The 282061-nt window shown below is 37.4% G+C and overlaps 31 protein-coding genes, 3 long non-coding RNA genes and 3 other non-coding genes across 69 annotated transcripts in view; 20 read left to right on the top strand and 17 right to left on the bottom strand.

Moving 5' to 3' along the window:
* Nucleotides 1–3924: 3924 nt before the first annotated feature.
* LOC141604906 (transmembrane 9 superfamily member 1-like) lies at nt 3925–9788 on the bottom strand. Its single transcript, XM_074423467.1, has 12 exons — nt 9516–9788; nt 7542–7734; nt 7318–7422; nt 7170–7187; nt 6983–7080; nt 6679–6831; nt 6318–6452; nt 6076–6242; nt 5657–5751; nt 4879–5252; nt 4485–4758; nt 3925–4365 (listed from the first exon to the last, which is right to left on the bottom strand). Exons 1-12 carry the CDS (start codon nt 9603–9605, stop codon nt 4298–4300), a joined length of 1770 nt encoding a protein of 589 aa, XP_074279568.1. The 5' UTR covers nt 9606–9788; the 3' UTR covers nt 3925–4297.
* A 770-nt stretch (nt 9789–10558) lies between these two features.
* On the bottom strand, nt 10559–16417 carry LOC141604907 (transmembrane 9 superfamily member 1). The gene is made up of 12 exons (XM_074423468.1): nt 16065–16417; nt 14416–14608; nt 14192–14296; nt 14024–14041; nt 13833–13930; nt 13574–13726; nt 13297–13431; nt 13045–13211; nt 12566–12660; nt 12089–12462; nt 11602–11875; nt 10559–11042 (listed from the first exon to the last, which is right to left on the bottom strand). Exons 1-12 carry the CDS (start codon nt 16149–16151, stop codon nt 10975–10977), a joined length of 1767 nt encoding a protein of 588 aa, XP_074279569.1. The 5' UTR covers nt 16152–16417; the 3' UTR covers nt 10559–10974.
* A 15117-nt stretch (nt 16418–31534) lies between these two features.
* Nucleotides 31535–34732, top strand: LOC141604909 (protein NRT1/ PTR FAMILY 5.10-like). Of its 2 annotated transcripts, none has more exons than XM_074423469.1 (4): nt 31535–31768; nt 31955–32172; nt 32742–33247; nt 33669–34732. In XM_074423469.1, the coding sequence occupies exons 1-4, from the start codon at nt 31663–31665 to the stop codon at nt 34483–34485; spliced, it is 1647 nt and encodes a 548-aa protein (XP_074279570.1). In that variant the 5' UTR covers nt 31535–31662; the 3' UTR covers nt 34486–34732. The 2 variants fall into 2 exon arrangements, with proteins under 2 accessions (XP_074279570.1, XP_074279571.1); XM_074423470.1 differs by having other exon boundaries at nt 31536–31768; nt 32742–33241.
* Nucleotides 34733–35814: 1082 nt separating this feature from the next.
* Nucleotides 35815–39192, bottom strand: LOC141604910 (patellin-3). Its single transcript, XM_074423471.1, has 4 exons — nt 38184–39192; nt 36642–36766; nt 36402–36552; nt 35815–36316 (listed from the first exon to the last, which is right to left on the bottom strand). Exons 1-4 carry the CDS (start codon nt 39075–39077, stop codon nt 36062–36064), a joined length of 1425 nt encoding a protein of 474 aa, XP_074279572.1. The 5' UTR covers nt 39078–39192; the 3' UTR covers nt 35815–36061.
* A 2446-nt stretch (nt 39193–41638) lies between these two features.
* On the top strand, nt 41639–44736 carry LOC141604911 (uncharacterized). The gene is made up of 5 exons (XM_074423472.1): nt 41639–41946; nt 42953–43152; nt 43888–43989; nt 44117–44168; nt 44273–44736. The coding sequence occupies exons 1-5, from the start codon at nt 41850–41852 to the stop codon at nt 44389–44391; spliced, it is 570 nt and encodes a 189-aa protein (XP_074279573.1). The 5' UTR covers nt 41639–41849; the 3' UTR covers nt 44392–44736.
* Nucleotides 44737–45606: 870 nt separating this feature from the next.
* Nucleotides 45607–54217, top strand: LOC141604912 (protein TIC 40, chloroplastic). 2 transcript variants are annotated; one of them, XM_074423475.1, is made up of 13 exons: nt 45612–46107; nt 46963–47038; nt 48608–48786; nt 48829–48998; nt 49426–49532; nt 49620–49680; nt 49944–50019; nt 51022–51062; nt 51811–51856; nt 52593–52684; nt 52858–52961; nt 53034–53081; nt 53824–54217. In XM_074423475.1, exons 1-13 carry the CDS (start codon nt 45788–45790, stop codon nt 53878–53880), a joined length of 1377 nt encoding a protein of 458 aa, XP_074279576.1. In that variant the 5' UTR covers nt 45612–45787; the 3' UTR covers nt 53881–54217. The 2 variants fall into 2 exon arrangements, with proteins under 2 accessions (XP_074279575.1, XP_074279576.1); XM_074423474.1 differs by having other exon boundaries at nt 45607–46107; nt 48608–48998.
* Nucleotides 54218–59937: 5720 nt separating this feature from the next.
* Nucleotides 59938–65305, top strand: LOC141604913 (uncharacterized). 3 transcript variants are annotated; one of them, XM_074423476.1, is made up of 4 exons: nt 59938–60151; nt 60241–60332; nt 61398–64078; nt 64733–65305. In XM_074423476.1, exons 3-4 carry the CDS (start codon nt 61507–61509, stop codon nt 65113–65115), a joined length of 2955 nt encoding a protein of 984 aa, XP_074279577.1. In that variant the 5' UTR covers nt 59938–60151; nt 60241–60332; nt 61398–61506; the 3' UTR covers nt 65116–65305. The 3 variants fall into 3 exon arrangements, with proteins under 3 accessions (XP_074279577.1, XP_074279579.1, XP_074279578.1); XM_074423478.1 differs by lacking the exon at nt 60241–60332 and having other exon boundaries at nt 60028–60151; XM_074423477.1 differs by lacking the exons at nt 59938–60151; nt 60241–60332 and adding an exon at nt 60580–60688.
* An 8648-nt stretch (nt 65306–73953) lies between these two features.
* On the top strand, nt 73954–76450 carry LOC141604914 (serine/threonine-protein kinase-like protein CCR4). The gene has a single exon (XM_074423479.1). It carries the CDS (start codon nt 74014–74016, stop codon nt 76345–76347), a length of 2334 nt encoding a protein of 777 aa, XP_074279580.1. The 5' UTR covers nt 73954–74013; the 3' UTR covers nt 76348–76450.
* A 239-nt stretch (nt 76451–76689) lies between these two features.
* LOC141604916 (adenylate kinase, chloroplastic) lies at nt 76690–82103 on the bottom strand. The gene is made up of 7 exons (XM_074423481.1): nt 81670–82103; nt 80798–80902; nt 79905–80033; nt 79701–79835; nt 78680–78826; nt 78495–78569; nt 76690–77141 (listed from the first exon to the last, which is right to left on the bottom strand). Exons 1-7 carry the CDS (start codon nt 81841–81843, stop codon nt 77040–77042), a joined length of 867 nt encoding a protein of 288 aa, XP_074279582.1. The 5' UTR covers nt 81844–82103; the 3' UTR covers nt 76690–77039.
* A 2687-nt stretch (nt 82104–84790) lies between these two features.
* On the top strand, nt 84791–87673 carry LOC141604915 (amino acid permease 2-like). The gene is made up of 6 exons (XM_074423480.1): nt 84791–85190; nt 85347–85580; nt 85669–85762; nt 85854–86214; nt 86825–87046; nt 87164–87673. The coding sequence occupies exons 1-6, from the start codon at nt 85157–85159 to the stop codon at nt 87593–87595; spliced, it is 1377 nt and encodes a 458-aa protein (XP_074279581.1). The 5' UTR covers nt 84791–85156; the 3' UTR covers nt 87596–87673.
* A 6154-nt stretch (nt 87674–93827) lies between these two features.
* LOC141604919 (uncharacterized) lies at nt 93828–98564 on the top strand. The gene is made up of 10 exons (XM_074423483.1): nt 93828–94032; nt 94696–94844; nt 95536–95680; nt 95805–95932; nt 96750–96821; nt 97026–97128; nt 97237–97355; nt 97433–97474; nt 97793–98005; nt 98154–98564. The coding sequence occupies exons 1-10, from the start codon at nt 93903–93905 to the stop codon at nt 98220–98222; spliced, it is 1170 nt and encodes a 389-aa protein (XP_074279584.1). The 5' UTR covers nt 93828–93902; the 3' UTR covers nt 98223–98564.
* Nucleotides 98531–103115, bottom strand: LOC141604918 (stromal 70 kDa heat shock-related protein, chloroplastic-like). The gene is made up of 7 exons (XM_074423482.1): nt 102359–103115; nt 101078–101330; nt 100899–100978; nt 100561–100703; nt 99886–99984; nt 99214–99802; nt 98531–99076 (listed from the first exon to the last, which is right to left on the bottom strand). The coding sequence occupies exons 1-7, from the start codon at nt 102818–102820 to the stop codon at nt 98672–98674; spliced, it is 2031 nt and encodes a 676-aa protein (XP_074279583.1). The 5' UTR covers nt 102821–103115; the 3' UTR covers nt 98531–98671.
* A 2625-nt stretch (nt 103116–105740) lies between these two features.
* LOC141604927 (GCN5-related N-acetyltransferase 10, chloroplastic) lies at nt 105741–112169 on the top strand. 2 transcript variants are annotated; one of them, XM_074423500.1, is made up of 4 exons: nt 105741–106198; nt 106378–106430; nt 111506–111685; nt 111770–112169. In XM_074423500.1, the coding sequence occupies exons 1-4, from the start codon at nt 105794–105796 to the stop codon at nt 111981–111983; spliced, it is 852 nt and encodes a 283-aa protein (XP_074279601.1). In that variant the 5' UTR covers nt 105741–105793; the 3' UTR covers nt 111984–112169. The 2 variants fall into 2 exon arrangements, with proteins under 2 accessions (XP_074279601.1, XP_074279602.1); XM_074423501.1 differs by having other exon boundaries at nt 111777–112169.
* LOC141604925 (pentatricopeptide repeat-containing protein At2g33760) lies at nt 106604–108549 on the bottom strand. Its single transcript, XM_074423495.1, has one exon. It carries the CDS (start codon nt 108455–108457, stop codon nt 106691–106693), a length of 1767 nt encoding a protein of 588 aa, XP_074279596.1. The 5' UTR covers nt 108458–108549; the 3' UTR covers nt 106604–106690.
* A 3513-nt stretch (nt 112170–115682) lies between the features above and the next one.
* On the top strand, nt 115683–119499 carry LOC141606979 (uncharacterized protein C594.04c-like). Its single transcript, XM_074426357.1, has 3 exons — nt 115683–115925; nt 117112–117375; nt 118820–119499. The coding sequence occupies exons 1-3, from the start codon at nt 115683–115685 to the stop codon at nt 119300–119302; spliced, it is 990 nt and encodes a 329-aa protein (XP_074282458.1). The 3' UTR covers nt 119303–119499.
* A 710-nt stretch (nt 119500–120209) lies between these two features.
* LOC141604926 (WAT1-related protein At3g30340-like) lies at nt 120210–124442 on the top strand. Of its 3 annotated transcripts, none has more exons than XM_074423497.1 (7): nt 121664–121796; nt 122146–122303; nt 122713–122775; nt 122937–123053; nt 123220–123613; nt 123741–123892; nt 124092–124442. In XM_074423497.1, exons 3-7 carry the CDS (start codon nt 122744–122746, stop codon nt 124273–124275), a joined length of 879 nt encoding a protein of 292 aa, XP_074279598.1. In that variant the 5' UTR covers nt 121664–121796; nt 122146–122303; nt 122713–122743; the 3' UTR covers nt 124276–124442. The 3 variants fall into 3 exon arrangements, with proteins under 3 accessions (XP_074279597.1, XP_074279598.1, XP_074279600.1); XM_074423499.1 differs by having other exon boundaries at nt 122191–122303; XM_074423496.1 differs by having other exon boundaries at nt 120210–122303.
* Nucleotides 124443–128920: 4478 nt separating this feature from the next.
* Nucleotides 128921–131373, top strand: LOC141604920 (uncharacterized). Its single transcript, XM_074423484.1, has 3 exons — nt 128921–129056; nt 129149–129715; nt 129936–131373. The coding sequence occupies exons 1-3, from the start codon at nt 129018–129020 to the stop codon at nt 130947–130949; spliced, it is 1620 nt and encodes a 539-aa protein (XP_074279585.1). The 5' UTR covers nt 128921–129017; the 3' UTR covers nt 130950–131373.
* Nucleotides 131374–131630: 257 nt separating this feature from the next.
* On the bottom strand, nt 131631–133364 carry LOC141607055 (uncharacterized). The gene is made up of 3 exons (XR_012526877.1): nt 133251–133364; nt 133076–133137; nt 131631–131777 (listed from the first exon to the last, which is right to left on the bottom strand). It is a non-coding gene; the product is annotated as an uncharacterized LOC141607055 (long non-coding RNA).
* A 268-nt stretch (nt 133365–133632) lies between these two features.
* Nucleotides 133633–139577, top strand: LOC141604928 (WAT1-related protein At3g30340-like). Of its 6 annotated transcripts, XM_074423502.1 has the most exons (9): nt 133633–134049; nt 135881–135973; nt 136074–136175; nt 136535–136982; nt 137064–137126; nt 137260–137376; nt 137531–137924; nt 138573–138724; nt 139222–139577. In XM_074423502.1, the coding sequence occupies exons 4-9, from the start codon at nt 136798–136800 to the stop codon at nt 139370–139372; spliced, it is 1062 nt and encodes a 353-aa protein (XP_074279603.1). In that variant the 5' UTR covers nt 133633–134049; nt 135881–135973; nt 136074–136175; nt 136535–136797; the 3' UTR covers nt 139373–139577. The 6 variants fall into 6 exon arrangements, with proteins under 6 accessions (XP_074279603.1, XP_074279605.1, XP_074279606.1 ...); XM_074423504.1 differs by lacking the exon at nt 136535–136982 and having other exon boundaries at nt 133635–134049; nt 135873–135973; XM_074423505.1 differs by lacking the exon at nt 136535–136982 and having other exon boundaries at nt 133635–134049.
* A 3081-nt stretch (nt 139578–142658) lies between these two features.
* LOC141604921 (uncharacterized) lies at nt 142659–146130 on the top strand. Its single transcript, XM_074423486.1, has 11 exons — nt 142659–143061; nt 143144–143224; nt 143331–143426; nt 143853–143936; nt 144029–144098; nt 144234–144316; nt 144892–144971; nt 145064–145162; nt 145250–145343; nt 145774–145863; nt 145950–146130. Exons 1-11 carry the CDS (start codon nt 142756–142758, stop codon nt 145986–145988), a joined length of 1122 nt encoding a protein of 373 aa, XP_074279587.1. The 5' UTR covers nt 142659–142755; the 3' UTR covers nt 145989–146130.
* An 844-nt stretch (nt 146131–146974) lies between these two features.
* LOC141604922 (soluble inorganic pyrophosphatase 1-like) lies at nt 146975–149776 on the bottom strand. Its single transcript, XM_074423487.1, has 9 exons — nt 149707–149776; nt 149141–149281; nt 149012–149040; nt 148466–148531; nt 148243–148350; nt 148007–148072; nt 147750–147870; nt 147482–147563; nt 146975–147367 (listed from the first exon to the last, which is right to left on the bottom strand). The coding sequence occupies exons 2-9, from the start codon at nt 149277–149279 to the stop codon at nt 147325–147327; spliced, it is 654 nt and encodes a 217-aa protein (XP_074279588.1). The 5' UTR covers nt 149280–149281; nt 149707–149776; the 3' UTR covers nt 146975–147324.
* Nucleotides 149777–151955: 2179 nt separating this feature from the next.
* Nucleotides 151956–166206, bottom strand: LOC141604923 (protein LATE ELONGATED HYPOCOTYL-like). 7 transcript variants are annotated; one of them, XM_074423491.1, is made up of 9 exons: nt 165940–166206; nt 165703–165820; nt 165383–165553; nt 164644–164755; nt 164058–164119; nt 154808–155035; nt 154362–154569; nt 153278–154263; nt 151956–152622 (listed from the first exon to the last, which is right to left on the bottom strand). In XM_074423491.1, exons 3-9 carry the CDS (start codon nt 165419–165421, stop codon nt 152221–152223), a joined length of 2037 nt encoding a protein of 678 aa, XP_074279592.1. In that variant the 5' UTR covers nt 165422–165553; nt 165703–165820; nt 165940–166206; the 3' UTR covers nt 151956–152220. The 7 variants fall into 7 exon arrangements, with proteins under 7 accessions (XP_074279592.1, XP_074279593.1, XP_074279589.1 ...); XM_074423492.1 differs by having other exon boundaries at nt 165683–165820; XM_074423488.1 differs by having other exon boundaries at nt 153278–154269; nt 165940–166201.
* An 8823-nt stretch (nt 166207–175029) lies between these two features.
* Nucleotides 175030–179504, bottom strand: LOC141604930 (transcription factor bHLH67-like). The gene is made up of 4 exons (XM_074423508.1): nt 178811–179504; nt 177376–177984; nt 176001–176483; nt 175030–175477 (listed from the first exon to the last, which is right to left on the bottom strand). The coding sequence occupies exons 1-4, from the start codon at nt 178841–178843 to the stop codon at nt 175394–175396; spliced, it is 1209 nt and encodes a 402-aa protein (XP_074279609.1). The 5' UTR covers nt 178844–179504; the 3' UTR covers nt 175030–175393.
* Nucleotides 179505–183611: 4107 nt separating this feature from the next.
* Nucleotides 183612–184430, bottom strand: LOC141604932 (uncharacterized). Its single transcript, XR_012526245.1, has 2 exons — nt 183896–184430; nt 183612–183737 (listed from the first exon to the last, which is right to left on the bottom strand). It is a non-coding gene; the product is annotated as an uncharacterized LOC141604932 (long non-coding RNA).
* Nucleotides 184431–184687: 257 nt separating this feature from the next.
* On the bottom strand, nt 184688–190604 carry LOC141604931 (metal tolerance protein A1-like). 2 transcript variants are annotated; one of them, XM_074423509.1, is made up of 2 exons: nt 190390–190604; nt 184688–186130 (listed from the first exon to the last, which is right to left on the bottom strand). In XM_074423509.1, the coding sequence occupies exon 2, from the start codon at nt 186099–186101 to the stop codon at nt 184884–184886; it is 1218 nt and encodes a 405-aa protein (XP_074279610.1). In that variant the 5' UTR covers nt 186102–186130; nt 190390–190604; the 3' UTR covers nt 184688–184883. The 2 variants fall into 2 exon arrangements, with proteins under 2 accessions (XP_074279610.1, XP_074279611.1); XM_074423510.1 differs by lacking the exon at nt 190390–190604 and adding an exon at nt 190201–190342.
* A 4615-nt stretch (nt 190605–195219) lies between these two features.
* Nucleotides 195220–201483, bottom strand: LOC141604933 (two-component response regulator-like APRR9). The gene is made up of 8 exons (XM_074423512.1): nt 200998–201483; nt 199824–199985; nt 199562–199692; nt 199317–199469; nt 198751–198868; nt 197893–198277; nt 196603–197209; nt 195220–196034 (listed from the first exon to the last, which is right to left on the bottom strand). Exons 1-8 carry the CDS (start codon nt 201194–201196, stop codon nt 195921–195923), a joined length of 1869 nt encoding a protein of 622 aa, XP_074279613.1. The 5' UTR covers nt 201197–201483; the 3' UTR covers nt 195220–195920.
* Nucleotides 201484–212436: 10953 nt separating this feature from the next.
* LOC141604934 (pyruvate dehydrogenase E1 component subunit alpha-3, chloroplastic-like) lies at nt 212437–217474 on the bottom strand. The gene is made up of 3 exons (XM_074423513.1): nt 217020–217474; nt 214445–215219; nt 212437–213018 (listed from the first exon to the last, which is right to left on the bottom strand). Exons 1-3 carry the CDS (start codon nt 217470–217472, stop codon nt 212741–212743), a joined length of 1506 nt encoding a protein of 501 aa, XP_074279614.1. The 5' UTR covers nt 217473–217474; the 3' UTR covers nt 212437–212740.
* A 16881-nt stretch (nt 217475–234355) lies between these two features.
* TRNAC-GCA (transfer RNA cysteine (anticodon GCA)) lies at nt 234356–234427 on the top strand. Its single transcript has one exon. It is a non-coding gene; the product is annotated as a tRNA-Cys (tRNA).
* Nucleotides 234428–235979: 1552 nt separating this feature from the next.
* LOC141604935 (uncharacterized) lies at nt 235980–236447 on the top strand. The gene is made up of 2 exons (XR_012526246.1): nt 235980–236092; nt 236194–236447. It is a non-coding gene; the product is annotated as an uncharacterized LOC141604935 (long non-coding RNA).
* A 1926-nt stretch (nt 236448–238373) lies between these two features.
* On the top strand, nt 238374–238446 carry TRNAA-AGC (transfer RNA alanine (anticodon AGC)). The gene has a single exon. It is a non-coding gene; the product is annotated as a tRNA-Ala (tRNA).
* Nucleotides 238447–239929: 1483 nt separating this feature from the next.
* On the top strand, nt 239930–245459 carry LOC141604936 (granule-bound starch synthase 1, chloroplastic/amyloplastic). Its single transcript, XM_074423514.1, has 14 exons — nt 239930–240054; nt 240973–241324; nt 241990–242070; nt 242183–242281; nt 242385–242474; nt 242561–242624; nt 242706–242806; nt 243256–243365; nt 243445–243688; nt 243769–243945; nt 244091–244282; nt 244376–244462; nt 244774–244902; nt 244999–245459. Exons 2-14 carry the CDS (start codon nt 240989–240991, stop codon nt 245113–245115), a joined length of 1827 nt encoding a protein of 608 aa, XP_074279615.1. The 5' UTR covers nt 239930–240054; nt 240973–240988; the 3' UTR covers nt 245116–245459.
* A 703-nt stretch (nt 245460–246162) lies between these two features.
* LOC141604937 (large ribosomal subunit protein P1-like) lies at nt 246163–247861 on the bottom strand. The gene is made up of 3 exons (XM_074423515.1): nt 247721–247861; nt 247342–247548; nt 246163–246403 (listed from the first exon to the last, which is right to left on the bottom strand). The coding sequence occupies exons 1-3, from the start codon at nt 247787–247789 to the stop codon at nt 246347–246349; spliced, it is 333 nt and encodes a 110-aa protein (XP_074279616.1). The 5' UTR covers nt 247790–247861; the 3' UTR covers nt 246163–246346.
* Nucleotides 247862–258900: 11039 nt separating this feature from the next.
* LOC141604938 (F-box/kelch-repeat protein At3g06240-like) lies at nt 258901–264447 on the top strand. 12 transcript variants are annotated; one of them, XM_074423516.1, is made up of 6 exons: nt 258901–259094; nt 261047–261161; nt 261260–261365; nt 261535–261632; nt 261865–261903; nt 262923–264447. In XM_074423516.1, the coding sequence occupies exons 5-6, from the start codon at nt 261872–261874 to the stop codon at nt 264175–264177; spliced, it is 1287 nt and encodes a 428-aa protein (XP_074279617.1). In that variant the 5' UTR covers nt 258901–259094; nt 261047–261161; nt 261260–261365; nt 261535–261632; nt 261865–261871; the 3' UTR covers nt 264178–264447. The 12 variants fall into 12 exon arrangements, with proteins under 12 accessions (XP_074279617.1, XP_074279618.1, XP_074279619.1 ...); XM_074423517.1 differs by having other exon boundaries at nt 261535–261587; XM_074423518.1 differs by having other exon boundaries at nt 261535–261575.
* A 430-nt stretch (nt 264448–264877) lies between these two features.
* Nucleotides 264878–264951, bottom strand: TRNAT-AGU (transfer RNA threonine (anticodon AGU)). The gene has a single exon. It is a non-coding gene; the product is annotated as a tRNA-Thr (tRNA).
* A 252-nt stretch (nt 264952–265203) lies between these two features.
* LOC141604939 (pentatricopeptide repeat-containing protein At1g05600) lies at nt 265204–268374 on the bottom strand. 2 transcript variants are annotated; one of them, XM_074423530.1, is made up of 2 exons: nt 268245–268374; nt 265204–267190 (listed from the first exon to the last, which is right to left on the bottom strand). In XM_074423530.1, exon 2 carries the CDS (start codon nt 267076–267078, stop codon nt 265567–265569), a length of 1512 nt encoding a protein of 503 aa, XP_074279631.1. In that variant the 5' UTR covers nt 267079–267190; nt 268245–268374; the 3' UTR covers nt 265204–265566. The 2 variants fall into 2 exon arrangements, with proteins under 2 accessions (XP_074279631.1, XP_074279632.1); XM_074423531.1 differs by having other exon boundaries at nt 265204–267235; nt 268245–268350.
* A 6768-nt stretch (nt 268375–275142) lies between these two features.
* Nucleotides 275143–278508, top strand: LOC141604940 (protein IQ-DOMAIN 17-like). Its single transcript, XM_074423532.1, has 5 exons — nt 275143–275647; nt 275755–276063; nt 276651–276896; nt 277040–277183; nt 277285–278508. Exons 1-5 carry the CDS (start codon nt 275495–275497, stop codon nt 278017–278019), a joined length of 1587 nt encoding a protein of 528 aa, XP_074279633.1. The 5' UTR covers nt 275143–275494; the 3' UTR covers nt 278020–278508.
* Nucleotides 278509–280034: 1526 nt separating this feature from the next.
* LOC141604941 (heterogeneous nuclear ribonucleoprotein Q) overlaps nt 280035–282061 on the top strand; it is a 6770-nt gene continuing 4743 nt past the window's right edge. Inside the window, exons 1-2 of one of the 2 annotated variants that reach the window (XM_074423533.1) lie at nt 280035–280222; nt 281966–282061. The exon at nt 281966–282061 is cut by the window's right edge and continues 325 nt beyond it. In XM_074423533.1, the coding sequence (XP_074279634.1) occupies nt 281997–282061 (65 nt within the window). In that variant the 5' untranslated portion in view covers nt 280035–280222; nt 281966–281996. The remainder of the gene's footprint in view (nt 280223–281965) is intronic. The other variant, XM_074423534.1, reaches the window with a different exon arrangement.

Raw genomic sequence — 282061 nt, forward strand, 5'->3', positions numbered from 1 at the left:
AACAGATTGAGACACGGTTTTATCCTGCTCTATGATACGAGCACCGGTCAGCTCGTTCCACCTCGCCAGCTCCTTGATCAGCTTCGTGCCTTCCACTATAAGCTGGGAGACGGAAGCCTTCTGGGATGAAGAGTCAATGGTGACACTTTGATCACCAGCCTGCACCTGCTGGGAAGCCTTCTGGGATGAAGGGACAATAGTGACGTTTTGATCACCAGCCTGCACGGGGCTTTTCTCCACTCGCTGCTCGTTAAGAGCAACGGCCGACAACGAGTGATCTGCACGAAATTTAATTAAAGCATCCATGTCTAATAAACCGGTTAAATCTGGGCCACGGGATAGATACGTACCGTGCTTGGCCTTCTTGGCCGGAGGACGCATTTCCTTGCTGGCAGCAGTTTCAGCAGTAGCCGGCTCCTTCCTCTTACGAACAAGGGGAGATTCCTCCGCATCAGAGTCCTCCCCATCGGTAATATCAACGATCTCCATCGTCTCCTTCTTAGGGGGGGGGGGGGATGGGAGGTGGAACCGGTGTCGATGCCGCCGCCGCCAAAGACTCTGTTTTTCGCATCCGGCGCGCCATGCCGCTAACGACTTTCGCCTGGGCCTCCACCATGTTCAAGCCCTTCAACTGTTGATCCATGAGATCATTCGGCGACGTTCTGCGGTCACGAGTCAAAGCCTTAGGGTGCAAATCAGCAACGGTCTTATCCTTGTTCAGCCCCATTCTCCGGAGGATATCCTCAGACAGGGTCCGGTCCAAAATGGTCTGCAAAGGAAACAAGGCAAGAGTTAAGAAGAAGAATTAAGTCGAGGTTCAAACAGAAACGTTGAGAGCAGAGATGGGCCTCACACCGACCCCACTCACCCTGCGCTAGGGCCGGTATGAGGCCGACATGGCAGAGCGGCTCATCCTGAAGAATGATCTGCGTTGGGGGAATCCATCTTTTCGGCACCCCACTCTTGTCCGCCTCAAAAAGCCTCATCGCCAGCTTTTCATCCGCCTTAAGAGGAACCTTGCTGGCGTCCATCTTAAGCTTTTTCCGGGAGACCCATCTATCATGCTCCGCCTTAGTCTCGCACCGCAAATTAACTTGGTGCTGGAAATACCGGGGCAGCGGATAGTCATTTGGCACCTCCACATACACCCACCGACCTTTCCAGTCTTTGCATGAAGAAAGTTTATCAACGGAGACGTAACCCGGCTCCATCTGAACACTGTACCATCCGACGCGACCAGAAAACGACGGCTTAAGGTGGTGAAGACGACGAAATAAATTAACCGTTGGAGCCTCTCCCTTGAAGAGACAGAGCCAGACAAAGCCGACTATGGTCCTAATGGCCAACAGGTGCAGTTGGGCCACGGCGACGTTCATGGCCCTGACAATGGCCATAACGTATTCATTCAGCGGGAACCGGAGCCCGTACTCCAAGTGCCGCATGTATACGCCGATGTAACCCGGTGGAGGGCAACAAACGGCCTGACCCTCCTCAGGGACAACAATTTTGTATCCACTGCCAAAGTGGAAATGGCCCTCGAAAAATGTCTCGCCGAACAATCGGCGAACTTGTGGGTCCAAGCACGGTCAAGGCGGACCTTACAGGGCGTCCCCGTGATCCATGACGTCTCGCCTCCCCTCATCGGGATGAGCCCTTCCAGCACCATCACCGAAATCGTCATCATCATCATCATCCTCCCATTCCTCCAAAATTTGAGGATCAACTTCAGGAGAAGGAGACCTAGGGCCCCCAGACTTTATCGGGATGGCATCTAGTATCCCCCCCTCATCAAGACGCGACGGGAACCCCCGCGCGAAGTACTAGTCCCTACATCGGCGAAGACATGTTCACGACAATTACTTAACAAAATAAAAGAAAGTTTGTTTGTTTACCTTGAAGAAAAATACCCGCCGGAGTAACAACTCTGAAAATTAGAAGACAAAGAAGCCCTCGAAAGTTTAGAGATGAAAATTTCGGAGAAAAATTTGAGAAAATGAAATTGGTAGCCAAATTCACGGAACAACTGCCCTATTTATAGGGAAAAGCCCATGAGGAAGGACCAATCGGGAACGACCCATGAAGCGTCGGCCAATCAATGAACAGACACGTGTCGGACATGCAACCACGGAATGTCAATCGTTGCAACGATCGAACGTCAATCAATGCAACGGTGATCAAGCGTCTTTAACACGCCTTCATATCTCTCCTATTCATCTTCCTCAACAAATTCCTAGGTATCTGCTCTCCGCCGCCACATGATCATCCAAGTTAGGAAGCACCTAGGCACTGGGGCAATCAAAAACAACCGGCACTCCCAACCCCGGTCTCGGCCAGCGTCACTTTCTTTTCCACATCGGATGCCCTTTACACATCCATGTGGAGGGGGATATGGTACGGCCTAAGCGAAACCAGGCCGAGGTAGAAGAAGCCGTCTGAAAAAGTTTCGAAATTACTTGCGCGAATATACGCTCAACATACATCGGAGCCCATACCACGGCATAGACTACGGCTGGGGCAAATTGATGGGGCATATTTCGCACCGTGCCGACCAAGTCGACACATTGAGCAAGGTCAAAGATATCCACAAAGAAGTCAACGACTTAGATAGTCTAGCCGATGCAACCCATCGGCTGTCACTGGTATCGGCCGCAACTAGCCCGATCGGGATACATATCCGCGTACTCATATCCAAGACCCTCGGCCGGCCTGCCATGGGTCCATCGGCCGAGGGTAGAACGGTCTTTCCACCTGCTAGCCACTTGGCCACTACGTGACAAAAGGTGAAAGTATATAAATACTCCTCAACCTTTATTGAGGAAAGGATCCACAATTTAACCTAAGAATCACTATTCATCTGGTAATATCTTCCTTATCTCTCTACAATACATCCTTAGCCAAGTAACGACAACTTACCTCTCTAAGTTTACTGACTTGAGCGTCGGAGTGAGTACGCTCGGCCAAAGCCGAGCCCTCAGTTTGTTCATCGTTTCAGGAGACCGCAAGGAGGATTCAAGCAAAGACGTCATTCTACAAGCCACGGGTGGTAACAATACTTGCTCTGGAATTACACCCGGAACAATTATGATGATCCAATATTTATAATTGTTTTATAAAAATAAAATTTTAATAGATGACAAGAGAAAATATATTAAAATATAAATTTATTAAAAAGAAAATAGTGATAAAGTAATAGAGAGGATCCAAATTCCTTAAATTTGGACAATTTTGCCTAAACTATGGGCTTCCGTGTTCCAAATTCGGAAACGTAGAATCCCATACGCGGGTAAGTTAAGCGCGTGGGTAATATAGTTACTTAGTCAGGCGGGAATGCCTACTTTATGTCATTACACGCTCCTTTATTTCTTCACCACTTTCATGTCATTTTTCTTGATTTCATGTTTATATCCTATTTCAAGGCCAACCTAATTTTGTTAAGATTGGAAATTGAAAGCTACTCTATGCATTTATGATATTGACTATTGAGGGTAGACTTGGCAAACGAGTCAATCGGACCGATTTTGAATCGAGGGTTCGGGCCAGGTCATCGGGTAGGGTCATTTTCGGGTCTATTAATTCTTCATAGTGGTGTCTTTTGTAAGTTGTAACAATAAACATTCAGGTAGAGTCATTACTAATTGGTCAATTCGGGTAACAGATCTTGCTTGGGTGTCGGGTCATGTTCCAGTCAGGTTAATTTTGCAAGGTCTAACTGAGTGTAAAATGATCATTTCGCACGGGAAAACGATCTTCCAGCATAATTAGTGCTCAATTATTCAAAGATATTGAGAACTATGAGAAGTAACTTGGGTTCTCGGTATAAACAGAGGTAGAGCACGAGGTACAAGAGATTTTAATAGAAGAAATTAAGAAATTAGCGCGAGGATTTAGCAATTCTTTGGAACTAATAAAGTTACTAAGACATAATTTAACTATTTAAGCAACCAGTAACCAAGATGAAATCTTCCCAAGAATATGACACATTAGGTTCGGAATTACAAGACCATTAGGCCGAAGTTGTGAACAATTTATTAAGGACCAAAACTGTAGAATGAACCCTAAATTTGCCATAGAGTTGGGTACTCGGTTAACACTAGATTAAAATTTGACATTAAAACTGAAACCAAAACCAAAAAAAAAAAAAAAAAAAAAAAAAATCCTAGTGTCTACAGCTATTTCCACTTACATCGTTGGTCGACTCAACACAGCACAATCCCACGAGCCATAGGTACCGTCCAAGCCATCCAAGGTCATCTTTGTCGCTATGTGATCAGTTCAATTGATAAAATAATTTGGATGATTAATCGCACTTGATGTTCCGGTAGATCCTTCGTACAAAAAGATTGGAGCCCAGATGGCCAACCGCTCCTGAAAATGTGACAAAGTTTAGCTTTAATTGCGGCAATGAGGCCTTGTTCTTTTGGACTTAAACTATCTAAGTGAAGAAAAAAAAATGAACGGAAGTGAACTGAACAATAACCACATACCGCAAAGAATCCCCAAGCCAAGACAGAACATCATAGTGTAACCGAAATAAAAGCTGGTTTGGAAAAGACCAGTCATCTTGGTCTTGACTCGATAGTAATAAATAGCGTACAAGTAAACGTATATGGCCGTGGATGCAGCAGAGAAGAACGATGTCCACTGCCAGTGATAGTTCTCAGCGTTCAACAAGAAATATGTCCCCACAATAGTCACACAAATAGTAACAATGATCAGTATCATAAACACGAGCAACATGAAGCCGTAAACATAGTACACCTGCAAGAAGCGTAACGTAATAGAAACATGTGTTACTGTGTTAGTGTTAGAAGTGGGTAATACATAGCTGCCTCGAGTTAATGCTGGAATATAGAAAGTAAAATGGAAGCGAGCATTTACCTTGTAATTCCAAAAGGAGGTGAAGACAAAATACATTTCAATGAAAATACTTCCGAATGGAAGTAAACCGCCCATAAGGGAAATTATTGTGGGTGTTAGATACCATTTCTTTTCCGGAATAGGTCGAGGGATAGTCTTCACACGACACGGGTTGTTTGGTGCACCATTCCAGTTTCTTCCAACTACGGTGCCAAGAAGTGCAAGGGGGAAGGAAATAAATGCCCAAATGATAAATACAACTACCATAGTCCCAAAGGGAATGGCAGCAAGAGATCCATAGAATATAGCGACAATATTTAATAGGAATCCAATCCCGAAGCACAAAAAGGGGAAGAGTGAAGCTGTAAGGACTGTCGACTTTATCCAGTTTTTACCTGAAACGTGAAAGAAGAGTTGTCAATTAAATCATTCTAAGCTACAAAAAAAAAAAACTTAAAGAAAGCACAATCCAGCTCTTTCGAGACAAACAGCTTAGTAGACAGTTAGATACCACACCATCATCTCTTAAAATCTACATATACTAAAAAGAGATATCTAAGGAGATACTCCCTCTGTCCCAGTCATTTGTCGTCCTATTACATTTTAGGGTGTCTCGGTCAATTGTTGTCCTTTCTATTTTAGGATTGCATTTGATGAGCAATTTTATCCTTCACACTTAATTTGGTCCACTTGTCATCTTATAATTGCCCCCTACTCTTTCCTTGGTCTTTGTGCCAAAACCAAATGACAACAATTGACCGGTACGGAGGGAGTAGAAAAAAGGTTTACAATTACGTACCACCGTTACGAGAATACATGCCGCCACCAACATAACCTGCTATGAACGACGTCAAGGCATAACATACAATGAAAGTTGTAATGATAGCTCCTCTCCTGCAACAAATAAGAGACATACAAACCGCTGATGTAATTTTTTATTGACGGTCCTACATAGGGAAAAAAAAAAGATATGGAAACCCTGATAGCTACATCATAGACATTTGCTAGAAAGCAAATATTATATTAAAGAAAACCGTTAATAAAAAGTAATATTGTAGCTGAAGGAAAGAAGTTAAGGTCAATTGAGGAAAATGCCATCAATGTAGCAATAAGTTGACACTGAAGATATGTATGTCAATCAAAGCAGTAACAACAGGGGCATCCTCTGCAGCGGAGGCATAGTATCATATTTGACATTTGCAAATTTCATTAACATACCCTGTATACAACATTCCAACAATTGCCAAAATGATCACGAGGAAAATAAGTGCTGCTAGTTGAGCTCCAGTACCGACGAAGGCTGAGAGAAGAGATAAACTACGTGGAGGCCGGAAAACATCACCATGCACGAGTTTCCAGCCACACTCTTCACTAACATCCCTTTCCTGACAAGTGAAATTCCTTTTCAGCAGATTACTAAAACAGTATAGAGCACATATCACCAATTACAGAAGTCTAACCAAGCTCTCCAAGTCATCATCTTCCCTGGCATACTTCGCGTAGTCATTTCTCAGGGTCCTCATCAATATCATTGACACCAGACCAGTCAAGAAAATTACCATCATGAATGAATTGAAAATCGAGAACCAATGGATCTGCAAATAGTAAAACTGCCTTTTGAGATACATATTATTGGCCAGAAATTTCATTATTTCGTCCCACGAAGCAGCTAAAACATAACTCAGCAAAAACATCAGGTACATCCAGAAGCACAAGAAAATTTTGCCATTGGCATATTTAAAATTGAAACAAAAATAAAAGCCGATTACAATTTCTAAGGAGATGAGAGGTAGCAGAAACAGGATTAAAAAATCTACAGACCTGATGCTCAAAGAAAGGATAATCCAAGTAAACCTCGAAACGCTTAGCAAAGGAGATGTCTGTAGGGATCCACGTAACAGTATATGTCAGCTCATACACTCTTCCATCCTCTACTGGCTTAGCACCATCCTGGGTCATATTAACATGGATGATCTGCAGAGAAAAGAGTTACAAAAGAGATAGAGATTATGCAGAAGAATTTAGATTAGTATAAATACACAATAAAAACCAAATAAAGCAACAACACTCTGTCAAACACCTTTGACGAGTCCCTGAACACGAACCCTAAAAAAATTACACATACCTGGTTTCCATTGTACTTGATGATTAAGTTTTTATTTGTGTACAGCATGTGCTTAGGATTCTCACCATTTTTATCAAAACGATACTCTCCAACAAAACCTACACAGAAAGGAAGAGAGGACAATAAGGTACTATGGCTCTTATCATTATACAATTATGAAGATCAAGATATCAAAATAGACACGTACCCCACAAAGGCAAATCATCTGAATGGTGTGCATCGAGCGCCATTATGGAAAAAGGCAAAATTTAAGCATTCAATAACCGATCAATAAATTAAGCATGGCAGAAAGAAGCTAGATATCAAATGGAAACAAACTTGAAATGACAACATACCAATAAAGAACTCAAACCAGTACGAATTTTCAATTGCATCTTTGAATTGTGTAGCTTTAGAAGCATCAAGTTTGAGTTCACAGACGACTGTCTTATCAACATTCTCTGACATAAACAACATAAATAATGTGAGATGAAATTTTATTTTGAAATGACTGTGACATAGAAGGAGAGAGGAAAATCAAAAACTCAATCCAAGAAGCCATAAAGTATAGAGTACATACTTTTAAACTTGATATCAAGTTGACTGTCAATAAGTTCATTCCCACCAAGAACCTCTCCAAGACCACCCCACCTATGCTCAATATGGCCATCTGGATGGCAAAACGGAAGGATGAAGTAGTTGTACGTTTCCTGTGGATTGTAGTACGGACCAACCTTGTTCACCCAGAGAATGACGTGTTCATCTGGCTCATACTACAACAAACAAGAAGGAAACAAAGGAACATGAATCTCTTGATTTCTTAATCTGCATTTTTAATATCCTCTACATTTCATAGTGCTTATCCTAAATATCTGGGGAGCTTGCAAACAGCTGAAGTACATATCTTAAACCAAAATGATCCTCAAAGCCCGGATGCTCAGACCAGCAAAAAAGTCGTTTCATGACAATGACGTTAAATCAGCACAGGCATCTGAAAGCTAGATTGGTGAAAACATCTAAATATTTCCACGCAGTCGCAATGGGAAAAGGTAATTCTAAAGTATACTCATGGTTTAGCTTCTTCCTTGAAGGCCATCATAACAACAGTAACCAATTCCTCAGACTGATTCACCATGAACCAATAACATCAACAAAACCAAAGTTGATGAATGTTCTTAGACCTAAAAATTCAAAGAGAAGCCCTCTGAGGTACCTCGCATATCTAAATATTTAATTATCTCTATTCTCTACCCAACAAAAGATAGAGTAAAAAGAACTGCAAGAGTCCACTTTAAAAAAATGTCGTAAATCTAATGACAACCCCAATTTTCATGAAGAAATGATATCCCTCAATCCCTGATTATGCGGATCAGTAGCATGCTTCTAACATAGCATTCATATGTAGAGATCTCACCTACAATTCACCTAGAGTATGAAGTCATCAACTAATCACCTTTTGTAAGTTGCTCACTTCTAATGGAGACAAAAAAATTCCTTTGTTTCATAGAATGAAAAAAAAACGTTTACATTTTTACATTGGAAATTGTGAGTCGGCTATGTTACTCAGACTTGATCAAAAGTATTGGACATGACCTTACGTGTCATGTCCATAAATCCCAAGAGTCGGACACTAACTCGGAGTGCCACTTTTATGAAAACTCCTACTCCCTCCACACAAAAGTGTTCTTCCCATTTCTCTAATATATGTGAGTAGTATTTTATTGAAATGGGAAGAACATTAGTGTGCGGAGGGAGTAGTATTTTTGTCTTGAAACGAAGGGTCTAGGGGTCACAACCATGCCAGAGTCTTGATACAACACGGGTGCGTGAGGTCATGTGTAAAGTCATGGTAGCACAGACTGTTGAGATAATGCTCTAACACAATTTTCCCCATGGGAGAATGCACGACACAACTTTCACCTGAGTCACAAAATATAGTTACAATGTATTTTCAACACAAGGGTAAGGTAGCGTAAGATTCAAAAGCATTGAATAAATGCTGTTGCTGATGTTGGTTGTTTTTCCCGAGGCAGATGACATTAGCATTTCAGCCTTACATATGCTCGAAAACCAAATTCATGGTCACGAAAGCGAGTGTTGTAAGCGAAAACAGCAATGTATACACAAATAACTTCAATTTCATCAAACCCTCAGCTGGTTAATCACTCTACTATATCATACCCACTTCATATACCCCAAAATTCTTCCAAAAGAACAGAATTAAGACATTAAGTCACATGGTCATCCAAAAAATTCATACAACAACACTACCCCAGTGCCTCAAATGGCTCCCGCAAATTGCGAAGTAGGAGGGGACGGATGTACGGAGCCTTACCCTAACAATCACCAAAAACTAAACCCTAAACAGCAAAAATGGAAATCTTTACAATCTCAAACATCATGATCAAATGCACCACCATTACATCAAATTAACCCAGAAATCACTAATCAAAGAAAACCCATTTCAAAAAACAAATAATAATCAAACCCATATAAACAAAATACAGTAATTACTCCTCAATGCAATTATAATTAGTGAAAAAGATTAACGAACCTTGTGATCATGCTCAGAGGCCAGTGATGGTGAAAAGAAGAAGAGGAATGTGAAGAGATAGAATGTGATTGATCGGACGGTGATGATCATGGCTGGTTGGAAGATCAGGCTAATTATAGCCGTTGGATCTGGGTAGAGAATTTGGGAGAAAGGGGAAAAAATTAGGGAAATTGATTAATTAAGGGTTTAAAGAGGAGTTTCTTCATTGTTCTTGACTTTGTTTAAAGTCTCCTCTTCACACCAATTGTGTGTTTTGAATGAACCATCTTTTTGTTTGTTTTGATTAGCGATATTTTGTTTGAAATAAACAATTTTTTTATTCGAAAAACTTTAAAAGGTCGCTTGTGTTTACGTCTTACGAGCTCAGAAGTGGACGATTTTTTCCAAATTGATCATCTTTCCAAGAACTACGATTTGAAAAAAAAAAAAAAAATTGTCAACTTTGGAATACGTCACCAATAGATATAGTCACTCAAAGTTTAATCGGTCAAAAAAACTTTGACACGAGATCCAAATACGACAATTTTTTTTTTCAAATCGTAACTCTCGGAAAAATGATCAATTTGAAAAAAAAAAATTACTACTTTCTGAACTCGTAAACTCGGGTTATGGCCTCTTAGTTTTTCGGATAAAAAAATTAGGTATTTTGGACAAAATATCAAACCTCAAGGACACCGCGTGCATTTTTCGATTTTCGCACACACTAGTAAATTGAATCTTCTCAATAGCAGAATAGCGAAACCAAGATTTGACGTCAGAAAGGCGGAAAGTTTTTTTAAAATGAGTTTTTGTTCTCAATGCTACCTCGTGCAACACTGTTTTCTCATGAACGGTTTCAATTGAGCACGGGACAATCTGAGTTCGATCAATAGGAATGAAATGGAGTAACTGGTTCACAAGAAAACGAACCCAAGACAGTCTAAACAGGCAAACAAAACAGAAGTTCGATAACAAAAAAAAAAAAACTTTAGTGGTAATTTTGGTTGCAGGATAAATTTTGCTCAGTATTCACCTGCCAATTTGTTTTGTATGTGAACAAATGGTTCATTAAAGGATATAATATAACACTGTTCTACAAAAAGTACAGTATAATTTGAATTGAATAGATAGATTACATCCCTAAGAAATTTGAACAAAAATAATATATGTGGATATATTTTGGTGGGAAATCTATGTAACATATTCATATGGAAGGCGACGCCTAAATCTGACCTCTGTCATTCCAGTATATCGACTAAAATTACAATGAAAAAATGCAGGTTCTACTGTTCTAGGACAAAAAATTACATATTCTCACTGCATCTAAACTAAATTTCTCGATTTTGATCTTGTCGAAGCGAATTTCAGGTCAGGTCCCACGAGATGCATGCCCTAAACAAGTGTCCGCCTTCTTTTCAAGCTCGTAATAGTAATAGCATCAGGAGAACATACACAAGTATGTGGGCACTTGACTGATGACTTAGTCACACTTGATGTTTCGGTAGATCCTTCTTACAAAAAGATTGGAGCCTAAGAATCCGACAGCGCCTGGTTTTGCAATTTTATACCAGGTTAGATTGATTAATATTAGAAATAAATATTAAAATATTAAAATATTAAAACTATATATATTTATGAGCTCTATGCACACTCATTGTGTAGATAAAAAAAGTAGAGGTGCATGCAGACTTCGAAAATGTGACATTCGTATCTTAGGTCATTTTGGGTTGTTCCTGAGTCTGTGGTTACGGTCAGAACAGTCAGTTAATTTTCGTGTCTTTTCCGATATAGACTCCTTAGGTTTTTTTTCCTTGGTCATGTCAACCCGCGTCTAACTGTAAGTAGGTCAAAAATAGGTGTCACCAGTGAGTGCTCCATTTCCGTCCATTTCCTCTAACAGAAAAACTTTAAATTCTTATTCCTTCTCTACCTCATCAAATATTTACTTTCCGGGACAAAATTCAGACCGTTAGATCATCCCAGGATATAATCAGGACCATTGAGAAGAAATGGTGGAAATGGAGTCCAAATTACCCTAACAGTGTAGCAGATTATCGAATAGCAGTTACAGTAGAAAAACACGGTGACATTCAGTAGTGAAACTTACCACAAAGAATACCTAACCCAAGACAGAACATCATAGTGTATCCAAAGTAGAAGCTGGTCTGAAAGAACCCTGACATCTTGGTCTTCACATGATAATAGTAGATAGAGTATAAATAGACGTATATAGCGGTTGATGCAGCAGAGAAGAAGGAAGTCCATTGCCAGTGGTAGTTTTCCGCATTCAACAAGAAATATGTCCCCACAATCGTCACACAAACCGTTACAATGATGAGAATCAGAAATACGAGCAACATGAAGCCGTAAACGTAGTACACCTACAAGGAAACGGAACAATAAAAGCATGAGAAAATAGAGAGTAAATATCAGCGAGAGGAAAAATGTTGAATCGTAAAATATCACGAGAAATTTCCACGATCAATCAAATTGCATATAAGTATAACCAAATTCTAGAGATAAATCCTAGAGATTATTAAACAGGAGAATGTGGGCAGATGGCCTGTTATTAGCACGGAATATGACAGTAGTACCTTGTAATTCCAGAAGGATGTGAAAACGAAATACATCTCAATGAATATGCTGCCAAAAGGAAGCAATCCACCCATAAGAGAGATCACTGATGGTGTTAGGTACCATTTCTTTTCAGGAATAGGCCGAGGAATGGTCTTTACGCGACATGGATTGTTAGGAGCACCACTCCAGTTTCTTCCAACAACAGTGCCAAGTAGTGCAAGAGGGAAAGAGATAAAAGCCCATATGACAAATACAACTACCATTGTTCCGAAGGGGATAGCAGCCAAAGATCCGTAGAATATGGCAATGGTGTTCAACATGAAGCCAATACCAAAGCACATAAATGGGAAAAGGCAGGCTGTAAGAATCATAGCCTTTATCCAACTTTTACCTAAAAAGAGAATAAAATTATGCATAAGCTTCTTTTATCGAAGGAATCAATAAAAATTCAACCTATTTTGAGATGATGGGATTAACAAATTAGGAGAACATACCACCATTTCGAGAGTACATGCCACCACTCACATAGCCTGATATGAATGATGTCAAGGCATAGCAAACAATGAACGTCGTGACAATGGCTCCCCTCCTGTTCACCATGGTAATCATGCAACTTCAGAATTATTGTAAAGGGGTCGGAAAAGTGGTAGCGGCATTAAAGCTTTCAGGCTATACACTGGGTCAATGGGATAATCCAGGTATACCGATCCAAGAATAAAGTACCAGTAACAATGTCAAAGGGATCAAGATCCTAGGTGCCTAACAGAAGGGGAGGACCAATGAGTCGTTTATGAGAGTGGATCACATATGAGACAAACCGAGATAATTGTGTGTTCCTCGTTCAATTACATGGTTAATGAGCTGGTTCGACTTGTTAGTAAGATCTCGTATGAGTCAGTTTTCGTGTAGCAAGTAAAAAGTAAAAACTAACTGCAGCGAAATTCTGATGTTTTATCAAGTCCTAGATACGTACCCTATGTATAACATTCCAACAATAGCCAAAATGATGACGAGGAGAATCAGCGCTGCCAGCTGGGCTCCATTACCAACAAGAGCTGTAAGCATGGCCAAACTGCGAGGAGGACGAAAAACATCTCCATGAACAAGTTTCCAACCAGATTCTTCACTTACGTCCCTTTCCTATTAATGAGTATCCAAGTTCAGTACAAGAAAGTGTAATTAAGCAGCACGCCCACATAAAACAATCAGTCGGAGAAAACCTTACCAAGGTCTCCAAGTCATCATCTTCCCTAGCATACTTTGCATAGTCATTTCTAAGTGTTCGCATTAAAATCATAGACACCAACCCAGTCAAAAAGATGACCATCATGAATGAATTGAAGATTGAGAACCAATGGATCTGCAACAAAATTTCGACAATTCAGCCATGTCACTCATTTCACACTCCATAAAACAAATTAAGGTCTAAGTATATAGGTCCTTTGGAACTTTGGAAGACAGGAGCAACTATATAGGTATTATCCAATTGAAGTAGTACAGACCTGGTGCTCAAAGAAGGGATAATCCAGGTACACATCGAAACGCCTAGCAAAGGTAATGTCTGTTGGAATCCAGTTGACAGTATATGTCATATCATACACCCTACCGTCTTCCACAGGCTTAGCACCATCTTGTGTGAGATTAACATGAATAATCTGTGGACATAACAAGCTATGTATGTTATAACTTGCTATGTTGGGTAAAAGAATTAAGAAACAATGAAGCTCGAAATTTCAAATACCGAGACCCTACAGAATTTACCTGATTTCCATTATATTTGATAATAAAGTTCTTGTTTGTGTAAAGAACGTGCTTGGCATTCTCACCATTTTTATCAAAATGCAATTCTCCCACAAAACCTGAGCGCAGGGAAACAGAAATTGAGAATGCGAAGAAAAAAAAGACGACAACTCTACATACCAGCCACAAAAAGAAAAGAAAAAGAGACTTACCCCACAGCGGCAAGTCATCTGAAATTTGTTGGGCGCATTCACGATCAAAAAGCAATAAGTCAGTAAAAAGAAACAGCTCATGTTGGTGCATGATGTGGAAGAGAACATTATAAATGTGAGATTGGAACAACTATGAGAATTAGTAAAGATCTTGGATGAAAAACATACCGATAAAAAACTCAAACCAGTAGGAATTTTCAATTGCATCTTTGAACTGTTTGGCTTTTGCTGTATCAAGCTCAAGTTCACATATGGTCGACTTTTCAGTATTTTCTGCCAAAAGAAATTGTAAATTATCAATACGGAGTATTCAATATACACACACACAAATACATATAGATACGAACTAAAAAAAAGTGGGTATCCATAAGTTAAAAAGCAGCCATACGTACTTCCAAACTTGATATCAATTTGGCTGTCAATAAGTTCATTGCCACCAAGAACCTCGCCCAGTCCACCCCACCTGTGTCCGGGATTCCCAGAGGGATGACAAAACGGAAGGCTGTAGTAGTTGTAAGTTTCTTGTGGATTGTTGTAAGGACCGACCTTGTTCACCCAAAGAGTCACATATTCACTGGCTTCATACTATAATTTGAAAGAGAACTTCAGTTTAGTTCCAGTGTTTGCGTTTTCGTTTAATAAAGCACAATTACCAAACAAGCAATTTTCGCCACAAACCAAGGAATTTCATTTGTCTGCACAATTTCACAGCAGTACAGCACAAATATGTAGACAAAAGCGAACTTGACAAATGAAAATGAAAAACACAGCATTGCAGTTACTATAACTTCTGTCAGATAACGAAATTGCGGAGAATTAATATTTCAAGACACTTAAATTTAATTAACACAAGTTTTACTCCCTCCGTCTCGGTCATTTGTTGTCCTATTCCATTTTTGGGTGTCATAGTCAATTGTTGTCCTTCCAATTTAGGATTGCATTTAATGAGTAATTTGATCTTTCACACTCTATTTGGTCCGCTTGTCATCTTATAATTGGCCCCCACCTCTTTCCTCGGTCTTTGTGCCAAAACCAAAGGACAACAATTGAACAGGACGGAGGGAGGAGTAAATAATTGGTTTGGAACAGCCTTTCGTCCAAAACATTCATCAAAGTCATATCCATGCTACCATCTTCTATTTACTACGAGTACTTTTCTAACAAGAGTGAGCTCAATCATAATAAGATACTTGAAAGCACTCAATTCAAAGCTCACTGCTTCTCCCAAAGGTAAATATAAATTTGATCTAAAAGCAACTTATTATGGATCGGTCTTTCGACCTAAGTTTAGGTGGTTATAAAGTACTAGTATGATCATCAATAAAGCCATGAGTCCATGATTAATAAAGCTTGAAACTGTCTAAATGCCGACAGTAAATCTACGGCCTAGCACCCCAACATTAAGATGAGCAATGTTTTGCTACTAAATGCAGTAGAGAACAACAAATGACTGTCTTGCAATTACACACAATATCACGACTCCTTGATTAAATCCACCAAAACCAGCCCCTAGTCTTGTATGAGACCGTTGTATAAATACAGAAGAGTCAGTAATCCAATTACAAAATGAGCAATACAACCCTCTGTCCCAATCATTTGTTTACCATTTTATTCGTTCTGAGGTGCATTTTAATCAAAGGTAGACAAATGAATGAGACGGAAGGAGTACAACACGAAATCGTACACAATGCTTGCATTATAAGACCCAAAATCCTAGCTTTTTAGCATCTAACAACAACATAATCCCAAAAAAACTGATCTCCCAATTTTTGCAACAAAATGGGTTCAACAATAACAATAACATAACCCAGTGCTTCAATGGCTCTCGCAAATTGCGGGGTAAGGGGGTCAGATGTACGCAGCCTAAAAAATACTAACTTTGACCACATTCTCAATTCCCATCAGATTTAGCATATAACAAACATCAAAGATCTGAAACAAAAGCTAAAACCCAATTCAGCAAACCCAACAAAATCAAAAGATCTGAAAAAAAAAAACACAACAAAATTAATCAAAAATGCAGTAATTAAAAAGAAATGACCTTGTGATCAGACTCAGAAGCAAAAGAAGGTGAAGAAACAAGAAGGAAGATGAAGATTATGAATGTAGAGATTGATCTGACTGCCATTGTTGTAAGAAGATAGTGAAATTGTTACAGCTAAACTATTGGATCTGAGAAAGTGGGCAGTGTATATATGATGAAGAAAAGAGGTGAAATAAAATGGGTAAATGTGTAAGTATTTTATATGTCATGCGACGGTAAATTTAAGTTTGTTTACGTTTGTTGTTACTTGTTAGTTGTATAGGGAGGACGAGGAAGATGGGGGACATTGATGATGATGGTCTTGGAATGTGTCATGGTTTCTATAATCCGTAAATCGATTCGTCTTTCTTAATACGGATATATCCATCTTAATATTAAACATGTTAATTATATTTTTTTTTTTGGTTAATGAGGGGCCTGCATCCGTTATTTTTTAAACCCTCGGATATATGTGGTAGCCTGCCAACCACGTATATCAGAAAAAGTCATCCGAGAATGACACACTCGAATACTAGAAGGCAAAAATTGCTTCTTGTGAGGTTCGAACACGACCACTTCAGGAAGACAAGTTTTTGGCATTTTCTCATGTATTTTGCTTGTCTTATTCAAATTAGTTGACCCGTTTTAAATTTAAAACGAATACACTCGTCTTAAATGAGAATTTGTGTTCTATAATAGAGTGTTATCAGATGGTACCGAGTTTTTAGACCATCTAGATTTGTTAACGAGTTAATTTGGTTAAGTGCGATCAGACCATTACGATGTGGAAAGAATTTGGTTGGGTCATGTTAATATGGTTTTGGTTACTTTTGGGGATGGGTATGAGATTTCAAGGGGTTGAAATGGAGTTAGAATTCACTGGGTATCTAATTCCATTCCAAATACTTCAAACCAAACACTAGAATGGATTGAATCAATTCCAATCCATTCCAAAAACTCCAACCAATGGGGATAGTGGTTAACATGTGACGCGGTAATAAACATTCGAAATGGATTGAATGAAGTCAGGTCAATTCGAATTACAAGTCAAATTGGGTCATTTGTTTGGATGTGGAACAAATTTTTCTCATTAAGGTTAGTTTTGTTAGGTTTATGGCATTTTAATGGAACTCACACCTTACTTTTTTTTTTTTTTTTTTTGACAGAAGGTGAATAACTTACATTATTGATAACAATACAAAGTAAGTTACTCGACTAGGTAGCACCAGACACTTCTCATCTAGATCTAGCACTACAAAGCCATACATAGAGACAACATAACCTTTAATTAAAAGAGCAACTACAACACTAGGATAAGCAAGATAAACTGTAACACCCCGGTTTATGAAAGAGCCTTTAGCAAGACATTCCCTAATAAACCGGACTGTTACCATCTCGGTTTTCCGAGGTAGTGAATAACAAAGTACAACAATACCAAAGTACTTTAAATTAAAACTTAGCGATTACGTGTTTATTACAAATTATCCAACTAAACTTAATATAAGATAAATACAACTCGCAGCGGAAAAATAAATTAAGTGATAAAATCTTCTATGTGGTCTAGACTTCTAGGTAGATTGGCCAAGTCCTCACGCATCCCACGCTCCCAAGTCGGCTAATCTTTAGTACCAAATCTGCTCCCATTATGGTTCATCACAGTGTTCACGAATACATACACAGGTCAACCACGAGGTTGAGTAAGGAAAACAATGAAACAACAAAATATGATATGCATGCTCCTCCGTCTCCTCCACCTCCATCTCACTCATATCTCATAACCCGAACGCCCACCATACCGATCCCCTAGACTATATATCGACCGTAGTCGATCCGCCCGCTTCGCAATGGAGGACACCAGGGCAAGTCTGCGAACCCGCCCGGGCCTTATCACAACATCATCATCACCACACCACATCACCACCACATCCTCCATCTCCAATGCATATGAATGCTCAAAGAAATTAATGCAACACAATATGTATGAATCAATCGAATCGATAAATCATAAAATCATGCCGGTTACCCGATGTTGTGATAACATACTCCATACGATCAATTCATCAAGCACATTCCAAAGATATGAAACACAATATGAATCAACAACCACGAAACACGTCAACGTTCACGACTTGGTCATATGAAACACAACAAGTCAACACAATTAACAAACACGCTGAAGTCAAGTGTATTTCCCTACCTCAAAGTGCCAGCAATTCCAATTAAGCAGTTTAAGCAGTCCGGAAAATAAAGCAATGAATCTGATTATCGATCCTTCACGAATCCGTCACCTAAAACAATTATAATAATATAATTACTGACTACTAAATATAGAGATATCCCAAAATAGAAACTTTCCCGATATAGTAACTTTCCATTTTAACCAGTCCCGACTCAAAGTCCATCTCTAATTATTGAAACGATTCGGGGATTAAATTAAATAAATTATTTAATTGACTCGGGAATAATTTATTTAGATGACTCGGGAAAATAAATTAATTAATTAAGCATACGATAACTTAACGAATTCCAATGATTAAACAATGACCAAAAACCCGATTCAATTACTAAAATAACCCGTCACTAACATCGCCTCTTCCCTCTCACCCACGCACCACCACCGCCACCACAGGCCGTGTCAACCACCACCGTGTCCCCCACTCGACCCAGCCACCGACAACCACCCCTACAAGGGTCGACTCCGCCGCGAGTCCAACCATGGCCGCCAAAACACCTGGTTCACCACCACGCAACACCAACATCCCATTTTCTCGACTCCCAACCACCGCACCTATTGCCTATCCCCGCCCAAACCACCACCGTGTCGTACACTCGTCAACCCACGAACCAAGACATCGTGACACCACCATTTCGACCTCCCCCGAGTCCATGGTGGTGCCACCCCAAACCTAGCCGTCTAAAACTCGCTTTGAACCGCATACATCCACTCGTTTGCTACCCCTGTCGATGCTCCCTTTTACCGCCACTATCACTACCTACAACCACCATAATCACCGCCATTTAACTCGCCCTCTACCACTCTACACCTATACCCAGTCAACAACCCCCATTAACCCCCTTATCAGACACGACACACCCCCAAAACCCCGACATAAAAGAAGAAAAACAGAGAAGGTTAATCTTACCATTTTCCTGCCGCCACAGCAGCCACCACGACCACCCTCCGTCGTCGCCAATCACCCCTATCTCTTCCTTGCAGTGCCACCAATACCCAGCTCACTCTCTCTCTCTCTCTCTCAGCGTGAAAGTTGGTGTTTGATGTTGAAGAAAGGAGGGAGGCGGGCCGAGTTTAGAGGGAGGCGGGTTGATGGAGTTGTTTAGGGTAGTGTACTATTAGGGTTAGGGTAGTTATTAGGGTTAGGGTTTAGGGTTAATTGGGCTTTAGGTTTAATGGGCTGAACATATATTGGGCCAACTTAAATGGGTCAGCTCACAATTCGCATTTCTTATAAAACCGACTCAATTAACTTAGCTCGATACGACGCGAGTTAAATAAAATAACTTATCATAATTATCGACTCAACAATTTACCCGACCTAATTAATATTATAAAATGTATAATAATTAATATATAATAATATCCGTTTAATTATATCCGTTTAATTCAATAATATAAAAAATACGGGGTATTACAGTCTTCCCCCCTTAAAATGAACTTCGTCCCGAAGTTCGCTCCCATACCCCAAACCTCAAGATGGTATTGCATATTGTACTTACGGACGTCACGCATTTCTGACATGGTTAACACACACTTTTGACACATCAATTACACACAACAATTGCGAAATGTTACATTCCGCCCTCCTAAAAACAAACTTCGTCCCGAAGTTTAACTCTCTTTTTCTTAACCCAACTAATCGCAACTAATAACTACTGCGAACACGATATACAACAACTATATAATCATCTCGAGAACAAATGCGTCGTTTTCCATCTAATTTCCGACCTCAAACTCAAGTAACTCAACAACCATGGTCGCACTGGACCGCAAACGTAACTCGGCACAAAGGCCCCACAACTCATAACTCAATACCGGTAGTTTGACTATACTCTCCTTTTACACATCAACCAACTAACAGAAGTAGGAATAACACATATAGAACTCATTTGCATAGGCAACCTCACAACGAAACATCAACTTGGTCAAGCTACAATCTACAAACAAGTGCAAATTAACATCAAGATTTTACAATCCTACCCAACTAAAAATATGGTTACGTCCTCGTAACCTCATTATTACAACAAAAGTTCTCAAACTACTGCTAACAACTGAAAGAGGCTACCGTTACCAGTAAAAATCATTAGTAATTATTCATTTTACCAATTATTGTAATCTTTTACCTTAGAAACATAGGTGATCCATCAACATGAGAAAAGAATTAGGGTCCAAGACTTTACTAAATCGATTTATGAAAATTTATAACCTAATAGGTCCAAATTCGACTTTCATTTACATAATTGTACAGTTTTAGGTCGAGCCACAGAATCACCAAATGAAGACAATCAGTTTCGCAGTACTTATCAGCCTAGAAATATTTTTTTTTTTTTTTTAATCCTCATAGCAAAAGGGTTTGGTATTTATTCATGAATGACGAAAGCACCTTGATTGGCAAATTTTTACAACTTATTGGTCGAGTCAACAAGCGAGTAAACAAATGATATTGTAAAGTTAATCATACAAGACTATCATGCATAAAATTTCGTTCTTGGTATTGAATATATTTAAACTGCATCTAACTCAATGACATACAAGATTAATGTATTTAACGACACCAATTTTACAATTATTCGTTACCTGTCATGCTAATATTAACGTATCATGTTGCCACACAACTCACTTAGATCGCCACATTACATTCCCGTTTTGACACTCGTAATTAACCACAATCCACCAATTCACTACATGAACGAACAACATGACTAAATTAACCTACTACTTGTGACTCCGTTCTAGTTTCATTCCCCAGACTAACAAAATTATCATGGAACCATACCACCAGACACTGACTGGAAATCTCATTCTGAATTTATACCCATACGACAAAATTGAACTTCATTTTCAAAACTTTTACTTTCATACTGGACGGTGAATAATTTTCTTATCATAATCTTATAACAGAGCCGTCATAGAATCCATTTATAGCTTACTACGAAACTCAAAATCAGATAAACTCAATTCGATTCCTTTAAACAAAACATGCTTAGGTGTCGACTCACATATTGTAATTTACCGGTTCATCTTATTCAATTCAGTCTCATCTTTATTAATGAACGACTATTACTTCAACATCACGATTTTAGTTGCACTTCTTTACTCAATTATATTCACGGCTCAATTAAACGTAACTATAACGACTATCATTTAAAATAATGCATATCAGTGAATCCTAAAAAAGGGTTATCCCATTATAATTGTCAACATAGTTATCATAACAATCTTTATTATATTATAATTAATAGTAACGACTCGGGAATATAGGTATGTCAATTGTCGTGTTATATCAAACAGTTTCCTTTATATCACACCCATACAATTGCAAGAATCACTTTAGCATTTTATGACATTGTAATAACGAACATATTCAATAAGGAATAACAACATTGTTTATTATCATGTTATAGTTTTAGGTCTAATCAAATTATTTAATGTGATGAAGGTAATAAATATAACTATTGGCACACAACTCATGTGAAAGACATTAGAACTTAGATGCATCCTACATGTGTGAACATTTAAACATACTCATCACTATCATTCATGTGTAAACATTTAGACATAATTATTATAATTATTCATGCGAGTACATCAGAACAATCAAATTAACTTTTAACGCCATCAACTTTACCAAGATATGACAACATAGTTTTATATTTATATATCCGACCATCATGCAAATATGATGAACATACTAGAGATAGTACAACATGCCAAACATACATAAAATATGCAACAACTGGATTCGTATAAAATATTTTACCTTTGATTAAGAATCAATTTAAGCTATCCAATTTTACTCACGCTATCATGCCAACAATGTTATCAACTAAGTTTTTAATTTTATCACTTGTTAAGATACATAACTACTGAACATGCGTGCTACTATCGTCATATAAAGCTTTATAAATTCACATTACTAAGGCTCATGAATTATTCAAACAACTGCATGAAACTCAACCTAGAACACACATTTTACAAGTCATGTTTCCCGTTGTAACTTTCAAAGATCACGAATAAATAACCGTCCGATTAAAACTTGATTCATATTATTTTTATAACACACGGAGAGTTAAAAACACAGGGGAAAAAGAATTAGGTCCAAAGCACAAAAATTTCATTTTAAAAGAATTTTACAACTCAGTTGGTCCAAACAAACATGTGACAGTAATTGGTCCAAGACTTGGGTCAGTTTGCAAAACCTACCGTTTAATATAGATTCAGCAAAAATTTTCGTGGCTTATCAATTTGAAAACGTATGCGAACCCTCTAGTCGATGGAGTTGGAATTATGCAAAAATCATTTACACAATTTAAATGAGGATTTTTACGAAATCGTTGGTCAAAACATCACTGCACAGGAACTTCCTGACCACAGCCCACTAAAATATTTATTACTCCTAATCCGTATATCATATAAGCATGAAACTAACGCCAAATGAACACTAACTCACGAGGCTATCTCTCATAAAATTTTCATCCATAGGCAATAAACAGAAAAGAAATGGTAGTGAGATCAATTCAAGAGTAAAATCAAACAACGTGTTTCAGCACTAGGTCATTCATTTTCTATGTTTCAAACTCTTACAACCATACTATCGATACCAACTCATCCTAACTCAAATCTCACACTGTACTTTCGTAAACATCTATCCCGTAGAATCCCTTCGCATCTCGATCTACTCCTTACATCTAAATCACGATCGCTATGACTAAAAACATGCAATTCAACAAAGATTTCTAATTACTATCACAAGACTATACTAGCATGGCTTTGGGATCACATAACCGCATATCACTTAGTCATAGTAGTGCCATCAACACATCATTCATACAAATTACTTACCGTAGCATTTATCCTGCAATAATCAATGTATCAATCAATTAACACTTAAGCAACGATATAGGGATTTCATGCTCAACCTCAAGCAACTTTGCTACCCTTTCTCTCATATACACTCAAGGTTTCCGGGGTTAAACGAGAGGGCCGCTGTTCGGTGTGAGGGGGGGCCCCTAACTCATACCTTACCGTAGTGTGCTCCTAACAGTTCTATCCCGGGGTTCATTTTAATTAGACACATCCTATGTTCATTGGGCTCATTGGTTTAGGCCTGAGGATCGTTCTCTCTGATACCACTTTGTAACACCCCGGTTTATGAAAGAGCCTTTAGCAAGACATTCCCTAATAAACCGGACTGTTACCATCTCGGTTTTCCGAGGTAGTGAATAACAAAGTACAACAATACCAAAGTACTTTAAATTAAAACTTAGCGATTACGTGTTTATTACAAATTATCCAACTAAACTTAATATAAGATAAATACAACCCGCAGCGAAAAATAAATTAAGTGATAAAATCTTCTATGTGGTCTAGACTTCTAGGTAGATTGGCCAAGTCCTCACGCATCCCACAGCTCCCAAGTCGGCTAATCTTTAGTACCACAAATCTGCTCCCATTATGGTTCATCACAGGTGTTCACGAATACACGGGGTCAACCACGAGGTTGAGTAGGGAAAACAATGAAACAACAAAATATGATATGCATGCTCCTCCGTCTCCTCCACCTCCATCTCACTCATATCTCATAACCCGAACGCCCAGCCATACCGATCCCCAGAGACTATATATCGACCGTAGTCGATCCGCCTCGCAGGGAGGACACCAGGGCAAGTCCTGCAGAACCCGCCTGGGCCTTATCACAACATCATCATCACCACACCACATCACCACCACATCCTCCATCTCCAATGCATATGAATGCTCAAAGAAATTAATGCAACACAATATGTATGAATCACTGAACTGATAAATCATAAAATCATGCCTTACCCTACCCGATGTTGTGATAACATACTCCATACGATCAATTCAAATCAAGCACATTCCAAAGATATGAAACACAATATGAATCAACAACCACGAAACACGTCAACGTTCACAGCTTGGTCATATGAAACACAACAAGTCAACACAATTTAACAAACACGCTGAAGTCAAGTGTATTTCCCTACCTCAAAGTGCCAAAGAATTCCAATTAAGCGATTTAAGCGGTCAGGAAAATAAAGCAATGAATCTGATTATCGATCCTTCACGAATCCGTCACCTAAAACAATTATAATAATATAATTATCGACTACTAAATATAGAGATATCCCAAAATAGAAACTTTCCCGATATAGTAACTTTCCATTTTAACCAGTCCCGACTCAAAGTCCATCTCTAATTATTGAAACGATTCGGGGATTAAATTAAATAAATTATTTAATTGACTCGGGAATAATTTATTTAGATGACTCGGGAAAATAAATTAATTAATTAAGCATACGATAACTTAACGAATTCCAATGATTAAACAATGACCAAAAACCCGATTCAATTACTAAAATAACCCGTCACTAACATCGCCTCTTCCCTCTCACCCACGCACCACCACCACGCCACCACAGGGCCGTGTCAACCACCACCGTGTCCCCCACTCCGACCCAGCCACCGACAACCACCCCTACTGGGTCGACTCCCACCGGCGAGTCCAACCATGGCCGCCAAAACACCTGGTTCACCACCACGCAACACCAACATCCCATTTTCTCGACTCCCAACCACCGCACCTATTGCCTATCCCCCGCCCAAACCACCACCGTGTCTTGTACACTCGTCAACCCACGAACCAAGACATCGTGACACCACCATTTCGACCTCCCCCGAGTCCATGGTGGTGCCACCCCAAACCTAGCCGTCTAAAACTCGCCTGAACTGCATACATCCACTCGTTTGCTACCCCTGTCGATGCTCCCTTTTACCGCCACTATCACTACCTACAACCACCATAATCACCGCCATTTAACTCGCCCTCTACCACTCTACACCTATACCCAAATCAACAACCCCCATTAACCCCCTTATCGGACCGACACACCCCCAAAACCCCGACATAAAAGAAGAAAAACAGAGAAGGTTAATCTTACCATTTTCCCGCCGCCACAAAGACCACCACGACCACCCTCCGTCGTCGCCAATCACCCCTATCTCTTCCTTGCAGTGCCACCAATACCCAGCTCACTCTCTCTCTCTCTCTCTCAGCGTGAAAGTTGGTGTTTGATGTTGAAGAAAGGAGGGAGGCGGCTGAGTTTAGAGGGAGGCGGGTTGATGGAGTTGTTTAGGGTAGTGTACTATTAGGGTTAGGGTAGTTATTAGGGTTAGGGTTTAGGGTTAATTGGGCTTTAGGTTTAATGGGCTGAACATATATTGGGCCAACTTAAATGGGTCAGCTCACAATTCGCATTTCTTATAAAACCGACTCAATTAACTTAGCTCGATACGACGCGAGTTAAATAAAATAACTTATCATAATTATCGACTCAACAATTTACCCGACCTAATTAATATTATAAAATGTATAATAATTAATATATAATAATATCCGTTTAATTATATCCGTTTAATTCAATAATATAAAAAATACGGGGTATTACATAAACGATTGAAGAAATGCAAAAGACGGCAGCTTGGTCACGAATGTTGATGTCAGCTTCATAAACACGGTAGGCCTCCAAATACCGTCGATACATACAAACAATGGAGTGACAATGACAAGGTGCACTTACGCTCTTACGAAAAGAACGTAGAAAGAAAAGATGAGAAGCAAGACGGAGTCTGCCCTCGGCGGAGATAAAACTCCTATACCTTAGAAATCGCACCCATTGATCATAGGACAAACGAACCAAGAAAACCACCATACAATGAGTAACCCGAACCCCCAGAGACACAAGCACCTCGACACCATCACCGTTTAAAGGCCTTGGCTTACCACAAAAGAGACGATAAAGACTCCCATATAAGGAGATTATTAGCAGAAAAGGACAAAACAGGAAAAGGAAGAACATCACCATTCAAAAACGAGAAGACCACCACCTCTAACCCAACCAACGCCACCACCGAAAACCCAACCTCCACCCTACCCTACACGCCTCAACCAGAAAGGAACAGTCCCCAACAAACATGACCTCACTCCAACCAAGAAGCAGCCGGACGCGACAATCCATCCACAAAGACACGGCCCACCCGCCAATCACAACACCAGATACCGAGACTCCAAATTCCAAACGAAACCCCCCCAGGACCATCGGCACACAAGCAACCCAACCAATCAAACGCACACCAGACCGACAATAAAAGATCGGGACATGGGACCAATCCGGTGGGGGAGGGGGTGAGGGGGAGGGGAACATCAGATCGCCCAAAATCACCACCACTTAACAGAAAACATCACCAAGATGAGCTATGCTCATCGACCAGACACAACAAGAGACCGACGACCGTACAAAACTCCGGTACATACCAGGGGTGGGGGAAGGGGCGAAGGAGAGGGGAAACACCCCTGGAGCGCTTGCGTAGCATTCGATGACAGGACAGGGGAACGCGGAACGGAACGACCTCAGAAAAAGCCACACGAAACACCTTACCAAAACACCGGTCAGAACAGAGGACGATCAGAACAATAAAGGAGCGAAATCAGACCATTGGGGACCGCTATAAAGGGGAAGCATGAACAATCGCCAGAGATGGGTCAAGGAGAGGCCCCATCTCCGGCGCAGGGTAGGGGGAGTAGGGTGGGGAAGTGAGTTGCAAGGGGAGGCGGCGGATCAGACGAAAAAATTAGGGTTTTCTTTTTCTTAGAAAGAGGAGGGAGGTTTTAGAGAGAGACCGCTTGGAACTCACACCTTGCTAATACACACTTTAGCGGAATATATCATATTATCATTTACCAAGTATGTGAAATTAGTAGGTTGATTGGTCAGTCTAAAGTTTAAGGCTGAAATTTACTTTAAAAGAGTTGAAAAAGAGCTAAATGGATCTGAACTGAACTAAACTGAATGAATCTGAACTGAACTGGAGTTGAAGTTAATTTGTGAAGAGATGAGATGAGCTGGATTGAACTAAATGAATCTTAATTGAATTAAACTGAATAGAACTAAGGTCTGTTCTTTTGGATTTAATTTCAGCTTATTTCAGTTCAGTTCGGTTCGGCTATTTTCTTCACAAATTAACTCTTATTTCAGTTCTGTTTCATTAAGTTCAATTCAGCTTTATTAAGTTCAATTCAATTTACTTCGGATATTTTCAATCCAAAAGAACAGAATCTAAATTAAACAAAAATAAACTAAAATTAAGTTACAAAGAACTGAACTGTAGAGGTATACTGTAGAGGTATACTGTATGTTAAATAGTTGAATGCTTGATATGGGTTGCTTGTAGAGATAAAGCAAAGGTGGCCCAAATTTATAAGCTTAAGGGGCCTTTACGTGAATGCTAACATTGCAAAGAGTACATAATTCGTCATTGCATGTATTAGTGATTAGTGAACTGTCTAGTACGTTAATCATTGACTGTTGACTTAATGACTGAGACTTTTCCTTTCAATAAGCAAAATTTATTAGGCCAAAATTAAGATGTTAACTCGGGGCAATCTCCAAAATGAAATAAAGTACCTCACCAATTGCAATTAACACATAAAACCAATATCAAATTAGCAATCTTGAAAGTACCGCTACTCGAGCTTGTCTAGCTCGAACCGAGCAGCCCTAGATTTGTACTCGGCTCGATCACTATCACCCCCAATTGATATTGAACCTTTTTAATTGATAATGTATACGTAGTATGTTTTTTAATTAGAAGAACATTTTCATAGTTTGTTATTTGTGATAGAATTATGTGAAAGGTTTGAATTGTATTAGAATTGCATAAAACACTTTGTACATGGCCTAAACTATTTATACAAAGAATAGAACACAAACTAAACCATAGAAGCCTAATGTTAGACGTAATTACAAGCCAAATCACAAGAGATTGTGAACTAGTGAAACTAGGAAAGAAATAACTAAAGAATAAACACAATATACAAAATGATATGATAGAAATATTATGTGATATTTCCAATACGCCCCGCAAGACGGACGGCGATTGAGAGAGTCCGTTCTAAGGTGTAGACCACACCAACGGTTGTAATTTGTACCGGAGGGGGCTTCGGTGGAGGTTGAAGAGGCATATATATAGTTTGTTTACGAGCCAGACAAGTTGGGAGTTGTAGGAGGCCGTCAATAAGGCTGGTTTGGGCGACAAGAAGCATATAGAGGTTTCTCGAAGTTGGGGTTTCATCGAACATTTGCACAACCTGAACAATGTGAGTGTGCATGGTCATGGGGTTTTGAGGATGGCATGGACAAAAGGGGTTGCCAATTTGCCATGAAAATGAAAGTGTATATGAGAGAGGAATCAGGAAAGGTGGAGAGTGTGATTACTCCATGGTTGAGAAGGTGTTGAGTTGCCATGAAAGTAAACTGTATACCGTTGGAAGTTAAGGCAAGATTTTTTTTTTTTTTTTTTCCTTAAAAAAAAAATTAAGAAAATGCAAGGATTTTTTTTGGTTGGTACGAGAATTTGTTTTTTTTTGTTTTTTTTTTTTTGTTTTTGGGAGAGAAAGGGAAAAATAGTATTTGACTGAGCGAGTTGTGGCCAAATATGTAGAAGTGTTTGGGAGAACGATAAAATTAAAAAGGGTGGTCGTGTGAATGACCAAGTTTGTAAAAGGGTGGTCACGTGGTGACCAAAATTGTAAGGGTGGTTATGGGTGACCAAGTAAGAGGTAGCCGAATATTTGACCGGATTTGTAAAGGGGTGGTTGCGTGGGCAGCCAAAATTGCAAGGAGTTGCCGAGATGACGACAAAGTTTGGTAGAGGGGTGGTCGAGTAGTTGACCAAGTTAATAAAGGGGTGGCCACAAGGGCACAAAGTTTATGAGGGTTGGCCACAGGGCACAAAGTTTGAGAGGGGTGGTCACAAGGACGCCAAAGTTTATGAGGGTGGGTAAAAGTAGGGGTTGATCGTTTAATCCATGGTTAGATGCAATTCTTGGGGTAGCGGAAGATGGATTAAGAGTGGTGGGTGGTGGCAGCGGAAGAGGATCAACTCTTAAGGCGTTAACCTTTATCAAGAGCACGGGGCTCTGATACCATGATAGAATTATGTGAAAGGTTTGAATTGTATTAGAATTGCATAAAACACTTTGTACATGGCCTAAACTATTTATACAAAGAATAGAACACAAACTAAACCATAGAAGCCTAATGTTAGACGTAATTACAAGCCAAATCACAAGAGATTGTGAACTAGTGAAACTAGGAAAGAAATAACTAAAGAATAAACACAATATACAAAATGATATGATAGAAATATTATGTGATATTTCCAATAATTTGTGGGTTCTTTTACTTTTAATTATGAAATAATGTTAACTTAATTAACTTTTTTTTGGGTCAATACATTAATTAACTTCTTTTTAAGGCCACTATATATGAAACTTATAATATGAATAAAATAAAATCATAAATGTAATATAAAATTGGAAGTTTCTAAAATAGCATTCTTTTCCGTTGTAATTAGCAAAAAATTGTGATCGTTTGTGCCATCATTAAATCACTACATATTTTGAATTTGAATTACGGTGCACATTCATCCAATCGCCTAAAAAAGGTCACGTTTAAGACGTGTACTTAAATACTTCTCATTATATACATAATTTTTTTTCTAATTTAATAGGAAGGAAATAATGCATTGGCAAAATAAATCCCACTAGTTCTTGTTCTAGTAAAAACATTTTTTTGTAGTAATCCATGATTTCATACTAATTTGAACGTAATAATCTCAATAAAAATCAAATACTTGATACCTTTCTTAGAATTCTTATAATCAGTATCAATCTTGATTCAACCACTTTTTAGTTTTTATGGCTTTTAAATTATATGGAGTTCATCAATTCTATAAAATTGAATCTAAAAAATTATTTCTTGTGAGCCAAAAAGAAGTCCTGCAGAGGAAAGAGGTAAATATTTTTTGTAGGACTCTAATAATGAAATGGTTGTTGATTTTTCTGTTAAACTAATCGTCACGTGATAATTTAATAAAGTTGTTTACTGAAAATGTTTGTATTAATTTATTCATGTTAATAGTTGTATCTTTGATCATGACCTTTTTCTTACTGAATTAATTTTAGTAATACTCGTGTATAACGTTTAAACAAGAATTATTGTACAAGATTTTACTAGAGTTTTCACCGTCAATTTGAATGAAATATCGACCTTGACACTAGAATCTAGCATTCTAGCCCCTAGGGCGTTTACAGAGGGGTGCAGTTGGTGCATCCACCCACTTTTTTTGAGTTAAAGATCATACTATTAATCATGTCGGTCACGGGTTCAGTATTTCAAATTTCTTAGTTCAAGTCACGGGTTCAACATTCGAAATGAACACTTTTTGTGCAATGTTCTTTTACCATGCCACCTCCTAGAGTTGTTCAACGGTGCGGGCCAACTCAGCCCAGCCCGCATCAGTGTGCCGGTTTTTTCTAGTGCAACCCAAACCAAGCCCGCCCCTTTACCCGTGTTGGACCAGTGCCCCAAATTTCCGGCCCAACCCGGCTTGGCCAGCCAAAAACACTAAAAAAGCATTGTATAGGCCGGGCCCGAGCCAGACATTATGGAGCCCAGCCCAACCCGACCCTTTTTTAGTGCTGGGCCTGGGCCACAAAGTGATAGTCCAGCCCGCCCCCAGCCCAACCCAGTGTACACCTCTACCACCTCCCATGGTCCAAAAACTTAAATTCTCCGCACTTAATTTCGTTAACGCATCCTATCGACCGAATTCTAAAAACGTATCTGATCTTAACCCGTTAGTTTCATGTCAGTGTCACCATTACCAATTTACCATGAACAAAATGCACGCCATTTGGTTTCCTACATAATTGCACACCTTTATAGTGTAATACATGACCATATTTTTGTGGAGAACAAAAGGATCTAGACTCACCAAAATCAGAAACCATTATCAATTGGTCTCCCTTGTGACGGGTTACCATTTGTGGCAGATATTTTGTGAGATAAAATGGTAACAAAATGGGTTAGTGGAGAAAGGGGACCACATGAATAGTGTTGCAGAGAGAAAAAAAGTGAGTACTTTGTGAGGTAAAATGGTATCCGTCACTCAAGAGTGACAGATAGGTCCCGTCACAAACAAGAATTTGGGAACCATTATTACGTGCTTAATTATTGTATATAACTTTTGAAGAACACGTTCACACAATCTTTTTTTTATACCAACCGATTTAACCAGAATTGGAATCATGTATTCTGAGTGATTAATGACGTAGAGTGATAAAATTCTTTACTACTTGTATTTAAACCCTTGCATTTTTGAAGTCGAGCTCAAGCTTAGTCTCGAAACATATACGGAGTATGCTGAGGGCGAGTCTTATGCCAACTCGACTAAATACTTACGGTTACGACGTCAATTGTGAATTGTGTTTTTTCAGGTGAGTTTCTCCACATTCTCATGGATCAACGAAACGATCCCACCGTCTCCGGCTGTATTGACTACAAGCGCCGCCCTGCACTCCGGTCAAAGCACGGGAAATGGAGATCCTCTGCTTTCATCATAGGTAACTTTACTTCGTTCGCCTTAGTTTACTTTATTACTAAAAGAAGTGCATCTGTATAAGAACTTTTTTTACGAACTGTGAAACATTCATTTAAAATGACCAGTGCGTTCTCGTGCGTTAATTTAATGAACACCGTCTTACAAGAGACTTGCTCATGACATTATTTCGTATTTGGTCCATATATAGGAGTGGAAATGGCAGAGAGACTTGCATATTTTGGGATAGCAGCAAACCTAATACAATTCTTGACTGGAAAGTTAGGACAGTCGACGGCAACGGCTGCTACAAATGTTAGCACATGGACTGGGATTTCCTTACTGCTTCCTATCTTTGGGGCTCTTATGGCTGATTCCTTTCTCGGCAAATATTACACCGTCGTCCTTTCGTCCATCATCTACATCTTGGTTAGTCCCATTCTTCTTCTTCTTCTTCTTCTTCTTCTGCACGAAGACTTAAGATGTCCCTTATTATATGGCAATCGGGTCAGTCGGGTCGGGTTTGGGTCAGGTCACGTCGGGTTGGGTCATATCGGGTCAGTATACCCTTTCGGGTCGAGTCGGGTCAAATGATACATCGGGTCGAGTCGGGTTTAGTTTTTAACCTATTATTTGGTTTAATTACTAAGTCAAACATATAAATCTAAACACAAAATCACTTCCATTTTGATCAAAATTAAGCTTGATAATTGTCGGGTCATCAATTTGATCGGGTCAGCATCGAGTCGGGTCAATATCGGGTCGGGGTTCGGGTCACTGATAATCGGGTCGCGTCGGGTTACGGGTCGGTTTCGGGTCGCGATATTTCGGGGTCCTGTCAGATCGGGTTCGGGGTCGGGTCGGGTCAAACTTGTCAGCTCTATATACGTAGTACCTCATTTAGTAATAGCAATAACGACTAGTCGACTACTCTTATGTTAAAACATACTGGTATATACTGATTGCATCTCGAAAACTTGTGGTTGCCAAAAAATCAGGGACTCGGCTTGCTAACGCTTACAGCAACGTTGCCTTCTCTCGGCCGTTCAATTGAGTTGCAGTCAACAATATTCTTCATTGCCCTATATATGGTGGCGCTCGGACAAGGCGGGCACAAGCCTTGTGTTCAAGCTTTCGGGGCAGATCAATTTGACGGAGAAGATCCTGAGGAACGTAAAGCTAAAAGTTCCTTCTTTAACTGGTGGTATTGCGGGTCATGTATAGGTAGTATAACCGGTACAGCAGTCATGAGCTATACTCAGGACAATCTTAGCTGGGGCCTCGGCTTTGGCATTCCTTGCATTCTCTTGGTCGTTTCCCTTCTGGTATTTATGGCTGGAACGTATACTTATCGTTTCAGTACACAGCGGGAAGGCCATAGTCCGTTTAGAAGGATCGGAAGGGTGATCATGGTCGCCGCAAGAAACTGGCGTTTGCCACATCAAGATGAAGGTCTTCTTACGACTCAGACCTATAACAGTAAATCGCGGATTTACAGGTACAAGTAAGGATCTAACCCTACTGTTAGGAAAATGAGTTGGCGCAACCGGGTGACACCCAACTCAGCGCCACCCTCTCACATGCAATAAGTGGGGACCCTTTCAATAAAGGATGCATGTGAGAGGGTGGCGCCCTATCATTATATCATGATCACGTAAATCTTAACCCGTTGCTTGAACTCTTAAGTTCAGAGCAAGGACTAAAGGCAAACTTGACCTAACCCGTTTAAAAAAAAACATAAAATACGATTTTAAATAATACTCGTATACAATTACTCGAGACAAGCCTAGTCAGGGTGTTTAACCAAAACTAGGTCTGAACACGTATTAACCGTATCTAACTCGAGACAACCCTAGTCAGGGAGTCGGGGTGTCTCACTCTAACAATGGGACCTAATTAATGAGACGACGTCTTGAATTCATCAGGTTCCTCGACAAAGCTTTGATTGAACCTTTAAACCCCGGAGAAGGAAGAGCTTGCAGCGAGAAAGAGGTAGAGGAAGCAAAGGCGATACTAAGGCTATTTCCGATATGGGCAGCAACATTACTGTTTGCAATGCTTATTTCGCAGCCACAAACTTTTTTCATCAAGCAAGGTGTGACATTGGACCGATCAATCGGATCAAAATTCGAAATACCACCAGCCGCATTGACAGGATTTATCCCTGTTTGCATAGTCTTATTCGTTCCTATATATGATCGGCTCATTGTGCCTTTAGCTCAAACCTCAACCGGACAACCTGCAGGAATAACAATGCTCCAAAGAATAGGAGCAGGGATGCTCATCTCCATTGTTGCTATGGTAGTCGCCGCTCTTGTGGAAATGAAGAGGCTTAAGACCGCTTCAGAGCACGGGTTGGTCGATTCCCCAAAAGCAAGACTCCCAATGAGTGTTGCGTGGTTGCTTCCACAATGCGCCTTATTCGGGATTTCTGATGGATTTACAATGGTCGGTTTGCAAGAATTTTTCTACGATCAGGTCCCGGACGAGCTCCGGAGTGTTGGATTGGGTTTATATATGGGTATCTTTGGCACCGGGAGTATTTTAAGTGGCGCTCTTATTTCGGTCATTGACCAAGTGACTAGTAAAGATGGTCGACAAAGTTGGTTCTCGAATAATTTGAATCAAGGGCATCTCGACTACTTCTATTGGTTGCTCGCTGGTATAAGTGCTCTAGGGCTGATGCTTTTCATGTATTTTGCAAAGTCCTACATCTACAACAAGAGCAAGGCTCGGGTTTAATGGTGTCGCTTTGCAACGTATTTAGCAACGTAACAAAGTTGGGTTGTAAATGAGACGAGGGTACGCACCAGCCTACAAGCCCTCAAACTATGTTAGACGAAACTCAGCACAGCAAGACCTTCCTCGGAAAAACTTGCTGGGCTTGTTTTTCATGTAGAAATATTATATGCTACCCCGTATTTGTATTAGAAACTTAAAATAAAGACGTCTAAATCAAGCACGCTAAACATCATATTCTCCAACCAAACCCGAGCTTCAATATTTTAGGCTCGACGTGTTTCATCCTCAAAATCGACTTCATTACTCCTAAAACATCCCAAAATCCTCACCTTACTCTAGTCCAATCCCGTCTTAAAATTACGATAAAGCGGGACAAACTCGTCCCTCTTTTCCCTTCATTATTACTAGTAGCCGTGCTAGGAGGACAAGAGTGACAAAGGAATGCACAGCCACTAATTGTCTTGCATCAGCCGCTAATCATTTCAATAGACTTTAAGCAAGAATATTAGGCATATAATAAAGTTAGTCCTACAAGTAATAATAATACCTTAACAAAAGCATCACTACTATCAAAAAATCTCATTGAAGACGGCACGTAAAGTGACGGATACCATTTCCTCTCACAAATGACCTAAATAGAGGAGAGAGGGAAGCACATGGGGGGTGCCCCCACCTTGTCCCCCTATCCGTTTTGTGAGTGGCATTACCCGTCACTTGCTCCGACCCGTCTTCAGCAAGACTAACTGATTATTTACTTTATAATAGATTGATAATCAATGGACAACGGTATCTTACTCCGTAAGATCAGGGTATTTTGTAACGACGTGGTTAGTCGTTAGATAGTGTCGGCGCACCAAACACTAACTTATTTAAGATCTGAATGACAGATGACTTGCTACTTTGCTAGTGCTATCTCAACGAACAAATAAATTAAGCAAAATTTTCAAGGAAAGGACGACGACATACAATGATTAACCCACTTGAATGAGACCTCGACGTAATATTTGGAAAGATCCTCATTTGAGACCGTTTATGACAAAAAAAAAAAGTAATGAAAAAATAATAAATAAAATAGTGAGTCGGGGAAAAAAAATTCTCACCTCAATAACTGTACTCGTGGCTTCAAGGCTCCTGCATATGCCAGTGTCCGATTCTTCCCTTGTGCTATAAACAAGCAGAGGATGTTTCGTTTCCAAATGACACGTAACGAAATATTTCTAATGGATCCACTCATCAACATGGCATAAAAAAACCATAGTGACAAATGCCGCGTAAACTATTGGCATATTCGACAGGAAACAAAATGGACACGCAAAAAAAAGTTTCAAATTGCGGAAAAATGATTCAAATAAACATTCAAAAGGGAACAAATATATCCATCAAAAACATATAATGTATACAAACATACCCGTTCTTTACAATCGACAAACACGCTATACCAGTAACTCCCAAAGGATCCACTTAACGACATGTCATCTCCGAGCAAAACACAAGGATCCAATTAAACTTTTGAAAGGAACAACAACTTGCAGTCCAAAAGAAGCTCATAACAAAGAGGAATATATTTTGCTTCTTATCAATCAGACAACGGAAGTACCTTGTACCTGTAGAGAAGCCTCTTTTTCTTGAAAGTCGGGTTGTCAACTGTGAGTATTATCCTACCCAAATCACTGACCTTAAAGCTTCCTGATATTACAGGGTCGTCATTAGCCGCCATTTTGGTTGCTTTTTGGATTATCACAGTGTAACCAGTTTCGGCGTTGGGGGAAAATTCAGCACTGTATGTCACTTCCCACCCCACGACTCGAAGCTCCCAGACGATGACACATGTCTGCAATATCAAGAACATCTCGTTGGAAATGAATATATACAATTAATTGCCGATTTAGCTGGATTATGCAAATTTCTGAACTTACCTCAGAACATATGATTTCAACAAATTGCTTAGTTGTGGGTTTTAGATTGATTATAGTTGCTGTATCGTCCACAGTGAATTCTGGATTGCAGTCACAATAGTCAACACTCAAGCCACCATACTGGATTGGAACTTGCTCGGGAGATATATACCTGATACACCCAAGATACGAATTTGTTATTTCTCCGACCAACGAAATAATTGATTTGAATGAGAGGGGTTAGTAGAGTTTTAGACTGACTTGAAAAGGGTTTCAGCAGTTTTTGACGGACTGGCGAATACAAACTTGCTCTTGGTCCGCTGGGTCATGAACGGGCTCATCATGGTGTAGAATGCCACATAATACCATGGCACATTGATGAACACCTAATAATACACCATAAAGTATAAAACAATCTCTCAGAAACTTTACTTTTACCAAGATACACACATGAAACATACATAGAATTCTTCATGACAACATTTTCAAGCTAAAGTCGGGAAATAAACTCCGAGCATAGACCCTCAACGACTCCACCGATGAGAATAATCTTTCAAATGCTCGACAAAAAAAGAAGCTTTTGCTGGTTAAGAAAAAGCTACCTTTCGCAAAGAAAGGCTCTAAATTCACCAAACTGTGAAGTAGCAGAAAACTAAATTTCGGAATCAAAATGGATTCTTAGAAACTCACATGTTTCCACACAATGTTTCAGTTTTAATCACAAACAAATGCTCAATAGAATCTACTATCGCCATCTGCATCTAAATATGGAATCCACATCCACTATCAATCATAACTTCACTTACTTTAGCCATACGAAGAATCCCGAGTTCATAACAACAAAGACACAATCCCAAATACACATATTTCACAAGTCATAACTACATACGGAGTAGATAGTATTGCACAGATTACAGATATACCAATTGCAAAAGTTCAAAAAACAATAAATTCATACAAACATACCTAAAATAACAATTTATCACTTGTGTCACGTATTTTTCGGGATAATTATCCTGAAGCAATCCGATATAATTTGATGATAGCAACAACTATATTTTGCACATGTAGACAACTTTACACCTAACACATGGTAACAACTAACAAACTAAGCAAACTGGCAATGTCATTCATTGGGTTAAATAACAATTTAACACTTGCGCCACGCTTAAAATCCAAACCTGTTTAGCAACAAATTCGAAATAATTATCCTCAAGCAATCCGATATAATTTCATGATATCAACAACTATATTTTGCACATGTATTCAACTTTCCACCTAACATATACATATGGTAAGTTGGTAACAACTAACAAACTAGGCAAACTGGCAAAGTCATTAATTGGGGTACTCCTAAAAGCGATTAGAAATCGGAATCCAAATAAAATTGAATAACAATTTAACACTTGCGCCACCTTCAAAATCCAAACCTATTTGCCAACAAACTGGCAAGTCATTAATTGGGATACTCCTAAAAGAGATTAGAAATAAATCAGAATCCAAATAAATTCAAACAACAAATTAACACTTGCGCCACGTTCAAAATCCAAACCTCCTTAGCAACAAACTGGCAAGGAAGTCATTAATTGGGGTGCTCATAGAAGCGATTAGAAATAAATCAGAATCCAAATAAATTCAAACAACAAATTAACACTTGCGCCACGTTCAAAATCCAAACCTCCCTAGCAACAAACTGGCAAATCATTAATTAGGGGTACTCTTAAAAACGATTAGAAATAAATCGGAATCCAAATAAATTCAAACAACAAATTAACACTTGCGCCACGAATAAAACCACCAAACCTGTTTAGCAACAAATTCAGGATAATTATCCTGAAGCAACCCAAGCGCTTGCCTAGTAGCAAGCCTCAACTCTCTTTTCCCAGGACCAGGAGCATTCTTCAAATCATTAACCTGAAAAATAGTATTTACCCCACCCGCAGTAAAATCAAGCTCTCTAATACTCTTCTCCAAAAACCGAATCCTCCACCTCAAAAACCTTCCTCGTTTCTCTTCACTCGAAAACGTCTTAACATACAACTCTTTATTCTGAAACTCGCCATACACGTTATAACAAACCGGGTGTCCGTCCCTATCGTGTCCATGCATGAACACAACTTTGTCCAAGTCATCACCTAAGTCGTCTTGTAAGAGGGTTTCGATGTCGAAGCTGGTTCGCCAGGTTAAGGTGGATTTTAGCATTGCGAGTGCTTCAATTGGTTTAAAATCCCGTGCACGGAGGAATTTTAGGAGGATTACGTCACTGCGGTCGTCTTCGAGTAATGGGATTCCCCATATTGATGGTGTGGTGGTGGTGGTTGTTGAGGTGGTTGCTGCGGTGGTTGGGAGGAGTGTTGAGGTTGAGATTGCGGTTGAGATTAGGGTTTTGAGTTCGGTTAGGGATTTTCGTTGGTGGTCGGAAAGATCGATAAAGAGGTTGCTTTCTACTTTGAATGATACTGCTGGTTGTATGAAGGATCTCTTTTCTTTTGATGGTGATTCGGTTATAGGTTCGGGTGGAGGGTTGGTTTCCGGTTCGGGTGGAGGAGTGGTTTCAGGTTCGGGTGGTGTGTCGGTAGGAGGTTCGGATGGAGGGTGGGGTTCAGTGGTAGGTTCATTTGGTGAGGTAGTAGGTTCGGGTTCGGGTGCGGGGGCGAGGGTAGGAGTGGGGGTGGGTTCGGGTTGAGGTTCGGACATGATTGAGGGAGAAGGAGAGGTGAAGGGAAGGGAAGAAGATGAAGGAATCCAAGGGAAGGAGAGGGAGGGAGTAATATAAGAGGAGCACGTGGGAGATGTGGACGACAGATTTAGAAGGACGGTAAAGACAGTGGAGTAAGTCTTGCTTAAAACGGGTTGGATTTTAAGACGGGTTGTTGTGTGAGAGGAAATGGGTAGAAGGGACAAAGGTGGGACCTCCCATGTGCTCTCCACTCACCCTAAATGGGTATTTTGTGAGAGAATATGGTATCCGTCTTATTAATAAGACGGATACCTTGGTCTGAAATAAGAATTGGTGAAGACAGTGAGACTATAGTCATCTTGTCTGTACACTCTACATCCTTATTTTGTCGTTTTTGCGTTTGGGATATTAGACAGTGTGTGACTGTTGGACTTTTGTGTGAGCATAAATAGTTATTTTTGTGACGGATATATTCGTTACAAAGTTATAATGAGTTAAATTATTATTTACGATTATTTTAAAATGTACCTAATAGGTTAATAAATACTCGTATGACTTAGAAATCTGAAAAATTGTTTTATTATTTCAATTTTCCATGATATTTATTGTTAAACTTTTCTTTTAAAGATTATTAACATGTGTCTTAGGACACATTTTAGAAAAAAAAAAAATCATTTATTTATATGGGTGGATAAAAATAACTCCTTACTCCCATTCTCCCAATGCACTTCTATGCTAGGTAGCACGGACACTCCTCCTAAGTAGCCGTCCCGTGTCCGACACCGTGTCCGACACCCGGACACCCGACACTCGTCGGACACCTGCCTAAACATGTTATAGTTTAGACGAGCAATAAAATGTCAAAAGAGATTGATTAGAAGATGGGTTTGGCTGAAAAATGAGAATTAGTTATAGTCAAGGTCAAAGTTTAACTTCACTTGTTTAAATTTAATATCAAATACATTAAAAAAATAAAATCATTCGTTATTTATAACCATAAAATATATATTTTATTAAATTTAAATAGCGTGTCCCGTGTCCTAAATTTCATGGGATGCCGTATCACGTGTCCGTGTCGTGTCCGTATCCGTGTCCGTGTCCGTTTTGGTGCTACCTAGCTTCTATGTTATGCGTATTTTATATGTGAGTGATATTTGACCTTTTGTTATAAGCTTGTGACTGATATTGTCTATTATAAGGAAGACTTATTTGTCCGAGTGTGTAAATTGGTGGTTGGAGTATTTTTATAATGAACAATGACCATTCCATGTTAAAAAATGAAAAAATGAATAATAGTTTATGATAATAAAAAGTGATCAATAATTAATACAAGCTCCATTCCCAGTCCTATCCCCGGTCATTTATTTACCTATTCCATTTTAGTTATCTCAATCAATTGTTTTCTTCTCTATTTTAAAAATATTTTTGATGGACAATTTGATTTTTCCCACTTAACTTAGTTCACTTTTCATCCACCTAATAGTCTAATACACATTGGCAATAACTGTATAACTGTATTACTGTACCAGTGTTGCCTATTGTTGGGGTGGATATATTTGTAAGAAAATGAACGGTAAAGACCACGTTGGGACTTTGTGGGAGTAGAAAAGTAGTGGAGGAATAGGTCGGCAAGTTTTAGCAATTAGAATTCTCTTCATTTCCTAAAAGAAATGGAGGGTCTATTCTATCAAGGGTCAAGATTTTATTTTACGGCGATCGGTCCATGTTTTCAATCGATAAATAAAAGAAAAATGTAATAGAAAGAGAGGTGTAATATTATATTGTAATGTGAGAGGAAATGGAGAGAAAAAAATGGAGAGGATCTTTGCTCAAGTTTTAGCCTGTTGTTTGACGGAATTTTACAGCTGGTTATTTGATGGGATGGAGCTAGACTATTTGGCTCACACTTTGACCGTAACTAGGCCTGCCTTTTTGTCCTACGTGTATTTCCTATTCACTCATTTTTTTTCCAAAATAATTTTGGACTACACAAAACACTCTATATTATAATTGATTTTGGACCACAAAAGACCTTCCAAAAAAGGGAAGAAAATCCGACTATCATGAAAAGAGGGAGTAAATGAGTGAATATGAGGGATTATTTAAGTACATTTTTGTTTTTTAACGGGCTTGGGCTGGTTGACCCAATTTTTGTGTCCTGAATCGACCCGGTGGTTGAACAGGATTGTGCGGGCTAGAGACGGTATGGGCGGGCTGATGATTGTTGGACCCCATAAGCTAGGTCGACCCGTGTCATTGGCCATGTTTAGGTGGAGCAAGTTTTATAAAAAAAGGCAACTTAGTAAAATACAACGAGGAACTGACTAGACCTGACAAACGAGTCAACCGACTTGGGTCATGTTAGTTTGGATGGGTCAATTTCGTGTTTGAAAAGGTCAGGTTCAGGTCTAGTCGGGCCGGGTCATTTCAAATTCGTGTTATTTTCGAATCAACTATTATTAATCCGTTTATTTTATAGATAACAGTAGGTGTGAAACAATAAACATTCGAATTTGATTATATTAGATCAGATTAATTCAGATTAAGTCAAACTCGGATCTTGAATTCAGATGTCGATCGGGTCATTCGAACCGGCCCAATTTTACCATGTCTGGAAATGACCCCTTGTACAAGAATTAAAATTCGACAACTTAGCAAGCTATAATCGATGAAACTGAAATTAAATCACCCAAAACACATAATGTAAGAAATTCTAAAGGTAGAATAGAAGAAATTTAATCAAATTAATTACATTTCAAACCCAGAAATTGTTAGAAAAATCAAACACAATGGAAAGAGACGGTCCACCATTAAATGATTGCTGTTCAATTTGCCATGGAAATTTCAATGTGCCTTGCCAAGCTAATTGCTCTCATTGGTTTTGCGGTAATTTATGCTCCATTTTTTTGTATTAAATTTCATTTAATTTAACAAATTTGAAATTTTTATGCAAGATTTTATGTTTATATGATTGTTATACTACTAGGGTTTAAAAGGGTATTATAAATTTTTCATCTTTATGATTATTAAGTTGGTAATTCTTGATTTGGGTGATTTTTGTATGATGTAATCTGGATTAATTGAGAGATGGATTAATTTTGTTGATCGATAATCCGTTTTGGGTGAAATATTTTCCTCATATTGTGGGTGGATTACTGGATTAGTCTATTTCTTGGGTATAAATTCGTATTTGTGACGGTTGTATGCGTGAAACGGATCCAAAGCAACCCCATTTACCCGGTTAGAGAGTGTTAACTACTGTTATGGATATGTTCTTGCATCCATTTCACACTAAAGAGGGTCTTAGAGAGGAGGAAATGAGGAATTAGGGTAAATAATTTAGGGTATAATTGGGGATTAATTACTGCAAGTAGTATTCTTTGATGGGTTTTGGGAGAACATCGAAAAATTGTTGATTTGGATCTATGTTACAGGGATTAGGGGACATGTATTAAGTGGTGAGTCGGTGTATTTGATCTATTAATGAGTTTTGTCGCTAATTAATGTGTAGATAGTACTCGCTTGAGCTTGTATGCTAAGTATTCTATTTTAGGTTGGAGGGGGTGTTAGTCGACTAGGCGTCATGGATTTTGTTGGTTCGTAGGGGTGTAAATTACTGTTGGAGGTAACTGCAAAGAAAGGCGATGATGTACGACTCCAAATACACAAGAATGTAATTTTGTTGGTTGAGCAGTATTAGATTAGTTTAAGGTTATATGCTTGATGGTTAAAGCTGCTGAGTAGCTGAGATTAGAGTTTGTCATTTCGGCCGTTTAAAGTCAGCCTCTACTGTTGGATGATTGTCTTTTAAAATACTCCGTAGATTGTTAATATCTCAAGGTTTTGGAACCAAGATCTGTTTTGTTAATTAGTCTCTCCTTTGATAATCCAGGCAATTGTATTCTGCAAGTCTGGGATCATGGATCAGCTGTACGACCATGTAGATGTCCTTTGTGTCGCCGTCCTATTGATTTGCTGATACCTACTGAGGCTTCAACGAGGCTACGTGATAACCCTGAGGTTGCAAGTGTAATAGGGCGATTGGAAACATATAATCGTATGTTTGGTGAACAGTCTGGTGGACTCATTCAGGTACACAATATTCTAGTTTTGGCAGTGTAATAGAATTCACAGTGATCCATACATGGAAGATGGGTGGTATAGCGACCTGATTTTTAGCAATATCCCTTCATGTTCATGCATTGTATAGCGACCTGCGACGAGTAAGAGTGGGAAAATCAAGGGATCTGTTTTCCATCCTACTAGTGACATTAAATTTTTTACAACATAGGAAAGATTTTGAAAGAAATTATCGTAGCTCGATAAACCCTATCACAAATGTCTTTGTTTTACTTCTAGATTAGTCGTAGTTGCTCTGGAATTGAGCTCATTTATATAGCCAGCATACACAATAACTTAAATGGGGCGATGATCACTTGGCCACTACAGCCCCCGATGGGGGTGGCTTACATGGTCCATGTGGTGGTGCGGGAATACATGGGCCCGGGGGGATTCAACCCCTCGTCATCAAAAAAAATAAATAAAAAATAAAATAAAATAAAAAATAACTTAGATGAGACGGTCTTATTATCCCCACCCATTAACCATATAGTTAACTGCGAATTTGGTATTTGGGTTGGTCACATGTGTAAGACCGTCTTATACAAGACTGTATGCCTGAAATATGTGTCTTGATTGACAAGAAAAAACATGGTGTGTCTTGGAGGAGTTATTCCTATTATAATTCGACTATTTGTGTTACGTTTTTTAAATAGCTTCAGGGAATCTTAAAAATTGTTTATAATGGTTCTCATTTTCATTTATCAGAGACTACGAGACCTTCCATTTCTTCTCCGGAGGCTAAAGCGCGATTTGCTGGATCCTCAGAGATCTCTACCTCTCGTGATCAAGGCTCGTGTTTATTTGGCAGTTAAGTGAACTTCCTGTTTAATTTTCCCTGATAAGTTATTATAACCATATTTGTAAGTACTCGATGTTCCTAAGTGCCGTTAATTTCAGATGCTCCTTATAATTAACCGAATGCCTTTGATTTCAGATGTTCCTAAGTGCCATATACTTACTGAGCCCAATAGATATCATTCCAGAAGGTACCCAATTTGTAATTCGAGACAACCCAACACTTACACATTTGCATTCATACAAAAACATCAGTAAGCTACATATAAAGCGACATATATACTCTGATTTGCAGGGATACTTGGAGTAATTGGTCTTATTGATGATTTAATCATACTGTTGATCTGCTTCCTACATGTTGCTGCCATTTATCGGTCTGTTCTTGTTTTCCGTCATGGAGGCCGTGGAGAATAACGTCATAGAGGATGGTACGCGACTGAACTAGTAGGCCCTTTTGTAGCTAATTAGGGGTTTCTTTTGTCATGAATCTAGGTTTGAAGTCTGAACTAAGAAGTAGCACCCGAAACTATAATTGTATATTGTTACCCAACTATGGTCTCCTCTTAAAGGGTATTAGTCTGGTTTGAAATCGGATAGTCTTAGGCATGATGGATATATTCTCTTTAATCGGTTATTTTCTTGCTTCTTTACATGTAAGATTTGGAATGAATTGAAACTCCAATATGATTTCAGAATTTCAGATACTACGCTCGCCCATTTTATTGTACTAGTTTGAATTTAGTGGCTGCGTTTTTGGAATTCCGATCAGGACTCTGCGCAGAAATGCAGGGTAAAAATTGTCGGGCTGTAAGGTGAGCCATGACTACAGTTATAAGCCAAAGACGCGAGTTAGCGGGTGACCACGTTTGCTTTTGAAAATAACCAGAGGGATTTTATTAATTCTCAAAAGCGGACACAATATACGAAGCTATATGATCCGCCTATTTTATTAGATCACGGTACCAAGTGACTGCTAGTTAGGCCCTCTCCTAATCTTATTGTTCCGTACTCCCTCCGTCTCGGTCAATTGTTACCATTCCGATTTCCGACATAATCCATAACAAAGCTTCATTTCATTTGTATTATAATAGCAAAGCTTAAGATTGAACTTTCTATACAACAAGCTTACTGGGGCATTATGAACCGGGCTATGTTTCTGCCCGGGCCAGAAACTTAGCCATGTCTAGGCCACTCTGAACCAGGTAGTCAGACAGCACATGACCCAACTACCCACCCTTTACCTTAGATGACTTGACCATTCTCATCTCCACATTTTTTCAATAACTTGGATTATTTCCTCAAAATAATCTTACTATAAAAACAGGAAAAACATAATACCACTCCGAAATTATTAATACGACTCATTTTGTGAAATGATTAATTTTAACATGCTCTTAAACTTACCTAATAATGTAGAAGAGAAATATTGAGTAACGTATAATCTCGGACACAAAGTGGAGAAAAATAAACAAAGGAAAATAAATGGAGACCATCTTCACTCATTCAATTGGACCATCATCTTGGTTGGTCCTACCTTAGAGGATCAATCTAGTTTTATTACCTTTATTTAAAAAAAAAAAAAAAAAAATTGGACCATCATTTTACTCCAAGCCCAAAACGAATGCCCACAATTCCCCATGTTGACCAACACCAAAATTAGCCACTCTTTCATCTTCTTCCCCAAATCAATCACTCAGTCTTCAACATCTCTTTTCTCACCCAAAAAATACTCCACTTTTCACCATCTTCATCCTAAAACCCCCAAAATAATTAAAATCTCTTCAATCTTCAAAAACCCAATTAAAAAAAGATGGAAAATTTAACCCTAATTTCAGCAAAACCAGTACTTACACTAACCTCATCTCCAAATCCCAGATTAATTACCACAAAACAATGCTTTGGTTTACCTCTTTTATCTAAAAACTCAAATGGGTCACTCTTTGTTTCTTCAAAACCCAGATCAAGAACTGTTCTTTCTGCATTTACTACCAAAAATTCCAGAAGAAAAGCTTCAAATAATAGTGTTAATGATAGTAATGTTGATTTATTTGCAAGTACTTCTACTGCAGCTCAAGAAACTACTTCTGTTGGTGTTAATCCTCAACCTTATGTTCCTCCGCCTTCGCAATTGTATGTTTTTCAATCTAATTGTTGTTGTTTTAGTAGGATTATATAGATGCCAAAGCGGAATTTCAGTTTAGTAATTGACGGAAATGTTTTAGGATATAATCCTTCAGTTTTTATATAGTTTGGGTGATTTTTGTATCTGGGTACTGTTTAGTTGAGGTAATTTGGTTGAATTTGTGAGGAAGATTATAACTTTGTGGTAAATGTGTTACTGGGTCGGGTCATCTTTGTTTTATAAGACCGTCTTAGGGTAAGACGAGTTTAATAAAGGTGGTTCCATGTAAAATGATACTCCCTCTATCCCGGTCATTTGTTATCCTTTTCCATTTTAGGTGTCTCAGTCAATTGTTGTCCTTTCTATTTTAGGATTGCATTTGATGAGCAATTTGATCTTTCAAACTCAATTTGCTCCACTTGTCATCTTACATGCCAAAACCAAAGGACAACAATTGACAGGAAATGCCAAAACCAAAGGACAATAATTGACCGGGACGGAGGGAGTACTACCTACAATTCTTTGGAATTGCCCCCGGGGGGGGGGGGGGGAGTATTTTAATCAAATGGCGCAGTTCCTAAGAATTGGAGGGGGTACTTGTATTTGTGTAGCCTCAATCGACCTATTTATTATGTCAGTTTCCATCGTAATGTATCATGTTATCAAAAGAAAATTAAAAACCCGATTATTTACTAGTTTAGTTAGTTGGGCTTGTTGTAATTGGGGGCAAGTCTCTTGGTAAGACGGCTGGTCCTATATAACAATTCGTGATTTTGGGTGATTTTTGTAGTTGGGTATTATTTGATTGAAGTAATTCGGTTGAATTTGTGAGAAAGATTGTAATTTTGTGATACATGTGTTAGTGGGTCACCTTTGTTTTGGATTGGAGTTGGTGTTGGATTCTCTGCAGTCTTTTCCTTTGGGGCGTCCTGGTTGAAGGTACGTAATCTATTTGATAATGCCGTTTACAATTTGTTGAGTTTGATGATAATCAATGTCATAGGAAGGTTTGCTAGTATAATTTGAGCTGAAGTGTATCGTTTTTGGAATCATACACTTACGTGAAGAATTAGCCATTTGTATATTCATGTCTAGGAATATGATATAGTGTGGTGAGGTTAAACTGTTAAAAGTATTTATCCAATTAGGGCTTGTTTAGATATAGTCGAAGGAGGGAAAGTGAGGGGAGTCAGATGGAACAGAAAGTGATAGAGGGATGGGAGGATTAGTAACTTCATTTGAACAGGTTGTTTACACTTTTCAAATATGTGAGGAGGATTTTGAGAAGTGTAAACAAACTTTTAGCATGGAGGGAGTATCTTTCTAGTGTTGATTACCTAATAGGAGAAAAAATGGATCTATCTGTTCCTTTCTTTCCAATTCCGTCCTACTCAACTTGCCATCCTAGGTAAATTATTATCCCCCTCCCTTTCCATTGCGTTCCTTCTTTCGAATGACTCCGTACAGACAAATGGTAAGTTATGTGAGTGACATTCTCATAGTAATATATTGTGTGAGCAATTTCATTTCAACTAAATGCCCACCACACACTCATTTATCCATTAAAAATTGCGCTCGATATACTTGCCTATTATATACGCCGGTCTTATGATAATCTAGTCAAGAGTCTCGTGCTATTCGAGTCATGAGCCTCATGATATTCTATTCATGACTCCTGAGCTTCATGATAATCTATCCATGTGAAGGTCTCATATGAGTATTTGTATTCTTTTGTTGTTGTGCAAGGTGTGCAACATGAAGTAGATTACGACACCCTTCTGCATTTGTTATAAATTCATTTAAGGCATTGTTTTGGTTAGTAGGGGTATGTTATTGCGATTCTGCCATTCTGGTTAGGGGCCGTTTGGTTCAAGAAGGTGGAATGGAATGGATTAGAATCTCATACCATAGATGTATGGATTGAGATCCCCATACCACTCTAAACTTGTTTGGTATGTTTATTTTTTACACTATGGGGTAATGGAGTTGGAAACTTGGTTAAAAACTTAGGTATGAGATTCTAGGGGATTGGAATGGAGTTAGAATCCATCAGGTATCTAACTCCATTCCAAAACAAGCCAACCAAACACTAGATTTACCCAAATCCATTCCAAACCCCTCAACCAAACACCCCCTTAGTTCTGTATGCATTGCTTAACGTAAATATACGTAGACTTCTCGAGTTTTTTCCTGTTTGCTTCTGTGACCACGGCTCTTCTTCTTGGATTAGTGTAGCAGTCAAGAAGTGTAATATTTGTTTTCCCTGTTGCATATGTCAGATGTATCTAAAACAAGGTGTCTAGAGCTATTAACTATCCCTGTGCTTTTCTCTTTGTTTACACGGTTAACATGCTTGGAAATTGGAAACCTTGAACTTCCCTTGTTGCTGACAATAAGTCTATTCCCCATCCAGATAGTGAAATTTTTTTTAGCCTTGGCGTTGGCGTTTGTGAAAGATTTGCATCATTCAAAATTTTCTGATATTATCCTGTAAATCATCTCTGTCAGAAATATGCAATGCAACAAGCTTTCAAGAGTATGATGGGTCAGATGGGCTCTCAAAATAATCAATTTAGTAACTCAGCCTTTCCTTCAGGCTCACCTTTTGGATTCCCACCACCATCGGCATCAGGCTCCAGCACTTACCCTGGGTTTCCTTATCAACCACCCATGCCGGCTGGCCCAAGTATTTCCAGTGCCACTGGTGGTTATAACCTCGGCCAGCAGTCTACATCAAGACCTGGTACGTCCAGTACTGCACCTTCTTCGGGTGCACAATCTCAGACAACGTCTTCTACCCCTGCGGCTTCTGTGACAATGGATGTTTCTGCAAATACACCACAAGTTAGTGAGCCGGTTAATGATGAAGCAGAAACCAAGACGGAAATAAAACAATCTGGTACATTTCTCTTTCCTCTTTGTCTTGTTTCCAAGGGTGCAAACATATCAAGCCAGATTTTCTTCATATTTTTTTTTAAATAAATAAGCAGTTCCAGAAGTAGGTTCCAATGAATTATTTGTGACAGTTGTGTTTGTTAGCTGTAAGTTCTTTTTGGAGCTGGTTCTGTCAGATACATTTGGCGATTCGAAGTTGATGGGACTAAAATGTAGTTTGAAAAATTCTGGAGGAAAATTTGTAAAGGAATTAGAGGAAGTCAGAAAAAGACAACTTCATAAAAATTGTGCTTAAAACTGTTTGGGTTGGGGGGAGGGGGTGATGCTACCCCTGCCTGGGCCCCTTGGCCATTGATTATGATATTATTATATTATCAAACATCAAATGTTGAGTGTTATTTATTTATTTTATTTTTGTTTTTGATTTGCAGCTTTTGTTGACATCTCTCCTGAAGAAACTGCGCAAACGAGTCCATTTGAAAACTATGATGACACTTCTTGGAAGTCATCTGAGGCTGCAAAGTTCACTGAGGCTGAGGTAGTATGTACTATGTAGTACGATGTCAGCTATAATGTTGGTACTTTATTTTTTTGAATGCAGTGTACAGACGTTTTTCATATGCAGGTAGTACAGAATGGAGCTGCTTCCAAAGAAGGCACTTCTGGTGAATGGTCCCAAGGAACGAGTAAGTGATGATATCTAGCAAAGCAAACTGTTCATATTGATACTTATCTATAGACTTCTATTGCCATTTTACAAGTTTTTGTCTGCCTATCTTTACTCAGAAACACAAATTGCTGCGAAAAAGCATCATGTATTTCATTTGGTGTATTTCTACCGTATTAGGACTCATGAGTAGTTTTAAAGCTATATAGCCTGAACATTATGCTGCAGTTTATTATACCGCTATAACATCTAATGGTGTTTGTTACTCTATATGTGCACCAGGGAAAACTGGTTCTATGTCGGTGGAAACCTTCGAGAAATTGATGGAGGATCCAAAAATTCAAAATATGATTCTTCCGTAATCTATCTCTTTCTCAATTTGATATCCTTATGTATTTTTATTTTTCTTATGACCATGTAGTCTTTTAAGCTTGCTTATGTTCACATTTAACACACGTCCGCACTGCGGCACTTGATCTTCCAGGGCGTTACCCATGGGTCAAATCCTTTCCCAACCGTTCCCTTGAAAAGCTAATACTCACCTCCTAGCCATTGAAAAAACACATTCACATTAAGAGAATTTGGTGAAAACTGATAGCTGAAATGCTAGCACTTTGGACTTTGGAGACACAAGGGAGCTTTCCTGTAGATCTTAGCTAGAGCTTTATTTGTTTTAATAATCCTGACAGTGTTCAAGAGTTTACCTCTGGTCACTTTGATTAACATAAATTGTAAAGCATTCTCTCAGTAGCTCCTGCCCCTCCAACAAAAGGCGTTGCTCTTGCGTACCATATTCTTTTGGGCGGTTCCAAATCAGCTCACTCAGCTATAAAGTGCTGTTTGAATGGTTTTAGACTTTTAGTTTGATAGGAATGGTTCAATATCAGGAGCAATTTGTTAGGCTGACCAATAAACTGATAAAGGTCTTTAACCTTGAAAGTGAAGATCTTGATTATATTTTGCATAATGTAGGCCTTGAATTTTAGATCTGTCTGCCTTTTGTTGTTCTAATACGACTGTATGACTTGGTTATTGTTAATATTGCTCCAAAACCTACTCATACTTCTCTTGTACATACATAATAGAGTGTACCTACTTTTCTTGTGGTATCTTCAGGCAACCATGGGGATCATGACCATATTATTGTGCTTGCTTTCAAGGAAAAAGTAATAACACAGTCAATTCTTGACATGACCAACTTGAAACAGTCGTAGTGTCGTACATGAATGCCTGTCATTGGCCATAGTGTCAATGATTTCTGTTGTTTGAAAGATGTCTCCATGCCCTTTACTAGTCTAATGATGCACACTCACTGTTTTTGACACGTATTTAATCTTAATCTTATTCTTTTTCTTTCTAGACTTCTGCCTCAAGAGATGAGAGATCCAGCCACCTTCAAATGTAAGTTGCTGAGTGTTGACTGTGTTCACCTCGTCTGTTCTTGACTCTAGAGTAATGTATACGCACATACTTTTTTTTTTGTATGCTAATATTTTTATTCTTACACCACATTCCTAACTGTACAAAAGCAGGATTAATGACTACGACTAGTTGTTACTTCCTAAATTTTTCTCCGTCCAGGGTGTCCACCTCATTGAATAAGGCCCATTTGAGTTTTTGTTTGTGAGGAGGAAAAGCCAATTAGGGATTATTCATTGAGTGGGAGAAATGCCAAATTGGGTTTTGTCATCAAAATGGAGCTCTATGTCTACTTAAACTGACAAAATTAATAAAGAAGGCATTAATACTGCTTGATTAACCAAATTCTGGCTTAGTGAAAAGTTAATCACCTCATTTTCACAAAATGATGTAGACCAAATTGTACCGATTCTAAAAAAGAACCCGATTCTCATTAAAGCCACACAACGCATTACCTGAAAGAGCGAATAATTTCATTATCTTAGAGATTCTGAAAAAGGATTGGATCGAGAGAGAATTTTCTAAATCATATCTTTACTTGTGAAATAGGAAAGTCCATCCTTTTTTAGCCTATGCCCCCTCCCGATAAAATTGCTATTTTAGTTTCTATTTGATTATGTGCTTGAATTCGGATTGTTCATTCTCGTTCAAGTATTGGTTTCCTCTTCGCTTGTTTATGGCTCATGTGATTGTTACTGATAATTCCAATTTCCAACTTATTTTGTTTTAGGGATGCTACAGAATCCAGTATATCGTCAGCAGCTACAAGATATGCTGTAAGTTTCATTCTGCCCTTGGTATTTTAGATGTTTTTGTTGGGCGTTAGGGCTCTAAACTCAGAAGTCATTCTCCCTATTTCATCTGTATTCTCATTTATCAGCTTTTTGGTGAGTTGTGCAATTTCCATTCAACTTTTGTCTGTCTCATTCTTGTATAGGAAATTTATTATGCGCCTTAAAAATACATCTAATTTTCTGTTGAACTTTCTCTCGTCTGATTCTTGTATGGAAGACGGTGGTTCACTTCTTGCGTTAAATAAAATACATGCACATCACTTGAATGGAATTTTGAAGAGCGCTTTGCTTTTATCACATGATTGCTCTGTTTAAAACAAGGTTACCTTTTCTGATCATTTATGGATAAGTGCATACAATACTATTTGACACTTATGCCAATGTTTGCTGCCTTAAACATATGTGCTTATATACGATGTCAATGGAAAGCACCCTCAAGTCCTCATCACACTCCTTTATGCGATTATCAATGCAATGAAATTCCTTGTGGTTGTAATTATAGGCAAGACATTTCTGTCATCAGCTATGAGCTATCAAAAATTTACGTTTGACTTTGAGGACATCCTGTTTTAACTGTGCTATTATGTCGTTACGCTTTCCCTCACAACTTTGTACGACTTAGAGGACATCCTGTTTTAACCCAGCTATTATGTCGTTACGCTTTTCCTCACAACTTTGTAAGTTGCACGATCTGCTTCCTAATGTGTTCCTCTCTCAGAGATAACATGGGCGAAGGGGCCTTGGACAACCAGATGATGGAGAGCCTTAAAAATTTCGATTTAAATAGTCCTGAAGTCAAAGAGCAGTTTGGTGAGTTTTCTGGCATTGCTTACAAGTTACAATATTTCCTACCAAGTTTTATTAATTTTTTTCTTGTGGCGTCATTTACTGGGTACTGTTGCAAGTACTCCGATGTATCTTTATAACCTTACTATCACTTACAGTCGACAAAGTTGACTGAATTTTTGAGTAATGTTTGGTAGATCAAATCGGACTTACTCCTGAAGAGGCCATGTCAAGAATCATGAGTAAACCTGAGATTGCCATGGCATTTCAAAACCCGAAAATTCAGCAAGCTATTATGGATGTATGCACTCTTATCCCTTCACGCACACTGTTTTCTTCCTTTGTGTTTCTCTTACCCTTATTGTTATTGCAGTGTTCAGCGAACCCCATGAATATTATGAAGTATCAAAATGATAAAGAGGTAATGGAAACTTAATTTTGTCTTGAAGCTATGTTGAACATTTATTACAAACCTTAGTAGTAGTGCTTGTCAGCCTCAACTTCCTTTCTGTTTCAACTTTCAAGTGACCAGCCCCGCCTTTTAGGGTTGTGAACTCATATATCTTCTGTGTTGCCCCGACTCTCCGACGATGTGTCGCGTCTGACATGTGTCGGAGTATTGCATACGGCTATTTTGTGCGATTTTTATATTATTTTGTGGTCTAAAGCGAAGTGCCGTCTCGTGTCGGACACGAGACACCACAGCGAAGTGAATTGTCGGAGTAACATAGATCTTGACCCATATTCTGCATGATCTCAAACATGGATTGATAACGTTATTTGACCAGATTCAACTCGATCCATATTTTGGCCCGACCCAGTTTGACCAGTCTACTTACACTGTGATGCACACTACCCAGTTTGACCAGTTTACTTACACTGTGTTGTCCTTTTCCATTTTGGGGTGTCTCAGTCATTTGTTGTCATTTCTATTTTAGGAATGCATTTGATGAACAATTTGGTCATTCACACTCAATTTGATCCACATGTCATTTAGTAATAGACTCTCTCCTCTTTTCTTGGTTTTTGTGCGGAGGACAACAAATGACTTGGACGGAGGGAGTATATAGAAGAACCTTTTCACATCTTATACCCAGTTTCTTCATTTGTCGAATTATTGTTAATTGTTAAATATTAACTTAGCTTTAATGTTATGCTTTTAGGTTATGGACGTCTTCAACAAAATACAGGAACTATTCCCTGGATCTCCTGGATTTTAATGACCCGGGTTGTAGAATTCTCTCTCATGTAGCGGGGACCCAGGATAGGCTTGCGTATGTTTCCTAATAACTCAAGTCCCGACATATCCAATTGATATCTTTGTTTAGTACTGAGTACCATAAAACGGGCTGGTGTGGGATTCAAAAAATCACATACATCCCCTGCTAAAATTTTGGTAACCTGTGAGTACAGATTTGTGATTTTGCATTCAGGAGACTTTTAGATTCGATATGGTAGTTCAGAATTGTTTTTATTCTTGGTACTAAACCCTGTACAAAGAACACATTGTATGTTTACGGGTTTATTCTTAGGTACTAAACTCTGTTAAAGTTGTAATCTTTAATGCGCAGAAAGAGTTGCGCGAGCGTCCACCGCCTGCTACTAGCCCTAGAAAAGTTGACTTGGCCCAAACTTTAGAAGACCCGGAATTTACTTGATACCTTCCAATCTTACTTGAAAATTCTGATACGAAATGGATATTTTGAGCTTCCGAGAGTCTGATAAATTGGATTCGCCCCTGATAGCAACATCCAATGAACCGAACCCCCAACAACCCAATCGGCCAATCCTAACGATATGTTTGTCAAGTCTACTTGATTCAGACTGTCACAATACAGTGCTAAGGTAAGGCCACATGTACATCCAACATCCCCTATTCCTTTCATCAAAGGCGAATGCTCGGATACGTGTATAATACTCCTGTAATGGGTTTTTGAGGATATATCTTGATAGATATGGTCAAAAAAGATTAGTGGGTGAACAAGATTATAAAAAAAAAAAAGCAGTCAGGTCTATTTTGTATCTAATGCTGTAGATTTTTCTTGAGCTGATTCATTTGTGAAATCTTTTGCAGTGCTACTAGTTAATTATAGCGTTACGCAATTAAGTGAAAGTGGGAAGTGATGAAATTTCATTGTTATATTAGTTAGGACTTAGGATGGTCCTAAAGTTGTGCATGCTTTTCTTGTCTGGGCTATTTAGTTAATGAAATCAATGTGGTATACATGATTTCTTCTTTTGATTGGCACTCGGACTCGGACTTCGTATAGTATGATCTTACGTGTTCGATTGAAACTTGAAACTTAGGGGAAGTGCAGATGTCAGCTAAGCTAGCTGGTAAAGTCAATGGCTAGTACTGATGATCCGGGTTTCAAGCATCATATTATCTCTTGTGATTCCCTTTACTCCAAAAAAACAAACTTCGTTGGAGTACTCTTTTAAAATTATATTTTACGGTATAATTGTTTTACTTTATCGCATTCTAAAGTGAAACAAAATATTCGATAAAAATGCCGATATAGAAGTCGTAATGACAAACAATGCTAGCAAATAGTATAACCTACTATTTTGGAATTAGGATATTCCAAAACAAAAAAATTCATTAGATCCACTTATATCAAAAGTTCATGGCTCATGAGGTCATGATTCATAAGGGTCATAGAGGGACAAATTTGTGATCTTTGGGATGTTTACGTGAAAGATTTTTTTTTTTTTTTTTTTTTTTTTTTTTGATAAGGTTATTGTATGATTCTTGGCATTTCTTGCTCTACGTGCATACTTTTACTCGAAAGCATAAAATATAGTCGACTTTAATCGCACTTTTTTCAAAAAAATACGTTTTAACAATGTGACTTTTACGATGTTTACTCGAAAGATTACAATTCTTTACCAAGTTTTCATTCTTGATAACCTATACAGTAATACAGACGTCAATTACCTTACTCGGTATATAATATTGGAGAATGGAGTCGACCGAGTCGTAATGCTTATAAGTCGTAGTTTTAAGTTCGAAACCTTTTAGGCTTTAGCTTTTAAGCCTTCCATGCGTTCCTTTAAAATAAACAGTAGTTATTGTGGAAGACGGTCTCATACTGCGAGACAGTCTCATTGTGTAAAACGATGGCTCATTTATTAGTAATATAATGAATAATTATTTTTTTATAAAAATGGACCGTCTCACGGTGTGAGAGTGTTTTATACTAGAATTTGTGTTAAATAAAAAACAAAAGTGTACACAGTTGGTATTTATTAGCAATTGAGCTATACAACTACGAAGTACTACTCAACTTCCATGTTTAAAAATAGCGAAAGGTTGCCTATAATTTTAGTGTGATTTGATATGAAGGTGACATTGCAGTGGATGCTGTGCACCGGTGGCCCGTCGACCGTTGCTGTATTACGTTACATCTTAGGACTTCAGACAAAAATATCTGATATATTACCATCATTTCTATAGTTTCTGAGCATTATAATAAAAATTATGAGTTTTGTTTTAAAAATTATGAGTTTTATTATAAAGTTTCTGAATTTATTCACTTAAACACTAAACCCTAAAAAATTATAATAAAACTAAAAAACATTACATACAGAAATTTAGTAAAAAAATTGAGTTTTGATGGAAAAAAATTAAATCTAACTTATAAATTTTAATAAGCCCGAAAAAATATAAATATGCTCAAAACAAATAAAGTTTGAGGTAATAAGCTCAAAAAATATACATATATGCTCAAAAACAATAAAATTCGAGGTAGTATATCTGAATATCTGATGCATGTTCCTTTTTCTCCATAGTTTGCAAACTTCATTATGCATTATGCCATTCTTACCTTAGTGAATACCTGATAAAATAACGATTGCGGATCTCAATGTTTTAATTTTCTAAATATATATTCAATAAAAAATAAAGGAAAGACATAATATCACTATGAAATTATTAATATCACTCGTTTTTGTGAGACGATAAATAGTAACATGCCCTTAAATTAACCTTGTATTGCGGCGACATTACCAAAAAGTGTTTGACATACTGACATTATCATTCCCCAAAATAAAGGTCTCGTTAACAATTCATGATACCTTTGTTAGTTTGTACTTTGTATTACACAAATTTTTGTTTACAACCGTTGCAAACAAGAATAACGTACAAGAAGAGTATAAATCCACCCAAACCAACACGTTGTTTAAGGATAATGTTATTTTTCATCCCTTCATTATAATTTATAACCGTTATAAATATGACTAACTGTATTATTAAAGTCATTCAAATTGTGAAATTATGAGAGAATAAATAATAAGATATTCATATAATTAGTTTGTACTCCGTATTTACACAATTTTTTGTTTATAACCGCTGTAAACAAGAATAACATACAAAGAGAGTATAAATCCACCCAAACTAACACCTTATTTGAGAGTAATGTTATTTTTCATCCCTTCATTATAATTTATAACCGTTATAAATAAGATTAACTGTCATATTTAAGTAGCAATAAAACTAAAGTGTAGGGCATTATCATTGCCCTAGTTAAAACGTGAATTTATGGTGACCAACATTTAATGTGCATGCTCGTGCATCAAGTATTGCGACATGATATGATGGAGTCATACATACAATTGAGATACAAATACATGCACAACTTTAACTTTGCACACGTTCATTTTTCATTTGTTTTTGAATTTAACCCATTTCCACAGTGGTAATTGTAGGACCCAAGTCAAGTAGTCCATTGCCTAACGCCATGGGCAGATGGGTTTATCACACTGTCGGCACAACCTTACAAACTGTCATGGTATGGGGTCTGACAATAAGTCTTGCTGAAGACGGGTCGGAGCAAGTGACGGATAATGTCACTCATAAAATGGATAGGGGGACAAGGTGGGGGCACCCCCATGTGCTTCCCTCTCTCCTCTATTTGGGTCATTTGTGAGGGAAAATGGTATCCGTCACTCCTAAGTGACGGATACGTGCCGTCACAAATGAGATTTTGTGATAGTCTAACTCTTTGCGATTAATTTGGATTCTCTTTATTATCTTTCAACGGTCTAGATATTATTTTAAAATGATTTAACGGTCTTACCTTAAGTAAGTCAATTAATAAACTATATAACAAGTCTTATTACAACTAATGGTTTAGAATCTAAGCTCTATATTAAAGTTTTCAAGTTTTGTTTTGAAAATTCTGGAATTATGTTGTAGAGTTTATGAACACTCACACTTTAAACATAAAAAAGAAAAAAACTTTTAAAAAACTTAGAAAATTACACATAAACTCGGAAAAATGTATAGTAGAAGAGGTGGACAGGAGGGTCAACGTGAAGAGAAGGGGACGTCAATGCTTATTAACAACTGGAAGTATAATAGTATTAGTGTAAGTTCGGGAGGGTGAAGTGTTGGAGAAATAATATATAAAAATGAATCTATTAGAGGTAATGCTCTATTTATTACTTTTGAGGTAATGAAGAAGATCCGAACTCATTTGCGATAGGAGTACGAATTAGACTTGTGTAAGGTCGTTTTATACGTATATATTTGTAAAACGGATTTAAATATAACTCTATTGATGAATAAAAGTTATTAGTAAAAGATCTGTTTTACGTGTAAAATCGTCTCATACAGTATTTGTGTCTTTGTGATAGGAGTACAAGGTACTTGAATCTTGTACATGAAATTATTAACGGAGTAATTTAAATGTAGTTTAATTTAAATGAAATTTTCAATAATTTTATGATAACCATGCGCATTTGTTTTGTTGTTAGGTCTCAAATTCAATTATTGAAAATGTAATATTGTTAAAATTTTTGGTGTTGTGCTTTTTCATTCGAATATGAATTGAATCTAATAGTATTAACGGTAAATTATGTCAATTAAGAAGTCTTACTATAGTTACCATTAACTTGTTTCAAAATCATTTATCATATATATATATATTAGTCTTCTGAAAAACCGTTTCATACTAATATAATTTTTTACTTCGTGTGATAACATACATAGAATTTATATTTTTGCGGGGGCGTCTTCATAAACACGTGGATCAATGAATGAGTCTAAATAATGAAGAAATCAACACTCCATTTTCTTACTTACTTGGACTTGACACTGATTGTCTCCTTTAATTGAAATCTTGGCATACTCATTAAGATTGAAGATCCATATATTATAGAAGTATGATTGATCAAAGGTTCAAAACTCACACCTTTTCATAATTATACTATTATATCTACTTCGAAAAGAATTAAAACATACGGAGTAATAAAAAACCGTCTCAATAATCCACTAATTCAAATACTCGTAAAACACGGTCTAACACTAAAAATTATCATTAAAGTACCCTTCAAAGAATCTTCCATATGATATTTTTTTTGTTAAAAACTGAAATTCAGAACGTAGTTTTTTTTAAAAGCCGCTGTATACACAAAACTAATAATTCGGAGGATAATAGTTAGTTGAAGTGGTAAGAGTTTTTTTACCCCAAATAAAAAGTTGGGGGTTCGATTCTCACTTGTACATAAGTACGCTCATTTGAACAAGAAAAAAAAAAACTACTAATAATTTTTTTTTAAATGCCGCTGTATACACAAAACTAATAATTCGGAGGACAATAGTTAGAGCATCCACAATGGTAAGCTAGTTGGTACTAACTTACCTTTGCCACATCATTTTTTTGAGCAAGAACAATTTCAAGCTACAAGTTACTCCAATGGTGGAGCCAATTTAGTATTAGCTTGATGAGACCTAACTAACACACTTTTCTATTAATTTATTTAATTCTTAATTAATAAATAAAAAATAAAAACTTTATAAATGAGACAACTAATTTTCTATTGGTTATACTTTGCTTGTGGGTCCATTTAAGTAAGTAGTTTCATGGAGCTACTAGCTTGAAATTATTTGAGCAAAGCTCTAATCTATATGTACAACTCCAATGGTTAAAAATTTCTTACCTTACAATTTCTAAAAATTATGAAAGTTGTCTTTTTCCTAACCATTGAGATCTTTCTTAAATTTGAAATGGTAGGAATTCTCTTACTCCAAACAAAAAGTTGAGGGTTCGATTCTCACTTGCGACATAAGTACCTCATTTGAACCAGGAAAAAAAAAACTACTAATAATTTGACCAATTAATAATTACACTCAAAATTACTTAACATTTATGGTTTTCACTTTTACACTAATCCACTAGATAAGGAAAATATAAATTCCAACATAATTAGCATAAATAATAATTATTATTATCCACTATTAAATGAATGTCCATGTCACAAATCTAACTCTTTTAAGTGAGTGACAGTGAAACTGCCAAATACAACATTCCATGTCATAAGACACAACCTTAAAGTATGGAAATTTCTTCACGTTTTCTCTCATAACTTTGTTACTCCACTTTTCTGTTCTCAAACAAATATAACTTCACTGTTCACACATAAACATACATAACATCACTACATTCATGTTCCAAATCTTACTTTGATCCCACATTCATACAAATCAAGGTATGTTTTCTTTTATTTTTTTCCAATTTTGTAACATTTTCTGTCGTGGCTTCGCTGTGTTAAACAAGAATTTGTGTTAATCTTATTAGTGTGATTGAAGTAACAACACTCTACAGTGGTGGAACAATAATTTCTAGTAGGAGGGCAGAAGATATTCTATCTCGACTAGTAATTTTATAAGGTAAATTTTGAAAAAATTCGTAAATTTTAATTTGCATCGAACCCTTGTTCCTCTATTGATTAGAAGTAGAATTAGTCTCTTTTGTTATCGTCTCTTCAAAAAGACCTCTCATAAATCACAATCCCTCCCCCACTTACTCTTCCACTTGAAGCTTGTAAGAGGTCTTTTCAAAGTGACGAACTTAACGAGAATTTATGTTAGAAGTAAAAGGTCTTTCTACATGGTACTCCGTGTTTTTTCAATTTCTACATAAGACCTCATCATTTTTTATAACATTAGTGATACCTCTAAACTTTACGGAGGAAGGAGACTAATTAACTTAATCAATTCAATTAATGGAGTAATTTAGAAAGCAAGTATGTACATAACAACATTTAAATGCCTTTAAATTCTTGCTGTTTTATCAAAGTTTTAATTTTTTTTAAAAAAAATTATTTTGGAAATTGTCTTTTTAATGGGAAACTGGAAAGCAAGTAAAGTCATTACTGTTAGATGAGTGACTTCTAAGAAAGTTTTGATCTTTTTCACTGATTTCACCAAAACCCCACAAAAGTTATTCAACTTTTTCCCCTTTTATGTAAAATTCCTCACCAAAATATTTTTTTTAGCATTTGATAATTAATTGTTGTTAGATTAGGTGAGCTTTGTCAAATTTACTTTACATATTGTTTTTTGATTAATTTATATCCGACACTCTCTTACTCTGCAATTTGCGGGAGTCATTTAGGCACTGGGGTATGATGTTGCTGTTGTATTGTTTTTTAATTACTTTACATTTGACACCCCCTTACTCTGCAGTTTTTGGGAGTCATTTAGGCACGGGGGTAATGTTGCTGTTGTATTGTTTTTTAATTACTTTACATTTGACACCCCCTTATTCTGCAATTTGCGGGAGTCATTAAGGCACTGGGATAATGTTGCTGTTGTATTGTTTTTTAATTACTTTACATTTGATACCCCTTATTCTGCAATTTGCGGGAGCCATTAAGACAGTGGGGTAATATTGTTGTTGTATCGCTTTTTTTATTAATGTTCACTTTATCCATTTTGAATTTTTGATTGTAGACTGGAGCAGTTGGTTATGGTGTCACTGATCACAAACTCTGCAACTGTATAGCCACTCAATTGATGTTCTTATAGTAAAATTACAAAATAGCCCTTGTTGTTATACTGTATGTTAATGCTAGCAATGGCAACCACCACCTCACATCAAACTATGCTACTCCTGATCATCATATTAACCCATTTCATGCCAAATTTCGCGTCTTTATCAGTCGAAAAAACAATTCTTCTAGAGTTCAAATCCCAACTCGAAGACCCAACAAACTTCTTAGCCTCTTGGAATGAATCAAATTCTGTTTGTGAGTTTACTGGTGTTTCCTGTGATCCTGAAACCAGGAGTGTCAGTAGTATTTTGATTAACAATGTGTCGTTAACGGGCCCACTTTCGCCTTCTTTGTGTAAGTTACAAGGCCTAACAAAACTTGCTCTTACATCAACCTTTATTACTCGGAGAATTCCCGTTGAGTTGAGCCAATGCCGTAATCTTAGGGTTCTGAATCTCACAATAAATAAACTGGTGGGTGAAATTCCTGATTTTTCCGGGTTAGGGAATTTAGAGGTGCTTGATTTGTCAAATAATTGCTTCAGTGGGGAATTTCCAACATGGGTTGCGAACTTGACCCGGTTAGTCTCTTTAGGTCTTGGAAGTAATAGGTTTAATGAAGGTCCAATCCCGGAAAGTCTAGGCAATCTAAAGAACTTGGCTTGGCTGTACTTGGCTAACAGCGAGCGAGTAGGAAATATCCCAGAATCAATTTTTGGTTTGCATGAATTGGATACTTTAGATTTGTCGAGAAATCAGTTATCTGGGATGTTGTCTAAGTCGATTTCTGAGCTAAGGAAAGTGAGAAAGATCGAGCTTTTTGATAATCAATTGACGGGTTTTATACCTCCCGAGCTGGCGAACCTAACTCTTTTGCAGGAAATTGATATCTCAGCTAATCATTTCTATGGGAAGTTGCCTCTGGAAATTGGAAACCTCAAGAATTTGACGGTTTTCCAGTCGTATGAGAATAATCTCTCGGGGGAGGTTCCTCCTGGGTTCGGAGAATTAACTCATCTCAAAGCCTTTTCGATTTACAGGAACGATTTCTCAGGGGAATTCCCTGCAAATCTTGGGAAATTCTCTCCTTTGGAAAGTATAGACATTTCTGAGAATAACTTTACTGGCCCATTTCCCAGCTACTTATGTGAAAGCCGAATCCTTCGGTTTTTGCTTGTGTTGGATAATAATTTTTCAGGCGGGTTTCCTGCCTCGTATGCTGACTGTAAGTCACTTGTGAGGTTTAGAATCAGTCAGAACCGTTTATCCGGGAATTTCCCTGATGGTTTATGGGATTTGCCTAATGTAATTATTTTCGATCTTAGCTATAACAATTTTACTGGACAAATATCTCCAGGGATAGGGAACTCGGGCAACTTGGGTCAATTAACATTGGATAATAACAGTTTTTCAGGAGTTATTCCATCAGAAATCGGAAAACTTGGTAATTTAGAGAGGATTTCTTTGGCTAATAATTCATTTTCGGGTAATATACCGCCTCAACTTGGAGCGTTGAACGAGTTATCATCATTGCACTTGCAAGGGAATTCTTTTAACGGGACAATTCCATCGGAGTTAGGTCAGTGTACCCGACTGGCTGACATAAACCTAGCCGGGAATTTGTTAGAAGGTGTAATTCCTAGTACACTTTCCCAAATGAGCTCTCTGAATTCTCTCAATCTTTCAGGTAATAAGCTTACGGGTTCAATCCCGACAAGTTTAGCAAATCTGAAACTGAGTTTGATCGATTTTTCTGAGAACCAGCTATCAGGAAGCATTCCTCCTGAGCTGCTGACGATTGGGGGCGAGAACGCTTTCCTAGGGAACAAAGAGCTTTGTACTGACAGAAATACGGATCCCGTGGAAAAATTTGGGATATCTGTGTGTAATAATGCTGAGAAAATACATAGACGAGGCCTTTCAAAAAGAATGATGATAACTTTCGTCAGTTTGGCTGCGATTGTTGTAATCTTATCTGGTTTGCTGTTCTTAAACTACATGCAGTATCGGGTTTCAAAGTCTTCAGATGATGATCCTGAAGCTAGCAAAAATGGGATTGTCCCAAAATGGAAAGTTGAATCGTTTCATCATTTGGATTTTGATGTAGACGAAATCTGTAATCTCGATGAAGGGAATCTGATCGGAATTGGAGGTACAGGAAAGGTTTATCGCGTGGAGTTGAAGAAAACTGGCGGAATTGTAGCAGTAAAACGACTGGCAAAGGGTGCTGGTCTTAAGGTATTATCGTCAGAAATGGATATCTTGGGGAAAATCAGACATCGGAACATATTAAAGCTTTATGCTTGTTTATTGAGAGGATACACGGGGTTTCTAGTCTTCGAGTACATGCCAAAGGGTAACCTTTTTGAAGCACTTCATCGAGAGATCAAGGGCGGGAGGTCAGAACTTGACTGGTTTAAGCGGTATAAGATTGCTTTAGGAGTTGCGAGAGCTCTATGCTATCTTCATTATGATTGCTCACCTCCGATCATTCATAGAGATATCAAGGCAACTAACATTTTACTTGATGAAGACTATGAGCCTAAATTAGCGGATTTTGGTGTTGCTCGAGTCTCTGCAGATTCGCGAGAAGGGTCTGTTTTTAGCTGTTTTGCTGGCACTCATGGTTATATTGCTCCCGGTAAGTTCCTTTTCCATATCTTATACCATCATTTTTTCTTGTAATTTGTCAAAACTCATAGGTATGCATTTGAGAGACCTGGCAAAATGGGTCAGACCCGACCCAAAAAGGCTGACCCGAAACTCAAGTTGACCCGACCGAACCCGACCCGATCATTGTCTGACCCAATGTTGACCCGACCCGAGGTGACCCAACCCGAAAAGACCCGACTCATAAATGACCCGATCCCAAATGACTTGAAGTGACCCAAAATGACCCGAAACGACTAGTACTAAGTCATATTAATATTATATATCAAAATAAAGTTTTATTGGTTACCTGTTTACCACAGTCCATAATAAATAGTTAAATTTGCAAAATAATATTTCTTAATCAAAATAGCACTAATTTAAATGCTTAGCCATTAATTCAAAAGCAACCTGACCCAAAATGACCCATACCCGAAAATGTCCCGACAACAGGTCACCCGAAATTGACCCGGCTCGACCCGAAATGACCCGACCCGAGTGACCCGTTTTGCCAGGTCTACATTTGACACGGAATTTTGAAAATGTAGCAATACGGGAACTCGGTCAAACGAGTTTCTGACCAATTTTGTACACACTAGGGTAATGTTGTTGTTGACTGCCACTAAAACCTTTTGTTACCCTACAGAACTGGCATACGCTCGGAAAGTCACAGAAAAGAGTGATGTCTATAGTTTCGGGGTGGTACTTCTCGAGCTACTAACAGGAAAAAGACCTATCGACGAAGAATATGGAGAAGGGAGAGACATTGTTCATTGGGTTATGAATAACCTCAATGATGTTCAGAGTGATGAAATTCATGTCCTCGACTACAAAATTGCATCGGATGACATCAAAGATAATATGATGCCAGTCTTGAAGATTGCTACGCTTTGTACAACCGATCTTCCCTCTCTCCGTCCCACAATGAGAGATGTCGTCAAGATGCTCACCGATGCTGACCCGTGTGCTTTACAGGTTAAAGATGATTATTCAGGTAAAATTGAGAAACTTATGTCTGGTGAATCTTAGCAAATGCTTCAAAGATAAAGATTAGTTCATAAATTTATGTATAAGTTGAATCCTTTAAATTACTTGTTTTTTATATTGTTTAAAAGTTTAGTAATATAGAGATGTGTACATTTTCATATTTGGATAGTATATGTAATAATAATTCATTTCTCATAAAGAGTTAAGGAAAAACTTGTACATATATTCAGTCTGATACCGTCTCTCTCTCAAGACTTTGTGATGTTATTAAGTTGATACTCGTACATGACATACATTCAGAACCTACAAGGATATTTCCCTTTGCTCTCGTCTTGTAGACCTGCAAGTAAAGTCATCGCCTCTGCTTCCCTCGGCTCCATCACGTCTCTTCCATGGACGGTTAACCCCCACTTTATGTGCCCCTCTTGTCTCGGCAAACCACACCAATTCCTTCAGTTCCGCATCCACATTTTTTTAAGGCACACCCTTCTCTGGCCTCGCTCAGTGTTTCAACACGCATTCCAACCCTCTTCAGTCTCCTCCTCATCTCTCATTTTAGGGTATGCTTAATGTATTTTTGGCGAATGGTTTTTTTTTTTTTTTTTTTTTGGCAGCTGTAAAAGAAAACTTTCTTACAATCTCATAGCTCGTTTCGCTAGTCGATGAGCCACAGAATTCAGGTTTCTAGGAATAAAACTAAAACTAATACAATGAAAGAAAGGTAAACTAGCTTCAATATCAAGTAGGATTCCTTGTGTCAAATGGTGTCCGTTCTCCACTCCTGTGAATCTGTGATCTGTAGCAAGATCTGTAGGCAATCAGAAAACACATCTAAATGAAAAATCCCATTAGCGCTAGCCCATTTTAATGCTTCTCGGAATTTTTGGCGAATGTTATGAGGGTCTTTTGCCAAAATAGCCATTTCTATCAAAATATTCACCAAAATAGTCGTTTCATTAAAGTATTGTCCAAATTAACCATATGGTCATTCTAATTACTAAAATAACCACTGAATTATTAGTTGCTTGCCTAAGAAAATAATATGGGCCGGCTTGGTTTGATTCGATCAGTTCGATTTAATTTAGTTATATATTATAATTAATATCCATTAAACTTATTTCTTCAAAAATAAAATATCCATAAACTTATTAATTTGTCATTTCTCCGTATGCGTTAGTATTTTCCTTATTTGTGTTTAATCGTTTATTCTATCAACAATTAGTTGCATTGAAAAGCATAGAATAAGAATGCAAGAGTTTGGAGAATGTATGTTCAAGTACTTCTTGGCAATTCCAAAGGCTTAACAAGAAGAAGAATGAAATACAATTGACGATATAAGATAAACATGAATGATTTAAAACTTTATTCATAACGAAAAACACTAATTGGCGAGAAAACAATAAAGCAATTTCAGAATTTATTATCAAATATCAATCATTAGTAAAGTTAAATACATGTAAAAGAAAAGTCATCAATTTTGACAAAAAGAATTATGTGCCTTGATGAGATTATTGTAGAAAACTTTTATAATTTGATTGTCTACTTTGATAAGAAAAATAGATGATTGTTGTTAAGAGGGAGGAGAAGTTAAGGATTTGAGCGTGGGTGATTTTTTTCTAAATGATTTTTATGGTTAATCAGTTTAGGTTATTTACTTTGTTTTTTTTTTTTTTAAGTAGTGCTTTAGTTAAACAAATATCTTTTTAATCTAGATATGGTTAGTTTGGACAATACTTTCATAAAACTGTTATTTTGGTAAATACTTTGATAGAAATGGCTATTTTGGCAAAAGATCCATGTTATGATGGGAAAGTCTTGACATGTCCATTTTCAGATGTCTACATTACACAAAAACTCAAATAAAACACGTATGTAAAAAATGACCATAATCCACATTACGCAATTCAAGTTCAAGTTGTTAATTATTATAGCAAATAGAGCATGTCTTAATGCATACAATCGTCTGAAACCTAGTCACCTACCTTAATATTCTGTGTTCAGACCTCAACATTTGTTCAACAATGACATTGCATTTCTATTTTGATGATGAAAGTTGCTTCTTTTAGTATGGTACTAATTTGATATTACTCAATTAGTTTGTTTTCATTTTAAAATGCAACTTTCTAAAAAAAGAAAAATATGTACTCATTTGTTTCTGATTATAGGCAAGTACAAAATCGTAATCCTTGCAATTAGCCAACTTTTCACAAACTGTGAAAAATGTATTACTCCCTCCATTTTTTAATATATGACGTTTTGCTTTTTCGAGGCGAGTCTTTGACTTTAATATTTACAAAAATATATTTGGTAAAAAATTATAAAAATTATACCATTAAATTCCTTATAAAAAACTCTTTCATATGAGTATGCATATCACTATATTTAAGCATATAATTTGAGAGATATTGAAGATAGAAGTGTGTGTCTCGAAATGTGAGAAAGTCATATATAGAAAAATAGAGAGAGTATTATTCATTTAACCGTTCCCATCTCAAAGATCATATAATGAAATCAGTGGCAGAGCTAGGGAGTGCTTGTAGGCTGCAGCCTGTAGGAGCACTCGCCTTGGAAAAAAAAAATTCTAACTATTTAAAGCGACTAGCTTAGTATTTAAGATGAAAGTAATTACGGATTAATGTTGGATTCAAAAAATTTTATTTTCGGCGCTCGATGAAAATATTAGGGAATTTAATTTTATTAAGCTTATAAATTGGACTCCGGAAGAAAAAAAAAAAAAAAAATTCGTCTTTCGATGTTCCGAGACCTGAAAAATCATACACGGATCCGCCAGTGGTACATATGATTAATTCCATATTCGGGTCTCCTTAATATCTAACCGATTTTGTATTTTCTCTAGCTAAAAATTGAAATAAACTCCGTTAAAAATATAGGAGTAATGTACTATACATTTCCACATATGATAATTCATAATTGATAAATAGTGATCCCCAAGACCTCAAGGTTACATTGCTATATTACACAAATTCTCATTCTAGACGGACACTATCCGTCTATAACGATGAGACGGACTGACTATATTAATCGCACGAGTTTTCACTTTTCATAGTGGACATGGTTGATACTCGTTATGAACTATCCTGACCAACGTACTTTTTGCTTCACGTCCCAACGCGGCCATTAGAAACTAAAGTGCTAAAAAAAAGTACATTCAGGGCATTCAGCTCGATTTGTAGTATTTAGGTCCTTTTTTTTCGACTTAAAGTTATCTCATTATTCTCATACCTCAAACTTTATTATACGCTCATTATTAGTTTACTTCATGAAAATAAATACTGTGAAATGAAATTTATTTATTTCTCTAAAACCAAATTTGATTGAATTAAAACCGGTGGTGGAGCCAGGATTTGAACTTTGGGGGGCGAATTTTTTTTTTTTTTTTTGGGTGGGGTGGGGGGGCAACGACTAATTTCTTAAGGTATATTCGAAAAAAAATCGGAAATTTAACTAAAAGCTTCGAAAATTTCATCCGCCGGGGGGGGGCATGATCGCCTCCCTCCTAGCTCCACCACTGATTAAAACTAATTAAATTCATCATAATATAAACAAAACTTGGCCAACAATAAAAGAAACTCGCCTCAATTATACTGGTACACTAAAACTTGGGAGAGACGGTATTTCAATAAGTTATTGAGATATCAATCTTTTGTACCCTTTTATTTGTATTTCGTACCCTTTTTATGGTTGATCGTGACATAGTAATTTCGTACCTATTTACATAATAAATGTACCCATTTTATCATTAATCATGGAGTTTTTTGTCAAACACTACCTTATATTTAGGGGTATTTATAAAAAAACTACCTTATATCATTTTTCTTGTTTTAGACTACCTTTGTTTTCTCATTTTTTGGTCAAAAACTACCTACGCTGAAAATATGGCGAGATAGTAATTTATTTGTATTTCGTACCCTTTTCATATATCAATTTTTTGTACCCTTTTATTTGTATTTCGTACCCTTTTTATTGTTGATCGTGACATAGTAATTTCGTACCTATTTACATAATAAATGTACCCATTTTATCATTAATCATGGAGTTTTTTGTCAAAAACTACCTTATATTTAGGGGTATTTATAAAAAAACTACCTTATATCATTTTTCTTGTTTTAGACTACCTTTGTTTTCTCATTTTTTGGTCAAAAAATACCTACGCTGAAAATATGGCGAGATTTGGTCGATTTAGTGACATTAACGTATCTCACATGACTTTCTTAACATCAAACAACAATGATCAACTGCGTCCAAACCAAAATTTAACTTCAGATAAGCAAAATTAATAAATTTCACATTTCAATAATAACTACAAACATCTACTAAAGTTTAGCGTAAGTACTTTATGACTTCCCAAAATCGGGCCTTAGTAAGATTAAAACATAAAAGAGTCATGTGAGATATGTTAAAGCCGGAAAATAGACCAAATATGTCTAGATTCTTAGCGTAGGTAGTTATTGACCAAAAATAAAGAAAACAAAGGTAGTTGAAAAAAAATCTATATATATATATATAAAAGAGAGTTTTTTCGAGTGATCTGAGAGCGTCCACATCATCAAAAATCAATTTAGGAAAGTATAATTTTTGATGTAAAAAATAAAGTGGAAAATCTTTTAATTATTATAATATGTATATTTCCTAAATTATATTCAAGTGATATTTCCAATTTTTATATCAAACTTTTACATTTCATTTGGCAAAAAAATATCGTTAAAAAAATTATGAAAATAATATAATTAGCTTTGTGGTCAAAAATGCTATCATTAGAGTATAAATTTCATATTATTTGCACATATTAAAGATGATGTATTTCTTAATACGTAAAATTCTGTACTTTTTAGTATGTTTTGTCCCACATTGGAAAATAAGTAGGTGTGGTGAATATACTACATATAAATAGTAGAATTGTCCCACATTAAAAGATTAGTATAAGGTGATGTGATTCTATGATTATAAATAAGAGACATATTTGGAACTTATGTATCCACCCAAATTTTTTGAGTCTCATAAATATTGTTTTAAAGAGCTCTTAAGATTTTCTATCATTATCTACGATATGATATAAAAAATAAAGTGGAAATCGTTGGGAACTACCCGGGAAAGAGTTAAGAACATGAACAAGAAAATTAAAACTAAGGTTTTACTAATGGTAGTCTCCTGACACAGTACAAAACTAAAAATTTTACTAATGGTTGTCTTCTGAATGCAGTAATAGAGCGTTAATGAGTTGTTATATGTACAATGTAGAGATCTCTATCTAATGATCGAGACTAGGTGGTTTTACCTTCAAAAAAAATAATATGTATACAATAGTGGTTTTTTTAAGAATAGACATGTATTTCTTGGTATGTTATATCTTTCACATTGAAAAATAATGTAGGCATGATGAACATATTACGTCTAAATAATTAAATTATGTATCTCAATTCTCACATTGAAATAATAGTATACGGTAGGGTGATTCTATAAATATAAATAAGAAGTATCCTTGAAACTTAGGTATTAACCCAAAAATGGTGTACTTAGTATGTTAATTGTCCTACATTGAAAAGTAATGTAAGTGTGGTGAATATACTATGTATAAATATTAGAATTGTCCCACATCAGAAGATTACCATAAGGCAGTGTGATTTTATGATTATAAATAGAAGTCATAACCCAAAATCTTTTGATTCTCTTAAGTATTGTCAGAGAGAGCTCTTGAAAGAGTTTGTATTACTGTCACTACAATAATGATTTCCACCCTAAGTTAATCTTTGGAAAATTTTTTAGTTATTATAATATATACTCTGTATTTCTTTTTTTATATTCAAGTGATGTTTCTAATTTTTATACAAAAGCTTTTACATTTCAATTGGCAAAATAATGTCGGTAAAAAAATTATGAAAATAATATTATTAGATTCAAAGTAAGAAATACTATCATTAGAGTATATATAGATTTCATATAGTTTGCACATATTAAAGATGGTGTATTTCATAGTATGTTATATGCATGTCCCACATTGAAAAATAATATAGGTGTGATAAATATACTACATATAAAAAATAGAATTTTCCCACATCGAAATATAGCATAAGGTGGGTTATTCTATGATTATAAATAGGAGGCATCATTGGAACTTACATCAACCCAAAATCTTTTGAGTCTTTTAAGTATTGTCTTGGAGAGCTCTTAAAAGTTTATATCATTATATTTTCTACCTATAGATTTTATATGTCTCATATTGAAAAATAATGTAGGTGTGGTAAATATACTACGTTTAAATAATATAATTAGAATTGTGTTAAAAAATATTCTATCATTAGAGTATAGGTTCCTATCATTTGCACATATTTTAATTATGATAAAAAAAAAATAGAAAACAAACGTCCATGGTAGCATGTGTAATCTATCAAAGTTCAAGGTTACCATGAGAAATTTCCAATATTATAATGATATACTTAATTAAATTTTCATTTAAAAGATTGAGATATCCGTACCAATAAAACAATAAAGGGGGTATTATTTTTTAATTGTTATTTTATTGTCACACCATCAAACTTAACGTCCATTTAACAGCCTTTACATTAGAGGGTACCACGTACCATGGGCAAAAAAATGGAACCTCAAGGGTACCATAGGCAGATTCTTAAAAGTAGGGGTAACATGAAAAATCTGACAAAATTAAGGGGTACCATGAGAAATTTCCGTATCTCAATTATGTTAAATTTTTTTTGAAGAAAAACAACGTACAAGCATTAATGGAGAATACTTGATCATATTATTAAATTTGAATATAACTATTAGATATAATGCGTAGCAAATGTCTGTATTCGGTATTCGGAATTTGGTTGGATGTCGAACTAAGTGCAAAAAAGATGGTGTAATTCTGAGTATGTTATTTGTCCCACATTGAAAAATAATGCAGGTTTGATGAATATATATTACATATAAATAGTAAAATTGTCCCACATCAGAAAAAAATCCAAGTTTGGTGAATATATTACTTATAAATAATAGAATTGTCCCAAATCGAAAGATTAGTATAAGGTATGGTGATTATATGATTATAAATAAGAGTTAACCCACGTATATATTAATCTTTTATTTTTTTTGAAATTTTCGTATCTCAATTATGTTAAATTTTTTTTGAAGAAAAACAACGTACAAATATTAATGGAGAGTACTTGATCATATTATTAAATTTGAATATAACTATTAGATATAATGAGTAGCAAATGTCTGTATTCGTTATTCGGGATTTGGTTGGATGTCGAACTAAGTGCAAAAAAGATGGTGTAATTCTAAGTATGTTATTTGTCCCACATTGAAGAACAATGCAGATTTGATGAATATATATTACATATAAATAGTAAAATTGTCCCACATCAGAAAAAAAATCCAAGTTTGGTGAATATATTACTTATAAATAGTAGAATTGTCCCACATCAAAAGATTAGGTAGGGTGATTATATGATTATAAATCATTAGACATAGAATGTAAACATTAAACTCTTATAACATTTTTTTTTGCATTATAAATAAGTTAATTACCCCGTTGCAACGCACGGGCATTCAAACTAGTAAAATAATATAAGGTAGTATTTTTACAAATACACCTAAATATAAGGTAGTTTTTGACAAAAAAACCCTTAATCATGATTTGTACCTATTTTATTACCTTTAGCACCATTTTTTCTTAAAATTGTACAATGGTCTCTCAATAAAGTCTATTAAGAGACCGTCTCTCAGAAGACCTACTCATACTGGTATGTACTGGGTCTAATTTAATCAAAACTTGTCATTTAACTTTTCAAGACATAACTTCAAAAACTTAAGTCCCTAAATAACGTATAAAAATATAGAAGTTATAATATAAAATTTACATATTTAGATTTATCAATAATCGTCATAACTAGAGGTGGCTACTGGCTACCGACCGAACTGTGTGTTGGACCTGATCACGGAACTCGGGTTAGCTGTAACACTATAGCACCCATAATTGACCACGACCTAACCTGTAAGCATATTGAGAGCGAGTGGGTCCGTGTAAGCTTAGGCTAAACTCTGGCTGACCCGTGGACACCGCGAGCGACTTGAGACAAGGACTAATCAAAGTTTTCTTATACTCCCTCTAATTTCCTATTATCTTCCCTCTTTCTTTTTTTTTACACTAGTTTGATTATCTTCCCTCTTTCCTTTTTTGGTAAGCTTCATTCTTTTTTTATTATTTTCTCTCTCCTATAAACTTTACCATTTACACTACTTTATTCATTATTTATTCTTTATTATTTTTTCTCTCCTATAAATTTTACCACTTACACTACTTTATTCATTTTTTTATTACTTTTCTTATTTGTTGTGCCCAAAAGAAAATGGAGGATAAATAAAAATTGGAGGGAGTAAAAGTTTTGGAGAGTCGAAAGCGACACGGGTTAAAACGTTTAACCTGATCCAACCCGAGTGCGGGAAATGGATCTTCAAAGGGTGAACAACGTTGAGTCTAGCCGGGTCGACCCGCACAAATGGCCACCTCTATTGACCACATATGACATATCACCCAAAAATCCATCACCACCAACTCACCCGAGTAGGCGAGTACTCCCCTCAACTTCCCGAGTAACATAAAGAGTGGCGTGTGAGCGTGTCCACCATACACAACAATCACCCATTCTACTATTAACGTAAACTAATCATCCTTGATTTGGACCAACAAAAAGACAATAAAATATCAAAAATCAGTCTTTTTAGTGTAAATATTATTGCAGTCAAACACAGACTTAGTCAGTCCATCCATTTTTCTACATTTTTTGTATTCTTGACCTAATTAACGCGTTTACCATATTATCAATTCCTACTATATATATTTTCCCAATTCCTTGCATTATTATTTTAAAATTAAAATCCCATTTTTTCTAAAATAATGAAAAACACAACAATTCAATTATGAATTACTTTATACTAATAAAAGTAATTCTCTTTTATTTCATTTCATTCCAATTCCCACTAATCAATTCCCTTTCCACAGTTTCAATTTCAATTACCAATAATCAAACCCTAATTTGTGCAATAACAAACCCTTCAATTCTCAATTGCACAAGTTACCCAAGTGGAATTCAATTCCCAATTATTAATTCCCATAATGTTTTTTACTCTAGTATTGTAGGTGGAAATGGGTTTTTATGTGGAATTAGATTACAATCATCTCAATCAGTTATGGATTGTTGGAGATTTCTTGATATTGGGAAAAAAATTACTCATAAAAGAATTTATAAAGGTCCAATTTTGAGTGAAATTGTAAGTGGGAATTCACATATTTGTGGTATTGTAAATACTAATACTAATACTAATACGAATACGAGTTCAAATAATCTTAATTGTTGGCAATGGAGGGAATGGAATTCAAATTCCAAAGTTCCAATTTTTTCTAGAATTGCAATTGGTGATGATTTTTTATGTGGAATTGTTAAAAATAATGGTAGTATATATTGCTTAGGAAATGGAAATGGAAATAATAATGTAATTAAAAGTTACCCAAATGGTAATTTTAGTGTAATTTCAGCTGGTAAAAATTATGCTTGTGTAATAGAGTTAAATGGGAATTTACAATGTTGGGGGAACATTGTAGGAAGTAAACCTGAAGGAGTGTTTAAGGACTTGGCATTAGGAGATGAAAAAAGTTGCGCGATTCGCGACAATGGAATGATTGTTTGTTGGGGGAGTGATGAGTTTAAGGTGCCGAAAGCCTTGGAGAAAACTTATTTTATCGGAGTCGTGGCGAAGGGTAGTGTGTTTTGTGGAGTCGTCGCGACCAATTTTTCGTTGGTTTGTTGGGGAAATGAGGTTATTGATAAGAATATGTTAGTTTTTTCGAGTGTGATGCCAGGGGAGTGTGTTAGTGAATGTCCGTCTTGTGGCCCTTTACCCGGGTCTAGTGACTTTTGTGGGAAGGGTTTGATGGTGTGTCAGCCTTGTGACGCGGTAATGGGCCCAAATGTGGGCCCATTACCGCCTCCTGGCTTGGATGGGAAGAAGAGTAGTGGTGGTAATTGGAATGGTAAAATGATTGTGTATTTAGTTGTGGGGTGTTTAGGGTCGGTTTGTTGGGTTGCGATTGTTGTCGTCTTGGTTTGGAGGTATTGTAAGAGTAAAGGGTGTCGGGTTCATGATTCAGGACCGATTGAGCTTGTTCCAAATACCCAGGAATCGCGAGATGAGCATGATGAGTTTGGTGAACTACCGGTGGCACCAACACCGGTCCTTGAAAAGCGGTTTAGCCATATGTATAGTATTGATAGAGGAGGGAGTCTAGAGGAGTTTACCCTAGAGGTCTTGTTAGAAGTGACTCAAAACTTTTCTCACGAACGGAGGATTGGGATAGGTAGTTTTGGGTCGGTTTACCATGCCACGTTGGACGATGGAAGAGAGGTGGCAATCAAGCGAGCTGAGGTGCTCTCGAGAACAAATGCATTAGGAACGAACAGACGTCAAGAGGATAAAGATGTTGCATTCATGGCAGAGCTAGATGTTCTGTCAAGGCTGAACCATAAGCATTTGGTTAAGTTAATCGGGTTTTTTGAGGATGCAAATGAAAGGGTTTTGGTTTACGAGTTTCTGAACAATTTTACTCTTCATGATCACCTTCACAAGCTTAAGGACTCGTCTCCCCTTGCATCATGGCCTAATCGGATTAGGGTGGCTCTGGATGCTGCTCGGGGAATAGATTATCTACACGCGTATGCAGTGCCACCTATCATACACCGTGACATCAAACCTTCTAATATATTACTAGACGATACTTGGACGGCTAAGGTGTCAGATTTCGGGTTGTCATTGATGGGGCCTCAAGAGGGAGAGTCCCACCTCTCCCTTATGGCTGCAGGTACCTTTGGGTATGTTGATCCCGAGTACTACAAGTTACACCAGTTAACCACGAAAAGTGATGTTTACAGCTTTGGAGTTGTTCTACTAGAAATTCTAAGCGGGTTCAAGGCTATCCATATCAATGAGGACGGAACTCCAAGAAATGTGGTCGATTATATGGTGCCCTATATTATAAGAGGCGATATACATAGGGTGTTAGACCCAAATGTACCGCCTCCAACACCAGTGGAGATAGAGGCCGTGATGCTCGTTGGCGACCTAGCCGTGGATTGCGTTAGCCTGGAAGGTCGAAATCGACCTTCAATGTCTAATGTTGTTTCCTTTCTCGAAAGGGCTTTGGCAGCTTGCTTGGTTCGGCCTACATTTTCTTCTTCGTCGGAAGCGTCCTCTAGATGACCCGTTGCTTTCATGTAGTTCCATTATTTTTCTTTGGGACCGAGTCCATTTTTTGTCAGCAAGGGGACTTTTCTACTTGTATATATAAATTAACATTCTTTTATTCTTCATCTCGTAAATTTCCTAGTTATTCAAAGACATGAAATCGGAAAGAAATCGTGTCGAAAGGGACAAAAATTGACAACCACATCAACCATAGCCATATACGGCCGTAGACTTGTTCAACACAACCAGTCAAGAAAATAGACATATAAAATGGGTTGACTTGAGTATATAGTCCACACATACTTTAACAAGTTGAATTTTCATGAACCAAATCCGACTCCAGTCGAAAGTTCATCAAGTGATATACGGAGTATAATCTTCCAATAATACAAACAAAAGTCAATAGGGTCTTTCTACAAGAAGAATACAAACAAATTCTGAAATGAGATCGTCTCGCTGGATATTTTTTGTGAAGATACTCGATTTACCCGATAAAAACATTCAGTGATACTGATACTGATACATGCAACTGTCTTGGCGTCTTGCCCTCTTAGTATGTGGAATTGTCTCATAAGAGACGTATCCGAAAGAATAGGAATGGTCTAGATTCTAGAATATAGGGAGGCCAAGAAAATGGATGGCTCACTGATAATAAAGGGAGAAGTATAAATCTAGGCGATACAACTCTGATAATTACTGGTATAAATCTAAGCAGCCACTGTTTCTGAAGCAGTCTTTTGTTCCAAAAGTCTGGAAAGGGCTTTATCAATCTGAGCAAATACGTCTTCTTTAGTCGCATTTCCATCAACCTGTAATTAGCAAGAAACATCTACCGAGATTTAAGATTGTATCGGAAAAGACCATTGCCATGGCAAAACCAAAATGACAAAAAAAAAGGGGATAATTCACACGGTACCCTTAAATTTTGCCACTTTGCACGAAATACCCAAATTTTTGATCCGGAAAACTTAAAAAGGCCATAACTCGTGTTTACGAACTCAGAGCGTGAAGATTTTTTTTTCAAATCGATCATCTTTCCGATAACTACGATTTGAAAAAAAAAATTGACGATTTTGGAACACGTAACCAAGAGATAAGATCATTCAAAGTTTGTTCGGTCGAAAAGACTTTGAGACACAATAACTCCTAGTAACGGGATCAAAATGTGACAAATTTTTTTTCAAATAGCAGTTCTCGGAAAGAGGAGCGATTTAGAAAAAAAAAATCGTCATTTTCTGAACTCGTAAACACTAGTTATGACCTCTTTAAATTTTCCGGACCAAAAATTTGGGTATTTCGTGCAAAGTTGCAAAACTCAAGGGTACCGCGTGAATTATCCGAAAAAAAAGACTTGTTTAAATGGGTAGATAGTCATTTGGTCCATAAAGTGTGGGATGATCTGGTAAACTAGTGCGAATGTAGTCCACGTTTTCACACTACATATGTTTCATAAAACAGAACACCACTAGGAACCTGTCTCATATATAGAAATTGTGGAACATACAATAAAAAGGTTGAATTAAATGTATAATGGATGGGTAATTACTAATTAGTGGATAAATATAGAGCAGTCTCAAAAAAATTACTCGGACAGACCGTGTTTTCAAAGTTTGTGAAACTGTTTACCAGAAAACAGAAGAGAGGCATAATTAAAATCCCAACTAGAAGAATACAACAACAACAACAACAACAACAACAACAACAACAACATCAGAGCCTTAATCCCAAAATGATTTGGGGTCGGCTGACATGAATCATCCTTTCGAACCGTCCATGGGTGAACGCACGCCTCAAAATGCGAATAAAAAAAGGGAAGATGAAGAACAAAAAGGGAGAACGAAAATGTAATGGAAAGTCAAGGTGATGTGATGGGCTTCTTGGACTGAGAAGAAACCCATTCATGGTCGACAGGTCTGTAGTATCTCGACACTTGAACACAATTTTGCTGGTCAAGAGTTATAAAGAAGAATACCAATGCTCAAAAGTGAGACATAGTGACTTAATTTGATGCATTTACTTCAGCTAGCACATCAATTATGAACAATGATTAAAAAAAAACTACAGTAGCAGGCATAGAAATTTACTGCATAGTGCACATTGTAAGAGAGTCAAGGGCTGAAAAGCGAACAGAGGTAGTATAAGCAAAAGAAAGGTAGACATACCTTCAAAATTATGTCTTGATACATAGACAGGACTGCCTCTACATTTTGATGGTGAGTATGCAAGCGCAGCTTCACCTACAACCATTAACAGATGAAAACAAGATAAAAGATTATCACAATTGATACTTTGCCGATTGGTAGCTAATAAATGGAAAAACCCTAAATTTACAAATCTTCAAGCAAACCTTTTCCTCGGTATCATCAAACCGCTGAGTCAGCCTAGCAGCAATTTCATCATTTTCAGGGGGCGAGTATTTTAAATGATAAATCTTTCCAGTAACAGGATCAAGCCTCCGTCCAACAACCCTTTCAACAAGTAATTCTTCAGCAACCTGCAGATATACTTAAATAAGTTAAAGGAGTATAACTTGACCACCAATATTTTGTTAATATAGACAACCAATTTAACTTCATAGTATGGGTAACTACAGATAACATCCTTGACACGAATAGGACTACATTTAGTAACTTTGTCGTTATAAAACCCAACTAAAAATTTTCAAATAAAATAAGAGCCCAAGTTTTGAAATGTTTAGTAAAATGGCATAATGGACGTTTGTTTGCTACTACGTGCATAACAACTGGGTGCTCTCCTCTTATCTTAGTTATCAATAAAAAGCATAACCAGTGAGCCCAAACACGTATTGGCTGATACGGAAACCAATAAATAACTGCTACCAACAGACTCTGGGAGCCCGTCTTCTCAGTTTCAAAGTTCTATTCACTCATGCCCCGCTTGGCTGTTAGGTCAAGGTGCAGCTCAAAAGCAATCATAACAACCATCACCAGCCACAATTTACACCCTATTGTCACCGGCGATGGAGAAGTCAAGTCTCAAGCCAAATCTAACACCATGTCATGTACAGAGGTTTTTAATTCAAGTGTTCAAACAACCTCAAACAAAACGAGCTTGTTTCTCCCGAACTCGCAAGGAAAGAAGATTGACAGAAAGAATGATCGAAATGAAGTACAACAAGATTAGAAGAAAGTCAAACATTTGCATGACAAAACGTAAAAATGATAAAATAGTTTATCATTCTACCATCAATGAAATCGCAAACTAGATAACATAGATTCCTGATAACAAATCGAACAAAATACACCAAATTTCAGCAAATAAATTGAGGTGTGTAAGTAATGTAATTGGCACTCAAAAACATAAGGCAGTAAGTTATAGAGATAAGATAAAAAAAAAAAAAATCTTACTTCCAAAAGAATAAAGAGGTCAGGCTGGAACCCAAATTCCTTTAGAGCAACTGCTTGAGATGAACTCCTTGGATAACCATCCAAAAGCCATCCATTTTCTTGTGAATCTGGTTGCGAGAGACGGTCTTTAACCATCTAAATAATGAGAGGATTGTCATGAGGTTACCAACATAAATTCAGCACAACTAATCTGAAGGAATTTACCATCACAACTATTTCATCCGGAACAAGCTGTCCTTTGTTCATGTATTCCTTAGCGCGTTTTCCGTTTTCACTACCAGATGCAATCTCAGCACGGAGCAGATCTCCAGCAGCAATATGCACCAAATCATACTGCATATACGTAGATTACCTGATTAAGTTTGTCTGTCCTAATGGGCTATCCCACATTGAGAATCTCATGCAGTGAACTCATGATTTCAAGATTCTCTAAAATCCCAGCAGACCGCGAATAGATAGCTGCGTATTCCGAATGCATATTACGGCGTATATGATTTTTGGTTTGAAATATGCGTATTAAAAAGTAAAAAAACGCATATCGTGTATGCGTATTACGTATTCGTATCGGGAGCATATTACGAATTAGACAACCATGAATGAGGGAACTTAGAACTAGCATCATCCAACATTTAAAATTTTGTGAAAAGTAAAAGAATATTATATGTAGTTTGCAAAATAGCCAGGTAAGGGCATGCATCATGCACATATGACCCTCAAAATGCATACCATATAAACAATCCTTTAACATAACACAAACACGGTACCACCATGGTTATTTTTCTTGCAAATTCAGGAAAATCCAGAAGAAGAATGACAGACATTGACAGTACAGAAAATTCGAGATGAGTATGAAATCTCTGAACCTTAGGCCGTGGAGGGAAAACAGATAAAATAGCAGTAAAACAACTAAGAGAAGCATTGGGGGAACAAATGTCTTTGTATTAAGTTTATGAACTAACAGATATTCTATATGAAAATATGAACAACAATGGATGCAAAATACTCATCTCCCGAGTACAATCGACAAAGATAATCATAAGGCAATTCACAAACATACACCAAAAGGACAACGAAAATGTGGAGTAATCATAACATACTTTCGCTTTAATGAGCTCACATTGTGTTCCTTTACCAGATGCTGGAGCTCCTGATATCATAATCCTCAAAGGCCTTGGTTTCGTAGAATCAGATGCCGCCATTACCTGCTCACATTTCAAAATTCAATCAAATCCGAACTATCATAATCCTAAAACAAAGAGACACCCATTCACATACGCTTTTAGCGTGAGACCAAACCATTAACCACTTAAATACTGAAATAAACCATCTCTCCAGTAATCTTATCATGACACAGTTTCATATCAAGATTTGTGAATGCTCAATTGCCTATACAAGGTTATTTTCAATCAAATCCAAACTATCATAATCGTGAAACACGACTCTTGAGTCTTGAGAAACAGTCTCAAATGCTTTTAGCTGGAGACCAAAACCATTAACCACTTAGACATTGAAATAAACTGTTTTTCCGATAATTTTATCATGAGACCGTCTCATATCAAGATTTGTGATGCTCAATTGACAATTGCTAATACATCTCCATCGCCGCCTTAATCGGCAGATCAATTTATACTCCGTAACTACTTGATAGCATTATCATGAGACCGTCTCATTCCAAGAATTTGATGCTCAATTGCTAATACATCTCCATCGCCGCCTCATTCGACAAATCAATTCTACTCCGTAACAAATTGACAGCAATCTAGAGCACAAAGATTAATAGTAACTTAACTAAGTACGATACGACGCATATACACGATAAAACAATTTCGCCTCCAATAAATTCCAGAACTTCTTTTTCTCAATTATCAAAAAATAATCAGAAACTGCAGAATTCAATCATCAAATCAATAAATGATCGCAAATAGCTAAAAATAACATTAAAAAAAAGGAAAAAAAAAAAACAAATCACCGTGAAAAGCGGGAGAGAAGTACGAGGAGAACACGGAGAAGAGAGTGACCGAAAACGACGTCGTGTGGAGGATAGAGAAAGAATAGAAGGTGGAAGAGGAGAGAGAAAGGCGGAATTGCGAGTATTTGGATTCGCCGCCATTAGAGGTGGAGCACAACTTCCTACGCACGCCATTTTAGGATATCTTCCGAATTTCCTGGTGGAATTTTCTCTCTCCTCGCCGCGGTAAACGCCGGTGTTGTGAGTATTGCTCGTCGGACGGGAGGAGAGAGAGAGTTGAGGGGGAAGTGACGTGATGTGGCAAGTGGATAATCAGTAGTAAGCAGAGATTAGTGGGCCCTTTGTTGTACAGCTAGATTTTCAGGGCTGGCCACTTGATTTTGGGCCTTGTTTAGATTGGTATATATTGCAATCAAAATGTATGGCCCTTTGACAAATTCTAGATTAAGAAAGGGACGGATGTATCCGTCTTAAGCTTAATACATGTCGAAATATCGAATAGTATGAATTAGATAAAAGTAGAATGTATAGGAAAAAATAAAAGATTCGTCTTAAATGCTCAAGTAGCATGATATTTAACTCACTCTAATGTTAAGATGGGTGGGTATCTTCGTCTTAAAGGAGACTAACCGCTCTTGTTTTATTTGGTTCAAGCAAAGTAAACTTTTGTTGTTACGAAAATTCTACGTGACGCGATCGAAAAATACGAGATGAATCTGACACGGTATTAAAGAGTTAGAGTTAACATAGTGTAACACATTTAAGTAATCTAGTCGACACTGATACTCAGTTTAAGTGTTAGTATCAGTGTAAGTGTTTTGACACAACTCGATACGAGTAGCTCATTTATCATATAAGTAGGTCATTATTGGATTGATTGGGATGATAACCTACCAAACTTGTTTTTAAAGCAAGACAAATAGCTCATCATTTTGAGTTAATGGGTCATAACTCATACAAGATAATTAGAGGGTTGATTTTCATTGTCGACGTTTTAGTAACTATCGTCAACGTTTTCATTCTAAAAGATGATAATGCCCTTTGCATATTTACACTCATTTCTCTTTCTAAACAAATTTCTCTCAAATTCTACTAAAAACCAACTACATTTCGATCTCCATCTGCATTAGACCAATAAAAAATGTTAGAAATTAACGCACATCAACTAGAAAACTTAGATAATTTTAAAAAATCGGCAAATAAACGTATTAAAATGTTAAAAAACAAAAAATGAACTAGCCATGGACTAAATGTTGTGATTCAACAATCGACCATAGACCAAACGTGGAGACTCAACGTTTGACCATGGACGAATGTTGAATCCCAACGTGAACCATGGTGGCCACGTTGAGATCCAATGTGAGAGCCATGGATCTTCTCCCCGTCCACAATTCGACTATAAATCGACATCAACAACACAAATCGAGACCAATTTCGCAACAACACTACAATTCAACTAATTAACAAGAATTTAACAAGAGGTGTTGGTTAATTTTGGGGGTTTTTGAATTAGAGAGAACTAGTTTAGATCCCGTGCAATATATGCACGGCATTTAAAAAAGTTTACTTTTTAGTGTACTCCGTATTATTTATGGATTTTAAATTGATAATTCACTTATTTTTTATGTTTCTCATCACTTTATTTTAATTTGAGCAATAAAAATTAAAATTGTAAAATTTTAATGAAAGTTTTCTTTTTACCGATAAATTAATGATGTTATTTTTAAAATATTTTTACTATTAACATTTTTTGTGCAACTTCTTATCATTAAAAGTCAATGAATTTTTTATGTACAATTATTCAAAAAAAAAAGTATACAGTTTTTTCATCATATAATAATGGATATAAATTTATGTATAATGTGACATAATATACAATGTTTTAAATATTAAATTTATTAAAAGATTGTGCCATTAAAAGATTGTAAGATAATACTCCCTCCATTCAACTCCACACTACACATATACCATTTACATCCATTCAACTCCACACTACACCTTTCCTAAAAAGGAAATGAAAAAGACAATTTTATCCTAATTCCAACAACTTATTTACATCAAATGCCATTGTTGGCCCACTCTATTCCACCATAAAACCCCACATTTATATTTTTTTAACATTTTTAACCCCACCATTCTTTTCCTTATGTACTTTTAAACGTTTTTTTAATCCGTTCCTTAATACCCGTGCAAAAATACTACACTTTATTTTAGAAAATATTATTTAGGCGGGAAAAATAAGAGTTTCGCCTATTCATTTAGTAAATAGGGGATTATTATAATTATTAGTTACCTTACTTAGTTAATGTATATATAATTGTTATTAGTTACCTTATTTAGAAAGATGCTTTTTGGAGGGAAAATGTTTGAGGATGCCTATTCATTTAGTAAATAGGGAATGCTTTTTGGAGGGAAAATTTGTGAGGATGTCTATTCATTTAGTAAATAGGGATTTGTGTTGTATTAGTGAGATAATAGGGGTAGACTTGTCTTTTTTACTAAAAACGTCGACGATAGTTACAAACCGGGGATAACTAACTTACTTAAAGATAACCTACTCTTAGGGCTAGTTTAAAACGGGTACCGACCCATGTGCAAAGTGGGCTGGTCGGGGCTTGTAAAAGAGCGGTCAGTAGACTAACCTCTACCGAACTCAAACACTAGCACAAATTAAGATAACTAAAATTTTAATCTACCGTATCTTATTTGTCGTTCGGCTTTGACAAACTGAGCTAACCCTCTCCCGTCCAACTACCACTTTCATTCATCTTTCTTTTGTTTGGATTAAATGAGCAAATGATCAATTGCTCAATTGAAACATTTGATTCTCATTCTCTAGACCCTTTGCCTACTTTAGTTTCATAAAGTGTTAGGTAAGAGTTAATAAGGTAACTCATTGATTCTTTCAGATACACTCTAAGATTCCACTAGCTACCTGAAAAGTTATTGGCTAATCTACCCCACTAATCAATAATTAACTTGGATGTGTCAGCATGCATAAGAATAAAGAGGTCAATTGGGTATCTAAAAAAAAAAAAAAAAGAGGTCAATTGGGTCGAGTGTGGGTCAGGTCATTCGCGTTTGCAAGAATCTGGATCAGATTGGGTCGGGACATTTTGGCATTTTGGGTTAGAGTCAGTTTCAGGTGTGTTATTATCAAGTTATTTATAGATAATGGTTAGTATACGACAATAATTTTTCTGGTCGGATTTGTTGGGATCGGGACAATTCAGGTTACGGGTCAAATTGGAATCAACTATTCGGGTGCATATTAGGTATGGGTCGAGAGTCGAGACATTCTAGTCCGGTCAAATTTTCCAGGTCCATGTTTAATCCACTTTTCAGGGGCACTATATACATTGTGGCATTGTGCTAGTAGTATTTTACTAAAGCTAAGCCAAGGCAAATTAGAGCTTGAGCAATAACAGTTTTACATGCATTGGTTTCTAAGAGAAAGAACAAGATCATCATTCAAGTATCAGGTGCTATGAATTTGGAGGAAGATGTACGCATTAGAACAGGTACTTATTAATAGTTTGTATTTCTTGTAATTAGACGCAACTAATCGACAATACATACCAGAATAACATTATTAACATTACAGTATTACAGCATTTTTCCAGTTTGTGAACAATGAGATGTGAGCAACAATCTAATACAGTACTGTTCAAATACAGGAACAGTATGGACTGCAACAGCACACGCAGTAACCGCAGTAATTGGATCAGGAGTACTAGCAGTACCATGGAGTGTTGCTCAAATGGGTTGGATTTTCGGCCCACTTTCCCTCTTCGGGTTTGCTGTCATTACCTACATTACTGCACGCTTACTCTGCGACTGTTATCGGACTCCTGACCCGATTAAAGGGCAAAGGAACCCTTCTTACATGGATGCAGTCAAATCTACCTTAGGTAACCTAAGTACAACAAAACTTTATGGTTGACATTGTTATGGTGATGTTTCGGAATAAATGAATAACAGAAATGTTTTTCGTGTCAGGGAAACGCGAAGTGTTCATATGTGCCGTTGCTCAGTATACTTTGTTATGGGGTACTATGGTCGGTTATGCAATTACTGCAGCTACTAGCATGCTGTAAGTCGTCTTGAAATCCCCTATTTACTAAATGAATAGGTCAATCTACGTTTTTTCCTGCCTAAAATACGCGATTTTTTTGACTGTTAAGGTCTATCAAAAGGACAAACTGTTATCGTACAAAAGGACCGGACGCAGACTGTCAACCTTCAGGCAACTCATTCATGTTAATTTTCGGAGCAATTAATATTGTACTTTGCCAAGTCCCAACCCTTGAGAAAGTGACATTTTTATCTGTAATCGCGGCAACAATGTCGTTTGGATATTCGTTCATTGCACTCTACTTATGTATTGCCAAGTTCACATCTCATCCTCAGCTTAGAGGCACACTTGTGGGTGTAGAGATTGGCAGAAATGGGCTTACTTTGACATCTAAACTCTGGCAGTCTTTCCAAGCTCTAGGAAATATTGCATTCTCTTACACTTATGCCCAATTGCTGATCGAAATCGAGGTAAGCTGTATTTATTTTTACGGAAATTTTCTATGGTACCCGTCTATTTTGTCAGATTTCCCATGGTACACCTGCTTTTAAGAATCTGCCTATGGTACCCCTAATGTAACAGTCGTTAACTGGAGGTTCAGTTTTGATGATGTGCCAATAAATTAGTAATTAAAAATTACGGAAATTTTCCATGGTACCCCTTAATTTTGTCAGGTTTCCCATGGTACCTGCTTTCCATTTTTATTTCATATTTATTAATAATTAATTATTAATTACTACTCCGTAATTCATTGTCACATCATCAAAACTTAACGTCTACTTTACGGCCGATACATTAGGGGTACCATGGACACAAAAATGGAACCTCAAGGGTATCATAGGCAGATTCTTAAAAGTAGGGTACCATGGAAAATCTGACAAAATTACAGGGTACCATAAGAAATTTACGTTATTTTTATCAGTCAAAGAGGGACTTTTGTCTTTGATCCTTGCGGGTTTTAATCTCAAGTCATGAGTACCACCGTTCAATGACTTTAGCATTAACCAGTACATGACTGTGATTTCTTCTCTAGTGGGTCATCGATGTATTGTTATAAATGGGGTGTTATTTTGGTTTAAGGACACACTAAAGGCTCCTCCAGCTGAGAACAAGACGATGAAGAGAGCAACATTGAATAGCATTGCTTTGACAACAGCCTTTTATGTTTCGTTGGGCTGTATGGGATACCTTGCCTTCGGAAATGATGCACCAGGAAATGTCTTAACTGCCTTTCGCGAACCCTTTTGGTTAGTAGACCTTGCCAATGTCGGGGTGGTTATACACTTAACAGCCGCATTTCAGGTATTTACTCTCCCAGTAAGTAGATTATACAACCAGTTGTATAGTACAGAATCCGAGCTTTATACAGACTGTTTTTCTGATTTACTGAATTTGTGCTCAAAACACTGTAAATTTCAGGTATTTGCACAACCAATCTTCGCAAGCTACGAGAAGTGGCTAGCAACACGATATCCATCCGCGCCCTTCATCCACAACACGTACACCATACAAGCACCAAGACTCAAAGCCATCAACTACCAATTCACACTATGCAGGCTTCTCCTACGGCCCCTGGTCGTTGTACTCACCATATTCACCGCCATGATGTTCCCGTTTTTCAATGCAGTGTTAGGGTTGTTGGGATCAGTTGCATTTTGGCCGTTGACCGTGTACTTGCCGGTGACAATGTACATAAGCCTAGCTAAGATCAAGAAAGGGGAATTCAAGTGGTTTATGCTTCAGGGATTAAGCTTGCTTGCCCTTATTGTTTCTCTTGTGTCAGGTTTGGGTTCGGTTGCTGATATTGCTGATCGGCTTAGGCATACTAAGTTGTTCAGTGCTAATCTTTGATCAATGCATTGATCACTCCTTGTAATTGTACTGCATGAATGTAAACTTAAAACTAAGTGTAATTAATTAGTTGATGTAGTCTTCAAGGTGTGTGTTTTTGTGAAATTAAGCATAAGGTTGCATGTTATTCCCTAGGTAGCACGGACACGGACATGTGACACGACATCTCATGAAATTTAGGACACGGAACATATTATTTAAATTTAATAAAATAGAGTATATTTTATAGTTATAAAAGTGTGATTTTTATTTTGTAAAATTATTCGATATTAAATTTAAATAAGTGAAGCTGTGAAGGTAAAACCTGACCACTATTACTCATTTTCATTTTTCACCAAACATATATTCTAATCAATCTCTTTGGACATCTCATTTCTCGTCTAAAGAACCTTTCACCCCAAATGATGTTGAAATACCATGGACAAGCGTCAGACACGTGCCCAAATATCATGATCACGCATCGGACACATGCTCAAATAAATGAAAAAAGTTAGGCACGACTTTATAGGTGTCCGACTGTCCGTCACGTTTTGGCGCGTGTCCGACGAGTGTTGGTGTCCGACATAAGACGGTTGGTTAAGAGAAGTGTCCGTGCTACCTAGGTTATTCCCAAGTCCTAGAACACATCATGAATACTTCAATTCGAATGATGTTAGATATGTGAATCATAATATATATATACCCTAAATATTCATACGGATTTTTTTGTGTTCTAACTTTTCTAAAGTGTAAACCTTATTTAGTTTCGTAAACTCTCTTTCTTTAAAAACATTAGTAATCCTTTGGTGAATATACTTAATGATCGTTAAATTGAACCGGTTTTATAAATATTTTTAGAATTGTATTTTTTGTGGATTGCTTATATTCGAACATCACAATCACGGTGTCATTTAATATGTTTAATTATACAACTTTTATATGAAAATACTCACTGAAAAATAATTAAAAAATAATGAGATAACGCACTCTCACATGGTCATGAACTCATGGTACAATCCACACAACTTTGTTCCGGTTGTATAGAATTTAGATTATTATGTATGTGAGAGGGTGATATCGATACCTAAAGCTGCCTAATCACGCCCTAACCATTTGTCGAAATAACATCATCATACATAATCTTCTAAGTATCCAACAATCGCATCCTATTTAAGTGGAAAAATAAATCGCATCCTATTTAAGTGGAAAAATAAAGAAACAAAACAACCCAAATTAAAAATTACAAAAGGAAATTCTCAAAAAAAAAAAAAATTACAAAAGGAAAAGCCAAAAAAAAAAAAAAAAAATCCCTAATATTCAACGGGGGATTGCAATCTATAAATAGCTAGGGAACATAATTATTTGACCGATAATACGGAGTCGGGACGACTATCATTCAACGGAACAAAAATCCCCAAATCAAAAAAATTCCCAAATCAATTAAACCTAATTCAACAAAACATATACGAACGATCGATCAATAATGACGACAATTAGGTCGGCGACGCCATCAATCACCCAAACAGTAACCCTAGAATCGACACAAACCCCAAATCAACATCAACAACAAACCCTAGTTCTTCGGCTCAATCGCAGGAAGAAGAAGGTGACATGGAGCGAAGACACAATCGATAATGAATTCATGAACAAGAAAAGCTCGAAGAAATGCTGTATTTTTCATAAGGAGAAATCATTCGATGAAGATTGCAGTGACGATGAAGATCAAAGCCCTGATTCTGATCAACATCGTCATGATTGTTGCTCACATGATGATAATGGTGCTGGTTCAAGTAATTGCGTCGCCGATTAATCGGTTCGATTCATTAATTGATTGATTAATTGATTGATTGATCGATTAATCTTTGATTTTTCATCGTTCAATTTAGGGTAATTTTTGGTGGAATCATATGAATGATTACGATTTGTTGTGTGAAATGCGTGATATATGCAGTAGCATTGATTGATTATGTGAAGCTTTGAATGAATTGTTATGTAATGTAAGTATTCTTGAATACCATGTAATAAACCTGATTTGAGCTGTATTATGCTGTTTTGATGTTAGTGATGAAACTAGAAATGTGTTTCATAGATGTATCGCGTTATAATTCTCATATGAGACGGTTTCATGCAATAGCGGAACCAGAATTTGATGTCATGGGAGCGAAAAATTTCAGCACAGGCGAAGTATTATTGCAACAAAATGCAGGAGTTTGTTAGTCTAGTCGAGTCGATATGCAATGCGTTGTTCTTTCGGAACAAGTTGCCTGTCTACGCTTCGATTCTCGACTTAAATGGTTATTGATTTGGCCTGGGATTAGCAAGTAAGCGATCCATTGTCGACGAAATTTTATACTGCTCACGCGAAATTTAACTTCTCTTGAATTATATAGTTCCTCTAGAATGGGGAAATTTTGCTTTAACTCCAGGCAAACTAGAAATTGTCATGGAACTAAAGTTGTTACATGAAACCTAAAATCATTTGAAGTGGAATTCTTATGGAATAGCAAGGAGTAGTACCTACAACTACAAGGCTACAAGAGTCCACAAGAGTACAAGGCTACAACCTCGTAACAAGCTTTTAGTGTAGTTCGGTTTATCAATTACCTCTTCTGTTTCGGTCATTTGTTTACCTATTTCATTTTTTGGAGTCTCAACCCCAATCAGCATATACACCACCATTGTCAGCACTCAGCACCCTTGAAAGTGCCTTATCCGACAAGTCAGTCACACCACTGACGAGTCCACCTTTTTCCCCTCTGGCACGGTCTGAAATTGCTACCCCACCCAAAACACTACCCTATCACCCCCAAAACCCGTAACCCAAGATGGCCAACAACAACATATCCGAAATAGATGTGATACCCAAAATAACCTAGCCTCCCTAAACTAACCCAAATGTATGACGCAACACACACCCACATAGCCCGATGCAAACTAACCCAATCCAAACCCGTTTACCCATTCACCGAGGCTAGAGTACTACTAATTGATTAGATGCCTCTTTTTAGATTAAAATAATAAATCCGAAAAAATCCACGCTGACTAAAATCTCTACCCGGCAGAGCTGGCCCAATTAATGGGCCAACCCGCCCGAACCGCCCATCGGGCCACTCAAGACCTGGCCTGCACGACCCGACCTAAGATCCGCCTGACTCGCCCCTTACCCCCTGGCCAGGCCCAGGCTTCCCATATCAAACCTGGCCGTCATTGGCCCGCCATTTTAGGAAAAAAAATAAAAAAAATAATTGTAACCAGGCCTGTCCTCTACCCATTAAGAGCCTGGCCAGGGTCACACCAGCAGTTAGCCCGGCCAAGCCCTCCCCTCCAACGGGCCGGTTCAGAGCCTAACAAAGAGAGCCTGACCTGTCCGGTCCGTGTACATCTCTACCGCCCGGTATTACCCTTGTGGCAGTCAACCTGATGGTGGGCCTGGTCAGAAACAACTTTGGGTCTTAATTGAGAGCTTTACAGGCCCGTTTGGAGACCACCAACTTATTACTATTACGATTCTAATGAACAGTTTATACTCGCCTTTGACTGTTGTATGACTTCAAAAAATGATTTAAAATTGGGTCAATTGGGGACTTAAATCTTGGCTAACCGTCTTCGAAGTGTCTTGCATAAGATTATACATCCTTTTCAAGGTGCTTTTACACCTAATCGATTCATCCAAGATAATATTCTTTTAGCACACGAGATTTTCAACTCGTTTAAACGTAAAAAGGGCAAAGGAGGTTGGATTGCAATCAAACTTGATATGAAGAAAGTATACGACATACTAGAATGGAATTTTATCGAGGAAACTTTTAAGCAAATGGGTTTTAATGCTAAGTGGATTTCATGGATTATGGCATGTATAAACACTGTTTCTTACTCAGTGTTAGTAAATGGAACACCGGGAGACGTTTTTAGACCCACTCGAGGTATTCGACAAGGAGACCCACTTTCGCCATATATAGTTAATATGTGCGCCGAGATTTTAGCAAGATCTCTACAAAAAAAATAGTGATGTTAGCTCTAGTGATATTGGTATTAGAATTGGATCCGGGGTGGAGAAAATTCCGTTTCTCACTTTTGCGGATGACACTATCATTTTCGCTAAAGCCTCTAACCAGAGTTGTAGAATTATTAAGTCTATATTAAATAAATTTTGCACGATTTCCGGGCAATTTGTTAATTTTGACAAATCCACCTTTCAATGCACTAGAAATATTGAGCGTTCTCTTCGTGAATCATTTAAAGGCATTCTTCATATGAACGAGGAAACTCATTTGGGTAAGTATTTAGGATGTCCTATAATTGATAGCATAGTGACTAAAAATACTTTCGAAAACATTATTCAATCTTCTTGCACTCAATTATCGAAATGGAAAGCGAATTCTCTATCTCAAGCAGGTAGACTAGTTCTTGTCAATGCTAATTTAGCCGCGAAGGGAACTTTTCAGATGCAAAGCTTCCTCCTCCCTTCATCGATCCATAATAGATTAGATAAAATTAATAGAGACTTTCTTTGGAATAAGAATCCTTCCCAGCGTTCTCCTAATTTGGTTGGTTGGCATAAAGTTTGTTTATCAAAGTCGGTTGGTGGTTTAGGAATTAAATCTTCTGAAGCAGCTAATAAAGCTCTTCAAATGAAACTTTTATGGAAAATTCTTATGGATAAGGAAAGTATATGGGTCAAAGTGGTATCTAAAAAATACTTGAGAAATTGTTCACTCTTTGATCATAAGCCTAATTCAGCCTCTTCTTGGCAATGGCGTAAACTAATGAGTCTTCGGACTCTATTTAGAAAAGGACTGAGATGACAGGTAGGTAATGGTAGCAACATTAAGTTTTGGTCTGATAATTGGGTTTTTTCACACCCGCTTACAAGCAGTATGGTTGATGATGATAGTAACCGTGATCTTAATCTTTTGGTTAAAGATTTCATAACCTCAAACAAGCAATGAGATATTTGTAAATTATCCAGTTTTGTAAATAACGATATTGTTAATCAGATTACTAACATTCCAGTGCCACATAATGATATTCCAGATACCCTCATTTGGGGGTTGTCCGTAGATGAAAATTTCTTTACCAAAACAGCAACTTGGTTAGCGCAAGGTTTGTTCGATCAAGCTCTTGACAAATGTGAATTTCAGTGGATTTGGAAATTGAATATTCCTCCTAAATTGACCTAAATTGAATTTTTTTCTTTGGAAAGCCTGTGTTGACGGCCTTCCAACGAAAAGTAGACTTCTCAAGAGTCATATTGATGTCCCACCTCATTGTGTTCTGTGCAGCAATCCTATTGAAAACAAAGATCATTTCTTTTACGAATGTCCCTTGATTAGGCATGTCATCCAAGACCTGAATATTATTAGTTTCAACGAGTTTTTGTCAAATTATGGTATTATTACAAGTCAAAGTTTTCTAACGAAACTTAATTATCTCAAGGATTTAATTCCAAAAGATGACTTTATAAAGATTATTTTTATTTGGTGGAATGCATGGTTCCATAGAAATGATATTATCTTTAATAATGTTAATTTAAGTATCAGCAAACTTATTACTTTATGTAATAATAGCACTAAGACATGGAATGTGACTAGATTTAAGGATCTCAACAATCCCGAGGTAGAAGACTCGGCTAGAAACAATTCTAGTAAGGAAGAGATTTGGTGGGAAAAACCTACAAACGGTTTCCTAAAGCTAAATTTTGACGGATCGAGAATAGAAGGTAATAAAGTTGCTTTACGATATTCTATAAGAGATCACAATGGTAAAGTCGTTTTGTTGGGAGCAAAAAAGTGCGGATCCAATAGTATCCTCGTTGTGGAAGCACTTGCTTTAAAAGAAGGTATCTTAGCAGCTAAATACTTAGGAATCTCAAAGTTAATTGTGGAGGGTGATAACTTATGTGTTATTAACTCGATTCGAGGTACTTGGCAAATTCCGTGGGAAATTTCTAGTATTATCAAGGATGTGAAATTAGACCTTCATTTTTTCGATGAAGTGATAATTAAACATTCTTTCAATGAACAACAAGTTCTTGACTTCATGGCTTCAGTTGGACATTCATGTCCAACTCTTTCGAGGTGGTTTGATAGCCGGTGGCTTCAACTTACCTCCCTCATTCGAAAGGATGAGATAGGTTGGTCCTACCCTGGATCAACCTAGTTTTCTTACCTTAAAAAAAAAAAAAAAAAAACAAAAAACAAAAAAACTTAGCCACTTAGCTACGATTACCTGAAAATGCGTCCGTGCTCTTTTGTGGGCATGATTTACCACGGGTATCATATATTCACATTCAATCAAAAACGCCCACGAAAATTAAACCTTCGGATGAATGATGCTTGGTATAGGAAGAAGAGTGAAGTGTACTTATTCAGACAATTTTTCCCGATTATTACCATCAACTCTTCTCAATTTTCTTTCTTCTCCCTCTATAAATCTCAATCATTTCTGCTCAGATTCTGGTAATTAATTCCCTTCATTTCAATTTACCACATACTGTATTTGTAATTTAATTATACACAATTATTTTTGCACTACTAATTGCTGAACATATGACCACTCTTTTTGATAATCACAAAGTTTAATCCTTTATGGGTTTTATGCTTATAATTTGATTGTGGGTTTTAATCATGCTAATTCAGTAACAGGTTTGATGGAATTATTGCATTTGGTTCTTTATGTTTGATCACAAAGTTTTCTCCTTTCTGGGTTTTGGCCTTTACTTTGGTTATGGGCTCAATCGTGTTGTTTTGAGTGACGGTCTCTTACCTAAGTTATTGAGATACGGAGTACATTTTACAATTCGAAGGAAATCCAAAAATGATAGAATCACAGGTATAGTATAAAATGGTTTACTAATAAAAGTGATCATAGTTTACGATAAAAGTGTAAGTTGATTATGAAAACATGTATCAAATGAAGAATCACTTGCAATGATCAATAGCTGAAGCGTTACGAAAAATACAATGTGATACCTCTCCATCCCAATTTTGTTTATCTTTGTGATGTGTATTTTAATCAAAGGTAAATGAATGATTTTGGCGGAGGGAGTACGAAAAAGTGGCGTCTCAATAACTTAATGAAAGACCGTGTCTTATGAGTTTTTGCGTTGTTTTAATTAACAGGTTTAATGGAGAGTGATGCGAAAATGGGGAGTGATGAGAAAGTTGCTGGCAGTGGAAGGGAAGTGACAAGAGTTCTATTTTGCGGGCATCAATTTCCTGCTTCACATCTTTATACAAGAGAGTACCTCAGTAATTATCCTCATATTCAGGTAATTACATAAAAATTGCACATTTGTAACAAAGTAATTTTCTTTCTTGTAATGCGGGTAAGTTTGTTGTCCTTAACATGCCGATGTTGCTCCATTTTTTATGTTGATATTGAAGGTGTAAGTGTAACAAAGGATGAAAGGAAGTCTCTTTCTTTGTATCCTCTTATTGTTAATGTGGCTCAATCTTTGTGAAGGCAGAAGAAATATTATACCCTTTATCCCATTTTTATGTTTAATCGCTGATTTCTCTTAGAACGGATCAATCGCTGAATGTTAGGTTTAAGAAAGAATGGTGAAATAACATCTTTACCCTTTGACTATGAGTAAATGAGGAAATGTAATTAGGTTGAAACATTAATAGACTAAGTCAACGAGGGGAAATATCGGATGTTCACTCTTTTTAATTACTAAATTCCGAAAGGGGACAATTAATTTTAATTTAAGAAAGATCAAAAGAAGAAAGGGCAATATAAATGGGATAGAGGGATTACTTTGTATGCGATTTTGATTGAGACTAGAGAGTATTGTCGATAAATTTTGAAATATATCGACGGAAGTGTGTGTAAAACCAGTGTCATCGTAATAGCAAGTGTTTGTCTACAGAGGATGTTAGCTATGTGCCGATGTATATGATGATTGATAAGATGACATGTTGATAATCTTTTTCGGTTTCAAACTTTTTTTTATGTAGGTTGATGAATTTTCGATTGAAAATGTCCCTAGTGTAATTGGCAACTACCACATATGTATTCCCAAAATGATGAAAATAAATTCGGATCTTATTTCTCGTGCTAAAAAAATGAAACTCATACTGCAGTTCGGTGTTGGTTTGGAAGGTAAATTATTACTGGTTTCTCTATTGTAAATTTGGTATCTTTATGGTGGAGTTGAGCGGGGATATTCGACGAGTTTATTCCTGTTTTGAGTATTGACGAAATGATTACCACTGTCCATGAGCAGGTGTTGATGTTGATTCAGCGACAAAACATGGAATCAAGGTTGCTAGAATCCCAGCACATGCTACTGGGAATGCTGCTTCATGTGCAGAGATGGCAATATATCTCATGCTAGGACTTCTGCGAATGCAAGTAAGCCTCTTATTAAATTCTAAATTTAATGGCTAGAATTTTATAATAATTCAATCGGGGATTCACATACTTAACACTGGGTGCTAAGTTTGATAGGATTAAGCCTATCAATTTGTTGTATTGGGAGCTAATGCTGATGCTAAGTTTAGGATTTCCTCCACGATTCAGAATTTCTAATTTATATACTCCGTTTCAGTGACATCTCATTTCTAGCGGACCAATGACTATCTATTCTTTGATTTTGGATAAGATGAAATAATACCGAACGTATAGCATTTATCTAATGCCATTCTCAATGTAATTTTGGTTGTCCGAAAACAATCTTTCTATGTGGTTGCGTACATTCTACCCCCTTCTTACCTCGTCAGTTGCGGTAGCCCTTGAGGAGCAGGGGTTACGTTGTTGCAGTTGTGACTGTCATTTTTTTTTTTTTTTTTTTTTTTTTTATAATAGTCTTGTCCCTAAATAATGTACTAATGCCTTAAAATAGAAGAAATTCTTGATGATGAGCAACCTAGCAATACCTGTGGGAGTGTGGCGGAATATGTTTGTGATGAATGTGATTGCAACATCTCTACAGTTATTAGCAAACAGCAGTGTTGTGATGCTGTCAGAACCTTGGTGCTCTTGATGTTGCAGATAGCTAGGTACTGAGTAAACTAGAACCAGGTTCAATTGATGCAATATTTGGGGGTAATTTGATTATGGTTTGGGTTTGGGAGCTTGTGTGTGCTGAACTGCTGGCTAGGTTTTTTTTTCAGCTATTCAATTGCCTGCTTACGTTTGTAGTTTTTCTTAGTCATAGTGCATTTTGCAGAAGGAGATGGAGATCTCAATAAAAATGAAAAGACTCGGTACACCGGCAGGAGAAACCTTATTTGGGAAAACCGTGAGTTTAAATTTCTTTGATCTCTGTGCTCTGAGATTTTGCACCTATTACCTCGTGCATGCCTTCAAGACTCTGAGAGTCTGAAATATATACAGTAATATATCTCTAGTAATTCATGATCCCTATTCCGTCATCTTGATACTATAATAGAATAGATTAAAAGCAAATGTGTTTGGCTTCTGACTGTCTAATATGCTAATGAAGGTATTCATCATGGGATTGGGAAGTATTGGCCGTGAATTGGCAAAGCGTTTGAAACCATTTGATGTCAGAATCCTTGCTACAAAGCGTCGTTGGAATGTGACTGGTACTAAGATCTTGTTTCACCAGTTCCGACTAATTACTCTATATTATATTTTCTTCCTATCAGCCATGCTTTGTTGCTAATTCTCTTTACCTCCACGTTTTTCTGCAGAAGAAGAAGACGATGGTGTTGCTAATCTTGTTGATGAGAAGGGTACCCATGATGATATATACAAATTTGCAGGCATGGCTGACATAGTTGTCTGTTGCTTGAATATGAATCGTCAGACAGTAAAGCTTCTTCGCCTAAGTATTTTACTTGCATGCATTGCTAATTTCCGAACGGAAGCTGACTGCTTGTTTTGTAGGCTGGCGTTATAGACCACTTATTCGTACTATCCATGAAAAAGGTGTGTCTCCGCATCATCTTCTTTCTTCTCATCACTTGTTTTTCAGCATATTTACTTTGTGTTACTCTATCCGTGAATAAACTTCCCAATTTTTACAGAGTTGTCCACAAACATACTTCACACTTGAAAGCTTCCCTTTTTTTCAGCGTCTTATTTGTGGTCAATGCTCATTAAGAAAGTAACATAAATCCGCGAAGGAGGCAACGCTCTTTTGGTTCACCTAGTTTCTTGATACCTCAATGTTGTTGAGTTGCTTTGACAAGGCTTCGGCTTGTTAAATAACCGATACACGTTTATCGCCTTTGCTTATGTACACAGGGGGCGTATTTGGTAAACATTGCTAGGGGAGGATTGCTAGATTATGACGCTATAGTGCAAGGTCTAGAGTCAGGTCATTTGGGAGGCCTAGGTATTGATGTTGCATGGACAGAGCCATTTGACCCAACCGATCGAGTACTGCAGTTTCCAAATGTCATAATTACGCCACATGTTGCCGGGGTTACAGAACACTCCTACAGAGCTATGGCAAAGGTATGATAATTTCCGGGCTTATGATTCTAAAAAGCTAGTATTATGACTTATACGCTGCATAAGAACGCAAACTAATTGGCTCTTGCTATAGTGACTCTCTTTAGTCATTGGATTTCTGATACTGATTGAACGAATGACATATATGCAGGTAGTCGGGGACGTTGCCCTTCAACTTCATGAAGGAAAACCTATGACTGAAATTGAAGTAGTGAACTAATTCAATCCCATCTGAAATGCAAGTGTACAAGACCGCCTCATTTTAGATAGAAAGTAATACACGAGGCGATGGGAAGAAAAGCACTCAGATCAGGTTGTATCAGAGCGGACTTCGTTTCTCTTGAAGTTATTGCCACTTCAAAAGCGATTTTCGGCTGGGAAGACGTCTCTAAGTTCCAAACCTCGTCTTTCTGTAAGTTATTGGTTTGTGCTCATTAGTCATTTTTTTTAACCATCATCAGAAACGGCTATTTGGGTTTCATTTGCTTTCATAAATGGTGAATTTGAGAGAGAAATGAAAACATCTATGCTTAATAATACTTGGAAAAACTGTTATTTCATTTATCTATGTTTCGGATTCTCTCATTGAAACGGCTTAATACTCTAGTAAATTTACAGTACTTCCACATTCATCTACTCTTTGGGATCTCCAATCGAAAAACCAGCTCCTCAATTGCTTTCACTGAAATCTGCATCTATAACATCTCCAGCATCATCAGAGGACGTTCCGGTTGTCCCAGTCGCACCTGTCGTAGTCTCAGCTGTTGTAGGGTCGGCTCCAGGTGCCGCTGATTGACTGTATACAGCTTGACCCATCTGCATTGCTTCCTGGCTTACAGCAGCTATAGCATCCTTAATCTTCTGAGTAACCCCGGTTTCAATGGCATCTTTTAAATCTTTCAGTTTAGCTTCCACTTTCTCCTTCACTTCCACCGGAACTTTGTCTCCTAACTCCTTGAGCTGTTTCTCAGTTTGGTACACTACAGAGTCAGCCTGGTTCTTTGTGTCTATAGCTTCTCTCTTCTCCTGATCCTCCTTCGCAAACCTCTCGGCCTCTTGAACCATTCTGTCAACCTGCAACATAGTTTCTCATTGTCAGTGATTTGAACTCCGAATTCAAATTTTTGTAAGATCAGTTATTTAAGGCCGGGTTCTTTTTTGGCGGAGTGAATTAGTTTTGATAGGTCTAGAAGCAGTTATATAAAATGTACCTCGTCCTGAGGCAAGGTGCTAGCACCGGTTATGGTAATGTTCTGCTTCTTTCCAGTTCCTTTGTCGACAGCAGTCACAGAGAGGATGCCATTAGCATCAATGTCGAACTTAACCTCGATTTGGGGGACCCCACGAGGAGCTGGGGGAATTCCATCTAGCCGGAAGCTCCCTAACGACTTGTTATCCCTCACAAACTCTCTTTCACCCTGAAGAACATTGATCTCAACACTTGGCTGCCCATCGGCTGCTGTAGAGAACACTTCAGATTTCGAGGTGGGTAGAGTTGTATTTCTCGGGATGATCTTTGTCATAACACCACCAAGAGTCTCTAAACCTAGAGATAACGGAGTAACATCCAGTAGAACTATGTTGCTAACATCTCCGGCCAACACACCCGCCTGAACAGCAGCACCCAGGGCAACAACTTCATCAGGGTTTACAGTGCAATTAGGATCTTTTCCTGTCATCTTCTTCACTAGATCCTGCACAGCCGGTATCCTTGTGGACCCACCGACAAGGATGACTTCATCAATGTCCTTAATCGATAGCTTTGCATCTTTTAGGGAGGTTTCGACAGGCGTCTTCAACCTGCATTACAATAAGCAACATTCAGCAACTGATCTAGTTCTGCTCAAATCTGATCACAAGGTTTACAGCCACGAAATCCTCACCTGTCTAGTAAGTCCGAGCATAACTCCTCAAACTTAACTCTTGTTAGAGTCGTGTCTATATGTTTGGGTCCGTCTTGTGTAGCAGTTATAAAAGGCAAGCTGCGAAAAGACAGACGGTTCAGTAAATTCTGTAAGATACTGAAAACTCACTATGGATCAGTCGAATCCATTCTGGAATCGATCAATCCCATTGCAATTAGGGGTGGGCAACATCCGGTCCGGATCGGAAAAATGGACCGGTCCGGACCTGAATCTACCGAACCGGGACCGGACCGGTCCCGGTCTACCATTTTTTAAGATTCCGGTTTCCGGTCCGGTCTTGGACTGGAATATTCCGGTCCGGACCGGAAAGACCGGAATTATTTTTATTTTATTTTTTTTCCTTCAAATATTAATTAAAAATACATTAAATGCCTATTTAATCCGGCCCAGATTTATGGATCGGAATTTGAAAAAGTGGGTATGTAAAATTAATCCCGGTCCAACCGGTCCGGTCTTGGACCGGAATTTTTCAGGTCCGGTCCCGGTCCGGAATTTTTATAATCCAATCCGATTCCGGTCCGAGATTTTTGACGATTCCGGTTTCGGTCCAAACCGATTCCGGTCCGGTTTTGGACCTTTGCCCAGTCCAAATTGCAATTCCAAACATTAACTTTTAAGGCAACAAGTGGTTACCTGATGCTAGCTTGAGTTAAAGTGGAGAGCTCGATCTTCGCTTTCTCAGCAGCTTCAGTTAGACGTTGAAGAGCTTGTCTGTCATTCCGAAGATCTATTCCTTCATCCCTCTTGAAACTATCCGCTAACCAATCAACAATTCTCTGCAAAATCCCAAATTCTGTGAGCTGAAACCCGAGGTGCTAATCAACAGAAACCGTGCCCACAAAAAAAAACTAGGATAAAATTTGGAAAGCCGAGCTCGCTTTCGCCTCTAGGGTATTTGGTATCACCCCATCTTACAGTAGGACAGTCCTACCAAAGCTTCTTACAAAATCATTACGCCTAATGATTCGTACCTTGTCGAAGTCATCACCTCCCAAATGAGTGTCTCCTGATGTCGATAGCACTTCAAACACTCCATCCCCAACCTCAAGGACTGCAAAAACAGAGAACAATGTCATACACAAGAATAGTCTCATTATATAGAAGTTTCTCAAAATCGAAAAGGTGGAAACTTTGTGAATGAAGAACATACCAGAGACATCAAAGGTACCCCCACCAAGATCAAACACAAGAATAGTTTCATTATTCTTCTTCTCGAATCCGTACGCTAATGAAGCTGCTGTGGGTTCATTGATAATTCTCAAAACATCCAAACCAGCAATTTTTCCAGCATCCTTTGTCGCGGTTCTTTGAGAATCATTGAAGTAAGCTGGGACTGTGATCACTGCTTTGTTTACAGTATCATTCAAAAACTTTGATGCATCTTCCACTAGCTTCCTCAACACCTTCAATTCATTTCACAAGTACGTATATTTCAGCCAATCTTTTTCCTAAAATTTTCCGTTTTGCCCTTCCCTTCTTTGCGCGTTTGGATAACATTAATTTTTACTTATATATTAAACGATAATTAATAACTACGGAGTATTATTTAAACTAGACGATTAAGAATGAAATTTTTTTGAAGGCATAACTTTCGCTCGGGAGTCCGATTGAGGGGGCTTTTTTTTTTCCAGAAATTTCCCATAATACCCCGTAATTTCGTCAGATTTACCATGGTACCCCTATTTTTAAGAATCTGCCTATGGTATCCTTGAAGTTCCATTTTTGTGCCCATGGTACCCCTAATGTAACGGTGTTTTGATGATGTGATAATAAATTACTCCCTCCATTCTTTTATATATGACGTTTTGCATTTACGTGGTAAACCTTTGACTTTAATATTTACAAAAATATATTTGTTCAAAAAATATAAAAATGGTAGCATTAAATTTTTTACGAAAAACTCTTTTATATGAGTATACATATCATAATATTTAGTCTTATATTTTAAGAGATATTGAAGAGAGAAGGGAGTGTCTCAAAATGTGAGAAAGTCATATATAAAAAAATAGAGGGAGTAGTAAGTAAAAATTACAGAAATTTGCCGTGGTACCCCTAATTTTGTCAAATTACCTATAATATCCCTGCTTTTTATTTTTATTTCATATTTATTAATAATTTTTAATTACTAATTCATTGTCCCATCATCAAAATTCAACGACCGTTACATTAAGGGTAACATGGACACAAAAATGAAACCTCAAGAGTATCATAGGCAGATTCTTAAAAATAAGGGTACCATGAAAAATCCGACAAAATTAAGAGGTACCATGGGATGAGCGCAATTGGAGAAATTTTTTGTGAAGTGGTTAGTTCATATGGTTTACACGAACTAGCCTCCGACCTTTAGCCTCCGACAGTTAAGGTAGAAAACACAACCCGGTCAAGGCCAGTTCGTGTAATCCACATGTCAATCGAAACTATAAAATCATACCTGAGCAGAAATTTCCTCAGGAGAAAAAAGTTTACCAATAGCAGGACATTCAAGCTTAACATTACCATTATCATCCCTAACAACCTTATACGAAACCTGTTTCGATTCCTCATCAACTTCCCCCATCTTCCTTCCTACAAACCTCTTTACCGAAAAAAACGTATTCTCCGGATTCACCACCGCCTGTCTCTTCGCTATCTGCCCTACTAACCTATCCCCATTCTTCGTATACGCTACCACTGACGGTGTCGTCCTTTGTCCTTCTACATTCGTTATTATAGTCGGTTGTCCACCCTCCATAGCCGCTACTGCCGAATTTGTCGTCCCCAAGTCAATACCCACCACTTTCTCGTTCACTACTCGTAGTACTCCTGGCTTTTTCGCGTAACTTATTTTTTTTGCGTTTTTGAGGTTCAGTTTTTGTCCTAGGAAGTTGATTTGGGGTGTTGCTATTGCTGCCATGATTTATGTACGTCTGTCTGTATGCAGTGGCGGATTCAGGATTTAGTGTATGAGAGATTTTGATCAGTGAAAGATAGAAAGGGAAAGGGTTTGTGATTCTTTGAGTAAGGAAGAGTTGAGTGTAAAGGCATGATCATGTGTGTGTATAAAAGACAGTAGGAAGTGTAAAGGAAGAGAGTGTTCTAGAAGAATCTTGAACGTTGGATTGAGTTGAAAATGAGTGTGTTTGATGACCATTGGATTTTGGATAAATATTGGATTTTGATGTCTTGTTTTATGTGAAATGGAGTAGAATGACTCGCTAAACAGGTCGTGTTTTTTTTTTCCGTGTAAAATAGTCTTAGACGGATTTTCAACTTTAGGTCATTTGGAAACAACCTCTTCATATTGATCACACATGTTTATAGTTTCATGCAGAGGCCGTTGAAACACTCGGGTAATGATGTCGTCATTTTGGTAGCGAAAAAATAAGTCCATGTTATGAACTTATTGTTGTGTTGGGTGATGAGAACCATAATTTTGATGGTAACGAGTTTTCAGATTACCAGTACTCGGTATCAACTAAGCTAGTTAACATTAGCATTTCTATATCATGGTGCTTGTCTAGTGTGTTTGGGGTAAGGCTAGGAGAGTCCAGTACGTTCTACAAGATGTGGCAAAAAGTGTGATTGTCTGGATAATGAGTCACTGATTGATGAGATAACAAGTGAAGGAAGTGTTGTAAGAGTTGGATGTTGGACAAAAGTTGGAGCTAAAACAGTACAACCCAGAAGCAGCTAGAATTAGACTTGCTATATTTGGATTCTTTTGTAATGGACCCTTGGGCTTTCATCTATTGATTGCACCCTTGAACCAAATTGGTCCAAAATTCACCAAAAGCATTTTGCATACCTGTCTGCTAAAGGTCGTCGACAATTTACTAATTATCGTCGACAATTTTAATGAACTTCCAAAACTACCCCTCCCTCACACTCCCCCTTATATTTTTTCCGTCTTGTTTTGTTTTCGTAAAAAAATAATTAATAATTACTAATAAACCCCGTTCGGGGATAGTTCGTTTTATTTTAATTTTTTAATTTATTGAAACTTATTTTAATTAGCGATTATCGATCCACGCACCCAAAACTAATTTAAGACGGAAATTAATAATTTTTAAAAAAAAAAAAAATTGTTGAAAAAAGGCCTTGGATGAAGAAATTTTTCGTCCAGACCAAGGTGCGGACAAAGAAATTTTTCGTCCAGACCATGGTCCAGACAAAAATATTTTTCGTCCAGACGGAAAATATTTTCGTCCAGACCCAGGTCCGGACGAAAAATATTTTCGTCCGGAAAAAAAAAAAAAAAATTTAAAAGAAAAAAAAAAAAATCCGGACGAAAATATTTTTCGTCTGGACCTGGGTCTGGACGAAAATATTTTCCGTCTGGACGAAAAATTTCTTTGTCTGGACCATGGTCTGGACGAAAATTTTCTTTGTCCGGACCTTGGTCTGGACGAAAATGTTTTTCGTCCGGATTTTTTTTTTTTTTTTTTTTTTTTTTTTTTTTTTTTTTTTTGAAAAAAAAATCATTTTCTGACTTAGATTAATTTTTGGTGCGGTAATCGATAATCGCTAAGTTCTCGTTCATGTTGTTAATTACAAATCCCGTTTTTTTTTTTTTTTGAAAAACCGTCATTTTTTTTTTGTTTGAAAGATTTTAGTGAGACGGAAATTGACTTGTGTTTTAGTGAGACGGAAATTGCATTTTAGTGAGATGGAAATGGAGTTATGTTATGGAGGGCAAACTTGGAAATTTACATTAATTGTCGACGATAATTAGTAAATTGTCGACGACGTATAGCAGGACCCTTTGCATAAGTTCATTACATTTGGACACACTTGGATGGCCCAATGCTATCCGGAAGACTAGACCCGGTTAAATTAACGAAGCCCGAATAACTCGGCTTGTTCATGGTCCAACACTTGAATTGAAAACCCGAGTATGATTCATAGCCCAGATTGGCCCGATCTGAATGTTTATTGTTGAAAATTAACCAATATCATTACAGAATACTCCGTATGATAATAATAGACCTAAAAATAACCCCAAAACCCGAAATAATATAATCCGACCCGATTTGACCTGAATTTTTGCAAACTCGAAAAATGACCTAGACCAAACTAACCCAACCCTGTTGACTAGTTTTTCAAGTCTACTGGAGACTGAAGCTCAAAAAATGACCTAGACCGACCAGTCAGGGTTTCACTCAAAATCCCATAATTCGGGCTAAGTTCTGGCAACACTCTAAGATTATAGTATTACGAACCAGAAGATTAAGAAGGTGGTACTAAACCTCGATAATATCAAGTAACGTCTTTGCATTGTCTTCTTCAAAATATATTTATATTACTTTTTCACATCAGTAAGACAACAAGATGTACCCATGCGAATTGAAGAAAGCCCAAGAGTATATTACTTCTTCAAAATATATTTATATTACTTTTTCACATCCGAGCCTTTTCCTACCATGCGAATTGGCGAAAGCCATGAGCCTAAGATCCTTCCAATCATGCTTTCCTAGTTTCCTTCATTGGGTACTAGTGTACTAATCTACAAGATGTACCCATTTTGTTGCTAAATTTTCGGGTGTTATATTTCCACGAGAAAAAGTAATGTGCCACGAATTTTCTAAAGCAAACTGTCAAATCAAAAAAGTACCACTACACTATAATCTTCGTGGCAATAGTGATAATTGTAGTGGCAATATCATTCCTTGTCACACAAATATAAGCCTTTTCAAATGTTAGGCTTAAACTTAACCACATGGCAACTCCAAGATTCTATGGCCTTGTTTACAAATTACAACCACTTATTTTTTTTGCTGTCCTTTTCAACCCCATAATAATTAATAATAAGGCCATAAATGTACGAAATCTCCATCTTAGAAACTTGTAAAATATAAAACTCATGACATAGTCAAAAACACATAATATAATGGCTAATTTACAATTAAATAACCACATAATTACCATTTCTAGAAGACAATTTCATGGGGAGACCAAGTCCTTAACTCCATATACAAGTCTAACAAAGTTGCTTAAGCAAAGAAGTATAGCTAATGATAGGTTAACAAGGGTTAAAAGTCTAAGCGAAAGTCAGGGCAACAGTGGAACTGGAAATGCTCTGGTGCAGCAGCGTGCACCGGGTTTAAACGATGTGAAGTCGGAAATCATAATCGAACAGACGGGTGATATGGATTGTTTGGTGAAAGAGTATGGTTGGAAAGTTAGGAGAATGGTTGAGTCTAAAGGTGAAATGAAGATGGTTGCTCTTATTCAAGCTCATGCTTTTCATGTTCCGTCTCTGTTTTTCGACGATTTCTTCTTCCATTACTTCCAGGTTTACTTACTTCCCTTTTATATTTACTAAAATTCTGTAGTTTTTATAATAATGGCCTTCTGAGCAATAAGATTGCGTATATCTGAACCTTCTCGGTATTTCCCCTAAAGGTTGCGTACTTCTGACCTCCTTACCTTGGCGATATTACATCATAATCTTACAAAATCAATGTACTGCAGGCTGAAGTTCTTGCTGCCCTCTATTACAGACTGCGGAATTCGCCACCTGACAGGTAAATACTAGACTACCAACTAAATTAGTCGACATCTAGACAACCATACCACATGAATTAGTGCGTCTTGCTTCAGACGGGCCTTTTTGGTCTGAAATAATAAGACGAGATTTTGTAACTATTTTACAGTTAAATGTAACCACTATTGCAAAACCGGTTACCATAATGCCCATCTGAAAAATAAGACGAAAAATGTCCGTCTGAAACAAGAATTTGTGCACATGAAGAGGCTTAAAATTGCAACCATTCAGTAAATCAGGCTACCAATAATCACCACAAGAGCAAACTCCGTCTCTGAAATGATGAAAACGAAGTTTATCCCGGACTATAATTTCTCTATTAGTCACACAAGAAATGAACTTGATAGCTAAATGGCAATCCTCACACATTCTCAAATTCTTGGCAATCCGAATAGTAGTACACCCATTCTTTGCTTTCATCAATCCAAAAGCAATAGCGAGCTTCTCGCTATGGTACCTGAGAGCGTATTCCCTCTCCTCTTCTTCTACTTCATGTAAGACTGACTCTTGTGCAGTAACATAACCAGCTTCACTAATCCTTCCCATTAATTCATCCAAATACCGGTAAATTTCGCGCATTTCTGGGTGAGACTTGTCACCCATGCTAAACAAATGAACTTTTTGATCAACCTCAATAATACTATATCCAACATTCTTCTTCAATTTCTTTTTTATCATTTTATTTCGAATAAATTCAACCTTTTCCATCTTTCCACCCAATGCATAGACATTAGATAGCGTCACGTAATGCCCTGAATCTTCAGGCTCAATAGCCAAGAGCTTCTCGGCAGCTTCGACACCCAAGTCAAAATTCTTGTGTAACTTGCAAGCACCTAGTAATGCTGTCCAAATTGCGGCACCTGGGTTTTTTAGCCCTTGGACATGATTATAAGCTTCATTAAGTAGTCCAGCTCGTCCGAGCAGGTCAACCATACAAACATGGTGTTCTACTCCAGGTTTTACTCCATATTTGGTTGTCATATCGGAAAATATTCTACGCCCTTCATCTACCATCCCGGCATGAGCACAAGCTGATAGTATAGCAACGAACGTGATCACATTAGGTGAGAATCCGTAATGCTTCATTAATTCATACAACTCCATAGCTTCTTTACCATAACCATGAATTCCGTAACCTGAAATCATAGCAGTCCAAGAAACGACATTCCTCTGTTTCATCCCGTCAAAAACTTCCCTCGCTTTCTTCAAATCTCCACATCTCGCATACATGTTAATTAACGTCGTATTGAGAACCACATCCACGTCGAACTTGCGTTCGACAATATAATCATGAACCCAAGAGCCCAATTCAAGCACGCCTAACTGCGCGCAAGCAGAAAGAACCCCGACACAAGTAGCCGAATCCGGCTCAACACCCTCATCCCTCATCAACATGAAAACCTCAATAGCCTGCTTAGCAAACCCATTTTGCTCGTACCCGGATACCATCGCGTTCCACGCAACTAAACTTCTTTCCGGCATTTCATCAAACACCTTCCGTGCAATCCCAACCTCCCCACATTTCGCGTAAAACGTAACCAAAGCCGCTTGAACATACGAATCCAACCCGAACCCATGAATAACCACATGACAGTGAACACATCTCCCTTGTCTCAGCGCCGATACAGCGCTACAGGACTTGATCAGGGAGGTGAAGGTATAGTTTGAAGGAGGGATAAAACAGCTTAGCATTGCATTATAGTAAAAAACGGCGTCGTTTCGACGAGAACCCAGTTTAGAGGAGACTCGAATGAGGGAGTTGAAGAGGTAACTGTCAGGGTTAGTGATTGAGAGAGACAGTTTTCTTGTGTAAGTGGAGGAGTTGCGTGCTGAACAAGCTAAGATTGCTAGCTTTGTGAGGAGTGATCTGCTGCGGTTCGTGCCGGTTTTGATCAGGTAGGCGTGCACTTGTTGTAGTTGTTTCAGTCGCGGTCCCGCTCGTTGGAGGAGTTCGTAGGGTGTTGACGGTGATGGTGACGACAAGGATGAATTGATTGAATCTTCCATGGAACATGGGAAAATGGCGGGTTATTTGTAACTAACGGCTATTTGTAATTAATAAGAGAACTACTCCTGGCAAGATAAAATCGAATCCGAAAAACCGATTGAAAATATCTGAATTGATAACCGATCGAACACCCCATATGAGTTAATAAACGATTGAACACCCGATATGAGTTGCCTGAATAGTATCCAAAACCCGATTTAATCCGAATTGAACTGAAAATCAAATTCAATAATAACTAAATGATACTCGAATATGAATATATTTGCAACGATAAGCTAGGTAGCACCAAAACGGACACAAACACGACATTGACACGTGACACAGCATCCTATGAAATTTAGGAGACGAGACACGTTATTTAAATTTAATAAAATATATATTTTATAGTTATAAACATTCGATTTTATTTTTGTAAAAGTTTTTGATATTAAATTTAAATAAGTGAAGGTAAAACTTGTCTTGACTCTTGATTATAACTCATTTTCATTTCTCATTCAAACTCATCCTCTAATCAATCTCTTTCGAGTGCTCATTTCTCGTCTAAAGAACATCATTCACCCCAAATGATGTCCAAATACCATGGACACGCGTCGGACACGGCCCAAATGCCATGGACACGCGTAGGACACGTGCCTAAATAAATGTAGAAAGTTAGACACGGCTTTATAGGTGTCCGACACGTTTCAGGGTGTGTCCGAGGAGTGTCGGTGTCCGACACGGTGTCAGATACGACACGACGATTAAGAGAAGTCTCTGTACTACCTAGACGATAAGAACTGAAATGATTGACCTGAATTAAAAATTTCATTTTGAAGCTAATATAAAATCTTTAATTGTTACTGTGTAGTATTATGAGTTGCCAGTTGGAAAAGAGAAACCGACATTTGTTTTGCTGCAACTTTTTTTTTTTTCAAATAAGTTACTTGTAAAAAAATTAGATTGTCAATTTAATTGATTTATCCATACATATCTTGTAAAATATGAAAGGGGGCTGATTTATATCGACGACGTTTTAGTAAATATCGACGACGTTTTAAAAAAAAAAAGACGATAACTGCCCTTCCACTCATCCAACACTTTCTCTCTCTAAAAAATTTCCTCTCAAATTCAACTAAAAATCTACTAAATTAAAAAAGAAAAAACCAACAACAACAATTAACAGCATGACGGATCCCGAATCACCGGTACTTAAACAACTTAATCGCTTCATTATTTGGTTAATTTTTATTTTTTTTGCGCACCGTTAAATCTATTCGATAATTGATTTACGTCACGTATTAGTAATAGTAAATATTGCAATTGTTCTGCGTAAATCTGAAATTTGTACGTCTAAGGTTGAACCATGGACCAAACTTTGAAATCTAAACGTTGGAAACCAACGTTTGCCATGGTCCAAATGTGGGAAACCAACGTTGGCCATGGTCCAAACGTTGGAATCCCACTTTGGCCATGGAGCAAACCTCAAGACCCAACGTTTGCCATGGAGTGAATGTTGAATTTCAACTTTCAACCATGGACGAACCACGAATCCCTACGTTCAACCATGGATGAAAGTTAAAATTCAACTTTCTACCATGGCTTAAACGTTGAATACCAACGTTTGCACCATGGATATGTCCAAGAAAGTCAAAGCTGGATATGTCTCTACTTTGCTCCATGCCCCTTCGTTTCTCTGCCATTTCAATCAACAATATAGCAACCCTTCAATTCTCAGCATTACTTTCATCATGGTGAACCACATCAAACGTACCCATTATTCCCACCATTACTTTCATCATCAATTTCATCATCATACATCTACACCAGTACACCATACATCACCACTTAAGTTCACCATACTAACACATCAATCAAACCACCTCCACCAATTCAGGCCACCAGCCGAGCACACAAAACCACCACGACAAGCAGCCCAACCATCATGCTCTCCCATTTCCATCCATCAAACCACCATCCTCTGAAACCCAGCTGCTCCAATTCACCACCGTGCTCCAACCAGCATCAATTCGTTCACCCACCACCGAGCCCAAACTTGGGATCAATTCAATCTCCAATGAAGGCGAAAATGAAGAATGCGAGAAGTATAGTCGGGTTCAAGGCTGACCCACTCAAATCGACGAAGACCCGACACGAAAACCAAGTATCGGGTCCAATACAAGAGCCATCGTGCAACTTCAGAACAGCCAAGGCAGTGGCCGTGCAACTTCTACCGTTCAGAGCGAGTTGGACCGAGGGACTTCGTTCCGGTGGACGGTGGTGGAAGGTGGTTTAGTTTTGGGTGGGGTTTTTTTTGTTTTTTTTTTTAATTAGAGAGGATATGCCTGTTTGGTAAACAACGGATTAATTTCAGCATAAGCAGATTGCAAAAGCAGATTATAAATGACAGCTTTTATCAGAAGGTTTGACTAGCATATTATAATTAGCATAATTAATTTGAGTGTTTGGTAAATGGCAGATTACGATTAGTAGATTGTTAGTTTTCTTTGTAAAATGGAGAAAAATTTCCTATTTTACAATATGCTAACCAATATGCTAGGGTCAGCAGCATATTGTAAAACAGCATATGCTGTTTCAATATATATGCTGTTTACCAAACACTAAAATTAGCATATTGATTGGTCAAACATGCTAAAACCCTTGAATATGCTAAAAATTGGTCAATATGTCGTTTACCAAACAGCGCCTATGTGTTGTTTAGTGAGAGAGTAGGGGTAGAGTCCGTCTTTTTTTTTTAAAACGTCGTCGATAGTTACTAAATCGTCGATGTTTACAAATTGGGATATATAATATGAATAATTATAATAGTTGAGCCCCAACCATAAGCTGCTCAACTATTATAATTATTCCTATTAATATACTCCGTATATAATTATTATCGTGATTTTTGTTACGACATATATGTAATTGAATTTATGTAATTCAATTTTATTTTATGCGATTTCTGAATATCTATGTTTAATTAATTGTGGTCAAACTGAACAACAATTTAATAAATTGTCAATTCCGGCTTTATTTGAGAAAATTGATATTTCTAAAAAATAGAACAGGTATGCATGTCTTGTGGCGGAGCATGCAAAGGAGGACGACGCCTCAACGATATCACTCCCTCACCAACTCGTTGGTGTAGTCGATATAACAGTACTAAGAGACGGTGATGTTCTCCGACACCTTGAAGGAGCTCAAGAATACTTGTACGTTTCAGGAATTGCTGTCCCCGATAATTACAGGTTAACACCATACCATATCATTCATATTCTAGCTAAATCCTAATAAAATCAGAAATTATATCATTGTTTAAATTTCTTGTGTAGGAGACAGAAAGTGGCAACAGTTCTACTTCAAGCTTGTGAAGTGATATCAGTGTTATGGGGGCATCAATATCTAGTGTTAAGAGCGTACGAGGATGATTTGGGTGCGCGTGCATTGTACACGAATGCTGGGTATAGACTGGTGGCTAGAGACCCTATTTGGGTCACTTGGATCGGGAGAAAACGTCGAATCCTTATGGTTAAACGTCTCTGGTGATTTAACCATTGCATCTTAGGTATTCTTATTCTTTTGGTCAAAATTGGTTATTTGCAGGGAATTAAAATGTCCTAGTTACTCTGTTCCTCTACAATGTATGGAGCTCTAGAAGTTTATGTAAATATATTTTCGGTATCAATTCTCTTGTATAAGTCGTTCTCATAGTTAAGATTATCATGCGACAAATTAAGGGGCGTCTCAAACTTTTGGGAGGCCATAATACTTGGTGAAAACATGGATGAATATTGATTTAACCGCTCCTATCGACTAGGCAAAATTTGTACCTTTATCTATTCTATTAATATATACTTCGTACTACCCATTGCGCCTATAAGTTTTTTTGAAACTCATACCACACATATGTGTAAATCTAAAACGATACCCATGGAAACTTTTAACGATTTATGATAATACTCATCTCTTTTATGAAATATTTTGAATGTGTTAAATAAGCAAATAATATTTTCACACCCTTTATTTTCACACGTATTCTGAATGTGTTAAATAAGCAAATAATATTTTGAATGCTATATGCTCGTAGCCTCTCCTTTGTATTTATTTGATATCGTTACTTTATTTGGGGTAACATCGCTAACACTCCCGGTTTCCAAGATAAAAGTTTTAGATATTAGTAGTCGGAAACTGGGGTATTACAGTTAATAAGGGCCGTCAGTCCGTCACCCCCCCCTCTACGGCTCTTAAACAATGAAAATTCTAATTAAAATGTCTATTTTTCTTTGGTCTAAACTACTTCATTACTTATTCATTTGTCCTCTATAATATTTAATTTATATTTTTGTCACGTAACTCCTAACATTGATCTTTGCTATTGTTCACCACTTCACCCATGAACACCCTTAGATCAGGTGTTTAAATTTATGACGGTTGTTCCTCTATTTGGTTATTTGTTTACCTACTCCATTTTTAAGTGTGTCGGTCAATTGTACCTTTAGACTTGGCAAATGGATCAATCAGGTCGGGCTTGGGTCGGGTCAGTTTCGGGTCGGGTTGGGTTATTTCGGGTCTGAGTCATTTTCGGATCAACTTTTACCAAGTAATTCATCGATACTAATCTGTTTCCATCAATAAACATTCGGGTTGGTTTATAGCGAGTTGGGTCAGTTCGGGTTTCAGGTCAAGCTCGGGTCTTGAATCCGGGTGTCGGCTCAAGTTATTGAGGTCGGATCAATTTTGTCGGGTTTATTTTAAGAATGTCTTTAATGGGCAATTTTATCCCCTACTCAATTTGGTTTACTTGTCATCTAGTAATTGTACTCCTCCTCTTTCCTTAGTCTTTGTACCCACACGAAAGGTAAACAAATGATCGAGACGGAGTGAGTAGATTATTTGATAATTTCATATTTTAGCTATCATTGGGTGGAATATCATTTGGGCTAATTAATTGGACTTATGATCAGCTTTATAATGTTAAACAACATTGCAAGGAAGACCAGGGACCAGTGGGCACATGGCTAAGGTTGGTGTTGGTGGTAAAGGGGGTTTAAAAGGGGTGTGATGGTTCGGCGCATGGTGGTTAGAGGGGACCAACCTATTGTCATTGGTTATAACCTGTGAGGTTTTAGATTGTGGGCCAAGATTAAGGATTTGGGAATATGATTAGCCACACTATTATCGTTGTTAATCTTGTTGGAATCATCATTATCATTTTCACTTTAGCTAAAGTGCATTTCTTTGTTAAGTGATCTTTGTGATTATTGTTTTAACATTTTTTTTTTGTCGTGAAGAGAGTCATGAAGGTAATTTTTATGCTGACGAGATTTGAACACAGGTTATGAACATCATTTTTGGTGACTTTATCAACTAAGTTAATTGATATCTGTAACATCAACCAAAGTGGCTTCAGTGTAGTGAAGCGTAGGAGTGCCTCAAAGCGTTGCAAAATGGCAAAGAATTGAGAGGTCTCGTGTTCGACTCCCTACACGAGAGTGTTGCGGTATCCACCTGCCATCAAGGGCAACCTTGATGACTTACCTGGTCCCCGAGAGGTATCCGGGTGTTCCCTTGGGTAACCAAAAAAAAAATATTGGAAATGAAAAATTGATCGTCTACCACGTAGATACTAAATGAGAAACGAATTTGTCCTAACCAGTAAGAAAATCAGTTTCACTCATCAAGGATACGCGACATGATTGGCTTATGCTCGATAAAATATAAAACGGTATGATAAAATACGAAAAGGGTGTGTGTAGGAGAAGAGACTCGAGAGAGTACAATTCAATGAGCCGAGTCAGCTTATGAGCAACGCATAATTGACTTATACTCGATAGTTAATTCAAAAGTTAAATAAATTAAGTCGAGCGGAGCCGAACACAAACGGTAATTCATCAAGAGAGCTCTTGTAGAGATTAGAGAGATGTATTAAATTTTGATTGGGGTGTAATTAGTTCATTGTTGCTTGATCATGTTGGCAATGATTTGTCATCATGAGCCTTTTTCAGCCTCGGATGTGCACTTAAACTTGGAGAGTAAAGTAATGCAAGAATATGTACCAAAATCAGTGTAGTTGCTTTGCGCCGTCTAGAGGATTATATTTTACCAAAGAGCGGGGTTCCTAGTTTTAAATTAATCTTCATTGTAACATTTGTAAGCAAGATAAAATAGTAAGAACCTCTTTTCTGGAATTAATTTTAGTAAAGTTCAGTCACTTCAGTTTAGTTTTATTCAATTCAGTTTATCTTATCTCTTCATGAATTACCTTTTTTGTTCAGTTTAATTAAGCTCTATTAAATTCAGTTCAGCTACATTTAAATAAGTTCAGTTTAGCTCTTTTCAGCCAAAAAGAACATGACCTAAATCAAATCCGACTGAGGAGTGACTTATTACTCGTAGTTTATAAGGTGGTTAATCATCTCCTAATTTGTTGATACATGACACTCGCATGTAATATCTCTGTATGAATTCGAGCCATCTTCACATGCATGTCTTGAAACTAATTTACAAGTTACAAGGTTCTTGTATAAAGAACTTAACCATCTTAGACCTTATTGACTTTTACTTCAAAATTTGTCTTCAAAAATCTTGACATATTTTACGCGGGTTAAATCACAATACTTTTAAGTTGAGTTAGGTTCATGTTAAGACATCATATTCAGTAAAGAGTAGGGTGAGTCCTTAAGTTATCAGCAAACATTTAATCTTAATATTTTATTTATCACATAACTAAATTCATTTATTTCTTTTCAAATTTAAAACAATAAAATATTTTATTTGGATCAAGAAAATTAAGCCAATTTAGTAACTTGTTCATCATTTGAGATTGGTTGTTTTGTTTGGCAAATTCTCATTTATCATCATAAGCTAATAACTTCTCATAACCGGTTAAAATAATGTAAAAATGAAAAACTGGTTATGAGAGTTCACATATATATTTTCGTCACAAACAAGAATAGTACTCGTAATTGTTTAGGGCAAATAGAGTATTATCAATTTGCCCTCACATCGGTTTTCTTTCAATTCGAATCAAATTTCATAAATCAAATCAGTTCTTATTGATTCTAGCACCAACTTTACTAATTATATATTAAAAAAAATCCCAAAACCCACACTCCCTAAAGTGATCAAATGTCCTATAAAAAACACCTCCCTAATTAGTTCATGTACACTAATGATTTGTAGTAATTCCTAACTCCAACTCTTTTACATTAATCCTCTATATTCACAAATACAAAACTCAAAACAATGGAGACAACAAAAAAGAGCAATCAAAACAAGCTAATTAATGCAGGATTAGCAATAGTAGCACCATTACCATCTATACTCTTCTACCTTGCCTTTCTCCACAATTACACTAATCCTAACCATTGTCTTTCCTCTCTTTGGTCATGGTGCTACAACCATCCTGTCCTTCTCACTTTTGTGCTTTTCTTCCTTAATATCAATGTCTTGTTTTGGACCATTGCTCAGCTTCAATCTAGCCATTGGGTACGATCACGACTCTCTCTTAGACTGTTCTAGTCCTTTTTAAGTTCAGACATACATTTTTCATGTATGATACGTTATCATCTGGTGAAGTAGACTCATTTTCCTTAAAATTTTGAAAATAAATATCATGTACTCTTTACATATAATCACATATGGCCAACATTTTTAAGATCATAACTCTCTTTTACTAATCTTTTTAAGTTTCGGCGCACAGGAGTAAAGGTATGACACGCTATCATCTGGTAACGAAAACTCATTTTTCTTAAAATTTTGAAACTAAATATAATATGCTCATATATTCCAACATATTTACGATCACAACCTCTCTTACTAGTCTTTTTATACGGAGTACCTAGTTTTACTTAGTACAAACATATCTATTTTACCATTAAAACGGATCTAAATATCATTATTTAATGATAGTAGAGACTAACTTTTACTAATCCCTTCTCCCTAAACAGTTGGGCACTATAAAAGTGATATTTATTTGACCCTTTTTTTGTTTAAAACGATTATACTCATTTAAAATAAGAATTTACGGTCTTTTTAAGTTTTGGCACACATTTTCCATGTATGACACGTTATTATCCGGTGAAAGGCGGGTATAGTGCCGAGCATTGTACAACCATAATCAATCTTGTTGAGCTTATGTGTATTTTTTTTCGAGCTCTTATATTTTATTTTTATTTTTTTTAATTTTTTGATGTCAAAAATTAAAATTTAATTGAATTCCTATATATTATTTTTGAATTTTATTATAATTTTTTAAGTTCAATATTTTTATAATAGAGCTCGGATTTTTTAAAACAAAACTCAATTCTAAAGCTCGGGTTCTTTTCTATAAAACTAATATAACTGGTTATATAGTCTATTTAGAGCATGTTTGGCCTCGATTCTCAAAAATGAGTTTTTTGTTTTTCAAGCTTAATTTTTTAAAAGTGTTTTTCAAAAGCAGAAACAACAAATAGCTGCTTCTATTTCTACGGGCAAAAATATGGATTTTTAGCTTTTAAGAAATTTTGTTTAACTTTTAGAAAATTATGTGTTTGGCCAAAAAGTATTTTTGAGTCCAAAAACACTTTTAGAAACTAGACCAAACACACATTTAGTGGGTATGGTGAACAATAGATTACAAATTAAACGTCGGAAAAATGATACTAAAACTAAGAATGGTAATGTGGTGCAGATGATACATCCATACTGGCCGGCGGTGCCGATAATGATAGTGTACTACTATGCAACTCACCCTACAGGCAACTATAATCCATGGAGGTCCAAAATGGTGATTATATTAACATCAATATGGAGTTTAAGGCTTTCTCATAATTATTTTCGCCGTGAAAATTGGCAATGGGGTTCTAAAGAAGACTGGCGTTTCACTGATTTGGGCCACCAGTATGGTGCTAATTGGTGGTGGATCTCATTTTTTACCATCTACTTTTCTCAGCAGGTGAATTTTATTCCCTTTATACTCCCTTTATCTTACTTGTATCAGTTGGTCTCTCTTAGAACGGTCATATACGTCTTAAGGGTATGTTTGGATAACAAAAGTGGAGGGAAAGGGAGGGGAGGGGGAAGGAGGGAAGGGAAAGGGAGGGGGAATGGGGGAAGGGAAAGGGAGGGGGAATGGGGTGTGGGTGTTTGGATACAATTTCCCTCCAAATCTTGTCTATTGTGGAGAGATTTTGATTAGGCTTGGATACAATTTCTCTCCCCCTCCATTTCCCTCGACACTCATTTGCTATCCAAATAAGGGATTTTAAATCATCTACTCTCCCTCCCTTTCTTTTCCCTCCAAATACCTCAATCCAAACACACCCCATGGTATGTTTGGATAACAAAAGTGGAGGGAAAGGGAGGGGAGGGGGGAGGAGGGAAGGGGAAGGGTAATGGAGTGAGGTTGTTTGGATACAATTTCCCTCCAAATCTTTACTATTGTGGAGAGATTTTGATTAGGCTTGGAGGAGGGAAATTGGATCCCTCCAAATCTCTCCCCCTCCATTTCCCTCCACCCTCATTTCCTATCCAAACAAGGGATTTTAAATCCCCCACTCTCCCTCCCTTTCTTTTCCCTCCAAATCCCTCAATCCAAACACACCCTAAGTGTGTCATTTCCTAGGCATTTTTTTTTGTCCAATCAATCTGTTTGACCCGTTTTATTGTTTAAGACGGACAATTTGTGTACTTGTATTATCCCCATTACCCCAATCATTCTTTTGAGAAATCATGTGAATAATTGGAAATTAGCATTCTGGATTAACAGAAGTCTGGAAAATTATTGCCTGATGTTTGAGTCCTATGGTCAATTATACCCCATCACCCTTTAAAGCTCTACCCATATCCACTCCAATTGGGATGGATTAGGTGCGATACGCACTTGTACCAACCTCAGTGACATCCCTACTCATGGATGTAGGGTGATATAGTACTATAGGTTAGAAATGGTATACATTGATTGAAGGTGTTTAGTTATTATCCACAAAAGACGGTCTTATGTGTGAGACAAATAACAAATTAATCAACTATATAATTAAGGGAACTATGCATGTAGACCTGTTAAATGGGTTGCGTCTGCTCAGTGCCAGTCCATGTCATTGCGGTTTTGCATACATTTGAGTCAGTTCAGGTCTTTTCTGGTTCGGGTATGATATTAGTGTCATTTCGGTAATTTGGGTCAAATCTGGTGTCAGATCGTTTTTGGTTCGTTTATTCTGATACTGGTAGTCAATAAGAGCATTTGGGTCTAGTTACTTTACCAGGTGTATATATATGCATATGGGTTGATCTTACATGTGAAACCGTGTCACAAAAAAACTCATGGCTGTGCAAATTAAGTAAGGAGTATGACATTATCTGATTTTTCGTGATAATAACAACTTTCAAATGTGTGACAGATTTTTCTGATGGGAGTAACCCTTCCTTACTACATCATCCACACTATTGAGGCACCATGGAGCATTTGGGATTTTGTTGCAACAGCCATGTGCTTGACCGGCATCATTGTCGCTTACTTTGCTGACACTCAGCTTCATGAGTTTAGAACCATGAATGCCAAACTGGAAGCGTCTGGGAAATCTGTCATTCCCATTTTGAATGCACACTTATGGCAGTACTCTCGGCACCCAAACTACTTTGGGGAGCAATTGTGGTGGTGGGGACTTGGGATCTTTGCTTGGAGCCTCGGACAAGGGTGGGCATTCATCGGTGCTTTTGTTAATACCTTGTGCTTAGCTTATGTGACTACCCTTGTTGAAGAGAGAATGCTTAAGCAACCCTTCAGAGCTGAAGTGTACAGAGAATACCAGAAAACGACACCAGTTTGGATCCCATGGTTCAAGTCATCATCCCTTAAGGAGACAAAAGATAAGACAATTTGACTTACCATTGTTCAAATCCCTTTGTAATTGTGTGTTCTTGTCTTTACTCGTTCTGTCGATTCCGTGCATGATCACTGCTTGTTTGCTAGATTTCTGTATGGTATATCTCCTTTGTTTTTCTGGTTTTTCTCATGTCACTCTAAATCTCTCATGTACCCAACTGTATAGATCAATATCAATTTCCTTCGCATCTTAAATTCCTTAGTAATGGTTACACAATACACTCTTAATCAGTTTCACCTGAGGCTGCATAGATCTCCAGGCCCTTGGCCCTGTTACTAGAAACTGGTTCACTTGAAGTTCCGTGTTCTTCCCTGCAGACATTCTTTGTTTGTATGGTTGAATTAAGCCTAGTTAAATGGTCCTTCGTTTGCTTGGAGAAAAAATTTAGTTCTGTGATTTAACTAGATGGAAGGGCATAAACTTGGGTACGATGGTTCTTCAGTGGGTTCAGGTAATAACTATAAGGATTTTAAGCAAGCTTTTAAGACATCAAGTAGAAAACTCGTCCAATATCTTAAAAGCCCGCCTCGTCTTTCTGAGGACTATCTTACCAAGGTTTGTTGGGATGAAAGCATTTCTAGGCCAGTGGCATTTAGACACACAGTTGCAGTAAACAGAAGTGGCATTAATACATTTGTATGTAACTTTGGGAGGGGTTTTGAATTCCTGTTGTTTTAATTTGGTATGTTAGTGGCTTTCAGTGACAGTGTCAAATGCAGTTATGGGAGTGTGATTCACATTTCTAATTGGTGTGCATCTGAATAGTGAATAGTAGCATTAGCTAACTTGGTAGAAACCTTACAAGTTACCTTGAATTTCCTGAATTTATATGATACTCACTCCGTCGCAATCATTTGTTTACCTTTTTTATCCTCGGCGAGGGATCCTAATCAAGGGTAAACAGATAGTCGCCCTAGGATTACTTTTATAGGACAAGAGTGCTTGATATAGCCTTTTAGAGTTCTAGTGGTGTCTGGACCCGTTATCACTAAGAACTCGGAGATGGCTTTACACACAACTTTATTGTTCCAATTTGTACCTCCTAGGAGAACTTGAGAGAATATCAAGGAATTCTGTCAAGATGGTCCGGAATGTGTCTCCGGCATGACTAGTCTTCAAAACCGTCTTTACGGCAAAATTAGGGTGTTTGTGGCAGAAGGAGATGGGATTACCAAAATTAACTCATACTCACCTAGGTATTATGGTATATGAGAATAATGAGTGATAAGTGCCAAATTTAGCAAACTAGCAGACTAGTGCTATTTGACCTGTTGCCACTAGAACTTGAAGGTGACTTAACACACCACTTTGTTGTTTATATTGGATCAACTATGATTATGTGTATCCCCTAGGGGACTTTTTGAGAAACTTTCCAAGCAATTGTGCCAGGGTTACTCAAGGAAGGTGTCTCAAGCATGACTAGTAACCTTCAACAGTTAGCTTTGTCGGACTATCTCGGGCGGCTGTGTTTAAATGAGATAATGTCAAAATCAAGTCATAGTCTTTGTAGGACGACATTTATGGCACGTTTGTGGTCTCTTCTAGCTGTCTAAACATTTAACACATGCTTTCTGTAGCAAGTGCAATTCTAGGAGTTTTACGCGCTTCCCTACTTCCTGCACTGAAAGCATCCCAATCACTGTAAATCATTCATTTAGTAGAGAGCACTGAGCATCCAATCAGCAAGATGGACTCTTTATTTTTCCCCGAGTACCCATACACATTTGACATTCGTCTTAGGGTGAAAGTATGTTCTTTTTTAGTGAATCCGATCCTGTAGGTTGTAGCCGCGTCCAAATAACGGCCCTCATAAATATTTCATCACCTTGATTAGTTATTTCACTTCCATATTATGCTGCATAAGTTGTAACTCCCTTATTTAAGTGGAGAAAAAGGTTCTTAAAGACAACAAAATCAATAAAAGTATTCAATGATTTGTTCCAGAAGCCCCCACTAAAGACACTTTGAAACAATTATTTATCATGTATGTTTACAAAAGAATTATTATTTTAATTAAATATCCTCATCTTCTTGCTTATTCCTCTCCATGCAATGGTTAAAATCTTGTGTTTCTGTCTTTGTGTTTGTGCAATATGCTTAACGTTCATACGGAAAAAGAGCCTGTAACTTCCTCGAAGTTAAAGAGTGCGTAAATATTTATTCTTGCTTGAGTAATATTCCTCTCCATGCAATGGTTAAAATCTTGTGCGTATCTGTCTTTATGTTTGTGCAATATGCTTAATTTTCATACGGAAAAAGAGCAGTAACTTCCCGGGAAGTTAAAGAGTGCGTAAATATTTATTCTTGCTTGAGTAAAATGTATGATTGCTCTGGTTTCGAATTGTTACTCCATTTTAGACATGACAGATTATTCTTGCTTGGCTTATTGTGCCTACGGGTGCTGCTCATTCTCTTATCTTTTCAAGAATATGATTCCAAGCAAAAAGAAGGGCATGCCTTGTTTTGCATCACGTTCTAATTTCCCAATTCGGTAAGTATAAAGTTTAAGATCAACAGTGATGACTGAACTTTCTAGGAGATGTAGCTTATACTCCGTCTCTCACTGTCTCACCCTTTGTCTGTCACTATTTTCTGTTTGTTTTTATATACATAAAACGTGCTTTCAAGCGCTTGCATTAATCATTGATAAGTCGTAAGCAATTACATCATGGATTTGATATGGATATGTGTTTTTTGTTGGTCTGTTCTATGAGACTGATAGTTTGACATTGATGCCTCATTAACTGATACAGATTATATATGTAGGCCTTCAGCATTTTGGAACTGATAATGAGATTAATCCTTTTTTTATAATGTATTTTTATAATCATTGCGCTCAGGAAAAGGCAGGTTTACAGTAATGTTATGTGATCAACTTGTAACAGAGGACTATGACGGAGGCGTGTGAGTTGTGACATCAAGTTCTGTGGAAGAATCAACCAGAAAGTAGTTGAAAGAGAAGTGAATATGTGTTCAGCCAAAATTCTTGCTTAAAAAAGTAAGTAAGGCGACGTGGCCTTATTGTGGATGTCTAATCCTTTCTTTCTTGATCTTATATAAATGCATTTGCATTGATAATCTACTTAGCATTGTTCTTTAGAAAAATACATACACTAAAGAATAAAGGACAAAGTCTTAACCCTGTCAAATGGTATCAGGATGTCAGAAATGGAAGCCTGTTATAGTAATTCTGGTTGTTTACTTTGTTATGGCTGTATTAAACATCTTATTTAAGAAAGTTCTTAATGAGGGAAAGAGTCAGTTAGTCTTAGTCACATACCGTTTGATCATTGGTGCAATTTTCTTGATGCCAATTGCCTACTTTAGTGAAAGGTAATTGTGTGCTTATTTGCTTGCGATAAGTTCATGTCATGAGGCATTCAGTTCATGTCATTTCTGTGTTGCAGGAAAAGCAGCTCCAAGCTCACATTACAAATCATGTTCTACCTTTTCTTCAGTGCCTTACTTGGGTAAGATACGCTCATTCATGTTGACGTACTTTACTCTAAGTCGGCATGACACTTGGGTACTTCATTTTAAGCCGATAAGTTGAAAAAATAGAAGAATTATTTATTTCTTGTAGCTACTGTTATGTTTGAAGATCATTTGAAATGCCATGATATGTTTTCAGGGCATCGCTTACTCAGTACTTATTTCTTGTCGGGATGCAGTACACATCTGCTGCGTATTCAACTGCCTTCTCCAACCTGACTCCTGTGTTCACTTTCCTTCTTGCTTTACCACTTAGGTGATTATTTTTTGTTTGTTTCCTGTATCTAATAACCCATTATTCTTAAGCTCTGGAATATGATGAAATAAAGCAATTTGCCTAACTAAACTGTTTAGTTTCTGTTTCTTAATACTGATCAAAAAGTAGCCGTAGACGTCAATTTAACAGCATTGTGCTTTTTCAGGCATGAAAATGTCAACTTGAAAAGCAAAAGTGGGATTGCTAAAGTCTCAGGCTCACTCATCTGTCTAGGTGGAGTTTTACTGCTGATATTCTACAGAGGTTTTCCAGTGAACCATACACACCATGGGAATAACCCAAATATGTCTGCTGGAGTTGACAGACCGCAAAATTGGATTCTCGGGTCACTTTTCCTGGTGCTAAGCATATTATGTTGGGCTGCATGGTTTCTTTTGCAAGCAAGAATTGGCAAGAAATATCCATACAAATACACAACCACAGCTTTGATGTCTGCTCTTGGCGCTGTTCAATCCGCTATTCTTTGTTTTGCCATCGACAGAGATCTCGGCTCGTGGATTCTCAGAGGGAAGCTGCAGATTCTTACTGTATTATCTGCTGTGAGTATAAATTTCACTCCTTTAATTTCCATATTATCTGCACAATTTAGGGAAGGAGAATTCGGACCTGGGGCCGAACTTAATTTGATATAAGGTCAATTGTTAATAATGATGGTGTTAACTGCAGGGAATTTTTGGATCAGGACTTTGTTATGTCGGGATATCATGGTGTGTTGAACAAAGGGGCCCTGTCTTCACTGCAGCATTCATCCCTTTCATACAAATTTTTGTAATGATAATGGATTTAACCTTCTTTCATGAACAAATTTATTTTGGAAGGTTCGTCACTTTCACTTTTTCTTCGTCAATGTTTTTTGTATAATGTCATCCTACTTTAGGACACGGCGAAATCTAGAATTTCTAAACGAACTCTTACCCAACATGATTTACTCGATAATTAAGAAGAGAGTACCACATCTATTACTCTGTATTACTATCGCGACATTATTATAATATTTCCTTGGATTTTTTTTTCCAGTGTTATAGGATCCATCTTGGTTGTTTGCGGTTTATATATTCTCTTATGGGGTAAAAGCAATGGAGCGGAAGTGAGCACGAATAAGGCACCTGATGTTATAGAATGCAATGGAATTCCTGCAACTACTATTGTGGCCACAGCTGATGTTACTCAAGCCTCTTCCGACTCAAGATGTAATTGTTAGTTTGTTTTGATGTATAGAAGCATCTTCAATGGTCAAGCTAATTTAATTTGTAATAGCTAAGCTTTGTCGCATCGTTTTTAAAGCTACAACAATTTCAAGTTACAATTTACTACAATGTTTTAATCTCCACGAACTTCAATAATAATTGAGTTACTATTGCAAGCAAATTCCCAAGACAAATCATTGAAAATGCTCTAAGCACCACTTTTTCCGACAAATAGTTACTCCCTCCGTCCCAGCGAGAAGTTATCTATTTCCATTTCCGATTGACACTAGCACACAAATTTGTTTGGTCCTCAGATTATTACTCCTGAATCCTGATTATGAATTAACACTTAAAAATAAACAGATTATTTTTGCTACCATAAATACATAAATCGTACAAAAAATTATAAAAATATACGACAATCACAACAATACCAATGTAAGGCACGATAACTTATTGTAAACTCGCCTTACATTAAGTCAATGTAGCTTATTTTAGGTTTATAAAGACGATTAGTATACATATGGAAGCCTCTAGGGTTCAAGATTTATATTATGGGCCATGTTTTATGCCGAGTATTTATGGACCAATTTTAGTTTACATGGATTTATATAGAGGTGGTAATTGGGTTAGTCGTGTTGGGTTTGGTTCGGGTCGGATCGGATCGGATCATATTGGGTTAGTCTATTGGTCGAGTCGAGCCAAAATGATTACTTTATCGCATTAATTCAATTTTTGACCATTATTTAGCTTTAATTACTTTACTATTAGGTCAAACGTATCAATCTGTCAATCACTTTCATTTTGATCAATATTATGATTATAATTGTCGGATCATCAATTTAGTAGGGTCTATCTCGGACCGCGTCAATATCAGGTCGGTCGGGCTCAGATTCGGGCCATGCCATTTACGGTTTAGGTCAAATCAGTTTCGATTAGCAAAATTCTCGGGTTTGTTGAGTTGGGTCAAACTCGTCAACTCTAAATTTAGTTTTTTTATATAATTACCTATTTCTAGATTTATACTATGTAGAAAGCTAGAAATAGGTATATATAAAAACTAAATTTAATAATATACGAGTATAAAAACTAAATTTAAATGTAAAACATATTTAAAATTAATATTTAATTATATTTAATATTTACATTAATTATATCGAGTCATTGGTATAATTAAATAATTTTTTTTTTAATAATTATTTTATTAGCTAAAGAAAATGACGGTTGATCTTCACTAACTACTATTTTACCCAAACCCGAAATAACCGAACCCGCAACCCGCCCGTTTAACCCGTTTGACAGGTCTATTAACTAGTAACTAGACAGAATTACTTGGGACTATGTCGGTAATCTCCCAACTTGAGAGACTAGTATTGGTGCCCGGCTTCGCCCGGGCTACCTCTACTTACCATTAATTATTTTTTCATTAAATAAAATTACTTAAAGTTGCATAACTCGTAAATTTATCATTAATATATTTTTCTATGACAAATCCTAAAATTACGATGAAATAAATTTTGAGACAAACTTACTACTCCCGCTATTAATATTTTACTCTTATTAATGAAACAATAGTAATAACATTTCACTACTTGCCCGTAATCATTGTTACTTTCACTACTCCCGCCGTAATTATTGTTACTGTCACTACTGTCGGCATTAATATTGATAATTTCACTACTCCCGCCGTAATTATTGTTACTTTCACTATTGCCGCATTAATATTGATTATTTCACTACTCCCGTTGTTTCTACCACTTTCACTAATCTCGCTGATAATATTGTTACTTTTACTATTCAAATGAGTATTCAAATGAGTGATTACTATCATATAACTATATCCAATGTTACTACAATTCTTTTCTTTACTGACGAAATTACTTTTACTACTTAAGCATGCAATTTTAAGAGGATTCTATATTTATATAAATATATTACATATATGCATTAAATCAACAATTGGTCTCCCTTGTGACGGGTTACCATTTGTGGCGGATATTTTGTGAGTTAAAATGGTAACAAAATGGGTTAGTGGAGAAATGGGACCACATGAATAGTGTTGCAGAGAGAAAAAAAGTGGGTACTTTGTGAGGTAAAATGGTATCCGTCACTCAAGAGTGACGGATATGTGCCGTCACAAACAAGAATTTGTGTTAAATCAAATCGAAACAATTATGCAATCAATACTATATATTAAATCCAGAAACCAAGGAACTTCAATGTAATTAAAGAAAGTTATACAAATTCATTATACTATATAGTTTTAAATCAATAGTACCGTGTGATGGACCTGATTAAGGGATCTCAATGCAAATATTATATAGTTTGGGTTAAAATTAAATTATATAGAAGTTTGATAATTTTCCTAAACATTTATAAGAGACTAAAACATGGTCAATTTCCTTAAAATAAAATAATTAATTAAGATGGTCAATTTCCTTAAAATAAAATAATTAATTAAGATGATCAATTTCCTTAAAATAAAATAATTAATTAAGATGGTCAATTTTAAGGAGACTAAAAGAAAGAAGATGCTTGGTAATTTTCCTAAATATTTATCAAAGATCAGAAGATGGCCAATTTCCTTAAAATAAAATAATTAATTAGTATAAACATGCACACTTATGGTATTAATTATTATCATCATAAAATTATATTTTAAATTTAAAATCTATGCAATTTTAATAAACTTTATAGTTTATTAGATGTATAGAGATGTTAATTATTTAACATACAAAAATATAATAAGTAAGTTATAAATAATTTAAGTTAGATTCCATAATATATAATATTGCATAATTCTTTCGATTTGATTTAATGCATATATGTAATATATTTATATAAATATATAACCCTCTTAAAATTGCATGCTTAAGTAGTAAAAGTAATTTCACAAAAAGAAAATAATTGTAGTAATATTGGATATAGTTATATGATAATCACTCATTTGAATAGTAAAAGTAACAATATTATCAGCGAGATTAGTGAAAGTGGTAACAACGGGGGTAGTGAAATAATCAATATTAATGCGACAATAGTGATAGTAACAATAATTATGGTGGAAGTAGTGAAATTATCAATATTAATGCGGCAGTAGTGACCGTAACAAGAAGTACGGCGGGAGTAGTGAAAGTAACAATGATTACGGGCAAGTAGTGAAATGTTATTACTATTGTTTCATTAATAAGAGTAAAATATTAATAGCGGGAGTAATGAATTTGTCTCAAAATTTATTTCATTGTAATTTTAGGATATGTTATAGGAAAATATATTAATGATAAATTTATGGTTTATGCAACCTTAAGTAATTTTATTTAATTAAAAAAAAAATTTAATGGTAAGTAGAGGTAGCCCGGGCGAAGCCGGGCACTAATACTAGTATTATATATTATGGAATCTAACTTGAATTATTTATAACCTACTTATATTATATTTTTGTATGTTAAATAATTAACATCTCTATACATCTAATAAACTATAAAGTTTAATAAAATTGCATAGATTTTAAATTTAGTGGAGTATATAATTTTATGATGATAATAATTAACACCATAAGTGTGCATGTTTATACTAATTAATTATTTTATATTAAGGAAATTGACCATCTTCTAGTCTTCTATATTAGGAAAATTACCAAGCATCTTCTCTCTTTTAGTCTCCTTGAAATTGACCATCTTAATTAATTATTTTATTTTAAGGAAATTGACCATCTTAATTAATTATTTTATTTTAAGGACATGTTTTAGTCTCTTACAAATGTTTAGGAAAATTACCAAGCTTCTATATAATTTAATTTTAACCCAAACTTAATAATATTTGCATTGAGATCCCTTAATCTGGTCCATCACACGGTGTTAGTGATTTAAAACTATATAGTATAATTAATTTGTATAACTTTCTTTAATTACATGGAAGTCCTTGGTTTCTGGATTTAATATATAGTATTGATTTAATTTTAACTCAAACTTAATAATATTTGCATTGAGATCTCTTAATCTGGTCCATCACACGGTGTTATTGATTTAAAATTATATAGTATAATTAATTTGTATAATTTTTTTTAATTACATAGAAGTCCCTTGATTTCTGGATTTAATATATAGTATTGATTGATTGATTACCGACATTGTCTTTCTATCTCCTTTTTCATCACTTACCTCACATCACACAAACCATGCGCATGAAGTTACGGAGGAGAAAAGTTTATTTGATTTGCTCAACTACTGTATACGGATTATCAACTATAAATTAAAGTTTACTCTTGTTCCTTTGATTACAAATCAATTCAAGCTATTATGGGTTTTAAGCGGGTATGGGCGGGCCTGTCAGGTCAGTGAGCGGGTCGTGCTATATTTTACCCGAGGACAGGTTGGGCCAGGACTGACCCATTTCTAATAGGAATATTTATAATAGTTGGGCCTCAACTTGGTTGAGATGGTTCATCTATCATGGTATCAGAACCAGTGTTTCGGTCACAGGTCAAATTCTGACAACCTCAAAAACTCGAACTGGAAACCTAGCACACGGTACGGGGGAGCTGGTGCACAACTAACCACTCTTCAAGCCCGACGAACATTTGAGTAAGGGAGCGTAATAGGAATATTTATAATAGTTGGGCCTCAACCATCACCTTAAGGTTTTGGTTGAGACGGTAGTCAATAGTGGATATGGTTTGAACAAGTTTTTGGTATAAAAGAAGGGAGAATGTGCAGGTGGTTGGTTAATGAGTAGATAGATAAAGTTTGCAAAAATAGCCATGTCTATGCTTCTTATACCACCACCCTTCTTACATCCCGTAAGACACCTCACTCTCTCTCTCTCTATTCTCTCTCTCGTCTCTCCTTATGTGTTTGAAATTTGAATAATGTTCTTTTTTTTTTAATATAGATTTTGGGTTCCAAGCTTTGTAGACCCTGTTTAAGTATTCGCAGTAATGCTGCTAATAAAGAAAATCAACAAGAATGGGCACCTGAATTGAATATGTATCACCCAACTCAAATGCCGAAACTTGAAAAATTATCTCCATTAGTTACGGCTCTAAAAGAATCAGCAAAACAAAATGCTGCAACTTTTCATTTCCCTGGCCACAATAGAGGTCGAGCAGCTCCATTGTCATTCACTCAACTTATCGGTCACACCTCTTTTCTTCATGACTTACCCGAGCTACCGGAGCTTGACAATCTATTTGCCCCACAAGGCCCCATTTTAGAAGCACAAAAACAAGCAGCAGACCTATTTGGGGCATCAGAAACCTGGTTTCTTGTTGGAGGCACCACTTGTGGAATCCAAGCAGCTATTATGGGTACCTGCAACCCTGGAGATATCCTCATTATCCCGCGCAATTCCCACTTATCAGCTATATCCGCAATGGTCTTATGTGGTGTCGTACCAAAGTATATATTTCCTCAATATGACACTCATTGGGACATTCCTACTTCTGTCACACCTTGTGAGGCAAGTATCACCGAATGACTTTACTTAGCTACACAAATTCTTGTTTCAGACCGACATTTTTCGTCTTATTTTCCAGACGGGCATATGTGACCATTTTATAGTTAAATGTAACCACAATGGTATAGGCAGTGTTACAGCTTATTATAACTGGTTTTTCAATAGTGGTCACATTTAACTGTAAAATGGTTACTATTCACTCTAATTTTTGTTCTGATTACAGGTGGAGAGGGCAATAAAGGAATTGGAATTAGAAGGGCGAAGGCCGGCTGCAGTTTTCATCACATCGCCTACTTATCATGGTATGTGCAGCAACTTGAGGGAGATATCCCGGGAATGTCAGTTGCATGGAATTCCTTTGATTGTGGATGAGGCACATGGAGCACATTTTGGGTTTCATCCAGAACTTCCCATATCGGCCCTCGAGCAGGGAGCTAATTTGGTTGTTCAGTCAACTCACAAAGTGTTGTGTTCTCTTACTCAATCATCAATGCTCCATTTGTCTGGAAAACTTGTTGATAGGGAAAGAATATGTCGATGTCTTCAAACTCTCCAGAGCACTAGTCCAAGTTACCTGCTTTTGGCATCGCTAGATGCTGCTACCGCCCAGTTGAGGGAGAACCCGTCATCTCTTTTCCACAAACCAATTTACTTAGCCACAAAAGCTAAAAATACAATCAAACAATTACCTGGAATCTCAGTCCTTAACGTTCCCGTCTTCTTTGGGTCTCCTCCCAGACTTGATCCCTTACGAGTTACTATTGGTGTTAGTGAACTTGGTCTCAGTGGGTTTGCAGCTGATGAGATTTTATACAATGATCATAAGATTGTGTCTGAGCTCATTGGATCAAATTCCGTCACATATGCATTTACTCCAGGAACTTGTGAAGAGCATGTCTCTAGGCTATTGATAGGGTTCAGAAATCTGTCATCATGTTTGTTCCAAAAACAGGACATGGAGCAAACTAATTATAGCCTGTTGACAGAAATCGACATGCAACTGACTCCACGGGAGGCGTTCTTTGCAAAGAAGAGAAAGATATCAATAGAAAAAGCAGTTGGAAAAATATGTGGAGAGCTAATATGTCCATATCCACCGGGTATACCTGTGATGATCCCCGGTGAAGTTATTACACAGAGCGCTTTAGATAACCTAATGCAATCTAAAGCCAATGGGGCTTCTATCAGTGGAGTATCTGATCCTCTTTTTTTAACGTTGCTGATATGTGATTCCTGATTACTACTTGTTTGATATTTTACCAACAGAGATTCGGATGGCTTGCTTTAAGCTTAATGATTCTTCAAGCTCTTTTTCCTCACGGGTGATATTGGAATTTCAAGCGCGATATGTCTCACATATTATATCCTTGGTATTTCACAGCTACAGATACTGGATTTTGTCCCCTGTTCAGTTTTTGCGGTGTTATATCAAGTGCTGATCGAGTTCATCTTCACAAAGGGTGAGAACACAGAAAAGAATGGTGACATATATACTGGGAAACATCGTGTTTATTAAGGGTGTTTTCAACATTGTAATTTTAACTTGGTCATTTCCAGATGAGGCCTTTTTTTGCCAACTTTGTGTAAATTTGCAAACAAGTAGAAAGAATGCGACAAAATAATACATTTCATTTGACGAGTCAACATTTTGACTTTGACTTCCGACGTGGCACTTGTATAAATTTTACGTGCCTACAACGGGTTATGGAGTGTCCAAAACTTTAAAGATAGAAATAAAAAATTAGACAGCTTGTTAGGTTTCGGACACGTATGTAACACCCTCTCATGCAAAGGTACCTTACCAAGGACTACCCTAGCATGAAAGGCTGTTACCATCTCGGTTTTCCGAGGTTAGTATATCAAAGTTACCAATTCCAAACAACCTTTATTATAAAGTATAAAGAGTTAGTGATTACATGTTTCCAACACCAAACCAAAGTATAACTATGAAAGGTCTAACAACTACAACGAATGCAAGCTAAGTCTCTTGACGGCGGAAGCTACACTCGAGTGATAACTCCCCATGACTGTCTCATAGCTAAACATTTGCATTACCTGTCACAATCTGCTCACCATCCCCGAATGGATCATCGCATGTTTTATAAAACAACGATGGGGTCAGTACCGTTCAATCAAGATAAGACAAACAAGTAATGTAACCGGCTGATCATCCTCCACAGTAACTGACTACACACCGAAGTGTGTAGCTTTGTCAGATTACCCATCGTAACAGGTAATCCACTCCGCCGGTGGGGGGCTGCAGCTAGACCTGGCAAAACTGGTCACTCGGGTCGGGTTCGGGTCGGGTCAGCTTGGGTCGGGTCATTTTGGGTCTGTCACATATTTCGGGCCGGGTTGGGTTGGGTCGGGTCACTTTCGGGTTTCGGGTCAATTTCGGGTGACCTATTGTCGGGTCATTTCGGGTCGGGTCATTTTCGGGTATGAGTCATTTTGAGGCAGGTTGCTTTTGAGTTAATGGCTAAGCACTTAAGTTAGTATTATTTTGATTAACAAATACCACTTTGCAAATTTAACTATTTATTAGGGACTATTGTAACCAATGAAACTTTATTTTGACATATATAATATTAATATGACTTAGTACTAATCGCTTCGGGTCATTTTGGGTCACTTCAAGTCATTTGGGACCGGGTCAATTATGAGTCGGGTCTTTTCAGGTTGGGTCACCTCGGGTCGGGTCAACATTGGGTCAGACAATGTTCGGGTCGGGTCTGGGTCGGGTCGGGTCGGGTTTCGGGTCGTATTCGGGTTAAGCAAGTTCGGGTCATTTTCGGGTCTCGGTCGACCTTTTCGGTCGGGTCATTCGGTCGACCCATTTTGCCAGGTCAAGCCGCAGCCCATCCCCACCAAGTCCAGCTCATCAACGAGCGACTATCAATCCCTGTCCCTTAATGTGCATATCCCCTCCCATGACGGGTTCCACGGAGGGCGAACTAGGGTGTGAAGCCACTCCCGCAAGTGACTCCACCACAATCACACACACCACAGCATCACAGCTGTCACAACACCACAACCGTCACAACACAACCACATCACCACCGTCACCACAACACCCATACACCAATGATCAGCAGATAACAACAATTACAAAACAAACACAATCTTAAATCAATTAACAGTAACTGAGTAGGCAAACCCTACCTTAGCAACAATCAGCAACGATGGCTCCACCACAATCACACACCACAACATCACAGCTGTCACAACACCACAACCGTCACAACACCACCACATCACCACCATCACCACAACACCCATACTCCGATGATCAGCAGATAACAACAAATACAAAACAAACACAATCTTAAATCAATTAACAGTAACTGAGTAGGCAAACCCTACCTTAGCAACAATCAGCAACGATGGAAACAATCACTAGAACGGCTCCTCTACGAAGTCCTCGCCTAAACAATAATCACATAACACAATTACACATTGCACAATCCCATTTCCCCCAAATTCATAAATAAAGCAAACCCTAGAATTAATCATCAATGACATAGGGATAAGGACTTACCGACGGAAGAATGAAAGATTGAATGCAAAAGCTACGATGACCACACACACAGAGGAGAGATTTGAGAGTGATTAGGATGTCGTACGTATGATTAGGTTTTGTAAAATGATGTTTAGAAACTGCTTTATCGAATAAATAATCCCTAAACACTCCCGCATCAAATCGCTGAAATATTACTCACCAGACCGGATACTCGGTCGAGTATAGAGTATACTCGGCCGAGTATCCTCTACTCGGTCGAGTATTCATCATACTCGGCCGAGTATTCCTCGGCAGTAGCCAAACAGACTACACATCTACACTACTCGGCCGAGTAGGCTCTACTCGGTCGAGTACTTAACCTAAGAAATCCGTAGTATTACAGCGTATTCCTGAGTAATGCACAAGTGTCGGTGTTCGACACATTGTGGGGGCACAAACACGCTATATGGTAGAAGTATCCGTATTTCCTAGCTCGAAACAATTTGCAACAAGACGCTCAAAACCGATAAACTCGATGATTCGATTATAGGGCCATGTACTCCACAGCCCACGCCACTTAGCCCATATTATATCAAACCCCGAGTTTATTTCGGTTGAAAACCCGAGTACACTTAAATGACTAAAACAAACACAAAACACCAACCGTTTGGACTTTGGAGTTTAATCCGTGGAGGTAAAAAAATGGTGATTATATTGACATCAATATATATGGCGTTTAAGGCTTTCATGGGGTTCCAAGGAAGACTGGCGTTTCACTGAATATTGGCTGCGAGTATGGCGCCAATTGGTGGTGGGTACCATCAACTTTTCCCAGCAGGTGACTTTAACTCCCTTAATACTCGTGTTTAAGACCGTCTTAAGTTCAGACGTCACTCACAAGTCACAACCGACTTTAAATAATATTAAAATTAAAATGTACTATTATCCCCGTCACTCTAAACATTCTTGAGAAATCATGTGCATAATGACGGAAAATAAAGTTTAGAGGTATACTTAGTGATAAATGACAAGCTTGATTACGCGTTCAAGTAATTATTTGACGACTAAAACTGAGTTTAATTGACGGAAAATAAAGTTTAGAGGGGTACCATGTAGAATATCCCTTCTAATTTTATGAATTAACAAATTTCTGAAGAAGATGTCTTAGTCTAGTTATTAAGACGGAGGATTGTGGATAATAGGTCCCTGGTTTGAATCCCCCACCCCTCTATTGTAATGTGATTAAGTGCGGACTTTGTTAGACCAAAAAATAAATCTGAAGAAGATTGTCTGATGGTGTTTGAGTACTATGGTGATTGATTTCCTGTTGTTTTAAATTTGGTATGGTAGTGGCTTTCAGTGGTAGTGGCTCATCTGAAGCCTTACAAGTTACCCTGAATATCCTAGAAGTTATATGATAGAATTTACCTGGGTTAATTATAATTGTTTTTTTCTGTTCTGTGCAAATGCATTAACTAAGCATGTTTACCACATTGGCTTTAATTAGGAGTAATTTTCAAGCAATTCTGCAATCTCTGGCGCGACTTATAGCCTTCAAAACCACCTTTTCGCAGCCATCTCGGGTAACTGTGTGAGAATGCAATTTGAGTATGACTTATACACACACCACTTTATCTTTTTATATTGGAGCAATTGTGTGATCTGCACACCTTATGAGTTATGTGTACCTTTTAGAAGCTTTCCTAGAATTTTCGACATGTCTTGGGTGTGACTTATATAGCCCTCAAAAGGGCTTTTTGGGACCATTTCGAGCGACTGTGTCCAAATAAGATGAGCTTGCCAAGTTGCCAAAATTTAGGGCGATTGTGGCAGAAGAAGATGAAGTTACCAAAATCAACTCATACTCATCTAGAAATACTTTTATGGTACATGAGTGCCCAAGTTAGCCGTCTAGTGCTGTATGACCTGTTGCCACTAGAACTCGACGATGACTTAACACACCACTTTGTTGTTTATATTGGATCAGTTGTGATCATGTGTGTCCCTTAGGAGGCTTTTGAGAGAGTTTCAAAGCAATTGTGCCAGGATGACTCACGGAAGGTGTCTCAGGCTGACTTATAACCTTCAAAATTAGCTTTGTGAGATCATCTCGGGCGGCTGTGTTAAAGTGAGATAGAGTCAAAATCAAGTCATAGTCACTGTAAGACGACATTTATGTCCTCGTCTAGCTGTCTGGACATTGAATACATGCTTTCAGTAGCAAATGCAATTCTAGGAGTTTTATGCACTTTACTACATGCACTGAAAGCATCCAAATCACTGGAAATCATTCATTCAGTACATTACATTCCAATCAGCAAGACGGACTCTTTATGTTTCCTCGAGTACCCATACTAGAAACTTGACATTTCGTTTTAGGGCGAAAACATGATATTTTGGCGAGTCCTGCAGGGTGTAGCCGCATCCAAATAACGGCTCTAGTTATTTCACTTCCGTTTTATGCTGCATTGCTGCATACACAAGTGGAGAAAAAGGTTCTTAAAGACAACAAAATCCATAAAAGGATTCAATGATTTGTTCCAGGTCCCCCACTAAAGATACTTTGAAACAATTATTTATCATGTAGGTTTACAAAAGAATTATTATTTTAATTAAATATCCTTATATGCTCATCTTCTTTGCTTATACCTCTCCTTGCAGACTTGCAGTGGTTAAATCTTCAGCATGTATCTGTCTATGTGTCTGTGCTACATGCTTGTCGTTCATACGGAAAAAAAGCAGTAACTTCCCGGGAAGTTAAAGTGCGTAAATATTTATTCTGGCTTGAGTAAAATGTCTGATTGATGTTTCGCAATGTTACCCCATATTAGACATGACAGATTATTCTTGCTTTGCTTATAGTGTATAAGGGTGCTGCTCATTCTGTTATCTTTTCAAGAATATGATTCCATGCAAAAAGAAGGACATGCCTTGTTTCCCATCACACTCTATTTTCCCAATTCGGTAAGTATAAAATTTAAGATCAACAGTGATGAACTTTCTCGGAAATGTAGCTTATACTCCGTCTCTCACAGTCTCGCCCTTTGTCTGTCACTGTTTTCTTTTTTCCTTTTTAAAAAACATAAAACACGATTTCAGACGCTTGCATTAATCATTCACTAGTCATAAACAATTACATAATGCTGGTTTGTTGTCTGTTCTACGAAACTGATAGTTTGACATTGAAGACCTTCCCGCATTTTGGAACTGATAATTAATAATTGTGTTTTTGAGATTAATCCTTTTTTATGATATGTATTTATGATCATAGTGCTTAGGAAAAGACGAATTTACACTAATGCTATGTGATCAATTTGTGACAGAGGACTATGACGTAGGCGTGTGAGTTGTGACATCAAAATCCTATGGAAGAATCAACCAGAAAGTAATTGAAAGAGAAGTGAATGTGTGTGTTAAGCCAAAATTCTTGCTTAAAAAAGTAAGTAAGACGACGTGGCCTTATTGTGGGTGTCTAATCCTTTCCTTTCTTGATCTTATATAAATGCATTTGCATGAACAATCTGCTTAAGCATTGTTCTTTAGACAAATACACTAAATAATAAAGGAGAAAGCCCTAACCTTTCAAATGGTATCAGGATGTCAGAAATGGAAGCCTGTTATTGTGATTCTGGCTGTTTATTTTGTGATGGCTGTATTAAACATTTTGTTTAAGAAAGTTCTTAATGAGGGAGACAGTCAGTTAGTCATCGTCACGTACCGTTTGATCATTGGTGCATTTTTTCTAATGCCCATTGCCTACTTTTGTGAAAGGTATATCTGTCCTTCTTTGCTTGCATTTCTTTTTGAAAACTCAATACAAAGCATTCAGTTGATGTCATAACTTTGTTGCAGGAAAAGCGGCTCGAAGCTCACTACACCAATCCTGTTCCACCTCTTCTTCAGTGCTTTAATGGGGTAAGGACTACTCCTGCAGTCCTGCATGTATACATGTTTTACTCTGAGTCGGTCTAACACTTGGGCTCTGATGTTGTTGTCGTAGCTTATTCTATGTTTGAAAATCATTTGAAAGGCCATGATATGTTTTCAGGGCAACACTTACTCAGTACTTATTTCTCATCGGGATCCAGTATACGTCTGCTGCGTATTCAACTGCCTTTATCAATATGACTCCTGTGTTCACTTTCCTTCTTGCTTTACCACTCAGGTGAGTTAAGGTTTTCCACCTATAGTTTGTGTTTCTTTGTTATGTTTTTTTGTGGTGGAGAATAAATGTAACTATTTGCAAGTGCTTACATTAAAAAAAAAAAAATTAAAAAAAAATACAAAAGCAAACATTTAACAGCATTGCGATTTTTCAGGCAGGAGAACGTCAACCTACGAAGCAAAAGTGGGATAGCTAAAGTCTCAGGCTCACTAATTTGTGTTGGTGGAACTTTACTGCTGATATTCTACAGAGGATTTCCACTGAACCATACGCACCATGGTAATAGCTCAAGTAATGCTGCTGAAGTTGACAGACCGCAAAATTGGATTCTTGGATCAATTTTCCTAATAATAAGCATATTTATTTGGGCTGCATGGTTTCTTTTACAAGCAAGAATTGTCAGGGAATATCCATGCAAATACAGAAGCACAACTCTGATGTCTGCTTTTGGTGCTGTTCAGTCTGCTATTCTTTGTTTCGCCATCAACAGAGATCTCGGCTTGTGGATTCTCAGAGGGAAACTGCAGATTTTTACTGTATTTTTTGCTGTAAGTATGAAGTTGACTCTTCTAATTTCCTCACTATTTAAGACACATGTTTATCAGTAGTTGCGTCTAACACGCTTTTCTTTAACGTCTAATAGGAGACGGAAAAATCTGTACAATGTCGGGAAAGTATCTTAAACTTAACCACTACAGGAAACTTCATTTAATGAATCAAGTTGATGTACTACTTGTTGACTGTGTTTGAGTCTGACTCCCTTTTCCACTATATAAACAATCAAAATTAGCTTTTTTGGACTTAAATAAAAGACCTTGTATATTTATTTAATCACTTTCATCTTTCTGCCAATAATAATGTTGTTGTTACCATATGCCTGGAAGGAATTTTCAGAAACTACCTTTTGTGGACCTTAAAGATATCATTTTCTAATACAGTTTATAAACTTTCCTGAGGTTGTAGCCATCAGTGACGGACCAGGGTGTGCGCACTGCGCACAACACTCTAAATGCGCACCCATTATGGAAAACGAAAATTAAGAAACTTTTTCATACCCATTATGTAGAAAAAATTGCTCAAAGGGAGTTAGTTACTGCTGAAAGTTTAAAACTGCATATCCGCGATGTAAATCCCGAGTCCACCACCTGTTGCAGGAGCAAGACTTTACATGTTAACAATGATGATGTTAAATGCAGGGAATATTTGGATCAGGACTTTGTTATGTTGGGATATCATGGTGTGTTGAACAAAGGGGCCCTGTCTTCACTGCAGCATTTAGCCCTTTCATACAGATTTTTGTGATGATAATGGATTTAACCTTCTTTCATGAACAAATCTATTTTGGAAGGTTTGTCACTTTCATTTGTTATTTACTGTATCAATTTTTGACAAGGCCATCCAACATTACGACATAACCTTAAGGTAATGGTTGAGGCCCAACTATTATAAATATTCCTATTACGCTCCCTCACTCAAATGTCCGTTGGGCTTGAAAAGTGGTTAGTTGTGCACCGGCTCCCCCATACCGTGTGCTGGGTTTCCACTTCGAGTTTTTGAGGAGTTTTGAGGTTGTCAGGATTTGAACCCGTGACCTTCGGTCACACTGGCTCTGATACCATGATAGATGAACCATCTCAACCAAAACCTTAAGGTAATGGTTGAGGTCCAACTATTATAAATATTCCTATTAGTTTCAAGATTGAAATTTCAGCTCGAAACCTCATATACAACGTTTCACAATAATAGTAGGATACTAGGATGGTTAATTTACTCGTTATGTAAGAAGTTTGTAGTGACTTTATTTCTATCTCGACATGTTCTAAATATTCCCTGGTTTTTTCCCAGTGTCATAGGGTCCATCGTGGTTGTTTGCGGTCTATATATTCTTCTATGGGGTAAAATCAATGGAACGGAGGCGAATAAGGCACCTGCAACTTCAATTTTGCCCACAGGAGATGCTACTCAAGCCACTTCCAACTCGAGATGTAATTGTTAGCTGGTTTTGATGTATAAGCACCTATGTTGTTAAACATAGTTACTACTTAATCGTGCGTCCTAACTCCTATACGCTAACATGTAATCGTAGGTATTCTGTAAAACGCGTCAACAATAACTTAATTACGAGACCATCGTACAAAGAGGAATCAAACTATTTACTTTTGTGGAAAACAATATTCAATAGACATGATGATGATGTGTAATTGTATAGTGAAGTCTATTCTATAGCTTATGATCTCAATTATGAAGATTTGTTGCAAGTTGAATGACTATTGGCAAGCACTATACCTCATGTCTAATGTCTTCATGTTAAAATGATTTAGTTGGCTTGATATTAAAATGTGTTAAGGTCACCTTACTTGGATAATGAGACAAGTTACTTTTATTAGCATTGCGCTTTGGTCTCGTCTATCATATTCATTACTCGTTCTAAATTTAAGACAGATTTAATGATAAAATTATCAATATTAAAAACTTATTTTCCCAATAAAATGGTATTTTGGATAAAATATTACTTGTATATCAAACATACGAGCCTTTTAAAACTTGAAATCTCATAAAATATTACTTTATACACAACGTACAAGCCTTCAAATCTTTATTATTTAACTCAATCGTCCCAAGCATTTAACTATTCCATTTTTAATGTATTAGCCATCAATTTAACCTTTGGTATAAAAAGTACTTGCAAATTTATCCTTTTCTCATTCAACAAGAAGTAATAGTTCTTGTAATTAACAGTACGATGTGAAATGATTTTTGTATATTAAAACATTTATTTTGTTCGAGTATTTAACCAATAAAAGGATCGTCTTACAATGTAAGACAAAGCTTATTTTATAATCTTTGTACAACAATAGTTATAAATAGTCTCATCTTCTCTTTTAAGTTTTTGTAGAAATTAGCTTTGCCAATAATTATTAATTAGTTTTTTATAAAGCGGTTTTAACAAATGTAAAAAATGGATATAATTAACAAGAAATCATGATCCATATCAGCGAAAAAGTCGTTAGAAAAGTCATCGTAAGACCACGTGTATTATTGATTAGCCAATAACTTTTCAGGTACCAACTAATATTATGCAGATCTATCTTATTTTCAATAATAGTCTCCCTTTTGGTGAGATCTGTTGTTCCGTCCCTTCTTTCGGGGTTTTTCCATTTTTTCGTGGGATTGTTATCAATATAATAAGTTTTAATCGACGGGGAGATTATCAGATTTGTTTCGTGGATGAATACATCAAGACGGCTACACTGTTTCCCTCCATCAAGAAGGATGCAAAGACATCGATTATTCATAGATTCAAGAAATTTATGATTTTGGAGCGGCAGCGCCATTACCAGTATTTAGATAGCTATTTTGAATGTATTTTTTACGTTAGCAATCTTGATTTTCCTTTGTCTACTTGTTATCTTCATTGTAACCTACGCCTAGTTGATTATTAATGAGATGACAATTTCAAAAAAAAAAATAGATTGCTATAGTATAAGATTACATATCTATTACTCCGTATCTTAAATTATTATTCTTTCTAAATTACGAAGTAAAATTTCGATGATGTTTAACACAACCCATCAGAAAAAGTTAATTATATGTAATAAACGATTATAAATTGTTTGAATCGTCGTTGATACTTAAATCTGTTGGATGTTCATCGTAATTATCGCCTCCGTTGAACACCAGATTGGATGCTCTCTTTCATTTTCGTGGTTTATCTTGCGTTTCCTTACATTTATCCGCGAACATATAATATCTTATGATATTTACACAATTTCAATGGTCAATATAGTAGAATTGAACACGAAATGAGACTGAGGCCATGTTTGTCAAGCAGTAGAAGCAGATTCATGATAGTGGATAACGTTAACAAAATACGATTAGCAGGTTTGACTATCAAACAAATTAGCAGAATTAAAAAAGAGTGTTTGGTAATTAGCAGATTTTAGGATAATTAGAATGGTTTCATGAATATGTCCTTCTCTCAATTTGAGAGCTTTCGTTTTCTGGTTCGTTTGCAGTTTTCTAATAAGTCAGCAGAAGATCAGCGTTGTTATAGATCGTTATATGGTTTTACATATTTTGTCCGATTCATGACTACAATCAATTACGTCAGAAGAAATAGATACTCGTCAAGGAAGATTCGGAGACCCTCTTATGGATGAAAGCCTTTTGCGGCAAATCGATGATAGAGACTCTGTTACAGTGTTTCATTCTTTGAACAAGAATTTATTTCCTATGGTTGTAATCGATTTGTATCCGATTGAGCTTGACATATGTTGTAGACGTCGTATGACTTTTTATTAATGATAATGATCTTTTTTCAAAAAAAAAAAAAAAAAAAAAGAATGGTTTTATGAATAAATTCAATATGCTAATGCAATATGCTGCTACTAGCAACATATTCAAAAATATTAGATTCCAACAAAATGCTATGAGAATACGCCATTTAAACACATACAAATAGTAGATTGTTTGGTCAATCTACTAATTACGCCGAAATCTACTAAGGCTCTGTTTGGTAAATGGCATATTGGCCAAATTTCAGCATATTGGAGAGGTTTAGCATGTTTGACTTACGAATATGCTATTTAGAGCGTTTGGTTAATGGCATATTAAAATAGCATATTGGGGTCCAATATGCTATTTTGCAATATGCTGCTCCTACTAGCATATTAGGTTAGCGGATTGGAAAGAAAAGATATTGTCTTATTTACCCCCTTAAAAAATACTAACCTTCCTTTTATATATTTAATAAATAATTTATTCATATCCTTATTTGTCATTTTACTAATAATCTAAACAATCTGCTAATCTAAAACTGTCAATTACCAAACACCTCTAAAACAATTCTGCTAAATAAATCTGCTGGTCAAACCCGCTAAATCATTATGCTAGTCAAATCTGCTTTCTAAATCTGCTTCTGCTAATATTAATCCGCTGTTTACCAAACAGGGCCTAAGTTCGCTCAATATGCTGTTTACCAAACAAAACCTGAAAGTCGAACTCGTTTAACACACCACAAATTCTCATTGAAGACGTGACATATCCGTCACAAGCTTGTGACGGATACCACTTTACCTCACAATGTACCCACTTTTTCTCTCTCTGCAACACTATTCATGTGGTCCCCTTTCTCCACTAACCCATTTTGTTACCATTTTATCTCACAAAATATCCGCCACAAATGGTAATCCGTCACAAGGGAGACCAATTGTTAACACACAACCCATTTGAAAAAGTCGGGTACTAGTATTTTCCAATAGCCCAAACGAATCAAATCCCGTTACCAAAATCCAAAACCCTAACCTAACAAAAACCTTACCTTGAAAAAAAATCAAAAAAATCCCCAAAAATTTCCGTCACTGCAACATCAATTCCGCCATGGGAAGCGATAGACGTAGGAATCGAGATCAAGGAGATGATTCCGACGACGATGGCGGACGAAGGAGAAGAGATAAGAAACTCAGAAACTCCAACAATGGCGAACACGAAGATTCATCCTCCTCTAAACCTAATACTTCAGCTCACGATTCAAAACCGTCGCTAATTTTACCGTCGATGATTAAGAACAAGCAAAAACGGTCGGAAATTCACTCTAAACTCAAACAACAGAAGAAAGTTGATAAGCGGAAGAAGGTTAAAGCTCGCGATGCTGCCGAAAAACGCGCTGTTGAACTCGGCGAAGAGGTATTTCTTCATTTTTCTTATCGTTTGATTCTATGTTTGATGATTTAACGGTCGAATTTGATGTTTTTTTGTTGATTTGCAGCCGCCGGCGAGACAAGTTCCTCGTACTATTGAGAATACTAGAGAAGCTGATGAAACTGTTTGCAAGCCTGATGATGAAGAGGTTCGCTTTCGACATTTTGATTGTGTCGTGTTTTGCTTTGGTTTGAGTTTTCTGCAGTTTTGAGTTGATTTTGAGGAGCTTGTGTGCGATTTTTCGATGTTTGCAGCTGTTTGCGGAGATTGAGACGGATGAATTTAGCACTGTTTTGAAAGGAGAGAGGACTCCTAAAGTTTTGATCACTACGTGCCGTTTTCACTCCACTGTAATCGCCTTTTTCTTCTTTAATTTCTGCAGTCTTTTGTGATTGATTTGCCTAGAATGTGTTGAAGATACTAGCTTTGTTTTAGTAGATTGAGTGCAATGGCTGTATTTTGCGTTAGACAATGCGGTTTTGAATTGAAGGCAGCTAGTTAAAGTGTTAAACGGTTCATATTAAGTAGACAGTGTATGACGCATAGTTATGGCTCGTCTGTAAAATTGTAAATTATGTCGTGATATTGTTAATTTTCTACATTGATTAGTTGTGATTTGCAAAGTATTGCTTTCTCATTTCCTGTTTCCGGTAGTTTGTTTGCTAGCTGTGAGCCTCTGTTGTTATCATTCCTTCGTTCCTATTTTCATCATTTGTCGGACAATTTTCTCAAAATGGACGTGTAATAGTTAATTCAGTACTTTGGATCATCTACAGAGGGGACCTGATTTTATCAAAGAGCTACTCCAAGTGATTCCAAATTCCGAGTATTATAAGAGAGGAACCTATGATTTGAAGAAGGTAGTACTTGTTTCCTTTACATAATGGAAACAAATTCTGTATGTTTTGTATCTCTCGGAAATCTGATAGGTTTCTTCTATATATCTGTCCAGATTGTAACTTATGCGACTAAGAAGGACTATACTTCCCTTATTGTTGTCCACACAAACCGAAGAGAACCGGGTTAGTTGAAACATAGTTTCCTTGTAGACAATGTTCTTGTGTTCCCGATTTTTCTAACTTGTGCACCTGTCTATAAAATAATCGCATCGTTCATAATCTGCACAATTGTAATTGTTGGTATGATCTTGGTTGTAGATGCTCTGTTAATTATTGGCTTACCTGATGGACCTACGGCACACTTTAAGCTTTCAAAGCTTGTTTTACGGAAGGATATTAAGGTTAGTTGGATAGTTTGAGTCTCATTATTTTTAATTTCATATTTCTTTTTCCTGCATACATAATACATGAGTTACTTTCTTTTTGTTTCCTCTGCTTCGCCATGGACAGTTTATTGAAACGCAGAATTTATATAATATACTCTGTACTTTTAGTTGTAGTTATAATTTTTCGTTACTAACCATATTTTAGATACTAAACATTTGCTTATTCTAATATTAGGCGTGCTATTTTACTATGATATGGTGTGCTTGTTTTAGAATGTATATGATGTTATCGGCTGGTATTCTGTTCCTTGTAAGCTAGTTGATGCCGTTTGAGAACCTGACTCCTGTGTTTCCTGTGACAAACTACCTAGTATAAGTTGCACATGAAGGCCCTAGGACAGTAGCTGTCTTTCACGAGCTTTTTTGTATAATTAAATTTGTCATTAGAAAGCGTATTTTGTGGTTCATGTGGTTTGGCAACTTGGTTAAGCTTCTTTGATCTTGTTGTGTACGGTTTATGGAGTGAGCATGTTTTCATGCAGAGCTTCTTTCTCAAGCTCTCTTGCTCATGTGACTTTTATGTTTTGCAGGGTCATGGTAATCCAACCAGCCATTGGCCTGAGCTGGTTCTAAATAATTTTACAACAAGACTTGGGTGTCGTGTTGGCAGGTTTCCTTCATACTCATTGTTTCTTTACTTCTATATTTTGCAGTATGGAGTTACCAGGTGGTATCTCATTATTCTTTTCCTTGTGTTCACAGGATGATGCAGTCCCTATTTCCACAAAACCCGGAATTTCGTGGTCGGCGGGTTGTCACATTCCATAATCAGCGAGATTACATCTTCTTCCGCCATCATAGGTACTTTGTTAATTTAGATGGAATGGGAAGTCCTTCATTTGGCATTAATTCTGCTTTGTTAACCATTGTGTCTTTCTACTACGTAAGGTATATCTTTGAAGCGAAAGAAGCAAAGAACACAGATTCAAAGGACAAGGACAAGGAACTCATAGCAGGAAAGAAGGTGATTGCTCGTCTTCAGGTATGTGGCTCCTATATTGTTGCCTCCTCTCCTTTATTTTTGCTTTTAATACTAGAACATATGCTTTTGAGGCACATGTGTTAGTTCACCATTTTTTCATCATGAATCCCTCATTTTCCCCTATAAGTGGCTATCCCTCATCCCTGGCCCTGCTCAATTGACGTGATATGGCTATTTATTAGCCTTCTTTTAACTGTAATTTTGATTTTGGCTATTTTGCATGAGCGTTATATCGTTCTCTACTTCTCTTACCACCCCACCCCACCCCAACCCAACCCAACCCAACAACACACACACTTTACGTCTACATATCATTACTACCTTCCTTTCCTTGTCCATGTTTTTAGCGGTAGTAAATCCTTGTCTTGGCGTCTTTTTGTGGTTTGACATAGGTCTTGAGATAAACCTAAAAGTTTATCCTTTCATGCAGGAATGCGGTCCACGTTTTGTCTTGAAATTAGTTAGTCTTCAGCATGGAACATTTGATACTAAAGGTGGCGAATTTGAATGGAATCATAAGGTAGCTTACTTTTCCCTTGTGTTGCATAGAATCATATAGATTGTGTTTGTAGATTTGTAATGACCGTTCTTTTTGTTTGTTAACAGCCGGAGATGGATACCAGTCGGAGGAGGTTCTTCCTGTAACTTTACTCATGGATTATTGTGGCAAATCTATTGGGGTATGGCATAATTGTAGAGCCTGTTCACATTTTGTCAGGTCTTTTCTGTTATTTTACATACTGATAGCTTTCTAAACATGATGTGCAATGGAAAAAAACGTTTTCTATGACGTCACTTTGTTTTTGTTTGGTTGTTCAACCTTTTGCAGTTGTATGCCTGATGATTTTTCTTTTTTTTTTAAAAAAATTTTTTTAGATTGTCTACGACCAATAAAGTCGTGTCTGAGTGTCTGACCCATGACCATCCCTAAAAGCCAACATTCCTCCCACAACTGGAACCTCTTGACTAGACTCGCGCCACTCACTCACTCTAGAGTTAAAGAGGATATTTGGAGCATCATGACCTATGTCTACATCATTGAAAGTTTATCTGGTCCAGTTATAGTTGACACCTTTAGGAATACAGATTTGACATCACCTACTCTTTTAGAATCAAACAAATCAGAAATCTGATTCGGTTGTTAGATTGCATCACTAGGAATTTTTCGTTTGAATATTGTTATCTTTCCTAACCCTAAATGCCAGCCAATTTACAAACCACAAATCTCCGAGTGTTAGTTATGATTCATGAGCTCCCTCCTCGAGGGTTGGTAATAGATTAGTAGCTTCTTTTGGAGAAAAAGGATTACGCATCTGAGGTAGTACCTCAGACCTTGTAGTTTTTGAGCATATACACATTTTTTCCGAGCATATTACGAGTTATAAATATAGTTTTTGAGCAATATTATATTTTTTTAGTGTAATGTTTTGGTAAATGTGCTCAAAAACTTTATACTAAAGTAGAACTCAAAAACTTTACAATAAAACTCAGAAAATAAACAATAAGAGGTACTACCTCAGATGTATAGTCTATGAACTGCTTCTTTTGTTATGGTTGAATTATGAAAGACTGTGAATTTGGCAGATGGTCAAAATCCCATAGGGCTGCCCTTATAATGTTGGTGCAAATGATTGAAAGATGAAGCGTATGATCGATCCCTTTATACAATAATAAAATCAAGCGTATGATCGATTCCTTTATACAATACAAAATGTATACATGGATAGAAGTATAGTTAGTCTCATTTTACAGTTTAAAACTAAAAACATAATAGTAAATAATTATATTCCTAAGAGCAGATTGCAGAGGAGGAAAAAGGGGCAGAAATATCACAACTATGATTTCCGCCATCTCTGCATGTAGAAAAACACGGGTACTTTACGTTTACTTCATGGGTGGTATATTACTAGATTCTTCTCAAAGGATCTTGGCCAATTGACAAGAAAGTGATGTATCGACATTGGACCCTTTGTGTAAGACTTTATCCTTTTAGTGTGTGCATGATATATTCCGAATATAGATCTCTGCACTCAGTCGTTAAAGAGGAAATAAGTAGGAAGCAGCAGAAAATGGGAGGGGATGAATGTAGCAGAGAGAACAACTAAGAATGTTAGTAGTGTCGGGATTGAAGATCTTACATCGAGTGCTGTATAGCTTCATAGGCGGAATCCTTGGGTAGAAAGTCATTCACAGCAACTTCCTTATTCTCATTCTTCTTGTCTATTTTCTTTGTTAAAGACAAGCAATTATTTCATCAAATTCTATATATATGCTTACCGAAATCATAGAGAAGTGTCGAGAATCTACTTCTGTCGACAACTTCTTCAATGTATAAGAATTAAGAAGTGTTGACATATTATAATTTGCTGAAACGAAAATAAGGTCGGTTAGCATAGGTAAGGATACAATCTTCAAAGAAACGTCGAATCTCAGCAAGTCGGTGAGGAGGAAGTTCCTTTATGTCATTGTAGTACTTGTACTCGGGATCGTCAGCGCAAACCGCTATGATCTTATCGTCTGCCTCTCCCTGCATCATTCAAGTTCCAGTCAGTCTCGTAAATTAGTCGACAAATGTATCAGTCTCGCAAAAATGTCGAGACTGATGTCTGAGTTTTGTCTAGACAATGGGGATTAAGTTGAATTAACCATGAATACTTTTGTACCTGATCAATCATCGGCATCAGTCCAATGGCCTTAATTCTCAGGAAACAACCTGGTAAGACTGGTTCCTGTACATTATCGTCATCATATTAACATTTTCAACAAAATCGTGCATCCGTTTTTCCAACATAGGGCCGTAAAAGCCTTATAGACGCGGTCTAATTCAACACTTGAAAACGAGGTTCAGAAAACAAAAAAATATTGCCCATTTCTCTATAGCAAGTAGAAATAAAAGTACCTGCATGAGGACGAGGACGTCGATGGGATCGTTATCGTCACATAATGTGCGAGGAATGAAGCCGTAGTTATGTGGGTAGACCACTGATGAATATAAGATACGATCTACCTGTATCAATGTACAAAGCATAAGGTAAAATGTCAGCATATTTTTTCTGCAATACAAGCATTGCATAAGTACATACTTGACATTTTCGACAAGGTTTTTGAAGTCGTTTTATTACCTTAATCATACCGGTTTTCTTGTCGAGTTCATATTTAACCTTGCTTCCCTTTGTGATCTCAATAACCTATATCACCTCATACGTAAGTAGCAAACACGACTTATAAATTCTTTAGTAGATTCTGCTTCAGACCGTCTTAAATTAAGACATCTCACAACCTTTTTTTATTTTCACCTTTAGTTAATTCGGTTATGAGAGCCATCTTAAATTAAGACGGTCTTAAATGTGAATTGGTATTGGTGTAAATTCTTCTTATTACCATATCGAATACAAATGTTATTTTCGGAACAACTGAAGTACTCCCTCCGTCCCGGTCAATAGTTATCTATTTCCATTTTGGGTGTATCATTGAATAGTTATCTATTTCCATTTTTGGCAACCTTTGTGGTTTATGTGCATGTGTATGCGGGGTTAAGTGATCTGTGTGGTCCAAATTCACTCATATTTGTTTTCTTAATCTTTGTGCAAAAAGTAATAGATTGATCGGGACGGAGGGAGTACATATTATGATTAGTAGTTTCAGTATATGTAAGATTAAGAACTTACACAATTGACGGTCCCTGGTGCTTCAGGTCCTGCAATTATAGAAGTTGCAACATTTTTTCATTCAAGTATAACTTATAAAAGTTCAATTCTATGTTATATATCATATGTATGTATTGTATTTGAACTTACCAATCTCAAGATCATGCCACGGATGGGCTGCGACCGATCTCCGGGATATAGACGATAGAATCCGGTCGTTCAAACGTGCAGGTGGTCGTGGTGAAATGACGCCCATTGCTTCTTCTTTTGTAACATTTTCTTCAGCCATTTCTGATGTACAATTGTGATTATGAATTAGTCATCTTAAAATAAGGAAGATGTCTATGAGGACTTTTTATTTCAACATCAACTAAACTTAAATTGAATATAAATATCAATAAGTTTAACTGATAAAGTTACGATAGGTACTATACAATACAATAACGACGTTATCAACAAAGACTTTTGATTTCAACATCGTCCAAAATGGAACCGAATATAGATACATTCATGTAACGCAAGAGTGACATGAGAAATGAGAAATGATACGACATTACACATCTACACAAACAAACGCTAAATCAAATCATATTTCGCAAAGGATCATGAGATAGCACCACCCGTTGGTATTGAATACCCTTTCACATGTAAGTACCACCTGGTGACACCCTTTCATTATTCTTTCGCAAATATTATCATAAAAAGGTGAAGTTTACCTGAAAACACAAAGATTGTAATGGAATAATGCAAGTGATAGGAGACCAAGGGAAGATGTTTTAGAAGAGATATTTTAAAGGGAGAAATATTCAAGGAATAGTAGCTAACTAAATAACTAATGGTCAAAAGTTTGATAAAAGTGTGTAAATCCTATGTGGCCTTATTAGAGGATTTATAGGTCACTGAAATAAAGTTGAACCTCCCTTCAACAAACATGAATTACTTGCCAATTTGATGAAAATCTATATTTGTTATATTTGCTATGAGCCTATGAGATGTGACAAATGTTTGTGTTGAATTTTGAATTTTCACAAAATTGGGTTAGTGATTTGTTTGTGGTTGTCCACTCTTTAGCGTCAAATTAATTATCGTCGTCGGAAATTGTCTCGGCGGTCATCACACACGCGGGTCTAAACCGGGTGGACTCAGGCGAGGGTAGAGCACCTGTGCTGCGGGCTAGGCAACCAATCATCTCTCATTTCAGATAAGATCATTCTTTTCTCTTTGATTTGTTACCCTTTTTTTTTTCTCTCAAATTTCATTATTTTGTCATAGAAAAATAGAGAGTATTATACGGAATCGATGCATCAAGGATTATCACTGTTTAAAATATGTTATCTATTCTGGATATCTTAATTTGTTAAACTGAGAGAAATTATTCACGACCAAAATTTGAAATACACCTTAAAATACGCTATTAATAATAACCTTCGAAATCTTCATAAAGCCGTTACAAATTTACGATGCAATGACACAAACCCGAAATTTATTGTGAATAGCATAATTTCAGTAGTCATAATTCTCACCCTCCAATATTTCGTTCTTGAATCTTGATTTGTGCTATTCACGAGTTTGTTGTCTTCGAGTTTAAACCAATAAATTGATACATACAAAAATTGTGACATTTTATCTTCATCCTTTAGTGTTACTGTGAATTCGTCTGTGAATCGAGAGTTTAACTAACTGATCGAACCTCTACAAATCCGCGTTGCAGTTTGAAGGAGGCGTCCTTGATACATCATCAAGTTCTTAAGAAAATGATTTTCTGGTGAGGCTGCAAACAGTTCCTCCTCAAAAGCGCAAATGAGCACACGTTTAACGGATCCATCGTCAATGACAGTCGACAAATACTCAAAACTTCAAAGCTACCCGCTTCCAGAGTTTTTGTTCTATCTCACAAGATTTGAATCTCAATTCACTTAATGAATATGGAAATCAACAATTACAACTTAAATATGAGATAAGGGAACAAGTTTAGATCCTACAGTATAGTGAACTGATTAAAGGAGATTTTCAGCTTTATAACAAGTGAAAATTTTAAAACGTAAAAACGATTTTGACAACACTTTTAAAAAACAAAGCTTTAAATGCACGAATGATTTGCAAAGATCTTTCTCAATAATATGATCTTAAAAGTCTTACCAATAAATTAGGAGATGAAGTTATTTATAGATGAAGGAGTGGGTAAAGAATGGAAGACAAGGAACCCAAAACACTCCTTCGCCCTTTTATCACAAGTGGTAATAAAGTGAAAGGTTATCTTAAAACAACCCCTCTTGCTTGTGACGGTCACAAACTTATACTTTGAAAAATAATGGGATTTGGTGTGTAAGGCTCAAGGCAACCGGTTTTTCAAAACAAAGAGTATTCTCACAATTTTTATGGGAAACATAAACATTGCCTAAATAGAAAAAGGCGTAAAATACTCTTTTAAGGAAATATAATTTGCGACAAGATTAACCTTTCAATTAATTTGAAAATAAACTCTATCTTCTCATTTAAGATACAAGGTATCCTTTGAAAACACACCAGTCTTTTAGAGGATTGTATAGTTAGACTTTTTCCAAAAAAATCTCCATTTGATTGAACCAGAAACCACAATGGTTTGCATTAAACAAGTTAAACTATTAAGTTTACAACATCAAGCTAAACTAAGGCTTTCTTGATTCTTGATCATCACCATTAGGCAGTCTTGGCATATAAATTGAGAGCTTCATATCTACAATATAGAACTTAAAAAGCACACGATTAAATGGTCAAGGACTTGGCATCATCAACCAAGCATAATCCTAACAGTTAATTTAGAAATGAGTTCCCCTAGCAGAGAATAGTTACAGAGTACTCCCTCTGTCTCAATCATTTGTTATAACTCAACAAGAAAAAAAAAAAAAAAAAAAAAGGTAAACAAATAAATAGATACGAAGTATATTTTTTTGTAGAAGTATAGTACTAGAAAAAATAGAGACACTTCTAGAAAAAATAGAGATCATATTAGATTTATTCAGCGTGACATCAGTTTTTATGAACATAATGATTTCGAGTCTATGATGGATTTATATGCGTAGAGATATAAGAAACAGAGAGAATAATTCAGTCTTGTAATGGTACACGAAACACGAAAAGTCTCATAAATATTTTAAAGAACTCAATTAAGATAAATAAACCAGGAGAATGACGACACCTCGGAGAGCGTTCATCAGTCACATCCACGTATTCTGTACGACACTAGATGGTCAGAGTGAAGCGTCCCCCTCTAAGCGTAACCGCTTGGAACAGTTTCCTTGCTCGGGATTGGTCGAGTTCAGCATTCTGCTTTCCCTAGCCTCCACTGAGCATCTCTTGTACGGCTTAAAACCTGTTCTATTACTCGTCAGTTTCCCCTGGGAAAAACCATCATTACTCTGACCTATTGAACCCGTTTCATCGTTGTCTTGATTACTGGAAATACATTCCCAGGCATTGCTATTGAGATCCAATAGAGACGGTGATGCTTCGTTATTGCTTTGTGTTGCATATTGTCCTTGATCTTCAACACCATCGGTAATTTTTTGTTCTTTATCGCAATTATTCGACGGGGGTGAAAAACTTTGTGGCAATCTCCCTTTCGAGAAGAGTGCTCGAAATGCCAAGCGACCCTGAGATGTTTAAATGTTCAATTACACAAGAGACAGCTTTGAATGACAAAAATCATACAGTTCGATGACCATTTATGGGATACAAACTAGACCTGGCAAAACGGGTCGGGTTCGATTAATTCGGGTCTCTCATTGATTTCAGGTTAATTCGGGTCGGGATGGGTCATTTTGGGTTTCGGGTTTGTTGGTCGGGTTTGTTTCGGGTGAAGCGGGTCGGGTTGTTTCGGGTCAGGCCACTTTCAGCTCAATGAATAATAGATAAATAGCCATTTGAAGTCTTTTCGGTTCAATTAGTTATATTTTGTCGGGTCATATTCAGGTTTGGTGATTTCGGATCCGGTCATATTCGGGTCGGGTTAGCTACGGGTCAAGAAAACTCGGGTCGGGTCCGGTCAATTCGGGATTTCGGGTCGCATTCGGGTGATGTAGCTCGCGTCAATCAGGTCGGGTTGCTTTCCACGGGTCTAATACAAACTTATATGAGAAGGTCTTATTACTTTAATATGTAAGAGTGTAAGACGAATCAATTGAACACCACGTAGTTAGATGAGAAACACTCGAACTATGCAATTGCTCTAGTCTCACATATGCCATCGCCTCGCACAAGACTAACTTATATGAGGATTGAGATATGGAAATGAGAATGAGCAATTACCTCTTCAGAGACCTCTTTCCAGTTTTCCGGTATGTTGCCAATAAGTTTGAGTCGGCGGACGTTAAGTTCACTGTTATAATTATTTAAGTCAGCTTCATTCGATTCTTCATTTTCCTTGACGTTCTTCCCCAAAGCATCAGTTTCAGCATCACTACCTGAAGGTGTGTTAGAACCACAAGAAGATCGATCTACCTGTTTCTTATTCTTGCCTTTGCTTCCCTCTTTCTGTTCATTTATCGAAGAAACGCCGTTGGGATCGGTGGCTACTACTTCAATATCCATTATTTCACCGGAATTTCCTGAATTTGAAGCTGAATGCTCCGGCTGCTGAACTTGAGAGTCAGGAATCTGGGATTTGTTAGCTTCCTTCTCTTCAGAAGCCACTGAACTCTGGCCAACATTACCTACAGTAGTAGGTATGGAGGCAGGAGGAACTGAGAACCCAGAATGGAAAGCAGGAGTAAACGGTAACAATCCATGGGCGGCCCACCAAGCAGTAGCAGCTGCCACAGTGGCTCCAGCAATGGCTGCCATACTTGGAGTTGGGTGCATTGGCCGAGGAGCAACCCCATCACTGTTGCCAGGAATAGAACTTTCTGAATTTCCGACATTTGTGCTAGGCCATAAAGAAGCTGCATAACTTGCTGCAGCATGGGCAGCCGGATTCTGAAGGAGAGCAGACACAACCAGACTAGAAAAGGTCGATGTCATTTGCAGAAATGAGGAGTAGCCTTCTTGATTGCTGGGTAAAGGGTCAAATGGAGGATGAAAACCCGGGTAGATTTGATGATTACTGGATCTCGATGTGCTGTTCTGGCTTTCTACGGCACCTGAAACTGCTGGTTTACTATATAACCCAGGGTGGCCCACAATCTCCATTTGAACTCTTGGTTCTTGATAGGAAACATCTGATGAAAGACCCTGGCTACATGCCTCTTGGCATCCATCAAGAATCTGAACCGAAGCATGCCTGCGAAAACTTCTACCTGGCACTTTAACTCTATCAGCTTATATCTTTGGTAATAAGCCAATAAAGAAGACACTTTTGTAAAAAGTTCAAGAAAAAGCTATACTAAAATCTCACTTGAATCATTTTGAACTATTTCAACAGAATCGGGTTTGTCAGGCTTATGATATATGTTAGGGCCATCATCAACATGAGATTCACTTGTCGTATGGTTGACAGATGGTTTATTCACTGGCACAAACTCCAAATTTGATAACTGAATTGTTGCTTCTGCAACACTGGCGGGGATTTCTTTAGAAGGTGGTCCCAAAGGAGACGGGGTTTCCTGGAACAGAGTAAAGGCGTAAATTTTTTGTTCCCCATCATTGGCAGCACGTTTCAGTCGATCAATAATTAAGTGCCGCTAATTAAGAACACTTATTCTAGTCTAAGGCCACCTTACACAAGCATATAAAGTCATGATCCCCTTGTGGACGGATCCATTTTCACCAATTTTAGAGTAAAACGGTCTAACAGGAGACTAGTAAAACGTCAATAAGACAAAAGTGAAGGATGAAGCATACCTCAGATCGTGGTTCTTTGTCCAAGTCTGCGGTCTGTTGTGAAGAATGTGAAGGACAGGATGATGTATGTTTCACATCCTTTGCTCTCACCTGAGCATTTGGGGAACAAACAGCACCAGTCTTGCGAGGATAAGGATTGCTTGGTTTCCTTTTAGGGCGCGGAGGGGGAATTTCTATGTCGATTGCTTGTCCTACTGGAACTCCTTTGACATGAGCTTCCTTTTCTAACTGAAAACATAAACAAGTTGACATTCAACAACATCATCCTCTCTAAAGACCTTTTAAAGATTGTTTGGGTCATCTTCAAAGGTATATGAGACTACAACACCCAATCCTTAGTCTCATATCCTATTTGTGTGATTGCTACAATATCTTGCAAAAATCTTAATACAATTTGGTATGCATAACCACATGCGAACCCCTACGAAGAAACCTTCAGGTGAAATTGATGAATCATTGAAATGTAAAGCTGTAAACCATAGTATATTTAGATTAGATGAGAAGTGAAAGATAGGGAGTAAATCATTAAAAATAAAATATGCAATTTGATATTTTGAATATAATGCTTGTCCGATACTTGCATGTCCAATATTAAAAAAAATAAAAAATAAAAAAACCTAAGGTCAGTAGGTGACACAAATGTAACCAAAATTAGTCAACTATAACCCGAAGAGTCACCAAACCAAGAAGACTACAACACCCACTCTTCAAAAAACGGTAACGTTTACAGTGATTTTTTTTTTTTGTTAAACATCAACAGTAAAATGACATATTAATTCATCCTTAACAGGGAGGAGACATTACATATTACAGTAATGAAGGGATGAGCTACCTAGAAACTCAGACTAACACTTGCACGCTCCAATGCTGGTAAGTTAAAGGTTCTCCCTTTTGAGTTTGACTCAACATAAATCTGGATAAAAGATCCAACAATTCAGGTTTTCAAAATAAAAAATAAAAAGATCTTTCAAAATGTCTTTTTAAAGAAACTTGTAAGAAACGGAAGAAAGTCAGAACAGGAAAAGACTGAACGGATAAGTACATCAGACAATCCTACCAACAGCCAAGCTTGAGAGACACTAGCTCCAAATGAGGCCAAAATACAGAACTACCTCCAAACACACACACACAGAGCAGTGGACAAGAAGGGGAGTGACCATTGCAAGTTCCTTAGCAATCTGCCTAACACTATATTCTCTTCTGGCTTGATGAAATGAATCAAAAACATACTTGTGAAAAAGCCGTTGGTATTCCCCAAAGAGGTTACAAGTTTACAGCAAATGCTCTAGCTTCTATGACAAACATCTTCCAAGACTACGGAAAGAACTTCAAAGGTCATTGCATTGAAAAAAAAAAGCTTAAACATCGCCCTCATGATAACTGTTCCCCTAATTGATATAACATCCTATTAGCTGTCAAGAAAATATTCAATGGGCTATGCCATGTTCCTGTATCCCCCTGCTTTACCTTTGTGGAGTGTGGACACCATACTCCAAAGTTAGTGGGATGTTCTCACTAATATAAAAGGAACGGTTGACGGGTATTGTGTCTGTTTAAAATGTGTTCCTTAAATATCCTTGTATAATAGATCGTACGGCGTAAACCTTCCACAGGAAATCACGTCACACTAACAACACCTCAAAAAGGTAAGTAATTAAGTAAACATCATATCTTCTATTGCCATTCCAAACTAGGATGCACTTGTGAACACCATAAAGATGTCCAAAGAAAGCAGGTTCAAATATGGTTGACTGTGGCAGACCCTAAATAGGAACTCAGTAAATGTATAAAATTAAGGGAACAACAACAACAACAACAACAACAACAACAACAACAACAACAACAACAACAAAAAAAAAAGCGTTAGTGTCGGCTAACATGAATCATCATCCGAATCCGTGTAGGTTTGAATAACCACCAATACGGTCAAAGGTAGATAAACAAAGAAAAAAACGTTAGATAAAAGGTAAACAAAACAAGTGTGTTTGTAAAAAACTAAAATAAAAATAAGAAAAGCGTGAACTAAGTTTAAAGGTTAAAGCGGCAAAACGGATTTGTAAAATAAAAGAGTTAAAGTCGTTTTTAAAAATAAAATAAATAAATATTTAAGTAAAAAGATAAAAGATAAGGAAATATCTAAAATTCAAACTAAATCTTCAACATGGATGTTTTCTCTCCACAATACCCCATACTACCCTATACTCTCACTCATTCCCAAAACCCTCAATATCGTTTTCAATCACTCTTATGAGTCTTATCCATGTTTGTTTCGGTCTTCCCTTTCCCTTAACAACTTACCCACTTCCCAACTCCAATTCTCCTCACCGTCAACCTCCGGTGCTCTCCGTCGTACGACCAAACCACACCTCGAACACACCCTCATCTTATCTTCAATCGACGCAATACCTACTTTCTCCCGGACCACCTCGTTCTTCAACCTATCCTTCCTTGTGTGGCCACACATCCAGCAAAGCATACGCATCTCAGCTACCTCTTTTGTATATGCCCATGTCTCATCTTTTGTATATGCCCATGTTTAACTACCTAACACTCAATGCCATAAAGGAGGGAATGCAGGCCTAATTGTCGTGCAATAAAATTTATCTTTTAACCTATAGGGTACACCCGAATCACATAGAAATCCCGTGGCGCTCTTCCACTTCCACTTCAACCATCCTGCTTTGATTCTATGAGCCACATCTCCATCTAATTTACCATCTCTCTAGATAATGGATCATAAATCAATACTATATATTAATTCCAGAAACCAAGGGACTTCAATGTAATTAAAGAAAGTTATGCAAATTAATTATACTATATAGTTTTAAATCACTAGCACCGTGTGATGGACCCGATTAAGGGATCTCAATGCAAATATTATATAGTTTGGGTTAAAATAAAATTATATAGAAGCTTGGTAATTTTCCTAAACATTTGTAAGAGACTAAAACATGGTTAATTTTTTTAAAATAAAATAATTAATTAAGATGGTCAATTTCCTTAAAATAAAATAATTAATTAAGATTATCAATTTCAAGGAGACTAATAGAAAGAAGATGCTTAGTAATTTTCCTAAATATTTATAGAAGACTAGAAGATGGTCAATTTCCTTAAAATAAAATAATTAATTAGTATAAACATGCACACTTATGGTATTAATTAGATGTATAGAGATGTTAATTATTTAACATATAAAAATATAATTCTTTCGATTTGATTTAATGCATATATGTAATATATTTTTAAAATTGCATGACTAAGTAGTAAAAGTAATTTCGTCATTAAAGAAAAGAATTGTAGTAACAGTGGATATAGTTATATGATAGTAATCACTTATTTGAATAATAAAAGTAACAATATTATCAGCGAGATTAGTGAAAGTGGTATAAACAACAACGGGAGTAGTGAAAAAATCAATATTAATGCGGCAATAGTGAAAGTAATAATAATTACGGCGGGAGTAGTGAAATTATCAATATTAATGCGGCAGTAGTGACAGTAACAATAATTACGGCGGGAGTAGTGAAAGTAACAATGATTACGGGCAAGTAGTGAAATGTAATTACTATTGTTTCATTAATAAGAATAAAATATTAATAGCGGGAGTAGTGAATTTGTCTCAAAATTTATTTCATCGTAATTTTAGGATATGTCATAAAAAAATATATTAATGATAAATTTATGGGTTATACAACTTTAAGTAATTTTATTTAATTAAAAAAAATTAATGATAAGTAGAGGTAGCCCGGGCGAAGCTGGGCACCAATACTAGTACCTAAAAAAGTCGCAACCATAGACTATCTCCCCATCAAGACTCAAAGACTGAAGCAACCCGACTCCCTACCCACGGTTCCACTATAGCAGTTTAAAGCCTCAAGCTCCTAATGTCTGTCTCCAAAGCTCCAATTTCCTTTCAACACCATCCCTTGTTTCATCAATCAACACAACCATGATGCACTCCAGTCATAATAGGGAACTCTTCTGTTTTCCCCACATAGTCTTATACTCAATAGTGGCTCCCTCATACATGTACTTAATAAGGTCAATATATTTTCGCTACACCCCTTTCTTTATTAATGCCCACCAATGGTTGTCTATGTCCTATCATATGGCATTAGACTACTACAATATGGTAAAGCATGGTCTCTACTATTGTGTTCTCGAACAATGATTTTTTTCTAGAAGATTACATATATAGAAAACATGTCGAAGTTCTTTTTTGTAGACCATACCATACCATTTTTCTTTTATAGACCAAATTATTAGAGAATATTAGGTTAATTATTACTCCCTACTATTTTAAATAACTCTCCCTATTTCCCTTTTCGTCTATTCACAATACTCTCCCTATTTCCTTATTTGGCAAACTTTTATACTTATTTTACTCACTCCACCCCACAACAATACCCCACAATACTAATACTTTATCTTATTTTAATCACCTTACCCTACAACAATACTTATTTTAAACACCTTACCCCACAACAATACTTATTTTAATCACACAATACCTTCTCTCTCTCCAATCTCCTACCCCACTACAATACTTTATCATATAATACTCTCAACCCTTAATTCTTGTGCCCTCCACGAAAGGGGCGGGTTATTAAGAATAGGAGGGAGTATAATATTAGGAAAATATAATTTAGGATATAATAGAATATTATACAACCCACTATATAAGCCACCGCCGGAGATGGTGCGTAATTCTTATCTAATAAAACATTATTATTATTATTATTAGGAAAATAATAAAAGTGGTTTTGGTCCATCGTAGCAACCTTTCGTCCCATTAACATAACCTTTCCCTCTAATAAATCTTAGTCTTCCTCCTTTAACCTACGCACCTTCACCAAACCAAACCCAACCAAGATGTCTGACCTCCGACTTCCTTCGAGCTCATCATACCATCGCCTTCCACCTTCATACCCCGTCACAAACCAAAACCCCTACCGCCGATCTCCCTTTACCCTACAACCAAACCACCACCTTATATATTAGGAATAATACTCTCCCCTTCACGCCGATTTTCATGTTGTAGTAATTCCGCCTTGATGCTGCCTTGTTGATACCGTCCATGCCGCAGCCGCCATCACACTTGCCGCCGTCCTCCGTTGCTATGGCCACTATATCTGCCTTGTTGTTTCGGCAACCGCCACCGTTATAAACCTCCGCCACATCCCGTCATTGCCTTCTTCTTGTCCGCCTCGGATCCTGCCTAACAGGTCGGGTGGTATGACATTGTCGGTCGTCGCAACACCCGCAAAGGGCAAAGGGATCGAACGGGCCTGGACGTGTGTTTTTTGGTTTAGTTTTATTGTTTTGCTACTAGTATAGATCCCGCGCAATAAATGGGCAGTATTTATAGAGTTTTTTCTTTTTAGTTTATTGCTTATTCATTGCAAATTTATACCTTGATATTTTCATATTTCATCTCAATGTATTTTAATATGAGAAAAAAATTAAACTTCAAAACTAATAAAAAAATTGAGCATGTCATGAAATCTTTTTTTTTTATCACAAAGTTGATGATTTCGTTTTAAAACTTTTCTTAAATTATCTTAATGAATTTCACGAAGCTAATAATATTAGTTTATTTTATAGTTTTATACAGTGTAAGTATGCATGAAGTCATTTTGTAAGAAAAATTAGCAATTTTTATCTTTTTATCACAACCCGTAAAATCTAATCTACCTAATGAGATTAAATTTCTACTAATGTTTGGTGTGTATCTAACATCACCAAACCTTCTAACTTGACCATTATTAAGTCTTACCTTAACCTCACCAATCCCTTCAATCTTTGCCTTATCACCATTTGGCAAACCACCTTACCTTCACATTTTTCATAAGAAGAAAATTGCTCTCTTCGTCCACATATGTGATAGAAAGTTCCCGAATTTAACACCTAACTCTCACTAGATTCCTTTTCACCATGAACCATTAAGAGTTCACCATCATCAACTTCTGCAACCCCACTAGCACGAGTCTTTTTCAACTCTTTCAAATCTTCTTTTGTCTTAGGACACAGTCTTGAATATGACTTAACTCACCGCATTAGAAGCAATTGATATTAGGATTGTGCTTTTTTAAACCATCCTTCTTCTTGCCGTGATATTCACCCAGAAAAGCTCCTCCATCACTTCAAGAGCCACCACTACTTTGCTTCATCAATTTTTCGGACTCAAGCAAAACCACGACGACCTCATCTAAGGCTAATGTTGTCTTCCACACAAGTAAACTAGTAATAACCGTGTTCTACTTTTTGGGAAGAGAAGCCAACAACATTATAGCCTTGTAGTATTCTTTGAATGTCTCATCCAACTCGCCAATTGGGTGATCAAGCCATTGAACTTGTTTAGATGGTCTCTCAAATCGCCGTCATCTACCATCTGGAGCTCGAAAAGATCTTTCTTCAAGAATAGTTTGTTAGCTAAGGACTTTGCATTATAAATGCTACATAACTTGGTCTACTAACTCCTTAGGATTTGTCTCTTCCAAAACACTATACTTGATTTCGGGTGCAAGGGCTAAACGAATTGTGTCCTCCCATTTGAGAACTTCAACATCATCGGGCTTCTTATCTTCAAGAGTCACATACAACCCCTGTTGACCCCTGTTGTATGAGAACATCTTTATCATGCTTTGCCACAACGAGAAATTGTTCTTACCATTAAACAACTCCATCTCAAACTTTGTACCAAAACTTTTCTCCATCGAGTCGTAACTCTGATACCACTTGTTGGGGTTTTTGGTACAAATATATAAACGGTGCAAAAACACAATATTTTGTTATGGACTTAACCACAACCCAACCTGTATTATTATTATTCAAGCACTAACAATAATACAATTAATCCTCCAACACTTAGCTACTAGCTAAGATAGATTTCAATCTATGCTTAACTCGGGATATTAAGCACCTACTCACTCACACTGTTTATCCACCATGACTAGTGACCCTTATATAGAAGGTACCAAGTCCTAACTTACCTAGTAACATTAAGACTCATTAACATCATACTAAATCTAACTTCTTATATTTACTCTTTTTTTACATCTAACATAAAATAACATCTCATCTTAATGCTACTAATTAAATTCATAACTTAAGGTACATCAATGTCATGTTCGGGTTACTTTCCCAACATTACCAAACATTCTCAAGCCCTCCGCTCTTTTGAGCCCTCCACTTACCTATCAAAAACACTCCATTTTCATTCTGCATAATAACAATTACACAATTACAATTACAGAATGATATCCCTATCCTTTTCCTTTTCTTTTCCTGACACATGCTTTAAGAACCTCTCTCAAACTGAACGAAGATTGCTAACCTAAAATCACGTTATTTTCCTATACTAAAGAGTAAGACCAAATAGTAATCCAAATGCTTTCATAATCTCTTCTTTAGGGGAGCGTACCTTCTTTTTGAGAAGTTGAATAGCCTTTCTATGGATTTGGTATTTGGGTTTGGGCTATGCTGGAAAGGTCAACTCTGGCGTTCCCTTTTCCAAGGACGGGAATCGACCTCTTATGTAAATGGTTGGCGCCGCTAGGGCTGTGCATCGGACCGGAGCCGGAACCGACAAAAACCCCGGATCAAAACCGGACCGGATTAGAAAAATTCTGGTTGAAGACCGAACAAATTTACCCGGAATTTGTCTTATACACACTTTCTAAATTTCAGAACATGATAACTGAAGTAGTGAACTAAAAAGTAACATGAGATACTACAAAATGCTAATCCCCTTCCAACATAACCTCAGAAATTCAGAATCTCCATCTCTAAATTTTCACTCTTTCACCTTTTCTAGTTGACCCCACCTTTTTGACAGCGGAATTTAAGTTACTATTCCGTATAAAACATAGAGAACTCAATTGGTGTAATACAATCAGAAACTAAAAAAAGGAAATGAGTAGGACTGGAGAGGCCATTCATGAGAACTATTAATCTGGAAGAGCAAATCAATCTATAAGAAATACCAGCACAATTGTTCAACAGGAAGCTCGAAATGCAACCTCAATAGAATCATAAGTAGTCTCTTTTAGATGAATGAATGCTACAATTCCTTGAAATTTCTACTCTCACAGCATAGCATGCCATTTTTACCAATAGATCAACATTTTTCTCCCCTTAGTCACAAGTGCTTGTAGTATCATAAGCAAATTAGCCGTTGATCCCACCAGTATTGGTCATTTCAGCAGTTAGATGAATAATGAACAGAAAAACTAGCGAACAACACCAAATGTATTTTCTTCGCGCTACACAGCCAAATTATAACTGACTATGACTGCAATATCTACATCACAAATATTTACGCTACAAATACTCCCTCCGGATTCACAAATACCTTCCCGTCTAAAACATCACACAACATCTAAGGCCCAAGGGAAACAACATAAATAGATGTAAAGAAAATACAAGTGGGTCAATTATACAAAAGCGACACGAAAACATAACTACGAAATGTTAAAAACTGCAAGAACTCAATTTAGAAAAATGGAAAGTCAAAAGAACGAAATTATTTATTTTTCTCTCCTTTATTACACTTTTTCACCAACCACTTTCTTATAGATTTTACCTGGTTCATTCCGGATCCTTAACTCTATTTCGGTTTTTAAAAATCGTTTTAATCTTTTCTCTCAATTTAAGTTTTAAGTTTTTATAAAAGAAAGACGGAATTCGATTTTAAAACCCCTAAGTTTACTTTGACTTTCCATTACATTTTCGTTCTTACTTTTTGTTTTTCATCTTCTCTTTTTTTATTCGCATTTTTAGGCGTGCGTTCGCCCATGGACGGTTCGAAAGGATGATTCATGTCAGCCGACCCCAAATCATTTTGGGATTAAGGCTCTGATGTTGTTGTTGTTGTTGTAGACTCATTATACAAAAATAAATAAAAAGAAGGGCCATAAAGAAAATGGAAGGTATATATGTACGAATGTAACAACAAACAATGATAAATGGAAGGTACTTGTGAATGAGAGTAATAACAGGAAGTTGTCAAATGGTGGGAAGACCATAATTGCGGAACAATATCTACACACTTTTTCCGGATTACAATGGAATAAAGCAAAATGGCTCACAATTGTGAAGTAGTAGTCCTTTGATGCAGGCTTACGATTAAGACAAGAAAAACGAAGACGCTAACATGATTGTGCACACAGTTTGAAATAAAAGCAGGCTCACGAATTAACAGGAGTGTGTACTAATTTAAAAAAGCATTAGGTGAGAGATACCAATGAACCTTTGAAAAGAACTTCTGAGCATGACTTCTTATCTGGACAGCAGTCTTTGTCCCAATATGTTCTACACACCACCAAACAACAAACAAAAAGAAGAGAAGAAATGGCTATTCAGGTAAGATAAAATTTATAAACAAACTGCGTGATGAGGCCATTTGCAAAGACAAAACAGAAATATGAAAAGCCAATGTCACTATTTTGGCCAGATTTTTTACACCAGTATTAAAATTTATATCACGGAAAGCTGATAATATTTATCACTACAGCAACAGAGGAAACTTCCCAAACTGGATCTAGATGATGCAGTTTTATTCATTGTCACATTTTTATAAATCTCATATCGTCTAAAATCAGGACTAAAGGTCCGGGCTAGAGCCAAGTGATCAAGCAGATTTGGAAGTAAGTTTTGTGCCAGGCAGCCCACAGCTGCCGCACAAGACCTATAAAAAAAATCTGATCTGTTCAATTCTACGTATTCAGTTAGTTTACTTCTAATTATCATAATCTTACTATTCTTCATCAATAACTCGGGTAAGTAAGCTGATATTAAAAAACGAAAGTAAAGCTAAGGTCAAAGCAAATCAACACCTTCAATTCGCTGCCAAGCTCGACCATAGAGTTTCAAGGCCTCTAGAAACCTATTGTGCTCCTCGTCTGTCCATCTCTCGCGTTGTTTTGTAATCGTATAAGGTTTCCTAGTCTAATATCAAGACAACAAAACATGATAAGCATAACATGAACACTACCTATCTCCAATGAAATTGACAAAATATCAGTTCAACGAACTGTACGGTATAGTTTAGCTTAAACTTCACCAACCTAGGTATTTAAATTACAAAAAACAGCCGGAAAACTCCTCAAGTAACCTAGCTAAGCAAGTATCATGAAGATAGCAAGTATTTCATTTGGTATGACCTAAACTTCACTAAGCAACCTTCCAAAGTGCACAACATGATAATACTTGTATAACCTACTTCTATAAAGTACCTAGTAAGCCAGGAAAGTTAATAGTAAAAGTTATTCTTTCCGTTTCAACCATCTGTTTACGGTTTTTATTGTTATGGGAACTAATTTAAGTCTTTAATCAAAGGTAAACAAATGACTGATAAGGAAAGAATATACGGAGTAGTTAATACAATAGATTAGAGGATGCATCAGGTATTCAATGTAATGACAAAAACTCAATGAGACTGTTGTATGCACATAGCGGTTCTATTTCATGTTATATTACTCGATTCATAATCGTGTTTATAATTTCCTCAACGGACTCACACAAGACTAACTGAAGTAAAATACGATGCATTAAGAAGTAAAGTGACAGTACTACCTTAACAAGTAGCTCTTCACCGGAAGAATAAGCGTCCATTACCGCCTCGGCGATTAATTCAAATCAACAACCGATTCAACTACAGTCTGCTCTAAACACACCGAACATCATAGCGTAGTCGAACAGTACACACTCACGACCTCACGCCGAAATCCAGTGAACAAGTAACTACTACAGAAAACAAACACAACAAATATTGATAGAGATCCGCCTTCCTTAAAAATGAACTTCGTCGAAAACTCGAAATAACGAAATTTCAACAAGAACAATAACAATCAAAAAAACATGAATTTACATAACTATTAATAAAAGCATCTCACTAATAATTTTCCGCCTTTAATTCCTCCATTTTTTCGAAACTTTTAAATTATTTTTCGCTTCGATTGATCGCGAAATATCACAATTTCCTCACCGCAACAATCGCAACCTCGCCATAACCTTCATCCAACATTCAACAACACACACAAATAAATATTGAGATTTTATCATCTGCACAATTTCAAAACCCTAGAAAAAATCACAAAAACTACAAAAAAAAATTGAATCGGAAATTATACCTTCAGGTGACGCCATAGTTGATCAACTAACAATCACAATAAATTCATCCCATTTTCTTGAGATATAACTCACAAATTCATATATCATACGGAGTACAATTTATACTAAATAAATGAGATTAAAGTACAAAAATCGAGTGTTGTACGAAGCTAAAAATAATTTGACGATGAGAGAGAGTAAGAGATGAGTAAGAGCAAAAAATTTTTTTTTTATGAGAGGGAAGTTGAAGAACTTCAAGCGAAGGAAAAAAAACTCAGAAACAATCTGAGCCACGAGTTTTACTTGTGGATTTGATTCATTTTCCTCTTTGCTCTTTCACTAGTCCGTCTCAATCATTTTTTTACGTTTTATTTTTCATATATTATTATTTCGTATTACTTTTTTTTTAAGAAAAATGATATATAAAGCCTTAAGGTTGTATTTAAAGATTCAAAAGAATAAATAAAAGCTTAAATGAGTGAATTAAAAATGAGGATTAAAAATTGAAAAAATAAGATTGTTTAATTACCTAAAATCACATAATTTTTTTTTACTGGATATTACTCCCTCTCATCCACACCAAAGGTAACATTTACTTTATCACACTTGCCGAGACACGTTTTGTAACGTAAATATCTTTAGTTACACATTATTAAAAATTATAAAATTTTGATATTTTTATAGCATTTATGACGATAATCAAACAACATCTCACATGACTATATTTTGATTGAGAATAATATCAAATATTCTATACGACCATAAATAGTGCCAAAAAACTAGTTTTACCATTGGTGTGGATGGAAGAGAATATTAAATACTACTTTTAATCAGTTCATGTATTTTTGAAATTCATTAAAATTTAATTTTTCATTGACAATTAAACGACTCCTTAATTTTCTCAATCTTTATACAAATGTGAATGTGAATATAAATAGGTAATGAGAATAAGAGTTAGTTCAGATAGTAGTAGCTCTCTTACCGTAACTATGAAGTTAACCCGCGATGTAAGTGCGCTAATTTAAAAGAAGAAAAAGAATTAAATAGGTACTACGGAGTATATTCTTTAATTTTGGTTTAGGTTAAAGTCGTACAAATTCAGTTTAGTTTATTTAGCTAATTTCGGTTTAAATAAAATAGACTTAATTAAAAACGTACAGAAAGATAAAAGGAAAAAAACCTTAAAAAATGAGGTGGATAGGATAGGGAAAGAACAAAGAGACACTAGAAGCTGCCAAATGGCACGATATTAGTGGGAGAAGAAACCTAACTTTACACTTTTTAAATTATTTTAATGGGAAGTATTATATGCCACAAACTCGGGGAAGTGTTGAGTTAGGAGTGAGTCAAGAGGACGAGTTGAGAAGAGGGAAGAGGAAAGGAAAAGAGGAAGTGGGACCCAGGGGTTTGGTGACGTGGCGTTTTTAGAGAGTTTGTGTTAATATATGGTCAAGAGTGAAAGAGAGGTCGTCTAGACCGTAAATTAGGCAACTTGACTATTGTGGGTCCTATGATTTAGGTTGTGATCTTGTGGCTGAATTTTTAACTGAAAATAGATAAAGATAATATGGATTTGGAGCTTGGTTCGGGTTAGTTTGTGAGTAACTCGAGTTTAGTTAAATTTCGACTTCTGTGAGTTTGGTTTGGGATCGGGCTCTACTCTAAAGGTTGACGAGGCATGTTGGGTAATACTGTAGCGGTTCGAAAAACTTGCAAACAATTCAAACTTGCGTGATGAAATAAAATCTTGATCTTATTTTATGAAAATATTTTATATCATGGTTATATCTTTATATTATTAAAGGGTTTTTCTAAAATGTGCCCTAAGGGCACATGTTAATAATCTCAATATAGGTAAGATTAACAATATATTCTCACTAATTATGGTAACAATGAGTTTATACTTGAATATCTCATGAGAATATATTGTTGATCTTACCATATTAAGGTTATTAACATGTGCCCTTAGGGCACATTTTAGAAAAACCCATATTAAATTCATATATGAGTCCGGGTCACACTCTATGTTTTTCACTATTGACTATACCTATGACTAAGCTATGAAGTATTAGCTATACGGAAGGCATATGTATGACAATTGGTCTCCCTTGTGACGGGTTACCATTTGTGGCGGATATTTTGTGAGATAAAATGATAACAAAATGGGTTAGTGGAGAAAGGGGACCACATGAAAAGTGTTGCAGAGAGAGAAAAAGTGGGTACATTGTGAGGTAAAATGGTATCCGTCTTCAGCTTGTGACGGATATGTCATGTCTTCAATGAGAATTTGTGTATGTATGATTTGTTTAGAGGTGAATTGGTAATTTTCTGAATCCACATTATTTTTCATAGAAAATGAAAATAAGAATGTTATATAAATTATAACAGTCGTCACTAACTTAATCCTATCGTGTACGAAAAAAATAAATAAAGAAAAATACTGATATATCTTCATATCCATATAACTAGCTAAAGATAAACCATAATCACGTTAAATACTTTTAAGAAAAAGTATTAAATTCATATATTCTACTCTCTGCTAGTCGTCGTATTGTTCTTTCTTTTATTTTTTTATGCTAGTCGTGTTTTGTTTCCTCTTTTCTTATTTGAAAACCTTTATATGGTCTAATTTAATTTCATGTGGAGTAGAGTGTTTTATGTTGCCTAAATTCATTTCCTTAATTCTTATTTCCAAAAGAAAAAAAAAAGAAAAAAAGAACAAAACAGCGACTAAGTACGTATTTTCTTCCAAATTTTGAAACATAGTTATATGTTGCCTAAATTCATTGTGCATCACTTTATGTCCATCTCATTCACAAGTAATAGATGACTAAGAGATTATTTTCTTAAGGTATAAGAAATAAAGAATATTATTGATTGAGCCTCAAGCATCATTTAAAAGGTATGGTTGTTAATAATTGATAATCTTCTTATATGATATCAAAGTCTAATAATTCTAGTGTCTCCGGTTCAAATAATCGTCACCTTAAAATTTTAATTGAGATAATTTTCTTAAATGCATTTTATAAAATAAATAAAAGATGTAAAAGTTTCACCTAGAGGTGACAACTAGTCAATCCGAACATGAGCTTGGCCTTGCTCCTCGGCTTGTATTCATGAAGCAAAACTCGAGCTCGAGCCGATCTCGAATTCACCTGAGTGCGAAAAAACGGTGCTCATTACCAAACTTGCGAGCTTAAACCTGACTCAAGTCAAACTCGAGTTTAACTTCAGCTTATACTTGTTTAATTGTTTAATTTTCGTTTTTTTCTATTCAGAACATGGTTCAATTATTATATATATAAGTATTAAACCAATTAATATTGATTGATGATGCTTTGGATGAAGCTTGATTTACCTTGTTTTCTTTACTCATTTAACCTTTACTCGCTCTTTAAGTAAGTGTGAGTCCAGGGTTTAGAATATAGTGTATCAAAATTATTACGCTACATTTATGACTATCAACAAACTTAATTAATCAAAGGTTAAAGCATAATTAATAATGTAGCAGAAAAATCAATTCTTATACAAATATACAATATGCTTTTTCAACAATGGCGTGGCATCTGCTACATGGCTACACCATTTAATAAGGTAAACTTTCCCTATCTTCAAATTTTCAGTCATCCTTTATTCTTTTTGAGGTTTCAAGTTTTCGCCCATTTATTTTTATCGGAATCAAACCTAACTTAGGCCTTGAAAGTGCTGCGCCCGAAGCTACACTATTTAATAAGGTGAACTCGTCCATGTCTTCAAATTTTCATTCATCCTTTATCTTTTTGAAGTTTCAAGTTTCAACCCATTTATTTTTATCGGAATCAAACCTAAGTTAGGCCTTGAAAGTGTTGTGCCCGATGCTACACTATTTAATAATGTGAACTCGCCCCTGTCTTCAAATCTTCATTCATCCTTTATTCTTTTTAAAGTTTGAAGTTTCAACCATATTTATTTTGATCGAAATCAAACCTAAGTTAGGCCTTGAAAGTGTTGTGCCCCCTAATAGCAAAAAAGAACATGTAATGAACAAAATGGTCCACCATGGGTTGGGCTAGCAAGAGTTACACAAGGACGTATGTCTCTTTTTTTTTGCACGGAACAATGAAACACTCAACTATCAAACCGGATCATAAATATTCCTTATTAAAACAGCCCAATAATTGGCCCATCTATGTATACAGGGTTAAAAGTTAGTTGGGCCTAATAAATGTTTGGGTTTAGCTCAGTAATAAGAGGCCCATAAGAATCTCTCAAGTCTTTGATCATCATATTAGAGTTGTTTATAGACGGGACGACCCATTTGGCCCGCTCAGTACAACCGGCTTATAAAGTGGGCTTGAATAACGTATTTCCAAAAATATACAATGTTCAGCCCATAAACTCGACCAAAACTCGCTAGCCCGCATGTCGGTGGGCAAAAAAAAATCATGTTATCCTAGCCCAAGCCTGCATTTGATCGCCTTTAGATTAGATGAAGTCACCTAAAGCCTCAGAGCATAGTACTCCGTCCCATTTATCAAATTGTTTAAGTTTTATTAAAATACTTCTCACAAAAATTAAAAAACGTAAAAAAAAATCTGTTGAATTGGAGGGGAGTATGATATTCTCAATAATTAGGTACTGAGGTTGAGTAAAAAGAAAATGGAAAATTCGTGTTATACCGCTGATATTCATCACTTTGCATGTGGTACCCTATTTTTTAACCATAAAACATTTACGGATTATAACTTATTACGTTTCGAAAAAAAAAAAAAAACTAACTTTTTTTTCTTAATCAATAAATCGTCTTTACGAGATTTTGGATTTAGAAAAACGACCATCTACTGAATTCGTGGGTAGAAATTATACTGTGTTTGAAACTTTTTAACTAAATAAACTTTAGTTTACCATATCTCTCGAGTCTTTGATCACGAATCTAAGGTTCCGTTTGGCAAGACATTTCAGGTACCTGTTTTGACTGAACTAGCTTTTTTGATAAAAGTTTCAGGTAGCTTATTTTTATGGATGTGTTTGACATGTAGCTTTTTTGCCCAAATAAGTTCACACGAAATGAAATCTTCCTGAGTAGCATTTCACATTTCAGGTACCTGATTCTTGGTAATATTACGTTTTTGCCCTTTCAATTTATAATATATTAAATAATTATTATATCCTTTTACGTCATTTTACCAAAATAAGCTACCTTTTCGGTTAGTTTGCCAAACAATTTTTTATATAATCAGTCACCTTATCACCTCCTAATTTTCGATTCTTTTATCATTTACCTTTTCGAGTTTCGATTAGCTTTTTCGGTTTAAAGTACCTTTCGGGTTTTTCAAATTTCCTTTTCGATTCGTTTTACCAAACAGGCTAAAAAAAACCAGTTTCAACAACAATATCTAAACTTAAACAGGTTAAATATGGTAAATGAGACAAAATAAGTACACCTAAGAAAAACAAAAAGTTTATCCCATTAGTCCATTACTAACATACGGAGTATTTGACCCGTATTCATCTCGATACAAAACACTGCGGCATGCACAATTGCACATGGAGATAGCTGAGCAGATCTGCAACTCTTACAGGTCTGCATCTTTCTCTCTGACACGCTCTTCTTTCTCTCTCTATTTTCTTCTTTCTCTCCTTTGACTTTCTATCCCATCGATAACTTGCCTCCTTTGACTCTTTGACCTTTCTTTTTATGACGTTACCCTATATTTTTCCCTGCCACTTCCAACCTCCCTATCCTGCACTCCTACTACAATTCCTATTTCGATTTTCACAAATTCTTGATTAAGACCGTCTTATGTCAAACCGATATTTACAGTTAACTCACATAAGAATAAAATAAAGGAAAGTTATGACTTGTGACTTGTGAGATATTTTAACTTAATACACTCTTATCCAAGACTTAGGTGACTTAGGAGTCGTTTGGTTCATGTAGGAATTTAATTCATATAGTAAGTTATAATTCACATGAATTGAGTTCATATATGTAATTCATGGGAAATAAGCTAAACTTGTTTGGTTGCCATTAAGTAATTCACATTTCCCATGAATTAAGTTCCTATATGTTGTTTGGTTGGAGCACCTTAATTCTCATGATTTTTGATAATAAATACTGTTCTATCCTTCATAACATTAATTACTCTAAAATATAAAAAATAAATAAATGGTTTGAACAAGGGTAGAATAGTAATTCTCAAATATAAAGCATGTAGGCATTGGGAATGACCAAGGGGGGGCTAGGTAAGCCAATTCCTACATAATGTGGGAATTAAGTTCATGTAGGAAGTTCTAATTCCTCCATTTTAGTTTTAAAAAGGCAACCAAACAAGTGGCTAAAATCCTAATTCATGGGATTTTCAAGTTCCCATGTTTTTAAGAGGCAACCAAACAACTCCTTAATAAAGCATCACTTTTTGCTATGATATGCGGATACCAACAAATGAATGGGAAATACTTGCATCCTTCGGGAGTACGTTCTCCTTACACTCAAAAGAGGAGGACCATTCTCCTCATTTTCATTTTGGTCCTCCTCCTTTGAGTATAAGGAGGACGTCTTCTCGAAGGACGCAAATATATTTCCCAATGAATAATATCATGTCTTGTACATTCATTGACAACTACACTTTTATGTACAGTACCAAAAATAAATAGATATCCATCTTTTAAGTTTTAAACGAGCCAAATACTAGCTCATATTGTTAGATGAGACAATCTTTTTAACATTCCCAAGACATTCTGTTTTTTTTTGTCCCATTTAACTATTCGATCGGGGTTTCATATTTATGACGGATATGCCCGTCTTAAGACCATCCCCAAGCAAAGGTCACGCTAACTAGATCACGATCCGATTTTACTCTTAATTCCACCTTATTAACCTTGACCAATTTTCATCCTCCCAAACAAAAGGTCGCGACCTAGGTCATCAATCCAATCATTGGAGTTATCCTTCTTTGTATCCAACAAATCAAAAATTGACACCTACTGGGTCATGGAAGAGGTCACAAGAATGAAGCAGAAGTCACAAATTAACCTTCAAAAGTTACAAATTGACCTTTGGTCACAAATTAACAATTTTGGTCATCAATTAAGTAGCTTAATTAAGTCACTAACCATGACCAAACAAGGCCATGACCAAACAATTCACCTTACTTGGAAACTAACAAAATTTCATACTACTTTTTCCTCTTGCCTTGAAACTGCACTAACTGGAGCTGTATGTTATCAAACATCAGTTGGCACAGCAATAGTACAATGTAGACATGTACTATGATTTTATGAAAATTCAGGAAGAAGAAGTGTCTAATCCTTTGAACGGTAAAATGTAGGAACTTAAACTCATTAGGACAGACATCATCTGCAAACTCCATGCAAACTTCAAGAACTCTGCACTGCCTCATAAGTCACATCACTTTGTATAATGTTTATCAAAGCGTCTTGCTTGTGATGGGCTAATCCCGTCACAAGCTGAAGACCTCTCACAAAAAGGGAGAGGGGACAAGGTGGGGCACCCCCCCATGTGCTTCCCACTCACCTCTCATGGGTATTTTGTGAGAGGAAATGGTATCCGTCACAAGCTTGTGACGGATTGTGACGGATATCGCCGTCTTCAATGAGATTTTGTGAATGTTTATAGTTTCAATATATGTAGTTCTCGTCTCATTCAATAGTTATCTTTTGCTTATCGACAAAAAAAATATATCTCATGTAGTCATGTCCAGAATAAATAAACTTGATTGACATTTTCATATAGGAAAATGAAAGGGCGCCACCGGGTGACACCCAATTTGGGCGCCACCCTCTCACATGGGGTGAGTACGGGCCCCTTCAATAAAGAATCCTAATAGGCATCAGATATTATGCTGATGTTAAGTTGAGTCATGTCTATTCTAGGAACAATACCTGAGACAACCTAATTTTGAACATGAACCCGATACAAGACTCGTTTGAAATCAATGGTTATTAGTTACTTAACGATCTATTTAACATCGTGTTGAAATATCGAGTACATGAAATCGATCATGAAAAATTCACATAATTGAAAGGAATATTAGGACACACACATCAAGAAAGAGACAACACAAGAAGGAAGACACAAAAAGGAAGAAAAAAGAAGAAGAGAAAGGGAGAGGGTGAGGCATGATTAGCAGCTTTTATGAAGGATTTGAGAACCCTTTATTGCCTTACTAGGGAGAAGGGGACATTCCATAATAATGTAACAAGAAAAAGTTAACTTTGTAGGAGAGGGACAACTCCAAAGTCAATACAAAAAGAGCACAAATTCTCATTATAGACGGACACTATCCGTCTATACGTATAGACGGATACCATTTCCTCTCACAAAATACCCATTTGCCATAAAATAGGAAGCACATGGGGGTGCCCCACCTTGTTCCCCCTACCCATTTTATTAGAGGTCTTTACCCGTTTGTTCGCCCCACCCGTCTATACCAAGACCTATTGCAAAAAGAAAACTATCATTCCTTTGTAATCATGATATTATAGCTATATCAAACTTTTCTAAACAAACTTTCCATTTTGTAATAGTGGCTCCATAGACCATAGTCTCTCCCTTTTATAATTACTTAATTAGTGGCGGAGTTAGCATGGACGGTCGCTCCTATATAATGAAAAGTTATCAAACTTTTGGCTAATTTTTTCTCTAATGTTCCTTAAGTGATTCACTATCCCTGAAATTTGAAAATTTTCGTCCCCTCACGAAAAATCCGAGTCCACATTGTTTATAACGATCTTATTCATTACTCCGTAATTAGTATCTTCGTTAAAACGATAATCAAACCATAATTATTTGCATTTACATAGAGTACTTTGTGCATGAATGCATGGCAAAAACAAATATGATTTTATAGAAAGAGATTTTGTTAGGGCATGAAATTAAAATAAACTCATATCCTAATTATCGATATTTTAAAAATATATCTATGCTAAATGTTTTTCTAAAACTATCTTGTGGCAAAAGGTACATTAAAAGAGAAACATAGATCAAATTAAATCCAAAATGAAGTTTGTAACAATTAGGTAGCTCAATGGACAAAATTAATGCGTACCAAAAAAAAAAAATTGACAAAATTTAATTGAATTTGAACTCCGATAACATATTTATTATTGAAGTGTGTAACAATTCTCTTTGAACATTAAAACACACTTGAAGCTGGCGAAATTTGAATCCAAATCACGAATAACATCAATCAGTAATCTTACCAACTAAGTTATCTGACATATGCACCTAAATCATACCCGAGTATTCTACTAATAAGCAAGTTAACATCTCTTGCTTCTTCGAGGTAAGGCTACAATGCTACACAAATTAACAAGGTTTCCCATGCTCCATTCGAATTCTGATCACATTCCTTTTCTTCTTCGACTTTAACTAAACTATATGCAAAATTTAAATTAAGCTAGATACTTATTTAGTACTTCGGAATACTAAATTAGAAAAGTTATGATAATTAATTACTCCCTTGACCTAGTTTAGCTGAGGTTGATCATGCTGAATATATGATGCACTGCCCTTACCACCTCTTCTGCTGATCCTAGTTTACAGTCATCTTCTATCTGCATCAAACAAACAAATGTCGTTACTAAGGATCGACTTGAGAAAAGAAAAATTTATACGAGTACAGTTTAACTTATGGGGTCGACAGATTACTTTTTTTGAATTTCCCGTAATTTTAATTTACTGTATGATTTAGTGAAATTGAAGTTTTTGTTGTGGCCGCAATCCTGGCTATTATCAAAGTACTTCAAACAATTGAACATTATGTATGCCCTTGTGTACAAACATCTACGATACCGTGACAACTTTACTAAAGTCACAAGTCCCACAAGTCCATACATGAAAAGGACAATTGTTTACAACAGTAAACATTCGGGTTAGAAACATGTTTTACCATCAACCCGTCTTACCTTATTAGAATGTAAAACTTGTTTACAATAGTAAAAATCCGGGTCAGGAACACGTTTTCACGTGTTTTTACTATCAACCGTCTTACCTTGGTCGCAAAAAAAACACGAGACGTAATCCTATTATAGAAAAACAAATCCGGAGTAAGACGAAAAAATGCAAATGCAATGTTACCTTGAGATTAAATGAGTAGTGGACAAGGGTATGTAAGGAGGTGATGTTGAGGTGAAGAATTGTGAGCCTAAGTTCTTCAAAGGCCATAATGACTTTGAGGAGTTGACCAGGTCTTCTTTGGCATTGAATCTTCAAATTGACATGATTTTGAATCACTACTACTTTAATATCAGCCAAAGCAGACCTATTTTCTGCACTAAATTCCTCATTGTTGTTAGCATTATTCCGAATTTCTGTGGAATTCGCGTTACCTTCCTCGTTATTAGGGCTGAAGTTCCTTAACTGAAATGGGGAAGTTGGGGATGTCAGAAACATGTTGTTAATGAGATTGGATGAGGATGAGGTAGAGGAGGTGCCGGAAACGTCGGCGTTATTTTCTTCAGTTTGTTGCCTCAGTCTCTTTTGAGCTTGTAGAGATTCAAGGAGTTGCTCCATTTCCTTCACAAAATCTATTGCTCCTCCTATAATTGATGCTTGGTCACCCTGTATAGCAGTATAAAAGTCACCAGATCAACAACTTTATTTCCAATTTTGGAAAAAATCGGAACAAAAGGTCATGTATAAGACGGTTTTACAATATTCTTTTGTAACTACTTTCAAAAGGGTACATAAAACAAGAGGCGGTTTTACAATAATGTTAATGTAAATCCGTAAGTATATGTGAAACAGGAATATGTTTAAAAGATTGATGATTAACCAATTGATATGCTTGAACCCCACCCTTCACAACAGAAAAAAGGGAAAAAGAAAGCAAAGATAAATAATAAATTAAATTAAAGGGTTCACTAATTTTTCCAAGATAAATGCTAAAGGCAAAAGGGAACCAGTCAATTTCAGTATTTCTGATTTTACTTTAAATTTGACTAAATTTACTAAAACATTAATTTTTTAAGCAATTATAGCTCAAATCAAAATAAGGCAAGCAATTCGAGTAAAAATGTGTATCTTTTTTTTTGGACGGAAAGATCAATTCATTAATTAAAAAGCCATATGAAAACTATAGAAAACATTAAAATTGACGAAATACAAATTTGTAAAAATCGAACAAAGATTATTATCCTTCATGAAACAAAGATTACTAGTGTTTACCAATGAGTATAATTTCAAGCAGAAAAGGCCAAAAAGATAAAAACCTTTGTTACCTTACCAACAATGTTTGGTTATCAAGGAAAAAAAACAGTACTGTTTAATTGGTTACTTCATTCTGAAAACCAAGAAATCCATACTTTTTCAAAAATGAAAATTTATATTAAAACAATATGTTAATGCCATGTAATTAACTAATTATGTATAATAATGCAAGTATACTCGCAACCGATACTGGCACCACCCGGCAACATCATCTCACTTGAAAAAAAAACTCAAAGAAACTCACCCTTTGGACATATGAAGGTGGCATCAAGGAACGGAGAGCATTAAGGTGATCATTCATCTGTCTCCGACGATTGCGTTCGACAGCAATGTGGGTCCTCCTTTGAGTCTCAACCTCTTCTTGATTCTTAGTAGGCTTTACTGGCCTCTTCCTCTTTCTCCTTTCCTTCGGAACCGTCACTGGTACTCCTTCAACATTATTACTTGCTGATGTTTTCAGAAACTGCGGCCGCTTCGTACTGGCTTGTGCCTTCTTATCACTATTGCATTGCTGAGGAGAAACTTGAGCTTGTTCTCTTAAACTCTCGGATTTTACGGAGTTTTCGAGTTCATTAGGGCTTGTAAAATGACTGCTGTAATCATTTATCATCATCTTTTGGTGTTGCAGTCTTAAGAGAAGTTGAAAGTAATTAGGTTCTTGCATGAATGGTAAAATATTTTGTTGTTGAGCTTCTGCACCTTGTAACATTTGTAAAAATGGCATTTTATCTTCTAAAGTTGGAAGTGAATGTTCTTCACTACTATATGGATCTTCAAATTTGTAGTTGCTTCCTATATTGCTCACAAATTCTTCTAACCAACAACCCATATCCAAATCTTCTCCACCAACCAACTGTTTCGACCGAGAAATGACAAATGTACAATGTTAATAATAATATCGACAATTGGTCTTCTGAAAGTCGGTTTTACACTAATATAGTGCATAACAACAACAACAACATCAGAGCCTTAATCCCAAAAAGATTTGGGGTCGGCTGACATGAATCATCCTTTAGAATCGTCCAGGCGTGGACGCACAGCTCAAAAAAGCGAAAAAAATAGAAAAGAAAAACTAAAAAACTAAAAAAATGGTTCCAAAAACTAAAAAGCCGTTTTAACACAAATTATTGTGTAAGGCCGTCTTGCAGAAGGATTTCTGCAGCACTAAAATTTAACCCACTTGAGAAAAGTGTGGAAAATGTGAAAAAGCAGAGAAATTTAGAATTGCCTTTCTGATAAAAACATCAAAAGAGTGTGTTATAGGATGAGAAATAAATATGGTGTCATAAAAACACAGAGAACAAATAGGGGAATAAGCAGAAAAAACTTCCAGTTTCTAGGAAGATATACCATGAAGTAATAAATGCTATGGAATTAAGGAAACAGGGGAAGGTGGGAGTAAATGCAAGTCTACATACAAATAAAATTCGGCCTCGCTAACATAAGGGTAAGACTGCATACAGCCGGAAACACCCTTGGTGCTAAACCCGTCAAAGACGAGAATTTTCGAGGCATTGGGTAATATTGTTGCAGTAAATGCAAGTCTACATAACATAGGGGTAAGACTGCATACAGCCGGACGCCTCTTTGTTCTAAACCCGTTATAGACGGGATTCTTTGAGGCATTGGGTAATATTGTTGTTATAGGAAAGTAGAAGTATAGAGGCAAGAGAACATACACATGGATTAATGGGACCTTGAAGCTTCTCCATTACAACAAAGTCAAAACAAAGTTTGGTGAAGACCAAAGTACAAAGAAATCAGCAATAAATGAGTCCACTCTTCTTTACTGCTATATATAAATGCTTTTTAATAAGAAAATTTCTTCTTGCTTTTTCCTAGAAAACCAACATTCCCAAAGTATTATATTTAAGTTGCGGTAATTATTGCAGGAGACGGTTTCAAAATACGAAGGAAAAAAAAAGGCTTAATTATTACTGTTATAATATAATTAATTATCAGAAAACACAAAGATGAAGAAGGAAAAAAAAATGGATTTTTGATATAGTTGAATATGGGAGACTAAAATAGTTGGTGAGAGAAGTAGAGATAGAAAGAGAGGAAGAAGGAGTTGTCTGTTCTGTAAAGGTCCCCCTTAAACATTATTGGCGTGGCAGATTTTGTACAGACAATTGTGGGGACTCTACTCTACTTAGTCTACTACCCATCTCGACAGTCGGCCAGTCGCGGAGCTAGGAAAAAGCTATCAGGGGCGCTCGTTCTACTGAATAATGAAAGTTTTAAAAATTACGTTCCCCGGCCCTACTCCAAAAAATTTCCGCTGCCCTAAGTTCAAATTCTTACTCCCGTTGCAACCCTAATGGGAAATTGGAAAATGCAATCATGTTTAGGAAGACATTTTTTTTCTTCAATGGATCAATTTATAAGATGATGATGTTCATAAAGTATATAGACTTTTCAGGGAAAACAAAAAGGTGACTAAAAAAAATACCTTTTGAGTGCAAAAATGTTCAAAAAATGAGGTGACGCCCACAAATCAACAAAATTATATTCATACATCATTTTTGAACTTTTGTGATTATAAAAATGTTTACGGCCGTTTATCTTGCACCGATGAAATTATAGTTAAAAACGTATTGCTCACACACTAACCATTCCCGTGGCAGTAGTTTAGCCGTGGTATTAACAAGCGTTGTGTATATAATAACAGAAGGTTTAGTTACAACTTACAAGGAATCATTAGAGGGTAAATAGCGATTCTAAGTTTTAATGACGAACTTTAGTTTTAAACCCGAAACTACAAAAGTTGCCCTAAAAGTCTAAAACCTTAGAAACCCATAGAATGGCCCCTTAAGAAAACAGTTCCATAACAGAATAGATCTTGGTTCTGTTACCACTTAGTCACTTATCAGTTACCACATCTATAAGGTCACTTCAATGTCTTATACCCAAATTTACTGTGTGGGCACAGTAACTTTTTTCCCTTGAGAAAAAAATAAATCAGCTTTTACAGCTATGAAAATGAAGCATGTGGCAAAGTTTGGGCATACATTGCACTAGACTACCGTTGACACTTGTTTAACAACTTCATTTCTTGTCATGTCAATGACAAATTTCTTCAACTTACATTTGCATGCAAGCTTTGGAAAAAGTAAATTCAAGCTGTGGTAAAAGTTGAATACTCCTAAATTTTGTTTGTTTGTTTGAACTAAAATCAAACAAGGGTGTAATTCATAAGCTATGTTATTTCGAAACTTCACTTTTAATTTTTAGTTCTCATATACAACACTTGTTCTACTACCACATTTCGACAAATACAAAAGATGTATCAAAGTACGTATCAGAAACGCCCTAAGAATCTAAGATGATTCATATGCATACAAGTTTAAGCATTTAGGTACACACTCGTGTTTTATAGTTACACTCGAGTGACAATATCTAGAAGGAAGTTCATCATTGATTCGGAACAGACTAGTAACATAACACGGAAAACATTATAAACACGATATAAGATTGGGAGCAGACTAGTCATTAAACTCATAATTCATAGTAACAATGTAGCATGAAGATTAAGGAGACGGGTCGTTTTGCTCGACTGTCGATAATCATACAAATAATGAGGAAAGAAGAGGAAGATTAATAAAAATAATGGGGTCATGCCTAAGAGTCGTCTCAGACCTCCATGCTTGATGATTTCAGGAGTAGAAATGGAGGGGGCAGGAGGTCAAAACTGTAAAGAACACAAGCTGTGGACTTCTTTTGCAATACTGATAAACAAGTGGGAACAAAATACCTTAAGCTAAAGTGGATTTTGACCTTTTAAAAAAATGTTTGGTTTTTATATGATGTTAAAAAATATTTAGGCCACTCCCGCCATATCAACAGTGCTAGCCTGCTAGGGCATGTAACACTGTTCACTACCGTGTAGATCCCGATACTAGCTACAATCATTTCATTTGTACTTTGTTTATTCGAAGTAAAATTGAAATTTTAGGGACTCTTTAATAAGTATTACCTCGCGTATTTATGTAGGATATTCAACACTCGGATATGGATAGGACACTCGAACATTTCATTTTAGACCAAAATTATGATTTTTTTTTTTTCATAAAATAGCCGAACAAGACAGCTTGACACACACCCGTATCAGATACTTCTAACTGATAAAACTCAAGAACCGAGCTTGTCCCAAACCCGAATTAACCCGACTCACCCCAATGTTTATTGTTGCACACTTTCATAGAAAACTTGATAATAGTTGATCCAAAAACCCGAACCCAAAATGACTCGACCAGACCTGACCCGGACTCTTACAAACCCGACATTGACCCGTTTGCCAGGTTTACTTCAAATCGAGTCCGAACAACATAGCAGCCATATACCAACTCACCATATTTCCCGTACACTTTAACGAATGAGAATTCTTCCTTTTTTATTGTCCTTTAAATCTATTTAATTATTAACGAAAACGCTCTTAAATCAAATATTTTCATTAGTTTGGTGTGCGATAATATAGTAGACAACTAGACATCGTGTACCTAGGAATTTCTCCATATCTTGTCACAAACAAAGAAAACTTTCATGGCTGAATTCATACGTACATCTATAGGGAATGCACTTTCTAGGGGTAAATTACATAAGGAACACAAAATTAAGGCAAGAGCCCCCATCAAACAGAAGAACTTTAAAAAAAAATGTCTCTAGTCCATAAATATTTTTGACATTTTCCTCCAAAATGTCTAAACCATCCAATAATGTCAATCAATATTCAACCAAGACAAATTGATGTATTATGACATATTACACAGATACTAATAAGATATGATATCTTAATCACAGGTGATTAGCCATCTTGGATTCTAATAAGACACCATTTTCCCAGACAAGTAATATCATTAATATTTTTGACGGTTTTCTAATGTGTACCCTAAGAGCACGCATTAAGAAACCCATATGAAGAAAAATTCTCAAGATTATTTCATTATAATCTTCCCCCATATAACTTCTTAATGTGTGCTCTTACGACACACGTTAGAAAATCCGCTATTTACCATTCATCAAAACATTGCATGCGACTATGCGAGTGCTAGTAGGAGATTTACTTATGGTCTCAAGCTTGAATACAGAACTAAAATTACAGTCAGTTTGAGACTCACATCGTAAAACAAATGATGGTTTATATTAACCGACTCCAAATCATTTTAAGATGGGGATGTTGTTCTTACACTACTATCAAAAGTAGTTAACCGCCTCAAACGACGGTTCATATCAGCCGAGTCTAAATCATTTTAAGACGGGGATTTTGTTCTTAAACTAATACTAGTAACTCCCAAAATCCAGGTTGCTGTCAGCCCCACAAACAGCTGCATGTTGCAGGGATGCACATAGATTGTAGGCAGTGTCTTATAAGGCAGGTTTCTAAATTTCTTCCACTCATCCCTTTAAAACTTGATAACTACTATCCTAAACACCTTACCTTCATGCATCCACTTAAGGAACGAGCCTTGTCAGCCGGTAATGTGTTCCTTTCACATTGGCCATCAATGTCGGCCATCGATTTCTGAATATGATCCTCCGGTCGCAAATAGGAAGATTTTTTTAATTAAAGAAAATGACTTCCTAAAAAAAAGTGGTCACAGGAAAACAAAAAAAATGTAGAATCCGAGGTAAAAACCAAAACAAATCTAAAAATCTTATCTGTTACCCTTCTAGGAAATCAGCTAGGAAAAAAAATTGCAGAAATTGTTCAGACCCCCATGCAATTCATACTTCATAGTAATATACATAACAAAAGGGGTTTAACAAATTCGAACACCGTATGATACCCAAACTCATGACTATCACCCAACGCTATTATGTTCGATTGTGTATACTTGTGGGATTCGCCATTTACAGGTAGACTTCTCAAACAACCTATGTTATTCAGACTTGTCTACAAGTATTTAACACTTCTCCAAGTATCCACCTCGATATTTTTTGTTTTTTGTTTTGTTTTTGGCTTTAGATGAAGTGTCTCTAGGAAGTCTAGTATAAAGAGCCATAGTAACATAACAAACATATTAAATCAATTCGAGTTTTAAGTGCCAGTAATTTGATACCAGTCGCGTTCACACAGTCTACCGGATCACATCCGATTTTTAGTTGAATTTCAGTTGCCTGGCCGGGAGACTGGGCGACTAAATACCAGTCTATTGAAAAGAACAGGTACTCAACTCTTTTACAGTTTAAGCAAGCAGTTTCCTCATCTAGTTTAACCGAAGCTTTAAAGTTAGATAAAAGCCGAAGTAATTAATAACCAGAAACAATACTGCCCTACTAAACCAGGCAATGAGTTTCTTTGTGAGCTAACATGCAATATATTGGACTTAAGGACCCACCTTCTGGAATAAGTGACATACTGTTATATAGCAAAATATGAATTCTTTGGTTTTCTAATATCGACAGCGACACTGAATTTTGCATGTGCCACAAAGATAAATAGTTAAAATTAAATGTAAAGAAGAATTATATGAAAGCATACCATATATATCTTTGGAAGCTAAGAAATCTTATCCTCTATCCAGCAAGATGCAATATCTGGTGTCTGATATTGGTTTCTTATCCTCTTTTCATCTGGTTGAGAATGAACTCATTACTGGGATTTAGCTGTACGAGGAAAGACCAAGGATGATTAGTATACACAAAAATACACATACCCTTTTTATAATCACAGCTTTTATAGCACTAATTCTGAATTTCTGATTCCTGAATTATAAATGTGAAACTTAAGACAAAAGTTGTGTATTAGCGCAATGCAAACGTACAATAACTTGGGCAGCCATTATACTCCTCGTCGACTACTCAGAACCACTGGTGAATCCATGCCTAAGGACTCAGAGAGTCAGAGTCCCAGGAAATGGAAAGAAACTAACCACTGGTGGATCCATGCCTAAGGACTCAGAGTCCCAGCAAAACTTTATGCGCGTGTTTCATCCAATTTTTGTGCTAAAAAAATTAAAATCAAGAATTTTGTCTAGTAGTAATATCTTTAAGATTTCAAACAGGGCATTGGATAATTTTTCCTAAATCTGCAACTAGCCGGAACATTAAGAAGCAAGAAACCAACTGCAAAGTAGAATACAAGCTCGCTGAAACATTATAATTACAAGAAAGTGGTTTACAATTTTATAACAGTTATATCTTCCCCATAGATTGCCAAAGATGATGACTCGAGCCAATGGTGTGTCAAATCTTTTGTTTCGTCACATGGATCGAGGCTAACAACATACCATCCATAAGCTCCAATGCAAAAACGAAGAGAAATAGTAAAGGGGATTACTTTAGCGGTGACTGGTAACTGAAAATAAGGTACCTGACAAGAAGCTGATCCATATTATGCACTTTTCTCCAACCTGCTTCTCTAGGAGACTAGGACCCCAAAGATCAACGGAAAATGTTTACGAAACGGGCATAGAGTTGGCTTCTCCTTTCGCAGATGACTGCAGCTCAAAACTACTAAATATGATTATCTTAATAACTAAAAAGAAAAAAACAGTCAATGTAGATGATAGGAAAAAAAGAGATTTGGGCTTCATCACTGAAGTAGACTAACAGTATGAACAAACAGAAGATTTCTCATTCATACGAGCAACAGCTGGAAAAGAGGCTACACGCAATGTGACGTACATAAGCGACTAAATAAGAACACTAAAAGTGGAACTACATGGGAGTAAAGTAACAACTATCAAACTCTCTTCCTCAAAAAATAAAATAAAATAAAAAATATCAACCTCAAGAGCATCAAAGAGCAGCTTAACGCTCAATTTGTATAGTAACATGGCTGATATTATACTCCCGCCTTATGTATTCGATCACCTTCTCAAGTACAATGTCTGCATCTGCATCTGGCTTGATTTTAACATGGCAAGCCAATAGAATCTTTCCCACAGTAATAGCCCAAATATGAAGCTCATGGATAGCCACAACTTCTTCCATCTCTAGTATACCCGTTTGAAGCTTGGACGCATCGATTTCTCTAGGTGTGCTCTCCATAAGGACTTCGATTATATCTCTCAACATTTTAATAGTCGTGCCCAGAACAAGGACTGAAAAGACAAGGGTGCATATCAAGTCAACTATCTTCCATTCTGGCTTGTACCAAATCAGACCTCCTCCAATCATCACTCCGATACTTTGAATTGAATCACCAAGGACATGCAAGTAAGCACCCTGGACATTGATATTCCTCCTCTTCTTTTCATCTCCACATTTCTCTTTGTTTTTCAGCAGTGGCTCTATATTACCGTGATCATGATTGTGATCGTGATCACGCTGACGAGGACTCGAGGTAACTATCACCCCATGACTATGGCTATGGCTACTACTACTGCGTTCCAAATGGTCATGCGCGTGATCATCCCCATGACTATGACTATGACTATGACCATGACCATGACCATGACCATGACCATGTCCATGATCATGACCCAATACAAGGGCCATAATGATATTAACAACCAAGCCAAAGGCTGAAACTAAAAACATAAGGAAGCCATCAACATCACCAGTCTCATATAACAGCCTTTGTATGGCTTCAAAAACCAAAATACCGGCAAGAAGCCATATGAGCTGAATGGAGACGAGGGCACCCAATATCTCTACCCTGAGAAAACCATAAGATTGTTGAGGAGTAGCTTCCCAGCCAGAGGCCCACAAGGAGAACAAAGAAATAGCAAAAGCAGCAACATCCGACATCAAATGGGCGGCATCGGTAAGAATTGCAAGACTATTGGCCTTGATCCCACCAACAACTTCTACAGCCATGAACACAATACAGAGGGCGACTGCAATAAAAAGCTTTCGCATGGACGATGATCGCTCCGTGTTGGCCTCTGAGTTTGCTCCAGTGCTCTTGAACTCGCAGTGTACTTCACCACAGAACCTGCTTGCTCCTCTAACCTGCCTCTTCCCATTGCTGGCATCTCTCTGTATTTCAACGGTGTGTGTGTCACTGGAGTTGTTTATCTCCATCCTCACACGAGATCGAAATTCTGGACTGACTGCACAGAGATCAGACGAGTGTCAAATAACTACTTTTTTTTCCAAGAATAAGGTCGTAGCAATGCACCAGTGGCAACAGCTAGCATAAATGCGATCACATCTCAAGAGATCCATATTTCATGGCTATGGGGAATGGAAACGGAGATAACAGACACAAACAATCCAGTTTTTCTTTTCTCTGTTTTAAATAGGACAACTCATATCATTTGCTAACAACCAAGGGAATAGAAAAACAGAAAGTCTACTGTGCTAGAGAGGTCAGACATAAAAATCAAAATAAAAACTAAAAATTTCAATCTTATGATTCTGACAATAAACTGGAAGAAAAACTGAAGAACACGAACCATCAACAACATTATCCCAGTGCCTCATTGACCCCCGCAAATTGCGGGGTAAGAGGGGTATGATGTATGCAGCCTTACCCTTGTGTTAGCAACACAAAGAGGCTGTTTCCGAATGACCCACGATGAAAATTGCTTCTAGAATTGCATCAAAGGATTGCTATATCACAATATAAAGAAGCGCAACCACTTCAATAAACCATTTTGCTTTATTCCATCATAATCCGGAACCAAAAAATGATGACTCTGATGAGTTTTTGGCACTATTGGAAGTGGACACAAGAACACTAACCATCATACTAAAAAAAACAAAGGAATTGCTAAAACAACCGAGACAAATCAAATCACATACATAGACAGCTATTGGTGTAGAAGTTACTAGCTAGTGCATTAAAAGCCACATTCCGTCCAATATCTCTTTGATGTGCGATAACGCAAACTTGTGGACCTAATGAGGTTCGTGTGAGAACTTTTTTATAAGACACTCAAAGATTGTATTCGCTCTCTGTCACACAAGCTGACATTACTTAGATAACAGGCCCTGAAACCAAACAAACTCCAAGACAAACTTGAAACAGCACATTATGGCTTTTCCAAACATCATGGAAGTCTTGCCTCCTCTGTTACCAGAAATACTATGTACATCTCAGAAACTATTACCCTCAGAACGATTTCCAGGATTTAGTACACCCGATGTTGAAGTTAACATATCTATATACTACAGCCATATGCAGTTACCTAATCACAAGAGGACCTAGAGTCTCTTGTAATATTTTTTACCCAAAAGCCTATCATCCACAAAAAGGCCATCTTCTCAAAAAAAAAAAAGTCTTAGCTGTTCTCCAAATGGGCACATCATTTTATATAAAAACATCTAGAGTGACTATGAAACCGAAATCCAATTGAGTAACTGTTCAGTCCTCAAAAAGATGAAAAGAGAGAACATTTGTGTTCCCAGATTGATAGAAGACAAACAGTATCATGTTACCAGATCCAGTAATCTTCAGCTTGTGGAATATGATTGGTCATTGGTTGCAACGTTTTAAATACTGGCATACAAATAATGCAGTACATGAAACAAAGTCATATGACTCATCATAACGTGTAGTCGAGCAATCAACTTCCCGAGTTTTGTTTGGTTGGGAGGTTTAGAATGGAATGGAATGGATTCTAGTCATTCTAGTGTTTGGTTGGGCCATTTTGGAATCTCATACCCACCTCCTCCCCATGGATTCAAACTCCATTCCTCTATGTTTATTTTTCTAATGAACCAAACATGTTTTAAAAGTTATGGAATTGGAACCCCATACTTCTATGGTTTCTCATTCCAATCCATTCAATTCCTAAGCAGTGAACCAAACGACCCCTTAGATGTATGGTGTGAGAAAATAAGAGACCCTTGAAAGTAACAAATATCAACAGGATGATTCCACCATTCAATCTCCTAACCTTTCTCCAACCATGGAAACTCTACGATTTCTCATCCCATAAACATACTTGGCTGACCTTAGAACACAAGCAATACCAAAGTGAAATCCTATCCTTCTCAAAATTCAAGCAACCCCCAAATGAAATTCTACCAAGTACACAAACATGATCATAAATTGCTTTGCGTGAAACAATGGAAGACTCTGGACAGAGTTACCCAGAGTCTCAGACTCCAATTACTGAAATTAACAAAGCAATTTTCTATGAGGGAGTTAGAACTACGATAATTACATATCTGCACTCAAGAAGCATGTTATTTGAATTTGAGACATTACCATAACAAACCACCCAGGGGGGACATCGTAGACATCATAAAAAAGAAGACATACTTCCTTCACAAGGTTTGAAAATGTTACTACCCGAGGCCAATTTTAGCTCTGTCGGAAACAGAACTGGCCCCTCCGTCCTTTTCAAGTTTACATACGGAGTACTTGTAGTGCAAGTACTAATTCCTAGCCTAGCAAGCCCAATAATTGGATAGTGAATAATGCGAAAGTAAACAATGCACACTTACCTAGTCTTATCATGGTCAGCCCTACCAAACAAGCACAATATTTGCAACATATCAGAAGTTCTCCATAGATCATATACATGGATGAGAAGCACTGATCAAACTTCTATTAAAAAATTTTCCAAGAAAAACATGTAAATCAAGCACACAATATTTGCTATCAAAACCATTAATATCAGGTAATCACAAAGAAGCTTACCGATCTAAAAGAATCACAGAAAATTAATAAAACCCATTCATGCAAAATGCCTACATAAAGTAACCTCAAGCCTCAAATGCAAGATAACAAGCAACCAAAAGGTTGAATCTCAGAACATCCACAAAAATTCAAGTTTCAGAAAGTGCCAAGAAGAGGCAATCTGTAACAAAAGACAAAAACTCATATGAGAACGTTGTCCCATTTCATGTGACATAGTTTTATGCCTTAAATCCTTAATACAACCTCACTCGACTGCTCTTTGAGCTTGAAGCCTAGATACACAGGCTTCCTATACCGTACAGACGTGCACTGAAATTTCATGAGTCGGATTTTAGAGGCTTCTATGACTCAAATTTGGGACCTCAGAGTCTAATGACTCTAATACCATGTGACAAGAGCATATCAACCGAAAGCTTAGGCTGTGCTCAATCAATGATTTTAGGCCTTAATATTTATGTTATTGATCCGTTCAATTCATATAAGAAGCTCACACAAGACTAATTGTAATTGTAAATACCAAATAAATCAAACGCATTCTGTTGCAGCCTGCAGGGTTAACAATAACCTCATCACCCCGATGCCCCAAATGAATGTCAGGCTATTCGGGGTAAAGAGGTTTAAACTTCAGATATTAGAAGCGTGAAAAGCATAATAACAAAATCAAGTGAAGCTCAAATATGAATAATAGTACTCAAACCATCAGATTGGAACTATTATCGAAACACTACCCACTTCACAGCACAAACAAATAAGCACACCCATGTGATCAATTTGCCAAAACAAAACAAAAAACTCAGGGCAACAACCCAATCCAAACAACATATAACAATAACAACAACATTAACCCAGTGCCTCAATGGTTCCCCACAAATTGCAGGGTAAGTGGATTAGATGTACGCAACCTTACCCTTACAAGTTACAATAACAACAATCCAATCCAAAACAACAACAGTACCCCAGTATCTCAATGGTTCTCACAAATTGCGGGGTACCTTACTCCTACAATAACAACAGAGAGAGGCTGTTTCCAAATGACCCAAAACAAAATGATAACAATAACCTCATCACCCCGATACCTCAAATCAATGTCAGGCAAGGCGGGGTAAAGAGGTTTAAACTTCCGATATTAGAAACCGCGAAAAGCATAATAACTCAGATTTGAACTATTATCGAAATACTACCCACTTCACAGCACAAACAAATAAGCACACTCATGTAATCAATTTGCCAAAAAAGAAAAAACTCAGCAACAATCTAACCCAAATAACAACATTGCCACAGTATCTCAATGGTTCCAGCAAATTGCGGTGTACCTTAAACCTACGATAGCAACACAGAGAGGCTGTTTCCAAATGACCCAAAACAAAACGATAAATGCATCGATATAATTCAGTAAGAGATTAATGATTATTTCATACTTACAATTATACAAATACAAAAAAATTTAGTGGGCAATGAATGAATAATCAGCAGTATGATCAAAGTAGGAGCAATATGAAGAATTTTAGACGATTTTCGATTGATTTATACCAAAATTGTTGACAATTTATAGAGATTAAGAAAGAAGACTTTTGAGTAGAATGATTCAGCAATTATTGAAAGCAATAATCCGCGTAAACAGCAAACAGATAACACCAATTCCATAATAATTATACAATATAACAATTCAGAAATGAAGAATTTGGATAAGAAATTAAATAAATAAAAGAAGTAACTTACTGGGGGAAACGTTGAGAAGGGTTTACTGGGTCATTGAGAAGATGACGACTTTGACTAGATCCAAAGGCCGTAATTGGGAATTGAGATGCAGATTTTCGAAAATTCGAGTGTTTTTTTTGTAGCTAAGTAATGCGTGAATTGAATACACAAGGAGCATGTGAGTTGTGACCAAGATAATAGAGCATACAGGACTACAGGAGTGACGCAAGACTTCAAACTTTCTAAGCAAGTCAATAATAGAACACGAAATCTTGTGGAAGACGAGCGATATCCGTCACAAGCTTGTGACGGATACCGTTTCCTCTCACAAAATACCCATAAGAGATGAGTGGGGAAGCACATGGGGCGGATGGGGTGCCCCATCTTGTCCCCTCTCCCTTTTTGTGAGAGGTCACAAGCTTGTGACGGGATTAACCCGTCACAAGCAAAACTAGCTGATAATAGAAAGGGGGGGGGGGGGATAATATGGAGTCTTATTAGGTTATTTTGGGGTCGCTTGGTTCAACAAGCAAAATAAAATGGAGTTTTAAATCTATGCTTGTTAGGGGGACGGAGTTTGAAACTTTGAATCAAATGGATAAGGGTGAATATTGGATTAGAAGGGGTTAGGGTGAAGTTCGGCCAAATCAAGCCAACCAAACATTAAAATGAATCCATTTCATTACAAATAGTGATGGAAGTGGGTCATGTTGGAAATTTAAGGGCCTAATTTCATTATTGAACAAACATAAAAGCCAATTTGCCACTTTTGCGTTTATCTTATTGTATCACCGTGTGGATCACACGGTAGCTACTTAACTAAGAGTAATTTTGAATGTCCCATACATTTATTTGCTAAATTTAGAAAGGATGCAATAAATGCAGGTAAATTTTGAGGAGATGATACTCTATACCCCACATATTAACACGAGTCCTTTTCAAAGCATTTTGTTCTCGCTCATGCGCATCCCGGAAACCTTTTCAAAAGGTCACACATCCTAAAACTACTCTCAGTCAAGCATCTTTAACTGTGGAGTTCTTTTGCATGGATAACTAGAAAAGAAAGTGCAATTTGCTGATATAAGTGTTACTTTCAATCCCTTTAAGCACTAGTTAGATTTTAAGGCTCGAATAATTTATTCAATTAAGTGGAGTATTACACTTAATTTACGCTTACATACGTTGTGGATTTTTTCTTATTATCGTCGTTGGGTGGGATTTTCTTGTACCGTGTTTACCCCCTTAACAGGTAAACGCCATCATCTTCGTCCGACCATCACCCTAGGACCACCTTTATACCATCAATTGCCAGACCTTTCTCCTGTCTATCTCCGATGATAAGTCGATAACCAGTCCCGATTCCTCACAAGCCATTTGAATCATAACCACTACAATCCCCTAGTCCACCACCCTCCCTCGTAACCGTATTCCCATATCAATCGGCATTTGCCCGTCCATATGTAGTTTTATAATAGGAGTGCTAATAAATTTACACCACTCCAACCCTACTCGCCCTTGACAATTTTGCGTTTGTTGAACATAATCTTTATCATATATCTTAAAGGATTTTAAGATAGAGCTTATAAGATGAGTAGCGCCAGCGCCACCACGTCCTCGCCGCTCTTGCGGTCGCACAATATTCATAAACACTAGACATTACCTACTTTTACGACACTTTCTTGGCGTAATCTCAACAAACTCGATATGCATTTGTTCCATATTTAACGTGGAGGTCAAAAAAAGCAGAGAACTACTCCACGCGATCGTGACACTGTCACACCATAAAGCTTAAACTTTAAGATCGAACAATTAATTCATTATTATGTAAAAATTATGCACTTTTACATTGTGTTATAAGTTATAACACCAAATATCAACACAAAACACTAATTTATAGGAACCAAGTAACCAACCCTTCCTAATGGAAAATCAAATCAAAACACCCCTAATTTGGACAATAAAAAGGCACTAAAAAAACCATTCTTACAAACAAATTAAGAATGTATTATGGCAAGAACATATATAACAAAATGACAATAATACCCCTTGATTAAATATCAACAAGGCAAGGTGGAGAAGCAAGCAAGGGTACTTGACCACCAGGATTAATATAAACACCATTATTATTATTATTAACACCATTTAATCTCACCACCACATCACACCTTACATAAACCCTACTATGTCCACTCTTAAACCCTCCAACTCTATACCTCACCCTCCCCACCACCACCCAACTAAACCCGATAACCCCGTACGCCTCGTTCGCTGCAATCTCCTCCGCCACCTCTGCCGCCACCGGAACCGCCACCGCCGGCGGCGGACCTCCGATCACCGGAGCTATGATCACTGAACTTTTCTTCCGGTGGTATAGCGGCGGTAGGGCCACCGGCGGCGTGATGGCGGTAGTCCGGTAGTATACGGTGGCGGCGAGGTGGTCGTAGGTGAGGGTAGTCCGCTTGTTTGGGTTTCTTGTGTGGATGACGAATTGCATGGACGCGGCCACGGTCGCCGGAGCTCCGGCGCCGGCTCCGGCACCGGCGACGGTGGTGTTGAGGGAGTATATTAAGGTGGCGACGGCGGTGAATTGGGGTTTTGTGGGACGGTAGACCAGCCATAGGATTAAGGCGGTGAGGCCGAAGAGGAGGAGGAGGATGAAGACGATGGCGCCGAGTTGACGATGCGGGTTTTTATCCTCGTCATCGTCATCATCTCCGTCGTTATAGTGGTGGGGGTGGTTGAGGTCCATTGGTGGTGGTGGGTGGGGTTTTCGAGGAGTCGGAGGTGAGTCTGGCGGCGGCCGCTGTTGTTGTAGTTGTGGTGTTGGTTGGAATTGGAGAGGTGGTTGTGGTGGTAAGGGTGTTGGTGGTTGGAGTTGTACCGGAGGACGGAGTGGTGTTGGTGGTTGTAGTGTTACTGTTTGAGGTTGGTTAAGTGGTGTTGGTGGTTGTAGTGGTTGTTGTGGTCTTAACGGCGGTGTGGCGGTCGGAGTGGGGGTGCGGGCGCGTTTCGGAGGGGTTGGGTGGTTGCACGGTGGTGGTGGAGTATTACGTGGAGGATGGTTATGATGTTGTTGGCTGCCGGGGTATGGATTGTGGTCGTGGCCGTGGTCGTGTTCATGCTCATGATGATGGTGGTGGTGGTGGTGGCCATTATCGTCATTGTCGTCGTCATCATCGTCATCCATTTTAGGAAGGTGGTGACGGTGAACTGGCTCATCGTCAACATACATGCCTTCACCAGGATACATATTAGCAATTCAAAGACGTAGGCAGCTAATTGTTTGCTTTGGTGTTTTTGAGTAGTGTGTTGTGGGCAGTGGGTATGTATATACTATATAGTGTAGGCAATAAAGATGATCATCATAGGTCTACCATTGTATAATACTATTTGTATTAGTATTTTTCTTTATAGCATTCCGTTACGACCCGCAAGTCTCGCTTGTGACCGTAATAACCTCTTAAAAGCTCTCTCAGTTGCTCTCACTTATAACTTGTGAAAGGTCACAAACTTCTGACGAAAAATGTCCGTCACAGATGAGAATTTGCCATTGCATTGTAGAATAAAATACTTGCTTTTACCGTTTCGTCCCTTAATCATATTTCACTTCTATTTGCGTATTATTACCAAATCCGAGAATCGGGACACCTCTTACGTCACCTGGTGTACCATATCACCGTATGATGATAACACATCATTTCTTTCATTAGGATCTCTTTAAACAGTCCGAAATCGAATCCGAATATTAATTTACATGCAGCAAGAGAATATTGGTCATTTACCCCAACAACTACAGTAAAAATTCATATAATATTGAATCAAAGCTTCATGTGTTTCGATTCGTAAGAAAGGGTGATGTGTCTTGTGCTAGAAGGAAACACCGACAATTAAATTTAATGGTTTTCAACGTATCTGCATGGAAGATACACGTGGGTGCTGCTTAAGTTTATACGTAAACATGTAGCTGCTCAATACATACCTTCGTTATCTACTCATCTGGCCATGCAGTCCAGATGACTATTCATGCGGTTCCGGTCAATTATTTACGACGTACGATTAATAAATGATTGGAACGGTAGAGTGAATACATAATTGTCTAAGATAAATAAAATGTTTAATCGGTATTGATTGTAGTGGTCTAAACCTAATCATTGCAACCGTCTCAATGGGCAATAGCGAATACAGAAAAATTTCTTTCCGGGGTCCGGATTAATATTTAAAATCTATACACACATAAAAAAGTTATAAATTTATTTTTTTTAGTCTGAAAATTAGACAAAAAACGCAAAAAAAATTCTGTTTCAGGTGTCCGCGCACTGCGAAAGGCCCTTAGTAGATCCACCGCTGTCAATGGGTGACGAGATGTCATCATAATAACCTTCAAAACCTGGATAACGAGATGTCATCATAATAACCTTCAAAACCTGGATAACTCGTACTCCCTCTGTCCCGGTCAATTATTATCCTTTCGTTTTGGCACAAAGACCAATGAAAGAGGAAAAGGTCAATAACTAAATGACAAGTGGAACAAATTGAATGAGAATGATCAAATTAATCATCAAGTTCATTCTTAAAATGGCAAGGACAACAAATGACTGGGACACTCCAAAATGAAAAAGGACAACAAATGACCGGGACAGAGGGAGTATATAACAGGTGTCGTGACTCATTGTTTTAATACAAGGTAAAAAGATGGCTTTTGGAGCGGAATATATGCTTAATTTGACCTCCACACAAATAATTGGAAAGGTGTAAGAAATAGAACACTAATAATAGGGACTGTAGGAGTATAGTATAGGAGCATCAGATTCTTCTTTAATTGCTTGAACAATTGAAATAAACAATACCATGGGAAATCAAACAATCTCGGAATTTAAAATACACAAATTCTTGTTTAACACAGACATATCCGTTTTATACAAGAAACGGGTCAAATAAACACCAACTAACAAAAGTTGTCCCGCTATTACAGATTCCGTCGTAAGCAAGACCTATTGTTAAAAATACGTCTATGAAAAACCTACATCAACAAATGAAAATGGTTGAGCTGTTACGGAGTACATCTAATGGCGGAGATAGCAAGTGCGTTAACAAGGGTGAACAACAAAGTCGACATGATTCTTACAAATCTCCAACCAACCATTTCGCCAACAAAAGATAAAACACCCGGAAAGCACTGGCCTTACTAACCCGGCATGCTCCAACCGGGATCAAATTCGCAAGCAAGATACACAATTTCGACTCAAATTGTTATCACAAGAGCAAATTGAAAAGAATTAGTTAGGGTGCCACTCTAAATTAAAAAGAAAATTAAAGTGAGGAACATAAATCAGAACCCAATCAAAATCAAGATGCCTTGAGGAAAAGCTTCTTTTTCCATTTCCAGCTTCCGGAATCTAACTTTTGTGTTTCTGGGTTCCTACCAATATTGTAAGAGAGTAACATACGAGTGTAAGGAATCCGATTCCTCCAGGTTTTGCTCTATTTTTCCTTAATCGGGGCTTTTAACAGTGGGAACATGCGAACAAATTGTCCTTCCACTCACGCGTTGCTCAGCTAGTTTTGGTATCGTCAGTAGCCATTTGATCAGTTGAAACGTGGCGAACAAATTGTCCTTTCACTCTCACGCGTTGCTCAGCTAGTTTTTTCCTGCTTTGGTATCGCACCTGCACATGTAGTCAAGATCGGAATGAGGCGTTAAATTTCAGAAATCCGACTCAAAATTTATAGATAAGCCGTTCATAATAAGCATTATGAATTATTCGTGTATTTCTTTGGACGAAAAACGTTTGGTGCAAAAGGGAAACATAGATAAGTTGGCAAAAGTGACCCGCAAGCAAACAGAATACCACGAATATGACTTGAAACCCTATCCAATCCTAATTGTGGCCCTGCCTTACCTTTAAATGACCAATAAAAACACATCCAAACCCAAAATGACCACTCGCGAACTTCTATGACCTACACTCGACTCGAGTGACCTATTTGTTGGGTCTAAAAGAGACCTCTTTACGAGTCTTTGACCGTTCAACCGTCAGATTGACATCTGAGTATCTGACCACTGGAACCAAAGAAGGCAATTTCAGAAGAGTTTCGAAGTCAGGTAATGAGTACTACCCTCTACTGACTTAACCTTACCGTCTAAGCGTAGTTCACATCTGCTCTAGTTAGCTAAAAAATATAGATAAATGTCCTAAACATTAAATAAATCAATTACATTATATTCACGCGCACCTTTTTTTCATAACAGCGTCCCTTCCGTTTTAGCCTGAACTTGGCAAGAGCAGCTTCTCTTTGTGCAGAGTGAAGAGCTGTTTTCTGTCTGAACTGACCGAGTTCAAAGTTATTGCAGCCTTCATGCTTCACAACCTCTTTAACAACACTTGTTTCCGTCATGCCAGGACCGTTAGTATTAAGCTCAGTAACCTCAGATGCACTTTCACAAGCACTGACCTTTTTCTCGTCATCGAATTCATTGCACCGAGTACTACTGCTGCTGGGACCCACAGCCAGTGAATTGCCAGAATTCAGAGAAGAGCTTGTCAGAAATGGTGACTCCTCCCTGTGGAAGGCCGAGCTTTGACTTTTTGACGATACGTCTGGACCAGGACCCGGAAGAGAGCTAGAACTGGGACGGTCCTTTGAAGCATAACCGGTCCAAACACCTCCATCAACGATAGATCCCGGTAGGGGATCACTTTGAGGGCCTGCGTTGGGTTTGTCACCTTGTTTGATATTCACTGTCTTAGGCAATGGGGATGACTCAGCTACACCTTTCACTTCTGTCAGTTCACTGATCGATAACGGGGAAGAAGTCTGACACTTTTTGTTACCGTCATACCTGAATTTTTTTTTATCATTGGTTCAAAATTTCTGAAAAGATTAGTTATTTGCTCAATACTGTTTGGTAAGCGATAAAGAAAAATGGTTTTAACTACATCTCCGTAGCATTTTACCCCCTTCACAGCTACGAGAACTGTGTACACTCGATGTCACCTTCAGACAGCGAGTCATATACGGTTTTTTATGAGACGGTTTCACGTGTGAGGTCAACTCAAATCCTTATGTACTCCTAGTTTTATTACAAGGTTTGATGTGCTGATATCTCATGCGAGACCTTCGCATTTACTCCCTCCGTCCCGGTCAATTGTTGTCCTTTGATTTTGGCACAAAGACCAAGGAAAGATGAGAGAGTCAATTATTAGATGACTAGTGGACCAAATTGGGTGTGAATGATCAAATTGCTCATCATATACATTCTTATAATAGAAAGGACAACAATTGACTGATAACACCCCAAAATGGAATAGGACAACAAATGACCGGGACTGAGACACCCCAAGATGGTGTTCTTTGTTTTCGGTTAAGGGTCATTAGGAAGCTGACTCTTTTTTATGTAGTTTGAAAAGTCGCGCAAGTCTAACCCTCTACCTTGATTGGAGTGGGCGCCTGTTTAGAGGCATTAGATTTGGGGTAATGATAAATTATAATTTGATTTAGGGTCATTACGAAGCAGGAACTCACCTAGAAAAGGCAGAGGCACCAGAATGATTAAGCGTGCGCTTTTCATCTAACTCTTTGATCTCAGAATCATGGACCCTTCTTAAAGAGAGTTCCAGTTCAGGTGTAGAATTGTTGATATTGTTAAAGTCTCCATTATAACTTGTTTGGGGCACTATGCACTTTTGTCTCTTCATACTACCAATCAGGTCAATGGCTCGTTCACAACGATCCGATGATCTGAGTCCATCAGAATTGGCTTTGTGTCCATGATTTGCAGGACTGCCACTTTCATCCTCCGTTGCTAAGCCAGTGCTCGATCTATCTTCATCTTCTCTTAGTGAACCTGAACCTGAACCCTCACCTTCATTTTTAGATCGACTGGCTGATTCTGAGCTACCTGGTTTCCCTGCCAAAAATAATGATCAGACGTGGCAAAACTGACCCGACTAACCAATGACCTGAAAACAACCAGAGACCAAGAGGCCGAAATGCCTCGAACACAAAGCACACAAAATAACAAAAACCCAATACGACCCGACACGAATGACCCACTTGTCTACGCACACAAGCAGATGTCTTTATACCGATTCTTCGGTTAACATGATCTATGAGCTAACAATTCCAAGTTACTCGGACTCGGGAATAGGTGTTACTGTGTTAGACATAGGTACATATTCAACTATCTGAATCGTAGTGACTCAACTTCTGAAATACGGAGATTTTTTTCATATAAACGACGGTATAGGTGCAGCGCTTCAGGTATACCTACTTCATGACACCAGTTATATCAAAAATATGAAATATTTAATTTTTTTCTGAAGTAAAACAAAGATATGTCCGAGACATAACAGTTAAAAACTTAAAATGACACAAACTTACCTTCAGCAGCAATTGTCAGCAGGGGCAATCCTTTCTCCGTTTTGACATGCTTTGGATTGTGCTCCGTTTCTTTATTACTCAGTTCAGGCTCCTCACTGCTCTTCATCCATGGAAGATCCTGAATATTATTACTCAGTTAGTTGCATTATACGGTGCTGTAAGAGCCCTTAACAGAAGGTAAAAAATATACAAGTCTCTAAGTAAACCTTCATGAAATTGGGCAGGAAAAGCTTCATGAAACTGGTCTCCGTCACATATGATCTAATCATACAAATTACCCAAAGGTCATGCAAAGGTCGAGTACATTATCTGGAAGGAAATTTTATGAAATGGGTTTTCTTACGGACAACGTAGTGCTCCTAATTCAATTCCAATACGAAATATCTTATCCGTGATACCCGCTTAATAGAATATGTGAAACATAGGCTTTAAGCAAAGTAGCAAACATTATGATTCGAATACACTCGAATAAATTCTCGAATTGCTGTGGACAAACATACATAAAAATCAAATAACCATAGAAAAGTAAATAAAGTATACTCCTATAACAGAAGTACAATACTCACTTGAGCATCAGTAGCTTTTTTGCTACATTTACTATTTTTCCAGCTAGTGGAAACATTATCTCCAGACTGATCGGTCGCTACGTTGTTTTCACATTTGGCATCAACATTATGTTGTTCAATAGCTAGATTTCGAGGATCATGACTATCATTGATCTGTGAATAAAATAAGGAAGAAGAAAAGCAAGGGTCAGATACTTGAATCCTCACGATAACGAGAAAAATAAGTAGGGAGGGAAAATACTCACAGTAAGCCTTCTCCAAACATGACGCCACAGGTTTTTCAGTTCGTTTTTCCGTACAGGCTTTATAAGAAAATCAGCTGCACCCTTTAACATGCACTTCAATACCATGCTGATAGAGTCTTGAGATGACGTCACTGGACAATAGCAAAACAAATCATTAGCTCGACAGACAAAAAAAAAAAAAAAAAAAAAAAATTTGCTTTGATATCAACAGAAAACCTCAATGTCAGCATGTTAACTAAAAGATTTCCGTCAAGAGACTCACTTATTACTGGAATATGCTTGCAAGCATCATGTTCCATGATCAATGTCAGGAGAGCATATCCAGATATTGATGGCAAATCCAGTTCAGTCAATACGAGATCTATGTTATTATGTCGCTTTCTTAAGAGTTCCCACGCTTGTAAACCATCAGAGATTGCAGCCACTGCATATTACACGAATTTCCAGATCCAGATTTCAGTATATAAAACAGATATTGGAATAATACTACAAGGGTAACAAATTATACAAGCAATCCAGAGAGACCTATCTCGAAAATAGTCGCCTAGCAGAGTTGACCCAACTCAAACAAAACCTTTACAACAGGTAGAAACAGATTTCAATCAAGTGCTTACAACCTGAAACACGAAGTAACTCGACTATAACTGCTCATTATCTGGCTTGAAATCGACATTGACTCAACCCTCACAGGAACCTCTATCTCACTGAAACACCCATGGTAATAATCCATCTTCATTGCCAACATTTGTTTCCTAAGTTACCTACATGTGACATACTAAGTCAACCCTACACAAATCCCATCACTACCATATCCTAGATTCATGAATATATGCAACAAACCCAATCCATTTCAATTCTCAACGCAATTTCGCAACTCCAAATCACAAATAACATTAAAATCAAAGATCTACTGCTAACACCCCGGCCTAACGTGGACCGGGAGCGGTTACTCACGTAGCTCACGAGGCTGTGTACTTGGCCCACAGATCAACACGGGTCCTTTCCATCGCATTTTGTTCTCATCCATGCGCATCCCGGGAACCTTCCCCAGGAGGTCACTCATCATTCTCAAAAACCTTACTAACAATAATAATTCATCACAATCCAACCAAAACAAAATAAATTAATTGTAGATCATAGTTACTTCTACCACAAACACACAAAATTTCATCACACTTGCAAAAATAAACAGAATTTACCATCAAAGATCCAAACTTTATCCAATATAATAAACTTGGTAACTTTCTAAATCATCACATATAACACAATTGACAAGTATAACTTTATAACGCAGATGTCAACTAGCTTAGTTGGTAAAATCACGAGAGGTGTTACTCATAACCTGGGCATAAAATTACAGATGTCAGCTAGAGGTGGTACTCATGACCTGGGTTCAAATCCCGTCAACAGTTAATCGAAGTTGATAAAAAATTTACCTTTATAATTACATTTACGAAGAAGGGCAGTAAGAATTTGTCTAGTAGAATCATCAGCTTCAACAAGAAGAACTCTTAACATCATTTTTGGCATAAATTCATCTGAAATCCCTTCATCTTGTTCAATTACTTCAACTTCTTCAACTCCTTCATTTTCTACCATCATTACCTCCATACCCTCTTCATTATTCTCCCCCATTTTCCTTAATTCACAATAATTATACTAATTTAATTCAATAATAATACCTACTATTCTCACTAAATTCACTACTCAACCATCTAATTAAAATTATTTCAGAAAATTTTTTAGTGGATAAAATTTGGTAATATCTTGAGAATAAAATCAAAAACTTGTTTTATAAATGAAGTGATATAATTTGCTGGGTTTTGTTTGGATGATGGGAAAGTAGGGTAGGGAAAGAAGAACAAGTATCTTAAGACAAGTGGTGGTATTGAATTGATGAACCACAATTAAAGTTTTAAAAATGCTAATAATTGTTTAAGACGATTTTATACAATTATTTCGTTTTATTTTATACTGCCTCTCATCCAAACCAAAGGTTACATTTAACTTTATTACGCTTACCGAGTCGCGTTTTGCAACGTGAATATCTTTAGTTACACATTATTAAAAATTATAAAAACTTGACATTCTTATAACATTGATGACGATAATCAAACAAGATCTCGCATGACTATGTTTTCTCTTATACATTACTAATAATACCAAAGATTCTCTACAAACATGAATAGTGCCAAAAAGTCAAATGTAACCTTTGGTTTGAATGAGAGGGAGTGTCGCATTAAAAAAATTAAAATTTTCTTTTTATGTATCAGATTACGACTTCTTATATAAGACTGTTTTCTTGTACACATTTTCTGCATTTTCAAAACAATAGTTGTTGGAGGAAAAAATTGGTTGTAAAAAGTTAAATTATTAATTCACCCAATTATTGCTATAAGTATTTTTAAAAAGACTAAAACTTGGGAGAGACGGTCTCTCATTAAGTTATTAAGAGACCAATTTTTCGTACCCTTTTATTTGTATTTCGTACAATTTTTATTGTTGATCGTGACATAGTAATTTCGTACCTATATACATAATAAATGTAGCCATTTTATCGTTAATCATGATTTGTACCTATTTTATTACCTTTCGTACCACTTTTTCTTAAAATTGTACAATGGTCTCTCAATAAAGCTTATTAAAAAACTTACAAATCATTTTCAATCTTTTTAAACAACGAATAAAAGATAGAAGTAACAGAAGAGTTATGTTTATCACTCAGATCCATCTTAAACCACAATCACATACTTCCTCTGTCCCGCTCATTTGTTGTCATTTTTCATTTTTGGGTGTCTCAGTCAATTGTTGTTCTTTCTATTTTAAGGATGAACTTGATGAGCAATTTGATGATTCACACTTAATTTGTTCCACTTGTCTTTTGGTATTTGGTCCTCTCTTCTTTCACTGGTCTTTGTGCCAAAATCAAAGGACAACAAATAACCAGCACGGAAAAAGTATAACATTATACAAACCTAATTTTTTAAAACCGTATTTTATAACGTCGACAACAGTAAATAATCCCGTCGCATTCGCATAACCGCGTTGCCTTCCAAAGTCAAGAATAACAAAAGTTGAGTGACAAAATTTCTAGAAGAAAAAAAAAAGGAAAAAAAACAAAAGTTGAGTAATAGTAAAATCTTTTAATTGGGGCCGCGAAAAAATATCTAGTAGTGAAAACAATATAAAATTCTTGTGGGACCCATTACGGATGGGTGCTGAGCTGTCATGATTATGGTCACAGATTTTGATATTATTTTGAAGCTGTAGTCACCATGACAACACGTGTCTAATAAGTTGGCGTTGTGGGCCCACAGTATTTTGAATGCTGGTCGGGTCCACGTAAGTGAGTGAGTTGATCGAGTGAACGGTTGGTGTGACACGTGTTGAGCTGTGGTTTGATATTTTGAGTTTGTGGTTGAGATTAGTGGGGTGGGAGTGATCGTACGGTGGAAGCATCATTATGTTGAATTTTTCTGTGATATTTTATTGTTTGATGTGGATATGGCTATTAGCCTATTATGGTTATCGACTTATTTTTCGGTGCGAATGAGTATTTACCTAAAACGGTTTTATATATTTATATTGTTAAATTGATAAATAGATTAAGTAAATACTTAAAGTAACACGATTTTATATATGTGAATAAAATGAATTGTTACCGTATTATAAGATTCTTGGTAAAATGGATATTCTAAAATTATATATGTGTTGGTATGGTTTTACAAATTTATGTTGTAAAATGAATTTTGGAAGTAATTATTTTTTAACTTTTATAAGTCACATAGGATTTATTTTGCGCAATAATAGTGTAGAATTTTCTCATAAAAGTCTATTAGTCTTAGGTTAAGGGAGGATTTTGAATGAGCAAGGTGACTTGTTCAATTGCTTCTAAAGTTTACTCGAGTATTATTCAGACATTTACATCGATATTGTAAAACTTGTAAGCTTATTAAAAAATCAATAATATAAATCATCATTTGGTAGTAATTGAATCTGTTTTACACAATATTTTTGTAAAATTATTGTAATAGACTACCAATTTAGTTACATTTTGAGTTTGTTCTAGTTGATGATTTTATTTCGAGTAAATTCTAAAGAATTGATAATGTGACTATAATGTTTTTGTCATTTGTTTACCACCTAAAAACATTACTTGATTTTTACTTTTTACGAATCACTTTTTTTTTCTTTAGCAAATGTTGAGGTTTTTGGTACAAATAATATAAAATGCAAAGACTCGCAATATTTTGTTATGGATTAACCCACAACTCAACCTTGTATTATTATTCTTCAAACACTAACAATAATACAATCTCAATCCTCCAACACTTGGCTACTAGCTAAGATTTCCAATTATGGTTTTAACTCGGGATATTAAGCATACTGTTAAATTAAACAACGGGCCTGGGCCGCACCCAAACGGAGGAGAAAGAGTTCACAACGCAGGCCCAAGAGGGTTCCACTCTAAAACCAATTGGCAGTAGAGGGAGTAGCCCCTTGCCTTATAAAGTGGTAATTCTTCTCCTCTTTTATCAATGTGGGACAACCCTCACATGTGGGACTTTGGGTTTCTTCACACATACATCCTCTTACTTATCCAACATGACTTATGACCCTTATTTATATGAGTTCCTAAGTCATAACTTATCTAGCTACATAAAGAGTTTTTATTCCATTCAAATGCTAACTCCTAATTATTACTAGTGTTAAGTTATTCAATAATGTTGGGGTTGGCATAATGTTATTGTATGTGGCAATATCTCTACCATGGAAATTTCTTAGGTTGATTTAGCTCAAGGTTATGACACTATCATTTTAGACCATCCTCAAGCAAGGTCAATTGCTTGGTCATGACCTTGCTTGCTCATGGTTAATCAAGTAATTAGTATTATTAATGTGTGACCAATGGTAGTTAATTTGTGACCAAAAACAAGAAATGGTCAATTTGTGATAAAGGATGGTCAATTTGTGACCAAATTGATCAAAAGAGATGGTCTTATTGACCTTCTAAGTGTCAACTTCTTATTGGTTGAACAATTATAAAACAATAAAAAAAACAATGATTGAGAATGTTGTAAAGTGGATAATGATTGGGTTGATGACCTAGGTCACGACCTTCTGTTTGGGAGGATGAAAATGGGTCAAGGTTAATAAGGTAGGATTAAGAATAAAATCGGATCACGATCTAGTTAGCGCGACCACTGCTTGAGGATGGTCTTATCAAACATCTCATTTTTTGAACTCAAACACTAACTTTATTTAGTAGTTTTATATTTTCCGATTATTTAAGACTAGTTTTGACAAAATTATGATTATATAGATTATGAGATTTTAAATATTGTTACTATCAAGTTTTTTTTTAGGATAATAATTAGTTTTATAACTTTATCTGATATCTATTCAAAATAATTATGAGTCAATTTGAAGACGTGTTATTTAGATAAAGTTGTTTAGGGCTATGCCTTATTTGGAAAAAAATTTGTGTTTCCAGAAGGATCGTCCTTTTTACACCTAAAGACAATCTACCAAACGAAATAATATAAATGTTTAAGTGTAAGGAGAACAATCCTTCTGAAGGACACACGAATTTTTCTATCTGGAATTGTACATTTTTGGTTGCATTTCACCATTCAAGAGTTTTATCCGATCTACTGTTGTCCCATTTTGTTCACTGTTCAACAGTCATGGGCTCATGCCTCATGGCGCCTTATGAAGACTAATCTAAATGTGAGCCATTGTGTTCAATTTACTGATTTAGTATGGGTCATTTTGACCCTTTCTATGCCGATGGATAAACCTTATCAAGCCAAAACTTTTAGTAGTTAGTAGTACAATTATAGTTATCCGTTGCGTTTCAGGGATATGCCGTTGAAGGGGAAATGTTAGCTGGGGTAAAAAAAAAGTAATATTATAAGGTAAAGCTTAAATGGTTAAAATTTTCAACTAAACACTTTGATTTTCAACATTTAACAAATGCAAGCGTCCTGCTAGCCTTATATACGCCCACCACTGCTTGAGGTTTTTTTTTTTTTTTTTTTTTTGAAAGGAAAACGAGGGTAACTTATATTAAATCAATCTCCGCCAATGCCAAAAGAGCATCCGGAAAATTTTCGACATACACACATTCACCAACTTCCGAGCACAATCTAGCTATATTATGAGCAACAGTATTACCCCCTCGCTTCACATGAGACCAAAAACAGCTCGTAAAAGACCTTGCAAAATGAGTAATATCAGCAATACACAATCCTCGAATACTCCTCGTATTTCTGCTATCCTTCACGGCATCAATAATCAGTTTCGCATCACTCTCCATAATTACTTCATTCATCCCCATCCTCAAAGCTATTTCAATCCCAAAATCCAATGCCTTTGCCTCTGCTATATCTGGACCCCAGTTAGCCTTCACCCTCCTACACCCCGCCACCACAACTGAACCCTCTGCATCTCGTCCCACCACTCCCAAACCAACCTCGCCATTGCCATACACAGCCGCATCCGTATTTAATTTGATTACCCCTCCCACTGGTCTCTCCCACGAGTTTCCCGAGGACTGGTGCTGTGCAGGTGATCCCGTGCTTAACTCCCTCCTGTAGTGTGCGTAATCCTCCACCATCCTTATCATCCCCATTATCACCACCGCCACATTAGGGCTCTCCTCTTCAAAGGTCCTCAGATTACGGACATACCAAATTGCCCAAGCTATGGTCAAGAACCGCACTCCCTCCTCCTTATGCAGTTTCATCAGGGCCCACTGCACTATTCCTGCACACTCACCCACCGGAGACTCTGCCAGCAACCCCCCAAACCCGTGTGCCTCCCAAACTTCTCTGGTCCACTCGCACTCGAAAAGTGCATGTGTGACCGTCTCCTCCCGTACATTACACAAACCACACATCGGATCCGTACCACAATGTCGACGAACTAAGTTTGCTCGAACCCCAAGTATGTTAGCACACGCACGCCATACGAAGTGTAACAATTTTGGTGGAGCTTGCACTCTCCAAATCTGTTTCCATAGCGTCGTCACATTCGCCGTCGCATTAATATCAGCCACCGGTGAAACAGACCTCACTCCCAACCAATAACCCGATTTAACAGAGTATTCCCCGTTGTTATTTGGCCACCAGTACGGTTGGTCCTTCTCTGCTTTTCGACAAATGGGCAGGGCCAGAGCAAGCTCCGCGTCCCTATCATTAAGCACCTCCCTGCCCTTCTCCTCTCTCCATACTCGCCTTTCTGGGTCCATCAACTCCGCCACTCTCATTGTTGGGTCAGCCTCCAAGTTTGGCGCTGGCACTCCACTCCCCTGATTCACTGGTAGCCAGTCGTTTTCCCACACTCCAATGTCCCTCCCGTCCCCCACACGCCATCGAAGTCCATCCAGTAGCAAGGCTTTAGCATTCCATAAGCTCCTCCACACGTAGCTCGGGTCATAGCCTCTCCTTGCCTTGAGGATTGTCTCGTTCTTAAAGTACTTAGCTTTAAAAATTCGACCCACTAAGGAATCCGGGTTGGTGAGTAGCCGCCACAATTGCTTGGCTAAAAGGGCCTGATTGAACACACCAAGATCCCGAAAACCCATTCCACCCATACTCTTGGGTTGGCACATTTTCTTCCACGACCACCAGTGGAGTTTTCGGTCTCTCTCAGACGATCCCCACCAAAAGCGCGCCATAGTCGAATGAAGTTCGTCAATGAGACCATCCGGGAGTAAGAAGAGACTCATCATGTATGATGGGATGGCTTGGGCAACAACTTTGATAATTACCTCCTTCCCCGGTTTAGACAACATCATTTCCTTCCACCCTTGAAGCTTTTTCCAAACTCGATCTTTGATACCCGCGAAAATAGCTTTCTTCGACCTTCCAATTATTGTTGGAAGGCCAAGATATCTCTCGTACTTGTCTACTTCTCTGACCCCTAGGGCATTCAGGATTGCAGTTTTGCTATTGGCTGTGACTTTTTTGCTAAAAACAACTTCCGACTTATCATAATTAATTTTCTGACCAGATGCTCCTTCATACTGGCTGATGATCTCAGCTATTTTCGAGCATTCTTGCAAATTTGCCCTAGCAAAAAGGACACAGTCGTCAGTAAAAAACAGGTGTGAGACTCGGGGAGCCCCTCGACACACACGCAATCCATGGATAAGATTCTTCTCCGCCGCCTCCCTGAGTAGATAAGAGAAAGCATCAACACAAAATAAAAATAAGTACGGAGATATCGGGTCCCCTTGACGAATACCCCGACTTGGTATGACCAGCTCAGTAGGTTTCCCATTCACCAGGAACGAGTGAGAAACCGATGTAACACACGACATTATCCTTCGACACCAACTATCCGAGAACCCCAACTTCTTCATCATCACCTCAAGGAACTCCCACTCAACCCTATCATATGCCTTACTCATATCTAGCTTCAACGCGACATTCCCTCCCCGCCCTTCTCCTCCCCTTTTCATGGCATGAAACGACTCAAAAGCTATGAGAGCATTATCTGTGATTAATCGCCCCGGTGTGAAGGCACTTTGGTTCTCCGTAATTATCCCATTTAAGAAGCCTTTCACTCTGTTTGCGAGAGTCTTGGAGATGATTTTATAAACAACATTACATAGACTAATCGGCCTATACTCCGTGATCTTGGATGGCGCATTACACTTGGGGATTAGCACCACGGACGTGACGTTTAAACTTCGCAGATCATACCGTCCTGCCCACCACTCTCTCACCAGTGCACACACTTCCCCTCCCACAATATCCCAGAACCGTTGGTAAAAAAGGGCACTCATCCCATCCGGCCCCGGAGCCTTATGGGGATGCATATTGAAGAGCGCCTGTTTAATTTCCTCATCACTAACCGGTATGTCCAAAAATTGGTTCATCTCCATTGTCACGACTGGTTCCACGCACTGAGTAACCTCCTCAATTCCTACGGGCCTGCTCGTGCTAAACAGTTCCCCAAAGTAGGCCTTCACAATGTCGGTAATTTCCTTCTCCTCCGTGCAAATGCTCCCGTCAGGCCCCTCAAGCCTCTCTATCCTATTCTTTTTTCTTCTTTGTTTTGCCTTGTGATGAAAATAAGATGTGTTCTTATCCCCGTCTCTCAGCTCCAGCCGTTTCGCCCTAGTATACCAATATGTTTCGACTTGCATTCGAAGCTCATCCACTTCCTTAACAATACTCCTGCATCTATCTAACATATCAGCTGACGGGTCTCGCTTCTGCCAACGCATCAGTTCATTCTCCTTCTCTCTCAATCTTCTCTTAATGTCCCCAAAGGTTCTCCTAGCCGAAGTTGCTAGCTTCACTGAACACCCCTGAATTCTCTCCTCCACATTCGACCCTTCCAGCTCTGCCCAGGCCTCCTTAACCACCTCACAACACCCTTCCTCTAAGAGCCAAAACGGCTCAAAACGGAATTGCTTTCTCCCTCCCACCTGCCCCTCCTCCCTTCCACACTCTCGTATAATAAGCGCCGAGTGATCAGAAGCATAGATAGGGAAATTTGTCACCTTCACCGTCGGAAACAACTCGCACCAGGCCTCCGTCGCCACAGCCCTATCTAATCTCTCCCTTACAAAAGTCCTCATCGATTTCCCCCGCTGCCACGTGAACTTGTTACCACAATATCCCAAGTCCCTTAAAGCACAGTCATCCAGAGTTTCCCGAAAGGCATCCATCTGTCGCTCTCCTCTCAGGCTGCCTCCCTCCTTCTCCTCCGGACTAAGGATTTCATTGAAATCCCCAAAGAAAATGACCGGAGTTGCACTCCCATTACACAGGTATCTCATAAGACTCCAAGTTTTATATTTATTCTCACTCTCAGGCCACCCATAGATCCCCACAGCTCTCCATTTTGGGTCCCCATTGTCGTCCATAACCTCTATCATAATATGATTATTATCATAGGATATCAATTCCGCGTTAATGTCCCTCCACCACATCCCCAATCCTCCTGCCCTACCTCTACTACTAACACATAAACCATTTGTAAAACCGCACATACCTCTAACTTTCTTCAGCTCCCTATCACTCACCATTGTCTCCATGACGAAGACAATGTTTGGGCCCTCCCTCCAACACCAATCTCGGAGGGTATTAACTGTCCGGGGATTGCCCAACCCCTGACAGTTCCAGCTTAAGGTTTTCATTGTTGTTCGCGGTGCTGGTCTCCGCCAGCATCCGCTACTTTCAAATGGTTAGAAACATGCCCTAATTCTCCACAATTTAATCTCTTCACACTTATTCCCTCCTCTCCTGCCTTATCAACATCTCCACTCCCTTTCCTCTTTTCCCCTACCATTCCACCATTCTCCTCATTTTCCCCACTCCCATTCGGGTTCTTTGGGACCCCCCTCTTTACTTTTATATATTTTCGTTGGGAACCCTTTCCTACGTTGCTGCTTGCACCTGCTCCCCTCCCATCAACTTCCTCCCTCCCATGTATAACCTGGTTGGGGGTATTCTGATCACACAAGTCTCTACTCTCCTCACAACTGGGATTGCTCTCTTTCCCCTGCGTATTCTCCGCCTCATGCTTTCCTGTCAAGGATACCTTTCTTAACATGTCTACCATGCGTGCCAACGTCTCATCCTCCCCCCTGCCACACTCCTCCTCCCTGAACAGCTTCTTCGCACATGAGCCCTCTTTGCCTTCCTCCTGTCTTGTATTTCTCGTCACTCTCCACGGAGATGCCTTTAACCACTCCCCAAACTTCCTCCCCTCTCCCACCGGTCCCTTCCTTTCACTACAGTCCTTCTCTCCATGCCCTAAATGTCCGCACACATAACAGAAGATAGGAAGTCCCTCATAGCTCACCCGTACTTTCCACTGCTTTCCACCTTTTCCTTTCATCGTAATCCCATCAATCAAAGGTTTACGGACATCGATAACCACCTTTATTCTCATCGACCTATTTATTGATGGGTTAACAGAATGGTCAACTGACACAAAAGACCCCACAGCATTGCCCAAATTTATGGCGTTCTCCATATTCATTCTACCACCCATAGGCAAATCATATACACGAACCCATATAGGAGAAAAGAATAAGGGTACCTCAGCCGGAACCGCATCCTTCATAAGTTCTGATAGTATAAGAACATGACGCTCAAAATGCCATGGCTGTTCCCCAAGCACCCTCTTCTTGTCTTCTATGTCATTGAATTTGAATGTAACAATTTTTCGCTGCTTGTCCACCACCTCTCCCACCACTCCATCCCGAGTTTTCCACGCCCTAATCATGGTATCAAGGAACGCCTTCATATTGATATTTCTATCAGCCCATAACCTCCCTACGACGCATAAACCGACCTCCTCCATCGTTTCAGTCTCATCCACCACCCAATCCACTTCCACAGAACGCTCCTCTCTCTCCCCACCATCGACTTCGCCCTCCGCTAGGGAATTCAGGTTAAACTGCTGTATTGCCCTAGAAGAAGCCATAGAACCCCCCTCAAAGGAAACCGTACTAACGAGTAACAAATCTAATAGGAATAACTGTAAATAAACGACGTTATGATGTAGATCGAAGAAGATTTTGTATAAAAACGAGGCAGGAAACCCTTAAAAAGGGGGCAAAACCTAGGTAACCCTAGGGGCGGCACACCCTCCCAAGGAAACCCTAGAGGGAACTTTTTCGTCTCCGTTTAAAATTCACTGCTTGAGGTTCGTGCACCTTATGTATACTGACAAAATAATATAACATGATTCACTAACAATGAAAAATCATAATGAACGATAAAATAGAAACGCTCAGCAAGTATCTAAATAAAAGATTTATTTTGGATAATGATCAGCAATAATAGTGTATGAAATACAAATAAAGGAGTAGGAACAAAAATAGTATATCCAAAATTCCAAATAATATAGTGACTAGTTTATGTGAAATAGCTTTTACTTTCTAGAATGAGTTTTTTCATAAACTACTTTTTGAAAAAGTTGCAGTTGTTTGGCCTAACTTTTGTAAAAGTAGTTTCTTAACAAATTGATGTGTTTGGCCTACTACTGCTTTTTTGTTTTTTTTTTTTAGTTTCCATAATCCTAAGAGTTTTTCGGAGAAGTAGAAGTAGAAGCATCAATTTGGTGCTTCTGTTTCTAGTAGCTTTTTATTAACTTCTGACTTTTCAAAAGTAGTTTTTTATCTCCCTAAATTATAGTGTTTGGCCCAACTTCTACTTTTACTATTAGAAAAGCACTTAGAAAGCTTGGCCAAACACCTCCATAATTTTTTTTCCCAAATACTTATGATGATGTAATAAAATAGTATCTCAAATCTCAATAACTTTGTAGTAGTGGCGGCTCTAGGAAGTGAACAGAGGGGGTGCGGAAATTTTAAAAAATCAAAAATTTCATACATTTCACATACGTCTTTCTTAAAGGATGATTTTTTTTAAAAAAAAAAAGCTGAAATTGTTGGTTGTTGTAGTAATCGAACTCATGACCTCTAGATTAGACGTAAATACTTCTTACCACTAAACCAAACAAACAATGAAATATATTACACAATAAGTTATTTATTTCTGAATTAGAGGGGGTGCGGCTGCGACCCCTGCACCCCCAAGAACCGCCCCTGCTTTGTAGTGAAAGACGGTTTCTCCGAGTACTCAAGCAATTCACTTATATGGTTGTAAAAAATATTCTACAACACTTTCTTAACAATGAACACAATATTTAAACATTACTCTTAGTGCCCTAATTGCTCCGGCAATTTGCAGGGCAAGGGGGAATCGGATGTAAATAGATATAAAATACGTGGTGAAAGTGTTGTCCAATACACGACGTAAAATCTATCAAACAGGAAGATCATTGTGATCTATTAAAAAGGTAATCGGTCTTGCTTGTGACCGTCACAAATGAGAATTTGTGTTAAAAAGAAACACATCTACTAAAATTCAAGTCTTGCAAGAATAAATGGTGGGCAATAAACAATGCACCAAAACTGAGATACAATACAGTAGAAACTAGAACACAAAGTATAAAGCAAGACGATCTTATATGTGGGACGGTCCATTTTTGTAAAAAAAACATTCATTTATTGTTACTAAATGAGTAGTCTTTTTATACAATGGAACCGTCTCACAAAGTGATGAAACTAGAAACACCATTCTAACAGCAGCACAGAAGGTAAAAACTCCTGATAAGACAAAGGTTAAAACAAATATATACTCTATGTTAAACTTGGGCTGTGCCTTCTGTGAACTTTGGATCCTCACAGCGATATTTACCTTCAGGTCCGATTCCAAAACCTTTTGGATCTGCAAATACATTCTCTAAAAGCTGACTCCGTTGTGGAGCTGGGCTTTCGTCTGCAAACTCGACTGCATCTTCAACTATTTCTTCTATCTTCTTCTCAATGGCTTTTAGGTCAGCTTCCGTGGCTAAGTTGTTTTCAAACAAGTACTTCTTCAAGGCTACTATTGGATCTCTTGTACTGTAGTGAGCTTTCTCGGCTGCAAAGATAAATAAAAAATAAAAATAAAAGATTAGTTCTTCCGAGGCTGTGCTACTCCAACTTTCCAACACTTCACTTTGGTTGTGTCGTGACTCGTGTGTCGAAATAGATGACACTGGAATGCATACTCAATTACAAATGCATCATTGGCTCATTGTAGTCCAAAAAAAAGAAACTCCGTCGTAAATAGCCAAGTTTCAGTAGCATTGATCGGAAGTAGCTTTGGAAATCCTATAGTTGCGTGTATGCGAATATAAGTCTAGACATCTAACAGTTACGAAACAATATCAGGGAATTTTTGAGATACGGGCAACTTAGCTAATAGAAGATTCAACGAACAGTGTCAAAAATAAAACCGAACATATCAGCAACACCTACAGAAAAAGGAACCATCCCTTCAACCATGGCACGTCTCTTGCATGTTGATGCCAATTAATTTAGGAAAACACTCGGTATTATCTTGTCAACTTTCAGTCAACCGTTATATAAGAATGCATTAATAAGTTGATAGCAATTTCGGCTACTCCGGCCATTGTGGAACATTTCTTTCTTTGGATCTAACATTCCCAGGAATCTCGGGTATTTGCCAAGTTGTTTGGTTGACAAAGTGTACAGATTTTTACCACAACCACCAAAAGCCGCAAGGGCTCCCCTATATATGACGGGTAATGAAGATACTTCCTAAATTTAGCATTACCAATTTACCATGTCCAACCACAAAATGACAGCCTCTTGAAAATTTGTCAATGTGACATTTTTATATTTCAAGCTAATGTGTGATTGAAGATCCCAAACTATGATATCTAATCGGCATAGTTTAATCCAACACGTATGCTAACAAGATAGAACTAACAAGCATGCAAATAGACAACGACCAAAGTAAAGACATGGCAGGTCACCTAATACCGCTTAATTGCTTTCCACTAACAAGCAGTAAATATTTCAACACAAGAAACGTCCCAAGAGAACGTTTCTAGTTCAACTGATCATGAAATTGATGAAAACCTCAACTACATAGTAGACTTCTAGTGCTTAAGTTACTGAACTACGAACTTGCAGAACCGTGCTCTACACAATTCTGTAAAACAGATAGTATCAATCAGGATTACTATCGGAAGAAGTGAGCTTTGAGGCGTAAAAATTTCCCCATTTGACTTCAATGGTCAAACGATGTTGGTTACAAGTTTATAACTGATATTTTCTCCTAATTTCCAAATTTGATACGGAGTAATACGTAAAATTGCTTTGACATATAAAAAATGACTAGCTTGACATGGTATATCTACAAATAATTGTAAAAATTGATGGTTTACGTAATGGGATGACAAATATCAGATGGATGTAGAATATGAAAACGGAAGGCATTTTGAAAAGCATATTTGCAAAACAAACACGGTTAAGCAAATTTAGATTGTTAGGCTTACCAGGGTCACGAAGCTCATCAGGATCAGCCAACGAGTGTCCTCTAAACCTGTAAGTTTCACATTCCACAAGTGTCGGGCCTTCACCTCTTCTGGCTCGATCAACAGCTTCTTTAGCCACCTCCCTGACTTTCAAAACATCCATACCATCCACATGGTACCCCGGCATACCAAAAGCAGGACCCTTTTTCCAAATAGCCGGGTCAGAAGTAGCCCTCAAATGCGACATACCGATGGCCCACAAGTTATTCTCCACGACAAAGATAATAGGAAGTTTCCACAGAGCAGCCATATTCAAACACTCATAGAACTGTCCATTGTTACACGTCCCATCCCCAAAGAAAGCAACGGTAACATCATCACAATTTTCCCCCAACTCTCGCTTATACTTGCTAGTAAACGCAGCTCCTGTAGCCACAGGAATTCCCTCCCCAATGAAGGCAAAACCACCAAGAAGGTTATGCTCTTTGGAGAACATATGCATAGACCCTCCTTGACCTCGACAACACCCGGTTGCCTTCCCAAAAAGCTCGGACATAACCTCCCGAGCTGGAACCCCCTTACTAAGAGCATGTACGTGATCACGGTATGTACTAACTACAGAATCTGCCTTTGTTAATAGCTTGATAAACCCAGTTGAGACAGCCTCTTGCCCATTGTATAAATGAACAAACCCAAACATTTTCCCCCTGTAATACATTTGGGCACACATGTCCTCAAACACTCTACCCAAAGTCATGTCCTCATAGAGTACAAGCCCTTCCTCTTTTGTAATCAACTACACACAAACATTACCACATACAATCAAAATTCGTTTTTTTATCCCTATTATATTAGCAAAAACCCAAAGGCACTATAATTTTACAAAATGAAGCTCAATCTCCTTCCATTTAGGGTGTGTTTTGGATTGAGAGAATTAGAGGGAAAGGGAGGGGAAGGGTTTAATTTCCTTTGTTTGGTTACAATATTTGGAAGGAGGGAAATGGAAGGGGAGGGAAATGAGAGGATTTAATTTCCCTCCTTTAAACCAAACTAAAATCTTTCCATCATTGGCAAGATTTGGAAGGAAAACTTTTTTTTGACTCTCCTTTCATCATCATCCTCCATCCACTCTACCATCTCCCTCTTACTCCCCTTCCATCACCCTCTCATCATTTTTGTTATCCAAACAACCATAATTTATTTTCCCTCCCCTCCCCTCCCCTCCCCTACCTTTCCTTCCCCTCACTCCCTTTCCCTCCTAAAATGGTATCCAAACACACCCTTAAGGCCTTGTTTGGATAGGAAAAAAGGAGGGAAAGGGAGGGGTGGAGGAAGGAGGGAAAAGAAAGGAAGGGGAGGGAGAATGGAGGAGGTGATTTTCCCTCCAAATCTTGCCTATGTTGGTGGGGAAATAATTTGCCTTGTAGGAGGGAAATGGAGGGATCTATTTTCCCTCTCCTCCAAATCCCTCTACCTTCATTTTGCTATCCAAATAATGGATTTTTCATCCTTTCAATCCCCTCCCCTCCATTTCCCTCCAAATCCCTCAATCCAAACACACCCTAGTGAAAACTAATCTAGATCAATGCAATTATGCAAGTCCATAATCGCCGTAAGGGCATAGCTAAATAGGTTCGATCTTCACTTTACTCATGGTAAATGAATAAGGAACGATGAACTTAACAAACCAATCTTTCTCTACCCCGACTAAATTAGCCAAAACCCGAATCCACATTGATTTTACAAAATCATATTCAAGCTCCTTCCATTCAGTAACAACTATGCAAGTTTAATGTCAGTATCATGTTGTCATCAGGAAATAACAAGGCTCAATCTTTACATGTTATACTGGCTCCGTCTCAATCATTTGCTTAACTCTGATAAAATACCCTCGCAAAGAAAAAAGAAAAAAAGTAAACAATTGATTGAGACGGAGGGAGTGATAACTAAGGAACTATAAACTCCTATGATATTATCTAGAATAAAGTTCAATCTTTACCCACTTCAAATATAGTAACAACTAGGCAAGTTCAATTCCAGTTGCATAATTGTCACAAGGGTATGATCTTTTCACATTATACTCCCTCCGTCCCAATCATTTGTTTAACTTTGATTAGAATACGCCTCACAAAGAATATAAAACATAAACAAATGATTGTAACCGAGGGAGTTGTAAACAAGTAACTATAAATATGATGCTAAGACATACTCCCTCCGTCCGGTCAATTGTTGTCCTTTTGGTTTTGGCACAAAGACCCAGAAAAGAGAAGAGGGCCAATAACTAAATGACAAGTGGAACAAATTGGATGAGAATGATCAAATTACTCATGACGACTGAGACTGAGACACCCAAAAATGGAAAAGGACAACAAATGAATGGGACAGAGGGAGTATAAAAAAAGTTTCAATCTTTACTGAATTCTACTAACAACATATCATAATCATGCAACATCCAATTAAAAAGGGGGCAAAACAAAAAATTCTCCAACTCTAACTCATAAAATAGTAAGAAATTTCGAGAGGGCACGAGAAAAACACAAATTATTGGCTAAACAATGTGACAGTCTTACAAAATAATTACTGCGAGGAAATTTACCAAATTAGAAGGCGAAGAATCAGAAGATTTGGACCCCTTGTTCTCCTTAACAACCTCAGAAACAGCAACAACAGAGGTAGAAACAGATCGAAATTGATTCGAAATTGAAATGGGTGATTTAGAAAGGTGAAATCTTTGAACAGATCTTAGAAAATTAGAAGTTGGAACAGATTTAACTGAATCAAACAAGGGTTTTTCATTGGAAGATGATCTGAAATTAAGAGGTTGAATGATTTTTGGTGCAGTAAATGCAGCCATGGTGTTATAATATGAACAATGTACAGCAAAAATGTGAGAAAATTGTGAGAAAGGAGAAGGGAGAAGGGAGTGGTGTGAGTGTAATAAAGGGTGGAGAAGATGAAGGGCGGAGAGAACAAAGACTGTGAATCTGTGATTTTCAGTTCGAGTGACTTGGAATGTTGCAAAGGACAATAACAAAGCGTAGTTGCTCATTCATGTACGGGATTTACTTATTCATGTACTTTTTTTCATTTGTTTTCCATTGCATACCCTTTAACTAGAAAAAAAAAACTCTCTCTAATTCTCTCCCCCTTGAAATTAATCAAATTTATCAAATCCGTTAAGTTACAATTATGGATGCTAATTCTCGTATCGATCAAGTAATAATTTTAATTCGTAATTTTATTATTTATTTTATATCAAATTACGGAACTGATTTCGATTAAGTAAATTAGGGTTTGTGTAAACAGTAGCCGGCGTTGGGGTTAGAGAAGGCGGTCGTCGTCGGTGTTTGGGTGAGGCACGTCGTACGTCGCCTGTTGTGGCGGTGTCGCTGGTGGCGGGTATGGGGTAGAGACGGTGTCCGTTGTTTTGCATACTGATGCTTGTGACGATGCTGGCCAGTGTTCGGATAAAAGACGGCGGTCGTCGGCGAGTGAAGAGGTGATGGGTGGGCTGCCATCAGTGGTGTCGGGGTTGCTGCCTGGTGGTGGTGGCTAGGGTGTGTTATGGGGGGACATTACTGTATGCCGGCAATTATGTGTGTTCGTTGTTTTGCATTCTGCGTCTTTCACTTTGTCTTTTACCTTCCAACTTTCAGCAAGATGTTTTGCTGCTAGTTACGAGATTCCAACCTTCAATAACTAAGGCCGGCCAGTGAAAGTTTGTCTCCACTTGCAACATTTGAAATGCCACGAAAGAGGAACAAAAAATGTAAATGTGCTTGTGCTCGCGATTGTAGAAAAAACAAGAAAATCGTTTCATAGACATAGAGTACAAAATACATTCTTATTCAAGAATTTCTTATTGGAAAAAAATGACAGCTTGGTTGGAATTGTGATACATAAAAATCATTCATCGACCTAATACAATTAGTCAATTACCGCAAATATTCATATTAATACATTGATGCTAACTAATTTCCTGAACTACGTCACACTCTCTAAAAGAGAGTTCCAGTACTACTGTAGAATTGTAGAATTGATCAGATGATCTGAGTCCATCAGAATTGGCTTTTTGTCCATCAATTTGCAGGACCGCCACTTTCATGCTAGCTTTAATGCAAGTCCAACATCAACTGGCTTGTTGGTGATTTTGATCACAAGTCATTTAAGTGTATTCGGGTTTTCAAGTCAAAATCGGTTTGAACTCGGAATCGATATAATGTGAGTAGGAGAATACGGAGTGTATGCTCATATAATCGTATATCGAGTTCATGGGTTAAATGGATATATCGGGATAGTTGCATCCTTTATTCACACGTGTTCTTTGCATGTGTGTTGGTAGTTTTATTTGTGTTTGTTTGTGTGAAACGTAACATACAAACATGTTTATCCTATTTTAACAAACTTATTATTACATGTATGCCATGTATAAATAAGGAGGAAGTTAGTTGTTCATTCTAACTTGAAGAAAAATTTCAGATTTGGTAATGCAAAGCGAATTAATAAAACTTCATTAAGTAATCTCTTTATCTTTGCCTAGATGAAGAGGGCCTCAACCGTCTTATCCTACAAGGGATTTCGTGTAACCCAAGGCATGAAATAGGGTCGAAATACTCTTAAGGAAAGCGTGCTCTTCGTGATTCGGTTGATATCCAAGTTTATGATCATTATCACTGTTACCCTATACCAAATTTACCAACATTCTTAAGAGTATTTACGGTTTTGTGATAATGACACTATTGGTATGCGAGAGGACGTCAATATGAATTGGTTTGTAATTATGGAGAGTAGTGTGTATGCACTACTGGTAAATAAATATTTGGCGAAGAAATCATAAAGCGGTTGGCAACTCATTGTAAATTACCAACCAGATAAGTGCTTTATTGCTTTATACATGTTGTTTGATTACAAGAAGCATCGACGATGATGATTATGTTAATGATCGAACCCGTATGCGTAAGACATCAAATTTGAGAGAATTTTTTGGATCATTTGAGATGATTTTATACGCAAAATCGGGACAGATTTGCGGTTATAAAGAATTTGGTTGTGAATTCATTTTGGGTTTTTAATGTTCAAAAGGAACATGTACTGTTTTATGACTTCGACGATAATTATGTGATTGAAGATCATGTGTTTGATCTGCTGGCGATATTAATTGACTTCACAAGATAAGTAAACTGTACTAATGCTTTTATTCATTTATATTTTATCAAGAAGTCCATAATTATTATTCACATGATATTATTTGCAAGTTTTGATACTTGAATTTGAATCTTAATGTGCGGTTATAATGAGCATTAAGTTCATCAATTATCATGTTTTTCATTACGTTTGAGTTTTGACAGTAATGGGATGTGGAATTTGCATGCCAAGTATGATATAGTTAATGCCATGCATGTTAGACTATCTATGTGGTTAATTTTATTAAGATGTGAATCTTTGATAATTTCATTGATGGTAAATATGGTTATATATATGAACATAGAGATCAATGAATGATGATGGTTCACATATATACAATGATGGATGATTCATGAGATTATTATATTTACGTTGTGTTAGGTCTCACATTAGTTATTGACGTGAGATGGACATTTACATGTTAAAGATTATTTGTGAAATATGATGTTTTGAACAATGGATAATTGATCGGTTATTTACTAATGTTGTTAGTGTGCTAACTGTTTTATTATGATTGTTTAACATGTTCATGTGTTATGTAAAGTATTTAAAGTATGGTGATGTAATTGATTTGATCCTATAATCTCGGGAATATAGTTTGTGATAACCATGGTGAGATTATGGAGTCATGGTGGTTTAACCATGTAAGAGGTACATCAATAGCATTGAATGTACAATTATTTGACGAGTCCGGTAAAGGAGTAGTCATTTGTTATAAGATAATTGACAAGTTGATCTTTGGAATAGACAAAAAATGATTTACCTTGTAAAAGGTGGTTCTGTTATCATGTTCTTCTATGAAGGACATGGGGGAGGTAATATGATCCTTGGTATTAGGATTAAGGGTAAGAGTATTAATAATATTCTCCGATTAATACTCCTATGAGTCGAGTGTAATACTTTTGATGGGGCATATTCTGCACCGCTGACCAAGTCAACACACTGAGCAAGGTCAAAGATATCCACAGCAAGTCAACGACTTAGATAGCCCAGCCGATGCATCCCATCGGCTCGCCACTGGTCTCGGCGTGACAACCCCCGGTAGGGACACACATCCGCGTACTCATATCCAAGACCCCTCGGCGGCGAGCCAACATTGTCCGCCGGCCTGCCGTAGGTCCCTTGGCCGAGGGGTAGATCAGTCTTTCCACCTGCTAGCCACTTGGCCACTTGGCCACTACGTGACAAAAGGTGAAAGTCTATAAATACTCCTCAACCTTCATTGAGGAAAGGATCTCACAATTATAACCTAAATACACTATTCATCTGGTAATATCTCCCTTATCTCTCTACAATATATACCTAGCCAAGTTACACAGCTTGATCCTTTAAGTTTACTAACTTGAGCGTCGGAGTGAGTACGCTTGGCACACAGCCAAGCCCTCAGTTCGTTCATTGTTGCAGGGAAGGCCGCGAGGGACGATAGAAGCAAGAAGGATTCAACTCAAGACATTATTCTACAAGCCACGGGTGGTAACTAATCACTGCTCTGGAATTACACCCGGAACAATTGGCGCCGTCTGTGGGAAAGACACTAGAAGCTAGTCACATTCATTCCCAAAAAAAAAAAAAAAAAAAAAAACACAAAAACCCACCCAAAAAGCTAAGAAAATGTCGAAACAGCAAGAGGTGTTCGTAACCGACGAGCCCCTCCACCCGGATGATACCTTCAACAATTAAGAGTCGAGCGACCCTCCACCTGGAGTAATCCAACCGGAGTTCGGGATGCCGATAATACCGATCTGCCGCGCCCACCAACCAGTCACCATCATGGGACATGTGGTTGACATAGCAAAACTGAAAATGGTCCTGGACCTAATTAGCAATGCGTCTGCTCACACACGTCACACCGACAAGAGCGGCGGAAACCACCCAGAGACCAGGGCCCAAAACGTGACTCAGAAATCGAACGGAGCGCTAGGAGAAGTTGACCCGGTCGAGACGCCTGGGAGCCCAAAGTGGGCGCGGTAGATCAAAGTCCTCCCGCACTCGCGGAAGGACAGCGTCCCCGCCACACGAACGAGGCATACCTCAAAGGAGCCGAGGAGTCCGACTCGGCGAGTTGGAGAAGGAGTCATAGTCGAAGAAGGAGCCCCTCCCGCTACGAGGGGAGAAGCCGGACGAGGGATGCGAGGAGCCGATCGCCACGTGTCATTCAACACGTGGTCGCAACCCCTCAACGCCTACGTCCTAGAAGTCCCTGCAAACAAGCTAAAACGCCACCCCTATCATACAAGGGAGATAGCGATCCAGCCGACCACGCCGAGGCTTTCGAGTCTTACATGTCGGTATGGGAGCGGCCCGACGAGGTCCAGTGCCGAATTTTCCCAACAACTCGCATGGGATGGCTCGGAGCCGGTACAAAGGGCTTCCCGATGGCTCGGTGTACTACTACGCCGACCAAGGGGCGCTTTCCTAACCCGGTAAGACTCTGCAATAAGAGAAGGGCCGTAGAGACCTCCGACCTCCTAACTATCGACACGGGGGGGGGCGAGTCTCTCCGGAGCTACGTGAAGAGGTTTGATGGAAAGGTCCAGCAGATTCGGAAATTAATCCCGAGCCGGCGGCCTTGCGGCGATGAAGGGCCTCCCGAGGGGAGCCTTAAAAACGAGCTCATCAAGAGCGGAGGCCTAGGGCCGGGACGCCGCCGGAAGGCGGCCGACCGGGCCATCAAGGTAGAAGACTATCACAAGACCGGGTAGATCCCGGCCAAGCCGAGCACTCGAAAAAGAGGAGTCACCGGCAGATGACGGCCAGACGAAGAACGCCGCGACAACAACGGTTCGCGGTCCGATGGAAAACGCCGTGAGAATAACGAGATCACGGTCGGACGATCCGACCGGAGGCAAGACTCGGTGGGCGCCGGGTGGAATTGGGAACGTACCACCGAGGCGGTGCAGGTGAAAAACCCCCTCGTCGTATCGGCCGCCGAGGTCTTCGCCCGAGCAAAACGAGGGCCGGCGGGAGAGACCCCCAAGCCAAAAAGCGACGGTGACACGAGCCAAGATCGTGAGTACCACGGCCACACACCGCCATTTAACCAACGATCGCCGCCATCCCAAGAATGCCATGAGAGAACCGATCCTAAGGAAGCCTCGGCAAGTACGTCGCAAAGGCCAAAAGACCGACGCCGCGAGTTCGGATAAAAAGTCCGTTTTCGAACGGATATGAGTGATTCACGTTGTCATCGGGGGCAACGAGAACGGGGGGTCCGCTCATGGGCACAAACGACACCTAAACGAGCTATATCGGGCCATCAACTTTGTGCCCAACTCGGGATCCCCTCTGCGCAAGCGTCCCCGACATGACCATTGGAAGAAAGGACTACGAAGGGGTCATCGCCCCTCACAACACCCGCTCGTAGTCAATTTAGACATATCCAACCACCAGTCAAGAGGTGCCCGATTGACACAGCGCATACACGAACATCATGTTTAGAGAATGCTTCCTCGGCCTCGGCCGAAGATCAAAGACTTAAGCCCCGCACCAACCCGCTATACAACTTTTCTCGGGGCCTACCAGTACCACCGGGGTCAATTAGGCTCCGGTGAGATTCGGCGAAAAGACGTCGGCCAAGAACGTCCCTAGCCGAGTTTGTGGTCATCGACGGCTCGTCCGCATACAACGTCCTCATAGGCCGGGTCACCCTAAGCGAGGCCGACGCAGTGATGTCCATCCGGGCCCTAACACTGATGTACGTCTCGGACCGGGGGGAAGCGCATAAGCTCGTCTCCAAAGACGAGAAGGATGAGGTGATCAACGTCCGGATAGCGCCCGAGGATGCAACATGCGGTCCTCAAAGAGGCGAGAAAGTCCGAAAAAGGGAAGAGTCCGTCCTTGCAGCAGGAGGACGACCAAATGGATACAACTAGGGGCTGACTGAGGAAGTGCGCCTGTAATGAGCCGGTAGGGCATCGGTAATCTCGTAAGAATTTATGTAGCCGCGGAGGTGTCCAAAATATCTGTGGACACCCCAACGCATGTTTTCACCTAATGAGAAACCATCAAGCCTTCGATCGAAGCGAAATTTTCCCATCGCTTATCTATCAAGATACCGACGCCGCCACACTCGTCATACCGACAAGAGCGGCATCGTTGCGAAGAACTACAAATACACTGTCGCAGCCACCCCAAGTAGTAGACGCCACTAGCCACCCCAAGAGGTAGACTCACGCAGCTCACTCCAAGTGGTAGACGCCACGTAACACGCTATCAAGATACCGACGCCGGCTCACACCGTCATACCGACAAGAGCGGCAGCCGTTGCGAAGAACTACAGGCACCGTCGCAGTCACCCTAAGTAGTAGACGCCACTACAGCCACCCCAAGAGGTAGACCCCGTCATAGCCACTCCAAGTGGTAGACGCCACGTAACACGCTATCAAGATACCGACGCCGCCACACCGTCATACCGACAAGAGCGGCAGCTGCTATGAAGAACTACAACATTGCCGCAGCCACCCCAAGTAGTAGACGCCACTAGCCACCCCAAGAGGTAGACCCCGTCGCAGTCACTCCAAGTGGTAGACGCCACGTAACACGCTATCAAGATACCGACGCCGCCACACTGTCATACCGACAAGAGCGCAAGCTGCGTTGAAGAACTACAACATTGTCGTTAGCCACCCCAAGTAGTAGACGCCACTAGCCACCCCAAGAGGTAGACCCCGTCGCAGCTACCCAAGTGGTAGACGCCACGTAACACGCTATCAAGATACCGACGCCGCCACACCGCATACCGACAAGAGCGGCAGCTGCTATGAAGAACTACGCACTGTCCGCAGCCACCCTAAGTAGTAGACGCCACTAGCCACCCCAAGAGGTAGACCCTGTCATAGCTACCCAAGTGATAGACGCCACGTAACACGCTATCAAGATACCGACGCCGCCACACATCGTCATACCGACAAGAGCGGGCGATAGCCGTTGCGAAGAACTACAACATGCCGCAGCCACCCTAAGTAGTAGACGCCACTGCAGCCACCCCAAGAGGTAGACCCCGTCCGCAGCCACCCAAGTGGTAGACGCCACGTAACACGCTATCAAGATACCGACGCCGCCACACTGTCATACCGACAAGAGCGGGCAATGTCGTTAAGAACTACAACGCATTGCCGTCAGTCACCCCAAGTAGTAGACGCCACTAGCAGCACCCCAAGAGGTAGACCCCGTCGCATACTCCAAGTGGTAGACGCCACGTAACACGCTATCAAGATACCGACGCCGCTCACACTGTCATACCGACAAGAGCGGCAGCGTTGCGAAGAACTACAAATGGCGCTGTCGCAGCCACCCCAAGTAGTAGACGCCACTAGCCACCCCAAGAGGTAGACGCCGTCGCAGCCACTCCAAGTGGTAGACGCCACGTAACACGCTATCAAGATACCGACGCCGCCACACTGTCATACCGACAAGAGCGGCAATCTGTTGCGAAGAACTACAAATGGGCCGTCGTCACCCCAAGTAGTAGACGCCACTAGCCACCCCAAGAGGTAGACCCCGTCGCAGCCTCCCCAAGTGGTAGACGCCACGTAACACGCTATCAAGATACCGACGCCGCTCACACTGTCATACCGACAAGAGCGGCGGCGTTGCGAAGAACTACGACGCCGTCGCATCCTCCAAGTGGTAGACGCCACGTAACACGCTATTAAGAACCAACGCCGGCTTCCCCAGGCCAATCCAACAAGAGCCATCGCACATTACACTCGCAAAAACATTCAAAGTGTCGTGGAAGCGTTGAAACACGGTTGAGATACGTACTCAAAAACGGCCCGGCGAGCCGAGGCGAAAACAAGAAGGGCGCTCAATTAAGAATACGGAAGACAACTCGATAGAGATGAGATAAAGACCACGGCCAAAGCCGCAGCGAAAAAAACGCATTATTATTAGAAGATAAGTTACAAGATTTACAAGTGAGAAGAATACGACGACGGTGCGTCCCCGCGGGGATAATCCGAGACACAACCTACTAAAAGTTGTACAAAAAGCAAAGGATACGATTATACCAAGAGATAGCGGGAAGGAAGAGGCCGAGTATAATTGGCCCACGACAAATGAAATCGATCATTTGTAAACTTGTCCTCATCAAGCAAAGACATGTTAGTGAGGAGTCAAACAGATCTGTGAACTTGCTCTCTTAGGCCTCTTTGCCGCCATCGCCATCGATTCTCGGCGGCGCATCTTCCCCATGAGGGCAACCCAAAGCGGCTTCTCTAGCGACCTCGGCCTTGGCCTCGGCATCCTCAAATGCCCTCATCCTTTCGGCCTCCTCCTTAGCCACTCTAGCCCTCTCGGCAAGAAGAGCCGCTTTCTCCGCGGCCTCCTCCCCCTCCATCTTCGCCTTCGCCGCCTCTTTGGCCGCCTCCACCGCGGCTTCCTCCTTAGCCGCGACTCGTCATCAAGCGAAGACGTCGAACCCGTCCCACGGGAAGGAGCCATCAAGAGGGAAAAGCTCCCGATAACTTCCCCGGCAAAGATCTTCGGCCAAGTCCCTAACTCGGCGCACGGTTTGGGGAGCATGACGGTTTGGAGCATATCGACGTCCGCCTCCTTTTGCTTGATGATGGCCTCTTTGCCACGAATCAGCTCAGCCTGGGCCTTAAACATGCCCCTGTATTGATCCTTCTGCTGGAGACAGAGGTCAGCACGCTTCGAGCAAGGCTACATTCCTCCAAAGCGGACTTCGCGGCTTCGGTTGCGCGGCCTCGGCCTTAGCTCTCTCGTGAGGACCTCCTTTTCGGCGTCCTCCGGAGCTTTCGCTCGGCCAAGAGCGCCTTCTCGATCTCCCCGAGCTTCGCTCATTATGGAGACTCGGCTTCGCGACGCAGCCACCGCTTAGTGGCATTACACTCGGAAACACTCGAGCAATGACCCTCTCCTGCTCCTTGAGGCGAGCCCCGGTGGCCACGTTCCACCTCGCCAGCTCCCTAATCAGCTTTGTGCCTTCCTCTATAAGCTGGGAGACGGAAGCCTTCTGGGGGGGAGGAACGGCAGTGGTACTTTGGCCACCCACTGCTGGGCCGGGAGAAGGAAACCTTCCGGATGAAGAAGTGACGGTGGCGCCCGATCGCGAGCTGCGCAGAAGAAGCCCACCACCACCGCCCAACGTGAGCGATGGCCGATCGCGGGCCGATCTGCAAAAATTCAATTAAAGCATCGGTATCAACCGACTTATCGGGAACACCTAATGGCACGGCTAAGTTTAAACCACGGGATAGACGGATACCATGTCGGCCTTCTTGGCGGAGAAGGCACTTCCTTGCCGCCAGCCAGCGAAGCGTCCTTTTCCTCCTACGGATAAGGGGAGATCCCTCCGCATCAGAGTCCCCCTCATCAGGAATATCAACAATCTCCACCTTCTTAGGGGAGAGGACGGGAGTTGAAACCGGTTTCGACGCCGTCTTCCGCGTCCGACGCACTACGCCGCTAATCACCCGGCTGCGCCTCCTCCTTGCTCAAGCCCTTCACCCCGGCCCCATTCCCATGAGGTCATTCGGCGACGTCCCGCGATCATGGGCCGAGCCTTGGGATGCAAGTTAGTTAGCAACGGTTTTGTCTTTATGCGGCCCCATTCTCCGAAGAAGATCCTCGGATAGGTCCTGGTCCGAAGTGGTCTGCAAAAGAAACAAAGAATCAAGAAGAGGAAATAAATCGAAGTCCGAGAAAACAGGAGCATTGAGAGCGGTGAAGGGCCTCACACCGACCCCACTCACCTGCGCGCCAGGGCGGTATGAGGGCCGACGTAGCAAAGTGGCTCATCCCGGAGAATGATCTCTGCGTCGGGAATCCATCTTTTCGGCACCCCACTCTTGTCCACCTCGAAGAGCCTCATCGCCACCTCTCATCCTCCTTCGGATGGACCTGCTGGCATCCATTTTCAGATGTTTCCGGGTGACCCATCTGTCATGCTCCGCCCTAGTCTCACACCGCAAGTTAACCTGGTCTTTGGAAGGAGCGGCGGCGAATGGATAGTCGTCCGGTACCTTAACGTACACCCACCGACCCTGCCAGTCCTTGCTAGAAGAGAGCTTGTCAACAGAGACGTAACCTTGCTCCGTTTGCACGCTGTACCACCCGACACGGCCAGAGATTGATGGTTTCAGATAATGAAGTCGACGGAATAAATTCACCGTCGGAGCCTCTCCTTGAAGAGACAAAGCCGAGGCGAAACCGATTATGGTTCTCACGCCAACGGGTGCGGTTGGGCAACGGCAACGTTCATAGCCTTAATTATGGCCATAACATACCCATTCAGAGGAAACCGGAGACCATACTCCAAATGCCGCATGTACACACCGATGTGGCCTGGCGGAGGACAACAGACGGACCGACCCTCCCGGGGATGACAATTTCGTATCCACTACCAAAGAAAAAATGGCCCTCGAAAAGTTTCTCACCGGAACAACGGCAAGCTTATGGGACCAAAGACGGTCAAGGCGAACCTTACGGCATCACCGTGATCCATGACGTCTCGCCTCTCATTAGGACGGGGCCTTTCCTCCTCCTCACCAAAATCATCACCAAAATCACCACAAGAATCTTCATCCTCCCATTCCTCCGAATCGAGGATCAACCTGCGGAGAAGGAGACCTAGGACCCTCCGACACGGGCCCACTAGGTCCAAAGATCGGCGAAGACATGTTCACAACAAATTACTAGCAAAGAAAAGAAAAATTCGTTTGTTTACCTTCAAAGGAAAAAGTGCTAGCCGGATCAAAAACTCTGAAGATTGGAAGAAAAAAGAAGCCCTTCAGTTTAGCAAGACGAAAATTTTGAAGAAAATTTGAGAAAATGAAATTAGTGACCAAAATCACGGAAAAAGCGCTATTTTATAGGAAAAAGCCCATAATAAAGGGCCAATCGAGCACGACCCATGAAGCAACAACCAATCAACGAGCAAACACGTGTCGAGCATGCAACCACGGAATGTCAATCGTCGCAACGCTTAAACGTCAATCAATGCAACAGTGACCAAGCGTCTTCAACACGCCCGTTCACATCCCTTCAACTATTCGTTTTCCTCAACGAATTCCTAGGTATCCGGTCTCCGCCGCCACCGATCAACCAAGCTAGGAAGCACCGGCGGGGGGCAATCAAAATCAACCTAAGCACTCTCAACCTTGGTCACGGCCACCGTCATATTCTTTTCCACATCGAGTGCCCTTTACGCATCCATGTGGAGGGGGGATATGGTATACGGCACGGCCTAGGATATGGTATACGGCACGGCCTAGGATATGGTATACGGCACGGCCTAGCAAGAGCCACGCCGATGCACAAGAAGAAGCCGTCTGCGAAAAATTTCTAAAAATTACTTGTGCAGAATACATGCTCAACGTACATCGGAGCCCATACCACGGCATAGACTACGGCGGGGCAAATTGATGGGGCATATTCTCGCACCGCCGACCAAGTCAACACACCGAGCAAGGTCAAAGATATCCACAAAGAAGTCAACGACTTAGATAGCCCAAACCGATGCATCCCATCGGCTGCCACTGGTCTCGGCGTGACAACCCGGCCCGGACACACATCCGCGTACTCATATCCAAGACCCCTCGGCGGCGAGCCAACATTGTCCGCCGGCCTGCCGTAGGTCCCTTGGCCGAGGGGTAGATCAGTCTTTCCACCTGCTAGCCACTTGGCCACTTGGCCACTACGTGACAAAAGGTGAAAGTCTATAAATACTCCTCAACCTTCATTGAGGAAAGGATCTCACAATTATAACCTAAATACACTATTCATCTGGTAATATCTCCCTTATCTCTCTACAATATATACCTAGCCAAGTTACACAGCTTGATCCTTTAAGTTTACTAACTTGAGCGTCGGAGTGAGTACGCTTGGCACACACCAAGCCCTCGCCTTCGTTCATTGTTGCAGGGAAGGCCGCGAGGGACGATAGAAGCAAGAAGGATTCAACTCAAGACATTATTCTACAAGCCACGGGTGGTAACTAATCACTGCTCTGGAATTACACCCGGAACAACTTTTATAGTTTTATCCACAGATAAAAGTGGAATCAAAACTCGGGTTTACAATTCACAAGGGCTTGAGTATTGCGGTTTGACAAGTTGAGTAAATATACTAGTTTAGCTAGTACTCATATTTGACAAGCGATTAGGCAAGTGTGAAAATGTATAAAGTAAACCATGAATTATGGTTTGTCCTATGTCATTTTTTCTTCGGTTATAGAGGGAAAATGTTATGCAAATTGATTTACCAATGTAGATGGTCCTTTCTACAAATGGTAGAGTATTCTTGCTTAAGAGAGGCGCCATTAGCTTATGGGTTTCCAAGAAGTGAATTTGCATAATGAGTGGACATTGGAGTTTGTATGCGTAGTACTAGCATAGCCGGTTAAGGCTAAGTAGCTAAGAAAATTAATCTACGGTATTACTTAAAAGTATTAGACCAATTTCATCCATGATTTTTTGATAGTGAATAACGGTGCACCGGAGTGTTTGTTATAACACGGTATATGGACTATCATAAAAGGGGATTGATCTTGGTTGTATTTTGTGAGATCTTAATGTATCTAGTGGATCACTTTGCATAAAAGATCAACTAGGGACTTGGCTAACAAGTCGGATATCGGGATGGTAAAGCCTAAATTGATCTTTTGTGGTAGGACACCCAACTCCCCTCTAATATATGTTAGAGGCTGAGTTCAATGTGGAAAGCCTATTATGAAAGATTGAAGCACATAATATATAATGTCCCGAAAGGATGTGCTTCAACCTGCAAGAATGGTAGGATCTTTGAAAAAATGCTATTGCAGGGCATGATTAAAAGAATCTACCTATATGAGTGTGAAGTGTAGCCGCTTCTTAAAGCTCGGGCTTGGCTTTGTATGCGCTCATGAATGGATATGGACACATGGCTGCTAAAAGTGTCAAGAATAAACTTTTTGGAGTTATTTGAATTTATGTGTATGTTATCTTCATGTATTCAAAATGGGTTGAAGGGTTCAATCTGTGGGACACCCTGATTCTCGAATATTTGGAATGTGTAATGTACTAATGTGGAAGTTCAATCCTTGGGACACTTTCATTTATGCATAGATTTGTTTGCTTTGTTGCTTTATTGGAAACAAGGGATACACTTAAATGGGGGAGGAATGTTGGTGATTTTGATCACAAGTCATTTAAGTGTATTCGGGTTTTCAAGTCAAAATCGGTTTGAACTCGGAATCGATATAATGTGAGTAGGAGAATACGGAGTGTATGCTCATATAATCGTATATCGAGTTCATGGGTTAAATGGATATATCGGGATAGTTGCATCCTTTATTCACACGTGTTCTTTGCATGTGTGTTGGTAGTTTTATTTGTGTTTGTTTGTGTGAAACGTAACATACAAACATGTTTATCCTATTTTAACAAACTTATTATTACATGTATGCCATGTATAAATAAGGAGGAAGTTAGTTGTTCATTCTAACTTGAAGAAAAATTTCAGATTTGGTAATGCAAAGCGAATTAATAAAACTTCATTAAGTAATCTCTTTATCTTTGCCTAGATGAAGAGGGCCTCAACCGTCTTATCCTACAAGGGATTTCGTGTAACCCAAGGCATGAAATAGGGTCGAAATACTCTTAAGGAAAGCGTGCTCTTCGTGATTCGATTGATATCCAAGTTTATGATCATTATCACTGTTACCCTATACCAAATTTACCAACATGGCTGTCTATTCAAATTAGGAGCAGCCTTTTTCTTGACATTTATCTTCAGACTCCGAGCTTCATATCACGTTACTTATGCATCTATGTTGGCGTTTCTTCTTTTCAGCAAATAAAAGTTACTCTATATCCATTGTATATTACAGAAAAATGGGACAAAGTGAGAACAGCATTAAAAGACATCAAATTAAAAGAAATACAATTAGAAAATGAAAGAAATTACCTAGAGGAAAAAGTCCCCCAAAGCCACCAATACCAGGAGCCATTTTGGCAATGCGACGAACAAGTTCGGAGCGGGCATCAATATCAACCCCAGCATCCTTGTAAGTGAGTCCACCACTTGACTCATTCCCACTACAACGCTTTCGGAAGCCATTGAAAGTGAAGCAAGCTGCTTTTTGGACAGAATAGACGATACGGGTTTGCATAAAACGGGTGAATTGTTCCCAGTTTTTGTGTAAATTCCTCTAAATTTGAGATCTGTGGCTATATTATTGAAGATGGTATTGCATTGTTGCTCCAAATTAAGCCGTAAATTCGTTGGGTTAATGAAGCATGGACTCACATTTATTTCGAGACTCTTGGTAACAAGATGGAGGGTGCGGAATGGTTGCGTTAATGAAGTTGGATGGTTGTAATTAGCAGTCAAGAGTAAAAGATGAGAGAGATTGAAAAGGGTATTAAGATAAAATTATTAAAATAAAAGGGGTATTATTGTCATTTACGTACATGAATGAGTAAAACTTGTACATGAATGAGCTGTTAATATTAGTGAGAGCTGTTAATAAAAGTGATGAAGTGATCCAACTCACCCACAAATTTGTTGGAATTTTCCTAAGAGAGTCGGTCTCTGTTAATATTAGTGAGAGCTGTTTTTGAAAATTTGTGAACAATACTTGACTTGGATTATGACTTATGGGTCGGCTTTTAAAAGCCACGTGATTCGGCCTGACACCGTATAAAGACCAGTTCCGAGCGTAACTTTACCAACTCGATCCACCATGCCCCGACAAAAAAAAAATTAAAATATAAAATAAAATTGGTCTAGCCAATCGGATCTCCCTGCTCACGGTTTGTTTAGGGTTGGGATATGATTAGACCTAGCAAAATTGACTCGACCCAAATGGCCCGAGCTGAACCAGACACGCACCCAAATTAAGGACTCGAATCTAAACCTGTATTGTTTAACCTGACTCGAATGTATATCATCGCAGACTGACCGTTATCCTATTAACTTAAATATATCGCACCTGAAAATGACTTGAAGCCGAAATGATCGGTTTAGTTCGGGCCAAATTTTTGCTAAACCGAATAACGCACTAGGTATCTCTAGACTAAACGATGGTTTGGGTTGATAGTCTGATACGAAGTACTTGATATGCTTATCCTAATATACACAAATTTTCATTGTAGACGTACACTATTCGTTTAGGGTGTTGATTTTCGCAGTACACATTTTACTCATCGCAGTACACTTTTGACCATTTTACCCTTCTCATTTCCCCACACATCCATCTCTCACATCCTTTTTCTCTCAATTTAACCTAACCAACAACCTTTCTCTCGTATCACCTCTGCCATACGCCGCCTACCCATCCTCCCACCGACGACCGCCATCAACATTGTTTAACTTCATTTGTATGATCACAATGTCAACAACATTGGTGTTTTGGGGTTGCAAGCTTTTACATTTCCGATACAACTGCAAAATAAATCATCATCCAAGAACGACGTACACTTGCAACTTCTAAGACCGAATATTATCCGCTAAAATTCATAGCTGACTATTTACCCAACTTGGGCAATCAGAATAGCAAAGTCGTATGTGTATAATTGCACCCATCAATCAACTTGGACAATCAAATACGTACATGAAGAAATCATATTGGGTGATAGTTTCATAAATTAATTAAAACTCGGAGAACATGGAAGCTAATATGATATGATATGATATTGTCCGCCGGAGAATGGATAAGTTTGCAATTACCGAATGAGAGAACATTAATCTGATTGATAAGTTTGCAATTACCAAATTAAATACATGTTATACACTCATAATATCATCAATAATCGAATAAATTTGTGTATTTTCTGACTGGGAATGTTAGCAATAAAAGTAATTAGGTTTAAAAGTCTGAACAAAGAAAAGCAATCTATGAAAACATAACATAATACAAAATTTAATCAATAATTTGTTGTTAACTAATCAAATACATGTTCTAGTTTCAAATTAACATCTATGATCAAGACCCTGTTCTTTTGGACTTAAAATCACTTAATTTAAGTTTACTTCAGATCCTATAAGTTCGATTCGATTCGAGATCCTATAAGTTCGATTCGATTCGAGATCCTATAAGTTCGATTCGGTTCGAATCCTATAAGTTCGATTCGATTCGAGATCTTATAAATTCGATTCGATCCTACAAGTTGATTCGATTCGATTCGATCCTATAAGTTCGATTCGAGATCCTATACCTCACTTAATTTAAGTTCACTTGAGATCCTATAAGTTCGATTCGATTCGATTCGAGATCCTAAGTTGATTCGTTCAAATTCTATAAGTTCAGTTCAGTTTTGATCCTATAAGTTCAGTTCAGTTAAGATCCTATAATTTCAGTTCAGTTCAGATCAGATTAGTTTCAGTCCAAAAGAACAGGGCCTAAGAAATTTGAATAATTGAAGTTGTTGTATAGTTAGGGTTTGAGAGAATCGGTTTTTGAGATGTTTTAATCAAATGGTATGTAAATGGAAATATTTGGCTAAAATGTATTGTAATGAGTAAAATACGTACTGCGGAAATAAATTACGTTCGTTTATAGCTATAGACGGATAGTATTTTCCACCTACTTACACTACCCATTTTCATTTGTAAGAAAAATACTATCCATCTATAGCTATAGATGGATAGTGTCCGTCTATAATGAGACGATCGCCTGATATAATTGCCAATATGGTATTGTCGAACTTTTTGTAAATCTTTTACTTAAAAAAAAAAAGTTGAAAGAATACAAAAAATTTAATAGCAAAAGATGTAGCACGCTAGCACGTGTATAAGAAAGCAAGTGGGTCCTTAGCTCAGTGGTAGAGCATTTGACTGCAGATCAAGAGGTCACCGGTTCGAATCCGGTAGGGCCCTCTTTAATTTTTTTTTTTTACCAATTTTAAATTTCCATATTTCCAACAGTCTAGATCGTTCCACGTCAAAAAAAACTTACCCCAGTCTAATTTTTTTACCGCGGTAGACAGCCCTATATAAACTCATAAATCACCATCTTTCTCTCTCCTCCCAAAACTGAACAAAGCGCCGATCAGGTAAATAAAACTCTTTCTTTCTTCATCTTCTTCCTTTCTATCATACTTTATTTTGTAAGACGGTTTTACACAAATTTATCGTAAAACGGGTTCTTTTAATACCTCCGTTTACCTGCTAATTTGTTATGTTTAGATCCGTTTTAGCTACCTCAACTTTGTGTAAAACCGCCTTACACATTAATTTTGTCTTTCGCCATTGTTAATTTCTGATGTAATTGGTTTAATTCTGGATTTTGCAGGCTTCTTTATTGATATACGGCTTATTTTAATTGATAAAATAATGTCTCATATCCTTTTTCCTAATTGTCTTAATTTTATATTTTTCTCATTTGATTGAAATTCGTCAATTTTATCGCTAAATTATCGTCTTGTTGTATTGATGGGCTTGTTATTTATTTAAAGATTGTTGCTTTTTTGTGATTTGATTTGGATTTTCGACTTTTGTTGTGGAAACCCTAATTTTGACAGTGTTGATTTGATTTGGGGTTTTAGGTATCTGTATTAGTTAATTATATTAGGAGTATAATTGTTCCGTATTTGGTTAGATCTAGGACATTGGACGGGATTAAAACTAAGGCAAAAAGACTCGACACCTCAGTAGATAATGATTTGGGATTGGCTAACATTAATCATCACACGGATAAAACAAAGTGAATAGTCACGAGATTAAATTAATAGACAAGAAAATTTTAGGTTAAAGGAATAACTAGTAACTAATAAGGTGGTGCATTGATATTGGTACTGGTTGAAGGTAGTATTATGTTGCATTTGAATATTTGATGCACGATACGCTCTCACTAGAGCGTGTGAAACATACATTTTACACAGGAGTCACAATACAATGCGTTCAAATCTATTTACAATTCCCTACGTGTTGAGCAAATCCGTTGATCCACTTGAACTGAGGAGAGAAGTGGTGGTGACTTAGGAGTAGTGGAGGGTAGTCTATTGCACCTAATCTTCCACGACACTCATCAATTCGACTCTTTTGTTTTAATCTCTGTATATCTAGTCCATTACCCTGACTTTGACCATGTTCTATATATCGTGATGCTGCATTGTAGTACTTGTATTGTTGTTGATTTATGCTTTTGTATCATAATAATCATGTCATACGTAGGTAACTAATATAGGTCATAATAACGTGATGTTGCATTGTAATACTCTATTTGATTGGTCAACTTAGGTTCTGGTTTTGATGTTCTTAAATTTGTTAGTTGTTTCATATTTCCAAAAAAGTCACGGGTAGGTTATGCGACTGTTATTTGGAGAGGATAAGATGTTGAGTTGATTGATATGAAGGCTTTAAATGGTACATGCATGCAAAAAAATATCTGTTTTTTTTTTTTTTGCTGTTAACTGTTGCATGCCTTAACGGGATATCACGTGGCAACCAGCGTGAAATTGATCGCCAGAGAGCTCAGGCTCGTACTGGTAAGAAAGGACCTAAGAAAGAGGATGGTTTGACCCCTGAGCAGCGTCGTGAAAGGTATACATTATTTTTTCTAATGTCAACTTAAGGTTGTAGTATTAAGAACTTCTTAATTATCTCTTGCCGAAACACTCACTAGTTTAAACTTACGGTGTCAGGGATGCAAAGGCCCTACAGGAGAAGACTGCTAAAAAGGCAGCACTTGCTTCAGGAGTTGATGCTGCTGCTAAAACAAAGAAGAAATGAGAGTTTGTCATCATCTTTGAGAGAGCTCTTTTGGCATTGCCCTTTATGTAAACTTCTCTTGTAGTTTATGATGGCCATATCTGACTGGTTAATTTCTGTTTTTTGCATGTGTACTGATATTTTTAACCGCAACTGCAAAAAAAATAACGAGCAACATTGGTGATTATGCTGTTGTAATCTTCTCTTCCATATACTGCATATCTAAGGTTTTTGTGTGTGTGCGCGCGCGCGCGCGAGAGGAATGGTTGTTTCTCGTTTTTGATTAACAATTTTGAAGCAGCAAGTCTTGTATGCGAGGATCTTACAAAACCAACCCAAATTCTTATTTCTTTGTCATTCAATTATGTGGGTTAATGGGTTAGGCTCACTTTTGTTATTTTGAAGCGATGTCTATCTGGGGAGTATTTGCGAGTTTCCATCGGGCCCTTTTTATTCAGTCTTCCAGTTATATCTATATTTTAATTCTTGAGTTACTCAATTAGAATAGTTTAGTTGGGTTATGGAAAATAGAGGTGAGGGTGGCGTAGCCCGTAGGAGTCTGCAGGACTGTTTAATTTGCGTGACTGCAAGTTTACATATTAGCAACGAGTTCGAGAGTCGTGAGATGAACTTTCCCCCGTTTTTATATCTTCCATATTTAGGGTCAAAATTAGCAAACTTGACCGTAAATTAGTTGAAAAATGTATATGTATATTTATTATCAAAAAATATACTGTATTATTTTTCAAGTAATTAGAAAAGTTAAGTTTACATGTCGAAAAATGTGATTGAGGTATCATCATGGAGACCATGTTAAAAGCAAATGGGACGACAAAAAAACGGGAGAGGTAGCTTCTATCAAGGCTAGGCTGAAAGCGTGTGCTCTCTTTGGCTAACTTTTTAAAATTTTCAAAGTAGAAAGCTCTTCATGCATATAATTGAGCTTTGGTTCAACTTTGTCTGAGCCTATTAGCTCATTTGGAAGAGCGTTGTGTAATTGCACAAAAGAAGTGGGTTCGATTCCTACATGGGCTGTTGCTGCAAACTGTGTTTTCGAGACGTGTCTCCTTTCTTGTAGAGTGTATGTATATCACGATATGTTGAAAGTGTGGAAGTTAACATGTTAAGTTCTTTTACATCTTGCTTTATTTAGGACGGTATGTGAAGCCATCTGATACGTTTCTTATAGATATCGAAATGTGATAATCCTCAAGCAGTAGCTGTAGCCTGTAGCTGATATCCCCCGAGTGTTTGGCGAAGCATGAATTCATGATGTTAAATACTTTTGAATGCCTATTGGATTATTAGATTTGAAAATCGTGTCGTATGAGGTGTTAATTTTGACTGTAGTTAACAGGTTGGCTATTCAAGAAGTTTTTTGGCGATGCACTTGGTATGATTCTGTGGGATTATGGAGTTCGTAGCATTTTACTATTATATCATCACCTGATCAAGCAAGGCGGTTTTGATGCGTCTATGAAACTCATGATTTTCGTTTGAATGTAATGCTACCCACCTATTGCAGATGGGTAGGCAGTTTTGAATTTTGATGAGTCTCATATGGCAATGTTTTTGATTTTATGTCATATTTAGCCAAATTGTTGTGAAGATGCATTCTTAAACGAATGAGCCTTGGCTTTGAGTTGCAACTTTGATGACCACTTTTCGAGTTGGGTGACTTTGCCTTCCTTTCAACCGCTGTGTGTGTGGTTGTCTCAACGGGTGTTTTACATTTCACTGTAAATTACTCGTTTGCCCCCAAATAGTCCGTTATGTACAAGGCTAACCAAACAAGTAGTCTTACACTGTTACTTGGTGACCCATCGTTAATTTGTTGTGAGTAGACCGGTAAGAGTGCCAAGCAACCAAGTCAAGAACGGGTTTGGCTTTTCTGAACCGATTCATGGTCGATTGTGGATTGTCAAACTAATTTTTCTAATCGTGATTCATGAAATGTGACGGTCGCAACCAACCCGAATTTTATTTTTTCTTTGTAATTAAACGATATAATATGGCAATCATGAAATGTTCATTTATAAATTCTTATTACTGAATAAAATAGTTTCGCTCTACAAAGTTATAATATGAACAGTATACCCAGTATAACAGACATGGGGATGTAGCTCAGATGGTAGAGCGCTCGCTTAGCATGCGAGAGGTACGGGGATCGATACCCCGCATCTCCATTTTTTTGGTTTTCAGCATCAAAATTCCAGCCTTTTTGTTTTTCAAATAAATCCGGACTTATTTCCCATAGTTTTTTGTTTAAGACGGATAACAGCATGATGAGATAGAAAACAGAATTTCACGCCTTGGCTAGGGCCTAGGAAATTGCAAACACTTATCCCATCTTGGCCATCTATCTATAACGAGTAGTATTGAGCTGTTATATGTGAAAGATGGACATAGCTATTTTAAGGGAGACTCACTTTTTTGGGCGAATTTCACATATTTGAGATCCTACATTGAAATCTAGTTGATATCAGTCTTGATGTTAGGTTTTAATGTTTTCGGGTGAATCTTCATTTCCTATTTTGGTTACCTATCACAAAACTTTTATAACGTAATTTAATAGAATACGTAAAACTAAATTATTAACCTTAAATCAACTTAAAATGAGGACATAAGCTTTTGTATTGGTTTAATTAGACCTGTACTCGGGCCGGGCTAGGGCCAGGTCGAGCTGGCCAGGGGGCAGGCCGGGCTCTTCTGGTCAGACCCGGGCCAGGCCAGGTAGAGGGGCGATCTTGGCCGGGCTGGGACATGCTTGACCCGAGCCTAGGCCGGAGGCGGGCTAGGCTGGGCTAGCGGGCCTAACCTAATTTTTTTTTCCTAAAATAGACGGGCCAAGGCGGGCCGGGCTGGGAAAATGGAACCCGGGCCAGGTCAGGGGGGTGGGTCGAGCTAGTCAGGGGCGGGTCAAGCGGGCTGTGGCGGGCTGTGCCCTGACCGGGCTGGGCTGGCCCGTGCTGTTGGCCAGCTCTAGGTTTAACTAGGAAAACCGTCTCATACAAGATTTTTGTTCTTATACTATATGAGTAACATTTCGTATTAAAAGTTCATTTAGCAAGTAGTATACCCAACTTGAGCTAATCGCCTGAGTGACTGAGTCAATGGTAACCATCTATCCTATATACAACTGATTGAACCCTTTTTGGACAAGTAGGTCTTGCTTATTACGGAATATTTGTCTTAAATCTTAAAATGAGTTACTGTAGATACTACCACATGATAGTAATAAAGACAAAACTTTTGCTATTTTTAGGCAACTCCATATAATTTGGTATGTATTTAACTCGTTTAACTTTTAAAATTTATCCGTCTTGATAAGAATTTGTGTTTCTGGACACAATGATTGACTCGAATAAACCAAGGCAGGCAAATCCACGGGGAAAACCAAACCACAAAAAATGAGAAACACAAATTGTTGAAAAAATGTCTCAACCATAACGGATCATAATACACTTATCAACGCAAATTGGCATGATTTATTTCATGTGCAGGAAATTCAGAAATGACCCACTACTTAGTTTCTTGGGAATTTAAACCACTCATCAAAAAAAAAAAAAAAAAAGAAAGAAAGAAAAAAAACCAACGGTGGTTATTTCTCAACAAGTGGGCCCCCATACAAACAACTAGTACTGTACTAAACACCAAACCACAAAGCCCACGTGTTTTTTGGGCCTTGTTTTTTTAGCTCTTCACGTACCATGTCCATGCACCATTACAAATACACTCCATTTTCAGTAAATTTTGATCACCATTTTCAATTTTCAAGCTTAGCCTTCTTTCTTGTAAGTGTTAACTTGTTCAATTTTCATGTTTTTTCTTTATTTAGCTAAATGTTTTTTGTAAAATGAATTATGAATGTTAATTTCTACTCCCAATTATTTGTTTGCCTTTAATTAAACTACCCTCACACGCAAACAAATGATTGGGACAAAGGGAGTAGTTATTTAACTCCGTCCTGATCAATAGTTATCTATTGTGTTTTCGGTTAGGAGGATTTTTAACAAAGGTAAACTATTGATCAGGACGGAGGTAGTATTGGATAGGTTGGAAAGTTAAGAATGTGGTAGAAATTGAGCTAATGTTACTTGTTTAGTTAGCATAATTACTTGAATTTTGTTAGAAATAGGGAGAAAAGTGATTGTTAAACAAAACAATAGTTTCCTTCACCCCCAAAATGGTGGAATTATGACGACCCGGTTCAAATCCCGTCAGTATCAAATTTGTCTTTTTGACATTTTTTGATGGAATTTTGATTAAAAAAACTCAATAACATGGATTTTCTTTCATTTTGTCCCAATTTCTCTGTAATTAGTTAGTTATTTAGTCTTTCCAAGTGGCGGAGCCAGGATTCAAATTTAGGGGGCGGAAAATTTTAGGGGACGAACAAGTAATGATCTAAGGTACATTTGAAAAAAATTTGAAAAATTTAACTAAAAACCTCGAAAATTTCATCCGTCAGAGGGGGCGACCGCCTCCTCTGCTAACCCCCTAGCTCCACCACTGGTCTCTCCGTTCCGGTCGGTAGTTCTAGTTTACATTTCCTTGAATAAGTATTTACTCGGATAGAGGGAGTACCAAACAATTGAATTGTGTGAATTCACTGTAATTAAACCAGAAAATGGAAATTAGAGGAGAATGGTTGTAGAATTATGGTAATTATAATATTGTTGAGCTTATTCTCATGTATATGATCATTTCAGAAAATTAAGTGATTAGATGGCGGCTTTAACGGCTTCAAATTACGCGTTGAGAGGCTCAACAACATGCTATGATGCTGCTCCTGCTGATAATTGTTTAAGAAGTCAGTCAGTGAGTTATGTAGGATTAAGGCCTTTGAACAATGCTGATAAATTGTCTAGAAATGGTGTTATTACTAAGATGAATTCGAGACAAGGTAGAAGACATGCACAAAAGAAGCAAAATGGACAGTCATGGGGAGTTATTGTGTGTGGTAGTGGTATGGGGTTGATTTTTGTCGGTACTGAGGTCGCTCCTTGGAGTAAAACCGGTGGTCTTGGTGATGTTCTTGGCGGTTTGCCACCGGCTATGGCGGTAAGGTCTTTCCTTCTTTGAATGATTTTTGTATGTTGATTACACTTGGTGATAGTGAGTTGACCACTTGACCCCACATGAGTAGCCTGTTTTCGGAGTATGAGACTTGATGTAGACCTGAATAGGATAACCCGTATATGACTTGTCCCGACTTTGCTAGTCTTGAAATGGACCTTTGGAATTAGACATAGGATTATCTAAGAAGTAAACGAAAATCGATGTTATGGTTTCAACTTCAATTTGTTTGTACTGCTACCCATCTATTGTAGATAGTTAACGAAAATCGTTGTTGACAGAACCTAGAATGGCCTTAATTAATCCGATTGACCAGATCTATAACCACTGAGTCGACAGTAACTTGACCCAAAGTGACCTGTATCCAAAATGATCCGTTAAAGGCACAAGTGGAAGAAGCACAAATCCCAAAATTAACAAACTCGAAGTGTATAAGACATCTGAAATGACCATACCCAGACTCAATCCGAATGACCTTTTTATCATGTCGTAATTGTCTGAGGTCATGCAGTACACATAACATTCATAGCATTACCAAACAGGCTTATCATTAGCTCCGTAAACTTTTCCCACCATGACAATTACTCTAAATTTTTCGTGTTAGCAGACCCTGAATTCTGTAGGACTAAGGCGTTGTTGTTTATTGTTAGGCAAATGGACATCGAGTTATGACAATTGCTCCACGGTATGACCAATACAAAGATGCTTGGGATACAAGTGTTACAGTTGAAGTATGTTTCTATCATTCCTAAGAATTCAGTTGGTTTCTCCTTCACAGTCCACTCAGAATTTGTACAGTTCTACTTCCCTTTTGGGTTCTCATTCACTATCTATCATCTGTAGGTGAAAGTTGGCGATAGAACAGAAGAGGTCCGGTTCTTTCATTGCTACAAGCGTGGAGTAGACCGTGTCTTTGTTGACCACCCAATATTTCTGGAGAAGGTTGGTCCTATGTTTTCACTTTGGTTTTCTGTTTTGAACTGAAGTATATACATGGCGAGTTTTTTTATAGGCGATTGATGATTCTCTTATACTTGAATATTAGGTTTGGGGGAAAACAGGAGCAAAAGTATATGGTCCTATTGCTGGTGAAGATTACGAGGATAATGAACTCCGCTACAGCCTTCTATGCCAGGTGACTTTTCGTGACAATTTTGCAATGCTTGCGTATCTAATTGTATTTTTCTTCAGAAAGGGATTGATTATCTTTTCTGGTTTTAGGCGGCTCTGGAAGCGCCTAGAGTTCTTGCTCTTAACAGCAATCCGTATTACTCTGGTGTATATGGTAGGTTCTGTGTTCAAAATCTTGTTCGGGAGTTTCTGCAAGATTATATACAAGACATAATCGATTTTCCTACTTTTGCAGGTGAAGATGTTGTCTTCATTTGCAATGACTGGCATACTGCCTTAATTCCTTGTTATATGAAGAGTATATACAAGTCTCGCGGCATATATCAGAGCGCTAAAGTACGTTTTCACAACTGTTAGGTCTCTAAAACAGAAACCATAATCTACGGAACTGAGTCGGTAATGGCGGGAGTGGGTTAATGGGTATATTTATAAGGTTTTTAAGTTAGCTGGGTTGGTCTTACATTATCGTCTTTTTTTTGTCCGTCACCACCACCACCACCAACAACAACATCAGAGCCTTAATCCCAAAATGATTTGGGGTCGGCTGACATGAATCATCCTTTAGAACCGCAAATTCCGATTTATGTCCATAAAATGTGACCAAGTTTTTTTGCTGGCTGCCACAGACCTACCCCAACCCTCCTCCTTTTCCGGGCTTGGGACCGGCAGTGAATGCCCGAAAACACTCACAGGCGGAGTTTGTCCGTCACCCCTGAAATAAAAATTAAAAATGCAGCTAATTCTGTCATCTGTCATGGTCCTGAATATTGTTCAACTTTTGTTAGGTTGCCTTCTGCATTCACAACATAGCATACCAAGGCAGGTTTCCATTTGCTGACTTCCCTCTTCTCAATCTTCCGGACCAATTTCGGAGCTCCTTCGACTTCATTGATGGGTATGCTATTGTACAAGTAGAATTTAGGGAGTTAAAAAAGGCCTAGCCTGTTTTATGTAACTCATGTCTTGTATTTCAGGTATGAGAAGCCGGTCAAGGGAAGGAAAATAAACTGGATGAAAGCGGCAATTTTGGAATCAGATCGAGTTTTCACTGTTAGCCCTTACTATTCGAAAGAACTTGTTTCTGGTGTAGAGAAGGGAGTGGAACTAGACAATGTCCTTCGCAAAACCGGCATTACTGGCATTGTAAATGGCATGGATGTTCAAGAATGGAACCCAATGACGGACAAATACACAACCGTTAAATATGATATATCAACTGTATGAAACTTTTTACCATTTCGCGATAAAATTTACTCGACAGTTCAAGCCATTGTTTTCTAATTTAATCTATTTTTCAGGTGATGGATGCAAAACCCCTCATAAAAGAAGCCCTCCAAGCGGAAGTTGGGTTCCCGATAGATAAGGATATTCCTGTGATAGGCTTCATTGGTAGGCTTGAAGAGCAAAAGGGTTCAGATATTCTTGATGCGGCCATCTCTCAGTTGGCCGATGAGAATGTCCAGATAGTTGTTTTAGTAAGTCCTAACTCGTTAGTTCCCTCAATCGAGACAAAAGTGGCACTTTAATGTGGCTCATATGTGAAACCGTCTCATATAAGTTTTTATGCAGAAGCTTAATTGGGAGTCATAAAGTTCTGAGCTTGTAATGTTTTTACTGTAGGGAACTGGGAAAAAGGCGATGGAGAAACAGCTTACGCAACTGGAGTTGAAATATCCAGGCAAGGCTATAGGCATAGCGAAATTCAACGTCCCTCTAGCCCATATGATAATAGCTGGAGCTGACTTTATGCTGATTCCGAGTAGATTTGAGCCTTGTGGTCTCATTCAACTTCACGCCATGAGATATGGAACGGTATTCCACTTCAACACGACTTTATTGTGTTCTTCCTAATTTACATTGTTCCAAGAGGACTAACCGTCTAGAAACGGTAATTTTATTGTGCAGGTACCGATTGTTGCATCAACAGGAGGGCTGGTTGATACAGTGAAAGAAGGTTATACCGGGTTTCAGATGGGAGCTTTCAATGTTGAAGTAAATATTATTACCCTTTCCTTCTTCTAATGCAGTACCATATTCTCATTTTAGGATACCAGCATTTTTTTCGGAGACATGTTCCGTTTCCTATCGAACCAAAGGCTCATCGTAGTCAAAAGCCTTCAAGGCACTACGCCACAGATTACATTGTTAATGTAGTATACAAATGTTAAACTTGGGAGCGGTCAACCCGTTAAATTGCCTTCAGTACCCCGAAGGAGATTGCCCCAGCTGTCGGTAGGGGATACTCCTGTCAACACCCAAAAAAAAAAAAAAAATTGTTAAATTTCACAACTTGTTCTATGCAGTGTGATGTAATTGATCCTGCGGATGTTGAAGCATTAGCAAAGACGGTGATAAGAGCACTTGGAGCCTACGGTACTCCGGCCATGGAAGAAATGATCAGGAACTGCATGTCTCAAGACCTTTCATGGAAGGTGAGTAGAACTTACCCGTTTGAGGCTATAACTATAAACTCCGTTACAGTCAAAAACCAAGACAATGGTTACGTAACTGAAATCATGAATTTACAGGGGCCAGCGAAAAAGTGGGAAGAAGCACTCCTAAGCCTAGAAGTTGCAGGTAGTGAACCTGGAGTTGAAGGCGAGGAAATCGCACCCCTTGCGAAGGAGAATGTTCCTACTCCGTAACTGGGATAGTTGAAGCTATTTATATCAAGTTAGTATAAAATATCATCGTCCATGACTAATTATGGAGCTCGTTTTTGAGGCGGTCATGGTGGCAGCAACAGTACCTATTCGCAAATAGGTGGCTCCAAGTTAATGAAGTTATGATACTTGGAATGAGTCGAATCCCTCTAAACCTACTAGAAATGTATGTTAATGTTTAGCTAGACCGATGTAAACAGCATGAAAACGAAACCAAGGTACTCGAAAATAACGAGTGTTGTAATTCAGAGCGCGGAAATGCCTATTGCCGCCTGTATGAAACATAGTTCGGAGTAATAATAAATGGTCCAAGTTATCGTGTAAAATCGCTGTTGGCAGTGTCAATATCAACTATCAAGGGGCAATAACAGGGATATTCGTCCCTCGAGCGATGATGATGAAAGTTTTAGTTAAAATTTCGATTCTATCTGTAGTTGATCTTCGTGTTCTGCCGTCCGTATAAGAATTATTTTTACCGTTGCCAAAAAAAAAAAAATTGTATTGCCATCTGTATAAGAATTATTTCCAACTGACGCCCTTTGTTTACCCGATGCAGTCACTTTCACTTTGTCGTTTTAGGTTACGGTTTTACTAAAACAAGTGCATTGCCATCTGTATAAGAATTATTTTTACCGTTGCCAAAAAAAAAAAAAATTGTATTTTTACCTTATTTCCAACTGTTCAGCTAGCTGGAAATTATCCCGTGGTTTTTCGAGTCTATACTCTCCACTCATCTCCAATGGAGTTCGTCCTCACGCAGAAGAAAAAGTAGGCAACAGTTAAATCAACGGGCACCACCCGACACAGCGCATTTTACAAGTACCTACTGCAGCTGCTTCGCCACCATAAATCCATAATTCACAACAGGATCACAACCTAGGAAGGTTTAGCAGATTCAGGGTAGTGACCCTCAGGTTTACCCGATTCAGGGTATACGTGAGGAGCACTCCAAGCAGCGAATCAGAGTGAGTAGTAAAACCCAAAATAATATGAAGAGTAATCAACAAAGATGAACATGATATCTCGATATAAAATCAGCAAAATACTTTAGCATTGGTAGTAAATCCAAGAAATCATAACATAGGCAAAATCTCAGTAGATGTTTTCTGGATTAGAAAATTTAAAGCTGGATATAATTCTCGAGGACAAATAGTAGCTACTGTCACCATACTAACTGACTAACAAAAGAGAGGACAAAACAATTATACTCCGTCTAATCATCGAATAAGCTGAATCCAATTTCATCATCACTCTCTTCCTTGACTTCCTCCTGTAATCAGACAAATTCGATACAACACAGGTGAGCAAACCATCATCCAAAACCTTCAGAAATACGGGAACAGTGAAAATATGATCTGTTCGTTGCATCGACTGAACTTTACCATATAGAGTTCTAGAGTTCTTTGTCAATTACATTCACATTGAATCAATTTAGTCGATTTTGAACGAAAAACCAGAAGCAATCAATGCTCATGGCAACAGTGCACAGACAAAGTAAAGGCAACGGGGTCATATGCTACACGTAAAATAGGAAGAACGGGGCAATCACCAAAATACTGTAATAGAATTAAGCAAACATATTGGTTTTGAACGAAAAACCAGAGGCAATCAATGCTCGTGGGAACAGTGCACAGACAAAGTAAAGGCAACAGGGTCATATGCTACGCGTTAAAAAGGAATAACGGGGCAATCACCGAAATACTGTAATAGAATTAAGCAAACGGCACAATGAAGCAATTTGCAAGTGCCTCATGGAGAACGCAAACAAACCACAGACAAAGTAAAGGCAACAGGGTCATATACTACACGTAAATTAGGAATAACGGGGCAATCACCAAAATACTGTAATAGAATTAAGCAAACGGCATAATGAAGCTATTTGCAAGCGCCTCATGGAGAACACAAACAAACCTACGACAGATTCTAAATTCAGGAACCAATTCTAAACCAGAGGCAACCAATGCTCATGGGAACAGTGCACAGACAAAGTAAAGGCAACGGGGTCATATGCTACACGTAAAATTGGAATAACGGGGCAATCACCAAAATACTGTAATAGAATTAAGCAAACGGAACAACGAATCAATTTGCGAGTGGCTCATCGAAAACTCAAACAAACCTAACTACGGCCGATTCTAAAGTCAGGATCCAATTACAGAACATTAATTAATACGATAAATAACATAGGAAAAAGAAGAATATGAATACCTTCTTCTCTTCCTTCTTTTCCTCAGCAGCCGGAGCAGCACCACCACCACCACCAACAGCAGCAACAGGTGCAGCACCACCGCCAGCACCGGCATTCAAGATAAGATCCTCAATATCCTTCTTCTCAAGAAGCTTAGCGAACAAGCTTGGCCAGTATGAGTCAAAGCTGATATTCGCAGCTTGCATCAGTAACCCAATCTTTTCAGCCTATTCAATCAATTAGGCAAATCACATTCCCAAATTCAAATAACATTCAATTATTCACCGTAATACGAGATTGAATATATGTGAGGTATATTTTAATTAAAACACAATAACATAAATATATGCTATAGAAACCTTTAAAATAATCAAAGAGTAAGAGAAGAAGAAGAAATACGTTAATGGCGATGCCGTCATCGTAAAGGGCGAGAGCGGCGTAAGTGCAACCAAGTTCTGAGGTCGACATCTTCGTTAATGGAGTTGCGGTTTTGCACTAGGGTTTTGAGAAAGTTTGATTAATGGTGTGGTGGGGTGTGGTTTTATAGGGGTTCATGTTTTCGTGAGGGTTTTTCTTTGTGTGTTTTTGGGCCATGTTGCCAAGGTATATGGCCCAGCTCACCAATCGGATTATTCAAGCGTTTTTTTTTTTGTTGGCAGTTGTGACAGAAACCCGACTTACAATTTCATGGCTCATTTCGCTAGGCGATCAGCGACATAATTCAGGAGAGAGGTAAACTAGCTTCAATGTCGAATAGGATCCCTTGTGTCATATGGCGTCCGTTCTTCTGTAACAAGATTTATGGGCAATTCGTTCTAGTAATAGGGTGGCCCATGAACTTGCTCATGTAAGGCCTTGGTCGCTTGGTAGAGGTTTCTGGGTCAGTGTACTTCCGCTAAACATTGACGAGCTTGTCTCTTTTGATCGTGATAATGATATTTAATCCCTCTTAGGGTTTCCTAAATAAAATAAAATAAAAAAAAAAAAAAAACAAATGAAGAATCCCATTAGCGCTAGCTCGTCTAGTGCTTCTCGGATACCTTTAGCCTCAACCTGTAGTGCAAATTTAGACCATGAACTCGTGCCTCATTTTCGTATTATAAATGATATGGAGTAGAGTAATAGACTATTAATAGAAAGTTAAAAAAGGGGTTGTTAAATTGGATTATAATTTATAAGTGACATATATGATAGGCGGGTTTGATTAATATATTTCAGTTAGCAAAATTTGGTATGTGTGTTTTGTAATTAACGGGTGTAGTTAATTAGTGTTTTGATTAATATGTATGTCACGGAACGTGTAAGATTAAATGTTTCCTTTTTACAACCTAGCAAGTGAATATGTCCAACCTCACAAATGCAGCATTTGTGACGGACGTATCCGTCGCAAACTTGCGACATGTCAAGTATTACTTATGTCGGATAGATAAGACAAAAGTATAATACTTAAGAAGTTGCAATTTGTTTTATCTTATCCACCCACATGGTTATTACTTGACTCGTCACAAGATAGACTGATTGGCCCAACCTAGCAGCATGATGTTTTTTCTATTTGGTACAATAGAGGGGTCTGCCCTAAAAATAAAACTAACTAGCCAAAAACTACTTGGGGAGTTACGACTCCAATAATGGCTTCCCGAAGGATCATAAGTAATTATGGTGAAGGAGCCTCCAAAATTAAAACATCAGTAGAAAAAACAACAGTATAAGTACCCTCCTGTTATGAAATATTATTATATGGATGTCCATATCTTAGAATATTTCTAGAATATATTATCTTATGGAAACTATGCCCTCATTGTATGTGTATATATACCCTCTCATAATGAAATAAGATACAGTTCTGTTTCTCCCATATTCTCTACCTTCTCTCTACAATTCTCTCCTCTTTATTTCACAACACGTTATCAGCACGAGTCTCTAACCCTAATGCTTATTTCCAATAAACAGGTGCGCTACTAATCTCTTACTCGCGTGAAACACCAATTTAATAAACGAACGTATTAATCAAAACCTTGACATATACAAAGGAGTAAATATTACATTGACACATGCTAATCAATACACCACAACATGCCACGTTAATTTATGTTCACACTTGATTAGATTATAATTTATGTTCATTTATTTTATTTTTTTAAAATTTTGTTTCACATTTTTTTTAAGGAAATACGGTAGCTATTAATTTATCTTGTGTTCTGATTTGTTTTATTTTATAAAGATTAGTAGATATTTCCATATTATAACTTTGACCCGAAGTTCAAAGTTTTAAAGGTGTGTAATAATTTAACACCGTCTCATCAATACAATATATTCATATTGTATAAGAATAAGTGGCCAAAAGCCTTATGTAAATGATAATGGCCAGAAGTTCACATCTATGAATTTAGGAACCGTAATTGAGTTTAAAGCGGTCTTTTTGAAGGGCAAATTTATTTGTGAATTTATTCATGTTCACCTGAAGTTGAACAATATAATGAAATTTGGAATTTAAGATCCATTCCTTGAATTGAATGTGACATCTCATTAAGACTCTGTATGTAGCAGAGATCGAAAACATGGCATTATGATAAGCCTAATGTTGTGAGCCTTGATTGAGCCAAATTATTTTTCACTGAAAGAAAATATCTCATGAGAAGTCGTGTGTGGCTCATAGACACTGGAAATTCGATATGAGAAAGAAAAAAATATAATATACGAATTGAAATTTTGATATACACACTATGGCCCGAAGTTCATAGTGTTGAAATTATGACCAGAAGTTTACAATTCTTACATATTTCCAAATTTCATGTAGTGCATATATTACGTTTTATCAATTTCAATTGTTGTTTTAATGATGATTGTGCAGACAATGTAGTGTAAAATAAGTACTAATTGACACATAACTTGATTAAATTTTATTTTTTCTTATATACTATATCGCCTAATTTTCTTATTTATGCCCATTGGTGAGTACATACACATAGCAATACTTAACGGTCTATATAAATACGAGTATATGAAATTGTTACTCCTTATTGGGTTGGTTTACTTAGGTACAGTAAATTTATACTTCATAGCATATGTTTTAAACTTTGACTATAAACAACTTAAAATTATCACTTGCGGCACTTTGATCATCTCTTACGACTCTAATGATAAGGTAAGGCCAAGATATACAGTTAATAGATCCTACAACCAGTTGTACCCAGTTGTATACTCTAAAATCCGAGCTATATAATAAAGTTTTCGAGTTTTGTTTTAAAGAAGTCGAGCTATACCATAAAATTTCTGAATTCACCCACTTAAACATACAAAAATTAACTTTAAGAAAGCTCAATAAAATTACACATAAGCTCGATAAGATATAACTTGGTTGTATGATGTTATTGTACCACTGGAGGTATAATGTTATTTGTGCAAGATATATACTTTATGCGTGATATTGTTTTTAGATTTTTTTTTATAATTGTTGTATTCATGGATTAGGCCTATTAAATATTAAACGATAATTGGTTTGGATATATGATATAATACTCGCAAGTTTTATTTACTTAAAAGAAAAAAATATATTTTATTTTCAATCTAATACCCAAAACGTTTTGTTCATGGAAATCTATACTTTGAATCAAATCCTCAACAGACTTGTCATCAGTTTGGTTTGTGTACTAAGTTAACCACCAAATATCTTAATTGATTCTAATGCCATGCAAGTTTACTTACCTAAAACTTCTACTTGCTTGATTCTAACTAATACTACACATTGTTTCATAAAAGACAATTTAATTATTGTATTAGTATTAGTGGTACGTAGCATGTTAGTGTATAATAATTTTGTTCTGATAAATGATTTGTTTCTATTGTGCATCTCAATTCTCAACGTCATGCGTTAAAATATAATTTAATGTATTAAAGGTTAGTTTAATGTTATGTATTATGCATTAAACAAAATTTGTATTTGTGATCTTATATAGTGCACGCAAGAATTGTTTATGGCAATATTTTTATGGCTATATTGCTCCGGTCAAAACACTATCGTGATTAGTTTTAATTAATGACCAATGTTTTCTAAAGAAATATTGATTAGTCTTGCCTATATTTATGAGCACAAATAGGATTATACATCTAGTTGTACCATAAGCATGGTACAACCAAGTATAAGAATTCGAGCTTATGTGTATTCTTTCTGAGCTAATTTAAAGTTCATGTTTTTAATGTGTAAATGGATAAACTCAATACTTTCTAATAAAGCTCATATTCTTTAACATAAAGCTCGGATACTTTATCACAAAGCTCAGATTCTACACCGTACAACATATACAACTGGTTGTATAGTCCATGAATTGATTTATGAGACACATTTTGTTGTCCTATGTCACATTATTTATGAAAGATTGTCATGGATTGTGGGAAAATTAAGAAAGTTGACATGAAATGGTTAAAATGTGACAATTACGGCCATCCGGGTTCCTATTATACCCGTATTGATAAACCTGAAGTTTATCATAAAGGAAAAATAAGTGCTGAAATACTCTCGTGTAGAGATTTTATTAAAGGCAAGACACTACACTGAGATTGACTATATGATGTTAGAGATCTAAACACTACTCAATATATAAAAAGAACTTAAATGTTCATGTATGGATTGACACTATATTGTGTGACTTGTTGGAACATATTGATTCTGGAGTAGTTGTTAGTGATTAAATATCACATTTTAATATTAATGAAATCATTGATCTCTTAAATTGGGCATTGTGATTCAGCACATTAAAATCCAACTGCATAATAGGTTACTCCCTCAAATATTCTGTTACTAGTTTGGATGCCCGTGCGTTGCAACGGGGTAATTAACTTAGTAACAAAAAATGGTTATAAGGTCTTAATATTTACATCTTATGTCTAATCATTTATTTAGATATGATCAAAAGTCAAAGCAACTTATTTAAGAGACACAAAAGATGTTGTACCTAAGTTCCAAGGGTGTCTCATATTTATAATCATAAGACTACCACATCTTATGTTAATTTTTCGATGTGGAACAATTCTATTATTTTTATATAATCCTACATTATTTTTCAATATGGTACATATAACATACTAAGAAGTACACAATTTTATATATGTATAAATTATATGAAATCTTTTTGCTAATGATATCATTTTTACCACGAATCAAATTATGTTATTTTCATAATTTTCTTAACGATATTTTTTTGCCAAATGAAATGTAAAAGTTTTTATATAAAAATTAGAAACATCACTTGAATATAATATAGGACATAAATATTATAATAATTAAAATATTCTCCACTTTATTTTTTACATCAAAAAATATTATTTATGATACTTTCCTAAATTAATTTTTAAGATCACCCACCTTATGATAATTTTCTGATGTGGGACAATTCAACTTTTTATATGTAGTATATTTACTACACCTACATTATTTTTCAATGTAGGACAAATAACATACGAAAAAGTACACCATGTTTTTTGCACCTATTTCGATATCCAACCCGATTTAATAATGAGAAAATACTATACTATCTATTTATATTCGTACGTTTTTTTCCATTTATTATCATAATTAAAATATGTACAAATGATATGATTTAAATTTCATTTTTTTCCTAACACGGCTTTTAAGATGTAATTGACGAAGCAATAAAATGTATTAACAAATGCAAAATATTTTCCTTTTCTTGTGCGATTTTGATTAATGGTTAAAAATTATGATGTGTTTTAGTTACTCAAATGTAATGAGGCGTAATAATTACCTATATTTGAAAGTTAAAAAGATTTAATTCTATTATTTATCAAAGTAAAAAGCTCATTATTGATTTGTTTGTGAATTCAAGATCTTTTTATGCAACACTTGATTGTATTATAATTCATAAATTTTTTATTTTAGTGCAGAGATTATCATTATATCTGACACATTAGTAACCAATTTACGTATATTTAGCACCCATTTTATTTTTTAATTATGATTTTGTCTTAAATAAAGTTATTATATTATCGATTGTCTTAAAATAAACATTATAATATCACTAATATAGTAATATATAATCTCTTTTATAAGTATCTACGTGATTAATATTTGTATTCTATTGCTGTAACAAAGGTTTGTCGTTAATACAAACTCTTATAAGAACTCTCTAAGATAATATTTAAGCGATTCAAAAGATTTTGGGTTGATACCCCTAAGTTTCAAATATGACTCCTCTTTATAATCATGTGATACCTCACCTCATGATAATCTTCTAATGTGGGACAATTCAACTATTTATATGTAGTATATTTACCACACCTACATTATTTTTCAATGTGAGACAAACAATATACTTAGAAATACACTGTCTTTTTCGCACCTAATTCGACATCTAACCCAGTTTAATAATAATAAGCAAATACTATACTATTTATTAATATTCGTATAGTACATTTTTTTTTAACTTCTTATCATAATTAAAATATGTGCAAATAATATGATATTATATTCTAATGCTAGCATTTATTTACCACGAATCTAATAATATAATTTTTCAAAAAAAAAATATGTTACTTTTTTGCTAAATGAGATGTATAAGTTTTTATATAAAATTATAAACATCCCTTGGACATAAAATAAAAAATATATATATATCATACCGTGGAGATAATTATATAAACTCTTAAGAGATCTTCAAGACAATGTTTAAGAGACTCGAAAGGTTTTGGGTTGGTATTTAGGTTCTATGAATGCATTCTATTTATAATCATATGATCACCACCTTATGTTAAACTTTTGATGTGGGACAACTTTATTATTTATATGTAATATATTCACCACACCAACATATTTTTCAATGTGGGACAAATAACATACTTAGAAATGTACCATCTTTTTCGCACATAATTCGACATCTAACCCGGGTTAATAATAATGAGCAAACACTATACTCCCTCGATTCAAGACCAAATACAACATTCCTTTTTTTACACTATTCAGGAACGAATATAATCTTTACGATTCCTTGCAATATGTAAGACAAAATATGATCACGTGAGATCTTATTTGATTCACCTATAAAGTTCAATGAGAATATCAAATTTTTAAATCTTTTATATTGTAAACTTAAAGATATTTACGTTGTAATTTGTGTCTTGGCAAGTGTGTAAATGAAAATGTTGTATTTGGTTTTGAATGGAGGTAGTACTATTTATTAATATTCGTACGTTTGTTTTTAATTTTTTATCATAATTAAAAATATATGCAAATAATATGATACTCTGTACTATATTCTAATGCTAGCATTTCTTTTACCAAGAATCTATTATAATATAATTTTCATAATTTTTTTATAATACTTTTTTGGCAAATGAGATGTATAAGTTTTTATATAAAGATTATAAACATCACTTGAATATAATACATAATATAGAAAATATATATATCATACTGTGAATATAATGATATAAACTCTTAGGGTGTGTTTGGATAGGAAAAAATGAGGGAAAGGGAGGGGAGGGGGAAGGAGGGAAGGGAAAGGAAGAGAAGGGGAGGGGAGGGAGAATGGAAGAGGTAGTGGTTTTCCCTCCAAATCTTGCCTATATTGATGGGGAAATAATTTGTCTTGTAGGAGGGAAATGGAGGGATCTATTTTCCCTTCCCTCCAAATCCTTCTACCTTCATTTTGGTAACCAAACAATGGATTTCTCATCCTTCCAATTCCCTCCCTTCCCTTTCCCTCCAAATCCCTCAATCCAAACACACCCTTAAGAGCTCTCCAAAATAATTCTTAAGAGACTCAAAAGGTTTTTGGTTGGTATATAGGTTCCAATGATGACTCCTATTTATAATCATAGGATCACCCACCTTATGTTAATCTTTCGATATGGGACAATTCTATAATTTATACGTATTATAATCACCACACTAACATTATTTTTCAATGTGGGACATATAACATACTAAGAAGTACACCATCGTTAATATGTGCAAATCATATGAAATCTATACTCTAATGAAAGCATTTTTTACCACGAATCTGATTATAGTATCTTCATAATTTTTATAACGACATTTTTTTGCCAAATGAAATGTCAAAGTTTTTATATAAAAATTAGAAACTTCTCATGAATATAAAATAGGAAATATAGATATTATAATAATTAAAAGATTCTCCACTTTATTTTTTATGTGGAAAATATTATTTATGAAACTTTCCTAAATTAATTTTTGATGATGTGGACGCTCTAGAATCGCTCGAAAAAACTCTCTTTTATGTATATATATAGATTGTACAACAAAATGCCCATATAAAATCTCATTGATAAGATGAGAAATTAAAGTCTAAGGTGGTTATGATATAATTGTAGACTATACATTGGTTATTGTTTTTACCACCTTTAGGGGGAGAATGATAAGGAAAAGCTGGAAAAACAAACAAGTATATTATCCCCAACTGAACCTGAAGTTCAGCAGTTTGTTTTCAACAAAGAAATACATCAAATAGAGGTTCATGGAATTACAAATGATGGTATTCATTTGGTAATGAAGATGTATTATGATACCGCTTTCATCACCTTATCAAAATATGTTCATACATTGAAATCTATGATTTAATTATAGACAAATTAGCCCTATATGTGGTATAGCGAGCTATAAATTAGTCATAGAAAATATATGTAATGAAAATTTGATTCTTGCCAAATTGAACAATAGCCACACGTGGAATGTAGTGTGAGAGTCATATCGGTTCACATATTTCAAGTAATAAGAAAACGGCAAGCATGAGCAGTTGGTACTCCTATGGAGTAAAGAAATTTGGATGTCCCGGAAGTGACATAGATATCTGAATGATAATAGATGGCCTATATAAAAAAAGGAATGGTACCAAATATATTCAGATACCACTGATTCAGTACTGACAATATCACGAGATGTTGAAATTATATCGATATGTTTAAGGAACCGATATGCATTTGCGCGCGAAAATTAATGGACTAGAAAATGGGGATCTTATATTTAAGTCCATTTTAATTGTCGACATATAATCTATGATTATGAATGAGCTCATGGACTCGAAGTCCATTCATTGACCTGAAGTCAATTCAGATTATGATTATTGGAAAAGAAACTGTACAATTTGCATTTTGAGTCATCATCATGTGCATTTTAGTTAATAAGTTTATCATGTGCATCTTAGTGTTATTATATATACATTATACATTATTGCATTGTTTTATTGTTGTTTAGATTTAGTTACATATCATGCGCATGCACATAATTAATTATATTGTTATACTTTGATAAATGTTTAAAAGGAGAAATATATTTTACAGCCTCTTATAAATGATCATCAATTGTTAATGGTTAATCAATTGAGCTATTGAAAACTCTTGATGAAATATATAAACCTCTACAATACGATTGAAAGATATCGTGATTAGTTCTAAAATGGAACATCAAAACTCCTATAGAGTTTATTTGAAATTGTTATTGTCTCAACCTGAAGTTTGAGCATATGAGAATAATGATAATGATGTAAATGAGCTTCATGCTAAACATGTGAAATTAGTTTGTGGTCCAGAAGTACCATAACGATTGAAAAATAATGTAATCAAAATCTACAATGAGAATGTCTATCCATACATATGTGGTTTAGCAAAGAAAATAGCTCAAAGAAATTGGATGATGTATTCAATAATTATCGGATTGATTCTCCTTAATACAAGGAATTAAGGAATGATGGCTACACTCTTTTTCCCTTCGACTAGGTTTTTTTGTCCCAATGGGTTTTTCCTAGCAAGGTTTTTATCGAGGTATCACAATAAGCGCATTGATACGCTATGATTATTAAGATGAGTTATTCTTAACATATAATGTTATGTCATCTATGAAGAAGTTCCCTATCACTATTGTAGAAATATTATTTGAAATAAAGATCCAAGAGTCATCACAAATGACTACACCCAGATTGTGAGTTCTAAAGAAATATGAAGATTGAAATTATCAAGGATTTGGAGATATCAAGTTTATCAACTACAATGGATTTTATTCAACGTTCGAGAAGTTACGTCAAAGCATGGTTCATTTCAAAGATTTATCAAGTTATGTAATCATCAGGGGGAGTTGACACGCGCTGTACTCTTTTTCCTTATCCATGGTTTTGTCCCACTGGGTTTTCCATGGAAAGGTTTTAACGAGGCAGCTATTATTATGCGTGTTTAAAGATTATTGTACTCTTTTCCTTTCTAGTATTTTTTCCCACGGGGTTTTTCTAGTAAGGTTTTTAACGAGGCATCTTCTTTAGTAATGGACATCCAAGGAGGAGTGTTATGAAATATTATTATATGGATGTCCATATCTTAGAATATTTCTAGAATATATTATCTTATGGAAACTATGCCCTCATTGTATGTGTATATATACCCTCTCACAATGAAATAAGATACAGTTCTGTTTCTCCCATATTCTCTACCTTCTCTCTACAATTCTCTCCTCTTTATTTCACAACACCTCCTCTTTTTTATAATTCTACATAGTACCCTCGTTTTTTAAAATTTTATTAGTAATGCTCAGCCATAACCTTCTGTGAATTTGCTTCATTAACTTACTCTAAATGGGTAGCACTAGTAGAAAAAACACCTATTGCATCAGTCGATTTATGTCGGTTCTACAAAAACTGACGCAAAAAATACTTAGTTTTGGTGGGAATCTATTTTTGACTTATAGTCAAGCTTTTTGCGTCGGTTCTTGTAAGAAACTGACGTATATAATACACCGGTTCTCAGCAAAACTTGTATTTGATCAAATACCTCAGTTATGTTACTAAACTGACTTATTTGATATTACGTTTTTTGCATCAATTTTACCTAAAGCCGATGCAAATACAAACCATTCCTATATTAAGTAAACACGCACTAGTTCCTTTTAGGGTTGTAATTGAGTTGAGCCAGCTCGACAAGCCTTGAAATCGGCTCGTTCAAAGCTCGGCTTGAGATCGGGCCAAGCCGAGCCCAAACCGAGCCGAGCTCGAGCACACAAAGGCTCGGCTCGAAAGCTCATTTGAGCTCGTTATTTTTTAAATTACTTAATTTTTATCAATAATATTTACTTAAATTATACCATTAGTTTATTATAAACTATTTAAAATATTAGTTTAGAAGATAAATTAACATAAGAAATGTTATTTTAAACTAATAAACAAAAAAAGTACTCCCTCCTATTCTAGATAACCGTCCCATTGTGAAGATGATACAAGAATTAAGAAAGTGAGTTTAGATCACACAAAACGGACAATGGGACAGTTATGTGAATAGACAGAAATGAAATTGAATTTGGACCACACAACCCTTACCAAAAATAGACAATGAGACAGTTACCTGACTAGACAGAAATGAACAAAGGGACGATTATCTGGAATAGAAGGGAATATTAGTTTGAATTGGAATTTTTAACTTAAAAAATACGTTAGAATTAAAATGATGCTCGGAAAAACGGTACTCAAACAAAGCTCAAGCCCGAATTCAAGCTCATAAAATATCATATGAGCCGATTCTAAGCCTTGATTTCAAGAGCATGGGTCCGGGCTCGAACCAGACTCGTTTACTCCCCTAGTCACTCCCTTTCACCATTCATTCCTTCGAAAAAAAATTAAAACTCCCTTTCCTCCATTCCCTCACTCAATCGACACCGCCACACCGCTCCACCGCCGACCTGCCGACCCACTGACGACTATCCGACGACCCCAGTGCCGCCGTCTCACCCTCTTCTACTCATGTAATTCCTAATTTGATATTGGTATGATTTTTACTTAATTTTTTTGTTGCAAGTTCTTTTAATAGGTTTTATTATTGTTGTTTACATACAATTTTGTGTAGTAATTGATTTGTTAGTATGAATTGAATGTAAATCTAGAATTGTTTTATGTTAGGGTTAGGTGAAATTTGGGGGTTTTCTATTTTGATTAGTTGGTTTGTATGTTTTGATTGTTTTCCCTAATTTCTCCAGTATTTCTTACGGTGCTAGTTTATAGATGAATGATTTAGGTGTTATACAAATTGTGAAATACTATTTCCCCCCTAATCAAACCCGAACTTATTATAATTTGAAAATGAGTTGTCGTTTTGGGTTTATTGTGACGGTCTTGTTGCTAACATGGTTGGGTAAATTGTACTCCTTCCGTCCCGGTCAATTGTTGTCCTTTGGTTTTGGCACAAAGACGAAGGATAGAGGAAGGGGCCAATTACTAAATGACAAGTGGATCAAAAGCGTGTGATTGATCAAATTGCTCATCAAGTTCATTCTTAAAATAGAAAGGACAACAATTGACTCAGACACCCCAAAATGAAATAGGACAACAAATGACCGGGACAAAGGGAGTATATGGGTGTTGATTGTTGAATGTCTTTTGGGTTTTTCTATGGTGTACTCTCCAGTTTTTTGATATTCTACTATGCACCCCTTCTTTTCCAAAATTATCCGTTATACCCCTGAATTCTGTTTAATAGTCTAAACCGTGACCCCATGTTGTATCTCCGTTAACTTTTCTGTTAAGTGTTCATCCAAAATTTTATTTGCCATCTTTTCATTAGAGAACTCATCCAACCTCCATAGTCTCTTCATTCAACTTCTTGTCACTATACTACCATAACCTTACTAATTTATTCTCTCTCCCCAACCAAAAGATACACTCAAGTTTATTATTTGAAAGATCAATCCTTGCTTTTCATCTTCTAGATTGTGGTATGATTGAGCTCTTTTCTCCTGCGATTGTTAGCATCATGATCAGTTTTTTTTTCTTTGATCGATTTTTGTTCTTTGTATTATGTAGCAGTCATTTACATTATTAACATCTTTTCATGAGGTTTAGTTTTATTTTCTTCAAATCTTAAAAATAACTTTTTTTATGAAATTTGAAATACCTTCATTAACCCAGGAATTTTCGATACCGTGTTCCTTGGGCACTGATTAAAAGGCGATTCTTAAATAGCAGCCATTGAATTAGGTTATTTGATCCCAAGAAGAAGCCGACGGCATTGTAGCGGAAATAAGGAAACAAAGTGCGAAATTGGAAAAAAAAAATAAAAAATGACAAAAAAAAACACAATAGGGGTAAATGGGAGGCAGTAGCACTGTAGCAGCCTAGCAAGAGGCGTGGAATTTTTTTGAATTACAGCATTCTTAATCATTCGAGAATCATTTGAGCAAAATCGATAGAAAGGAGTTGGTGAGTTGATAATAAAGGTCAAAATTAGGAGTCAACATTTAAATATGCTATATCATCTATAAAAGTGACAGAGTTAGTAGTCAAATTGACGGAAATCCAACATTAGGTCATAGTTTAGACAAAGTAATAGAGTTCAGGGGTATATTACGAAATTTAGAAAAAGAAGGGGTACACCATAGAATAACAAAAAACTGGAGGGTACACAATAGAAATTACACTTGCGACCCTGATGAAGATTACATTAGGCAGAATTTGGATAATGCATTCACGAATTATACACTTATATGGTACCAGGAACATTATCTACTTGTCACTTCACTCAAATGTGTGTGCACCCTGATGTGTTATTGTTTGCAATTTTAAACTTGTGTAGTTCCTGTATAACCTTAGACGCTATTCTCTAAATGCAACAAACACAATTATTCTCTCTGCTTTAGCCATAGATCATGTTATGCAGTAGGTTTGATATGTTTAGTTTTGACGGCTGAGGGTTCAAAATTATAATGGTATTATTTTCAAATAGATCCACGGCTGACAGATTAGGATACTCTACTCGATAATATACATGGCCTGAAAGAAGAAAAGGCTGTTCAAGTTCCAATTTATGATTTCAAGTCTAGCTCCCGGGCTAGCTACAGGTTTGGATGTCTTTGCCGTACTCTTTTATGTGGATTTTATCTTCCCTTAACCAATTGTGGCACATATTTTGGGCCTGCAAAGTAAACGATTCTGATAGAATTCCTTCCTCGCCTTATGGTCCCTTCATTGTGATTTCGAGGATAATCAAGCTAAAAAGGGATGCTTATAGATAGTAGTAGGCCTAATGGGTTGATGTTTCATTGGTGCGTTTTATTTAGATATGCCTTTTCTTCACCTCTGTTTGCTTGTGTTTGTTGTCTTTTCTAATCGCTAGGATTATTTAGGAAATTTCAAATTAATGCTTATGCATTATTTTTCCAAGTTTTTGTCTATATTTATCTTTGTTTACAAGAATCTGTCTTATTTCTGCAGAAAAATTGAAGCACCCAGCTCCCGGATTGTGATTATCGAAGGTTATGCGCTGAGTGAGAAATAGAGTCCTTTACTAGATCTTCGTGTGTCAGTCACGGGTGGATTTTATCACCCCTTAACCAATTGTGGCACATACTGGTGTCGTCACCTGCACGTTTTTTCTTTGAGAATACCTTATTTAATAATGTAATTTGTTAGTCTGAATTTTTTGTTATGATGTCTTAGTTTGTCATTAAAGGCAGGTGTTTAAACATATAGTTATATCTGAAACTTAAATTGGTCTTTCTAGTTTTCAGCCATCTTAATGACTGGATTCCATCTCCTCCGCAGATAATTGATGTACTGGAGTTTATTCCTTCACATATTGCGGTAATAATTTCTGGTTTTATTCACTTTTCAAGTGGTTACCTGGCTTATTTTCTTTATGTCGTTTGAAATTTTGTTTTGAGTTTTTGTGATATAAAGGCTCACCGGTATTCTTCGAGTTAAATTCTTTATTAGCAGCCAAAGAGAGTGAATTTTTTAACGGAAGTTCTTAGTGGTTACCCATTGCATTACATTTTTGGTCTATAATTGATGGTGTTCTTTTGCGTCAGTTTTTAAAACATAACTGACGCAAATTTTGAACACCAAAGTATCACCTCTCCTAAAGCAGTGGATCATGGTGTTAAAGGGAAGAGCAGGCTGATCGTGATGTTAGGCAGTCGTGACAGCGAATGGCATGTTATATGGAAGAGGTGGTTGATTGTGATTAATAGGTGGCTGATATAGATAAAAACGAATGTGGGGATTTGAGAATGGTGGATGTGGTCGTCGAAGGCAGGTCTAAGATCAACGAAATAAATTACTGGCTGGTGGTGGTGTGTGAGTTGAAGGAGTGCATTGGTGGTGGCTGGTGGTGGCTATGGTGGATAGAGGTGAAAGAGTGGTGAGAGAAGATGTAATTAAGGGGGAAAGTGTCTTAAACTCTCAACTAGAGATAACTAACGGAGAATATGAATAAGTGATGGAAAATCTTACGGAGATTACTAATGAGGGCACCATTTAGAATAAGTAATAGATTTTAGTGGTAACATTGATGTTTCTAAAGAACGAGGGTTATCACATATGATTTGAAAAATCAAGAAGGTACCATGTAGAATTTTCCCAAATTTCTTTGTGGCAAATGATTTACCCGAGGAGTTTGATGCTGATGTACTTCTAAACCATGTCTTGAGTGCCAAAACTTAATGACTTTACCAGTTAATTGCAGTGGACATTTGTTGCTGTCACGTATCAAGTTTTTACGTTTTTTCGCAAATTTTGTTCTACGTAATTATCAGTAATTTTGATAGAATTGAAGTGTGTCTTCTAAAAACTAAACTTTTATAGCATGCTTCAAATTTCAGGTGCCATCCATTTCGAAAATTCTGGTTTCTGCCTCTTGGGGAGACCATGGACTGTTCTCTCTCAGCAGAAAAAACATGTTCCTCTGATATTTATATACCAGACGTGTTGCTCTATGACATCCTTTCAAGATTACCTTCAAAATCTCTTATGCGATTCCGGTGCGTCTGTAAATCTTGGTATTCCCTTATAACCCATAATCTTTCATTTCACAAACTTCATCTCCTTAACTTTAATTCAAATAATAATGGTCCTCGCTGGATTGGCTTCCAACTTGGGTCTGAGGGTGATTATGACACAACAAAGTTCTGGCTTTATGATGAATCATTTGCTTCGGATAAGATCCAATCTTATCACATTTATAGGGAAAAACTACCCATAGATTTCTTCTTTTCTAGAATAGTTGGTTCATCCAATGGTGTTGTATGCCTTTATCTTTCCTTGGATGAAGAATCACTTGGGATATCAGGGTACGAATGGGGACATGGAAAATTTGTAATTTCCTTCTGGAACCCTTCTATTAGAAAATATAGGAAGGTTGAGTTTCCATGGAAGGCTAATAACGTCTATGGATTTAATGACAACTTCATGTTGGGGTTTGGATTGTCCATAAGAAGTAAAGAGTACAAGGTGGTTGTAATCTGCAAAGACGAACGTGAGATGAATCATGTATATGTCTACTCTTTGAGGACAAATTCCTGGTCTGAAATCGCAGCTAAACCTTGCCCATGGAATAGCAAGATCAATAAAGACTCCGGGACTTACTTTCACGGCTCTTGTCATTGGATACGGGTACTTACAGAGCAAGGAGATCACAGCATGTTGTGCTTCAATCTTGACGACGAGAATTTTCGGTACATAAATTTGCCACCAAAGTCTCAATGTTCACCGCCTTATGATTGCTTCAAGACCATCATTTACAAGGAAATGCTCTCTGTTTGGGAGACAATTGATGTGGGTGAGAGTTTCGCTGAGAGTTTTGCAGTGAACTTATGGGTCATGAAGAAGTATGGGGACAGCAATTCTTGGTCAGTTTTCCAGAGAGTTGTTATAAAGGAAGACTACTGGTTTCAGTATCGGTATTTTCGCCTATTTGGAATTGATTCAGGTGGAAGATTGTTGTTTAAAACATCGAAAGATGATTCGCCTTTGAGAGCTTGTGATTTGCATAATGGAGAAATACAGGAATTTCATTCATGTGAAACAGTTGATATTTGGGACATGGCCCCTTACCAAGAGAGCTTAGCTCTACTCTAACGACTAGCGAGGATATATATTTGGGAGTTGCGCGTTAAAGGGCTATGTCCTAAATATTAACTGCATGACCATACGCTGGATTGACTAATAATCTGAAAAGTCTCGATGATTCTGGCTTGTAATGGATTGTCCCAAATATTTAGACGATGTTTCTGTATTTAGATGATGTTTCTGTAGGTGATGTTTAGATGATGTTTCTGTAGGTACCTTACCTATCTTCTTTAGTATTGCATATCACTAATAATTTGAGAGTGTTTTTTCGGCATTCAATTACAAGATGAATTGATCATACAATTAAGTTCAGTTGGTAAAAAATGCAATACGCGAAAAATAAATTGAAAGCTTTTTCATTCTTTGGATACTTGCATTCTTTTAGCTGGTTTTGCTCAAGACCGTCCTAACTTAAGACCTCTCAAAATCTTCTTTTATTTTCACAGAGTTGTCTTAAGTTAAGACGTGAATCGAATGTGGGAGTTGTTTTCGATGGGTTGAGGAAGGGAGGACAGGAAAAGAGGCAAGGGAATTTTTTTTGGTCAGCAAAATGACTAGACCGATTTAGAGAGAATGGAACATTGATGCCTTTATTCCATGAATATGATTATAGTGTTTAGAGTTGGTATAAAAATACGGCATTCGACTTTTACAGCTGATAAGGGAAAATCAAGAATAAAAATCTAATGAATATGAACCAAAATAAATGTGCTCTTGTTGAGAGTCGAACTCAAGACCTCCCGCTTACTAAACGGGTGCTCTAACCAACTGAGCTACAAGAGCTAATTGACAAAATTTATTTGGCTTTACACAAATATGAGAACTTATTAACGATGACGCACCACAATTAAATACTTCCTCCATTTCGGTCATTTGTTTATCTTTGATTTTAATAAAGATATAAAAAAAGAGAAGTGAACCAATTATTGGATGACAAGTAGATCAAATTAAATTTGAAAGATCAATTTACGCCGACGTTTCTAAAAAAAAAAGATGACAATTAAGTGCGATACGAAAAATAAAATAGGTAAATAATTGATCAAACAAAGGCTTATATATTTAGGCCAATAAAGTTTTTTGATTCGTCTCTAAACTTTTTTTTCCTACAGAAACCGATTTTCGTATATCAATAGAAAGAAGACTCCTTTCGTAGTTGTACAAGGGCATAGGCCAATAAAGTTTTCTGACTCGTCTCTAAAAATTCCTCCACATCCCGCTAACACCGGATTAAGATAAAAACCTTGAATATATGCCGAAAATTTGTCAATATACCATATACAGAGTACCAAACATGGATAATACCATTAACAATCGAGTGATCGTTCGCTCTTTAACAATCTTGTCACAAAATTTCCAGATAAGTTGGCCGTGTCGCGCTTTCAACCCTTCTAGCAGCTGTCAACATTTTCTCAGCAAATCCACGACCTCGACTTGGTAACGAATCTGTGGCTCACTACAACAAACCGAAGCCACTAATGCGCTCCACATCGAAGAATCAGGTGGTTTTGCTTGACTTATCATCTCTTCCAACCACACAGTAGCCTCGTAAACCCTACCTGTCGAGCAAAGACCTCTAATAAGAACATTGAAGGTTTCCGCTCTTGGCCAATACGACTTGCTCAACATCTTTTCCATTACCTTGCTTGCTTCTTCAAATTTTCCATCTCGACATAACCCGTCTACCATAACACTGAGTGTCTCTTTGTCGGGTGCAGCGCCTTTTTGCTTATCCATCATTTCGAGAAACCTGATGGCTGAATCAGATTTACCATTACTGCAAAATCCCTTCACAACAACGCTATAGACTCGAGAATCTGGAACACAGTCCCTTTTTAGCATTTCGTCCTTTATAACCATCCCAGCTTCATCAACTCGACCATCCTTGCACAATGCTGTCACCTTCGCTTCAAATAATCTTAGTGAAGGTTGAAAACCACGTTTTCGCATTTCATCGAGTACTTTATTGGCCTCGCTTATTTTACCTTCCACGTAGAGATCAACTGCCATGGAACTATAACTAGCTGAACTTGGGACGGCACCTTTAACAAGTGCTTCGTTAATCAAGAGTTTCGCACATTTTATGTCATCAATATCACGGAGTTGGTCAAGATCTGCAATTTTGCGACGGCTCTTGGGAGCTCTGAGGCCTTTCCTCAAAACTTTCCCGAGAACTTCTATGGCCTCGTTAACCTGCCCATTCTCAACCAAGCTATCAAGAAGAGTTCTATATATTACAATGTCTTCCCCGCAACCTTTCTGAGAAATCCTCCACAACATCGCATACAACAAATGAGTAGCCTCGTCTAACCTACCTTCTCGACACAAACCCCTCATTAAAATTTTATAACTTTCTCTATTGGGAAAACAACAGTAATGGTTCATCTCCTGGAAAACCTCTGATGCTAAGTCGGAGCGGTTAATCTGACATAGAGCCTCCATTAGCATATTTAGAGAGCCCATTCTAGACTTGATTGCCCAGCCATGAGATTGTTCCATTAAGAGACGATGGAAATCTTCAAGTTTCGACTCTTTTAGCATTATTTGTAAAAGGGTATTGAATGATGATGTCCAATTTACGCAATTAAATTCAGGTAAGCTTTTGTATAAAGACACAGCATCATTCAGCATCCCCGCCTTTGCATACATCTTAAAAATACCTGCAAATACCGAATCTTTGCACTCACATGAATCTGACTTCATTACCTCAATTACTTGCTTCATCTCATAAAACCGATTAGAACTGCCAAGTATGCTGATCATAGTGGCATAAACAGCGCCATTATGCCGATAATCAGGAAATTTTCTTTTGGCTTCATTGAAGATTTCTAAAGCAGTCAGCGGGTTTTTCTGCTGTCTAATGATCTGCGAGAGCTGAGTGGGATTAAGAAGCCTTGGCCACCTAACAACCATGGCTCGTGACTATATCTCAGGACTTCATCCGACATACAAGTAACAAGAAGCTCCTAAATCTCCGACCCCCTTTCTTCAATCCTTAGGAAAGCGAGTCATCAAATATGACAAACTGACAAGGTGAACAAAGGCAACACTTTGATCAATTTTCAGGTTGCTGCACGAGGATTTGAAGAATTTTGCAACAATTTCAGGTTGCTGCATGAGGATTTGAGAAAAAAAAAAAACAAAGCATATTTCCGATGATGGGGAATTGGGAAGGCACCAATAAACAGACGCTGTAGTTGTAATGGAACATACTCCGTCCATCCCAATCATTTGCTTATCTTTGATTAAAATACCCATCACAAAGAATAAAAAAGGTAAACAAATGGATGAGACGGGGTAGCTTCACTGGCATGTTCATTTATCAAGAGACTTAAATGGCAGTCAATGAAATTCAACAGTCGAAAAACAAAGACATACAAGGAAGATATCACCCCCAACCCCTTGGAATCCCATACCCACCTCTGACCTCCCTCCCCCCTCGAGTTTCTAAGTCCATTCCCCCTCCATACAATTTTAGAGTGAATCAAACAACAATTAATATGTATGAGGTTCTAAATCCAACACCCCATGGCATCTCATTCCATTCCATTCCAATCCATTCCGACCTATTGAACCAAATGCCCTAATCGCGGGCAATGTGCAAATTTTCCTTTTCAATTCCGAGCTACATATAACAATTTTCCCCTTGTACAGTAACATATGCTTCACAAATTCTATAGGGAAAATTATTTTAACAAGAACCCATCAAATCATTAATCAACTTAAGCAAACTAAATCAATATTTGTCTTACATTCATCAATTATCAGCATACATTTAGCACATAAATAAAATAAAAGCACAAAAAAAAAGCAAGATTCTAAAACACCCCATTTAAAAGTTCCACAAATGTGACAGTCCCATCTCTCATTCATCAAATGGTATTGTTTAAGACCGTCTTAACTTAAGACCTATACGTCTCCATTTATTTCCACCTCTATTTTAATCGTGTGAGAGAACCGTCTTAGATTAAGATGGTCTTAAACAAGTAATGGTGCTCATCAATATAATCAGGATATTTAACTAAAAGCAATTTAAAAAAATAAATAAAAGAGGGTGAATAAAATGGTAAAAAAGTTACTTGATCGGTTTTGTTGGGCACTTTGATCTATTGAAAAATCCTCGAGTTGTAAAAGATGAATAGCGTGAACTCTCTCTGAACTCTGAAGGCATTAGATGAAAGGAGATAAATGAAAAAATTTAGGAAGTTAGTATTGGGCAAGCCCAAGTTTGATAGATTTAGGGCTAGTTAATACTATGAAGGTCCAAACTTGGTAGATTTTAGGCTCCTTGGGCCATGTTGTTGGACATGATCTATTGGCTCCCGCAAATTATGGGGAAAGAGGAGTCGGATGTACGTAAACTTGGTAAAATTGACACAATCCGAATAACCCGATCTGACACCAAGGCCCAAATTGACCAGAACCTGAATTGACCCGACCTGAACTCGAAATTAGACATGGCAAACGGCTTAATCGGGTTGGGTTCGGGTCGGGTCATTTTGGGTTTCGGGACTATTTCGGGTTTGTTGACTGGGTCTATTTTGGGTCAAGCGGGTCTAGTTATTTCGGGGGATCTGGTCATTTTCTGGTCGGGTCTGTAACGGCTCAAGAAAGCTCGGAACTTGTTCGGGCCGGGTGGGGTTAATTCGGGTTTCGGATCACATCCTAGTGATGTAGTTGGGATCAATTTCAGATCTCGGATCCGTCTTTTCGGATCGAGTCAATCTAATCGGACTGCTTTTGCCAGGTCTACCCGAAATGGTGAGAATCTCCCCACCTCTCCAGGACGGATAGTGATACGGAGGTACAATGTTCGCCATACCTAGACCGATACACGCAAAAACTTTACTCATACCACCCAATAATTAAGACTGATATAATATACCATTTGTAACTTCTAACTTAATCCTGGCTAATGTTCGTTGTCACAAGCTCACAAACATACAGAAATGAAGATTTTTAGTTTTTGGTACTTGACATACGGAAATAGAGACGGATCGATCACAGAGAGAACGACGGTGTTCAATTCTGTCCTGAGAAGAAAATGGGACACAATAATACAAGTTAACGTACGAAAAGCATAGACAAGGTGACCATATTTTACGTTGGCATTAGTTTGTCACATAGCACTAAAGTATTTACATATGTATTACTCAAACAAGCCTCTTGGGAACTAGGATTTGACATTTCATCTAACCTTAGGACACCAAACCACTATGGGGTCTAGCCCAATCAAATTTGTTTTGGTAATTATTATACGTGACGGTCTTACACTGTAGCATAATCCTTAGGGCATTCACAATAGATGTTTGTGAACAAAGCTTTGTGTACTTTTTGGTGGTTTATGCACAAACCTCTCTATTGTTGCAAAAAGATGAACCGGTTTGTTCATGCTAATACTTCTAATATATGCAAATGGTTTGAGGAGAGATAAGAGAGAAAGTAGGTCCCTTGCATAAACCTTTAATAAGTTTGCTTATTGTTGACAAGAGGTTTGTTGTAGAAAGGTTTGTATTTTTGATGATTTAGCACTTTACAAACCTCAAAATGAGTTCATCTATTGCTAATGCCCATACAACTCATTTATTAGCATACTCGGATTATAGACGAATGATTCATTTAAAGAAATGGACCGTCTTATTGTGTAAGCCGTGAGATCACGTAAAATTTTTCTATGCAATATGCAATTTGTATATGTTAATATTTGTAGTTTTAAATTTATTGGGGAATAAAATTAGGGCTCGTTTGGTTGCCCCTTGTAATCACTGAAGTTGAAAAATCTTATGAATTACAAAATAGGAACTTGTTTGATTGACTATTTTTTGGCAAAGTATAGCAATTCAATATTCCAAGGAGTTTACAACTAATAAAAGGATTTGCTAAAATCCCATGAATTTCATGTAAGAGCTTAATTCCCATGTATTCGATATTCCTGTGAAGTTGTATTTTAACGAACAACCAAACGATACCTTAGACAAGATACACAAATGACAATTGTCTGGTGGCCAAAGATTAAAGATGGCAAAGAAGACAATTTTGATTGGATTTATCTAAACTAGTTCAAATTTATTTTATCACCCACATATTGAATCTAAATATCTATTTCAAACTCAATTTATAATTAATCTTCACACCAGAATTCGACGATTATGAATTTAGTTTTAAAACGCGTTGAACATGTATATATTATATTATACCACTTTAAAACCAATTGGTAATAGCAAAAGCATGTAGCTTATTAATTTATAAAGTGATAAATACTCTTATAGTCATCAATATAGAGTACTCACAACATGTTACATATCTTTACGGATTTAAGTCATTTTACTTAAACAAGTGACATTGTACTCAATAAATTAGTAACACAAATTCCTGTTTAAGACAAGAATATATGTTTTCAACTTTTAACAGTCAGATATACAAAGTAGTAGATGAGACAGAAGGAGGATATCTAAAGACTAACAAAACGTTTATTCCATATACATGCAAGTGAAAGCATACTCGATCAGTTTTCATATTAAAACGGATCTTATCATCCTAAAAAACTTATTGTAGTTATGCCTTGTTTTTTCTGGCTTAATCTCAGCTCATTTCAGTTCAGCTCACAGCTATATTCAGTTTAGTTCAATTAATTTTTTTCCACAAATTAACTCTTACTAGTATTGATGCCCGGCTTCGCCCGGGCTACCTCTACTTACTAATATTTTTTTTCATTAAATAAAATTACTTAAAGTTGCATAACCCATAAATTTATCATTAATATATTTGTCTATATCCTAAAATTACGATGAAATAAATTTTGAGACAAATTCACTACTCTCACTAGTAATATTTTACTCTTATTAATGAAACAATGGTAATAACATTTCACTACTTGCCCGTAATCATTGTTACTTTCACTACTCCCGCCGTAATTATTGTTCTTTTGTCACTCATCGCGCATTAATATTGATAATTTCACTACTCCCGCCGTAATTATTGTTACTTTCACTATTGCCGCATTAATATTGATTATTTCACTACTCCCGCTGTTGTTTCTACCACTTTCACTAATCTCGCTGATAATATTGTTACTTTTACTATTCAAATGAGTGATTACTATCATATAACTATATCCAATGTTACTACAATTCTTTTCTTTACAGACGAAATTACTTTTACTACTTAGGCATGTAATTTTAATAGGATTATATATTTATATAAATATATTACATATATGCATTAAATCAAATCGAAAGAATTATGCAATATTATATATTATGGAATTTAACTTGAATTCTTTATAACCTACTTATATTATATTTTTGTATGTTAAATAATTAACATCTCTATACATCTAATAAACTATAAAGTTTAAAAAAATTGCATAGATTTTAAATTTAATATATAATTTTATGATGATAATAATTAATACCATAAGTGTGCATGTTTATATTAATTAATTATTTTATTTTAAGGAAATTGACCATCTTCTAGTCTCTATAAATATTTAGGAAAATTACCAAGCACCATCTCAATTAATTATTTTATTTTAAGGAAATTGACCATCTTAATTAATTATTTTATTTTAAGGAAATTGACCATGTTTTAGTCTCTTACAATTGTTTAGGAAAATTACCAAACTTCTATATAATTTAATTTTAAACCAAACTATATAATATTTGCATTGAGATCCCTCAATCGGGTCCATCACACGGTGCTAGTGATTTAAAACTATATAGTATAATTAATTTGTATAACTTTCTTTAATTACATTGAAGTCCCTTGGTTTCTGGATTTAATATATAGTATTGATTTCAACTCAATTTAGTTAAGTTCAGCTTCGTTTAATTCAATTCAGTTTAATTCAGCTCAACTCTAACGAGAAAAAACAAAACAAACTTGTGCTATAAGTAGTATCAACTACTTTTGCATTCAAGAAATTATTACATTTACAAGTAGTAACATATTTGTAGCACTATTCACTAATATAGTTGGTACGATCGTGCAAGTAGGTATTAATACTCCAACACTAAATACACCAACACAACTTAAATTAGCAGCAACCTTAGCTGTAAAATTGCATGATTTTTCTCACTATTTTGAGAAAACATCATCCTGTCAGTAAATGTGTATGATGGTCCAAATTAAGAAGTTATTTACACAATTTTTTATTCATTTTTTGAAGACAGAAATGGTAAAAAGAGTATAGAAGTCAGAACTTAGAAAGGAATAATTAATTACTGACCTTGTTTTTTTACCCTGCAACCAAAATGATCAACCCCCATGGAGATTCTTGCTTTATTTGACCAGTCTTCTGTTTTTACTGACATGCATGACATCTTTTTTTGGATTTTTCACCTTAAAAAAATAGCTTGTGAAAATATCTCTAAATGGTACTTCGTATATGGTAATTTTCATTAACTTAATATACGATTGTCTTATATAAGAATTTACAAAATGAGTATAATTAATTAGCCATTTATGTAATATTATTTCTGTAAAAAAATTCTGCTTAAAGTAGAGCCTGTAGAGGTCACGATAAAAAAAGTACTATTTGAACTTATGGTAGTAGATGCAGTGACTCGTGAAATGATTTAGTTTCTTCCTTGGACCTTGATATGTTTCGTTAATGTCAGTTTGAACTTGCTCGATTGTTCAATTGCTCCTTGATAGTGATTTAAGGTAAACTAAAAAAAATCGAAATATTTAACTATAAACTTAGATATTTTCATCTTTTAGCTGAAGCGTCACTACTAATTAAGCTTTCCCTAGCTTCCGCACTGTTAACAATTATTACTCCGTATTATATATGATTGTCTATATAGTTATCTTAAACTGTAAAACGATCTTATTCCGTATGTTAGTAGTAATTAACTTGTATGCTGAAAAATGAAATAAAGTCGACCAAGACGTTGGGAGAGTAGAAGTCGTTTACCAAAATGCAACATTAATCGATATAAGCTCGCAACCCAAAGTAATGCAGATATTGAAGATCAGTAATAAGTAGACAGTCATGTGACATGTGAATTATGTGAAAGAATGTAAATGTGCTGTGGGTGTCATATTGCTGCTCCCCCTGCTCCACCACCCATGTGATAGTGATACCTTCATACCTATACCATTGCTCATTACTCACTCAGTTCGTCTTTAAAACGATCATATCCGTTTTAAGAATAAAACGTGTTAAATACTAACGTATATAGATTGATGTGATCGGAGTATATGCATTTTTTCTTTTCATCCATCTATTTAACTTGTTTAACCCTGTTCTTTTCGATTGAAGGAAGCTCAACTGAATTGAATGAAGATGAGCTGAACTGAACTGAATTGAATGAAGATGAGCTGAATTGAATTGAATGGAAATAAGCTGAGCTGAATTGAATGAAATTGAGCAAAACTGAGTTAAATAAAGCCAAAGTAAAAGTAAAAGTTAATTTATGAAAAAAATAAGCTGAACTGAGTTAAACTGAGCCGAAATGTTGTTATTAGACAATATCCTTCTTTTCAAGCTTTTATTTTCCCCACTCTTCTCTTATTGTATTTCAATATTTGAACCTCTTTTTTCTATTGCAAATGTCCTTGGTTCTTGTTCATGTCTTCCCTCTCTCCCCCATTATTGTTCTCTCAATCCAACTTCATCTTTTGCTTAATCTACACTTTAAGTTACCTTCTTCCATAATTATAGTTTACTTCATCTGTGTCATTTGTTCCACCAAAAATAAAGAGAATAATATCCAGAACAACTTAATTAGATAGTTTACTCAAAATACTTTTTGGGGTATCACCGGATTTACATTTTGATTTTATACTAATACTAATTACTTTTGGTAATTTTTATCTTAACCATCTATTTATTTAACCCGTTTTATTGTCCGTCGAAGAAGATTAATAAAAAAGGCTTTGATCCGTTTTAAATGTAAATTATCTTAACCATCTAATTCCGTCTTAAATGAAAATTTGTGATATACTTCCTCCATTCAACTCCACTCTACCTATTTTTATTTTCTACACTATTCACAAGTGCACATTCAATCTCGAATTTCTCTCAATACATAAGTGAAAATATATTCATGTGGGATCTTATTTGATTCGTCTTTACGAGTACATTAAAAATATCTAACTTTTATAATTTTTGCAAATACGTAGCTAACGATATTTACCGCGTAAAACACGCGTTGACGAACGTGAAAAAGCAAAGTGGTAGAGTGGAGTTGAATGGAGGAAGTATTAATCATATTGTAGACCACATCCATGCTGGCATCATTGCAGATTAGATTAAACAATTGGTCTCCCTTGTGACGGGTTACCATTTGTGGCGGATATTTTGTGAGTTAAAATGGTAACAAAATGGGTTAGTGGAGAAAGAGGACCACATGAATAGTGTTGCAGAGAGAGAAAAAGTGGGTACTTTGTAAGGTAAAATGGTATCCGTCACTCAAGAATGACGGATATGTGCCGTCACAAACAAGAATTTGTTTAGATTAAATCCATGTATGAAATTTAACGCATGTTATAAAATCACAGTTACAAATACCAGTAAATGAGGCACTCTCTGACAACAACCACGCTCATACCCACTTAAAATTCTCACCTTTCCCAGTGAAACTTTATTGATTCAATTCATTTTCCTTTATTTATTTATCCCCAATTTTCGTGTTTAACACGTATATATTCGTCTTAAACTTTAAAACATGTCATACTTCCTCCATTCAACTCCACTCTACCTATTTGTATTTTGCACAAATATTAAGAAGGGTGGGATTGGGTGGAAAATATTGTAAATAAATAATGAGGTATAATGTAATTAAGTGGGGTATGAGTGGAAAAGGGTGAAGTTTGATGTAGAAGTAGTGGGGTATGAGTGGCAAATATTGTAAATAAGTAATGGGGTATGAGGACAAAATGGTCATTTGACATTCCTTTTTAGGAAATAGGTAGAGTGGAATTGAATGGATGAAAAAGGAAAGATGGTAGAGTGGAGTTGAATGGAGGAAGTATTAATAAGCAAAATATCTCCAACATGCAAATTCTTGTCTCATCTACCTATATAGTACTCGGTATAACATTTTATTGTTTTTACATTTAAGACGGATATATCTGTCTTAAGATCAGCGGTTATTATTTCATTTATTTTGATAGTATGAATCATGCCTTTTCCCTCCACAATGCTATAATTTGAGTTATAACTCTGTTTTCCCTCTTTCATATGACCACTTACATTAATAATCATCATAATTCATAATAATCCTCATTAAATCACTTACCTCCAATATATATTGGATTAATTCTCCTAATAATATTCTATATTACTACATTTTTTTTTATTGATGATAATAATATTATTTTCATGGGGAAGAAAGGAGGAACTTCTTCTTCTTGGTTAACTGCTGTTAAGAGAGCTTTTAGATCTCCTTCTAAAGATAGTCCTGAAAAACTTCGTAACTGTAGACGAAAAGAAGATCACCATCACCATTCTTCTCAAGATCTAGACGATGAAAAGGTATTTTTTTTTCTCTAACGTATTTTGTGGGTAGTTAAGCACTTGTGTAAAACAGTTTTATATTTGAGTTTTTTTTTTTAAAGTTTGTTGTGTGTAATTTATTTTAGAAAAAAGAAAAAAGAAGATGGCTTTTCAAGAAGGGTACTGGTGCAACAGTAGTAGTGCAGAAGGACCCACATGAGAAAAATGGCGATGATGTTGCAGTGAATGATATAGCTGACCAGCGGCACGCCATTGCAGTGGCAGTGGCCACTGCGGCCGCTGCTGAAGCCGCTGTGGCCACTGCCCATGCTGCAATGGAGGTGGCTAGGCTTGCAAGACCTGCAGGTCCCACCACAACAACTAGCATTTCTAATGTCATCCACAAACAACATTTTGCTGCTGTTGTTATTCAGACCTCTTTCAGAGGATACTTAGTAAGTACTCTGTACGATGTATTTCTTCCGTCTCATTTGTGACGTGTCAAAAGTTTGTGACATCTCACAACTGGTTAAAATAATGTTCAAAGGGCTAGGTGGTTGTGAGATGTCACAAGCAAGAATAGCTGGTATTCAAAATCTCAAACGCGTATTTTGAAAAATAATTACTCTGTATAAGTAGTGAACAAATTGATGTAATTACTCTGTAGTCTGTACGGTGTATTTCTTCCGTCTCATTTGTAACGGCTACAAGCTTGTGACATCTCACAACTGGTTAAAATAATGTTAAAAGAGCTAGGTGGTTGTGAGATGTCACAAGCTTCAAAATCCTAAACGCGTATTTTGAAAAATAATTACTCCGTACTTCCTAAGAGAAGTGAACAAATTGATGTAATTACTCTTAGTCTGTACAGTGTATTTCTTCCGTTTCATTTGTGACGGCCACAAGCTTGTGACATCTCACAACTTGTTAAAATAATATTAAAAGGGCTAAGTGGTTGTGAGATGTCACAAGCTTCAAAATCTCAAACGCGCATTTTGAGAAGTGAAGAAATTGATGGGATTGAATTTATGTTGGTGTTAAGGCAAGAAGAGCATTGCGAGCACTAAAAGGATTGGTAAAGTTGCAAGCTTTAGTAAGAGGACATAATGTGAGAAAACAAGCAAAAATGACATTGAAATGCATGCAAGCTTTAGTTCGAGTTCAAGCTAGAGTACTTGATCAACGTATGAGATTATCTCATGAAGGTACTCGGAATTCTACATTTAGCGATACCACTAGCATTTTGGAATCCCGGTATCTCCAAGATATTGCTGAAAGACGATCTCTTGTAAGCCTCATTTTTAATTTCCTTCTATGTTTTCTGTCATAATTTCCAATGATGCATATTAGCGAATCCCAAATCATTGTTATTCATGTCAGCCGAACCTAAATCATTCTTTGGATATATTTATTTTGGTTTGTATGTGATAGTCGCATTCAAGAGAAGCAAGCAGCATAGCAGACGATTGGGACGACCGGCCACATAAAATCGAGGAAGTGAAAGCCATGCTACAAAGCCGAAAACAGGCTGCATTTAAACGTGAGAAAAGCCTCTCCCAAGCCTTTTCTCAACAGGTATTATACATACTAACATCAATTTCGATTTTCGCCTTCAGATTAATCACATCTCTGTGTTGACTTAATCTAATTATGCAAATATTTACTTATAATTACAGATGTGGAGAACTGATAGAAATCCGATTGCAGAAGAAGTAATGGAGGAGAGACCGAAATGGTTAGATAGATGGATGGCGTCTAAACAATGGGATTCAACGACGAATTCTCCGTCTATAAGAGCCAGAGCATCTGTTGATCATCACAGAGATTCAATAAAAACAGTCGAAATGGACACTTCTCAGCCTTACTCTTACTTAAATTCCAACATTAGGAGATCATCTGTATCATCCTCTAGTAATTACCAACCCCATTACCATACCCAACGCCCCGCTTCACCCGTTCATAGTCGACTTGCCACACCGTCCCCTGCCAGGACACGGTCTATCCAAGTCCGGTCGGCCAGTCCGAGGTGTGTAAGGGAGTACACTAGTAATATGTCTCAGACACCTAGTTTAAGGTCAAATTACTATTACAATGGTAATTTGCACCCACATAATAGAGGGTCAATGCCGAATTACATGGCGGCCACTGAGTCCGCCAGGGCACGAGTCCGGTCCCAGAGTGCGCCGAGGCAACGTGGCTCGACGCCTGAGAGGGACCGGCCTAGTACCGGGGGTGGTGGGTCAGGGCCGAAAAAGAGACTTTCTTTCCCTAACCCTGAGCCGAGTTTGAGGAGCCCGAGTTTCAAGAGTGTGATGGAACAACAATCGAATTACTCGTCTTGTTGTACTGATAGCATTGGAGGTGAGATTTCACCTTCTTCTACTAGTGATCTTAGAAGGTGGTTGAGGTGATGATTTCATTCATTATTTGGCATGGACAAAATGTACTAGTTATGAAACTTGGTAGTTTTTGTAATAATAGTAAATCTCATGTTAAATGGTGGGACAATAAATTAGATGGTTGTGTATTAAGGCTTTTGTGGAGCAATAGGGTCACCAAGACTTTAATGTCGGACTCGACAGCGAGTATCAGATATAGCACGATGTCGAAGCATTGGACATTACTTCAAATGTTGGACACACGACCACTCGACCAGAATGAAGTGTCAAAGTAACATAGGTTGTAATAGGGTTATAGTTAAAATAAGTGGTCATAAATTTTGGATATTTGAGGATTGTAATTGTAAACCTAGCCAATTTTTGTTCAAAGTATTTACTTTTGCCTGGAATTTAGATGGATTTGTGTAGTATTCTGTATTCATGTAATCATGTTGTTTCTTGCACTCCAAATGGGATTCTTACTATGTAATTTGATGTTGTATTTATGATGTAGAAGAAGTATCAATCTAATTCTAAACCAGTCTGTTCTCAATGCTACTTATGTGTCATAAACGGAGTACGTATCTCATGTCCCAGCCTGTCTCCGGCGCTGAAAAAGGTAGACATGACAAATTAACCCGACTCAAAAGGCGTGACATAAATAAGCCGACTAATTCCCCGTGTGTCAAATTCATCAATGATGATCAACTGATGAGTAATAATTTGAAGTTTATTGTCAGACGATGCAAAGAGCTAATCGAAGAGAATCATTGGACGGTCAAGCTGGAACACACCTATAGAGAAGCCAACAGAACAACTGATTGTTTAGCAAATCGAGGAGTTCATTCTAGTACTATTCCGACGCAATTAGATACCCTTAGATGAGTTGCGTACTATTCTTCGTGAGAATATTTTTGGGGTCACTATACCTCGTGTAATAGCTAATAACAATTAATCTTGGGGCTTTTCCCCTCATTTGTACCCAAAAAAAAAATAAGCCGACTAATACCCAATACGATACTCAAGCTGAGGATCCAAGCTTGGTAATTCGAATGGAGCCGACCAATATAGTCTAACCCGGATATTTATTGTTGCACAATATCCATTATCCCCGTAACTTAATAATAATAGGCGACAAAATAACCCGAATTCAAACTAACCGATCTGAACCGAACTCTATTAACCTATAAATCCCCAGCCCGCCCGACCCGTTTTGACCTTGTTAGCCAAGTGGCCCAAGTACATAAAAAGTAGAGCTGATCAAATTTGGGCTTGGGCCGTACATGAATCAAACTCACTTTTGATTTTAAGCCCACGGACAAGCGAGTTAACGGGTTTCGGATGGGTTAGTGGCAGGGTCTTTGTATTTTCTTAAAATACCTTACCAGTACCCGCTTATTTAGCTGTCGAAATGGGCCGGGTTCAATGACGGAACTAGGGATGTCATTGGGGCGGGGCGGTGGTGGATATAGGCTTCCACGTACCCGTACCCACCAAGCAATTCCCATACCCGTACCCGCCCCACTACCCGTGGCGGGTACAACTTTCCATACCCCTACCCGCCCCACCAAATGAAAATCTAGACCCGTACCCGCCCCGTTTACCCACCAACCACCTATGTCATAGTTTTTGACGATATTTTTTTTTTTAAAATAAAATGTAGTTTAATCACTATGAATTTCCGTAAATTTTCATATTTATAATCCTAGTTTAAGATTTTCAATAACGTAAAGAACATTATCGAAAGTCATAATAATATATATATATATATATATATATATATATATATATATATATATTTTAAATAATTGGTGGGTAGGCGGGTTTTTGGTGGGTATGACGTAAACCCATCCCCGCCCCACCCCCCATGGTGGGCGGAATTTTTGTACACGTACCCGCCCTATCACCCGCGAAAGCTGTACCCATACCCACCCCAATTGGGGTGGGTGCGGGCCGGTACCCGCTTATACGCGCCCCGCTGACATCCCTAGACGGAATAACCCATCAACAGCTCTAATAAAAAGGCTTAAACCCAAGTTAATACCCATGGATCTTAGTTCCTACAACCGGGTCATGCTACCCAATAACATCTCCTTGGGCCTGTCTGAAATACTCACTGCGATCGAAAAGCTAGGGTTACATCAATAAAACCTCAAAAAGAGGGATTTTCCCAAAATCAAAATTGAGCAAATAACAACAATCTCCCTCCTCTCACATCAAATTATCAAAAGTACTGGTAAATTCTCTCACATAAATCTCCTCTTTTTTCAATCACTTTCTTCATATTATTATTAATTAATTTTATTTCATTATTTATGTTTCATCATGATCTATTTATTATACATAAATCTGGAATTTATATGAAACACATCAAAATTTTCCCCCAAATTGATTTTTCAATTAGATCGAGATTGTTGTATGCTGTGCGCTCAATTAAACTTCAAATAAATAAACCCAATTGAATTCCTCCCCAAATTGAATTTTCCCCCAAATTAAATTCACCCCTAATTATCCCTTAATTTTGTTTTCTAGGGTTTCTAGATTACTAATCAATTAATGGGTATTTTGGGTATTACTGAATCAAGTTCAAATCTGTCACAAATTATAAAAATTAGGAATAAAATTTCAATCTTTGTGTTGTAGATTCATAAGATTCATAATTTTCTAGGGTTTTAACTTTTTTTTTAATACAGAAAGTTATGAAGAAAGGTGTAATTTTAGGATTTATTCCTGTTTAATATCATGAAAGTACATCAAATAAAGCAATTTGGCCATTAAAATTCTAATTCCATTAAAAACGTTTATACCTTTACTTGTTTTAGGAGTTATGAGTTTAGCTTAATTTCACTAAATAAAGGTCTTTGATCTCCTTTGGTTCCAATTTCCAAAGATTCAGGAGGATTTTGATTCGAAACCCGAATGATGGAATGCCAATTTAGCCAAGAAATTTCTTATTCCATTGAAACAGTTTACACCTTTCCTTGTTTCATGAGTTTTGGGGTTAGGCATGATAGTGTCAATTTAGATATACCTATCAAAGGTCTGTCATGTCCTTTGGTCTTTAATATGTTGGGTTTCGAATCCTAGATAATGGACAATTAGTCTCACTATAGACGGATGTATATCCGTCTGGTCCTCAATATGTCGGGTTTCGAATCCTAGATAATGGACAATTAGTCTCACTATTGACGGATATATCTGTCTAAGGTGAAAGACGGTCAAATATGCTTAAAGTGGTGACATTTTTGGGTCTCACCATGGAACTTGTTGCTTGTCTTATGCTTCAAAAGTGGGTGAATATTTGTCCCGTCTATAATAACTATAGACGGATATCTCTGTCTATAATGAGAGTTTGTGGATAATGGAATGTCAGTTTAGTATCAAAAGGTTTTTGCTTTCCTTGTTTCATGATTGTTGGGAGGTTAAACATTAGCTTAATTTAGATATACCCATGAAAGATCTTTATTTCATTTGGTCTCCAAGATATTCAGATGGAGTTCAGTGTGTCGGGTTTCATTCCGTCTATTTGAGCAGACTTGCTATCAGCTCAATCTGGAAGTTACCTAACAATGGCCATGGTGGTGTTGGTGACTAAAATGCAGTATTGTGATGGAGGTTGTTGCTGTGATGCCTCCTTGTGCTTCAAGATTGATCCCTGTGAAGTTTCTAGTCATTACTCGATTCCGTAAAAAACTACACACAATATAAATAGCCACACACATACACTCAAAATGAATGCCTTAGTCCTTAATTGTCTCCTCTGTCAAATCGATATACCGGTTATGCGTCGGTCTTTATTAACTTCGAAACTACTGCTACATTGAAATCAGACACAATATCCATTGCAAAAAAAAAGACCAACCCCATTTTCTTAAATTTGTCCTTGATTTCCCTTCCGCATTTTAAACTCATTTTGAATTAACAAAAATTGATGCATCTTCCTGGGTTGCCATGAATTATCTCATCTGCTTATTCACAGAAGTACTCTAGACGTTCTGCGAAAAGCAATTATGGCAGATAATTCCGAGATTGATGAGCGTGTAGACCTTGACGATGATAATTATATGGAAGATAC

Source organism: Silene latifolia, chromosome 10 (assembly GCF_048544455.1).
Source record: "Silene latifolia isolate original U9 population chromosome 10, ASM4854445v1, whole genome shotgun sequence".
In the NCBI taxonomy this organism is placed as follows: Eukaryota; Viridiplantae; Streptophyta; class Magnoliopsida; order Caryophyllales; family Caryophyllaceae; genus Silene; species Silene latifolia.

Coding starts and splice junctions, on each gene's coding strand:
- LOC141604906 (XM_074423467.1), bottom strand. CDS start 9,605: ATGATCATCACCGTCCGATCAATCACATTCTATCTCTTCACATTCCTC. Junction 7,423..7,541: donor ACTTGATATCAAGTTTAAAA/GTATGTACTCTA, acceptor TGTTTATGTCAG/AGAATGTTGATAAGACAGTC. Junction 6,243..6,317: donor ATGATGACTTGGAGAGCTTG/GTTAGACTTCTG, acceptor TTCACTTGTCAG/GAAAGGGATGTTAGTGAAGA.
- LOC141604907 (XM_074423468.1), bottom strand. CDS start 16,151: ATGGCAGTCAGATCAATCTCTACATTCATAATCTTCATCTTCCTTCTT. Junction 14,609..16,064: donor CTTCTGAGTCTGATCACAAG/GTCATTTCTTTT, acceptor TTCAAATTATAG/TATGAAGCCAGTGAATATGT. Junction 14,297..14,415: donor AATTGATATCAAGTTTGGAA/GTACGTATGGCT, acceptor TTCTTTTGGCAG/AAAATACTGAAAAGTCGACC.
- LOC141604909 (XM_074423469.1), top strand. CDS start 31,663: ATGGATCAACGAAACGATCCCACCGTCTCCGGCTGTATTGACTACAAG. Junction 31,769..31,954: donor ATCCTCTGCTTTCATCATAG/GTAACTTTACTT, acceptor GTCCATATATAG/GAGTGGAAATGGCAGAGAGA. Junction 33,248..33,668: donor TCGCGGATTTACAGGTACAA/GTAAGGATCTAA, acceptor TGAATTCATCAG/GTTCCTCGACAAAGCTTTGA.
- LOC141604910 (XM_074423471.1), bottom strand. CDS start 39,077: ATGTCCGAACCTCAACCCGAACCCACCCCCACTCCTACCCTCGCCCCC. Junction 36,767..38,183: donor CTGAATTTGTTGCTAAACAG/GTTTGGTGGTTT, acceptor GTGTATTATTAG/GTGTTCATCAATGTGCCATG. Junction 36,317..36,401: donor TTGAAATCATATGTTCTGAG/GTAAGTTCAGAA, acceptor TTGATATTGCAG/ACATGTGTCATCGTCTGGGA.
- LOC141604911 (XM_074423472.1), top strand. CDS start 41,850: ATGGAAAGAGACGGTCCACCATTAAATGATTGCTGTTCAATTTGCCAT. Junction 43,153..43,887: donor AGTCTGGTGGACTCATTCAG/GTACACAATATT, acceptor TTCATTTATCAG/AGACTACGAGACCTTCCATT. Junction 43,990..44,116: donor AGGCTCGTGTTTATTTGGCA/GTTAAGTGAACT, acceptor CTTTGATTTCAG/ATGTTCCTAAGTGCCATATA.
- LOC141604912 (XM_074423474.1), top strand. CDS start 45,788: ATGGAAAATTTAACCCTAATTTCAGCAAAACCAGTACTTACACTAACC. Junction 51,857..52,592: donor CAGCAGCTACAAGATATGCT/GTAAGTTTCATT, acceptor TTCCTCTCTCAG/AGATAACATGGGCGAAGGGG. Junction 52,685..52,857: donor TGAAGTCAAAGAGCAGTTTG/GTGAGTTTTCTG, acceptor AATGTTTGGTAG/ATCAAATCGGACTTACTCCT.
- LOC141604913 (XM_074423476.1), top strand. CDS start 61,507: ATGTTAATGCTAGCAATGGCAACCACCACCTCACATCAAACTATGCTA. Junction 64,079..64,732: donor TCATGGTTATATTGCTCCCG/GTAAGTTCCTTT, acceptor GTTACCCTACAG/AACTGGCATACGCTCGGAAA.
- LOC141604914 (XM_074423479.1), top strand. CDS start 74,014: ATGAATTACTTTATACTAATAAAAGTAATTCTCTTTTATTTCATTTCA.
- LOC141604916 (XM_074423481.1), bottom strand. CDS start 81,843: ATGGCGTGCGTAGGAAGTTGTGCTCCACCTCTAATGGCGGCGAATCCA. Junction 78,827..79,700: donor ACCTCTTTATTCTTTTGGAA/GTAAGATTTTTT, acceptor GTATATCTGCAG/GTTGCTGAAGAATTACTTGT. Junction 78,570..78,679: donor TTGATGATACCGAGGAAAAG/GTTTGCTTGAAG, acceptor TAATGGTTGTAG/GTGAAGCTGCGCTTGCATAC.
- LOC141604915 (XM_074423480.1), top strand. CDS start 85,157: ATGAATTTGGAGGAAGATGTACGCATTAGAACAG. Junction 85,191..85,346: donor AGATGTACGCATTAGAACAG/GTACTTATTAAT, acceptor GTTCAAATACAG/GAACAGTATGGACTGCAACA. Junction 85,581..85,668: donor TGCAGTCAAATCTACCTTAG/GTAACCTAAGTA, acceptor TTTTCGTGTCAG/GGAAACGCGAAGTGTTCATA.
- LOC141604919 (XM_074423483.1), top strand. CDS start 93,903: ATGATGCTTGGTATAGGAAGAAGAGTGAAGTGTACTTATTCAGACAAT. Junction 94,845..95,535: donor GTAATTATCCTCATATTCAG/GTAATTACATAA, acceptor TTTTTTATGTAG/GTTGATGAATTTTCGATTGA. Junction 95,933..96,749: donor TAGGACTTCTGCGAATGCAA/GTAAGCCTCTTA, acceptor TGCATTTTGCAG/AAGGAGATGGAGATCTCAAT.
- LOC141604918 (XM_074423482.1), bottom strand. CDS start 102,820: ATGGCAGCAATAGCAACACCCCAAATCAACTTCCTAGGACAAAAACTG. Junction 100,979..101,077: donor GGGTACCTTTGATGTCTCTG/GTATGTTCTTCA, acceptor CTGTTTTTGCAG/TCCTTGAGGTTGGGGATGGA. Junction 100,704..100,898: donor GAGGTGATGACTTCGACAAG/GTACGAATCATT, acceptor GGGATTTTGCAG/AGAATTGTTGATTGGTTAGC.
- LOC141604927 (XM_074423500.1), top strand. CDS start 105,794: ATGGCTAATTTACAATTAAATAACCACATAATTACCATTTCTAGAAGA. Junction 106,199..106,377: donor TCTTCTTCCATTACTTCCAG/GTTTACTTACTT, acceptor AATGTACTGCAG/GCTGAAGTTCTTGCTGCCCT. Junction 111,686..111,769: donor GCTGTCCCCGATAATTACAG/GTTAACACCATA, acceptor TTTCTTGTGTAG/GAGACAGAAAGTGGCAACAG.
- LOC141604925 (XM_074423495.1), bottom strand. CDS start 108,457: ATGGAAGATTCAATCAATTCATCCTTGTCGTCACCATCACCGTCAACA.
- LOC141606979 (XM_074426357.1), top strand. CDS start 115,683: ATGGAGACAACAAAAAAGAGCAATCAAAACAAGCTAATTAATGCAGGA. Junction 115,926..117,111: donor AGCTTCAATCTAGCCATTGG/GTACGATCACGA, acceptor AATGTGGTGCAG/ATGATACATCCATACTGGCC. Junction 117,376..118,819: donor CCATCTACTTTTCTCAGCAG/GTGAATTTTATT, acceptor AATGTGTGACAG/ATTTTTCTGATGGGAGTAAC.
- LOC141604926 (XM_074423496.1), top strand. CDS start 122,744: ATGTTCTACCTTTTCTTCAGTGCCTTACTTGG. Junction 123,614..123,740: donor TTCTTACTGTATTATCTGCT/GTGAGTATAAAT, acceptor TGTTAACTGCAG/GGAATTTTTGGATCAGGACT. Junction 123,893..124,091: donor GAACAAATTTATTTTGGAAG/GTTCGTCACTTT, acceptor TTTTTTTTCCAG/TGTTATAGGATCCATCTTGG.
- LOC141604920 (XM_074423484.1), top strand. CDS start 129,018: ATGTCTATGCTTCTTATACCACCACCCTTCTTACATCCC. Junction 129,057..129,148: donor CACCACCCTTCTTACATCCC/GTAAGACACCTC, acceptor TTTTTAATATAG/ATTTTGGGTTCCAAGCTTTG. Junction 129,716..129,935: donor CTTCTGTCACACCTTGTGAG/GCAAGTATCACC, acceptor TTCTGATTACAG/GTGGAGAGGGCAATAAAGGA.
- LOC141604928 (XM_074423502.1), top strand. CDS start 136,798: ATGGTATCAGGATGTCAGAAATGGAAGCCTGTTATTGTGATTCTGGCT. Junction 137,925..138,572: donor TTTTTACTGTATTTTTTGCT/GTAAGTATGAAG, acceptor TGTTAAATGCAG/GGAATATTTGGATCAGGACT. Junction 138,725..139,221: donor GAACAAATCTATTTTGGAAG/GTTTGTCACTTT, acceptor GTTTTTTCCCAG/TGTCATAGGGTCCATCGTGG.
- LOC141604921 (XM_074423486.1), top strand. CDS start 142,756: ATGGGAAGCGATAGACGTAGGAATCGAGATCAAGGAGATGATTCCGAC. Junction 144,317..144,891: donor TTTTACGGAAGGATATTAAG/GTTAGTTGGATA, acceptor TATGTTTTGCAG/GGTCATGGTAATCCAACCAG. Junction 144,972..145,063: donor CTTGGGTGTCGTGTTGGCAG/GTTTCCTTCATA, acceptor TTGTGTTCACAG/GATGATGCAGTCCCTATTTC.
- LOC141604922 (XM_074423487.1), bottom strand. CDS start 149,279: ATGGCTGAAGAAAATGTTACAAAAGAAGAAGCAATGGGCGTCATTTCA. Junction 148,073..148,242: donor ACGTCCTCGTCCTCATGCAG/GTACTTTTATTT, acceptor GATAATGTACAG/GAACCAGTCTTACCAGGTTG. Junction 147,564..147,749: donor TCGACGTTTCTTTGAAGATT/GTATCCTTACCT, acceptor CAAAGAAAATAG/ACAAGAAGAATGAGAATAAG.
- LOC141604923 (XM_074423488.1), bottom strand. CDS start 165,421: ATGGACGCTTATTCTTCCGGTGAAGAGCTACTTGTTAAG. Junction 155,036..164,057: donor CTCAGAAGTTCTTTTCAAAG/GTTCATTGGTAT, acceptor TTATGTTTTCAG/TTAGAAAAGGAAGCTCATGT. Junction 152,623..153,277: donor GGAAAGAGGTCTCTGAAGAG/GTAATTGCTCAT, acceptor TAAACATCTCAG/GGTCGCTTGGCATTTCGAGC.
- LOC141604930 (XM_074423508.1), bottom strand. CDS start 178,843: ATGGAGAAGCTTCAAGGTCCCATTAATCCATGT. Junction 176,484..177,375: donor CACCTTCATATGTCCAAAGG/GTGAGTTTCTTT, acceptor ACTGCTATACAG/GGTGACCAAGCATCAATTAT. Junction 175,478..176,000: donor ACTACTCATTTAATCTCAAG/GTAACATTGCAT, acceptor TGTTTGATGCAG/ATAGAAGATGACTGTAAACT.
- LOC141604931 (XM_074423509.1), bottom strand. CDS start 186,101: ATGGAGATAAACAACTCCAGTGACACACACACCGTTGAAATACAGAGA.
- LOC141604933 (XM_074423512.1), bottom strand. CDS start 201,196: ATGGGGGAGAATAATGAAGAGGGTATGGAGGTAATGATGGTAGAAAAT. Junction 199,693..199,823: donor CAAGCATATTCCAGTAATAA/GTGAGTCTCTTG, acceptor GCTATTGTCCAG/TGACGTCATCTCAAGACTCT. Junction 197,210..197,892: donor GGTGCCTCTGCCTTTTCTAG/GTGAGTTCCTGC, acceptor AAAAAAATTCAG/GTATGACGGTAACAAAAAGT.
- LOC141604934 (XM_074423513.1), bottom strand. CDS start 217,472: ATGAGCAACTACGCTTTGTTATTGTCCTTTGCAACATTCCAAGTCACT. Junction 215,220..217,019: donor ATTCTTCGCCTTCTAATTTG/GTAAATTTCCTC, acceptor GTTTGTGTGTAG/TTGATTACAAAAGAGGAAGG. Junction 213,019..214,444: donor TGATGAGCTTCGTGACCCTG/GTAAGCCTAACA, acceptor TTATCTTTGCAG/CCGAGAAAGCTCACTACAGT.
- LOC141604936 (XM_074423514.1), top strand. CDS start 240,989: ATGGCGGCTTTAACGGCTTCAAATTACGCGTTGAGAGGCTCAACAACA. Junction 242,071..242,182: donor ATACAAGTGTTACAGTTGAA/GTATGTTTCTAT, acceptor TATCATCTGTAG/GTGAAAGTTGGCGATAGAAC. Junction 242,282..242,384: donor ACCCAATATTTCTGGAGAAG/GTTGGTCCTATG, acceptor CTTGAATATTAG/GTTTGGGGGAAAACAGGAGC.
- LOC141604937 (XM_074423515.1), bottom strand. CDS start 247,789: ATGTCGACCTCAGAACTTGGTTGCACTTACGCCGCTCTCGCCCTTTAC. Junction 247,549..247,720: donor ATGACGGCATCGCCATTAAC/GTATTTCTTCTT, acceptor TTGATTGAATAG/GCTGAAAAGATTGGGTTACT. Junction 246,404..247,341: donor AAAAGAAGGAAGAGAAGAAG/GTATTCATATTC, acceptor GTCTGATTACAG/GAGGAAGTCAAGGAAGAGAG.
- LOC141604938 (XM_074423516.1), top strand. CDS start 261,872: ATGTACTGGAGTTTATTCCTTCACATATTGCG. Junction 261,904..262,922: donor TTATTCCTTCACATATTGCG/GTAATAATTTCT, acceptor TTCAAATTTCAG/GTGCCATCCATTTCGAAAAT.
- LOC141604939 (XM_074423530.1), bottom strand. CDS start 267,078: ATGGTTGTTAGGTGGCCAAGGCTTCTTAATCCCACTCAGCTCTCGCAG.
- LOC141604940 (XM_074423532.1), top strand. CDS start 275,495: ATGGGGAAGAAAGGAGGAACTTCTTCTTCTTGGTTAACTGCTGTTAAG. Junction 276,064..276,650: donor CCTCTTTCAGAGGATACTTA/GTAAGTACTCTG, acceptor GTTGGTGTTAAG/GCAAGAAGAGCATTGCGAGC. Junction 276,897..277,039: donor TTGCTGAAAGACGATCTCTT/GTAAGCCTCATT, acceptor TGTATGTGATAG/TCGCATTCAAGAGAAGCAAG.